The sequence below is a fragment of the Cololabis saira genome, chromosome 13, assembly GCF_033807715.1.
Source record: "Cololabis saira isolate AMF1-May2022 chromosome 13, fColSai1.1, whole genome shotgun sequence".
Lineage (NCBI taxonomy): Eukaryota > Metazoa > Chordata > Actinopteri > Beloniformes > Belonidae > Cololabis > Cololabis saira.
This window is the reverse complement of record NC_084599.1, coordinates 25,113,018-25,362,124: the sequence shown is the minus strand read 5'-3', so window position 1 is coordinate 25,362,124 and position 249,107 is coordinate 25,113,018. Positions and strand designations below refer to the sequence as shown.

At 39.1% G+C, this 249,107-nt stretch overlaps 6 protein-coding genes across 12 annotated transcripts; 2 read left to right on the top strand and 4 right to left on the bottom strand.

The window, feature by feature from the left end:
- Window positions 1-31,853: 31,853 nt before the first annotated feature.
- opa1 (OPA1 mitochondrial dynamin like GTPase) lies at window positions 31,854-72,109 on the bottom strand. Of its 6 annotated transcripts, none has more exons than XM_061738447.1 (31): window positions 71,912-72,109; window positions 69,908-70,232; window positions 69,616-69,712; window positions 69,380-69,487; window positions 67,625-67,678; window positions 65,916-65,995; window positions 64,119-64,259; window positions 62,604-62,657; window positions 62,300-62,404; window positions 62,042-62,128; window positions 61,680-61,793; window positions 61,467-61,547; window positions 61,292-61,366; window positions 61,134-61,205; window positions 60,834-60,933; window positions 60,516-60,646; window positions 59,191-59,263; window positions 59,029-59,101; window positions 58,526-58,641; window positions 56,930-56,994; window positions 56,637-56,713; window positions 55,564-55,729; window positions 55,181-55,333; window positions 54,823-54,931; window positions 54,079-54,158; window positions 53,692-53,832; window positions 53,395-53,511; window positions 53,207-53,300; window positions 52,507-52,617; window positions 33,847-33,920; window positions 31,854-33,705 (listed from the first exon to the last, which is right to left on the bottom strand). In XM_061738447.1, the coding sequence occupies exons 1-30, from the start codon at window positions 71,938-71,940 to the stop codon at window positions 33,856-33,858; spliced, it is 3,093 nt and encodes a 1,030-aa protein (XP_061594431.1). In that variant the 5' UTR covers window positions 71,941-72,109; the 3' UTR covers window positions 31,854-33,705; window positions 33,847-33,855. The 6 variants fall into 6 exon arrangements, with proteins under 6 accessions (XP_061594431.1, XP_061594433.1, XP_061594434.1 ...); XM_061738449.1 differs by having other exon boundaries at window positions 31,854-33,675; XM_061738450.1 differs by having other exon boundaries at window positions 62,042-62,125.
- Window positions 72,110-73,541: 1,432 nt separating this feature from the next.
- Window positions 73,542-82,889, top strand: LOC133457824 (armadillo repeat-containing protein 3-like). The gene is made up of 16 exons (XM_061737167.1): window positions 73,542-73,604; window positions 74,333-74,450; window positions 74,693-74,818; window positions 75,046-75,114; window positions 75,332-75,507; window positions 75,678-75,872; window positions 76,127-76,310; window positions 76,435-76,587; window positions 76,673-76,781; window positions 77,513-77,762; window positions 77,977-78,113; window positions 78,392-78,560; window positions 80,317-80,411; window positions 81,842-82,015; window positions 82,219-82,381; window positions 82,592-82,889. The coding sequence occupies exons 1-16, from the start codon at window positions 73,557-73,559 to the stop codon at window positions 82,796-82,798; spliced, it is 2,373 nt and encodes a 790-aa protein (XP_061593151.1). The 5' UTR covers window positions 73,542-73,556; the 3' UTR covers window positions 82,799-82,889.
- Window positions 82,890-84,447: 1,558 nt separating this feature from the next.
- On the bottom strand, window positions 84,448-128,960 carry atp13a3 (ATPase 13A3). Of its 2 annotated transcripts, none has more exons than XM_061738445.1 (34): window positions 128,781-128,960; window positions 117,120-117,200; window positions 111,990-112,074; window positions 111,720-111,893; window positions 110,440-110,667; window positions 110,022-110,092; window positions 109,760-109,843; window positions 108,526-108,595; window positions 106,218-106,352; window positions 105,727-105,799; window positions 104,984-105,115; window positions 104,682-104,861; window positions 103,579-103,736; window positions 101,847-102,035; window positions 101,639-101,700; window positions 101,331-101,481; window positions 100,168-100,287; window positions 99,983-100,000; window positions 99,399-99,552; window positions 99,042-99,162; window positions 98,571-98,695; window positions 97,816-97,976; window positions 96,862-96,990; window positions 96,678-96,757; window positions 94,227-94,269; window positions 94,026-94,135; window positions 93,393-93,489; window positions 93,222-93,294; window positions 92,894-93,071; window positions 92,178-92,356; window positions 91,989-92,077; window positions 91,711-91,791; window positions 90,869-90,961; window positions 84,448-89,188 (listed from the first exon to the last, which is right to left on the bottom strand). In XM_061738445.1, exons 3-34 carry the CDS (start codon window positions 112,038-112,040, stop codon window positions 88,991-88,993), a joined length of 3,807 nt encoding a protein of 1,268 aa, XP_061594429.1. In that variant the 5' UTR covers window positions 112,041-112,074; window positions 117,120-117,200; window positions 128,781-128,960; the 3' UTR covers window positions 84,448-88,990. The 2 variants fall into 2 exon arrangements, with proteins under 2 accessions (XP_061594429.1, XP_061594430.1); XM_061738446.1 differs by having other exon boundaries at window positions 89,033-89,188; window positions 90,869-90,920.
- Window positions 128,961-136,169: 7,209 nt separating this feature from the next.
- On the bottom strand, window positions 136,170-142,842 carry tmem44 (transmembrane protein 44). Its single transcript, XM_061737165.1, has 10 exons — window positions 142,672-142,842; window positions 142,463-142,589; window positions 142,291-142,381; window positions 141,886-142,067; window positions 141,573-141,659; window positions 141,314-141,484; window positions 140,889-141,050; window positions 140,324-140,413; window positions 140,088-140,231; window positions 136,170-136,386 (listed from the first exon to the last, which is right to left on the bottom strand). Exons 1-10 carry the CDS (start codon window positions 142,839-142,841, stop codon window positions 136,201-136,203), a joined length of 1,410 nt encoding a protein of 469 aa, XP_061593149.1. The 5' UTR covers window position 142,842; the 3' UTR covers window positions 136,170-136,200.
- Window positions 142,843-144,277: 1,435 nt separating this feature from the next.
- lsg1 (large 60S subunit nuclear export GTPase 1) lies at window positions 144,278-151,494 on the bottom strand. Its single transcript, XM_061737164.1, has 14 exons — window positions 151,265-151,494; window positions 149,847-149,973; window positions 149,451-149,571; window positions 149,280-149,366; window positions 149,025-149,111; window positions 148,870-148,930; window positions 148,488-148,664; window positions 147,956-148,303; window positions 147,693-147,794; window positions 147,446-147,589; window positions 147,121-147,244; window positions 146,853-146,932; window positions 144,983-145,156; window positions 144,278-144,888 (listed from the first exon to the last, which is right to left on the bottom strand). Exons 1-14 carry the CDS (start codon window positions 151,364-151,366, stop codon window positions 144,703-144,705), a joined length of 1,920 nt encoding a protein of 639 aa, XP_061593148.1. The 5' UTR covers window positions 151,367-151,494; the 3' UTR covers window positions 144,278-144,702.
- A 3,242-nt stretch (window positions 151,495-154,736) lies between these two features.
- On the top strand, window positions 154,737-156,152 carry fam43a (family with sequence similarity 43 member A). Its single transcript, XM_061737163.1, has 2 exons — window positions 154,737-154,807; window positions 154,928-156,152. The coding sequence occupies exon 2, from the start codon at window positions 154,958-154,960 to the stop codon at window positions 155,966-155,968; it is 1,011 nt and encodes a 336-aa protein (XP_061593147.1). The 5' UTR covers window positions 154,737-154,807; window positions 154,928-154,957; the 3' UTR covers window positions 155,969-156,152.
- Window positions 156,153-249,107: the final 92,955 nt, after the last annotated feature.

The window sequence follows — 249,107 nt, the reverse complement described above, 5'->3', positions numbered from 1 at the left end:
AAGGAAAGGAAAGGAAAGGAAAGGAAAGGAAAGGAAAGGAAAGGAAAGGAAAGGAAAGGAAAGGAAAGGAAAGGAAAGGACGATCTTGTGGAAACCTCTGAAGTGGCTAACCAGCTGTACAGCTCCTGTTCCACAGCAACCCCCTCGTCGTTCCTCAGCTTCCCCTATTTCTTTCCATGCCACCGTATCTGCCCGTCCCGTGGGGCTGCGAGTTTCTGGTCCAGCAGACTGGGACAAGGCCACCATTAACTACAGGGCTGTGCAGAGGGCACATGGGACAAAAGGCCCAACACGCTGTCCCTGCCCTCAGACAAGGCCTGAAACAAATGTTACAGGCCTGGCACAGAATGGAATCATCCGGCCGGTGTCACTGAATACATTTACCTACCTCAGAGCCTTTTCAGCCCCATGCTTTGTTTTAGCTCAGGAAGACGGGAGGTTGTGAATGGATGGGCGGGAGGAGGAGGGAACTCGGGGGGATGTTAGTATTTGTGTGTGTGCATGCAATGAGATACAAAAAAAATGTAAGGAGGGAGGAAGGGAAGTGAACGCATGAAGTGAACGAAAGAAGCTCCAGGTTTCCACAGCGACAGCTTGAGCTCTGAAAACTGCAGTTTTGTGAGGGATTGGAGGAGGTGTTTATGTGTGTGCGTCCTCCCCCCACTAGGACACCAGGAGGTCTTGTTGATTGTTGTCTTTTGTTTTTTTTTTCTTTCTTGGCCTCCCTTTTCCTTTCTTTTGTCTCTGCTGTCCTCGCTGGGGTCTTTTTAGGCTAATTGGAGACCTGGAGAGCAGAGCAAACTCAAGACAAGATGTCCTCGAAGCTCCTCGACTGCAGTTTGGTCAAATAATTAAGAGCAGGAAAAAGCATTGGGTCTGCAGGGCTGGAAGTAACAAAGTCAGATTGCAGGTCTAAGTGGATGGCTGTTGTTTCTCTGGAAGTGTTTGACTTGAGTTTGAATTCCTCGCTGACAGAACAGGATGGACTCAAGTGTATCCCAACGAGGAGTTTGTATCAGCTTCACAGAAAAGGATTTGTGATGTTTGACTTCTTTTTAAGAGGCAGACAGGGATTATGCACTTTAAGTGGTTGGACAAATACAGTATGAATATGTATGTATATATATATAAATATATATAATTTATGTAATGTATGTCATATATACAATATATGTAAATATTGTGCAAATCAAATCATCTGCAAATGTAACTTTGAACAGTAGGAATCTTTAAATTAACCTTTAAGAAAATAACTTCTGCCACCATTTAGCTAGTTGAAAAATCTAAAAAAGATACAGATATTATTTGAAATGAAAGAAACTGTTTTTAAACTGTATAAATTCAACATATTTCACATAATTTTCTGGATTAAACACTTAGTCTTTTCAGATGGCGTTGACCTGAAAATATTACGCTTTAATAATTTAAGATGGAGGGGAAAAAAACAGATCCACGGAGTGGATAGACTTATTCTTAGACTTTTTTTTTCATCTTTGTTATTCAGTAATAGCTTTCTCTGATCCAATGAGGAAGTCGTATTCTGTACAGTATAATGAAATTTAAATGAGAAGAAATTACATTGAAAGCAATTCATAACGTGTCCACCATGTGCTCACCACCCTTAAAGGAAAATCTTTAAACTCAAATTCATCCCATGGCCCCAAAAGAAAGTAATTAGTGTGTCATTTCTCCTCTAATCCCCTCTGCTAATCTCTCCCAATCCACTGGGTTTGATTCAGTCATCTTTTCTCTCATATTCTAATCCATTTTGCCTTTGAGTTTTTGTGTGGGTCGCAGTGCGCTGCCCCGCTCACAAAGAACAGCCACTGAGCTATGACATTAAAGGTTTTGTTGGGCAATGCTTGGCCCAGCAGCCCACTTATATGGGTGCACTGTGCAAGGAAGTGCATGTTTTCATCCCTGTTGTCATGGGAATGGACACACACACACACACACACACACACACACACACACACACACACACACACACATGCATATAACCCCCTCCTCATCGCGATTTCAGCTGACATGAATTCATTCTTTTGTGCAGAACATGCCTTCCCGTCTCCCCCCAAGAAGCTGCTTTCAGCACCTGAACTTTAAAATATGGAACAGGAAACTTTGTGTCACATAAGGGAGGCAGGGGGTGAAATATGCTTTATGATGATGTGAGGATGAGACGGAGGTCTTGATTATAAGTCAAGACCTGTGCCACTGCAGACTGCCAGTGCGATTCATCAGGACTCATAGAGTAGAGACGAGAAACAGGGCTGGCGGCAGCACACAGTTAAATATGACCCCCGGAAATCACCATCCGTAAACACACATACACTATAATGTGTGCAGAGGAACACGTGGCGCAACAAGTATTTGCACAGCAGCCATATATGAGTGTGAACGTGGGAGTTTGTGAACATACTCTGTGTTCAGGACTTAAGCCTGAATTATGGTTCTGCGTCAAACCAACGCAGAGCAGGGGCACGGTGACGCAGCAGGTAGTGCAGCCGTCTCACAGCAAGAAGGTCCTGGGTCCTGTGGGCGCTGAAGTGCGTGTTATATTCCCCCATGACTTCAGTGCCCACACCCTGGGTGGGGTTGGAGAAAGGGCCTTTCTGTGGGGAGTTTGCATGTTCTCCCCGTGTTCCCTTGGGTAGCAATGTGAGCTACCCTCACAAAAACATGCAGCAGTCCTGGGCTACACACTGCCCCCTCTGGTCAGCCGGGGCACCTGATGGGGTGGGGAAGATCCGGCTGGAATAACGTGATCCTTCCACGCGCTACGTCCGGCCAGAGAAGCCCCACCCTGCCTGGTGAAAAGATGCGGCCTGTTCACTCCTCAGGTTAAGGAGGAGACCTGATGAGCTCAGTGCAGGGCCCTCCCGGGGTTGGTAGAGGGAGCAATGCCCAGGACTGTCACTTAGGTAGGAGCACTGGGTGATAAAATGGGGAAAAAAACGGGATATAAATATTTAAAAAAAGAAAAAAAAAACAACGTCGCCGTGACGCCGTCGTGAACCCTGCAGACTTCTCCGTCACGCCGTCATTTCGTCACGGTGCAATACCCCCCGTGACCGCTAATTCGCGATTTTTTCCTGAATGGTTTATCCAACTTTTTCCGGTCACAGTGAAACAAAGAGCAAAAAAACAAAACAAAAATAATCACACATACACGAAGAAAAGAGCGCTGAAAGTTCACGACTGCTTCCAACCGGAAATGCGTTGCTACCAAGCGAACCAATCACTGCCCTCTCTGTCTGCGTGTGCTCTGCGTCGCCTCGACACATAGTTACAATTTTCGGGAGGTGCACGTCAGTGACGGCGTCAGTGACGGCGTCAGTGACGGCGTCAGTGACGGCGTCAGTGACGGCGTCAGTGACGGCGTCAGTGACGGCGTCAGTGACGGCGTCAGTGACGGCGAACGTGACGGCGAACGTGACGGCGTGTGGTCTTGACGCAGAACCATAACTCAAGCTTTAAATGTGAGCATGGTTGTACCCACAGCCTATTTGACTTGAGGTTTACTTTATACAGAGCTGATGTTTGAAATTACTTTGCCAATCAATTGTCTTGCCATAAGTATGAAAGTGTTTTTAACTGAATTAGCAGCTAAAAACATTAGCATTTTTTTCTTAAAAGGCCCCTTAGTTCCAATAGTCACGCCAGCATGCACACTCAAATCTGTAGATGCATCTTATTGGACTGTTAGAGGAAGCAGGAGAGAAAACCAACACAGACAAAGGACACCCAACTCCACAAAGAAAGGTACCCACTGAGGTTCAATGGGATATGGTTAGTGTTTTATTAATGCCAAAGAAGTAGTAGTGTCATTTTTCTTTTCCATTTTTTCCTGTGTCCTGTTTGTTATAGTTATCTGTCATTAAATTAATCCATTCTCAGTTTTGTACCTTTTGCACTTTAAAAGTTATGACATCTTTGTTCTTCGTTATATCAGAAGCAGTCATGACTCTCACAACTGGAATTATTCATTTGTCTCCTTCTCTGTCATCACTTTCCCTCTCTGCTTCCTGAGACTCCCGGTCTCTCAGACTCAGACTATCCTTAATGTGTCTGCCACTGTCTCAAAGCCACCAAATAGATATGTTTGCCATACATTTACCCATGGCCATATGTCAAAATAGGGGCCCTATAGTCACGCAAGACACCTCCTTCAAACCTCTATGCTGGCTAATTGAGTTTGTCTATGAAGCGTTCATTCACTGTCAGGGAAGAAAGCCAAGTCTTCCCTCGTCAATCTTTCCAAAAAGTCAACACTGGGCGAGACATGCACGCACACGCACTGAAAAACACACACTACAATACAGCGCCGAGGGGTCTGGGACATCCCGCAGACAGCATCCTGTTCCCACTGAATGGCTCTTGTGTCACAAAGGACACTTTGGCTTCTCTCTGGCCCAGCTACCTGCATGGGATCTGAAGTGGCTCTATGGCTGACTTGTGCCCTCAGGTTTTTGTGTTTTGCTTTGGGAACATTTCTCTCTTCTTCCCTCTCTCCTCTTCCCCCCTTTTCCCTCTCTTCTCTTTCTTTTGGTCTGGAGAGGGCTGGAGAGGGTGTCCTGGGAACCTGGCTGGCTGCCCCGCTGGCACCACCCCCCCACAACCCAAACCCCTCCCCGCTCGCCGCCACCGCTCTCACCGTTTAAGGATGGACCGCTGAATCGGTCCCTGTCAGCTCGCTGTCTGACACCCAGAATGCCACTAACTGACATGCATGTGCTTTACATACACAATGACATATAAAGGCGGAGCATCACTGCACAAGCATGGTGATAAGCCGACACAGACACACATGCAACACTGACAATAGCAGAGTTTAACAAGCAATTTGCCAGATGAAAACCTAGAGGCAGGAGAAGAGTAACAACTTTGATCATGGTCAGTTATCGTCAGATGATCTATTTATAGTTTCAATGTAATAGGCAGCTTACAAAGTAAATGACTCGTTATAGCTTTACAGAAGCTAAACATTAAGTCACAGGGGTCTGCTGAAGCCTATCCCAGCTCCCTTTGATTGAAATGTCGTGGTACGGCCTGGACAGGTTGCATATACGGGACTGTCTAAGAAAATTAGAATATTGTGATAAAGTCCTTTATTTTCTGTAATGCAATTAAAAAAACAAAAATGTCATACATTCTGGATTCATTACAAATCAACTGAAATATTGCAAGCCTTTTATTATTTTAATATTGCTGATTATGGCTTACAGTTTAAGATTAAGATTCCCAAAATAGTCTAATTTTTTGAGATAGGATATTTGAGTTTTCTTAAGCTGTAAGCCATGATCATCAATATTAAAATAATAAAAGGCTTGCAAAATTTCAGTTGATTTGTAATGAATCCAGAATGTACAGTATGACATTTTTGCATTACAGAAAATAAAGGACTTTATCACAATATTCTAATTTTCTGAGACAGTCCTGTACAAGTATTATCATTGGTTAAAATAAAATAAAATGTTTGCTTATACCAATGTTCAAAAAACTTCTGAACCCTGACAGAAATGCAAAAAGAGCCTGAGGCAACGGACACAGTCAGCTAGAGCAACACATACATCAGAAAACCACTCACACCATTCTTTCAGATGCTTGTTTTTACATTCAGTGCAGCAGCATCACCTGCGGTCAGTCACTCGTGGTTAAAACTACAGCAGTGATTAATCAGAGCTGCTGGCTGCACACGCCTGCGCTGACTTCACTGTGTTTCAGTGGGCCGGTCTGTCTGATCCAGAGTGTGTGTTTGTGTGTGTTGTGTGTGTATAAGTGGAGGAGAACGTGGCGGAAGGCAGCAGTTCCCCCCTGAGGGTCCTCGCTCATTACCCAGAGGTCACAGCCACGCCTGGCCACTTCCTGCCTGACCTCCCTCAGGAGAGCAGAGCATGCTGGGCCACGGATCGCACGTGCTGATCACAAACAATCCTACTTCCCGTCCCAGATGAAGCAAGAGACAGTGAGAGAGTCCTGGTTTCCTTTAGCCACTTGCTGTGTTTGCTTCCTCCAGTCTCACGCTCTCTCTGTGTCTAACACTCTTTCATTACCCTCCTGACTATCCACCCCCCCCCCCCAGCCCAGCCGGCCCAGCCGGCTCAGCCCAGGCCCAGCACTGGGAACAAAATACTCATTCCCCATCTTGTTCCAAACTTCCTCCCACTCTCCTCCATTTAAAGACATGAGTCACAGCGGCTTGAGTCATGCATGAAAGAAGAGGTTTTTACATGAGGGGCTTTCTCAGTATGCTGAAGAAAACCTGCCAAAGTCGTATTAACACCTGAGCAGGCAGCAACTTGGCAAGGGGTCAGTCTTTACAAGCCAAAGCTGTGTTCCAGATTCAATTGTGGAAAAGAATGGAGAATATATTTTCTGTTTTACTTCTGGTAAAATGGTGCAGTCAATAGAAACCTGATTGTCTGGACCCTCTCAGTTTACATGTCATGTACTCGCAAAAGAAATAAAAACCAAAATATAGTGGGTTTCTATGACGATAAACCACCAAATGTTCCTTGCCAACTCTACAGGAGTGACAGTTCATCGTTTTTCAGACAATATATCCTCACATGGTTAAGATCGACCAATGTTTCATCCTCATCAAAGCTGATGATGGGATTCTCATCCGTCATCGAAAAACAGGTTTCACAATAAAATTGACATCCTTCGGAAACAACTTTGCATTGATTTGCAGTGACTCTTTTCTTTAGAGGATAAGCTCCTCTAAAACATTTTCCTAAAACCTCCAAACCCCAATCTTCATGCTAAGCTAAACTAAGCTAACATGCTCTAAGGAGTGCAAAGATTCATGTTGGCATTCTCATCAAACGCAATAAGAAGTTGAAGAAATATTTCCCAAATTGTTGAAACATTTCTCTCTGGGTTTCCTAATCATGGCATAAGACTTCTATAACTGAGATAAATCTATTTAGATCATTTTATGTTCATTTTTTTGGTTTTATGTTTTAATTAAACTTTGCATCATTGGTTTATTTTGGCATGAAGCCGAGTTAAGACTTCTGCAGCTGCAATTAACTCAAAGATACTATTTTATTCTCATTTCTTCAATTAATGCAAAATTTCATATATTGCATATATTATGATCATATATTCACCAGTAATTATTGTTATTTTTATATGATTTCTACTCCTTACTTTGGAAAAAGAAATTCATCTCCACCATAAAATCTTCTTTTTAATTTTATTTCAGCTGGTTTTAAATGTTTTTGATAAAGTCTCATCAGCTTCCAAGAAGTCTTTTACCACCTCCAAGCAGGACAGCATGAAATTTTAAAAACCAAAATGATGAATTTCACATCTGTTCACTTTAGCTCCAAATCTTGAAATATTTGGCATCTGTCACTTTTTTTTTATGTGTTAGCCAATACTGATTATTGAGCAGCCGTAGAGGACCTTTGAAAAGCTACATAAAATGAAGACTGATGTGCTAAATAGCATCTCCTGACATCTTATTGATGCCAGATGGGCTCTGTGAGTGCTAGATTGGCTCCAAAAAAGAGACCTTGCACAAACATTATTGTTTACCAGCACAGAGCCATTGTTGGTCTGGCATCTGGGGCTTGCGTACCAGCATCTAGCAAAATTAGACGGCAGCAGCAGGGGTGCAGCTTTCCTCTGCTTTCACGCTCCTGTAGCCCCCGTGGATTGACCACAAGTCCTTTTATTGCCGGTCAGCTTCCTCTACAATGAACCGCCGGGAGTCTGACCCCCTGACTCACCGCAGGAAGCCCGGCCTGCCCTGAGCCGGGTCAGGCAAGCAGAGGCCGGTGGCCCGGGGGCACAGTCCTGGTGCGGAGGTCAGTCCAGGGCTGTTGACTCTGGTACCTGACCCCGGCTCACTCTTATCCTGCGGGGTCAGGCCTGGCGCTCAAAGGATGGAGATCTCCCGTGGAGAGCAGGGGATGAGCAACTATTCATTGTGGCTGAAGCAGAAGCTGCTTCCAGTTCAGCGCTGACCACCTGGGACCACGCAGGTCAGCACAGCCAGACTCCTGCTGCTGACCACAGCTCAGAAAGTGAATAAGGCCACGCTCATTAGGGAAGGCCTTCTGCACAGGAGATATGTGTGAAAAGTCCCAATTAGCTGGAATTAGGTTACACAGGACAGTTACGTCCCAACTGATAATATTGATCAGACCCCCGGAGTTTAGACCCAATTCCTCACATTCATCACGGCGTGAAGGATGGCATAGTACAAGCCATCCGTCATGAAGAAGTTCCAGATTGCCTCTAATATTACACAACACATCATGAAAAACAAAAAGATACCCCATGACAACATGCCTGAAAATTCCAGGAGATGGATGAGAACTTCCCTTCGAAAGTTTGAAGATCTTGATCAGCCCTGAGAACAACACTGGCTTGGTAGAAGAGTGGCTGGTGGCTGAAAACCGAGGAGGCCAGTCTTTATTCAGTATATCGTTTACTTAACATTTTGAGGATTCTTCTATTGTGCATTTTTCTTTCACAATATGCCACTTTTCTTCACTGGGTGACAGGAAGTCAGCTTAACATGCAAAATATTTTTCTACTGAGCCATCCTGTTGCAAGATACACAGGACGTGGTTTGGTATTGTCTTGGTGAAACAAATAAATCATCCTTCTTTGTACCGTAGTGGTGTACATCCATGCGGCAAATTGAAGAATTGAAAATGCTGATTTATAAGAGAGTAGATCTATAGTTGATGAGAAAACTGTCATAATATTCATTTAATCCACCGCCACAATGGATTTCACATAAGTGAGTCAAGATGTTATCAAAGTGTAGACTTTAAACTTTAATTTAACAAAAGAGAGAAGTAGCATTTACCATTTGGGAATTATAGTCATTTTAAAGGAAGTACCTCCAGTTCAAGGTGTCCGAGACACTGGTGTGGTCCATTCCCTTGTAACTTTTAAGAAAGATTAGAAAAGATGTGGTCAAGTCAAACACTTTGTACTTTCTCAAACAGAAATGAAGCAGTGATGAGCTCAACAACATCAAAACACCTGGAAGACCACTCAATCCTTTCCTTCTTAAGAAAAAACCCTTCACAACATCAACAGAAGTGGAGAAGATTGTCTAAGTCTACAACCAAGAGACACCTTCATGGACGTAAATACAGAGGGTTTACAACAAGATGCAAATCATCGGTGACCTTCAAGAACTGGAAAGCCAGATTAGATTTAGCCAGAAACACATCTGATGTTCTGGAATCAGATTCTTTGGACAGAAGAAACCAAGGTAACCTTTTATCAGAGTGACAGGTAGAAACAAGTATGGGGATGGGTCCAAAGCATATTACATCATTAGTCAAACATGGTAGAGGCAGTGTAAGTGTACAGGCTATATGACAATACTGTAAATCGAACAGGATCCCTTTTCATTGATGATACGACTGCTGACAGAAGTAGAAAAATGAATCCTGAGCTGCATAGGGCTATACGATGCTCATATTCAGGCAACCTACAAGACTGACAGGACGCAGCTTTGCTGTGCAGAGGGATGATGAGCCTAAACATGCAAAAGCAACTTAAGACATGCAATATTCTTTGATGGCCAAATCATCCATCCATCCATCCATCTTCTTCCGATTATCCATTCCCGGGTCGAGGGGGCAGCAGCCTCAACAGGGATGCCCAGACTTCCTTCACCCCAGACACTTCCTCCAGCTCCTCCGAGGGGAGTCCGAGACGTTCCCAGGCCAGCCGAGAGACATAGTCTCTCCAGCGTGTCCTGGGTCTTCCCCGGGGTATCCTCCCGGAGGGACATGCCTGGAACACCTCCCTAGGGAGGAGGGACATGCCTGGAACACCTCCCTAGGGAGGAGGGACATGCCTGGAACACCTTCCTAGGGGGATGTCCAGGAGGATCCGGTACAGATGCCCAAGCCACCTCAGCTGACTCCTCTCAATGTGAAGGAGCAGCGGCTCGACTCCGAGCTCCTCCCGGGTGACCGAACTCCTCACCCTATCTCTAAGGGAGTGTCCAGCCACCCTGCGGAGGAAACTCATCTCGGCCGCTTGTATCCGCGATCTTGTCCTTTCGGTCACTACCCAAAGTTCATGACCATAGGTGAGGGTAGGTGCGTAGATTGACCGGTAAATCGAGAGCTTCGCCTTTCGACTCAGCTCTCTCACCGCGATGGTCCGGTACATCGACCGCATAATCCGATCCGTCTGTCAATCTCACGCTCCATCGTTCCCTCACTCATGAACAAGACCCCGAGATACTTGAACTCCTCCACCTGAGGCAGGACTTCTCCACCCATCCGATCATACAGAGACCGCCCTTAATAGAGGGCCCCGGACTACATACTCACTGAGCACCCCCCACAGAATGGCACGAGGGCCAAATCATGGCCAAATCAGTCGCTGTTTATTTTCTGAAAACAAGAGTGAAGGCAATAAAGGCGGGGCAGCTGTTCTTCAGGAAAATGTTGATATGTAAGTCTGCATTGGTTCACTGACATTGTTAGAGGTGTTGCAGAGCCTGTGCAGTTAACCATATAATCATGTTTATTTTAAAGGCCATGCAACCTGAAGATCAGGGTCAGCCAACACTTCAGGCTCTGCCTATTTGAGCACAACAAGTTCTCCTGGAAACACATTTTAAAATTGTTGGTATTGCTAATTTGACAAAAATGAATGCCTAAAAACTTTTCCACCAACAATACTCTCTACTGCACCTCTGCTTTTCTGGTCAGACTGAAAGAAAAGGCAAAATGGTGCAGAGGTCATAAGGTGAGCTGATAACACGCTAGGACAGGTCATGTCTTGTTCCGTAAGACAGCCTCATGTCTGTCTCCTCCTAATCCATCCTTCCATCCACCCACCCACCCACACATCCATCTCTCTCTGTCGGCACTGTGTGACTGAGCTCAGGCTCGGAGAGGAAGCCCCTGTCAAGATAGGGTCCTTATCATGACCAGGGCAGACCCCTCTGTTCCCCTCATCCATCAGATGGGCAGCCACCTGGACGACTGCTGACCCTCACTTCAAGGTGATTGGCCGGCCAGGCAGAGAAGACACAGTGGAAGTAGATAAGACGTCTGAGCACATTCTTGTGACTTTATGTCATAGTGAAGATTTAAGTTAGTCATGCTTTTTTTATTTAGATAACAGTAGGAGTGATCATTAAAAAAGAAGAGAGATTGAATTCAAGACAGTCAAATGAACAAAATCATAGTTGTCTTAAACTGTGTTTTTCATGACCCATGGAGATCTAAACACAGATGCATCACATTTCCCCTTCTCCTCTCATCCTTTTTAACCTCCTCATTCTGTTTGTTTTGCTTGTATTAGAAACCCGTAGGGCCAAATTATGGATGACCGAAGAAACATCTATCTTTATCTCGCCTTAGCCTCCTGCTCATGCTAAAATAAGTGGCCAATTAACTTGGCGGCGACTGTGTGTGCTTGTCCCCATCTGACTGTAGATTAATGACCAGCCAACGCTTTCCCTTCCCAGACCCATTTATCAGAACCAGCAACCAGGTCGGATGATGATTAAACATCCGGCCTGCCAGGGCCTCCTGGGGCTCAGGTCCCAGCATTATTGCAGGCTGCAGTTGGATTTAATTGCTCGCCTTTCATGGCAGTGAAAGGAAAAAGAAACTATTTCATTGGCAGGTCCTATTAGCCTTTGAAGGGACAAGAGCTGAAGAGTTGGGGATGTCGCGTTTTCGTGTGAATGTGTGTTTGAAGAGGCCTATAGGGCTCGGTCCACTTCATTATAAAGACACTCATTTAGGGCTACCAGTCTTTCCTTTGGCTCTCCTCGATGTCGCTGTCTTGTCTTGAGATTTGACATGCTGCAAGGAATTGGTAAAGCAGTCAAGAGGTTGTGCTTCTTTTCAAGAGGAATAAAAGTTTCATGTAACCTGGGTTCTTTTTTTACATTTAATTGGCCACCATGTAGAACACATTGAACCTGCAAAGTTAATTGCTGAGAACAGGGTATCAGCTGAAATCAAGTCCAACATGGCAAAAGACACTAGTGATGATCAATCGATCAATCAATCAATCAATCAATCAATCAATCAATCAATCGATCGATCAATCAATCAATCAATCAATCCGTTAAACTTCATTAATAAAGCAGTTTACACACCATTAGGCAGCCAAAGTGCTGTACAGACAAATAAGATATGACAAAGCAAAGTCATAGAATAAAACAGAAACAGAAAACAACAAGACTAATAGCTGGGAGGGAATTCATTAAAATCGTGCACTTGGTGACAAGTTTTTGATATTTGGGATGGTGTTAGGTATGGACATAAGGCTTTCAAAAACCACCGCAAACAAATTGGGACGGCCCCCTAGTGGCCGGTTTGCAGAAAATTCAAAATGAATCAATAAGCAAGTCAATAGAGGCATGCATTGTTGGTGTTGAGTGAGTTTAAATATGCACAGCTGATTTTTGTGTGTGTTATTTTAATAAAATCCTATTCTTTCACTGCGACTTAGTTGTGAGGTTCTGTTCATCTTAAGCCTGTCCATACCTAACAACATGCCAAATATCAAAAACTTGTCACCAAGTGCACAATCTTTATGATTTTTGACATATTCCCTCCCAGAAAGAAAGTAAAGGCTAAAGACAATGGTACTACTATACTAATCATGCTGTCTGGATTCAAAAGCCTATGTATAAATATACATTTAAAAAAATATTTAAAATCATTCAGAGTTCTAGCAGACCTCACAGGAAGGGGGAAACCACTCCAGATTTTAGGGGCTCCAGCTGAAAACGCTCCCAGGAACCACCAGGATCTGTCTTCACATCTCAAAGCTCTACTTGGACGATGACAATGTTTAATAAATCAGAAAGATAAGAAGGTACCACACCATGTCAACATTTAAAAACTAAAACAGGAATTTAAACTATTATTCTAAAAGAAGCCAGTGAAGGGAACACAATATTGGAGTGATATGCTCACATCATCTTGTCCCCGTTAATAAGTGGAAAGCTGAATTTTGGACTAACTGTAGACGGTGAAGAAGAGACTGGTCCATCCCTCTCAAAAGGAAGTTTCAGTAGTCTAGTCTAGAAAAGATAAAAGCATGAATAACCTTCATCATGCGGATAGGGCTTGACGATACTAATTAAACCTCAAATGATAAAAACTAGACTGGACCCCTGCACTGACCTGTCTACCAAATTTGAAAATATCATCAAAAATAACTCCAATATTCCTGATAAAAGGAAGGTTACATGGAACCAGGAAGCCAACAGCTCTTTCACATCCTGTCAGCAGGTCGGTTTTCCCAAACACAAAAACCTCTGGTTTTTCGAGGGAGTTCAGTTCCATCCAAGTTTGAACTTCCTCCCAACACTTATATTATATATTCTCTATACAGTGGGCTCCACCAGATTTCAAGGGTATAAAGATGTAATCTGCATAACGAATGATGAAATAACAAATTATATTTCAACAGAATAAAAGTGAATCAATTGGGACTTGATGTACAACAATTAGTCTGTAATAACGTTTGTCGTTTCTTTTATATGACATCAAAGATGACAGATTTTTTAAACATTACAAGTAGTTTTTTTTATCATTAATCCACTGAAAGAGAAAAAATGAGAGAAATACATTTAATGATCAATGTCTTAGCTCCTACATGGTATTGACGTCTGATACTGAATATATTTGAATGTGCCGTTTTCCTGCATAGTCCTTCTATACGAAGTATTCTGGTCCTGAATCAATCTTCAGAGGCCACACCGCGTTGTCCCGCCGTTGACCTCATTGATGAGAATTTGTTTTGCTGAACACTGACTTAGTTAGGAGAGCTTTATAAAATTATCCCGGTAGAAAGTTCTGATAGAATTAACTCACTTGCATCAGTCGACAGCAGCCTGACGACATCAGCTGCTGTCCGGGTCAAATTGAATCAGGAGTCCGGCAATCAGCTTTTAAATGAGTCCTGAGTCAACAAGTGGAAGTGTGTGTGTGTGTGTGTGTGTGTGTGTGTGTGTGTGTGTGTGTGTGTGTGTGTGTGTGTGTGTGTGTGTGTGTGTGTGTGTGTGTGTGTGTGTGTGTGTGTGTGTGTGTGTGTGTGTGTGTGTGTGTGTGTGTGTGTGTGTGTGTGTGTGTGTGTGTGTGTGTGGCTGCATGAGAAATGCTTCACCTGATAGCACATTGCACATTTTTTTGCTGTCAGTGTAAAAGTAAAAACTTCTTTTGTAGTCAGTCTAATAGCCACTTTTTCTATTATTTGTATGTATGAATATAGAGTTCAATTTCAAGCTGAACATTAAAATTGAGTTTTTTTACTCAAAAACAGTTGGTTCTTCAACCACCAAAGAAGGAATTGGACTCAGAACACACATATGTGCATTCATCTGCAGGATTTATGCTGTTCTTGACCGTCATTACGATGCTGAATATGAATGTGAGTATTTGTTGCTCTTCATGTAATAATTTGTTTACTTTAGGCACACAGTGAATTTAGTCCGAAAAAGATTGAACTGAATTAAACTCAGAGGTGTCAAGTAACAAAGTACAAATACTTCGTTACCTTACTTAAGTAGAAATTTTGGTTATCTATACTTCACTGCAGTAATTATTTTTCAGACAACTTTTTACTTTTACTCCTTACATTTTCACGCAATTATCTGTACTTTTTATTCCTTACATTTAAAAAAACAGCCTTGTTACTCTATTTCATTTCGGCCTTTAAAAAAAACTATCCAGTTAAATTGCTCCATCCGGATAGAGTGAATTTGGTTGTGGTTGTTTCAGATGTTCTTGTCCAGTTTTGTTCTTACATCCGTTGCCCTCAGATTCCTGCAACTAAACTTGGATGTACATTCCAATAAAGGTTAGGATAAATGATAACATGCCTCTGAAGTTTGACTTTTTGCACCATTACAATACTTATAGGCAACTAGTCATCATATCTCCTGCTCTCTGAAACACATGTTAATGCTCAATAGTACACATATATGGTTCTTTAATATATTTGCATTATACTAAGATGCATTCATTTTCAATGGCTTTTGTCCTTAAGGGCTTTTTCCCCCTTACATTACTTTTACTTTTATACTTTAAGTAGTTTTGAAACCAGTACTTTTATACTTTTACTTGAGTAAAAAACTTGAGTTGATACTTCAACTTCTACAGGAGTATTTTTAAACTCTAGTATCTATACTTCTACCTGAGTAATGAATGTGAATACTGAAGACACCTCTGATTAAACTGACAACAATATTACTTTAATTGCAGAAGATAATTTGTGAGAAGGTTTATTAGACACATTTAATTGTACTTTTAAAGACTAATTAATCCTTTTAGACATTGTATGTTGTTAAATATTAGTCGATGCTATAATCCAGAGTTGTGTCATCCTTTGGTGGCTAATGTTTTATTCTTGTTATCCATGGCTGGGTTCTTGCCATGCAGAGCTGACCAGAATGAAGGAGGGTATCGATGGCATTTGAAAGGCGACAGAGCGCTGCGGCCAGCCTGACCCTGTCCTGCCCTGGCCTTTCAGCACCAGGCTTTTCAGATGCAGCCGGACAATACCGACCGGCGTCCAGCCTCCGACTGGCCTCTGAGCCGATTAGAAGCCGGACCTGCCACAGAGCGACGGAGCCGTGGTCGGCCACCACCCACATCCAAAGACACCCCTCAGAGGGGGCCGCTAGGGGCCAAGGTCGGCGGCCAGGTTGACCTCTGATCTCCCGCCATGTTTGAACATGTCCACGTACAAAGCACGGCCCAAAAGGGTTGATTAGAATATGTGGGGATGAAAGAGGGCAAGAGGGCTCTGGACTGTTGCAAGCAGTTGTTTGTGGGAGTGTATGTGTTGGACGTTGGCATGACGACCTGGTCAGTGGCTGCCGGACCACCGGACCATCCCTGAAACCCCTCTCCTCCCCCAGATGTGCAGCTCTTGTCCCGCGTCTCATTGTTGGGGCCAGGAGGGAGGAATTACACCAGGGATGATCCTGTATTACCGGGCTCGCTTGCCTTTCAGGTTGGGCTTAGTTTTGTTGCCTCGGTTTGGTCTTATCCTCCTCCCAGTGTTGCCACCACTGAGCTGATCCCTTTGATGTCCTCATACACTGACCACCAGACTGCAACAATTCCCATTTTGAAGAAAATATTGAAAGCATTTTGTTATATTTGGCAAAAAAAAGGTGATGTGCAAAATAGAGGGTGTAACAGATGTGGTTACAATGCAAAGAATTAAAGGAGTGATATAAGGGATACCATGAGTGATAATTATAGTCAGTGTGACAAAACTGGATGGGATGGATGGGAATAAAATAGTTTAGAAATTCCGTATAGCTGCTGAAAATCCTTGTGCTTGGTGCAAGAAAGGAACAGAACAGCATTTTTATGAGAACAGTTCCTTCAGGGTCCAAAGATTTGACAAAACAGGACATTGATTCTGGCCTACAGCAGCCCTCAGATGCTAAACAGAACTATTCTGGAAAAATAAACAAAGAAACATGTAAATAAACATAAAAAACAAACATTTCCCAACATTACACTGACAAGAATATCAAGTTTGTCCTTAAAATTATTTTGTAGCTCAGAGTTTGTCATTACAATAAATCATAAGTAAACTTATTTCATTTTGCGACCCTCCACTGACATAAGCTGATTTCTGCGTTGCTTTTATTGTGGGAGATTCTCACACCAGGCTGCACTTTTTCAGTATCAAGTTTAAATATATGAAACCTAAAAAGTAAAAAAATTCGATGTACAACTGTCACTGTCACAGTTTTTTTGTTTTGTAGGGGTTTCCGTAGCGGATCATTGTGCACTGCATATTGATTAGGCATAGGTTTTACATTGGCTGCCCTCCCTGACTAGTCTGGTCACTTTGTACTGGACGTGATCTGATCTGATCCACAGCTTCCTCTGATCTAGCAGGGGTTATGAGATGACTCATACAGATTCATCCAAGACACACTATTCCAAACAATCAAGACGGCTACGGAAGTCCTAATAACCAACAGGTTTTTACTGCAAAACTGGTGTTGTTTGTCTGAGTTCCTACCCCACTGCACGTCATGTTGGATGCCTTTTACTGATAATTGTCTGGTGGTCCTCATCACATGCTTCATTTCTCATATTGGCTGTGTGCCTATCAAATGCTGTTCAGTCTGTCAGTACTGGCTCTTGGAAATCAAAGTTGAATCCAGACTAATTCCTTACATCAAAGAGGAATTAGGATGGCTGGCCGGGCTACGTCCTAACACAACCCTGTCCATTTATCCAGGCTTGGCATGAGTGGCCGGGGCAACGGGGGCAGTGTGGGGTTCAGTATCCTGCCCAGGGACACGGTGACACGTGACAGCTTAAGACTCCACCCAGTCCAAGTGTACTGAATAGCCATTTTAACGTCTAATTGATCATCTTATTTATCTTTTCATCCAACACTGCTTCTTTATTATTTCACAAAATGTTTCACATATTTAATATAAGTAACCTGTTTGTCTCAAATGAAGGAAAGGCAGACAATCAACATATATGGATGGAATAAAGTGTTAAATGACAAGTTTACGGGTGTGCAGAACTTGAGGAGCAGGCAGTGGCTGTCTGGGAAGGTTGATGCCCACCTTCATGGTAGCTCTTCTCTCTGACTGGCATCTTGTTTTTTTTGGGCCAGCTCATAAAAAAAAAGTTTTGTAAAGTTTCGTACGACACGCCTCAGTACGACGACACAATGCACTGAAGATTTTTTACGTACAAAACTGAAGCATATTCCAGTTAGATGGGGATGACAGAAATTACAATCTCAATATTACAAAGTTCTCCATGGTGTATTTTTTATTATATTTATTCATGTTATTCATTTTTTTAATTTTTTCCCCTTTGACTCAACTTCTTTCCCTAAATCATTTAAATTTAATTTTAATATCATCAGTCTACATTTTGTTTTTGTTTGTTTACTATGACATTATAGCAAAACTGCAGAAGAACAGAGATTTTTGCTCTCGAGACGTCCCTGTGTGGTCCAACAATGTACATTGTAAATATAGAAGTAGGTGTGGATTTGTTTACCAGATGTAAGCCAGTATAACCAGCAAAGAAAACAGCACCTGTAGAACCAAAAGATGATGAACAAATGAATGAACATTTTGATTTAATTCATTATTTCAATGCAGCAACATAGTTGTAATTTAGTCTACCTGCTGTACCTCTAATAATAAGCACGCATTCTCCGATTTTCTTTTCAAAATAAAAGCACAACGCAATTAATAATAGCGTTCTAAAACAATTTAGAAAAAGAATGAGCAAAAAACGATTAGCTGATGTGGATACCTGATGTCCTTGTGTTTCCGATACATGGGCCAAACATGGCCATGGAACAGGCCAGGTGGGTCAGGCACTATCTAGTTCCTTGAACACAAAAAATACAGACACATAAAGACACTTCTACAGCTGTAATGCATTTTGAGAGGAGAAAAAACCCAGCTAGTTAGCAAAATATATTTTATATTCTGCAGTCCAACATCAGTCCAGACTGCAGAGGTGTATAATCCAGGTGCCATAAAGTAAAAACCCTGCCATGTTTCTGGATCAGCCTGTACAGGGTCAGGTGTTTTCACTAATGACCGGACATCTAGCAGAGGAGCTGGTTTAGTGATTGGTTGGAACAACTGCTGGACAGGATTTCTACTTAATGGCACCTCGGTTATCTACTTTTGCCAGACACTAGCTCAAGTGTCATGTAACATTTTTGCGAGATGTTTAACAATCAACCAAACAGGCAAAAACAACATTACAGAACAGAAAACTTTACTGGCAAGAAACCACAGCAACAACACGCAAACCACTAGCGATCGATAAATAGCCTACTTCCCAGAACAGTCTCAAGCGTCAACCATCTAACTTCAGGGTTATTCAGCAAAAGTCAGCTCTCATTCAGCATCACAGCATTTAACCCTGCATATTCAAAAGAAATGCAGCCTTTTCTAGTGTTTATACAAAAAAAAATTAATGACAGTGTGGACATGGTAAAAACTTCAACACTATGTTTTTGAAAATATGAAATCATAACTGCTGGACATATTTCTACCTTCAGTTCCTCGACTGGCCGACAGAGAGTAGCTGTTAAAATGTCCAACTTTAGAGCAGAAATAAACATATTTACAGCCTGGTTAAAGCTAAATGTATGTATATATATATATATATATATATATATATATATATATATATATATATATATATATATATATATACACACACACAGGACTGTATCAGAAAATTAGAATATTGTGATAAAGTCCTTTATTTTCTGTAATGCGAAAATGTCATACATTCTGGAATCATTACAAATTACAAACTGAAATATTGCAAGCCTTTTATTATTTTAATATTGCTGATCATGGCTTACAGCTTAAGAAAACTCAAATATCCTATCTCAAAAAATTAGAATATTCTGGGAATCTTAATCTTAAACTGTAAACCATAATCAGCAATATTAAAATAATAAAGGGCTTGTAATATTTCAGTTGATTTGTAATGAATCCAGAATGTATGACAATTTTGTTTTTTTAATTGCATTACAGAAAATAAAGAACTTTATCACAATATTCTAATTTTCTGAGACAGTCCTGTGCGTGTATATATATATATATATATATATATATATATATATATATATATATATATGCACATACATAGACATATCATAGACATATATACATATATAAACCATATTTACACACATGCTAAAAGCTAAGAGCTTCTTTCTCCTGCTCCCTTTTTGCAGGTCAAGAGAGGTGAGTTTGGCTATGTGGTGTAGCCTTATTTTTAGAAACACTGACACAACCAATGACAACAAGTTGGAAAAGTGGTTGTTGATGCCAAACTGTCTCCTCAATGTGTTCCCCAAGCTGGAAAACAGAAAACGGACATAAATACAGTAAGATAATATTCTATTCACAAAATACAACCAATGATAATGTAGAATCTTACTTGTGAAAAGTAATTCCCCGATCCCTGGTCCCAGTTGTTCGTCCATTTGTACAGGAATACGCGGCACACTGCTCTGGCATCTTCAATACTGTTCTGTCTTATGCTGTCGTTTGGGTATTTCTATGGTTGCCACTATTTAATTGGCATTGAAATGCTAAAAGCTCAAAGTTATCAACAGAAGCAACGTTGCCATGGTGATGCACGGAACCCAAAATTTGTTTGGGCAGTGCTTGACGATTTAAAGTGAATGGAAGACACTTCTGGCACGTACATGCAGTGAAGGGTAAATAGATGTTGAAATCGTGATATTGTTTTGCAGCTTTTGATATTAATTTTCATATAAGATTTGTGAATTTTGATACTTTTACTTTCTGAATCGATGTGAAGCACCTTCCTCCCCTCCACAGCGCCCCCTTTATCTCGCAGCTGTTATGTTCATGTAGACTATTTTAACCTGTGACCCACAACTAACCCCTCGCTCTCCGTGTGTGTCTGTGTGTGTGCGTGTAAGTGTGAGTGTGTAGTGAGGCGGTGTAGTGAAATACTTTGTATGTGACCAGTGGTCCATTTGTTTTTCTTTTTTTAAATGTTCATTTCAGTGCACACACCCAGAAGGGCATGTGTGTGTGTTTTTGTGTGTATGCGCGTCATGGCAGAGCAATAAGCGCTGGGGGTTTCACTCTGACGCCCATGCGTGCACTCATTCACAGAGGTCGTGTGTCAGGGGTCAAAGGGTCTGGGGTGGGGGGGTTAGGAGGTAGCAGTCGCTGGTGACTTGAGGGGCATAGGGGGTGGCGTACATGCCTCAAGGTAGATAGACTATCTTAATTGGCCTCTGGAGACTTTAGGGTGTGTGTGTGTGTGTGTGTGTGTGTGTGTGTGTGTGTGTGTGTGTGTGTGTGTGTGTGTGTGTGTGTTTGAGAAAATACATGTGTGCTTGGAGATAAACCTGTTGTGTCTCAATGGATGTGATGTGAGCGGATGATGATGTGCGTGTGCCTGAGTGTGTTTAGTGTTTGTTGGATCATCGGGCCAGAGGAAACCTCCAGGTGAACCACTAAGACGCTCAATAACTGGTACTACAAGAGACGAGGAGAAAGAGGAGGCATGTTTCATGATGCTTTATGTATGTGTATATATATGTATGTGTATATGTATATATATATATATATATATATATATATATATATATATATATATATATATATATATATTTATTTTCATATGACATTTTTAACAGAAACATTTTCTTTTTTATTGTTGAAAAACAATAAAAAAAAGGTCAGTAAAATTACTGAATTATTGATAGACATAGTTACTTGAATTAATTTGATAAATAGACGTCTCATTTAGGAATACTTGAAAAGTAGATGAATAATAATGATAATAAAAAATAATAATAACATAAACTCAGAGTAAAGTAGTGTAAATCAGAAGTCTTTTTATCAAATGAATTAAGTAACTATGTACGACTATAGATAATTCAGTAATTTTATCTAACTTTTTTATTGTTTTTTAAAAATAAAAAAGAAATTGTTTATGTTAAAAATGGTTTATGTTAAAAATGTCTTCTGCTAAGATAGAAGATCAATTAAGAAAAACCGAGTGCAAAGCAGTCAAAAATAAATAAATGTTGCCAGACTCGAGACTTGCATATTATTCCTTTAAAATATCTTACCTTCTGTGTTCTGAGAGTAATTGGGCATTGAATGTGTGTGTGTGTGTTTGTGGATGTGTGTGTGTCTTTGTGAGCTGTGATGATCCTGTTTGTTCAGGGACAGTCGGCCTTGTGTCTTGCGATCACATTATCTACCTATTAAAGTTCTTATTTACCTTCCTCCTCTTCAGCAGGACGGGCCGCGTCTGGCTGATGAAAGGCTGCTGAGTGTCTGTTTCTCTCAAGGCTGGGGAGACGACGACGACTACAGTCAGCGAATGTTGGCAGAGCAAACATTCCTGAGCACCCAGGATCACACACTCGCACACGTGCAAACACACACTGGAGAAGAGGGGCACACACACACATAGAGCCTGGCAAGAGCTCAGAGAAAAGATCTTATCAGCACACAAAACCCAAGAACACTTGCACACACATGCAGAGCTGTGCATTTCACCAAGCATGTGAATACATAAAACCAAGACATTTTGTTTGCATTTACCAACCGCCGTTATTCTACTACTCTGCACACACATGGTTAATTATGTTATATAAATCATAAATTTTGTCTGGAGCTTCAACGTGTTAAATTAAAACCATATAAGCCTTAATCTAAGATCTTCATTTGAGTTAAAAATCAATGTTTACTTTAAAATCGCTGTTAAAGCACTGGTGCAAAACCTAGAAAGCAAGTTTAAAAATGCCATTGAAATGAATGCAGGCCTATTTTGGACTGTGTGATAGCATCAGGGGCATGCCCTTGGCGCTACTCTGTTCTCCGGCAGCAGTCAGACACTCGCTGAGCAGCAGAGAAACCTTAACTGACTGGTTCAATATTTGCTGGTCCAGAGAGGAGGCGTGTGGAGGCTGGAGGAGGTCAGGAGGTCAGGGGGGAGAAGCAGTGGCCTTTCAGCCCGGACACAACTGACCAGCAGGTGAACAAACAGGGAGGCGGCAGCGGAGGGCGCGATGGGATCACGCCGAGGTTTTTTCATTTGGAAAGTTGAGTTTTAAAATATGTGCAGGTGTGCTATGAAAGCCTTGGTTATATAACAGCGGACAAAAACTTTTCATCGGCTGTTTTTTATTTGTGTTCCATGGTCACGTATCAAGAAATTAAAAAAAAACTCCCTCATCAATGCCATGTTCATTTCCCACAAACATCCTCTCCCCAGTTCTGTTCATCATTCAGTGGGACATCTTCTTGAGTCCTGTATAATCTCATTTCTGAGTCATTTGTGCAAAGGTCATGTGAAAAACCACTCCTAAGAGTAATTTTTTGTGTGTGAAACAGAAGTCCAGGAATTCCGGAGAAGGCTGAAAATGTAACGGGGCAATTGTTGCGTCTTAATCTGCTGTGATGTCAGGCAGGTTGAAGTTGAGATGCTCTGGGAAAACACACTGATCTATTCATGTAACATAATCCTGTTTTACTGTTTAAGTCTAAGAAAACGTTAAAAAAACAGGCCTGTTAAAAAATGCAAATCTAATTAAAAGTATAAGCTTTTGGATAATAAGATCAGGACTTCCTGAAAAGAGACAAAAACTCACAAACTTGATCACTTTACCAAATGTGTTGTCATTTCTGCTTGGCTTTAGCATGCAGTGCTGCTACCAACACTGAGCCTCATCTCAAACATTCACACTCAGCCTCACTGCGTGTTTACTTTTGGTTTTAGTGCCTGCTAAGATACTATTGATGGCCAGTCAAGTAATGTCACCCGACCGTTTTTCGTCTGGCCTCACTGCGGCACTTAGACGATGAAAGCTGGTCCTCAGCGTCCCCCAGTCAGGCAACAAGGGCAGCTCCCTCTCAATGCGTCAACATCCCCCTGCAAAGGGAGGCAGATCAGCTTGAGTGACGTAAGTAGTGTGGACAGATACAATTTCAGCCTGGCAACAGCCAGAATCTGGCAACCCTCCTCTCTGTTTACCTAAAGGCTAAAAGCAGCGGAGCTCAGACCTCACCTGCTGGCCTCGCTGGCTGCTATGAGGGCTCACATAATCCCACTAAGTCCATGCAAGCTCAGAGACGCTTCTTGTGCTAAAAAGCTCCCCTTCCCTCCCTCTCACCAAGACCTCCACTCGGTTCCTAACTAGTTTGTGCAACAGTCACCTTTTCCATGGTAACTTTGCATATATATCTCTATACTGCAGGGAAGGTTCCCTACTGTTGTTACACACTCAGGCGTCTGTGTGCACGCACACACCTAAATCTCTGTCTAGAAACAATTAAAAATCTATTTTAATATATCTATTAAAAATCTGTCTAGAATTGGCTACGGATGAAAGTTGTCACATCAGTAAATAAATCATGAAAAATAAGGAGCTTTAGGCTTTGAAAATAAATACTTCTATTCTTTACTGTTCAAGGAAAACAATAAAAATTAAAGCTGCAAGCAGCGATGAATGGGCCCTCGCACTCACCGCCACCGCCCCCCATAAGCATATCAGAAACGACACCACCCACGACTTCCTATGTCAAACCATTCAAAAGTTATAGGAGAAAAAAGGGACAACCAATCAGAAGAAGGGGCGGGGCTAATTCAGGCCAAGGAAGGTCAAGGACTCAATACCGAATCCCATGACACCACCCACAACTCTCTATGTCAAACCATTCAAAAGTTATGGCAGAGAAAAGTATTCTGGGGGGCGCTGTTGAGCCGTTAGGCAACGCCCATTAATGCAAACCATGAAATATCAAATTTATCGCCAGGCCTGGCTTGCATGCCAAATTTGGTGCCTTTTGGGCAACTATCAAATATGGACCAATCAGATGAAGCGCGCTTTTTGGCGTCTAGCGTCGACACGGTAACACTTTTGAAAGAGAAAAGTAATGCGCGTAGTCGCAAGATGGAGACACACATTTTGATGTATAACACACCTGGGTGCACGTTACGGTTCAGGTCGTATTAATTGCCGAAGGAATTGCATAAATTGTGCCAAAATTACACAATTAATTCAAAATGGCAGACTTCCTGTTCGGTTTCGGCCATGGCGCCAAGAGACTTTTCTTTAAGTTGCGACATGATACAGGTGTGTACCGATTTTCGTGCATGTACGTCAAACCGTATTGTGGGGCTTTAGGCACAAAGTTCTCCGGGGGGCGCTGTTGAGCCATTTTGCCACGCCCATTAATACAAACCATGAGATATCAAATTTATCGCCAGGCCTGCCTTGCATGCAAAATTTGGTGACTTTTAGGGAACTATCAAATATGGACAAATCAGATGAAGGGGGGCGCACTTTTTGGCGTCTAGCGTCGCCACGGTAACACTTTTGAAAGAGAAAAGTAATGCGCGTAGTCGCAGGATAGAGACACACATTTTGATGTATAACAAACCTGGATGCACGTTATGGTTCGGGCCGTATTAATTCTCGAAGGAATGGCTCATATTGCTCCAAAATTACGCGATTAATTCAGAATGTTCAAAATGGCCGACTTCCTGTTCGGTTTCGGCCATGGTGCCAAGAGACTTTTCTTTAAGTTGTGACATGATACAGGTGTGTACCGATTTTCGTTCATGTACGTCACACCGTATTCTGGGGCTTGAGGCGCAAAGTTTTTTCTGTCTGAACCAACCAGATGAAAGGTGGGCGCGCTTTTTGGCGTCTAGCATCGCCACGGTAACGCTTTTGAAAGAGAAAAGTAATGCGTGTTGTCGCAGGATGGAGACGCACATTTTGATGTATAACACACTTGGGGGCACGTTACGGTTCGGGCCGTATTAACTGCGGAAGGAATGGCATAAATTGCGCCAAAGTGACACGATAAATTCAAAATGGCTGACTTCCTGTTTGGTTTCAGCCATGTCGCCAAGAGACTTTTCTTTAAGTTGTGTACTGATACAGGTGTGTAGCGATTTTCGTGCATGTACGTCAAACCGTATTGTGGGGCTTGAGTCACAAAGTTTTCCGGGGGGCGCTGTTGAGCCATTTTGCCACGCCCATTAATGTAAACCATTAAATATCAAATTTTTCGCCAGGCCTGACTTGCATGCAAAATTTGGTGACTTTTTGGGCACGTTTAGGGGGGCAAAAAGGCCCTCCTTTCGTCAGAAGAAAAAAGAAAAAAAATTCCTACAGATACAATAGGGCCTTCGCACTGAAGGTGCTCGGGCCCTAACAAGAGGACCATTATAAAACATCTTTTCATCAAAGTTACAGACAGAGTCAAGTTTTTTTATTTATTTATTTTAAATCTAAAAAGTATATGGTTATTTTGAATTTGATGCCAGAAGTATGACTCAAAAAGTTTACTGAGGATGTGGTAAAAGAGTGTGGAGGACTGTGAGGGCTAACAGGTCAACAACTCAGGAAACACTTGTAAACAGAATCTGGAAAATGTTGGCCTGACAAATCAAAATGTAAAATTCCTCCTGGATATCGAGGATGCTGCAGAGAGGCAGTCATCAGAATTCTAATCAGACTATATATATATATATATATATATATATATATATATATATATATATATATATATACTGTATATATATATACACAGGGCTGTCTCAGAAAATTAGAATATTGTGATAAAGTTCTTTATTTTCTGTAATGCAATTAAAAAAACAAAAATGTCATACATTCTGGATTCATTACAAATCAACTGAAATATTGCAAGCCTATATATATATATATATATATATATATATATATATATATATATATATATATATATATACATACATACATACATACATATGGCGCACAGTATATATATATATATATATATATATATATATATATATATATATATGTGTGTTTGTGTGTGTGTGTGTGTACGAAATCAAATCCAAATCTAAATTGATTATGTCACACATGTGATCTTGTGTTTGAGCAGAGTAGGAAAATATATGTTGTCCATCAGGGATTCAGCAGCGGAGGCTGTTTCCCTCCACAATGACCTGATTCACTGATGACGTCCTCTGCTGTGGGACGATGAGGTCATTTTATGGATGTTTTCAGGGTGGATGTCAGACTGGAGTGGTGAGAACCAGCAGTGCCCAGATCCACATGCACACACACACACATATACAGGACCACCACCAGATTCACACACTTTACCCTCCTTCAATTTCCAAAATTTAAACACTGTGATAATTTATAGCTCTCACGGAGTAAGAACAGGGCTCTGTGTGCATATGTGAGCGTGTGCATTGTGGGGTGTGACACCGAAGGTCACCGACCCCCGTGACTTGGCTAAAATCCCCATGGGCCTAGTTCAGCATTGGAATGGACCCCACAGCGCAATGGGAAGATGGCTCTAACATAATGAGCACAAAGGCCAATTGTGCAGCTATTCTCTGCAGGGCAGAAAGCAGCGGGCCCCGGGGACAGTAGGAGGTTTTGTCGGCTGTAACGGAGAAGGAAGCCTGTTGCTTCAACAAGGCTCTGATAAGATTCATCAGCGATGACTCAACAGGGGCACTTTGTTTCCCGGGGCACAAAGTGTTAGATTTACATCCACTGTATTTATCTGCACTTGTAGACTGAAGTGCTGATAAGTGACTCTTAGTGGCCAAATTAGTGTTTTTTTACTGTATATATTGTAGTGTCTGCCATGTGCTGAGAGGCCAATGAATCTTACTATTGAGTGGGAAGAATCAGCTCAGTCCAGACCCGATTAAAATTCTTTGAATCTGGTCCAACATGAATGTGTTAAATTGTGGTATGAGGCTGAACAAAATCTGCAGGGTACAATTCAGGAATGGCTGCAGCGCCACCTGTTGGCAACAGGAAATGTCATGTTTTCTATTATGCGTCCCTGCTCCCAGTGGGATGAACCGATACACCAGGTACAGCATATAGGTGTCATGCCTGACACTCTGTAATCTCTACTTTTTATGGTTTTGTGTAGTTTTAATTGGGATGGGCTAATAGATGCTGATTTTGAATTATATCAGTTTCTGGTTCTCCCTCACAAACTTGAAGCAACAGGTCTTGGAGAGTAGGCACTGACTTTGATTAGAGGATAAATACAGCATTTGCCAATAAACAAAACTATGCTCCACCCTCACCTATGGTCATGAACTTCGGGTAGTGACCGAAAGGAGAAGATCGTGGAATGGATGGATGGATGGATGGATGGATGGATGGATGGATGGATGGATGGATGGATGGATGGATGGATGGATGGATGGATGGATGGATGGATGGATGGATGGATGGATGGATGGATGGATGGATGGATGGATGGATGGATGGATGGATGGAATGAGGCTTACAGTATTTTAAAGCTAAGAAAGAACCATAAAGACATTCTGAAATTAAGTATTTTAATGGTAACTAGATTCATAATGAAAATTGTCACATGGGAATAGAAGCATCCCCAAGTCATGAAATCATGCAGAGTTTATGTTTTAATAGCTTGTAAATGAACTTTTAGCAATGAAAACCTGAATTAATTATTTCACGTGGGACATCATCAGTCTCTCATTCATTTTGGGTTGAGTTTGGGATGACACCTCTCATCCACTACACCACCAGTTCCAGCTACTTCAGTCAGGATGCAGATATAGAGTACCACGATGCAAAACCAAACATTTTAATCATAGTTTTATACGTACTGCCATAAGCCTCATAAATAAATAGATAAGGTTTTAGAATTGTATGTTGTGCTTAGGGTTTATGTTGTATTTATGTACTAATGGTGTCTTATTACTAGACTCAATAGATCACCTTATTGCAAAGCAAATTTACCTTTGTGTACAAATAAAGTTGAGCTGAACTGAACTGAATGATGCACACAGAGCAGGTAGGCACCAAGCAGCAAAGGTTGGCTCATGCTAAAGTTAAGTTTTGACTCAGAAGGAGAAAAACAGGATGAACTGTTTGTGTTTTAGTTTTAAGAGATCCAAGATACAACAAATGAAAGGTTTGAGTATATTTTATCAACATCACACACGGGGATTTCTGGGATCCCGACTGTGGCTGTTTGAAATGTTTGTATTGTGTGCAGTGAATAAATCCTCCAAAACTGTGCTGGGACTCTACACCTCCTTTCCTGTCCAAAGCCACATTCCACGACAAAATGAAGCCGTAAATGTGTTATTTCGGTTGCAAAGTTGGACATTTTAACATGGGGGCCGTGAGGATTGACTTGCTTTTGGAGCCGTCAACTACCAACTCGTTAACGGAGCGCAGAGCCGACAACAAAGCTGGTGGCGCCAACAAGAAGGCAAAGAAATGCTAACACCGCTTTTGCTGCCAAAACACGCCCTTCCCCACAACTTATTGCCTTTTTCTAAGACGTATTCAAAGTTTTCATCATCAACCGACCCGCCACACCCCCTGCCAAAAGACCTTGAATGTGTCTGTATGATTAGGGGGGGATTAAAAAAAATGAAGCAACAAGATTGTCCCTTTCTTTTTCTTCAGAATGGCTAGAAATGACGCTTTGTGCACGTCCGCTGCTGTGGCACATTTGACAGGTCTGGCCTGGCGGCTTTTGTGTCACCAGAATAAAAGGGATTGAAGGGAAAACACAAACTGAGCCAATGTGCTGTTGTGGCGCTTGCTATTAGTCAACGTGACGGCCTTTGCAGATGCTAATGGATCATAGTGTGTTCTGGCCGGCCTCCCTCCTCACAGAGCGTGGCTATCTGATTGCACAAAGGCTGTCTGCTGGAGGTTGACTTTTACCCTTTTCTTTTCTTGGCCTCTACAAAGTCATTAAGCCTTTTTTCTTGCCCTGTTTTTAAGAAATCAGTGGAATATAACAGCAGCACGGACTGCAACAATCTGACGAGAAGCAGTAATCATCACTGCTAAAGCCTCAGGTGATGTTGATGAGGCCCGTCCCCCACACCCATCCATCTCCACCATGCAGCTCTTTGAGTAAAGTGGAGATGCAGTAACAGTCAGGCTCTTGTGAAAGCAGAGAAGATGCCCAGAAGTGGAAGACCTCTGGTCTCTGACTTATTAATCAGTCAGACCCTCAGCTGCCTGCCTGCCTCTCTTCTGCCTCAGGCTGCAGCGTGCCTTCAGTCTGCTCTGGGACCAGATAACAGCCTGCAGAGTTAAATACTCGGAGGGTTTGTCTGCTCAGACCTGGAGCAGAGGCCACAGCTCATCAGCACAGAGGTCACCACATCCAGCAGCAACGGGCTATAGGATAACAGCAGACTATATGTACAAACACATACTCACATGTGTACAATACAGGTCTCAGAGGAGATTCCCTTTCAGTTTCTTTTATTTATTTTTTATTGAATGTTCCAATACCAGAGAGGATCGGGTTAAAAGAAGATAAAAGAAGACAATGAGTTTTATTAGTCTTGTTTGTTTTAGTTTTTTCGTAAATGCACTTTCACTTAGACTGTGAAAATGATTTCAGTCATGCTTTTAACATAAAAACAAATGCCAGTTGTAGTTGCTCATCCAGGCAAAATCTCCCTCATGAAACATGTATGTATGATATAAGTGGATCACATGACATGAAGATGCTACCAGGCAGTAGTCTCATGCTTACAACCAGCTCATCTAACGAGTACTTTGATGCATTGTTGCTCCTTCCTAAATCACGATTACAATACTTCTTTCAATCCTCTCTGTGCTTTTCTCTCACATCAAATTAATCTGCATTATGGTGGAATATGTGGGTAAGAATAAACAAAAAATGCATAAGCCCCACTTTGTGCACAGTTGTATTTTTCAGGGCAAATTGAGACTGTCTGCTCTCCTTAAGTGTGAGTGAGAAATATATTGAGGATTTCATATAAAACAGCTTATTTCTCGTTAACAAAATGCACATGTATTAAATGTTGAAAACATTTTTGTTGGAATTCCTTGTTTTTATAATCATATGGATACTAGCACATAAGGAACAACATTTTTTTGAAGAATATTGTATTGACTTCTGAACATTTTGAATAGCTGAATCTCCATTTATAATGCATCTCTAATGAGGCTGTGTTTAATGAATGCTTTGTTTTGGGGTCTATGGCTACTGCTGGTCCCTGCAAAGTCAGTGTCCATCTGAAGATCTTGCAATAAAATAACATAAATGAGTGTTAATCCACACAAACTCACTGAGTAAAAACTGTAATCAAGGAAGTGTGTACCGGTACTAAATCCCATAAGACTTGGTTTTTATACTTAAATCGGCTGCTACTGATAGCAGAAGTGCTGTCCGTGGTGTTACCTGACCAAATCAGTAGGATTTTTTCCTTTTTAATCTTTGTCAGGATCCTTTGCCCTGAACTTTCATACATATCATTTTCTCAGTCACTGCAATGGAAAACCAATGCAAACTAATTTACAATAACCTTATTTATCAATCAGACTAAAACCATGTGTATCCACATTTCTACCTGTATGATCTTATACTTTAAAAAAATAATTTCAAATATTCAGCCCCCATAGTCGTCCTAGCTGCTCTGTGATACGGACGGACAGAAACTCTAAAGCTTTGAATCAGCAAGCCAGCTTGCTCAATCGTGTTCACACGCAGTTGTTAAATGGATCATTGACACTAACTTGGCATGTTGACGTGACTTAAATAACACTTGGACATTATATTCATCATGAATGCATCAGTGTTTGTCGCCTGGCAACAACTGTGGTGAAAGTGTTAATGTTGGCAGGTAATTGACAGCATGGATGGACACTCGGAGACAGCTCACCGTCTTGCCTGCCTAGGTGCTCCTTCATACGGTCTCATGTCCAAGAAAGTATTGTCTTGTTTCAAACAAACACAGAAGGCAGTCCTCCCCCACTTCTGTCCAAAAACATGTAGCGATGTTGGGAGTCCAGAACATGCTCCAGCATGTCCTTCATTCTTCTCCTGTTCCACAGTCTTGACCCATCCTCATCAACATTTGAGCTTGTTTTCTGATTAGTGGCTGATCTGTGGATTGCTCACTCCGCCGGTTCAATGTGTAAACACATTTCTGTTATCATGGATTTTTATCCTAACATATGTTAAAAGGTTCCAGTATTACCATTAAAAATGTATAACGACTCAGGGGGAAAAAAAGAGACAAAACACAATCGACCACTTGAGCAGCACCATGCAAAAAATAAACAAATAAAAATTCTAATCTCAATCTGTAGCCTAGCGGACTGATTTGAATAGTTTAGAAGTTGTCTTCCTAACCCAAGTCATTACACAAATAAAGGTTTTGACATACTGCCAATGGAGGACATACAGGACACCGGCATGACTGGCAGACAAACCAGGCTGCAAAACAACTTCCATCTTACACAGTTTTGCTCAGTGTTGATACAAACTGACAACATTAAGAAAAAAACCACATTTTTATTATGTCAATTTTATTTGCAATTTTCCTTTGAACACAATTTTAATAAATAAAGCACATCTGATGGGGGAACACCATGCACACAACTTTCTACAACATAAAACAAGCAACTCACCAGTTTTCTGTTGCACAAGTGCATCACTGCACACACTTGTGCTGTACATGATAGTAACTCAACGACTGACCATTAACTATCTGTGCAGAATGCACCTTAAATTACATATATTTATATATATTTACCCATATACACATATGAATGAATAGGGGGTAACACAGTCTCACCCGTCTTTTCAGGCAAATATATTCAATCACTTTCAAGGTAGCAAGAATGATCAGATGTGGGTGAAGGGAAGAACCAGAGTGGTTCAAATAAAGAAAGTGTAGACAGAGTGGATGTGAGACACTTCAAGTTGAGAAATAGGGTAAGGAGTTTTGGGAGCAAGTGGAAACTTCTGTCTCCCAACAGTGACCTGGAGGAGATCGGTCAGCTGACGACAGCATACTGTACAATTTCTTGCATTTAAGATGTGTACCCTTTTCTTTAAAGACAACGGGTCAAAACTATTGGTTTTACCCTGTTTGAAATTAATAACCAGTCAGACATGGCTGAGAGGAGGAGTACGAGTGTGGCTGTGTGGTCTCCACACAGAAAAAAACATTACTGGTGTCAAATTTGGTTCAGTTTGGGGGAAAAAAAAAGAAAAAGAAAAACCTGACTCATAAATAACTGGACCCAATGATCAAGGTGGACTGGAGATTGGACTTGCATTAATAAAACTTAGTGGAAACTGGCTGACAGTGTATCTCAAAACGATTATGACAAATCTTTACTAGTGTCCTTTATTTAAAAATGTTTTTAGAACCGATATCAGGTTCTCAAGGATTCCCAAACCTCAAAATGTATGCCTAATTTCGTCTGACAATATGTCAGGAGAATATCTGAGAACTTTGCAGCAGTGCAATAATAATAATAATACACAATGACAGGACCGACCGACAAGCAGAGACCTACTGTAAACCCCACGGAAAGGGAAAAAAGAAAACAATTTTATCAGCACCATGAGAAGTGATCATATTGTTTTAATCCCAGTACGGTGTTTTTGAAGTAATAATACTGTAGGAAGTACTAATGGAGACAGTTAATGGAGAGCTGATTTTGCAAGTCTGCAATTTAAGGGTTCATGTAGGGTAAATAGAAAATGCACTTACGTCTTTGAAGGATCATTTAAGTGCAATGTATCTTAAGTGCAACTATATCAATTTGAATTCAATAATAATAAAAAAAATCTGTCTTCCAGCCGGGTAAGATGTTGTATTTTAGAAGAATGAGGCAAGGTAAAACCTATGAAATTCAAGACTACACATCCCATCAGGACCAGTGCCAAACGTGGTTTTCTTTACAAATATCAGTGCACACACATAAATAAGAAAGTGAGAGATTAACTTGAACAGAATCCTCATTTATTCATTGATTGATTGATGGTACTTGCATCTTTGAAAACTAGTGGTCAGATGTCTGACCACATTATGCAAGCTTAAAATGTTCCTTCTGATATGCCGGTTTGGCTTCATGTGTCAGAAGTCCCCGTTACGTCCCAAAGAAACAACAAAAATAGAATCAAAGAGAGCCTGGAAGCTGTTTCTCCATCTTAAAGTTCTGTTCATGTCCATCGATCCTTCAGCATCCAAGGATGGACAGGAAGCTGGACTTGGATGGCAAGATGAAGTGAAGATCTGATGAGTGCAGACGTGGGGCAGCTGAGCAATGAAAGTCATGTACAGTTGTGTTGTCTTTGTTCAGTGTGTTCCTCTGCAGCTGTGATCCAAAACGTTACCGTCAATAGTGCTATTAAAGGGGAGGACAGAAGGCAAAAAAAAAAAAGCTACACAGCTATAATTTGTTCTTTGTCATTTCTGAGTCTCAAGTTAATCATCTTGCACACAACCATTTCCATTGAGGCAAAATGTACACCAGAGAGACTTGTACCTGCTTCTGTTACTTCTCTTTGTGAAGAGCTTCAATGAAAGCTTCAAGTTTCTCCTGGATCTCACGGACTTTCTCTGCAAGGAAGGGGAAAAAGTGGATTAGTGTTTCAAAAACCAACTCAGAAATATCTAAAATATCATTAAACAAAGTATAAAAGGGAAAAAAGGGTCTGTTGGCAACAGATATCAGTAAACTTTTAAAAAAGGTAAATACATGCTAAGAATGCCAAGAATTCACTGGCTGCAGCACTTTTTTAATTTATAAATAAACTATTTGGTTTCAGAATGTTTTTTTAGCCAAAAAAACATTTGCAAACATCTCAACTAACCTTGAACTTTATATGAAACCACCTTAGGATGGAATTTTATTGCATTTTTACATAAAAAAGACACTAAATTATAAAAATAAATTAAGTAACTGTAGGGGGGCCAGAGGCATAAAACTGTGCAGTATAACGAATAAAACTGTGTGTACACATAGCAGCAGAAAAATGCATATTTATTCTTTTCACCAGATTTGTAAAGTGGCACATGCCACTTTACAGGTTTCTCTTTTACAAATCTCAAATCATCACACATGCACAAACGATCAAAAAGAGTAGTTGCCCTCCAACAAGAAGGCTAATATTTTGTTTCTAAGCCCATCTTCTTCTCAAATAAAAAAAAAAAAAAGTTTAGTCCCTAAAACCAGGCCCGAAGGTCCTACAACAGTGCAGACCATACACCAGTTAAACTCCCATAACTACGTTACCACATTTGGCTGTTTAGACGGTGAAGTGGAAACACCACAACACCAGGTGTAAACATCTCACCTTACATTTTTGCTTTCTAATCATTTGCTTGCGCAGTAAAACCAACACATGTTTGATTTTTGTGAATGGCCATAGTGCATATTTATGCCACAGACAGCCGGCAATAAAAATACTCTAACAAAAGAAGAACTGAACTCAATCTAAAATTGAATTCTCATCCTTAAAGTATTCATCCGCAGGTAGAACTCCCTTACATTTTTCACCAAAACACCAGATGGTTCCCTGCAACAGTGACAGTGAAACCTCAAGGCAGACCTCCTTCACACATCTGATGATGAAGGCCTGTGTACCCACATCAAAGCTCTCACCGGCCCCTTTTCATAGTATGTACCTCCTGGGCATATTGCTAATGGAAAGGAGGACACACCACAACATTTCAGCTGAACAGGAGGGTTATCTGCTGGAGAAACAGTCAGCCACCTCTGTCCATTTGTAAAAAAACCCATTATCTGAAGACTGCAAAAGACGCAATCCTTCCACCCAACATGTACTGTCACACGAGATGAGCAAACCATCAGTCTTAAGCAGTCTTAATCACTGATTAAACAGTGGCTGAAGCAAGTCTGTGGGCCAACGCCGAGCAAAGGAAGCCGTGGTTTGCGATGCCAGCTGCACCTCCGGGTCTGGCTGCCTCCCCAGCTTCCCCATCACCCTCGCTAATCTGTCTGGATCTCCCCCAAGCACAAACTCAAACATCGACTCTGAAGAACAAACCGGGACTGCTCTATCTTGATCACTCAGCAACACGAGATCCACAGGAGAACTATTGTTGATTGTGCTCCTGCGAAGAGGCCAACTGAAAACACAGCTTCAAAAGACTTTTTCAGGGAAATAAATCATTGTGGTTTGGACCTCAGAGGAACAGCATGCTAAGTGTCCATTTCATGTCAACACAAAGGTGATAACTCTGCGTGTGCTTTTGACTGAAATGAAATATCATACTCAGGGGGCTTGTGTGCAGCCCCCTTTGATGGGAACCCTGCTGCTGAGGTATCCCTTTTCTTGATGGATGGAAAACAAACTGCTGTTGGAAGTGGTGCAGCCACACCCCTGCTTGTGCCCTAAAAACTGGCAAAGCTGAGGAGTTCTGGAAAACAAAAAAAAACAAGGGGAGAAAAAAAAAACAGAAGTGGAAAAAAGTTGAGACAAAAAGCAGATACAGCCATCTCGATCTCGTGAAAACCAGTGAGAGTTGTACGGTCTTGCCATTTCCACCTTAGTACATGTTCCCAGATGGCAGGTGGAAGGAAAGAAAAATTCCCAGCCTTTGATACTCTGTTAACAAACTCGGGCAAAACTGCAGGGCATAAGGGGGAGATTACTATACTTAATGGAGGTATTAAAGGGGCCTGTTGAGGGGAACACTGACAAGTCACTGCAGCAGGTGTGGGGCTGAGTGAAATTTAACCCTGCAGTAAACCAGTGGAACATGCGGCCCACCGGAGGGCACGGCTCAAAGAAAACTAACAGATTAGGCTACGTGCCCTAACCACATGACAACATAACTCAATCCAAGCCAATCATAGCAGGATTACCAACATCTGTCTGACCTGAAGAAAAGAGATGTGAGGTATGAGGGGGTGGAGGGTTTGTTGTTGTAAGGAAAGAAGGGCAGTGACTGTCAAACCATCCAAAAAAAAAAAAAAAAAAAAAACATGGGAAAACCCCTGGCTCAGGCTTCAAAGTTTCTCACTTGGTTTAGATGTGGCAAATGATGAGTTGCACTGCCAGCTTTCAAATATAGACTGCTTAACGCAGGCCATGCATCAGGGATCCTGCCAACTGGGGGCCGATATTTGGAGCTGGATCATAATGGGCAGCGCAGGTTTAAAGGTCACGCAGAGATCTTGGGATATAATGTGAACTCCTAACAGCGGGAGACTGAAGCAACAGAAAACCCATCATTGGCGTAGTGCTTCACTTAAAAACAGATAAAAATACCGAGCTTGGTTTTATCCATACAGCTCAAGTGTATTTTCTCGATAACAATAACTGATTATACGTGGAATCACAAGGCAAAGCAAACCAGTGAACTTTCATTCTGAATAAAATGTGCTCCGCTGGATCTTTGAGCATGGACGTACGTAGATACACCATTAAGATGACAGCATGCAGGGAATACGGTAGTTAAAGCACTGCTGGTTTGAGTAAGATCCTGAATCCATTTGTCCCCTTTGACCAACTTGACCATTAGGCTGTTCTGTGATGGTGCCACAGGTTATACACACCAGGACCAGGGCTACAACCAATGACTATTATGATAGTCAATTAGTCGTCGACTGTTGATGCAATTAGTCGACTAATCAGATTTTTAATCTGAGTTTTACTGCCAGTTGGTGTTGCCTCGGCCACCACCATTTACCTGGCGCTGTACTACTTGATGCCTCACTCTGTTGCGAAACACACGTGGTGACAATAGCGGCTGAACACTAATGTAAATATGCAATTCTCAGCAGACATAAGAAGGGAGAAGATGCCTCACTCTGTCAAATTTTTTCATGTCCACAATAGTCGACAATTAAATTTGGTTTCGACTATTTATATCGTTGATTTTTATTGACAAAGTTGACTAACCGTTGGACCCCTAACCAGGACATGATAAAATATATTCTGGATCTTGAAAGGTTTTAAACAGGAGCAAATCTGTAACCTCAGATGAATAACGCCACATCATATTACACCATAATCTATGTTTGAGCACATGGTGGCAAGACCTTGCAAGAGTTGTTAACAAATACATGCCATCAAACTGACAAAATATTGTATATAGTACATGGGTTGTATTTTCTTTTTCAAATTACTGAAAGTCAGTAATCCTTAAATGCCGTTCAGGCTTCAATTTTCTTCAATTCAACCATTGCCCCTTTAATCCCATAAGATAAGAGTTTTTCTACTTATAAAATAGCTAAGAATGTATGCATAATTGGAAGTCCTTAATTAATCAAAAGGTTTTTAGTGAAGTAGACAAGAAATTTGCCTTTTTTTTTTAATACATTTACATTTGTCATATTTAAATGCTATTTTGGATATTTGATTATGAACCTGAAGAAAACCACAAGCTGAAAGATGTTTGTCAGTTTTTAAAGTTGTTCTACATACTGCAAATGTTACTGAAAACACGACTTCTCATCTCTGTGCACCTTCATATTTCAGTAACGTCGTGAGAGAAACCGGTACACAGCTCAAAAGACAGAAATGCAACATCTATAATTAGCTGCTTTCATGAGCCCAGAAGGCCACGGCTGAATGTGAATACCCTCTTTCAGAACAACCAATATTCTGGAGATAAAACTGTGAGAAGCAGATATTTATTTCCCTTACACCATCTGTTTGCTACCAAAAGACCACAGCATGACAAAGAAAAAGGCTTTAACAAGGCTTTCATTTCACTCAATGTAACAAAAAAAAAAAAAAAAAAAACAGTGGACAGAACCACCACTGCCTGTTCTGCATGACGCAGCAGCAGTAGCGATTTAAAACTCCATTTAGGCTCTTGTTTACCTAAGAGATGAGCCCCAAAACACAGTCATTCAACTGCTCAGCCCTTTATCTGGTCATGAATATTCCCATAATCCGTTAGCCTCCATCCCAGAGGCCCCTTCGTTAAGATGCTCGGTGCTGTGTGAGGTACAAAGGGTGGAGGGACTGTGGCAGAATGAGAGAAAGAGAGGGAAGCCTTTTCTCAAAATCCTTTCTTTCAAGACATTCTCTCGGGTGATCTTCACACGAAATGATATCTCATTCACTGGCACTCTCTAGAGTCCTCTAAGCTTGCTGTGGCAAAAGTGGTGGCAGGAGGAGGCCTAAGCCAGAAAGCCTTTAATTGATCTGTAATTAGACTATGTGGTGTTGCTGGACAAGGAACCAACACAGGGAGCAGAGGGAAAAAGATGGGAGGCAGTGTACAGGGAGGTTTCTAACTAATCCCCTTCCTTCTGTAGATGGCTGCTCTTCTCATAGGATGTAAAAAAGGGGAAAACAGCTAGGAATGGTTGGAGTCATTCTGTTGTTACTCCTTCACAACAACCAACTAATCTTCACAACAGCCAGTCATCATCTACCAAAAGTCTAAGTTTATGCTATTTTAGCATGCTGCTCTGAAATACTGACAAGAAGGCAGCAGTTCAGAGAGTGGTCACATGAGAGTGGAGGGTGGAGGGTTTGATTCCTGTCCCAACTTGTCATCACTCTTGATGGCACATTTTATATCCTTGTCTCAGTGCAAGTGGGGACCCGTCAACATTTACACACTGCACTGTTTCCACCTCTGAAAGTTGATCTCCTAATGTAACAAACAGAAAAGTACTTTTCCTCTGTGTGCTGCTTGATTTGTCACTAAATCTGGATCACTGTGCTATAAAACTGGGCCATGGGAGACATGGACGCAGGGCGTGCAAGTCTGTTGACGGCCCAAGCGCCATGCCAGTGACAGAGCAATGAATCAGCCCTTGCACTCGTGGCTCTTATCTAAAAAACAGATGCCTGGGATTAGAGCAGCCCAACCTGGTGAGAAGCATACATAGGTCTCAATGGGTCAAAGTTTGGGGTCAGCCGGAGGGCAGACTAAACAAAAACAGCTAAATTCAGGGAAGAAAGAAAAATGCTTTGAAAAAAAGCCAGGTGATGACCGCTGTGGCACTGTGTGGCGCACGTTTTATTGACAAGCAGTGCTTGTGTCTTTGAACGGTCAGACATTAAAATTTTAGTGCAGGAGGTCGTAAAGATGATGATAGTGGTGACAAAATTTACAAGAGGATGGATTCAGGTCCAGGTTTCACTTCCAGGGTCAACTTATGGATGTACAATATTGCATTTTCGCTGGTGTTGTATTTGAACATGGTTTTCCTCACACTGCAGAGAACATCAAATCTCTGAAATATGTATCTTAGGGTGCTTTCACACCTGTCCCCTTTGGAGCAGTTGTTCCAGAACAGGGAGTGTTTCCCCCTAAAGATCGGATCGTTTGGTATATGTGAACACAGCAATCGCGCTCGGATGCGGCACAAAACAAGCGAGCCGAGATCGCCTAGGAGAGGTGGTCTCGGCCCGATTCCATTCGAGACGTGGAGCGGTGCGTTTGTAGTGAGAACATAATCGACACAGCAACCGACACAACTCCATTCATGTGTATGTGCTCCGCGGCGCAAGGAGAAGTGTCGGCGCAGCCTCCACCACCTTCTCTCCTATTGGACGTGCCGAGATGTCGTCACAGCGCGGCACAGTGCAATTAAAAAATGTTCAATTCGGGCAGGGTTTACGCAGCGCAAACCCTGCGCCAGGCGGCCTCTCGCTGCCGCTGAGCTCGGCAGCGGAGCGGTCCACTCTGGCGCCGCGGTAGCACATACACAATGAATGGGAAAGCCGGCGGCGGTCTGCGCTTTGCGCCCTCTCTGTGAATGGGGCTTGTTGTTTTTCCCGGGGTACGGAAGAGGAAACTCCTTCCACGTTCATTTCTGACCAATCAGAGAACAGTTGGTTCGCGCATGGCATTTGTTAACAGCTCTGAACCGCTACAGACAGTTACCTTGTGAACACGAACCGCACAAACGAGAAACAAAAACAACTGTATCGATTTAGCCCCTGAATCGGAACAAAACAAACGGGCCACAGGTGTGAAAGCAACCTTAGATGACCCACTGCAAGATCCACAAGTGTAAAATACAGCAAAGTCAAAACAATACAAACCTGACCTTAGTTTTACAGCTTGATCGATCTCTTCTAGAAACCATCCTTACAGCTGCCAAAAGCTGGCTAAATTTGCCCTGCCGTATATCAAAGTTAGTTCAGTCAAGATTCTGATAATTCCTTTTAAATAAGTGTTTATCTGCTCCTTTTATATCTCACACACACACACACACACACACACACACACACACACACACACACACACACACACACACACACACACACACACACACACACACACACACACACACACACACACACACACACACACACACACACACACACACACACACACACACACACACACACACACACACAAATATATCTGACAGTCTGGCAATAACTCAAAGTGTAAATCACAAAAGATTTAGGCTCAGGCATTTTGTAAAAGCCATATTTTGCACGCCAAAGGAAGCCTGTACTGAGGCAAGGCGGTAATGCTTCAGCTGACTACCCTGGTTTAAAGTGAGATTATCTTTTAACTCCTCAGAGACGCTCCACTCTGCTTCCCATAAGTATGTGGAAGAGCTTAAAGCAGCACAATGTAACTTTTCCACCTGAATATAATATTTCCAGAGTCATTGTGATGGTACATCAACTTACAACAGGTTTAATGACACCTCTGTCATGGTCTGAGGGGTCTGTATCGCCTTCACTGGCACTATGTAACTTTGAGGTGGATGGTAGGAACCCTTCCACACTACTGGTAAAGCATTACCGCTTTTGTCCAAAGGAGACGCCAAACTCAACAAAAGCTGAAAGTTACATTGTGCTGCTTTAAATGCTGATGAAGTTCATATTACGGTGTAAACCTAACTGTATATTTGACAACAGTCACTGATCTATGCCTGTGGATAACCCCACTTCTCTTAGTCTGTAAGCAGTATTGAAGCGACCAGAAGGTAGTTGATCAACACTCTTCCATTCATGAGTACACAACTGAATGGGTTTGTGTCATGTGAATGGGCACTACAACTAATTTTTTTTTCTATAAAAACAGTAACAGGAGTTATAACAATGTATTTTAAGAAGAAAAGACTGAATTGCATGCAGACACATCAGCAGAGATGCAGAGGGTTAGTATGGTATGTGATGTGCTTATGTTTAAGAATAACTACTCTCACTGACATTTGTGCAGCACCATCTTTGAGAGTAGTAGTGATTACAATCACAGTCTATTTATATTTCTAATTTGAATCGTCATGGCAACATGACATAATGTAGTGAGAAAACTGTTAGGTCAAGCAGCTGTGTTCTCAACTGAAGTTCTGGCAAACGTTGCACGTACACCAGTTTTTTTTTGTGATATCAGTTCCCTCTGTCTCTGCAGTGTCTACAAACACCTGATTAACATCAAGTTAAAATATGTATATGCAATAATTGTTAACCCATGTTATGTTTATTCTGTCTGAAAAGCCCCAATGAGAGATAAGACGGGTCAGCTTTCCTCATCCTCCTTACTCAAGCTGCTCTGGACTCAACACACCTTCCCATCCCATATTATTGAAATCATAGCTGGCCTTTGAGCTGCTGGAAGAGGCCTGTCAGACCCATATGCTGGACTTACTGGGCTGCAGGTTTTCACTTGTAAAGATGAGCAAGACTGCCCCAGGGTCGTCAGGTGACATTATGCAATAAAAATGGATGGCAATGGCAATTCAAGTTTAAAAAAATGCCAGTGTATTATAACAAAAATCGAAGTATTAACATAAACACTGCTGATGCAAGAGGTGAATTAACTATGGTGAAAATCATAGTTTTCTTTATTTTGTTTATGATTATTCAACATGACTAATCACCACCTTTGGAAACATCATGCAATTGTTGTTTGTTTAGTTTTCATTATTTTCTATTGGTTTCGATAACCAATTTAAATAATCCATTTACTTTGATTTTTACCTAATTCACAATTGCTTACAAAATGCAATTAATTGCAAAGCTCAACTTATATCTTGGGGTGATTTAAGGTACCTCAAGATTTGATCAGGGTAAGCGTGACTGGACTGTTTTTCTGCAAGTAATCCAGAGATGGGCTCTCAATTAGGGAGACAAGTGTCAAACCCATTTACATAATTGTCTTCTTTTAATTTATAGTAAACTGGCCCCGTGATGAACTGTCATCTGTTCAGGGTGTTATGTAGTCTTTCATCCAAAGAAAGCCAGATAGGCTCCAACAGACTCCTGTGAATGAGCAGCTATAAATGATGGGTGGATGGATGGCAACTATCACAAAATAAATAAACCAGAAAAATAAACCAAACCAAAACACTTAAGTTTCCAGTTTATACATGTAAAAGAAGAAGAGGTTGTGTGTTTTCATCCATTACATCATCTTAACAAGCACCTAGAGTAAACTATTTGTTTGTGCATGTGTTTGAGTGAGGGGATGGGGGACTGGGTGGGAATGGGTCTCTGGTGGCCAAACTGTGCTGGAAACTCCACATCTTACTCTTTTTTTCACCCCACGCTTGCACAGTTTCTCTGAATAGGATTTCAAATGGCTCCACAATTTCTTTATATAATTTGTTTCTCTTTATCATCACTTCCATTTCCACACAAAAATGTGCCATCTAAAATGCTTTCTTTTTTTTTTTTTTTTACCTCAGAAGTTGATTTGATTTATTACCTGAGCACTTATGTAGGGATGACACAAGATAGCTGATTTATTCGTTATTCGTGTTTCTTTCTAATAAGCCGACCAACAAAGCTAAATACTCCATTCAAATGTGTTTCAAAATGACCTGCAGCTGCTTTATCAAGAGTATGTAAGTTTCATATCAGACATCTGAATATGTGTGTGTGTGTGTGTGTGTGTGTGTGTGTGTGTGTGTGTGTGTGTGTGTGTGTGTGTGTGTGTGTGTGTGTCTATAATATATATGTACAAGAAATGATTCCTGACATGAGAGAAAAGGATGGAAGGACCAGAATGTGGGGAGGAAGTGAAAAGCCATGGGGAAATAAAGGAAAAGAGATAAATAATGGGAAACTGGAAAGAGGAGCAGGTTATGACTTTTGTAAATGGTGAAAGCCGACTGGTTCGAGCGTCAATGGGGACACAGAAGAGGGATAGAAGAAAATGTTAACCACAGGCCCTGAACCATATAGTTCTTTCAGAAAAATATAAAAATAAATATTTTTAAAGATACATGTATATGAAAATGGATTAATAAATCTGTTTCATGAACAAAATTTCATGACTTCACAGTTTGAATGTTTGTAACTTAATATGGATTAGGTGTGAACATGGTGAAAACAGAGCCATCAAAAACATTTACAAATGTTCACAGGGCATTTTCTAAAAAGAAAAAGAAGCAAAACCTTTTTCCCGTTTGTGTGCTTAATACACCCAAGGAAGAAAAAAAGGGGTCGACAGTCACCTGAGGTTCCCCCTTGAGAGGAAAAAGCACTTGTACTGTTACACAAATCAGCCTCTCAGTTTCCAGACTGCCTTGGACACATTTATTACAGAAAGAGAGACTTCAGTTGTGGCTGCTGATCAAGCCAAAGCATGAAACACTGTGAAACCAAATAATCTAGAGGTGTCTGGTGGAATTTGGGAATAATAGGTCTCAAGTGAAAATTTTAGTGAAAGCACTTAAGAATATAGATATACTGTATTTATTGTACATTTTATTCCAGTCGACAGTATTCATAGGAAAATATCAAAATAAATGAAGTAAATGTTTTCATTTGCATTATATTCCCCACACTCCACAGGCATCCGGCAAAGTCAAACCCTGTAAGAAAACGTGTACAAAAAATATAATAAATAAAAATAATAAAAATAATAATTAAAGCTGCAAGCAGCGATGAACGGGCCCTCGCGTTTGCAATTTTCACCAATTAAGATCGAGGACTCAAAACCGAGTCAGATGACACCACCCACGAGTCTTTATGTCAAACCATTGAAAAGTTATGGCAGAAAGTAGGAACTATCAAATATGGACCAACCAGATGAAGGGGGGGCGCGCTTTTTGGCGTCTATCGTTGCCACGGTAATGCTTTTGACTGAGTAAAGTAATGCACATCGTTGCAGGATCGAGACGCACAATTTGATGTATAACACACCTGGGTGCACGTTACGGTTCGGGCCGCATTATGGCCAAAGAAATGCCATAAATTGCGCAAAAATTACACATTTAATTCAAAATGGCCGACTTCCTGTTCGGTTTCGGCCATGGCGCCAGGAGACTTTTCTTTAAGTTGCGCCATGATACAGGTGTGTACCGATTTTCGTGCATGTACGTCAAACCCTATTGTGGGGTTTGAGCAGCCCCCGGGTCTGGCAGTCAGAAGGCGCACCGATTTTTTCCAGTGGCCAGTCGCGGTACTGCAACAAAAAATCCCATGTGGCCCAGAAAGCTTTTTTCCCATAGACCGCAATAGTAAAAGAGAAGCCTCTAAAACTGTTCACAGGACACCTCCAGCTGTAATCACCGGCAATTAATAATCTTTGTATTCTATATTTTTAAGTCATGGACTTTATATCTGTCAAAAATGTTTTATAACGGCCAGAAAAGTCAAAGAAAAGTCTCTTTCTGGGCCTGACGTCACGGCTGACGTCACAGCCGTGTCCGTGCATTCCACGGATGTTTATATTAATATATATTATGTAATTATATTATATTAATACATTAATAATATATGTAATACTATACATGTAATAATATACATTAATTAAGATATTATATTAATACATATTATATTAATATTCGCGTCATTGCCCCGGGGCATGATGGGACGCCCCAGAGCATCATGGGAGGTGACTCAACTGCGCATGCTCTATGGGCCAGTGTATGCGGAAGTAAACCCGGAAGTCAGAGATTTTTTCGGCTTATGCGCTGGCTGAGCAGAATGCATTGAAATGAATGGGCGGCCATTTTTGACGTCCCATCCAGTTTTATAATAGATCCATGGGTTTGAGGCACGAAGTTTTCTATGGGGCGCTGTTGAGCCATTAGGCCACGCCCATTAATGCAAAGCATTTTGGGGCACGTTTAGGAGGGCAAAAAGGCCCTCATTTTGACGGGAGGAAGAAGAAAAAAAAAGAAAAACGAGAAAAATTCCTACAGATACAATAGGGCCTTCGCACTGTCAGTGCTCAGGCCCTAATAATGTACAGTTGTGTTAACATGTTTTTTGTGGGGTTTTTTATGAGCAAGTAACTACATGTCTCTCTCACACTTGCATATGTATAATTAAACATTAAGTATTTGCAGTGCAGTAATTTACATGTCATGTACATATATGGGGAATTTTTAAGAAAATTGCAGCTGCACTGTGAATCAGGAAAAACTAAAAGCTGATTGAATAAGCCATGTTCTTGATGTGCCCAATCGAGGAAGACCTGGGAGTTGATTCAAAGTGCATGGCATGCGCTGGCATTTAGTATCACACATGTGAGCTTGCCTTGCTGCCAACACAAAAAACATAAAAATACAGATTTCAACACACCAACAGGAAGAGGGATTTCTTTTTCAGCTAACTACATAATTTACCCCTATATTCTTAAAATGTTGTTTGCCACTGTATTTCAAAATATTGCACATTTCATTTTGGAATAACTTTTATAATACTGAATAGCACTCACTGGTTTTTCTCCAGAGTGTAGTCACATGCACCTGAAGATGACACGTCATCCCTTAAACCATGGAGGGGAGCGGACAACTTCCCTGTGAGTGCTCACTAATCACTCTGAAGGAAGCTGCTGCAAGGAGGACGAGGGGGGGGATGAAAGGAAATGAAGCGAGTGTGAGGCTGAGAGGGCATTCCGGTGAGCAAGCCCAGACAACGAGAGCTTTATTGCCGTCTGCTTCCACACCAGAAAAAGGAGAAAGTGACTACATGTGCAAACATGCAAACACTTCACACATTATCATCGTTCTGAAGGCACCTTCTGTTGACACCTCTCATTCCTTAACCCTCAGATAACCTCAATACAAAAGCACAAATCTATAATTTTCCATGCATTATTTCATTCATCAGTGCCAAACAGCCTGTGGTGAAGATTATAGATTTATTGTATGAGATTGTGTAATACCCAGGTGTTCATCTGATTCAGTTCTTGCAAAAAGCATGCCAACGTTCTCTTGCCAGTGAATGAGTGATGGAATATTTACCAATATCCTTGTCTTTTCTTGTGGATATCTTTTTTTAAAAGAGAGTTTTTTCATTTTACAATTTTTGGACCAATTTTCAAATTGCAACAATTAGGGATGCCCCGATACCATTTTTTTCACACCGAGTACGAGTACTTTAATTTGTGTACTCGCCGATACCGAGTACCAATACAATACTTCTACCACAAAAATGACTAGGCTAAAAATGCAATTAATTGGAAGACAGGTTTTATTTGCAACAGAAATTTAATTTTAAACAAAATACAGCTGGCCGGTGTTCTGCCGATCCTTGCTCCCTGCCGAGAAATGCTACTTTGTGGTTCTGCGCACGCGCCCAGTCGATTTTCAACGTTTGATTGTCCCGTCTATCATTTCTTGCACAATGTAAAAAAGGACAGAAAAGGAAGTGGGCTAGGGAGTAAAACACAGTAAAATTGTAGCTCTACAAAAAGTAGAAAACCATTTGGTAGCATTTTTCAGCAAAGCGGCAGAACACCGGGCTGTCCTCCCGCTGGGAGCACCCACCGCACCCCCGGCCACGCGGACAGCCTGCAGTCTGCCTTGCTTCTGTCGTCGTCCCTTATTTTGAAATATGTCTGGTTATGGTTAGAATTAGGGACTACTACTACTTTGGACTACTCTATGAAGCTACTCTTATCTGGAAAAATAGACAAAAGTGTAAATGTGTGACGAAATGAAGGCTGGAAACAGACTGTCATCACCTACCAATGGCCAATCTGTGTGATGTAAGAGAAAGAGGCGTTTCATCCACCATTTACACAACAAACAAAGTCAAATGTGGTGGGACAGTCAGTGTGGTTACATGCACATCTAAATAAAGCTATTGGCAACAATCTAGCTAAGGATTAAACTGGAGTTTCAGAGAAATCTGAGTATACATGCGCGGGAAAACAATCAATTATTCCATTAGGTGCATTCGACTCCACGACACAAGGTGGCGCCACACGCACTTTAGCGTTGGCATTCTTCCGCTACAATTAGTAAACAAGCGTGAAGGAGGACAACATGCAAATAAATGGACGCTAATGATGCAGCAGCTCGGTAAATTACGTACATGTTAAGCCTGATCATGTTGCAGGTAAGATGCACGCAAAGTCTCCCTCTTCTTCTTCTGTTACGGTGTTGATGCTGTGACTGTTATTATTATTAATATTCCCGCTCCCGCGGCTTGTCACTGCCGGAAGGGGGAGTCCCGGGGCAGTCAGTAGCTCGGTTAAGCCTGGTTTGCGTATACATGCAGCAGTAACTCGGATTAGGACCACATTATCTGGCACTAAAAGCTGGATCTCAAGAGCTTCAGTTCGGTTCGACTACAGCCCAACTAAGGTGTATACATGGCTTTTAAAAATGTGACTTTCTGTTAGTGCATGTAAACGTACTGAGTGAGGGGGAAAAAAAGCTGAATGATGTAAAACTTCAAACAACACCTCTCCGAGTGCAAACATCTTGTATACGTTTTATCTACTGGCACAGTAAAATGGTGAGGTAAAGATCTCTTTTAGTGTAGGTCATATTTTCTGTAAGGTTCGGGGAGCACATTATCACACGTCAACACTTAATAAAACAGTCAGTAAACACTGTAGTACACTGCAGTTTCTCAATTCTAGTACTATAGTGTTTTTTTCCCCCAGTCCACAAAGCAGAGTTTCAGTGTGGACCAACAGAGCGGTGAGAGCCCAGTGGTCTCACGTCTGTGCTTGCACATGCCTGGGCTTTTTCTCCAGAGATGGCCCTGTGCCACACAGCTGGTCTGGCACACGCTGACAGAGACAAACACACATATCTTGTACACTGTACCATTCATTAATGCTGCTTTCACGCGTACTCACTGACGCACACACCTGACCTTTATTTGTAACCTGAGCAATGTTGAGCCTGTCTGTGAGCAGGGGAAAATAGAGCTTAACAGCAGACTCCCCCTGGGAGCACATTTCTGTCTTTGTTAAGTGTGTTTATCCTTTTCCCTGTCTCCCATCTCTCCCTCCTCTTCTCCTTCCTTTTCTAACAGAAGGACATGTGAGGTGAAGGTCTCCTCTCTGATTTCCTATTCTCTCTTTTTCTCACTCCGTCAAAAGGAAAGAATGAACAGGGATGAGGTTTTCCTGACACAATATGACAGCGGCAGTGCATCAATGACAGAAAAATCCAGGGAGATTGAGTGAGGTTAAAAAAAAAAATATATATATATATATATATATATATATATATATATATATATCCTGTATAGCCTGTGGTCATAGTTGGTTGACCTACAGGGTCAGAGTATAGTTTTGGCCAGAGGCAATGTTACCCCAGGTTATTAAAAGGTCTCAGGAAAGGAGGAGAATCAGCATGTATAGAAAAAGATGGTTTCACAATGCTATGAATATGTTTGCTTCACATACAGACAACATCACTTTGCCTGTAAAGCAATGCTTATTAATGAAGAGATGCACATTTCCCATCAAGTGTTAAATCTCTAATTATGATAACCACACTTGAAACAGCTATGTTGAACGGTTGCTGCCACTAAAGACAATCCCTTAATAGCAAGCTCAGTATCTACTAAAAGAAGAAATGTCTAAAAATACTTGGGGTCCTACAGTTGATACATCTAAACAAAATTACCCTCTTGAAACTTCAGGATTTCAATAAAAGAACATGCAAATACATAATTAGCTAAGCTTATATTCTGCAATAATGCACAAACACAAAAAAATTCTAAATATCAAATCAAACCACCTCTGTGATTTGAGACATTTCACCAAGGTAGCCCATCGACTGTGCAAGTCAGTGTGAACTGAAGAACCCACATACCCATGTTCACACACTTGGTCCTGGCTGAACAACCCGAGGAGATCCAGTGCAAAATGTCAGACAGCTAATGACCCAGAGCTTCCACTCACCCACAACCTCAATCTGACTGACAAACCTAAAACTCTGGGGCATACATTTTCTCAATTGGAAGAAAAGAAGAATCTGACAAAACTAGAGGACCGGGGCTACGGGATATAGGCAAGCTGAGACGTACATCTACAGAATATTACTATTCTGTAGCTATGAGTTAAGACAAGTTATTATTAAATGGAAGATTTTATGAATTTACTCTTAAATACAATAAACATATGGGAAATATGAGGATGGAGAAGTAATGTGCAAAACATATCTAGCCGGATGCACATGGGGAGGTTGGAGTTCATTAAGCACACAGAGCTTTTACATTGATATTTTATTTAGCGCCTTTCAAATCACTTTCAAATTATTTCATAACAGGAATATTATTGATTCCTCTAATACTCTCCTGACTGTCTGTTGCACAAATGGAGGAATTCATAAAAAATGAATAAGACAAACCCTCGCATCTCTTCAGCTGACATTAACACCTTTGAAGAAAAAATAAAACAAAACAAATCAAAACATGTGGGTGTGATTGATTACAATTTATCAGCCAACAAAAGTGAGATACAGCCCATAATCCTGTAAAAAGTTAGTTTGCATCCACAGGTGAGGTTCTATCCTACAAGATCCTGTGACAGATTCAAACCACATTCCCACATCAGCAAGAGAACGCTTTGGTGTTGGAAAGTGGTAATGTCACACGTGTGGAAAAGTTTGCCACTGACTTGCCTTATAAGGTTTGCAAGGCCAGGCAAGTCTAGGGATTTTCAGACAGACAGTGTGCAGATTCGAGACAAATCATGCATATGCGTTTTTGCATGTTCTTTCCTCTCCCTTGGGCTGGTATGACAAAAACCCTGACTTTGTGCAAAACAAAGAGAAAGCATGCCCCTGCAAAAGGCAGCACGTCTTTTTAAAAACTGAGTACATTGGTCTGTGCCTGAACATACAGTAATGGCATGGAAGTTATTTTGAAGTTTTGTCTACTTGTAAAAACAGGATCCATTCCAAACTATGCAATATATGATATTAGTTTAAGAGTTCAGGCATTTCAGTATTATTGAGAAAAAAATATCAATGAAGGCCATCGGGAATCATTTAGAGAAATGGACCTTCCCTTCATGTTTTATCTACAACAAGCTACAGCTTTATTACTCAGATATATTATATTAACAAAAATATAAGCAAAACCTGGAATGCGTAGAAGCAAAATGCAAATGACAAGGTAACCAGGAGAACTCTCGGAAATTGAATTATTTTTTAAAACATAGCTGCAGTAAGATGTGATTCATGAGCACACACCGTCAACCACATCGTCCTGTTCTGGTTTGGACAAGCTCTGATTTGTCAGTTCCCATTCATAACTACAAGTTTTGCATTATACTTTTATGTAAATACGACAGAACCCTGAAATGGCAAAAGATTCAACCTTTCAGCATAATTCATTTGTATCATCCATAACAGAAAATGTTATACTTATGAAATGATACTGATTTACGTTCAACTCTGGAGGACAGCAATGATTTTCAGTTATACATGACAAGATCAACGACTATTGTAACTTTCTTCCATTGTCTTTAGTTGAACAGATTTCTGATTCAGAACCTGTTGTGCAAATGCAAATTAGCATAAGAACTCCAGTGCACACAAGATCGTAGTGGGAGGAAATGAGGAGATTAGTGTATTCATAGCTTCTCCACCAGAATGTTTTTAGAGTAAAACGTTCAGCCAGAGCAAACTTGGTCAAGAAAATCAGATGAATAAGAGTCCCAGCACCTGTTGTCTGAGGGGTTTGAGCATCAGTCCGTCAAGACTTGGATAAATCTATAGAAATGCCACATGATATGCACACAAGTCTGTTCATGTAACTTGCTGCACAGTCCAAGACCAATACTTTCCAACTACAGGAGTAGTTAGTGAGGTGTGTGTGTGAATTTCCTTTCAAAAATGTCAAAAGCATAAAAAAAAAAAAAAAAAAAAAAAAAGGTTTCAACATCTACATCTTCTTAAAATTAAAGACAGGATAAACCGAAGCGACACTTCTGGTCTGATTCATTCAAGCCTCATCCTAACCACACAAGCAGACATAAAAAAAACAAAGAAACAAAGCACATTCAATTTCAATATCATGCTTGAGAGTTGTGCATGAACTTTCTGAACAGTACCATTTTGAAATTATGAGCTACTAACTAAATAAAAAAGTGACAAAAAATGAAATAATTCTTCCCTTTAAAAGGGATTACTACCATCATGCCTCATGCAGTAACCAATGGCAAAGTAGAGCAGTTCTTTTTTAAAATTGAGTTTCAAGACTTTGAACCAAGTTTTTAAACACAAAGAAGGACTCTTTAGGTTACAGTAGAAATTAAGATGGTGTTTTTCCAAAACAATTAACCACATTCAAAGGAGATGCCCTGAGGTAAAAATCAGTGTGATTGCAAAACATGCTGTGCCGCAGAATAAGAAGTAGCCACCTGACACATATACATAAACACTTCCTGGTGTGTGTATGAGCATCATATGGGTTTTAGAGAAACAAAAAATCTGGAGCTTCCTTTAATAACCTTAACCTTTTTATAATCATGTGAACAGAGAGCACTGCCATGAGTTGAAAACTCTGGTCGAAAACAGCTGAAAACTGCCTCTTAAACATATGTGCCAATCACTTCTTCCATATGTCGTGTGCCGACACAAATTTGCATGCATGAAAGATTTCATCACAGCCATATTTTGGTATTGTAGAGTAAGATGCAACAGTCATGCAGCTGGGCTCATCAAAATGACTATTATCCTTCCTTTAACATTTGAAGATCAATGCCATTGATGCACTGTGGCTTATATTTAAATTGCTAAATCAACTAAGCTTAAACAAAAAGGGATCAGTCTTATAAACAAACTGAGATGCAGCCGGTCACTTGACATTCACCCTAACTTTGTGTACTGTGTACCAATTCCTTAAGCACTGCTGCCACCTGCTGATTACACTGAGATTTCCTTCAATGAAATCAAATACTTAAGAACACACTTATACAAGCAAGCCGAGTAATGACATTTGAATGCATGTCATGTGGGATAACGCCATAATCCCAATTTTCAATTGTTGCAGCTTATTTACTCATTTGGATTGTGTTTGTGTTTATGCCTTACTGAGATCCTCAGCCAGCTGAACTCTTCTGCCGGTGATGAGGTGGGTCTTTTTCTCTAGATCTTCCCCAAAGTCGTCCAAGACCTCCTTTACATTTTTCTCTAAACGGCGGACTAAAAATAATGAACAAAGTAGGCACAAAAAGGATTAGGATCAATGTTTAATTCAGTTGTAATGTATTGGATTTTTTTTAGAGGACATTCCTTATGAATTATGTGATCAAGACATTTTATCATTAGAATTGAAAAGAAAGAACTATGCATTTTAACAATGGTTATGTTTGAGCATATTGTCTCCAAGATCAATATTACTACTGAATAATACTGATCTGGAAGAATGGTTATGGATCCCAAGTAAATTACATCACAAACCATGCCCTGAAGAAAAGGTTGTGTTGCTGCCCCAGCCAACTGTATCTATCCAGCTGTCTGCTTTCATCTGGCTGCTCATTTTTATCATAACTGTGTAAATTGTAAAGTTTTGAAACTTCCACTTGCATAAAGTGAGTGTAAGTTTCAACACATTTTTGCCCCAAAGGGGGGTGGGGACTCAGACTGAAGATGAAGTTAGGAGTATAAAGTCAATAATTATAAAGAAAATATTATAACGTACATACCAATAAAAACCGTCTAGTTAGAATTCAAGAAAATATAAGTCAGATGTAAGCTTCAAAATGAACTGAAGAAGAAGCCTTGTCCTTACCCTCTGTGTTGGTAAGCTGCTGTCGCAGAGTGTTGGCTGTGATGCCCAGCATCCTCTGTATCCTCCAAAAGAGAACAACATCATTGCACTCCAGCTGTGGTGGCATCCAAAAACATTTTTTATTAAAAAACAGGTACTCCAAACCTTGAAAACTAGGTAAGTTAATGTTGACTTTTTTTCCTGCATACCTCAGAGTCGACAAAGTGTCTCTGGTAGTAATAGAAACCTCTTTTACAGAGGCTGCAATGAGCCAGTGCCTTCTGAAGGAAGTGTCGGCGATACAGCTGATGCCATGTGTCCTTGATCTGCCAGATAATAAATATATTAGCAGTTAATAGAGAGTAAATATAATGAATGATTCATGAAGGTTCAAATTTTTGATGAAAAGGTGATTAAAAAAAAAAAAAAAAAAAAAAAGGGACTTTCACTATAACCAGGGATTAGAATGACAAATTCATTTAAATGATTACGGCTTTTGATCTCACCAGTACTGGATCGACCTCCACGTTTCGTCCCTCTAGGTTCTTCCTGACTGTGGTGACCTCGTCATTAGCCAAGTAAGCGGTGTGGTCATCATGCAGCTTCAGTAATCGCTCCAGCTCATTCTTCGTTTCATTACGAATGTGCTGCAGCGTCAAAGAAGAAGTGATCAACGTGATGGCAAAAAGGGTATTCAGAAGCAAATTATTTAATGTATTGGGCACTATGATCTATAAGCTACACAGTGATCTGTGATAAAATTATCTACTGTATATTGTGTGTCCAAAAAACATCTTAAATGTTTTATTTCTTTAGTTTGCAGTAAAAGAGCTGCTTAAAAGCCATGGCAGCCATCATGACCATTACTTCTAAAGACATGGTGCACTTCTGACCTGATCTGGTGTTCGGTTCTTCCAGTTGAGCCACCTTTGTTTCCAGTCTGGTCCCACCATGTCTCTGACAACTGATTCCGCTAAAGGAGGACAGATAAGAACAGATACGTAAGAAATATGTTGAGTAGGAACAAAATTACATAACAGAACAATTTTGAGTGTTTTGCACTTATAGGGGCTGAGACTGTAAATACCTTTTACAACTGGATTAAAAAAAGAAAACACTTAACATGTACTAAAACCTAAAAAACCTTGTTGTGTGGGAAAGGAGGCTTTTTTTTCCCAATTCCTGCACAAATTCAAATGTATTTATTAGGACTTGTTTGGACTGGCAGACCTAGAAACAATGTGTGAATCAACATTGTGATCCATCACAAAATGTAGCGCAGTTGAAAGTAACCCCTTCTTTTACATCAGTGTGCAGGCTCTTCCTGCAAGCTAAGTGGATTATAGGTAGCAGAATATCAGGGCAACGACCCTGCTTCTAGTGTGGTAAAGGAGTCAGTCACTTTGTTATGAGAGGTGTAGTCATGTTTACAAACAAATAAAGTACACATTTTACAATCATTAACAATATATCATGCATACATATTTACAGTATAAACCATAAACTGGTACCACATCCATTTATCGTTTCAAGAGTGTGTTATCTTTGTGGGGGGAAAAAACATTAAATATAAATCCAGGTGATTTGCACATCTTGTAAACACTTTGAGATATGAGATATAATTGTAGTTAACATACTGTCTTTGAGGCGTGACTGTAAGGTTTCCTCCATAAACTGGATTGCTGCATCCCACTGAGGTTTGTCTGTGATGGAGCGGTCTTCTAAGGCATTGTGCTGGATCACCCTCTGACACACACACAGACACACACAACAGTTTCATGACTTGTTGAGTGGCTGTGTGTTCACCGTTTAGATGAAATCTTGGGCTATTTGTTGAAATCAAACCCTCTTGTAACAAAGTAAGACAGAACAATTCGTTATACAAGCCATGCATAAATTATCAAACTGTGTCTGTTTTGGGAGGTTATATCAACAGGCATGTATGATCTCAGCATCTTTGCAACCGGGATGAGTGGATTTTCAGCGTGTGTTTACCAGGCTGTCCATGGCCCTCTCGTTCCATTTGTGCCTCTTGATGCTTTCGTCCTTCACAGCCTCTTTCAGCTTGTCAAAAATGTCATCCTGGTCTTTGCCTCTGTATTCAGCCATGAAGCGGGCAAACTCTTCCTGCAACGTCTCCCAGGCAACCTGAAAGGAGCAAATCATACTAAGGAAACGACTAACCATACAGTAAAGTAAGTGCTGGATGTAATACTTTAATTTAAATTCCAAAAGTTCTGAAAGACATTTGGAACCAAATTCATTACTAAATTAAGAAATGTCCACTAATCAGCAAATGCACAAGAACACAATCTGACCTGAATGTATGCAACCATCAAGATCTTAATTTTTTGTTTTGAAAAGATGGCCCACTTTACCTCAAGCGCTTTGTTTGGAAGCTGCTTGTCAGTCCACTGCTTCAGCTTGATGTCCACAGTGGTGTTAAAGGTACCAGAGTCCATTGTTTGAGCAGCAGGAAGGTAGATGTTTTCAATGACATGGGTGGAAACACGCTCCCACAGCTTTTTCTGCAGAATAGCTTCCCTTTGAGGATAAAAACAGACATAACACCAATTTCCAAACAGTTGTTTCTTGGTTTGCAATGCCCCCTGCTGTCCCTTCCTACTTACACAACAAAGCTACATGCTAACCTTTACTAAGGTACAGCGTCAAAATTTTGACTTTCCTTTATGATTGCGTTTATGACGGATTCAACAAACAGGAATGTTTTGAAAAAAAGATGCCTTTTGGTTTTCAACAAACAGTAGCTCACTTAAGCGACCCACTGGGGCAGAAAAACAATGCCTGTGCTTAGACTTTTCTTGTCAAAACTACTCTAATTGCACTTGACAGTGAATTCCAACATAGCTCCACTGTGACCTTGCTAACACTTAACAACGCCACTGCTTTGACCATTTTGCTCAATTGTAGTGAGACTCCTGGATGCAACCACAGGTCCCACGAGTCTCGAGTCCCCCTGACACCAGAAAAGTGCTGCACCTCTCTCATTTATCATAAAAACACACTCATAATTCATAATGCTCCCCTTTTGTTCAAGCTCACTTTCCTGACTATCAATAAATGCTTTCTTCGATAGCGCTGGCTGGCTGGTGGCTGGCTAACAGGGCCACCCCTACTCCCATCCATGGCCCATTAATCAGAGTATTGATCTGGAGGAACTGAAGGCATGCACACAGGGGAAGCTGACAACAGCTTGCATACAACTCATTTAAGCAAGTTTTTCCTCATTGTTGGTGAGCTACAACTATATTCACACATAGATAAATAGAGAACAGAAAGATCAGCTTCATCGGGAGGGGGCTCTGCACTATCGATAGTTGTGTGTTGGGGCTTCTGCAAATATGCAATCTTACTACCAGGTACACATATTTAGGATGTCCTGTCTTTTACAGAATATACCTCACTTTGTATTACTTATCAATAAACTTACCAGTGTTGTGGGGTCACTTGACTCAGGCTAATGACCTCATCCAAGATTTCATTTTTGGCCTTTTCATAGAGTTCATTCTGCAAACAGACAAAATAATATTTGCTAAATCTCACCACTAAAACTCAGAAGTGTCTTTAACTTTTAATCTAATTACCACATTAGTGTGATTTTTTAAAATCAAAACATATCTACCCATTAGTCATGTTTTTTTTCCTCCCTTTTCATACTTTTGGGTCAAGACATTATCTTAAAAGTATGGACAAGCTTTATGGGCTTCTTGTGTGATTGCTTACCCTGTCCAGCTCTCTCAGACGAGGGTAGTTGTTCTTCCATTCTGTTTCCAGGTTGAACCGTGATGCTGCAGAAAAGAGTTTGTGATAAGAAACTTTGAAAGGAACCTCTGAACACTTAACATGAACAAAATCTTTAATTTTGCATTTAGCAGAACTGTAGAACTTATAGTCTAACCATCGCAGTAATGTCGCTTTAAAAAAAAAAAGAAAGGTCATAAGATCAGTTTAATTAATCTTGTGATAATTCATCAGTTGTGAGTGGATGAAACGGATTTCTAATGCATTTCTAATGCATCCTCAGATATCATGTTCCATCAAACAACAAATCTTCAAAATCAACAGGCAATGACTATACAAAGATGGGGCCTGTCTTGTTTTAACCAGGTATGATATAAAGACCACTTTAAGGTTGTTAATGGTGTCCATCCTTTAATAAGAGGAGCTGAGGACACTGCACACTCACCCTCTTAACTGGTCCCTTAGGAGATGAAGCAATGGATCCAATAACACACTCTTTATCAAAAGTCAAAGTTTCAACTCTCACATATAAACATCCAGATAAAGGACATAGACACAAGCACACCAAGCTTGCTGCCCCTTCCTTCAACTCCCTATCCACAATGGAGATTAGCCTAATTGCTGGTTGGTGAAACTGTGTTGGCGCTAAGAATGGAGGATGGAAGTTGGCTGTGTGCAATTTGATGGGATATGGATCAATATACAACACAATGGACTTATGGGAGCTGCTGTGTCAAAGCTATAAATCTCTTCTGCTGCTGGCAGTGGCTTGTGATTGTCTAGACTAAGTGTAGGTGGAAGGTGGGGGCTGGGGGGAGAGCAACAGAGGAGGACCTGAGAGTCACTAAAGTAACTAGTACGAGCAGCATTACTTGCTCATCTCCCAGTTAATGGTTAAAAGCTTAGCGAGCCTAATTAACTACAACCCAAAATCATAAAACCTTGGATGTGGCAAATAAAGAGGAAAAAAAAGAATCACAGCAAGAAAAAAAGAGAGAGAATGTAATTCTATGCACGTGATGTCAACAGGTGACTAATGATAAATCATTACAAAGGCAGTATCCATTAAAACAGAAAAACCTCCAGTTTGTCAAAAAAGGAATAATAAAGTCCTTGATGCATTGAAAAATACTGTTCCTCTAGGACTGAAAAAGACTGAAACAGATGATGATTGTAGAAATCTGGAGGAATTTCAGTGTGTAAAACGCAAGGATGCCAGCCTGTCATATCACTCAAACGGCATTGAATCAAGAACCGTCATTCATTTATCGCTTACATAGAAACAAGCATTAATAGCAACACCAAAAAATAAATAAAAAAAAGAACATTCTTGAAGAATTCTAATATATTAAATAAATGTTTCAAGAAAAAAAGGTTAAATATATTACAGTGTATGCAAATTAAAATTTAAAATAAATTGAAGAATAAATGTTTAAAAAAAATAATGTATTTGCCTTTTCCATATTGTCCAAACCTTTTATGATCTGAAGTTGCATGGAAATATTTGTTGTTTTACAAGAAGAAAATTCAATAAATAAGAATAAAAGTCAGTTTGTGGGATAAAAGTTAAAATCACACCTTTGAAGACATCAGCCTGCTGCTCGACAGACTCTCGAACCATCTTCCAGAAGCAATCAGACACAGCCAGACTCAAGTTTTTAGTGGTCACCTGATGGGCTTTCAGCATGCCGTCCCTAGGAAAACACAAACTGGTGTCAACTTTGATATTAACTTATCCTCCATCAACCCTCTCTGACGGCGCAAAAACTGTTAGGCTTCAATGAACGCTCCAGACCCGGTTACATTTACAAGTTTACCATTACCGTGGCAACTTAGTGTCTGATCAGATGCTTTTAACTCAATATTCCGATTTATTGTTAAATAAAAAGCCTCGACATCACTTCTGGAATCAATGTCTGGAGATAACGGTAAAACAGAGACTTGGCTTATTCAGCATGGACTAAACACAGATGTCGGGGTATAATTTTAGAATTACTGCAGGTCCAGAGGTAATTTAGGTCCAGTGTAAATAGTACATTAGACAGACATTTAAAAGGTGTTTAAAATAAAGCATAACTTGCCTCAGTAATCTGGAGTTTTGGAAAAAGGCCTCTTCATAATCTTTGATGGAATCTATACTTTCACCGCTGCTGCCTTTAAATATAGACATGATACTGATTTGTGTCATGGAAATAACATGGAAGTAAATGCAGAATGCTTGATAAGTAAGAATTATAAGTTACCTTTTCCAGTCACTACCGCGAAGTAACCAAGGGCTTTCATGGGAAACAGTTTGCCTTCAACTATTTGCTGGATCTAAAAGAGAAGATGTAACAGAAAACACTCAAATTCCTTTTATCCTATAAGAAAACTTCTGAAGTGGTGGTCACAGAGGAACATGGTCAAATACAAAGGACTGAGCTCCCTCTTGTGGAGAAGCTGAAAATAGCAGTTGATGCTTGAGTTTGAGTTTGAGTTTATTCACAATACCATAATAATAATTATAATAATACAACTGAATTAAACGGGTAGAGTGAATGGGTCCCCCAAGGAAGCCCGGAAAGCTTATAGGTGGGGGCCCATAGTTCGTATAAGGGTGAGGGTACAGTCAATGGTATAAGCAGTTACCATCCGTAAAGAGATGGTGATGGATAAATGCATACAAAGTACACAAAAAAACACTTAACATACATACTTAACATTACATACACACACAGTCACACACATACATCCCAGCAGTCCATGAAGAAGCATTTTATATTATATATAGGTTAGTAAAAGATTATTTTTTAGTTGTCTTTTAAACTTGGAGATAGAACGCAACACCTTGAGGCCATCATCAATCCTATTCCAAATCTGCGGCCCCTTGCAAACAACACTCATACTGGCGCGCACATGTCGGCGACATTTCCCTAATATGAGTGGTTTGATTCTTGTTTGGTATGTGTGCTGAGGACTGGAGATTGGCACAAGACTACTAAGTCTAGGGTTGAGCCTGTTGACAATTTGAAACATAAGACAAGCATTATGATAATTGTTTAACTCAGCAAGTCTTAGTAACTCAAAGCGGTGAAATAGAGGGTGGGTGGGGGAATTTATCTCTGACCAAGACAGACAAGACTTTCTTTTGCAAAGATACACATTTTTTAAGATGGCATGTGAAGGTGTTGCACCATATCACATTGCAGTAGTTGAGATGAGGTTCAAAGAGAGTTTTGTACAAAGTAAGAAGGGCAGACAGAGGAAGGAAGTGTCTGATCTTGTAGAACAAGCCTACATACTTGGACAGTTTGTTTACAAGATGGTCAATATGACATTTGAAATTGAGAGAATCATCAATATGGCTTCAGAGACTGATGTGAATAAATGTGGCAACGCAGCAGATTTCTTCATGAAAGTCAACTTTTGGAAACTCTTCCTGATCATTTGTTTTTTCAAATTCAGTTATAAAGTTACAATGTTAAGACTGACATTTTTAACTGATAAACAAGCTTTTTGAATGGTCAGTATAACATTTCATGTATAACTTTTAGAATATTTTTTGGGGGGGAAACCTAGGATCTCTTACTCTGTTTGGGCTGGCCAAGTTCTTTTCAGCCAAGTCAACTTTGGTCAGGACAAAGATGGTCCTCTTCCCTTGAGGGTCCATCTGGCTGACCAAGTCTGTTACAATGCTTCTCTCTGCATCCACACTGCCATCTGAAAAAAGATCAAAAAGTTAGGATGGATCTACTAATTATGAAAATCCGGGATTTGCCAATGTGGTTAGAGCATGAGAGTAAGACTCTGAAAGGCAGCTTTCTTACAGATTTTCTTCCAGCCAGTTATATACCAGCTGTTTTTCCATATGATTGTGGTACGTTTGCATAATGTAGTCATGACTCACCCTGAATACAGAGGATGATTGCATTGGGGTTTTGCATGTAGGCCTTGCTGATGCTGAAAATGGTGTCTTTAGTGTCTGATGCCATGCCGCTTGTCACCGTCTGTAAAAAAGATACGTAAACTTTTTATGCTGAATATGTAAAGACATGTATCAGTTTAATGGTTTTGATTTTACATATTTTTACTGTAATTTAGAAAAACAAAAAAGGGCAAATTAAACGGCAGTGCAATCAATGATACAGAATACATGCCCGTCTAGTCAAACATTCACAGCCATATTTATTTAAACATGTATACTCACACTGATGACTCCTGGTAAGTCAACAAGTACCATCCTCTGAATGCCTGGACCTTTTACGCTTAAGGATATCGTCTAACATTCAAAAGAAAAAATGTCATGTAAATTCACAGAAGTACCAAGTATCAGCATTTTTACTGATTAATCACAATATGCTCTACCTCAGAGCTGACCGTCTGTCCCTCCTTCACGCTCTTCCTCATCCTCAGCTCAATTTCACGCCTCAGAGCAGCCAGCTGTTGGAAACCAGAAGAAAGTCAACGCAAAATGGTGAGAGGAGGGAAGCAGGTGAAAACTGCACCTCAAATAGGACTGATGAATGAATTTGCCACTTACATCATCCTCTTTAGAGAGGTCAAACTCTCGACCACTGTCCTTGAACATGGCCACATGGTGAGGGCCCTCACTTAACGTTACCTAAAAAAACATGAATGAATAAAACAATTATAGTTTTTTTTTTTAAACGAGTTACTATATCTTCTTTGGATACATGAAATACACGTGAAAATCTGCCATTTTTGAAACATTATTCATTTAAACTTCGCTCACCTTGACAGGAGAGCGTGTCATCATTTCACCCGACCCCCTGGGGAATATCCTGGCCTGGGCAATCATCTCCAGCACGCTGGTCTTCCCAGCACTCTGATCGCCAACCACAACCACCTGAAACATGAGAGACAATATAGCTGAGACCTTGGACAAGACACGCAGGCGGATACATTACTAAAGAATGAAATATGACAAGAAGAGAACTGCCAAGAGCTTAATATTAAAGGTTTTATGAAACGCATCCCAATTTTACTACAAAAATAAATTACAAAGCAAAACATTTTTTTTTTTTTTACACTTCTTAGTAACCAAAATCATTTTTCTTAAAAAAAAAAAAAAATACAATGAATTACACTACTTACTCTGGGTAAGTGGTCCTGGGTGTTGTAGTTGGCATCATAATCAGATAAGATGTCGAGGACTTCAGAATACAAGTCAATAAGAGACTTCTGCACAAAGAGACACAGTAGTTAATAATATAAGTGTCATTTATTGTCAAAATAAAATTAGCTTCTCACTCTGACTAACAGAACAGAAGAATAACTGTAGCAGCTCAAAGATTATATACATATATATGCATCCGTCATTTTCTTTATGGTGTGATTTTATGAGCAATTCACCTTAACTTTCCTCTGATGAATCCCTTTATCATCTTTTTGTAGCACCACTTTTCTTAACTCTTTATTTTCCTTCTCCAGTCTCTCCAACATGCGCTGATACTTTAACTTGGGGGAACAAATACATTATTCAATCAGCACCAGTACACACTTTTTAAACAGATAGCAAAAGCTTGATTCTTGTATTGCATCATATCTTTGATTCATTTTAAGCTATTTGAAAAACATAAAACAGTACAGCTCATTCTTGAAACCAAGTTTTACCAGACAGAAGCCAGGAAAAAAAAAACAAAAAGAAAACTCATACCTGGGTACGGAGCAGTTCCTCTTGAATCTGGTCTAACTTTTCTTTGTCTGATGACTAAAAGTCACAGCAGAAACAGAGAAAAAGAACAGTAACAAGTTTTGTTAATGCATCCTTTTAGCTTTGAATTATGGCTCTGCAATAATCGCAATAATTAACTCCCACCAGCACCACACAAGTTTGAATACATGCAGAGAACGCCCACGTGTGGAGAATTGAGTTAATTCATAGAGGACAGACATTTCAAGCAGACAGGACTCATTCTGGTAATACTCAGCTCAATGATTTACAAACAAACAAAAATCACAGAAAGAACTGTACAAGTGGGCTGAATTGAATCACATCACATTAAAAGACCATACACAATCATTGTGATTACTGGGCCAACCCTTTTGTACCTTATACAATTACATCATTTTCTTCAGTATGAATGGCAGGACAGAAAGCAGGAGAGACAGCATACAAGAATAAATGGGACTAGCTGAAGGAGAAGGAATTCATACATACAAACACGCCAATCTATTTTCAAAATCTTAAACTGAAACAAGAATTTTGCTGTAAATGATCCCATCAATACGGGAAAAAAAAGCTGTTCTGACCAGTTTTTAAGTTCCACAATGAAGTTATTTAGTATGTCATCCAAGAAATATCTAAACAACCAAAGGCTTCTATTGCGATTATGATGAATAAAATTTAAATAGCATTTATCTTTGTTCATTTTAGCTTTAAAAAAAAAAAAGGTCCAGCTCACACCATGCAGCAAGTTGCAACACAACTTCATGCTATGCTTCAATCCACCAAATGGAGGACTGTCGATGATCTTCCAGCCATTATAAGATGCCATGAAGGTCCGTGCAAGCCCCCCTCCAGGTATTGTGGGGAAGACACCAAAATAAATTGGTATGTCATTAAATTTAAACAGAAAGTGTACTAAAATAAAATTATATATAAAAACTGCAAACAATAATTTTATATAAGGGCATGGTATAAAGCCCTTATTAAAAGAAAAAACAAAAGACATAAAAGAAATCTAAATAATGTGCTAACTAATTATTGTCAAACAACCAGATAAATAATTGTTCCACCCTAGTTTAAAGACCATGCTTTTAAATGTATTTCAAAGCACTGTCCCAAGAAAATCCTAGATTAAAATGACTTGATCAATATAGGCGTAACACACATTGTCTTGGTGGTAAAATTGAATTTATAAAAAATCAAAAATAAATTTAAGATGGTTTTAGTGGTTTTCCTATTCCTGTGGGAATAGGCAAACAATAAGCATTTGTTTACTTAAAACAATTAAATGCATATCTCACATTTTCCAATACCAAGGAATTTATACAGCAGAACTGTACAAGAATTGAAAGTCATGTCATTTCGCTGAGTTTATATCTTCCACTGATGCTGGAGTCAAAACCAAACTTCCCAATAATCTACACTCTTGCCCTGTGCTGAAGCTGCAATGTTTTGGGAGCCGTTGGTGGGATGGGGCGGACCTAAGTGGGGTGGGACCTTCACCTTGCGGTTTTGTTGAGAGGGAGTTGGGTTCGGAGGCTCTGGTGGTGGGGGACGCGCATTATTGGCTGCAGCAGCCCGCCGGACCTCCTCCTCGTGCTGCTGGATCTGCTGCTGAATAAGAATGAGCTCGCCGAGCAGACCCTGCTGGGGCACGTCATAATGTGAGAGAGGAAGGAGGAGCAACAAAAGAGAAAAAAATAAAATAAAACCAACAACGAGCCACTACCGAGTGGGACAGCCAAGCAGGTCGATGCTGCATCCCAACACAGGAGACGGTATCTGAACAACTGCCACAGGTGGTGTTCCGGTTAAAAGATTCATAATTAGGTCAAAGTTCAGTTTTGAAAGAATCAACATCCTGTCGTTGGTAATCTTGCCACCATCATCAGTGAAACCCAACAAAGTCAGTCTCTCTTAAAAACAAACTTTGGCAGACTGAAGGCAGAGAAGGCAACTAATACAGCAACCAGCGCCCCTCAGCAAGTGGCAACAACAGAGGTTCTGTTGTCTGTCCTCACCATCATCCATTACAGTGATTTAATCCTCACTAGGACATTGACTTTGCTCCTGAAAGTTCATACAACTTTCAAGAGTATAAAACGGTCGATGGAGGATGAAGTTCGAGGTACTTAATATGTTTCAATGTGCTGCAAGAAATCTCCTCTGGTGTTGTTGAAGATGACTATCAAACAAGTAAAGCAAGCATTGGACTATTGATTTATTAGGACAAAGCACAAAGCAGGGGAAATCTGTCTCGGTTCAGAGGTCCCCAACATGTCATACTGTCTAATTCTGTGCTCTCTTTATTTTGCTCTTTCTGAAAAGTTCAAATAGAAATGTAACTTAAAAAACGTTGACTTGTAAAAGTCTTGTGCCCATGTTGGAGACCATGATTGCAGGGGGAAAGCAGGGCAAAGGAGAAGAAAGCTGTCCATTTGAATGAATCTCTTTTTGATATTCAAGTCATACCTTCCTGTTTGAACTTTGTACAGTGAGAAAACACTCAAAAGACATAAAACTGGAACATGGAGACACTGAAACTATTCAGAGTGCAATACAAAAATGTGCAGAGGTGATATGACAAATGTGCATAATGTCTTTTTTAAGAAATAACTACCCAATATGAAACTAAAAAGAAGCATACACATTCAGGAATGCAGTTTTGGGGGAAAACATTAAGAAGCAGGGCGGCATTTAAATGGCTGTGGTAAAGCTATATATCAGTATGTGTAAACCTACAGGCAAACTGAGTGATGTAGAGTCTCTAAATGTATGACCGGAACACATTTCTAAGCTGTGTTACATAGTTTAAACTGTCAACAAAATTAAAAAAACTTTCATTTTCTTAATACTGTTCTGAACATTTTACAAACCAGGCCCCACCATCAGACTAATGGTGAAAAAATTCCTCGACTACCGGCCAACATTCAGAAAAAACGTTTTAAATCAAAAAGTAACAAAGAAGCCAAAACAAGAAGCCAAACTTAGGCTTCTCTCTTTTTAGGGGTAACATTTATTACTTAGTGTTCCTTTCTGCTCCAAGTGCTTTATGAGTGTACACATTTACATGACTCTTAGCCCAAATTTACACTTTTAACAACTCTGAATCTCTGTATCTTAAATTTAAATGCATTATTCTCAAACAATACAAACCCACATTTTAGGACATTTTGAGTCAACTAACCCCAGTTATTAAAGTGAAAAACAGCCAAAGTGCTGACAGAAGGTGAATGAAACTGAGTTGTGGTGGTGTAAGCGCAAAAAGCTGCAAAGTGTCAATAGTTTTTATAAACTTGCCTTTTTGTATTGCTTGTCACCAGCGTCATTTGTGGCTGAAGTTGAGTCTGTAGCTTTTAGTGCAGGATCACTTGAAGTCACTACCAGAGGAGACAAAACAACCCAGAAATAATATGGCTATTAGTTAAATTAAGTTCATGGTAAAAAAGCTGACAAGATAATAATGTCTATAAATACAATGTCAGATTATTTCAGGTGGCAAAGGACGATCAGAAAAACAGACACCTCTGTGATTAAATTCAAATGTTTGGAAAATTTTGCAATCAAACATGACTTTATTATTACTTTTTTGAAACCATCAATGTAGTTGATTGGACAATTAAATTAAATAAGCTTAAAAATAAGCAATAGAAGTTTGTATAAAAGGTTCACATCTCTGAAGTGTTTTGACAGAAAACTGAAATCCTGTAGACAGTTATATTTTAGTACAAAGATGAACCACTTAAAGAAACTTTGATATACTTTTATGGCGCAACATCATTACAATCACAGTTGCTAAAGATGTAGAAAAAAAAAGAAGAAAAAAACAACAACAGTAAAGTCACGAAATAGAACATATCTCAAAAATACTTTTTATTGAATAATCTTGAACTCATAAGGCTTTCAAAATCTACTACTCTTAGAAGGGCCCAATTTCAATCCTTATAAATAAGTGTTTGCACAGGGAAAAGTCAACTAAGCATAGCACGTTTTACGATCCCTTGCTATCTGCCTAGGACAGCGAGTGGACAAATAAGGCTTGGAGGAGGGTGGCAGAGGTTGAGAGCAGAGGTACTTTTGTTTGTTTGCGTTATCTGGCTAAATTATATCTGTATGTGAAATTGTTCAAGGTTCAGTGGACACTTGGACCTACAGCAGAGGTGTAGTTTTGTCTTGCTTGGTATCAGCAATAAAAAATATATATTTGAAAAGAATAGCTAAAACCAATTGAACACAGTTCACTGTATTGTATGTGCATTTTCCAAACATTTGAGTATATACAGGCAGCACAATGTTATAGCAGACACACATAAAGAAAGTGGATAAACAGAAGTAGAAACCTACTAATTACTAACCTTTACCTGGAAGGTTAGTAAAGCAATTAAATTAAAACAGAAACCCAAACAGTCCAGGTGAGAGAAAGGATGGAAGTCAAAGGAGGCAAAAATCACTCAGGTACTACAAAATACAGGCAGGGAAAGCCAGGTTAAAGAAAATAAGACATGAAGAAGGGATGGGGGGAGGGAGGTGTCATACAAAGAATGGGTCTATATCTAGGAATTTTTCTGCACTGGTGCTTTGAGATGAATCCAAAGCCCTTCAGACAGAGAGATTTCAGTAGCTTGATTTTTTTTAACAAAAAACTGAGCTTTTACTGATAAACAATCCGCAACAGGGTTTGTAAAAACTGATATCTGCATGAATTTATGTCTAAATACTAAGTTGAAAATGAGACTTAACTGTCTTTGTACATTTAACTGACCAAAAAAAACCATTTAAAAAATAAAAACAAAACAAACATAACCTGTATTTAATTAAATTAATACAGTAACTGTTGAGAACACAATTGAGCTCAAACCTGGTAACCAACATACCTGGTATGAGGACTGACAACTACCCCCCCCTTTAGAGCCAATTAAAGCAGTCTTAGAGATGCCATGGGGACAAAGCTCAGGACCAGAGAGAAAAAAAAGGCATGGGAAGGTGTACTAAATGCGGGGTTTACACACCTAACAACAGATGCAGACCAGAGGCTCCTTTGACTTCACTACCCAAACTCACACCTGTGAAGAATGTGGAGGGGAACAGGAGGGTAGGGGAGGAGGAGAAATGAAGAACACAAGATAAAAATCATAATAGACAGAGACAGAGGGATGATGGTCAAAGCAGGGATGTGGCTAAATGATGAGAATAAAAACAAAGCTGCTGCTAGTATGTCAGAGAGAAGCAGTCACCTAATAAAACACTGTTAAAAGATGTAAATGAACTGCACTGTCTTATCAGCAGTGAGTTCATAAAAAGTCTTGTTTGATCTTCATGTTTTTCCTAAGCATTTTGTTCAATGCAAAAAAACTTTAATTTTTTTAAAACCATTTTACCTTTTACCTCCAGTGATATAATTCAAAATCAAAGTATTATGTTGCTTTGTAACTGGAATAAATGAAAAAAAATTATTTCAGACAGGAAACTTTAGAGAAAGGTGACAAAAGGAAATGTCATGTGATGAAAGCCTTGCAGGAGCACACAATGGTAGCATGATTAATTAGAGGAAAGTTTGATGTCAGCTTATGTTTTTGAATGAATGCAGTCAAATAATGTGCATCCATAATATTTCATGTCCACCAAGAAGAGCAGCAGTAACATGACTAACCATCTGATTCAACAGCTTTTTGTAACACCGTGATACAAAAGCCAGTACACACAAAAGAAAAGTTGTACTGATCATAACCATATCCACCAGAATAGAGGCCAAATCCATGAGGAGGATTTTAGATTTGGGATATTTATGCAATTGGGTCAATATTTCTCAATATGCTTGAGTCACTTAGAAGTATGAGGTCAAAATATTTGTAAAAAGAAAATTGAATGTCTGAAAGTTTGCTAAAGGCAGTGCTGCAGGGGTCTGTGTTTCCATTGATCGCTGTTCTTCGAATAAGTGTAATTCTCGTAACTCTCCGCGTATGTTGTCCTGCGATACTTCTCTTCAAGTCAACAAAAAATAAAATCTTAACTTTAAAGAAAATTAACTAAAACATCTTAAGTCTTTGATAAATGATTGTGATTGCCGCTACCACTGTTGAGAAAATCGCCATGTGATGAAGGTAGCGGATGATCATTCAAACGATTATTCAGAGGGAAAACCGTTATGTAATGTATAATGATTAAGCAGTGTTACAGGACAGCTACATTATGTTAATGAGGTCAAAAAAGTTGTGGGAAAACTGGATTTTGATTAGAGCTGCAAGACGTGGAAATTTGCAAAATAGTGGATTATCGAATTGCCTGAAAAACCACACCCTGGAAACATAAAAAGATACTTAGGAGTTTTTTTCAAATCAGTGCAAACCAGTCAACAATGCTTCATATATGTGAACTTTTATGTGTAAAGGTCAGCAATTTAATCTCGCATCTAAACTTTGAAAATGTCAACATCTAATTTGCGACAAAAAGATTAAATTAAATAGACTAATTTTACAAGTCAGCAAGAAAAGTAGCATGCTGGCTCTCAGTCCCAACAAATGCCAGCTGACACCAACTGACAAGCTAGTTTATCAATTTAAACAAAAAAAATTTTGATAGGCTTCCATTTATAGCAAAAAACGGTGAAATTAGGGAGTTCGACTTTAAAAGAATACTTAAAAAAAAAAATCAGAATAGACCAGAAAAATCATACTTTTTCCTTCTAGACATGGTGATATTTGCATATCTGTTTTGTTGACATGTAGTAACTTCATAAAGACACTGCTGATGTTTTGTTTACTCACCAGGGGAGAGGAGGCTTTTAAGGAACGTGAAGTTTTCTCCTATTTTGTCTAGGTCAGGGAGTAGTTTGGCAATTTCTTCTATCTCTGGTAAAGCTTTGGCCAGTTTATCTGTTGATGATAAAACAAGTGGGAAAAACTAAGTCAGGACTTCTATATCAACATGACATTGAGGATGACAATGCAGAGTATTAATCACACTAAATACACTCTTCGCGATTTAATAAGAATACACTTACCAAGATCAATTTGTTCACTCAGTTCCCAAACAAAATCAGGAATGACCCAGTTGTATTCACTAAAATCAGGCAGCATTTCCTTCCACTCTTCATAGGTCTGGAGGTAAAAATGACAAGATAAGCCATCTATCCTCAGCTGTTTTCAATAAGTATCAGCTACGAAAACATGCCACTAGTAACACTAAAGAAGTGAAAATGCTTGGGGTAAGAGTCTGTTGCACTTAATCAGATAAGCAACAACATAATAATAATAATAATAATAATAATAATATTATTATTAATCAACACTGACCTTCTTAGCTGTGTATCCTCCTCCCACTGCCGAACCCAGCAGAATATATCTGAGCTTCAGCAGTCGAGCTGCAAGACGAGCAACCCAGAAGTTGCGTTTTTGTTGATAGCTACGGCCACCTGACCCTGGAGGAGGCTTCGGAGGCCGCATGGGCAACCGAGACATTGATGTGAAATATCGGGCTGCAGAACGATGAGGAGTTCGCGGAGGGTTAGCGTTTCCCGAGTAACGGTGATGAATGGCACGGGACAGAGGGTGGAGCTTCTGCAGTGGGACCCGGAATCTTATCCCCATATTAGTTGACACCAGGTTCCTACATGCCATGCTGAAATAAAACAGGACATGTAAGCTGTAATTTACCAATAAAAGACAAAGGGTGAAATATCAAAGAGTACAGGCAGAAGAATTTGGAAAAGTGTCACTATGTGGCACTCAAGTGTCATTGCATTAAAAACATAAATTCTGTAGTGGAAATTACTCAATCCCTGTGACTTCCTGTGAACGTGAAGAGTACATCTTTCTGCCTACACATGAGATTAAAACCCAATTTGCCATCTATTATCAGTGCAAAAGTAGCATCCATGAGTTTAGAGCAGCATTTATCTGCACTATCATGACTCCTCATTTTTCAGAGGACTTGCTTATTTGAGCAAGACAATTACAAAACACATATTGTACAGCAGGGTTGTCCAAAGTCGGTCCTCGATAGCCGGTGTCCTGCATGTTTTAAATGTGTCCCTTTTTTTATCCAACCGTGATACAAGGATTTTGGTCATCAACAGAACTATCCAGACTTTCATGACAAGGTGGTGACGACAGTTAATTAGAATCAAGTGTGTTGATGCAGGGAAACAACTAAAACATGCAGGACTGCGGCCCTCGAGGACCAACTTTGGACACCCCTGTTGTACAGTAAGAATTTCATTATAAGAGTCTGAGAGCTAATATGGGTTATTAGCTTGCATACATACATATATATTTATATATACATATACATATATACATATACACACACACAGGACTGTCTCAGAAAATTAGAATATTGTGATAAAGTTCTTTATTTTGTGTAATGCAATTAAAAAAACAAAAATGTCATACATTCTGGATTCATTACAAAACAACTGAAATATTGCAAGCCTTTTATTATTTTAATATTGCTGATTATGGCTTACAGTTTAAGATTAAGATTCCCAGAATATTCTAATTTTTTGAGATAGGATATTTGAGTTTTCTTAAGCTGTAAGCCATGATCATCCATATTAAAATAATAAAAGGCTTGCAATATTTCAGTTGATTTGTAATGAATACAAAATGTATGACATTTTTGTTTTTGTAATTGCATTACAGAAAATCACAATATTCAAATTTTCTGAGACAGTCCTGTATATATAGCTCCTATTGAACATATGAGAGTGTGATTCACGTCCAATTTCTTTTTGTTTTTAATTCACATATTTCAAGATGTCTGAATTGATGAGTTATAAACAGCAAAGTCCGTTTTTTCAAATCAAGAAAGCAATAGAAGATAGACTATCAATTGATGTTCGTGACAATGCCCATAATTGTCTGTGCTGACACAAACTATCCACTACAGGTAAACAAGGTGGAGCCAAAAGCTACGACGACAGATGTCAATGTTTTGCGTCAGTATCTGTCACTGACATCCATAACACAAGATCAACGTCTACTGGTCACGACAGTTAATACTAAAGAACTATGTGAATTAAGCAGATTGATTTCAAGAAACATTATCTGTCCACAATTAGATGATCAAAACACACCCTGAATGGCTTCTTGGCCACGCAGGCTTCAGTTTGACATAAATACGTGACAATGTGCGGATAGAGCATCTACTTAGCCTTCTGAAACATGTGTATTGTAGATTTAGGACAGAAACATTTGACATGAACACGAGGTTAGTAGAAGTCAGAAGGAAAGCAGCATTGCTCGTGTGCTAACGGAGCTAGCAGCAGCTGCAGTCACCGTTACCTTCAGGAAACTCACCAGGCAGCTTTGCTCCCCACACGCAGCATGGTGTTGTCAACAGCAGCTCAAATTCAATCTTTTTTTTATTATCTAAGTCCACTCTTCAGTCACAGCTCAATTCACATTTCAAAATAGTAAACATTTGCTCGGTTCTTGTAGCAGCGTAGTAGACTGCCAGCTAACAAGGACACAGCCCGAGTGACAGCCCACTTCCGGTGAACGGTGCAACCTCCAAATGAACACGGACAAACAATGGTTTCATGATTTAGTCCTAGTGCTGGCTTGCTTCGATGTGAGTCATAACCACTTAACTACACCCAAAATGTCCCCCCTGGACATTTACCTCGACAAAAGTGATGACAAAATATTATGTTCATTCTGATTAGGAAGTGGATTACAGGATTGAAGAATGTCTGAGGCCTCTATTTATTTATTTAATGTGCCTACAGTGTCATGTGCCTGCAGTTAGTTATGTGACCTTCAACAAAGGGTAGTCTTCCTATTATATCATTACACATGGTAATTTGTTTCATAGTCAAGATTTAGTAGATCGAACAGTTGGCACATGTTTGTTGCAACAGTCAACTTGGCTCAGGTGATCTATAGAAGTTCTCTGTGAACTCTGGATGTCTACACCAGTGAAAACGGCACATACAATACTGAAGGTAGAAGACCAGAAATGTACAAATACCGTATCATGACATTAATTCTATTTCCCACCCATTACAGCATATATATATATATATATATATATATATATATATATATATATATATATATATATATATATATATATATATATATATATATATATATATATGTGTGTGTGATTATACATATTTTATATGTATTTTTTGTATTTTTTATATATTTTTTATTCTGACTTTTCAGTCTTCTTACTCCCCTGCATGTGTGTGCTAAGTGTACTGCTGACAACAAGATAAGTTTCCCCACTGAGGGAGAAAATAAAGGATATCTTATCTTATCGTATCTTATCTTATCTTATCTTATCTTATCTTATCTTATCTTATCTTATCTTATCTTATCTTATCTTATCTTATCTTATCTTATCTTATCTTATCTTATCTTATCTTATATGTGTATATATATATATATATATATATATATATATATATATATATATATATATATATATATATATATATATATATATATATATATATATATATATATATATATATATATATATATATAATATAAACGTGCACGGAAGTTGGCCTACTATAGACTGTAATATGCAGTTTTATTACAATAATCGGCAACACTACAAATTCAGCTGTGGTTTAAATAAAAACTACAGCGAGCCAAAGAAGCAGCCGCTGTTGCCTAGCAACGTGATGTAAACTCTGCTTTCTAAAACACCGAGCTTCAAACCCTGCTTCCTTTGACGGGTTGGCGTTGTTATTATCATTTTAACTGTTATTTTTTCTTTTTTTTTCTGGTCAGAAAAGGTGAGTCACAGTTAACATCCAACAAACTGATATATAACGTGTGGTTTGTTGTGAGCGCCGTGAAACGGTGGTTATGGTGTCAACTGTCAAGTTAGCTTTATGAACTAAATTCTTAGAGTTGCGTGCATCAAACTGCCAATTAACTGCAATGTGTTTAATTATAACATGTTAGTATCTCTGTAGACCACGGAATGGGAAAGAAATCGAAGAAAGATGCCGAAGCTCCAGGCAAAGAAACGGTGAGAGATAAAGCCTGTGATGAACCTGAACTGCTTCATTTAGCCACGAAAAACAACCGCGGTTGAATTGGTTTCATATATTGGATATTGGATATTCGACATTCAACACCCATAAAACTTGTGATAGGCCTACATACCACTGATTTTGGTCAAACCACTTGTGATGTGTTCATGGTCATCTAGACTATATATCACAAAACAGTAATTATTAAAAAAAAATCATATGGGCTGATTTATGAGGTTTCATGAATTCAACACCCATAAAACTTGTGATACATAACACTGATTGTTTTATGGGTGTTGAATTCATTAAACCTCATTAAATCAGCCCATAATATGATTTTATAATAATTACTCTCTTGTGATATATAGTCTAGATGACCATGAACACATCACAAGCAATATGACCAAAATCAGTGGTATGTATCACAAGTTTTATGGGTGTTGAATTCATTAAACCACATTAAATCAGCCCATATATATGATTTTTAAATCAGCCCATATATATGATTTTTTATATTATTTTTACTGTTTTGTGATATATAGTCTAGATGACCATGAACACATCACAAGTGGTTTGACCAAAATCAGTGGTATGTATCACAAGTTTTATGGGTGTTGAATGTCGAATATCCAATATCCAATATCAAACCAATTCAACCGCGGTCGAAAAACAACCATTATAAGATATTGCAATATAACTTTCCCCTTTCCCCCCCGACCTTCAGTTTCAGCCACTACCTGTTGAGTGCAAAAACCCAGCTACAGTGGTTCTGCTTCTAAAATCACCAGAGGAGGACATACTTGTAAAAGCATGTGAAGCAATCTATGCATATGCAGAGAAAGGTAAAACGACTGTCAGATAGTCCAATATACAGTATTATTACTTATTTTTCTTTGTGAGCTTCTTTACCTCCAAAAAAAATAATATATTAAGATTGGCACTGTTCTCTTAGTGCCTGTCTTATCTAAACGTTAAAGTCAATTTATTCAATCTCAATGTATATATATATTTTTTTATATACATTTTTGCCTCTACTGTCTCAGCATGATGAATTTACCAGTTCACTGTCTCCCCCTGTTGTTAGGAGATGAGAACAGGGTTTCCCTGCTGCAATCTGGGGCATTGGATCCTCTCTGCAGACTCATCACTCACAGCAACAAACTTGTCAGACGCAATGCATTCATGGCCCTGGGCATCATGACCACCAATGGTGGGTCATGCAGCCTGCGTCATCATAACTGACTCAACTGCAATGGACTCTCTTTACAATATAACCTTTGTAATATTGTGTAATTGGCAGATAAGTTTCATCACCATCTATCTGGCTGTCTGCGGCTGTTAGAATTTACAATTTTATTAGTTTAACAGACTGAATGGGCTAATGGGCTTCATCACTGAATAATGTAAATGTAAACTTGTCTCTTGTATAATTCACAGGTGATGTAAAGAGTTCTCTGAAGAAATTAAATGTCATTCCAACAATTATTGAGAAACTCTCACTTGAAGGTGAGTAATGTTCATTGTAAGAATATGTAAGAATATACTATGTATATATATATATATATATATATATATTTTTTTTACAGATGTTACTTCATTGTAGGAATTCTAATGAATATTGGTCTATGCAACTTTGAAAGAGCAAATGTTTCTACATTTATTTTCTAATGGTTATGAATCTAATTTTTCTTTCCAAAATATACATTCTTCTCTCCTGTTCAAGAGGATACAGTTGTCCATGAGTTTGCAACACTGTGTCTGAACTCTCTGTCTGTGGATGTAGTCTGCAAAATCCAGATCTTTGACAACAATGGCCTGCCAACCCTAATGCAGCTTCTATCCAGCCCAGATCCAGATGTTAAGAAAAACTCACTGGAGATCATCTTCAACCTTATTCAGGTGGCTCAAAGTCAATAGTAGAGGATATTTTAAGCCTATACAGTTGCATACCTTTTCAAACAGGTTGAAGTTACATTCATCTCAAACACAACTAAATGGATTAGTGAAAAATAAATAGTTTCAGTGTTCTTGCAGTCCTTTTGTAATCTCTGTGGTTTTGATGTATGCAGGACTATAAAAGTCGCCAGGTGGTACATACATTAGGTGGAATCCCACCACTTTTGGAGCTGCTGAAGTCAGACTTCCCTGTCATTCAGCATCTGGCTTTAAAAATACTGGAATGTGTCACTACTGATAGAGACACACGCAACACCTTCAGGAAAGAGCAGGGATTTGAGAAGCTCATGGATGTTCTCAATAACGTGGTATGTGTGTGTGACAGAAAAATGCCTCTTGCACCAATATCTTCACCGTCAGTTCTGTGCTAATCTGGGTTGTTTTTTTTTTTTGTACCATTCAAGGCCTATTCAAGTTCTGTATTTCCTTATATAATTATAATAATAATAATAATAATAATAATAATAATAATAATAATAATAATAATAATAATAATAATAATAATAATAATAATAATAATAATAATAATAATAATAATAATAATAATAATATCTTTTTACAGGGTTTCCGTGATTTACATGTTGGGACCTTAAAAGTAGTGGCTAACTGTTTGAGTGACAGTGAGTCTGTGCAGCTGATCCAGAAAGCTGGAGGACTGACGAAGTTGATGGAATTTTTGCTCGCTCCCAACATGCCTGAAATCCAGTCCGCCGCTGTTAAATGCCTCAGCAGGGTGGCTCAGAATTGTAAGGACACAAAGAGATGAAAATACAATTTTTCTTTCAACACAGTAGATTGACATTCATTATAGCTTTGTCTTCTCTTTGATCATGTCCATGTTTGTATACATTTTCACGTGTGCGTGTTCAGCTATGAGTCGCAAACTGCTGCATGACCAGGAAATAGAGAAAATTCTTGTGGAGTTTCTGTCTGAGGCGGATGTCAGCATGAACACATCTACCTGCCATGCTGTGGCTGCCATGAGCCTCCACCTAGCCAGCAAAGAAAGTTTCAGAGAACTGGGTATCTATGCAGTGATCTGATCAACAAAACATTGGCACACTCAGTCGAATTAAATGTTAACACATCAAAACTCTCTGTGTTTCAGGTGGTATTCCTGCGGTGGTACAATTGCTGAAAAGTGAGAGCTTGGTCGTGAAAGAGGCAGCAACCCAGGCCCTCTATAGTCTCACACATAGCAGCCAGCTTAATGCCCTGTGAGTGACGGACAGCCTGGCCGCTGACTTCACATCTAGTGTCACCTCAGTGCTATACTCATGATTATACCCGTGGAACAAATAAAGTCTTAGATGTTAAATGTAATAACAATGTAAAATAGAAATAAAAATTAAATGCAATGACCGCCAACTTACTCACACCCTATTTCAGTAAATCGTTAACAAATTCAGAGTATCAAAATTGGAACTTTGAGGCCAAAAAATTGAAAATTAAGGGATTATTTTTCAAAGTCTCTGCACAGATGAAATAAGGATAACAGCAACTTAAATAATATTTTCCAAATCTCTCCAAGTATGCACGAAAATACTTTGAGTACGGTTTTCAGTGTAAAGTGTTGTTAAAGCTAAGAATGTTGCAGCAGTGGTAAAAATGCTATTAAAAAGAACTTCTTCCTGGCATCAAATTCAATATGAGCACATATTTTCCCCAAAAATATAGGATTTTGCAACTTTTTTGTAATGAGATTGCATTTTTTACTCTCCAAAAAATAATAGGGGATTGTGGATATTGCTCACTGAGTCTTATGACCTCTCTTTTTAGTCCATCTTTATCATGTGTAATGCTGTGAATATTTTACCTGACTCGTCTGGACAACTCAGATCTGTTAATTATTGCAAAAGAACTATGCTGGATTCAGTTATTAATGCATGCTACAACTTTTTGCAAGACATACAGTACACGTCTCATCCTCTTCTACTGTGTTTTCCAGAGCAGTATATGAGGCAGGGGGGCATGAGGTCCTTGTCCAGCTGCTCCATGAAAGCTGTCTGAAAACCATTGCCAATTCTGCTGCCACACTGTGCAACATGGCGGGACAGGAGATCATCCGATCCAGCCTTTTGTCCCATGGAGTCATACAGGCTCTGGTTGAGCCCTTGAAGTGCAAAGATACGGATGTTCTGGTCCACGCGGCCCTCTGTGTGGCCCTACTGGCCTGTGATATTGAAGCAAGGACAGAGGTGTGTGCTTGTCTAATGATTGTTGAAAATGCTGTCTCATGTTTGTTATTGACAGGAGTTTTATGAAATTTGGTGTTTTGTAGAAGAGAAACCAGAACAAAAAACAAGCAAATGAAAAAAAGGAAAGAATTTATAAACATCCATTTGTTTGAATTTGTCACATATTTTATTTGCTTCCCCAGTATACCTAACACCCCCTCCATGTCCTCCATAGTTACAAAAAGCTGGAGGCCTTGAACCCCTGGCCAGTCTCCTGCATTCAAATTACAAAGAAGTTCTGCAAAACGCCTGCTTTGCTGTGAATGTTTGTGCCAGTGATGGATCCACTGCTGTGGAGATGTGCAAATTCGGGTATAACACAGAGACATCATACAATGGCATTGGTGGAATAACTAATGTATGATGAAATGTAGTACTACAGAAGCTTTGTTGAGTAAAAGCACAGCAAAGGCTGTTTGTAACGATAGTAATAAGTGTAATTTCCAGAATAGCCAGCAGATGTTAGTATAGAGAGCAATGTTATATGTATTTTACACGGGACGTCCTGATGTGTGTGTGAGCTTTACTATCATTAGTGTCTCTGTTTTTGTGATTGTCTATTTCTTTTTCTCATTTTATCTCTATCTCAGAGCCCTGGAAAAACTACAGGAAATCAACCAGTCAGTGAATCGTAGGAACCGTTTCAGCGAGTCAGCTATGAAGACCCTGGTTAACGCCAACCTTTCTGTCAAATACAGCCTAATGGGACATTTGGCCTCCACTGACATTTTAACAACTGGCTTCTACGATGCTGGGAAGGTATGATTATCTAAAAATAAGAGAAATTAATCTACTGAACTCATTTATTTAATTTGAAAAGTTATTAAATATTCTGTTCATACAGATTTAAATTGTGCAAATAATGATAATGAATATACCTGCATTGTGGAAGATGTAGATATTATATTTAAGTTGTTCAATATTAATAATAAAACGGGAGGAATCAGGCAGTATTTGTATGTAATATAATTAAATTATATACCACAGTAACTTGAAGTCCAGAGACACATCTATATCATATGATGATGATGACCTCAGTTATCTGCAATGCTGACAGATATATTACTCAAGTAGTATTTTATTAGTCAGCCAAAGGTTATCTCAAAAATAGTGACAAAAGGCCCCTACTACTAATATATATATTTTAGAGGAATTTGATTCCGTCTAATGAACATTTTAGGACCGTGCTTGTACACACACACATCCACACTCTCCCTCAATGTGTCTTTCCTCCCTACCATCATGAAGTTGCTCCTTACTGATTAAGTGACTCTTGTCTCTTCTTCACCTGCCTGCATCCCGAGCTGCTTGGGTGGTAAATGATATTTACTATATGATCTCATGTAAGTTAGAAGGACTTTGAACCCATTTGTCCACAACAACTTCTTCCCCACTAGGACTTTTGTACGACACCAATTCTTAAAACATTTGGATGGTGTGTAAAAAGTAAATAAAAACAAAATGTAATGATTTTATTTAAAATGAAACAGAGAAAACATATCAAATGGTTAACGTGAGGACGTGCACCATCTCAAGTAAAAGTGAGGTCATTTTGAAATTTATGCCAGCAGCTTGTCTCCAAAAATTGGGAAAATATTTTTTCAACTGTGTCACATCTCATCTTGTTTTAACAACAATTCATATCTGAGGAGACCAGTTTCTGCTGTTTTGGGTGAGGAATGTTGCCCCATTGTCTTCTGGTGAAGGATTCAAGCTGCCCAACAGTCCTGGGTCTACTTTGTTGTATGAAAACATTTGACACATTCACAATGTACCAAATTTGAAAGATCAGGATTGAAGGCAGGCTAGTTCAGACTCTTCCGGAACAAAGCCGTGCTTTTGTAATAGATGCAGTATGTGCTTTAGCATTGTCATGCTGAAGGACCCAAAACCTTTCCTGAAAAAAAAAGTCTAGATTGGACCATATGTTGTTCTAAAAGCTATATATATGTTTCAGCTTTGAAATATCTTTTGCAGAGTGTAAGCTTTGTGTAAGTTGCCCATGCCATTACTGCTGTTGCACCTGAATGCCACCAGAGATGCAAGCTTTTCAACTGAGTACTGATAACAACCCAGGTGGCCCCATTCCTCCTCACTGAAGAAGATGCAGCATCCATGGTTTTCAAAAAGGATTTCAGATTTTGAATCACTGCACAATAGGACAGTTTTCCACTTTGCCTTAATTTATTTTAAAGGAGTTTTGGCCCTGAGAACACAATGGCGTTTCACATCATGTTCACATGGCTTCTTCTTGGATTGATAGTTTTAACCTCCAATTGTGGATGAAATGCTGATGAGGAACTAAAGAAACAATATAACAAAAACATTAAAAAAATACTAGATACCAAACAGTTTATATCAGGACGGATCTTAATGAAATGTAAATTACTCAAACAGTGACAACAGATTACTGGGGCTTGCCCCTTTTCTGTGTCTTTCATGAAGAAAAAATAAATGATAACATTTGACGTACTGCACATTTTAAATGAACATTCATTCATTCTCTGCTTTACAGGCTCGTTCAGGACAAAGGATTCTGACTTTGGAAGAACTTTCCAAGCAGCCAGTCAACCAGGACCAACCCATTATTCTTGTCAACACTGAAATAGAGTATGAATCCTACTTCACTGCATGTTTTTATAGATTTAAAGGACCAAAAAGTTTTAAGCGACTCACTTGAGAGATCAATCACTTTTATCACTGTGACTTTTTAAGTTACTTTAAAGGAGCCGTCTGTAAGAAATGGCCAAAACTGGTACTGCAGTCACTTTCAAAATATTGTTGAGCGGCGTGTACCCTCCCCCTCCTCCCCCTGACCAGAGGTTGCCAGGTAGGCTGCAGAATGCAGCAGGAACGTAGGCTGCCATGGCTGCGATAATTAGAGCTGAGCTGGCAACCCGGATGCCGAAACAATGCTGACTTGGTGATTGGGAGATAGGTGGAGGGTGGAGCTTCAGGCCAAAACAAAAAATGACAACATAAACATCAGTTGAGGGCTGCAACTCCTCTTTTTAAACTGGAATATCCTGGCTTGAGTGCTGTTGTCAGTGACATAAGTATTTGAAATGAACATGATTTTTAAATGTCTGTTGACATATCGGGGTCATTTTATGATTCGTTTTATTATTGCTCTTACATACAGCTCCTTTAAGGCAGAACTGTCCATTAGCTTGGGCACTTAACAGAATATCATGTTTACACCTTTCAATATTTCTGAACTGTAATTTGATCACAGGAATGTAAATAGTCCTCCCTAGATAAAAACTGGGAATGTGAAAAATATTTGGAGCAGTTTGAATTTGTAAAATCATACGTATCCTCTTTTAAATGATTACTTGACAGATATTCACTTAAAGGTTACATAGAACATTATTTCAAGTCATTCATTTTTGTGGGTGTAAGTTTTCTATCACCCTCCCCTTGTCTGCTCCAATCCAGTGCTTTAACCCCCACCAACGCTCCTCTTCTCCCTCCTCTTCCTCTCTGCTCTGCTAGTTTGAGTGCACCCCATTAGTGTGGTGTCAATCAATAGGCAAACAATCCCTTCTTTATAATGGCAACACACTCAGATGCTTTGTATTTAAGCTCTTGGTCTTCCAACCTTATACTCACAATAAGACTTGTGCACAAAAGCATAGGCACCTAAGCATGCATACTTATACCTTTTTTTCTAACTAGTATTTAAAAAAATACATTTAAAAATGCATGTCCAATGAAACACACACACTTCCCTCCTGCATGGACTCACTAATGTCCTTGCAAAAGAGAGCAGTGCCCCCTCAGGGTACCTCAGATCCTCTCATCACCCTTTAGGATGCATGTACACACAGCTTCTCCTGCTCCTTATGCGTTATGTAATCCGTCCATGGTCTCTTCCATGGTTTTGTGTGACTCAAGTTTAACTTGTTAAAAGCTAAATAGAAAATAGAAGATAACAACTTTACTTTATTTAAAGGGAATACATTTTGCTTTATTTCATTATGACAAGTACTGATATTCTTCCATATTTATAACACAAAGTGCTGTCTCTCCCTGTACAGAACGAAGAAAGAAGAGAGAGATGAGGCACAGTTTGATGCTCCGAAAGAGAAAGATCAGGATCCTCAAGTGTGGCACATGATTGAGGATGTCTCGCTGCAGATGCTAGTAGACAAGGCCAAGAGATCCATCCTCCGTATGAATGATGAACAAGAGCAGTTTTCTGCCTTGGCCAGGTGAGAAATGAATGCACATTACCAGAGTGTTTGGGGTTGTTTGGTGGGTCACTGATTTCCACATCTCTAAATTCATGGAAACCCACTAAAACTTGAAAATAACAAGCAGATATATATAGCACAACACAGAGATACAGTTCTGTGATGCACCTTTCTAATGTTGAACATCTCTACACTGTGATGGATGTTATTGTGATTGCCAGGCTGGTGAGTGAAGCCATGGGTGGAGCAGTGGTGATGGAAAAGCTGCATGAATTTCCATGGATGCTGCACCTCAGTGAGCTCAAGGTTCAGCTCCAGTCTAATATCGTTCCAATTGGTTTGATCGATAAGGGGATCTACTGCCACAGAGCACTTCTGTTCAAGGTATCACTGAACTAGCTGGCACATGTTGTCATTACCTTTCTTTGCATATCATGTCCTGCCTCTCCGGTCCACACTATATTTAACCCATACGTAACTTTGGGTGTCATCAGTTTGTATTTTCCCATTTATGCAATCTTTTTTAAGTTTTATAATTCAACATATCTTGTTTTCAAATGACCACATCCCACACTCTCTTCTTAAACTTTACAGTGTCTTGCTGACTGCATTGGACTGAGCTGCACTCTTGTTAGGGGGGAGTACAAGCGGGCGTGGAATGAGCTTCTTCTCTTCAGTGAAAACCCCTCCAGCAACCGGGGCTCCTCACAACCCCAGCGCTACATAGTTGACCTGATGCACCAGCCTGGAAGCTTACTGCCAGTCAATACCCTCTCTGCTCTCAAGTATCAGACTATATAAACTTTTTTGTTCTTGTTCTTTGTTTTTTTTGTTTGTTCTTTGTTCTTTTTGTTGCAAGCTTGTTCTTGCTTGCAACGTATAGAGCATCAAAATATGGCATAAAATAAATTGTAATCCATCCCAAAGTCAATTATATGTGTGTTTTTGGTAAAGGTTTCTCAAATAAAAAGTGACTCCACCCTCAGCACAGATGAGTCACTATACAGAAAGAAAAATGCTCCCCTGAGTTGTTTTTAGGGATAATCCTCAACCAAGATATTGAACCAAATCAGTTCCCCCAGATCTCTTCTTCACAAAGCAAGTGCACAGGTGCACTTGAAGATGATTCGAAAGAAAACATGATTCGAAATTGCCCGTGGTTGTCTGTCTGTATATGTGGCCCTGCGATAGACTGTCGATCTGTCCAGGGTGAACCCCCTGCCTCTCGCCTGTAGTGAACTGGGATAGGCTCCAGCAGAACCCCGTGACCCTGCAAAGGATAAACCGGTATAGAAAATGGATGGATAAATTACATATGGACAGTAGCCTCTCACCAAGATTGATTCAACAAGTTTATTCAGAACCTGACAATGTTTAAAGACTTCATGTCAAAAATACTGGGCTGCCTTCGTCTTTAAGAGCCTCTTTAAACTTTCAGTATAACTTGTGTCAGATGACTGCCAAAGAACGTCCACAAAAGTCAACGTTTATTGGTTTTACAATAGTCCGTTCAAACTTTGAAGTATGATTTGAGGTCATCAGTCAGCTCAATTTGTGATTTCTATAGAAGACAGTCCATTTGGTATACAGTTTGACAAAGAATGTGGCGCCCCCTTTGTTCAGGGTGCAGTAACTTCAGAGAATGTTATTCAAGTGCTCAAAACACAAGCATACTTCTAGTCCTGCTGTTTTGTTGAAACACCTATGAATAGGATTTACACGTGGTGTTTATTTTGTTGATTTAAAATAATTATGTATCTACAACTGTCTACTTTAAAACTCGAGTAAAAAGAGCAAGAGTTAAAAAAAAAAAGTCTGTTTCACATGTTTTAGCAGTTGAGCCCTCATTGTAGTCATCAAGTGATAATGACGGCGCTTTCAACCCTTCGCATAACATTTCAACTTCTGTTATTCTCAGAGTTGTGATGCCATGTTTCCTCAGCATCCTTTCTACTTGAGGGGACGTGAGTCAGCAGCTACATTTTGAAATCTGTATTAAACTGATTAGTACACATGTGCAAACATTTTGCAAAAGGTAAATTTCAAAAGTGTTTCTTCTACAATTACACAAGCTTCTATTTGCATTTCAAAGTACAAAGACTGTTCAGCCTAAATAAATACATTTTAAGTAGGGTACCAACATTTTGTAAACACTGTACATCCTTTTAAAATTCACATTTCTAGATTTAAGTCATTAAAATTGGGCAAATAATATATGCCATAGTAAAAACAATAACACTACCCATCTAACCTTTGCAGGCCTGTATTTTATAATTTCCAGCCTGTTTATGTAGTCAGTTCATTCTCTCAACAATAGATTAAATATCTGGAAAACAGGCATCTTATCAACTGCTTTGTTACCCTAAATGTAACCATTTTCAGTAGCTTTTGCAGGATAATGGATTATCAGTTACATACAATTTGAAGCAAACAGGACAACAAAGAGAAGACCGTTTTAAGAACATTTATTGAAAAGAAAGAAATCAAGATCAATCGGTAAAGCAATCCTCAGGGAAAAAGAAATCAAAATAAATAAAAAATAAATTATAGAGTACAAAAAGTTTCTAAATGATTTACATCTTTGCCGATATACAGGAAAGGCAGGACAACTTCTTGCTGAGGTCTAGCAGGTGCCAATAAGCACACCGAGTAAACTCAGCTGATTGGCAGATTCAAAAATTCTTTCTGGATTTTAACATTTTCTTTCCTTACAAATACTTTCAGTTCCCTGAGGAAAACAACATCCACATCAATCATTCACCAAAAGGTGGAAGAAGTCTTGAATGCCATGCAATAGATTTGTCTGCTTGTTACGTGAAGACGAGGGCGAATGTTAACTGTCAACAGCTGGTACAGTGTGTTGTACCTGTAGAGGAGCAAAGACGTTTCAGAAAATCCACTGCTTTGACAGAGCTGTTAAAATAAATAAATAATAATAATAATAATAATTAAAAAAAAAATCGAAGCAGCAAAAGTAATATTTTTACTTTGGACATCTTTAGAATAAATTTTCTGCATGCAAGTGCATGGTCATGACACAAATGACGAGTCATTTTGCTGCAAGCAGCATTATCATTTCTACAAGAGCCTGCTCATATTGAACAGCAATGCACATTCTGCTTGCCAATTAAATATTACCTTCATGAGTAGAAAACATTTTTTTTTTTTTTTTTTTTTTTTACAATGGTCCTGGCAAAAAAAAACAATTTTTTAAATATGCCAAATTGTGATGTCAAACAGCTTAATCCCCTTCTTGTGCCAAATTATTTTTTTATATAAAGCATTGAGGCAAAAAATTAAAAATGAAAAGCTGAGAAGCTAGAAAGTTCAATTCTGAAACTTACAGAGACAAGACTTTCAGCCTAGGTTGTTTAATAAAACTCAACTTAATTCAGAGTCTTAAACAGACATTGTTTGCAACCTCTTTGCCAAAGTTACCAGGTCAGATTTTTTAACAACGGATTTAAACTGAGATAAATGCCCGGGATTCATGCCCAAAATAAGAAAATGCAATTTCAGATCTAAAGCGATAGTACAAAAACATAGGACAGACAGTACAAATCAAAAGTAAACAACTGATTGTAGCAGAGTACCAAAAAAGTATAAAAAGACACCAAAGCCCTTTGATTATTCAAAAACCATTCATTTTTATAATTAAATCTTTTAGACTTTTATGGACACACTAGAAATGTACAGCTCATATTTACACATAAATTTAACCTCAATATTATTATCATCACGTAACGCCCACTTTCTCTGTGTTAAATCTGATTTAACAGAACTAAGCAAAGGCTAAAGCTCTATCATTCTTTTTTCATTCAGTTTTTTTTTTCATTTTTTAAATAACTACTACAATTGTGATGAAATGTCTTTGGAAATTAAATCAGTAATTGTAATATTGCATTGCTTTCAATGTTGTTCTCAATAACATTCAATCTTAGCCTCAGGAGGTATTTAGAGAGGAAAACAAAAAAAAGATTTAAAGTTTTGACACTAGTGTGATGACTGTAGTCAATATTTGGGCACATCAAACAAAACTACAAAAATCACAAAGTTAAATCATCCCACTGAATGAAAGTCATTCTGCTTATCTGAATAAACAATAAAAGCATCACATCTATGCATCCATTCAAGAAGAACACAACATTTTTCCTACTTGTAGAAAAAAAAAAAAAAAATCAATGGACAAAGTAAACGCAGTGTTTGGTATACTCAGAGTGTCTGATAATACAGTGCTGATGTCAGATTTCAGGGATAAATTTGCCAATTTCAGCCAGGAGGGAAAAGGACCATTACTTTTAGACATTCTTTTGACATGGCTTTACATAAATACCACTAGTCAGGCAGATAATATTAAAATTATACCATTCATGAAAGACAGGATGCTGTGCAAACAATACAAATAAGCCATAATTTAACATATATATGATGCCATCTTTAATTTTAAAGTGATACATTACTGTGAATCTGCTTTTACATCTCTAATATGATCTCAAATAGATTTAAATGTTGCTGGAAAAGTTCCTGTTTTCAGTTCCCAAAACACAGTTTCTCCACCTTTTGTTAAGCATGTCATTACTGGAAGAACAAGCTATTTAACAAACGTAATGTTGCTAGACAGGCTTTTTTAAGGAAAACCCTACAAACTTTTTACAGCAATTCCCAAATTCTTGTGAGTTTCAGAAAACAAATCCTCACATTACTGTAGTGTGTGTTGTGAAGTTGAGTTTTCTCAAAAGAAAGCAGAAGTATCACTTTTAAATGTCACAAATCTGTGAATGTGAAATATAGCCCTTAACACTTTGTGGTTAGGATATGAATAATTCATGAATACAGCTGTATAATAAGCATCCACCTTTCATGAATAATTTGGAGCCACAAGCAGATGACGTATATAACTTCTTGGTTTGCTTTACTACAGTATCACATCTTTAATAAGTCTTCCACAGGAAGAAATATGTTTGAAAACAAAATAAAAAAAAAAAAAGATGTGTGATGCTTTGATTCATATAATCTCATGTTTGCAGGTACAGTAATTGTCTATGTGACCCACCAGATGCATGCTGTTTCTGGGGTAGACTTTATCTTTTAATAATCCGATGGTAATGTCTCGCTGCGATAGTAATGCCATACACTTGCTGTAGCATTTCCAGCATAGTGGCCAATGCTAAATGCAGCTGGATGCAAGTCTTTGTATGTGGGTGACAAGCGAAAGCTCACTGATGATGAAATAAGATTTCGGTTTTACAGACATGCAAGTAACAAACTAATTAAAATTCACTCTGGAAATATCAATGTTTGTGCTCAATTTCAACAGGAATATTTGACATTTCATATGACACAGGATGAAGAGCTCAATATGGCTCAAAAGCTGTGTTTTGTTACCCTCCTGTTTCTTTAGTCACATCCACATCTAAAGAAAATTATTGTAATTATCATCATTATGTCCAGATTTAAAGTTAGACAAAATATAGACTCTGCCATACCTCTTCATTTTACTTTAAGCCATAATGTTTATAACTCTACTGCATGTGAAAGTTGTGACCAAAACATAAAAAGGTCCCCTTCCCCCATACTTTTGAGATCATTTCACATGATAATCATTGAATATTTCGATGAAGTTATGTAACTTTAAAAATTCTGTCTCTAAATCTGCTCTTTATAACGTCTAAAATAATAGTCTACCACGGCCATGGACTGAGATGTAAAGTGTCTAACAGTATGATTCTACGGGCCGAGAACGCCGGTTTCGTTGATCAGCAATGAAAGAAAAAAAAAACAAAAAAAAAAAACTTATTGTTTCTCAGACAGTTGGCTTCTTAAACTATCTGACCCTATTTATTTGTAGATATGCCCTTAACATCAAAATGGTCATAGACCCTTTTCTTTTTTGTTTTGAATCACCGAGAGAAACACACCTCCCTAGAGTGTATAATTGAACAAGAAACTGATTTTATTCAGTCTAAAACTCCAAACCTCCAAAAACCGACTCGTTCCTGATACTATTTTGTGCATCTCTCTGTGCTCTCTAATGAGGTCCAATCAGGGAACTAAATAGATGATTACAGACATGTCAGCTATATATAGCCACTACAAAAAAAAAATCAATTGCAGCCAACATTATTTAAATCAGACGGAAATGGAAACACAAGACAATCTGATTAGCTCTATCCATCCACTATTCAGGGGGGAAAAAATAAATAAATCTGTTTTAAAGTGCATCAATTTTTCTTCCTCAAACTCTTCAACTCTTTCAATTTCAGTATTTACACAGATTTCTAAGTCAGTAGGGGCAAAAACCCTTTTAATGGATAGAGCATCTTTCATCTTATGCTGTAAGCCTGTTGGGGGCATTTCATTGTTTTGCTACTCTGCAAAAGACTTTCACAGGTCCCTCAACTCTTAAAAAGAGAACTGTGTGTAATAAAATATTAGGACTTTACTGTTCATTACAAATATATAAAATAATTCCTTCTAGCATTTAACACTTTCTCTTACATTGGAGACAAAGTATTTATCAGTGATTGTAGCTCTGGAATCTTGTTAAAATTGGGCTCTATTTTACACCCACTTTCAGATGAGCAAAATGAGGAGGACGTTTAACTTCCACTCAATGGATCGATGTACAAACTGGACCTGGCATATGAACCCTCCTGCCAGTCTGTGTTGAATGCTCCTCATCTTGATGAGCAGACAGTGTTTTAATGTTTTTAATGAAGTGTAGCGAGAAGCTATGAGACCTGAGAGCATTGAAGGAGGTGGGGGTGCCATGGAGGGCAGGACTACTGAGCAAGCTAAAATGTAATTTGGTGTCTGTGCGCAATCCTACAGTTTTTGCTATAATATTGCAATAATGGACGCACGAAGTGTGAAGACAAGCAGTTACCCATCCATAATTTCAGTCACACAAGTAGAATTTGCATTTACTTGATACACCCAATGTGCATGTCTTCTGTATGTCTCCCAGACATTTGGTAGTGCTGTGGGGGGGTGCTAGGAGTTGATGATGATTTGACAGGCAGAGCCATTTCCCGGGAGGGCCTTGGCTTCAGTGGTGGTGGTCGGCTTGGGGGGCCAGTCAGGGTCCACACTGAGTTCCTGGGCCAGGTGCATGTAGCGAGCTTTTGGTGTCATCTTGCTTGGGCAGCACAGCCTTGCCAAACACTTATATGCCCCGAGGTCTATCCCCCCCTGAAAATACCATGGTGTGAAAAATAAACAGATTTAATAAAATAACTAAAGAAAGACACAAAGAGAGTTCATATCACACTTAGTTCAGGCTTTCCAAAACTTACGACTAATACTGTTGCATGCAATTATATTTGCTGCATGCAAAACATAAATCTTAGCAGGCATATTTTGTGCTTAAAAGTTATTAAAAAAAAATACAATATGATATTAGTTTAAAGGAGTTGGCAGAAGTTTGAAGGCCAAGTGTACTCCTTGAAAACAAGCTTATGGAGTCAAACAAAGGATTCCACGGCAGATCATTTACAGATAAAGAAAACAAGACGACAAAAGAAATATTCCCAAATCCCAAAAAAAGAAAACATTCAAGATTAGGCTCACTTTCAAATCAAGATTTACAAGCTGTGAATAATAACTAAGAGCAAAGCGCAGTAAAAATGCTCTAGACCTACAGTCTCTGCTACAGACTTTGGAGACTGAAGGCACAAGGGGAGACGAAGTATGGCAAATAGGAGAGTAAGAGCTTGGACAGGGTTCAGATGCAGAGTACCATAATGATCATGGCAGGACACACATCTGATAATGTGCAACAAATCATGTAAATAATTCTAATATTCTAATCGAATAAGCCTAACAATTTGGATTTAGATTCAGGCTGACGCCAAACCATTGCAGGATGCTGACATATCTAGCACAGCAAATATTAGGATCCATCAGAAGAATCCTTCTACTGGGTGAGGTCACTGTAAGGAATAACAGGTCAAACGTGATCCCACAAAGAAAGAGGGAACACTGTAAACACCCAGTGGGAGACAAAGTCCCATATCACAATACAAGCAGACGACTACTTTAATTACACAATAGTTTTACTCACCTTCAACGCACTTTGTAATAGAATATTCCTGAATCTTTTTTTTCTTTTTTTTGTTATTTGTTTTCTGAAAAATAGGAATTGCACGAACACAACTTGCACCGCTAGTAATAACTTGTATTTTGTGTGTGAATATCTTGATTTTGAAGCGTTCTGCTTCCTCCTGTTCCCTCTCGAACACATTGTTTTGATTTGTGTTTTACTTTTGAATGAGACTGTTAAATTGTTTTGCTTTTATTTTTATTTTTTATTCTGATGCTTTTAATTTGATTGGGTTTTGTTGTGTTCGAGACAAAGCCAATAAATAAAATAAATAAAAAATTTTCTTACAAAATATGGTTTGGAGACCAGCTGGTTTGTTGGCAGATCGTGCAAATCCAGATTACAATACGGTGAGTTGTGTAGTCTGACCAGCATAGCAATCTGTCGATGCTGAAAGCTGTGTAGTGTGAAATCGGTCTTGTCCTACCACAGTTTGACAACCAACTTAAACGGTGACTTTTCAAAAGTGAAAACTAAATAAATTTGTAAAAACTAAGAGAAACCTTCCACTTTGTCTGTAATTCCCAACGAGTGACCGCTAAAGCAGCAAATGTTAATTTCTTTTTGAATAAAACTGGGGGGTGGGGGAGAAAGAGGAGCCTACAGATAAGAATGAGCCTGGGGACTCTAACATGCATGTCTTAGTCAGCAGTTGCATTAGAAAGGTGCACAGGTTATCAAATTAGAGAAAGAAGTTGTGACAAGGAGAAGGAAAACCACACACAAGGCAGAAGAAAGGGCTAGTGAGGAAGGTGTCAGATTTTCCCAACCTGTGGTGTCGGGGCAGCAGGGGTGACGCCAAAGTTGCCCTGTTTGTCTCTGCTGAACACAAGCTTCCATAAGACGATGTCAAGGATGAAGGTCTATGGAATAGTGCAGTGGGCAGGGGAAAGAATTACAGTGAGGCTAATTTGATATTCGATTTCACATAGTTCTTTTTTCCTTTTTAGACAGTGTTCAGCTGATTTGTAAAGCCGCACTGTATCAGAGATCTTGTTCTTCTAGGCTCTGTGTTAATCAGTGTGAGGTTGAAATGTGTTAAGTGAAAAGGGAGAGTACATGGTGAGTACATTTTACTGTTTCAGAATATTGAAACTTTTTGATTATGAAGAATAGCTCAACTGATTCAGTTAAACTACGAACTAAAAATAAGATTAGTCAAATTTGCACTGGTGGGTCAGGAAAAATGAGTATGCTAAGCAGTGCATGTATGCGACGGCAGCCATCTAAAAGGAAAGTATGACAGGTCAGCCGAAACTATCCACTACTAAAGAACTACAACTATCCACTACTGAATAACTACAAAGAAAAAAAAAAATCCTAAAAGTTATACCACATGATACTACATAAATGCATACATTTCACCCAAAAAAAAAACAGATAAGAAAAAAACTAATGAATAAAAAAGTAAATAAACCTTTTTCAACTGTTAATTATACCACATTGTTAAAGGTGAGCCATTTTCAGATTATTAATATTTTCTTCTCAGATGATAAGAATGATCCAACTAGTGGGCTAAATGAGAAAAAGATGAGCACATTGCATGAAAAAAACAAAATCGAAACACAACAAAAACACCTAGTGTTACGACGCGTCACTTTGTGTAGCTTACCTCCACCACGACGGACACAGCGGCATTGACTACAATGATGAGGAAAAGCTTTACCCTCCATTCAAATGGGACACAAACAATCTGTTGAGACAGAAATACCCATCACGGTTAATCGTTTTTTCAAAGCTTTTTGTGTACGACACACGTTAAGTAACAGACTCACTTAAATTACAGACTCTACTTTCACTTGGAAATTGCATATAAAGACAATATAAAGCTTGTTTTAATTTAACATTTCTAAACATATCACATCTGAGCAATGGTTTATATGCACCTACCTCTAGAAATGAATCTATGCTTTCAACAGGGTGAAACATGATGAACAGCAGAAAAAAATACAGAATCACAGCAGAAAATACAAAAGGCCCTGAAGAAGAGACAACAAATGAATATTAAAATATAGAGTAGCAATCATTTTAATCTACAATTATTTAAAAAAAAAGAAAAAAAAAAGAAAAGTGACTTACAATTCTTGTAGCTAGGCTGCCTGAAAGGTTTTCCCTTGGAGAAAACAATGGCAACAATAAGATACTGGAAGGAGGAGACATAGAAGAGGCTGGTGTTCTCAAAATTTTGGATGTTGTGGTCGTCCACTTCTGTGTCGTTATGGTCAGACACATTCAGGTGTGATGTGCTGTTGCAGACACTGGATGAGAGAGACCTTGGTTCAAGAATAATCCTAAAACATTTCAATTCTGCTTTTAATCTTTCTTAATGATAATGTTCTTCTCTTTTTCTCTTTTCTATTGTTGTACTTCAGACAGATAGACTAAATGAATACAATTCAAAATCTCTTTCTTCCCCTCTGCCGTCACATTCATGTACCACATCGTCACTTTAAACTGCACTACTGTTACAATGTACTGCTTACTGTTTACAACGGCGTTCTTGCACAACCGTGTTGCACATTTCAGCATATTCACTGCAGACCAATGTTTACATCAGGATTGTACCATTGTTTTTTACTTATTGCATTTCACAGTTTTAATCTAATTTACACATTTATTTTATTCAATTTTTGCATTATTATTATTATTTATGCTGTTATTCTTAGTTATTGCATTCTCTGTTTATTGCAGCATAAGGGTGGAAAGCAAAAAAATAATTAATTGCACAGATAACTTTGCTTTCCTGCTGTAAATGACAATAAACATCTTGAATCTTGAGAGTAAGCGGTACTCACTCAGTAAGCGGTGTCCAGAGAGTGTACCATGGTTGCTGTTGGACCCAAAGGAATGTGAGGGTTTGGAAGCCCAAGCAGATGAGGATCTGAGTCAGCACGGAGAACAGCAGAGGCCCTGAGATCAGACCTGAGGGGGGGCGACGGGACACCAGCTCTTTCCAAGCTGTATTTAGACTCACTGAAGAGGAGCAGAAGAAATGATTAGAACTGATTAGAATAGGCAGAAAGCAGACATTGAGAGTGATTTAAAACAGTACTTAAGAAACGTAAAGGAAGGGAAAGAACCCTCCCTCCCAAAAAACAGCAATACACACTCTTCTGTACTTACTAGTAAATACAATAAGAAGGATGATGGCTATGTCGATGAAGAGGAACTGGAAATCTCCAAGGTTACTGAGAATCTAAGACATAAAAACGACACTCAGACATTTTGATATGTAAATGTTCGAGATTACACACTGATTAAACAGCTGCAAATGATTGTGGACAGATCACGTACAGAGTAGAGGAGGGTGACGCTGATGTACTGGATTATGCTGTAGAGGGCCATAAACTTGAACACACAAAAGGAAGTGATGAGGGCAGCACGGCCCTCCCTGTAAAAGAAAGAATCTCTTTTATGTCTCTCTAATCAAAATACATGAATAGTTAAATATATTCCAAAAAAGCACTTCCCCACCCCCATAGAATGACCCAGAAGTGTGAATACAAGCATAACACTGTATGTTTACGTGCACTACTTTACTTTACTACTGTTGACCGCATACCAATAGTAGTATTATTAGTAGTAGTAGTAGTAGTAGTAGTAGTTTTAGGAGCAATGAGGCACCGATAATCTGGGGCACGAATGAGGATATACTGTTAATCATTTTCTGCGGGAGTTTAGACAAATATTTTCATCCAATAATTTAAAGTACATTATTTGTGTGGGATATTAAGTGACATACAGAAGGTCCTCAAACTTGCTGCAACACAAAAATGCATCTATTGCACAATATATTACAGTTAATCTGCTTCTAAATGTCTGACATTACTGCAACTAAAACAACCAAAACTGTCATTCTTGAATGTTTATCACTTTTCATGAATAAGCTTATTTATAACAGAGAATGTAAAGGAGATGCCAAAAAACCTGATTAAGCTAGGGACACAGGAGATGTTGGGGGTCCTTGAGGTGAAGGGAGAAGCAACTGATGCTTCAAGCTCTGACAGGGAGATCCCACCATGCGCCCGTTTCAAAGCCTGTGCAAGAGAACAGAAAAAAAAAAATGGCTTACACATACTCCATTAAAACTACGCTCTTCAAAAGATTCTTTAAATCAGCACTGCGTACCCCACAGTCGTTTGCTCCGTCTCCACACATCCCCACAAAGTAACTGTGAACAAATGATAGGGCTGGAGTTATTCCTCATTAGACTTAAACATATTTTACACATTTTTAAACTCAAGCGTTTGACCATAAAAAACATTTTGTTTATATATCCTTATTCTTTTTTCAGTTTCACCCCATTCAACAACTCATGATTAAATAAGTCACATTGCCTACGTTTACATGGACAGCAATAATCTAACTATAAACCCTAATCTCAACAAGACAACAGTCCAATTACAGTGTTTACATAAGTTGCTTTAAGAATATTCATTTTATATTCCAAATCTACCCGTTAAAGAGTATAATGTGATTAATGGGAGGTCCCTTATCTTTCTATACTAAAGTTAGTGGACATTCTGATGTGTTTACGCCAAATTTCACACATCACCACCAAATATGAGTTTGTTTAATTATCATACTGTATATCATTTTGAATGTTTGTTCCTGATTTAGTAAAAGCCTAGGTACGACTTCTTCCGATATTTTTTGTGGGATTTATTTTTGTTCCAGTGGTCATATGTGGAGGATATTCTGTGTCACAAAATGCCACAATAACTGCGCGCAAATTAAATTTTTCGATCAAGGTGTGCACGTCTACAATAATGCAACTATTATCAGCGAATGCATGTTTTAATGCAACGCTTGCCGACTAAGATTGTGACCTAATTTGGGTTATGGTAGCTGATGTTTTAGTTTCCTGGCGCAGGCTAGAAGAAAACTCTGTAAGACAAATGGAACTTGCAGGTTATTTTTGCTAACATATCGAATAAACAATGCCGATTAAATTTTGGCCCAATAGTCTCCCAACTCATCCAGACATGACGTAGTGCTGAGCTGGCATACACTTACACCCATCTTTAACAACCATGGCCTTCTAATCGAAGGGAGACATATTTCCTTGAGCTACATGAAGTAACAGTATTATTCACACTTTAGATAAGGTATATACTGACACTGGGCTGCACACCTTTCAAGAGATTAGAGACAGGTATAATTTGCGGGCAAGCTTGTTCCTTTTCTATCTGAAACTTAGATCGTGTTTACAGGCGCATGGTGCTCTGGGATACCAATTGTTACCCATTCATCCGCTATATAAATGAATGGCCACTAGAATTAAAAATAGATGTATAGTATCTGCACTTGATCATTTCTTCCTGGAAGCCTCCTATCATGAACTACCACTTGACAGAATATGGAGGTATGATTCCCCCAATTTGGACTCTGATTTTCATTGGTCACAGGTGTGGCAAACTACTTCAACTATGTACACAGAACATATTTGACCCCTTGCAAACTCCACTGTATGAAGCCGATAGCTGATCCCTTGTGTAGCCTATGTTCTATGAAGGCCTCCGGCACTTTTTTACATATGATGTGGACTTGTCCTCCAGTATCACAGTTCTAGCTTAAGGGGGCAGCCAAGCTTTCTGATTTAGTATCGGTGAATATACCTGTCCTTTTGTTAATTGATCTGTAAGAAGTCAATATGACTAAACTTAAAAAGCACACTGTACTAAGCTGGCTTAACAACTGCCAATAAATTGATACAGGGTTTATACAGCAATCCTTATGTTAAATTTAATACCAATTTAATACCTTTTTCACTACCTTCAGATTTTTTTTTAAAAACTGTCACAACATTAAGTGTTAATCACGGACCTTTTAACATTAATACAGATTTTGACCTATAGAACACTATACAGAACAGATTTATACTCATTGATGTTGACCAGATGTTTCACATTTATTTCACTTTGTGAATGACAATAAAATAGACTGATTAAAATGTAAAAGGTAAAAAATAACACCAATTTAAAAAAAATAATACCTCTGACAGTGAATTTAACACTTTTAATGGCCTTAAATTTGGCAATTTTCATTTATCACTTTTTAATACTTTTTAAAACCCCGCGGAAACCCTGTGATAGCTTTAAGATGGAAACCTCCACATTTTCTCACCATCAGACACTGGGCACTTCCTTTCCTAGATGTAATTTATCTGGAACTATCTATCTAGAACAGCTGGAATTAACGGCGCTAGTGAGGCTTCCATTAACAACTGGCATGCAGCAACTGATTCACAGAAAAATAAGATAAGATAAGCTTCTCCATTACTTGACATGTTGCTGTAAGACTCTAACCCCCTTGTTTCTCCTGAGAGCGTACCTGTGGTGTAGTGGGGGGGGCTTTTTCTTTTAATACACTTTTGTTTTGGTTGAAGGTTAACACTATTACTATTAGTAATAGTGTAGTTGTTACAGTCAATTTGTACTGTCTCTCTGGTCCATGTTTTTTGGTTGTAACTTGTGTTTTTGCTGAATAAACATTAGATCAAAAAAAAAAAAGTATCTATGGACTAGTTGCCAACATAAGTTTACTGACATAATTTATGTGTTTGACTTTAATACTCACTCTACTCCCTGCAGAGCCTCAATCAGCTGGGTTTTCTGATCAGGCGCCATTCTGGCAAACACTGTCCCATGCAGCACGAGCTACAAGGTAGAGCATGCAACACACCTTAGAACACTGGGAGCACTTTCAGCATTTCTGCTTCAATTATGGAAAATGTACAAGTAACATGTAAGAATTTGCATACCTTTTGAAGCATGTCAGGGAAATGCTCTGCTATTACAGCAAAAGATTTTCCATTCATAGCAAAGTGGAACAAATCTTTTGTTTTGGACTCATCTATGTGACACACATCCTCCAAGCTTATGTTAATTTCCTGTTAAGGTAATGAAGCAAGGATTAAATTCATTACAGATGATAAAGTTCTAATATAAAAAGCTTCATCATACCCATTACTACTATAGAACTGAAAAAACAATGTATCAGTTAAAATATTTTTGAAAAAAAAAAAAAAAAAAAAGTAAATCAATGTATTTTGGTGTCAAAACCACACTTTTTATACACCTTTTATATTGCTTTCTCGTATACTCAGCTGAAAACGGAAGCGCCAGCTGAGTGTATACAAAGTTTAAGGCTTATCAACAAAGAAAAAATGCATCAACTCAAATATAATTCCTGGGTTTAGACTTTGGGATAGGTGTGACACATGAAATAGTAGATAAGAATAGCATAAGCATCAGAGATAATATAGCAAAATAAGAATGTTGCTGAGTCTATATATCAAGCCAGATCTTAATATGTTTGTACTTGTACCCCTGTGTATTTGCATCAGCCTTTTAATGCACATCTCAGAGTCAACCAAAGAGTCTTGAATCTGGGTGCTGAAACAAACGGCATCAGTCCACAGTTAAGAGATGAGAAGGACTGATCTGACCGACCAGTCTGCACAGCAGCTGTAGTTTAGGTCTGATTCCTATAGTTCAATTTAAAAAAAGAAAAAAAAAGATTCATTTTTTTGTTCCCTCTCAAAGAGTCATCTCGGAATTTGAGATCCACCAGCTGGTCTGATGTGAGAGGTGCACCAGTGGTTAATAAACCAAGTGAAGTGTTAAAATAAAACAAAGTGAACATGCAAATGTGGAAAAACCTCCTCAGTATGTTTACACAAGCATTCTTCTCAACATGAGCCCATCAGCGTCACCTCGAGTTGTGTCGTCTTGCTGGGTTTGTCAGCGTATCTCCAAGTGATTTTGGCAGCGTGTCCATCATGTGGTAAGAAGGCTTCAGCAATTATAACCGTATCTCTAGGAGCAATCATTCCACAATCACGGGCAACAGAGATGGCTGTCAACATGTTGTCACCTGGAGAGTGAACAGATAATGTTGAGAAAAAAATAAACATTCTGATTATAGTGTTATATCAGCAAACAAGTATTCTTGTAATCTGTAACTTCAGATCAATGGGGTCTACTAACAAAAATGAATACGCATTTAAACATTTAATGTCAAAGGTGGTCATTACTTTCCAGTACAATAAATAATATATATTGCAAAAATCTAAATTGAATTGAGGTATGATAAATACCAATCAAAAATGAATTACAGGAGAGTTGGGCTGCTTGTGACTTATCATAGTTGAAATTAAATACAAATGAGGCCCAGTTCTACTCCAAAGTGATCCTGTTTAGTTGGAAGGAACAAGAAATGGATTTGAGTAGAGATGTTTTCTGACAAGAATCCTTTTCAAGTGTGTTTTTTTTCATACATAGATGGATTGAGCGCATATTAAAAAAAGGTCCTGTGGTGCACATGGATTTACTCTGCACTAGTTAGCAACTCAGAAAATGTTATTGACTGATCGTGTGTAAGCAGAATCTAAGAGGATTACATTTACAGAGCAGCAGGTATATGTTTTTTTTGGTAAATGACGTGATGTTATTACTAGCTTGTTCTCACCAGTGACCATGACAGTGCGGATGTTGGCTCGATGAAGGACCTGAAGCACCCCCGGGGTTTCTGACTTCAATTTGTTCTGCATTATGATGAGACCCAGGAACTCCATGTTTGTTTCTATGTGATCCCTGGTTCAAAGAAAGATGCACACAGGTTAGCTCATATGTAGCAAAGCAACCAAAACACAACTGTTTTTAGTTAATGAACTGTCTTTCCTATTTTTTGTGTAAACAAGGGTTAACATGGACAATCTTAACATTTTCTGTTTGCATGGATTGAATATATAAATATAATCACAGGCAAATGAAATACAGGTGTGATCTTTTAAAATCAGTGCTGTAAAGGAGAATGCATCACTGGATATACTATTTGTGTTCTCTTTTTGAATCATTTACATCTCATTCTCTTCCATTTCATTTTTTACACCATGCACAGCATTTTGAAATCATGGTTGAACATTATACAATGAGTTACCTGTTGATGTTTTGGACTTTGTGCCAGCTGAGCTTTGATTCAAGTCGACGATGAGCCAGAGCAATAACTCTGAAACCTTGCTTAGTGTAGCCCTCCAAAACTTCTGCAAAGTTTTCTGGCACTGTAAAATAAATATGTTCCTTTAGACAAATTAAGTTAATTAATGAGAAAACACATTTCTCAAGCTTTTAAACCAAAACTTAACTTTGTTGATTTAAATCATTTCCCATTATTCTAAATTGGAGGGCGTCTGGATACACTTAGACAAGACACATTAAGCTGATCCTGAAGACCAGCAGCCTGAGATGAAAAGCATTTTCCAGTGGTTTTAACACAGTGGCAGGCGTAATTTCTCACCCGTCTCTTTCTTGCAGAGACTAGCTATGATTTCTGGTGCTCCCTTCATGTAGGCATCCATGCGTTTCTCCCCGAGAAGACGAGCTACAACACTCATCCTCTGAAGGCCTGAAGAAAAAGGAAACTGCCGAACAATACCTATCTCATATGATGACTGCTCATGTAAATTCAAGCACACACAGACACACACACGCACACACACGCACACACACACACACACACACACACACACACACACACACACACACACACACACACACAAAAGATTAATAAAGCCTAACACATTCAAAGTAAATAATGCACATTAAAAAAGCCAAGGATTTATTTAACCAAGTTCTTTATTTGAAAAAGTCTTCATTTAACATTATGCTTAAAGAACATAATTCTATGAAAACAATTAGTTGACACTCTAAACTTGTCAAACTATTTAAATACCAACAAACTACTGTACCAGTACCAGTTAAAAACATTTCTTCTTGTTTAGATTTGTTTTAATTTTTCAAAGATTGCCTTCATAGTAAATTAAGACAAAAACAGAAAGGAATTGTACTACTTTATTCTTAAAGAAGAAACAGACTACTCACCGCAAGCTCATACAGTTCCTATAATTAAAAGAAAAAAATATATATCAAAACAGATAAAGCAGTGAAGATGTTGCTGTTATGCAACAATAGTAGTATTTAAATGTTGACTGCTTGACACATAAATCTGTATAATTTTACACTGTTTCAGACTCAGAGACCAGCATAAACTGGATTGCTGTACATACCAAGTCCTGTTCTGGAGATAGAGCAGGCTCTGGGGGCAACAGCTGCTTCGGGGGTTTAACTACAGTTGGCATGATGCGATTGTGGAGAGACGTTTCCTCCTCTGTGGCTTCTTCCAGGATCTACAGCAGATGAACATAAAGATAAAAAAAAAGTACTGCTTAACCCTTCCTTGTTGCGGAAAAAAAAGGGGAGAAAAAAACCCCAGCAAAAGAAGTGAAAACAAATGTATTTTTCAGACATGGATTATGCAACAGAGCAGGGTTCCTCAAGCCTTTAAAATTACAGTATATTTATTTGTTGTACATGCATGCAAGACATGCATGTTTATTATGGTAATGTTGGGGTGGAAGGGACATCTGAAACTTACTCAGTTTGAGAGTTTAATTCCACAATTGATATTATTCCATTCATTTTTCAAATTTATGGTTATTTATTGTAAGCCATGTAAGCCATGTTGTACATCATATTCCTTTTAATAAAAAAATGCTCTAACGTGTGTGTGTGTGTGTGTGTATGCAACCTACACACTAACATTTTAAATAGTTTTTGCATTGTATCTTCCATTGTAGAAATTTACCACAATGCCAATGCAAAACCAAAAATATGTGAGTACTGCAATACAAACCAAGGTGTTATAATAGCACTGAATCCCAAAATAACTGTATAATCTTAGCTACTACTATTAACACAAGCAGAGTACCTCTGAAAAAAAAATACGTATGGACAAAAGAAGAAATTAATTATTACCGGTATGTATCAACCATTACAAAATGGTTACATTCACCTCACACTAACAAGTTATCTTGATGACAAAGAGTGAATATTTCATCTTTATCAGTCAATACCTGAATTCATGAAATGTTGTTTTATGTTGCACGCGACACTGCAATTTAACCTCCAATCAAGTAAGACTGCTCCTATGACTTTCACAGAAATATATCAAGCCTGTTTACTGACAGTGAGGAAAGCATTTCACTAAGGAGCTTGCGTGATTTTGGATCCAAAACAGGCCCAGCTATCTGATCTAAATCTAGAGTTCCATTATTTACATTCCCTGATCCGTTACATCCACAGACGTTTTTGCACAACTTTGAGTTAATCTCACAAATCAAATGCTGCCCCCAAAAACACCTTGTTTGTGGATATATTCAGAACAACTCACCCAACTTGTAGCCTCAAACATTTTGAGGTCCAACGGATCTCCAGACAGCTGACCTTCTATTTTGGTAAGGGAGTGGCAAGTAGCCATGCAAGCCACGAAATGAGTCTTAACATTATTCTCCTTGGAGGCATTTCCCTCTGACGAATGAAAACTGACAAGGAAGAGTAGATTGTGTTTTAGGAAAAACAATTAAACTGTAATCAAACCAACAGCTGCTTCACAAAACATAAAGGGCTTGATATTTCCATGCCTTTGAGCTAACAAGCATGATGGCATAATTTGTAAATTACTTAACTAAACTAACTTACCAGCCTCTCTCAACTCTCTGGATTCCCCAAAGGTCCAGTCCATCTTCTGTCAGAGTTCCAGTCTTGAAGAAGAAATAAAAAACAAATACAAAGAATGACGATTGTAGTTTTCTGGTCACTGAAAGTGCGACATTTTAAACTTGCATTGAGGATAGTTTATGTAAATGTCTTTTTATTGCTCAATAACCATAATAAGAAAGAGACTCACTTTGTCAAAACAGACTAGATTGATCTGCCCACAAATATTGATCCTCTGTGGGCTAATACAGAAAATGCCGATGCGTTTCAGACGGCGCTGAGCATACACAATCCCAGCCGTCATGGCTGCCGGCAGCGCAGGTGGCACAGTGATGGTTATGATGTCCAGGGACTCAATGATGATGGTCTTTGCTGGCACCTGGAAAGCAGAAAGACCAAACATTACATGCTTTAGTGCGTTTGATAGTCATTTTGTCCTTGGAATCTTCAATTGTAAAACAGCATCCCTACAGCCAGCTGACTTTCCAGACTCCTTCTCAATCTTTTGCACTGAAAGCCTCACCGGTGGTTTATATGTCTGGCTTATCCTCCAGGTTTCATGGCTATCCTCCAATAGCATAAAAATTAATGTGGCAAACATCTGATAATGTACAGCACAAAAAGAACCAGAAGTGGATTTAAGTGCTGTCCATTATTGAGAAATATTTTTTTATGAAAGTTCAACAAAAGGAAGAAAACTCTCTTTTTAAGAAAAGGAGAGTATATGTTTTTAACATTTTTAAAGACTAACTCTTTAACAGTATTTGAAAGGAAAAATAAATAACTTGACTGATAAACGGATCAGGCGAGCTGTCTCTGTGATCGGCATGAAGCTGGACCACCTGGTGACGGTGGCCGGGACAAGGACACTGAACAAACTACAATATTATGGACAATGCCAACCACTCTCTGGACACTTATCAGCAACCAGAGGAGCCCGATCAGTGAAAGACCGCAGGACTAACGGACTAATGAACTCCTCTGTTCCTCGTGCCATCAGGCTGTACAACTCCTCACTGGGGGGGAGGAGGTAACAGGTAGCCACCATCTCCCTCAGCATAGTAAACAGTTGCTGTTTTTCCTTTTATTTAACAGCAATACTTATTTATCCATTAAAATTGTCATATTTTCAATAATCAACCACGGTGAAAAAAAACTTAATTTAATTTTCTATATTCTCTTAGAGTATATATTTTGATATCATATCTTGTGTGCATTTTTTTTTTTAATTATTATTTATTTTCTTGCTTTCTTTTTGTGCTGACTCCTGTTGTATAAACTGCTGGAGGGAGTCATCCCAAAGGGATCAATAAAGTTGAGTCTAAGTCTCTTGACAGAAAATGTACAGTAGTACTGGTAGTACTTTCCCTGTAATGGGCAAAATTATAATATCCAAAAAAGCAAACTGCCTAATAACCCCCAAAAAAACCCACCAACAATAATTTTCTGAGAAGTCGGCATGCTAAGACAATGAAAATCAGAGAGCATCGATCAGCCTGTACTACTCAAGTGATGAAACATTACTTTTTAAGATCCAAAATGAGAGAGAAAACATAAGCTAGTAAAGGTACTGTTACTGTGATCGTGTTGTTGAGTAATTCAACTATGTATAATCCGGTGAAAAAGAAATCTTTGAATTCAGTGTTAACTCTCAGCCACAGTGAGCTAGTCAGTGGTCAGCAGATTAAACCGTAATGACAACATTCCTGCTCCAGTTCTCACTGTTAAAATCGTATTCAAGTTAACAAACATAAATAAGATTTAAAATACTTTACTCATCTTCTGTGGCACAGTATGTTGCAAAAATAAAGATTTATCAGTACTTCTTTAATGACTAATTCTCCTCCTACTTTACAGAGAAACTGAAGTAACTACATCAGAACATGGTGATGTTTCAGTCTGATCGTCTTTTAATGAATTACCTCGTTCATGATACTGAGGACAATGGAGTATATAAAGCCAATTCCAGCCACGGCCACCAAGCACAACAGGAAGAGGTAGGCGTCACGATACAGCTTGAAGTCGGTGGGTTTGGGGTAAAGGATGGAGCGCACTAGCTGGCCTTTGGCTGTGCTGAAACCTGGATGAAGAGGAAAGTTTCTGAAGATTTTACATGCTCAGTTACATTTCCCTTCCATCCTATCAATGGCTTTTTTACACAATGTTGATACACTGCCATGGTACAATATATTAACAGCTACTTGTGTATATTTGACAATCAATTCATTTCTCATTGTTTTGCTTATTCGTTAAAGGAGCTACATTTTTCACTGGAAAGCAGCATAGCCTCTCTGCATGTGTCACAGTCACTTGTTACTTCAGCCCATTACTTTGTCATGCTATAAATCAATACATGATTATGTGGAGTATTTTTATTACAATTATTAGTATTGAACTTTTTCTCACCAAGCATAAGTCTAACAATCTCATGATACTTGTCCACATTACAATCAAAGAGAGAGCTTCTGTGCTGATGTATTAATGTAATAGTGAAAACAGGAGCGTTTTGCAAGTTTATGGGTAGGCAATTTAAAAGGTAGATAATTATGCTCACTATGTATCAAAGTAAATGAGTAGCGACATGACGGATGACAAGGATGTGGACTTGAGAGCGATAGGAAACATAAAAGCACTCTGGTTCTTCGAAATGATAAGAAATATGACTACACACAGTACATAAATCCAGCCGTACACACCCCAGCCTATTAAACATGCACTAAGACTACTATATTTTTTCAGTCAATCACATAAAATTGTTGCTACCTAAATAAAAAAACATCTCTTTATCTGTAATGAACAGCATCAAACAAATCTCAAAGGAGAACAAAACATGGTGAAAACTAATAAAACAAATACAGGTTGTATGTATGACTGAACTATTTTACTACTACAGTATCACAATTGATCATAATACATTTAATATACTTATATACTTTTTTTATAATAGATACATTTATGAAAAGAAAAAGGTTTTTATTAAATGACAATATTTCAACACTTGGATGTCTCTGTCTCCCAGACTGACCTGTGCGGACCACCATAGCCTTGACTAGTTCTCCTGTGTAGAAGCGGGTTTGGATGACATCGGTGCCACAGAAGAGTGTGTGTCTCTTGTGCTCCTCTGTGCTGTAGGCCTCATCAGCCTCGTCCTGCTCCCCTGGCACTGGGTTTGGAAGGTTGGTCTTTGTCACAGGAACACTCTCACCTGTTGGAGGACATGTCATTACCTGTCTGGATTATGGCTGCGATACAGGAAAAGCTTCCACCGTTTTGAATTTACACACGTCAAATATGCCAAGGTCTAAATGTACAGATTTGTTTTCTTACCTGTGAGCATGCTTTCATTTACGATGCAGGTACCACTGACCAGGACAGCATCACATGTCATGATGGTCCCATTGCTGGGGATGACCATCACATCACCAGGCACCAGATCAGTAGACAATATCTCCTCAATTTCTACCAGAAAGGGTAGTGGAACAAAGGAAATGAGAGCTTTAAATGCAGCAAAAAAAGGTTTAAAAAGGTGTGTTGGAAAGGAATTGTTTCTGGTGGACAGGGCCAAGAACACTAAAGGAGGAGCTTCTACAATAATGTTTCACTGAATCAGACCAAAGATTTTACTTTTTTTTTCTAAAACGTGTCATGTATTTTAATTCACTACACATTATGATATTGAAAATGTGGCATTGACTCAGCAAACGACTCAAAAGGTGTGAAAACACAAGAAGGATGTGCAGTCATTAAATCCCTCTTTTTTTCCTTTTTTGTTTTTATGTTTATGTTTATATACATGTTCTGGATCTCTGGAAAGCGCCTAGAGACAACTTTGGTTGTAATAGACGCTATATAAATAACATTTAATTTAATTTAATGCAATCATATGCTACATCAATTCTCTTCTTGACTGCTTTTTGACCAAAACAAGTTATATGGAGGAAAGCAAGAGCAGGGTGACTGCAATTTTCTCTGGAGATTATGTGCATTACTACAAAAAAAATGTACAGATGCAAACTGAATTAAAGAAAAAAAAAAGAAAGAAAGACATAAAAGTATATATTTTAGCATACCATTATTGGGTCGGCATACAGACACACGGACAATACTGTGAGCTGCCACCATATTGTGAAGCATGACATATTGCTGGGGAAAAAAAAGAGAAGAGGGAAAGACAGTGACGAAAGATTATCTCAACTCGCATAAAAACCTGAGTGACTGACTGTGTGTTTTCATTTGAGTATGTGAACTTTGAGGCTGGGAGCAGCAGACCATGTGCAGATGTGCTATTGTGTTTCAAACCGTGGGTGGATTAAACATGACTGGGGCAGCATGTGCATCTATCACAGCAGTATGCTCCATCATAATTCAATTAACTACATGTTTCTGCTTTCCCTATTTTAACACCCTTATTTTTTGGAAGCCACTTTGTGACAAAGGGGGGTGGGGGGGGGCATCAGGTAAAACTTAAACCTCAGCCAGTACTTGAACCGTAGTTGTTACTACTGTGGAAAACAATGATGACATTTTTATTTAAAAAAAAATCCCATAAATTGTAAGTCACCTTTTTGATGGTGTACAGAGAGGTAGCTATGGATACAACCGACATAAAAACAATGGCCACAGCATAGTAGTAATACTCGTCAGCACTCCACAGGATCACACTGAAGAGCTGGAAGATGTAAAAAGGGTTGATAACCTGCAGAAAGAGAGAGAGGAATTACTTGCAAATATTTAAGTGAATGTGAAGACATATGACTTGGAGGACAATGCCAATATGGCACAAAATTAAGAAAGAAAAAAAAAAAAGCTGATGTCATCCGATGACTTCATCCATGGGCTAGATATCTGTCAGCCTAGACATCTCTTTTCTTCTCACTCATCTGCCAGCTCTTTTCTGGCAGGAGAAATATTTGATATCTGCCAGAAAAGATCTTGCAGGGATTGAAGAGGTTTTCTTGCTGGCCTTTTTAATCAAAGAAGTTCTCTGAAACATAACCTTTTTTTAGGTTGTTTCTATTACAATATCTTGTAAACATATATCCACTTTAATTGTTGGTTTACTCATTCAACTTTTATTATTATTTGACCTCAATGTTATTTTTTTTCTTGCACCATGTGCATTAAATGGAGAGTGCTTGCCCTCAAACTGTGCATGGGTGAGCTCGACACTACATAATCGGACTGCTGAAGTCAAAGAAGGTTCATTGTAAATGCGTCAGAAAGAATATGACAGCTATCATTATACGATGCAAAGTACAGCCTTACAAGCAAATTTTGTCTGAGCAAATTTACTAAAGTAAGATTTTTGGGCTGACAATTAGAACAGCCAATAATCTGCTCCGTTCATGTACTGCCGTTACCTTCCGGACAAAGTGGAAACCATTTTCATTTAAAATCTCTCTTTCAGCTTAGTCTCCATCATCTTATTTATATAATTACCAACACATTTACTATCCAGATTTAAGCCTAGAAATAGTTTTTTTTCTTCTTGTGGTGATAATTTGTTTTTGTATCCGGCATGTGACAACTTTTGACAGACACAGCAACAAACAAGTTTCGCTTCCATATTCCTGGTTACCAAGAATGATTTTCCAGCACTGGCGACAAGGCCAGCATATTTACTATTATCCTATTACTCTTTAGGGATAAATACAGTATTTCTGAAAAGTTTTAATATTTAACTAGAAGTGCTCAGGGCAACAGCACAAAAAGATGGAATTGTGTTGTAATGTGTTACATATTAAGTGTATTGCATAAAATGAAGTTGAAAAGAAACGACTTCAAATATCTCGGGGTCATACTGTTTCCATGAACCACTACATTCTTTTGCCTCTTTTTTCCTTTTTGCCCATTTCCATAATCTCCCCCATCTTTATCTGATTTAGTGTTATTTTCATCTAAAAAAGGTCTTTGTGTCTACAGGCTGGGGCCAGAGTAAACTCATATCACAGGGAAACATCAAAAACATGACACTCGAGGACCAGGATTGCCTACCCATGTTTTAGGGAAACAAAAAAATAAATAAAATACATGTAAATATATATATATAATGATATATTAGGATTATGGAAATAATGAACACACCATATTAGCCAGGCATATTACCGTTACAACTGGCAATTATTTTGTCCAAAAAAAATAAATAATTTGAATTCCGGTAACAATACTGAAAATGTAAGTTTTCAGTGTTAAAATTTCTTACAACAATTAACAATTTTGGCTATACTTATAATATTTGAAGGGTTTATATTGTTCTTAAAACTGATTCTTTTAAAGTTAAATTTAAAATGATTTGAATGTATAAAGATAACATAAAATAATGAAATTAGTTGTACATCAGGAGACATGTGGCTTCTGATAACATTTCTCAACCTTTAATTCTATATACACCAAACCTCAAATCACATTGTTAATATCCATCCATTGTCCCCACCCCTGTATTCTTATTCAGGGTCCCGGGGATGTGATGGAGCCTATTCCAGCTCTTTTCAGGCAAAGGCAGGGGTTCACCCTGGACAGGTTGCCAGTCCATTGCAGGGCCACATATAGACCAACTACACATCCATTAACCTGACAACAAGCTGGAGTACCTGAGAAAACCCACACAACCACAGGGAGAACATGCAAACTTCACACAAAAAGACCCCTGCTAGGATTTTAACCGATAGGGCTTTAACTGTCTAACTGCGAGTCAATAGTGCTGCACATGCATGCACACAGTTCATATTTGAAATAAAATATGTGAGTTGTGTCAGTATGACTGCAAAAACTTGAATGGTACAGAAAAAAATAAAACTTCTCAAATTGAAAAAAAAAAAAAACTAACTTCCGTTAAAAGAAAATGGAGGATATGTTAATAGAAACTCTACCTCTTTGATAAGCAGCTTGAAAACAGAAGGCACTTTCACTGCAATTTCATTCACTCCGAAGAATAGTCTCCTAACAAAAAGAGAAAAACATTAAGGGTTAGCTGTGTCAGAAACACTTTATAAACACACACACACTAAAAAACAGTGAAATATAATACTACCATATAAGTACACTGATTAATACCTCCTACTTTTTGAGGGGTATTCAATTAGTATAAGTTAAACTGTTATTTGAATATAGTCAATGAGCATCCATGGCCAGGTTTAACAGTTTAACATCAAGTCTGCTGAGGTGCTTGAGACAGAACTGCTGGTTTAGTGAAACCCAACCCAAAGAACTGCTAGAACAGTCTATTAAAATCTATGCATCCTATAGAATGGAAAATTACACTCAGAACATTTTAACAATGAAGAAGATCAGATGCGGTGACTTTGTGTCAGTTTAATCCATCTTCCACCACTGCAATAACTCCCAAGCCAAATTGTTGCAGTAAAGATTATTCAAATGAGAAGTCTCTCTTTAAAGGTGCGGGTATACTTCTGCGTCACACACACGCAGAGCACACGGCGCACCCGTGACGTCGTCACGAATCCTTCGGACTTCTCCGTCTCTCCATTTGGTCGCGGTGCAGTACCCCCCGCGGCCACTAGTTAGCGATCTTTTTCTGAATGGTTTATCCGACTTTTTCCGGTCACAGTAAATCAAAGAGATAAGGACAACTATTGTGCAAAAAACAAAAACAAAAAAAATCACATATAAACGAAGAAAAGAGCCCTGGAAGTTCACTACTGATTCAAACCGGAAACCGGAAATGCTTTGCTTTCAAACGAACCAATCACAGCCCTCTCGGTCTGCGTGTGGTCGGCGTCTCCTCGACGCGTAGTTACAATTTTCAGGAGGTGCACGTCAGAGACGGCGCATGTGACGGCGTGTCCTCTGCGTGTACAAAAACCACACGCCGTAGACACGGCGTCGTTTTGACGCAGAACCATAATTCAGCCTTAACTCAGTATACAGTGTTGATGAATAAATGAAAATGAAGTCTTACTGGACAACTGAGCTTAAAAATCATACAGTACAACACATTTGTGCTATTCTGTTTATTCTTATTGACAATATGATGCTGTATATTTTGAGTTGATTTTTATAAATATTTGAGTGAAATATCTGCAATAAGTCATTGCTTTTTTATTTTTTACAGTTTTGTATCTTGTGTAATCAATGGGTTCTTACCGGTACTCCTGCTGGTCCTTGGTCAGGCCTGAACTGTGCTCCGAGTGGAGTGCCGAGCAGCTGACCTGCAGATCTTCCAGGCCACTGTAGTTTAAAAAAAATAAATAAATAATGTTTTAATAAATAAAACAAAGAGGTTGAGGCTTTCCATGAGACATTAGAGACATTAGAGACATAAACCCAGTAAGTAGGGAAACATTTAGCCACATTTAGCCTTAAGTTTCTGCAATGATAGTTTTGAAGGTTGTTAAAGAATGCTTACGTTAAAACCTCAAAGTTCTGCCCCTCGTCGTTCCAATAATATTTTGTGCTATGCAAGGTAAAATAGCGAATCTGAAAAAGACAGAGGAAGGACGGGGAAAGAGAAATGGGTACAGTCATCTACGATTTATTTGACAAAAGTATGAATTATTGTATTGCACTTATAACAAGCTTAAAAGGAAGCAAACATGTGTTAATGATGTGGTCTTGGCCCCAAGCCTTGTTTCAGTCATATGCACTCATATGCCTTGCTGTTCATGTGGGTGCTCTTCACAGTGCACATGATTAGAACGTCACAATGTCTTTATATAAACTTTGGAAATGAAACACAGATGGGTGGTGACGACCATCTTTGTGTCAAGTGTGTTTACATAATCAAGTTTTCAACAGTGTACTGTGAAGACGAGTGTTCTACCAACCTGTGTGGGCTGGTAATCTGAAAATCTTCTTATGATCCCCTGAGAGGGGCCGCGATCAGAGGGGTGAGGAGCGTGTCCGTTGGCCAGAGGCAGGGAGGCTGGGGTGGAGAAGGGGCGGGAGTGAGAAGAGGGAGGGGGGGTGGTCTGGGTCTCCAGGCTGTGGAAGGGGTTGCTTCCCGGGGCAAGCATCACTCGCACCCTGGACAAGAACCAACGTCGGAACTCATCCTGGTCAACAACCCAAACATAAAACAGTTAATATACTGAAGTTCCAGTTTTTAACTTACAGTACATCTGTATAATATAAATATTACTCATGAGGAGGTCCAACAGATATCAGACTTTTTGGAGCTTTCTGAATAGGGGTGGGCAAAAATATCGATATGGCAATATATCGCGATACTTTTCCAGCCGATTCAATATCGATTTTAAAAATTTGAATATCGATTTTTTTTTAATTTTTTTTTTTTTTAATTTTTTTTAATCCCCGATCTTTTTCCCATTATATCACCTAGTGCTCCTACCTAAGTGACAGTCCTGGGCATTGCCACTCTCTACCAACCCTGGGAGGGCCCTGCACTGAGCTCAGGTTTTATTTCACGTTTTATTTCATTTTATAATTTATTTTTTATATAACACAATTGCCTGTCCTTAAAAAATGAAAAAAAAAATGGACAGAGGTTTATTTATTTATGGATTTATATCTATACTGACTGATCACTGTGCCTGTCCTTGGTTTTAGTACCCATCTTTCTTGTGTTTATTATCATTTGCCACATAATTAAAGCAACCTCATACTAAATTTAATGTTAATTTCATATGATGTAAATAATATGAAAAACATATACAAATAAGTTGTAACTTTAGCTTGTATAGTTATAATAAAAAATATATACAACTTGGATTTTAAGATGTGTAATGCATTTTTAAATTTATCGGTGAACTATGTAGAATATAATAATCGGGATATCGCATAATCGGGATATCGCAATGTGTATCGTATTGTGGCTCAAGTATCGTGATGCGTATCGTATCGTGAGGTTCTTCCCAATACCCACCCCTATTTCTGAATATCAAAATCCATATTAGGAAGAAATATGAAAAAGTTAATTATCCATCAAATAAAATCCACTGCTTGCAATAGTATTTGCACATGTGAATACAACAGCTGAGCAAACAACTGTGTAGTATATTTAAAAATAAGGAAAAATGAAGACGGTAATGGCCAAACAGCCAGAGAGCAGCAGAACAGAGTCAGTCGGGCTCTACTTGCTACCTACCGTGGAGCGCAGCAACACCACTTTGGCATCCCGGGCTGTGGTACGGGTGCAGGTGGACTTGACGCACCATTCTGGCATCCAATAAAGCAGCAGGAGGAGGAAGCCCCCTGTGCACAGTACCCCAACGCCCACAAGGGCAAGTCGCCAATGACAAAGACGGTAGCCTTGCAGCTCCTGGATGATGATAGAAGACAAAGGGTTGTGATCTGATGAATCAGAAAACATCTGATGCTCACATTGGCACTGACATCAAATTACAAACAGGCATACCATCTCCTCCTCTTGTCCCTTGTTGACAATTTTCAGGTCTCCCTTCTCCATGACAGAACAGTTTGCCAAACCCCTTCCTTAATTACTAGAAACAAAAAAAACAAAAAAAAGAATCATCAAAATGTTACCATTTTGTACCATTTTGGGGGGCATGTCAAACATCAGCTTATTTCAGAATACAAGCCAAACATCTAAAGCTGTCATAAGTATTTGTTCAGTCACAATTTTGATATTAAGATATATTTTTAGGTAAATGAACTGACTTCATAATTCAGTAGCAAAAAAATCATTAGCCAAATTTTAACTTAATATAGTCACTAAACTGTAACTTACATGCTCAGAATATCAGTGCTAATAGTGTGGGTTCTTCATCCTGCATCTTCTAAGCATGCAACAAAAGACTCACTGGATGGAATAAATATGTCTCGTCTTGCTTTTGTGTTTACAGACCAAGTTTACTTTAACTCAACTGGGAGCTGAACAAAACTAGCCTCTACTCGTCTCACCGTGGCATGTTCGCACATGGCCCTGCTGTTTTACACACCCCTAAGGGTTTTAGTGTTAATAATGGCAAAGTGGGTTCTAAAACACTCTCTCACACACACACACAATAATAAATACAAGGACTAAATAAAGAGACACAAACAGGGAGTTAAGGTACCCTGACCCCAGTTATTGCTGAGGAGAGCCAGCATGGTGTGCCAGGACACAATGCCCGCAGGCCCAGCCCCCTACTGCCCCCCTCCAACAGCTCCTTCAACACCCAGTGATCCTGTGTCACTGCCCCCACACACACAGATCTTATCAGCCAGCTGCACCCGGGAGAAACTTTTTTCTGGCATACTGTGGGACATTTTGCTTAGGACCAAGCCCTTCCTTCTATTTTACAAAGGCAACCCCCTGACCGGCGCTAGGCAGTCGTCGCAGTGCAACCAGAACATTCCCTCCCAAACTATTGCTATGACTGGAAATGCCAAGGCACATGCATAACTGACAGACTCATTTGCAAAATTTCTATCCTGGAATGGTGACTCAGAGATAACGCAGCAGCAACAAAAGCACAATCCAAAAAAGGAATTCAAAGTATCGAGCTTTTGTGGCTACTGACCCTGGTCAGATAACATGAAGTGTAACATGTAATCACAAGCTGGAAGCACAAGGCAAACACAAGTTTTGTGCTGGACAGGAGAGCCACAATCAAGCTAAATTCACCTTTTTCATAGCTTCAGTACCAATTTATACTGCTAAATAAATAAATAAAAACATTAAAAACATTTAATAAAAAAAACCCACCTAACTCACTCATCAGAAAATTACAGAATCCTTTCCGATGTTCATCTTATGATTTATTGAAAACAAAAAAACATTAAACAGTCTGTGGAAACCAAAATAATAAATCAATAATAATTAGCAGACAGATATCCTAGATGTCTATTTGACTTGATGTAATACATTTCTTGTTACCTCAATCTGGAGAAAAATAATTATATCCATCCATCCATTTTCCATACCCGCTTTACCTTTTGCAGGGTCAGGGGGTCTGCTGGAGCCTATCAGCTCCTCACAGGCGAGAGGCAGGGGTTACACCCTGGACTGGTCGCCAGTCCATCACAGGGCCAATAATTATATTGTTTTGTTTTCTTTATATAATCTACAGGAAAACTGACATATGCCATGAAAGGGAAATCTGATGACTTTTGGGAAATCTGGGGACAGTTCATGCGCTTTATGAGGAGTAATCCGTCGGGACCTGTACTGGATGATTCTGTTGAATGATGATGTAGGGGGGATTCTGATTTTGTTTTTGTTTTGTTTTGAGTTTTGTGCGTAATGTTTTTTTTATGTTGTTGTTTTGTCTCTGTATCTTTGTCTGCTATGCTTGTGTTTTTTTTCTTTCATTGTTTTTTTTATTTTTTATTGTACATTTTATTTACAGATAACTGTATTGTTGTAATAATTGGAAAAAATGTCAATAAATATAGTGTTCAAAAAATATAATCTACAGGATGCAAAATTCTCACGAAATCACTGTTCATGGTGATTATAGAGCAACATTAAAGAAAACAAGCAAAGATTAAACTCATTTGTTGGTTGGTTTTGTGCTTAGCACACATCGCAACACTTTCTGCAAGTGTAGACAAAGTTTCAATTTTTATAGGTTTAAACAGTAATAAAATGACCCCTTTAGAATCCCCTCTTAATAGTTTGGTGATTTAAAAGCAGATTGCTATGGATGATGTGGCCAAACAAGATTATGAAAAACAAAAATGTACTTTCAATCCAGTGTCCAAAACAGCATCCTGGAGTTGAGTCAATGTGTTTTGCTAAAGTTACACCACAAGTAACAGTCAAACATTACTTCAAGGGTTAGGGTTAAGCCTTATTTAGATAATGAATTGAAACATGTTTTTTCTTTTTACTCCCAAGCATGACTCATGAGTGCTGTCACCTCCAGAAATACTCAGATGACTCTGGTGCTGTGGAGTCTGTCAGTAGTAAAGGAGACGGAGTACAGAGAGGTGCTGGACCACTTAGTGGCCTGGGGCCTCATTTAAAATGGACTGCGTAGGATTCATACTAAAAGTGCACGTACGCTCAAAAGCCGAAAATGCCGGGCGCAAAAAAAAATCCGGATCTATAAAACCGCGTGCACGCAGACTTCCACGTAAGGTTCTCTTTATAAATCACAGTCCAGCTGGAAGGCTGCGCACGTGAATCCGCCTGGTGTCCCGCCCTCAACACGCCCACTTTCTACCGAAAATGGAATCATTTTGCATATGAATGAGCCTGCTGAGCATGCGCAGTGGCTTCCTGCAACCTGTTTGGCTTCAGAATGAATGAATGAACGTGTCGAGCCACCGTGCCACTGAATTTCACTGAGATCTGAGATCTAGATGTTGTTGATGAGGAGGAGGACAGGAAAATCACATTATTTTCTGGTCACAGTAAAAGTAGAAAAATAAATAGTAAATAAAGCGAGTGAGTGGCAGCACGCCGTTGCTGCGCGGAACGCCGTGAGTTCCCCGGTGCAACAGGGGGACACACGTCCCCCCGTCTTTTCAAAATCATGTTTATTTTCCCCTTACTTTTTACAGTTTAAAAACTAACGGTAGGCTCAGCCTTAAATTGCAAATTATCAAGACACTGTATGAAAGCGATACGAGAGCAGCCCCGCTTCACCCCCCCGCTCTCCCTCCTCCTCCCTCCCCTCAGAGCTGCTCAGGGCGGGTTTATGGTTCTGCGTTCCTTTAACGCAGAGCCTACGGCGTAGGTGCGCGTCGCCGCGTAACTTACGCCGTAGGCTCTGCGTCGTTTTAACGCGGGACCCTAATTTAGGCACCATACACCTGCATGTAAAGGTTTCACGCGCGCGTAAAACTCATATGAAAACAAATCTGAGTCCCTTTAGGGAAGAAATGAGGGGCTCCGTGGGGCTCCCTAAACGCAGCCCCTCATTTGTTCTGTCCTAAAGCGGTGAAGGAGGTTCCCGGCGTGTCCTGCACCGCGGCTGCAGCTCCAGCAGCACCAGAGTCCTGACTGACTGAGCTTCACACACAGAGGAACACGATCAGCGCTATATTATTTTATTTTATTATTTTATTATTTTAAGTCTTATATATTTTGTGATATGTGATGACATTATTAAGAGTATGACATGAATCTGGCTTCATTTCACCACCTCAAACCCTGCGTCGCCAGTTCCCCGTGTCTTAAGTAAATTCTTACGGGAGGGTCCTGGTTGCCGTAAAGATAAGCAGATTTTTCGGTTAGTTTTTTCTTTTTAGATCCGAGGATTTGCGTAGAAGGTGGCTTCCGCAACTTTCAGGCGCTTTTTCTGCGCAAGCAAGCTTTATAGATGAGGCCCCTGGTCTGGGAACAGTCATATCATCTTGAATATGAACAGGACAAAGGAGATGACTGTGGATTTTAGGAGGACCAGGAATTAAGTCAAACAATAATTCCATTTTGGGAGAAAAGGAGGAGTACAAATATCTCAGTGTCACCTGGATGACAGACTTGGACAACAGAAAGGAGCCCTGCTAAACAGCCCAGTAAGCTATAGCCATAACTCAACCAAAGTGTAAATATAAACAAATCGACTGTTCCAGTCTACGAGAAGGGACAGGGCAGGGTGTATTTTTTTAAAGAGTCTGTTCTGGAGTCTCTGGAGCTGATTATGCTTCATAAATAGAAAAATATGACAGATAACAGGGTGCATCTTCTTGACATCAGAGTGATTCAGCAACAGTCTTCTCTCAGAAGTAGGGCTGGGCGATATATCGAGATTTTAATATATATCGATATATTTTCAAACACGATATGGTACGAGACAATATCGTTTATATCGATTTAAAAAAAATATATATATATTTTTTTTTACGATTTTGATATAGCTTATTTTGTGACAAATTGACTTGAATGTTTTATTTGAGATTTGCACAAATGTTTTGTTATTTGCACAACTGTCAACCTCAGTGGAAAAGTCTGCCTGTTACTGTCTACATTGTATTAATTGCACAGTGTATTTTAATTTAATTGTTATGCAGGAAAGGGATATTTGTTTAATTTTATTCAAGAAGCATTTTTATTCTATATATGCAGGCAGTTTATTTTTATTTCATTTGTTTTATACATTTTGATATTGTGCAGACCTCTGTTAACAAAGGTACCTGTGTGACATTTGGCACGAGGCTTTGTATTAAAACTGACTGTTTTTTTAAGGGTTTGCCTCAGAAAAAAATGAAGCTAACAGAGATGCTATGCTATAATGCTTTGGGGGAAACCCCAATTAAGGCACAGAAAAAATATCGAGATATATATCGAGTATCGCCATTTAGCTAGAAAATATCCAGATATGACTTTTGGTCCATATCGCCCAGCCCTACTCAGAAGCATCTTGAAATCCACTGTAATCCAGACCGCTACAGATCCGTCTTACCAACATCTATAACCATCAACAATGACTCTTTTAAGAGACGAAATTACTAACAGGTAATTTTGCTTTAGAGACTAGCAAAGCATTACTGAGCTGAACAATTAACAATTATTTCAAAATAGCAAATTACTGGACTGATTAGTCTCTGCAATTAACCAGTATATCATTAGAGCATATCATAGGATTAGTTATACCTTGAGAGCCAGGGACACAATGCCCCAGGCAGTCCACCTCCCCACAGGTAGCTTGCTCTCTCACAACACCAACCTGGAACCCTGGAAGGAGGGAAATGAAATGTTTTTTTAGCATGCAGAACTTTACAAAGGGGCTTTGAACACCCTAATCAGAAAGCTTGACGTTAACACAGAGACACATCTTCATGAAACAGTTAACGCGTCACCTCTGTGGAAAAAAATTTTAATCAGCAACAAACCAGTTTTTCAAACTAACCGAAAAGACAGTTTTGTGTACTTATTGAAAGAACATTCCACAAGGAGAGCAAGCTGTCTAAATCACTCTTCTTTTAAATATGAGTCAGTAAGGATAAGAAATTAAAAGTATATTTAAATTTGATATAAATCACTCCAATAAATAAAGTTAGGTGAAAGTAAAAGTATATCTTCAATGCCTCTTGGTTTTACATGTTCAGCCGAGGCTGTGTGTGAAATACCAAATACACCATGATTTAGTAAAGTTTAACAATAGGTTAGCTGTTTGTGTATGACATTCTCAGTCTCACATTATTGCGAAAGAGTCTTGGGCCACTCTCCATTACAACGCTTCAGTTCCTTGTGGTTTGTGTGCTTCGTTTATGCACAACTCTAAGTTCCAAGGTTTCACAATCCAAGAATCAAGGCTTTGCAAAGGCCGAGTCAGCCATTCTGCCGTGAGTTTGCTCGTGTGCTTGCTCGTGTGCTTAGGATCACTGTCCTGGTGCATAATGCAGTTGTGGCTAACCTTTAGATGTTAGACAGATTACTTTTTAATTGACTAGGATAATTGGGTATACAGAGGAGCTCACAGTTGACTTAAAAACTGCAGTGTACCCTGGTCCTCTGGGTGCCAAACAAACCCAAATCATTGCACCTCCAGATCCATTTTTGACAGATGGTGTGTCGTGGAGTCCAAAAGAAATTGCTACAGAAGTTTTGTGGTTGGTCCAGATGCAACATTTCAAACTTAAGCACTGCTGCCATGTTATTTAATAAGAGCACAAGAGAAGAAACATGTTTTCCCTTTTATTACTTCTTGATATGTAAAACCGTAGATCTGAAAGTGTGTGCTTTCGTTTTCACATGGCTGTATATCATCCGGATTATGCAATACCTGAAGTGTATGTAAGAATAATGAAACCTTGTTCAAGGATGTACTGTAATGACACACATTTCATGCTGAGCCATTTGGTACAGGACATTTAGTTCGGTATGTACACTTAATGTGTTCAGTGCAGCTTGTGGTCAAGACAACCATGATAAGAAAAGCCCCTCTGTCTACATTCTCATTTCATCCGAGACATTCAGTGCATCAGTCCATCAGCTCAAATTAGTTCGAATGATTGGCTTCCACAGGTGTGGAGACTGGCATTTTTATGAATTTTTTACGGTAATTTAATTGATTACACATTTTAATTTAATCATCTTTCCCACACAGCCAAAACTTACAACTTCTCTATACGTGTCAACATGAAAAGCATGCACAAATTGTAAACATGTAGGCTACTCTGTTTTGTCCAATGCCAACTCCAATAGCGTTTATTTAGTTTAGCGGTGTCAACACTGACCAGATCCAAAAGTAAGAAAACCCTATTTATGGCATTTATCTACTGAAAATACATTATTGGAGTTCAAATTGACAAAAACTGACACCGATACCCATTTGTTCTCAGGGCTTAGTATTCTTGTCCAATGTCCAAGCCCATGAAAACTTTTAGTACATATCCCACTGCTTTTTTTCACTTCACTGAAGGTAAGCAACCAAGTCAGCTAAATAAACACACACACACACTCACATAAAAAGAAGGGATATTAGAAAACATTAGTATTGCTAAGGTAACATCAGGCCCCTAAGAGTCGGCATGAGTTTTATTTATAGATTCTTTGAGCCCAGCCTGAGCCCACCATTGTTGTCTCTCACTTGATTAGTCTTCCATTGTGTTAATAAGCAATGTTGGGGGGTGGGGGGGCTGTTCATTTCTATTCCAAATAAGATTAAACATGACTAACAATACTGTCTCCGTTAAAAAAAACAAAACACTAAGATTTTAACAAATTATGATATTTAAAAAGAGCATAAAAAAACGACAACATATGTGAACCATGGGTAAAAGACGGTTTCAGCACACAGCCCAACGTCAGGAGATTATTATCACCCATCAATTAATTAGTCAGTTCTCGAGCCATGCAGTTAGCTCTCTGATACATCAATTAAAACAACAGCTTTCAACTTATCGTAAGCAATATATTAAAGATTAGACATATTGTCCTTTCCCTTTCTGTCCTGTTCTTCAACTCATAGACAAGGAGGAAAAAGTGAACAATGAGCCATGACCTAAGTCTATAATTCATGGAAGCATTTAGAGGAAAGTGTGTTTTGTTTTGTTTGGTCCCCCCTCCGTCATACCCAATACGCTTTTATCACTTCCCCTCCTGCTCACGGGATATTATAGCCAAGCTTTGTTCCCCCTCATGACCCAGTCAAGTCTTTTTTTCCTCTCTTTTAAAATCACCATGACCACTTGTGCCAGCACCTTTTAGTTTTTTTTAAGCTTTAAAGAATTTTGGAGTTAAGGAAAATAATTCTCATTGTTTTCACCTTGCACTGCAATAATGCTGGTAAACCAACTGAAAGCTAGTTTTATCTAAACGTTAAATATGCTTTCTTTGGGAATCTTTATAAGTATAATACAATGTTTAATCATTCTCAAAGCCGGGTAAATTTCTATGAACTTTCCTTTTGTTCATTGCTTCTCAGTCACGCCATATCACTTCTTATAACCTTCTTATAATATAGGTAACCTTATAATTTGAAACAGAGCATAAAAGACATATTAAAACATGTTAATTTTGTCATCAGTTACAAAACATTATACCCAAATTAAAATGTCAAACGAATTGTTTTCTATCTGTGAATTATCATATTAGGGCGAAGAGCTATTGAGCAGCACTACGAAAACTTATAGCGCAGTCGTTGTACTTTTAAACTTATTTGCACAACTTTAGATACAGATACCTGTACAACACCTTTATACATTTACAGTGCTTTCCCCTGTTTGAATGTGTTGACCCTTACTAGCTTAATTCTGCTGGAGTAAAGGTCAGAAAAACTTCTAGAAACAGCTTTATGACAGCTCTGTGACATTCTGCCATTTATTTTCCTCCTCATCTTGAGATGGATAATTAGTAGTTTCTGACTTCTGCAGAAGCTATGACTGCGACCTGACTCAGACTGCGGCATAACTCCAAAACATAAATCAGAATAAAAATGAATAGGAACCACTGTCTTAATGGGTTAATAAATTACTTAATACTACAGTATTAAGTACATACTGAGTGTTACATGATGAGGCTGGGAGGATAGTAGCTTGTTCAGTAAAGCTCAATACAGAACTAGGAGGGTTCTGCTCTGCTCTGTGTAGCAGCTGCTCCAGAGTTCCCAGGGGTTAGTTTTCCAGAGTATTCATAAGCATTTTGTGAGGTCAGTCTCTGACTTGCAATAACTTTCCTTTGCATTTTGCTGCATTTAGATTACATTTGTGATAAAAGGAGGCCAAACGTCAGAGTTTGACCATGGTGACTGTAAAGCTGAAGTAGTAAATTAAACATAATTAACTACCATAAACAACTTCAGTATCATTGGTAGAAAGTTCCAATTAATTTAAAAAAAGAAAAATCTAATAAATATAGCAGTAATGTTTATCATAGCAGTTATAGGTACTTTAGTAATACAAAAATGTAAGCCGCTGCAGCAATGTGTCTCAAGCAGTTCTCATTGCAACATTTGATCTTATTTCTAATCATTTTGAACTACCTGTGTGCATGCCTGACTTACTGCTCTGAATATATTTAGCCTCTTTAGGCAGTTTTTTTTCTGTACCAGCCACATGCATGATGGACATTTCTCTGACAAACCCTCTCTCACAAGCATTAGCAAGATAAGAAAAAAAAAAAAAAAAAAGTATAAAAACACTGATATCAATGTAGTAAAAGGAAAAGGTCAAGGTGGAGGTTAAATTATAATCAGAAAGTGGAAAGGTTCTGAAAAGTAGACCCCAGGAGAAGGAAAGTGGAGGCGCAGGGCTGGGAAAACTTTAATCCCACAGATCAAAAATTTTAAGTCTTAACATGTGCTTTTGGATTAACAGTGGAAGTGCGTTACAGTCCATGAAAAAGCATTTTTCTCTATGTGTGAGAGATTAAACACCTCTACTTTATAGAGCTGGTTATTGATGCATAATGACACTTAGTGAGATACCATTTCTACATGAGCGCAAAGCTTTCTGAAATATTTAAATCTAGCATTTCATATACAACTTTTTTTTTTAAATTATTGTTTTCATATTTATGTCACATAAATAAGTTAGACTAAGAGGAATCTTTATGATGGTAGTGTCTGACTGGGTTGAGTGATATCGCAACAAAACATAATAAAGTCAATGGAAATATTCCAAGTTTAATTACAAAAGCTAGTTATACTTTCCTAATCACATTTTATTTCTCCAGAGAAAGTAAGTCTTCTTTTTTGGCACCTTAAGAAGGTAAAAAACAGTGAGGCTCACATCAAAACTGAGGCAAAAGTTGTGACAAAGCTAGACACATCAATAGTATCACTGAAAATTGTGCTGTTATGAGCCATTTTGTATTCTTTCCATGTGAAAGGGGCGCAAATATGGCTGTTTCAATATAATATAATATCAAGCTTTATAAATATTACAAAAATAGTGAAATCCATTTCACATATACATTACAGGTTTTCATTACTTTGATAAATATTACGGTGTTCTCACTTTCAGTGATGTGGCTAACTGGGTCGTCCTGCTCTTAGTGGAGGCAAACCAAATACACCAGCTATAGAAAGGTCTGTTTTTCTATCACACTGGTCTGGGGCTCCCACATCAAACACTACTGGGGCTGCAGAGAAGACTTCTACCATGTCAGGATATTTCTCATCTTCACTCTGAACCAACACAGCAGGCCTTCCATCACCGGCTTATGTCTTTGACCTTGAATGTGAAAAGTCAAGAGACACTGCCTCAAAGGCCAGTGGAATATCAGCACCTCACTTCTTAAACTCAGAATGAACCACTTCCAAATGTCCTTTTTTGAAATTGAAGTTAAAACTTCAATATATTAATTCCTTAATTCGAACGATTAATTTTTCTGTGTTAATTGTTTACGTTCACAAATCACACTAACTATTTCTGATGTAGTTTCCACCTTTTTTTCTACATTAATTATTAACATTTTATCAAATACAATTATTATTTTCTAAGGACATGCAAAGTAAATTAAATTTTTGTTATATTGAATATTCATTTCTGACAGACATAAAATGAACGCTTCATTTAGCAAATTTTGTTCAATGCATTGCACTAAAATGGATGTGGGATGACTTCCTGGTGTCACTGATTAGCTAGTAAAATGGCTAATAAGTGACAACATTGGCTAATCTGCAACTAAACCAGGGGTAGTTCAACAAAGCCAGAATCACTTTTGAAAAGTTGGCTGGAGAAGTAGGAAAGTTGAGATCAGGCTACCAAGACCCAGTTTTATGCTTCAGGTGCCATATTCACTCAAATAAAAAGGGGGGTGTTGGGCATTATTTGACACATCTGCACAAACTTCACAAGAGGAATAAGTTGTGTGAATGGAAACTGTGAAGAATATAAAAATGTCAATGTTACACAGATACCAACATTCAATTTTCTATCTGAAATAATACACTAAAAGAAAATGTAAAGGCTTTCAAATCGACAATTTAATAAGAAACTTTGAACATAGCACGCCCGAAGCAGGTTCTCTCTTTCGCTGTAAAATGGTGATAACTTATGGCTTCATGGTGCAGCCACCTAATAAGGATCCAAATACTTTTACTAAGAGTAGATAACTTCTTGGGAATGAAAACCACTGTACCATCTATTTTACTTGACTGCAGCCCTTGCACACAAAGGAAAAACATTCAATCGTCATACATGATCTACAAGCAACATCCCCTCAAAGGACACAACTTAAAAGTGCAGAATGGAGTATTATTAAACAAATTATTTTGTTTAGTAATAAATGTAACATATCTGTGTAAAACCAGGTAAACAATTAGTTCAGTTTTTATAATTCAACATAGTTCTAGCTCATATAGGGATATTTTATTGCATTCAGACTCAAAAACCATCATTTCTATTTAAAGCAGTGGTTGTCATTCCTGTTCCTCGAGAGCCCGTCCTGCATGTTTTAGATGTTTCCCTGCATCAACACACCTGATTCTAATTAGGGGTCGTCATTAGCTTGTCATCAAGGTCTGGACAACTCTCTTGATGACACAATCATTCGTATCAGGGTGTGTTTATGCAGAGAAACATCTAAAACATCATTAAACATGTAAAACCTAAACTTGAAGTTGTTTAAGATGTGTGACTTGAATGACATCTTTGTAACATGAATCTAAAACATGCAGGACAGTGACTCTCAAGGTCCAGGAATGTAGACCACTGATTTAAAGGAAGGCATCACATTGACTGTTCTTAACATTTATGGTTTTATTAAGCATTTAAAAGCAGCACAACGTAACTTTCAGCTTTTCTGAGTTTGGCGGCATCTTTTGGACAAAAGCGGTTGTGCTTTACCAGAAAGAACACTACGTTTCTTATGAGCACCAGCGCGTACTGCCGGAAAACTCCTGTCCCGTCGCGTGCATTTGTTTTGAGAGAAGACGGGACGCTTTTCTGTTTCACCAAGTGAACAGACGGAACGCAAAAAAAAAGATGTTAAACTGCTGGAAAGGAACTGGAATTTACCGGGATACCTTAAACAAGGAAGCCAGGGAGCGGTATATGGAGAAAATAATGATTATTAACGGTCTGGATCCATATGAAATCCCTACTAAAGAATGCACTCTTCAGAAGGATTTACTGCCGCAGTTCTGCACAACCCACGTCTTAGGCTACCTTGTTTAGGAATGTTTGGCAGCTGCTTTGGTAAATGTTTGACTCGCCATGTGTTTCAATAAATTAGTATAATAGTACAACATACAGTACATGTTTTGTATTACTCTTACTTTTCTTTTCTTTTTTTGACTGCTTTGAAGAGGCTCCGAGGCGTGAGCAATATTTTTTTTTCTCGTGAGATTATTTTTTTCCTCTGCAGCTACAAATCAAATAGTTAATATTTTTTCCTCAACAAAATTAATCGCACCGCAGAGAGCTTGCCAGCAACTGTGTTTAGCTGGAGAAGTGGCAATAAAACCCGTTTGAATGATCCGACCCCGGTCTGTGAGTGTTTGTTTGTGGTTTAATAAACCCGTGTTTTGATCCGACGCCCGTCTTGATCTTTTCCCCACGTCTGTTGTGTGTGGAGCTGCTGCAGCCACGACGGGTTACCAGCTTCTGCGGAGCTGCGCTCCAAGCCCCGCCCATTTTCGTCTCGACTACGAATCGGGAAGGAGGGGGAAGTGACGTATGCCGTAAAGCAGTCAAAGCCGTAAAAATTTGTAGTTGTTTTAGTGTGGCAGGGTTCCTACCATGCTCCTCAAAGTTACATAGTGCCAGTGAAGGTGATACAGACCCCCCCAGACAATGACAGAGGTGTCATTAAACCTGTTGGAAGTTGATGTACCATCACAATGACTCTGGAAATATGATATTAAGGTGGAAAAGTTACGTAGTGTCGCTTTAAGCTTAACGTATCTCACAATATCCCATTTCACATCTTATTCATATGCAGCGCTCTTTTGCTGCTATAAACAGCCAATATGTCAATGAACTCTGACACTGACCAACAAGGGGAAACCAAGTGTTCCAATGTGGTATGTTAGACACAAAAAGCGAAAGACACTTTCTGATACTTCCAATGTTCCAAACAGTCAATTATTGGCTAGATGTGTGAAGGCCCTTAGGCCACAGTAAAGCAGCAGTGAAGAGCATGGAAGGGGCAACGTTCAAGCCAGTAGCAATGTCTCCACTAATAAACAGAAAAATAAACACTAAATATATTTGCTCTTATCTTTAATCTATGGTTCATATTTGTGCAACAAGAAGACCCTCCAATTCGATCAGTATTTTTTAAATAAATGGCATTGACTATATGAAACTAAATACCTTTCTAATGCTTTTTTCACAGAGGCCTTCTGTGATCAGATCATCCCAGCCCAACCATGGCCCAAACGTATAAAAATAGCAACCAACATTCTCAATTAATGAAATCCACACAGGCGGCACGCAAAACTCAAAAAGAACCTTTAGAATAGAATAGCTTGTCACTGAGAAAACTTTCAGTGCGTCCGAAATTCCATACTAAACAGTATATACTAAAAAGTATACTTAAATTCGGCACACTTTTGAGTAAATATCAGTAGTGTGCATTAATTCGGACGTACTATTAAGAGCGCACACGTCACTTCCTGCCGTTGGGAGTGAGTGACGTGTCACAGCAGCAATAGCAGCTCCGCTATTTCCTGTTTATCCTGGCCGAAACAAGATGACATTATTATATACAAATATTATAATATTATATAATAATATTATTATACTTATGACATATACGTATCACTTAGCAACCAAACGCCGCTGCATTGTATTATGGGAAGTTTCTGCTCGGCTAGTGTCCATCAATCCACACTAATAAATTTCTCCGGAATGAGTATGGATAGAGCGAGCATACTATTGAGTACGTTCTAATGTTTCGGACGCACTAAAAAATCTTGCATACTCATTTTGCATACTCATTAGGGTGGAAGTATGCAATTTCGGACACAGCCATTGTTAAATATTATTAAAACAGTGAAATGCCGTTTAGCACCCTGTGAGACAGCAATGAAGAAGAATAAATACTACTACTACCGTACTACTAATAATAATAATACTTTACTTGGTCAAAACTGAATCTCCACAATCGAATGAAGTACAAATATACAACTGAAAAATGCATATATCCCTTTTGTGGCTACACCAAATGTCATTTCACCTTAAAAATACAGTATTTATTTATAAAAAAAAAAATAAAAAAAATAAAGGCATAATTGGAGTTAAATACAGACCCGAGTGTTTTTAAGTTTAACACCTGATGGTTAAGAATTCACTGTATACTGCTTACTTGGCAAATAAATAAGAATCTGATATAAATCGACAAACAATTATAAAGCAATATTTCAAACAATACTGAAGCAAGGTACGTATAGGACAAAAATGACATACAACCTGTTCATTGTATGACATCCACTGATGGAGTCCAGCAAGAAACAAGGAAAGCTCCAAATGAGAAACAGCAAGGTGTTAATGTTTGACAAGAAGAGTTTTAATATGTGATGAGCCTTCAACTTGAGAATTTGTGGCACAACATAAGAAAATGACCAATCAGGAAGAATGTAAAAGGTCCAAGTCGACAGCTTCAAAACAACACTAACAACAGCCAAACAGTGGCTCAAGAAAATACTGTTTCACACCACCTGGCAAATACCCAAAGAGGAATTAGTCTGGTAGTCCTTGGGTCAGGTTATTTCAAAGGCATGTTAGACAAGCACAAAACAAAACACAATTGAATGGACCATCAGCTCATAAAAGCAAGAAAATATGTGCAACATGCCTCTAAGGCACTCTCTTTGTGATCTTGTCATGACAAATAGCTTGTTTATTACATAACTGATTGTAATTTGCCCAGCCTAGATAAGCTCAGAGGGAAATCTGTCGAAACAGGTGAGAGGTCAGAAAAGCTTTTCTACAGTACCGGTAAATGAAAAATTGACTATTAGAGGGATTACGTCATTTCAAATTTAATCCCAACTCACCAGTTTTGACTGCAATCTGATTACATTTAGCTAAACATAAATCATAAATCATTTTCTGTTATTTTAGTCGAGTATTATCTTGCGTTCAATTTCTTGCAGCTAGATTTTATTATATTGAGATGAAAATGAGCCTAACTGGGCCAACAAAACATTTCATGAAGCTCCATAGACAGAGGTTAGTTGAGTATGGCAGGTGTTTCAGAGCAAATTAATCTATGACCCAATGGTGTAAAGTACGACGGAGTATTAGGGCCAAACTAAGACAAACAAAAATTGAAATTACGAGAATAAAGTCATAATATAATTAGAATAAAGTCGGAATAGAATAAAGTCATAATATTATGAGAATAAAGTCGTAATATTACGAGAATAAAGTCGTAACATTACGAGGATAAAGTCGTAATTTATGAGAATAAAGTCGTAATATTACAAGAACAGGAAGAGTGTGTTAAAATGTTGAATATTGAGTCTTGTGAAGTTATACTTATATATTTATATTATATATAATATTACGACTTTATTCTCGTAATATTACGACTTTATTCTCGTTATATTACGACTTTATTCTCAAAATATTACGACTTTATTCTCAAAATATTACGACTTTATTCTCAAAATATTACGACTTTATTCTATTACGACTTTATTCTTGTAATATTACGACTTTATTCTCGTAATATTACGACTTTATTCTCGTTATATTACGACTTTATTCTCAAAATATTACGACTTTATTCTCAAAATATTACGACTTTATTCTCGTTATATTACGACTTTATTCTCGCAACATTATGACTTTTTTCTCGTAATTTTACGGCTTTATTCTCATATTATTATGACTTTATTTTCGTAATTTCCTTCTTTTTTTTTTTTCTTAGTTTGGCCCTAATACTCCGTCGTAGGAAAGGGTGTAAAATCATGCAATAAACCTCCAGACTCAGAGACAGTTTCTTCCCCCAAGCTGTTGCTCTGATGAACTCTCATCTCTCATAGACTCTCAGAGTAATCAACCACTGTGCAATAATAATAATAATAATAATAATAATAATAATAACCACAATCATATGCTGTAACAATGCACCTTTCAATAACCATGACTACCTCATACTGCTGCACCTTTCACTTTTAAATTGTATACATGTTAATAAGAGCCATTTGTCTATTACTGTTTGTAACTATTTAAATCTGTGTTCAGTGAGCGAAAAAAACGAAAACAAATTCCCTGTCTGGCATGTTCATACTTGGCCAATAAAGCTGATTCTATTCTATTCTATAAAGAACTGTATGACATCACTGCTAAAACCAAAAAAACTCATCACTGAACATGGAAAACATAAACTTGAAGTTGTTTAAGACCTGTGACTTGAATGACACCTTTGTAGTCTGAAAGGAAAACATCAGATCACACACACTTGTCAAAATTGTATCATCAGTGTGATCATGTTTGCCCGAGTTGGTGTTGTTGGCACACATTATGTGTCAATGAATCGTTCCCAAAGCCCCAGACGGTTAAGTGTGAGAAGAGACGAGTCTCCTCGTCGGAGGGAATGGTTAGATATCTGCTAGCTGGCTAAAATTAGCCGGGCTAAAGCGTTAGCTCTCCTGGTCCATGTGCCTTTTCAGCCTGAGTTTCTCCATTGTTGTCTATTTTGAAACATGCAATGCTCCGGTAAACGACACCGACCGGGGGAGGTGGGGGGGAGAAAACCAGCCGAGGAGCCACCTAACGCTTTAGCCTTAGCCTGGTAGCAGAATGACACATGGGCGACGATGATGATGATGATGATGATGGTGAAGATGATGATGATGATGGTGACAGCGATGCAGGCGGACAGCGAACACATTTCAGGATAAAACACACTCACCCAGAACCACCTGGACAGGCTGAAGATCACCTCCGAGTCATAGTGAGGGGAGAGTCGCTGTTATCTGAAGGGAAGCGTCGCTGAGGAGGAAGCCGGGCTGGTTTAGCCAGACTGGTGTCGTGAGCGCAGCGAGGAGCGTGTTGACAGCTCGGGAGAGACTGATTACTACAGAGCTGAACTGGCCCCAACTGGATAAGAGGCGGCGGGAAATGACGTCACGGCACGTCACGGCGTTAAATCGACGCAGAACTTACGCCGTAGGGTGCGGCGTAGGCTCTGCGTTGGTGTAACGTGGAACCATAAATCAACCTTAACTGCATAGATGTTATCCTGCGAACTATGGAGGTAGATTTGTGTCTTAATTATTCAATCAAAAAAAAGATTGCTTCAAAAAGAAAAAAATATTTTCATTGAAAAAAAATATTTTCATTGAAAAAAAATCACTTCAATAAAAAAAAACTTTTTCAATCAAGAAAAAAAGTGTTAAAATGCAAAAAAATAGTTGAGACCCAAAAAATTGCATTTGAACACTTTTCTTTTGGATTTAAAATATTTTTTTTCGATTTGAAGTTACTTTTTTTTTTTGATTGAAGTGAAAGAAGTTTTGAAGTCTTTTTTTTTATTGAATAATTAAAGGAGCTTGAGGCAGGATTTATGAAAAAAAAATCGTAAACGTTTTAGGTTTTCTAGTAATAATGTCAGATGAAGCGTTCCAAACCAAAACGAATGAGCCCTCTAGCGTATCTATCCGTTGCCTTGAACAGGCTGTGTGCTGCAAAATGCACTGCAATTCCGGACCGGAATTTCCCGCGCTGGGCTGCGGATGTGACGTCACATGACGCTGCATGCACGTTCCAGCCCCCGGGTCTGGCAGTCAGAAGGCGCGCCGATTTTTTCCAGTGGCCAACCGCGGTACTGCAACCAAAAATCCCATGCGGCCCAGAAAGCTTTTTTCCCATAGACCGCAATAGTAAAAGAGAAGCCTCTAAAACTGTTCACAGGACACCTCCAGCTGTAATCCCCGGCAATTACTAATCTTTGTATTCTATATTTTTAAGTCATGGACTTTATATCCGTCAAAAATGTTTTATAACGGCCAGAAAAGTAAAAGAAAAGTCTCTTTCTGGGCGTGACGTCACGGCTGACATCACAGCCGTGTCCGTGCATTCCACGGATGTTTTATATTAATATATATTATATAATTATATTATATTAATACATTAATAATATATGTAATGCTATACATGTAATAATATACATTAATTAATATATTATATTAATACATATTATATTAATATTCGCGTCATTGCCCCGGGGCATGATGGGAGGCCCCAGAGCATCATGGGAGGTGACTCAACTGCGCATGCTCTATGGGCCGCTGTATGCGGAAGTAAACCCGGAAGTCAGAGATTTTTTCGGCGGATGCGCTGGCTGAGCAGAATGCATTGAAATGAATGGGCGGCCATTTTTGACGTCCGATCCAGTTTTATAATAGATCCATGGCACGTTCTCCCCGTTCTCCCGTGCCGGCATCACTGTTGGCTGCAGTACCCCCAACGGCCGTCGTGGTGAAGGGTGGCGCTAGAGAGTCTCATTTCTTAAAAAAATTTAGGGATAAGGATAAGGATTTATGAAAAAAAAATGCGTATACGTTTTAAGTTTTCTAGTAATAATGTCAGATGAAGCGTTCCAAACCAAAAAGAATGAGCCCTCTAGTCAAAGGACACAGATTTTTTTTTTTTTATAATGAGTTTTACGCACGCGCGTGAAACCTTTACGCGCGCACGTACTTGCAAGCAAAGTGGTAATGTCCTTATAATGAAGTCCCAGGTTAAAATATAGCTCAGCTAAATCCTGTAATGTCATTTCCATTCATAAACAGAGCAGGGCGCAACTGGAGGGTCTCCTGTTCCAGCAATACTCCCCCATGTACTTGTTTTTACGCGCTCACGTAGAACAACTTTTAGGCACTCACTTATAAGTTTTGCGAGAGCGCGTGAAACTTTTTAGTGAGTGCATAAACATTTTACGTGCTCACTTAAAGGTTTTACGCGCGCGCGAGAAACTCATTATATATATAAAAAAAAAAATCCATGTCCCTTTCGGGGCTCCGTATTTTTCTGAATTAACGAGATTACATTTTTATTTAAAAAAAATCTGCTCTGTTTTTCTGAATTAACGAGATAATGTCCAGCAGATCAGAATGGGCTTTCCGTCTAAACAACCGCAAAGTCCTGAGGTGCCTGAGGCGCAAAGTCGACAAACTAATAACAATACCATCTATAAAACTTAAAGACAAGAGTATCTCTCAATGTTTCAAACCAAAAGCAAAATAAAACTGGATTAAACTGGACAGGAACATGTTTGCTTCCATGAAATCCAGCTCTCAAGTGAATGACAGCTTCTTGCAAGTCGTTAATTCAGAAAAACAGAGCAGATTTTTTTTTTTCATTAAAACTTTTCTCGGAATTCTGAGATAATGATGTTGTTAATTTAGAAAAACAGAGAAGATTTCTTTTTTATTAAAAATTTATGTCGTTAATTCAGAAAAACAGCAGATTTTTTTTCTCAAGTGAATGCAATACGTTTCCGTAATACACTTCTATAATACGCTTCCGTAGATGTGTGTCTTAATTATTCAATCAAAAAAAAGATTGCTTTAAAAAGAAAAAAATATTTTCAATGAAAAAAAATCACTTCAATAAAAAAAACTTTTTCAATCAAAGAAAAAAAGTGTTTGAATGCAAAAAAATATTTGAGACCCAAAAAATTGCATTTGAACACTTTTTTTTTTATTTAAAATATTTTTTTCGATTTGAAGTGATTTTTTTTTTGATTGAAGTGAAAAAAGTTTTGAAGTCTTTTTTTTTTTGATTGAATAATTAAGACCCAAATCTACCTCCATAGTGAACTAGGCTGGATTATCCATATACTGAACCGGGCGAGCGCCCAGGGGCACCAGCCAATGAGGGGGCACCGAATCAAATGACTAACTGGACCATATATGTCACATTTTGTTATTGTCTCTATATATTTGCTGGAAGAGGAGCAATTCAATTCAACTCAATTTTATTTATATAGCATCTATTACGACAGAAGTTGTCCCTATGCGTTTTCCAGAGACCCAGAACATGACCCCGACCAATTATTACATAAACATAACATAAACAGTGGCAAGGAAAAACTCCCCTTTAATAGGGAAGAAACCTTGAGCAGGACCTGGATAATAAGGGGGGACCCTCTGGGCAGAGCAGGAAAAGAGAAAACAGACAGAGAGAATGAATAACAGAGAAAGGAGAGACACAGACACAATGGCTAACTGGTGCACTACAGGGATGACTATATAAGCAGATGTAGACGGCAGACACTGGTGGTCAGGGGGGGTGGTGGTGGCTACACATTGCTATTTTATCTATGTGCTGTTCCCTACCTTCACATTTGATTGTTTAGTCATATGCTGTAACAGTTTTGCATGTAGTCCTCAGACAGGCCATATATGATGGAAATGATGATAGTTAACATGTGGTGTTACATTGGCATGTGAGTTTCATTCTGATTGGAGCATCAGTGTAGTTTGGCGTTTGTAGACTCATGTCTAACTGTGGTGTTACTCTTAGTTGGTTGGTTGTCTTACATTTATTTGTAGTATGAGTGTTGAATGTAATTTATAACCATGGTAAATTTCCTTTTTTTACCGTAAAATGTGGGAGGATGGGGGCACTTCAAGTGTGGTTACCCTTGGGAACCACACTGAGTTAATCCGGGTCTGGGATGGTTGATTTTATTTGTTATTTTTTTATTTGTAATTTACTGTTTAATTGTGTCTTGCCGCTTTTAATGTTGATGTAAAACACTTTGAATTACCTTGTGTTGAATTGTGCTATACTAATAAACTTGCCTTGCCTTTCCTTATTCTGGGACTGCACATATTGTCATGTATTTTGGGTTGACCTCAATCATTTTATTTGTACCAACATTGAACCATCTCTCAAACGTACTTTTCAACAAGTTTTATTTGGGTCGTCCAACAGGTATTTAAGCCTAGACAAAGTATTTATCATAATCTTATTACTAATTATAGCCAAATACTACATTTACTGCTCCAAATTTGCAAAGAATTGACCAAATATTATTGTTTTCAAAGCTTTTCTGATATCTTATGTAGAGACTTTAAGCAATTGCACAAATCCCAAAGCTGTCAAAACCAGAGAAATCTGTATAAAGTATATAACATTGTCTAGTGAAGTACCCTCAATATACCCTTAAGGCTTTTATTTATTTATTTTTATACTTTTTTATTTCCATGTTTCTATTATTGTAGCTACTTCTGTCCTGTTGTTTGTAACTATATTGTTTACATATTTAATTTTAATAATTATTTAATAATTGTAACTTTAATTAAAGTTTGTGGCTCACAGGATCGTCGGACGTCGGTAGGAATGAAATGTTATTGAAGGAGCCCTTATTCTAGGTAACGTGTTGCATTTCCAGTTAATGACCATCTGCTAACCATGAGGTCATGATGTTCATTATGTGATTGTGAACTGATAAGAAAATTAAGAGTACTTTACACTATGACATAACACATCACTCACACTAAAACGAAAGAGGGCTACAGTGGCTTGTCCAAGCATTTCACTATCTCCAGAGCAGCTTTGTTGTAAACCCAGATATGGTTGAAAGTACATGATTTGCAGAATTATCGAGATAAAAAGAGTGTAAAACATCTAGAAAACCCCCTGGATGTCTGCAGATGTTATTGTTGCTTGACTGGGTTCTTAGAAACATTGACTAAGTAGTTCATAGTTGGCAAGTGTGATAGAGGTACTTAAGATAACACAAGGATACGTGTATATCTTTCTGCAGTCTGAACTGCAGTTTACCTATGTACTCCACATCACAGCTGAGGTAGCAGGTAAAAATAGTGTTCTGAAAATCTAGTTAAATTTGGTATAAAATTAACACTGAACATTAATTTAACTGAGAATGAACCATGGACTGCTCTCGTTGAAGTGTTTATAACTTATTTAATTGGATGGATTTTAGGCTTTTTAAAAAAAACAACGATAACATTTCAACTACAGGGGAAGCTGCATGCTGGGACTTTCCACCCAGCACGCCACATCTTTATTTTTTCAATGCACACAGACACACAAACTTAAAATTAGATATATTTAACTGAGATGGGGGAGGGCTGGCTTATTGATCGGGGATGTTTGGCCCCTCTTTTGTCAGGTGTGTGTCTGATGTCAGGCAAATCTCAAGTGAATGCATCCTTGATGAAATAGGCAGAATTATGATAAATAATGTACAGAAATCTGCTACGACAAAACTTTTTGAAGGACACCAAAGTCAAAGTCTTGGAGTGGCCCTCTAGATCTTGAGAATTTGTGGAGGGAGGCCAGGGATGCCCTGGAAAAATATATCAAAGAAAAATGGGATAACATCCTTTAAGAGTCGTGTGCCCACTTAGTGAGGAGTTACCCTGAGATATTGTCAGTTGTAAGCAAAGGCTACTCTATTGATCACCTTTGTTATTTTGGAGCTAACGGACTAGCTAAGAGATAAACACCCTTTCCATGGAAAGGTTAACAGTTTGCTCATAAACGGGCCAATAATATTGACTTTTGTCGCTCCCAAACCTTTGATACTAAAAAAGCAAAACGTATTGATCTCGTAAAGGGAAACTAATGAAATTTGCCAATAGGTTATTGTTTATCAAAGGGGCTTTATAGTGCACATTCAAAAACACATTCCTTTAGAGGACTTGGAAGGATTGACCAATTATCCAGCGGAAGCAATCAGATGACAATGATTCAATTTTTCTTAGTCCCAAGTTTGACTTTCAAACTTAAAACCACTTTCTTACCCGCATTTTATGTGGAAAATGCATTTTTTCTCGACCAATAAAAGGTCTTCCAATGAAAGCTTTATTTTACTTTTGTCACATAGAATCTTTATGGTGAAAAAAAAACTCTTTTTGATCTTTACAAGTGAAATAAGTGACATCTCCCTTACCCTAAAGCATTCAAGCAAACTCACTGTTATATAATCCTGTGATTTCAGTTATTAAGTAACAATCATGTGGTGGAAGATTATTTGAGTTTCTGATTTACTCCTGTCGTATTTACCTTAACTGTAATGTCAGTCCTGAACACCTTCCGAACTCCCTTTCCAGCCAACTTGCAGGTGAATAAAATATCTCCTCCAGGCTAAAATCGCCCTGCATCTTCCATGTTTACCGCAGCACAGAGAGCACTGACGCACGGGCCAAGACAAACAAAGTCCTCGTCCCCACTGCTGCTTCAGATGTGCTAATCCAGGCTCTCCTCCTCTTTTGCAAACAGAATTCCATGTCTTTGTGAGTGACATGCAGTTTGTTTTCTTCTGGCCCAATCTCAGGAGGGACATAGATGAGGCCCAGAGATCGAGCACTGCTGGATCAGCATTTATCATTGGAATCAGGCTAAATCTAAAACAGCAAGTAGTGTTTTGGTTTGTGGATGCAGATTTAAAAAAAAGAAATGAAAACAAGAAACATATTTTAAAAAGGTACAATTGAATTTAAACTTAAGTCACTATTATAATAATTAATCTAGTAGTCTTGAATTATAGCTGGCACAAAACTGAATTAAATCATTCAGATATTGGCAGAACAATTACTTAAGATTAGATCAGATGACATTCAATAATATATAAATTGTTTCCCAGCTGACCTACTGGTTCATGTTTACAGGCAGAACAAGGTGTTAAATTACATTAATATCTACTGCTGATATCAGCAATTGCTTTGTTACATCTTATTAGTCGTTTCCCAGTCATTTTTCTCAGACCGATATGTCACTTAAGGAAATGTAACAGGGAGGAGTTCAGTGCGGTTCATAACTTTTCTTTCACTGTGTATTGTTTAGTTATCAGGTTCGAGGAAGTCCCTTCAGTTAAAAATGCCTTGTTGTGTTGTTCCACCATCGTCTTGCGGCCTCAGTGCCAGCGATGGACAGAGGTCTGCTGTATGATGGAGAGGATGGGCAAGCCCCTAGCAATCTTATCTTCTCCACCGTCACTTTTCCCAGTCCAGCCCTGATAACCCAGGATGACAAATAAAATACAGGATATGGTCCAGTAATCTTAAATGGCAGCAGGGAGATTAATACCGCTTTATTAGTGGAAGCCTTTTCTGTAAACTTTTGTAACAAATCAAACTTCTCAGAAAGCTTGATGTCAAAAAAAGTGTGTTTGAGAGCACAAGTCGAGGCAGATCCAAAATAAAGTCCACCAGCATAATTTTACCAACTTTTATCAGGAAACATTGCATAATGTTTCACTTTAAAATAAAAAGACAGATTAGAGTATGATATTTGCACTTGTTCTTTTTTTATTGATTCACCAATTAATACACTGCATATGTGTGAAGGATAGTTCAGCTTACAGCAGGGACACCCTCCTCTGCAGCATGCAGTGTTTTCTGTGAGGGTTCAGTTGTGGAGCATGTGCAGATGTTGAAGGGTTTGGGGTTTGTTGGCCAGTCTTGAAGTGGAAACTCATCCTTCTCCTGTGGTTTTGCTCCTGGTTTACTCCACTGTGAAATCGCTGCTCCAAAATCCCACTGGAAAAACGAACAATATGGAGGGTTATAGAAGGCAGGATTTTTCTCAGTTTAAACAGTCCTGGACAAAAGTGCATGCAGCCCTAAACACGAAGAACAGATTTTAGAATACCACAGGCAGTGCATTTAAATGATTGTAATTTCAGCTTTGTATAGACACATTTTCTAATATTTGGCTGTGCACAATTTGTCAACAAAACAACGGCTAAACATTTTCATGGGTCACCCAGAACTGTCTGCTAGTAGTTTCTATCACATCTGTGTTAAAGGCGTTTTTTGCAGGTGTCCTTATTTGCAACAACAGATGACAGACTTAAACATTTTCAGCAGAATTTAGGCCAACTTTCATTGTTGGCAGTTAAAATTATTATTATTGTTATTATGTTCTTAAAGTCCTTTTTTATTCCCCACCACAGTACCATGATTCATCATCCTATTCATTTAAAACCAATTTTATTTGACCAATTATACACTATTTATTTTCCATTTCATACTGTAAATATTCAAGTTTAGTTTGTCATTTTAAATTGTGGACTGTTTATTTTTATGCTTCTATTTTATTGCCTGTGTTTTGGGCCGTGGGTCAGAGATGACTGCAATTTCATTTGTGCTGTATGTCGAACATATAGCATATCTGACAATAAAGCTTGACTTGACTTAACTTATACTAAGTTAACACAAAATTCAATTAATTTCAAAAGTATTAATCCCCTGAGGGAAAACTAACTCATATTTTACTTAGTTCTTCTTGTAAATTTCATTTAATTCCTTATCAATAAAAAGATGCACTTCCTTCACACACACTCTTTGCAGCCATCACTAAAACATTATCCCATACAGGATGTGGCTCCTCCATGAAGGATTTAGCAAAAGTGACTCTTATCTTTTTGTCTTTCAAGAGTTCATTGAATTATATCATCATGCCACTTAACACTGTTAAGAGCCCCCTTGTTGGTAGCTCCATGTTTTGTTCTGTATATCAGTAGTAGAGGGCAAGTACCAACCATCCATCTTCCAGATTGAGGCTCTTGCGGAGCTAAGATTCCCAAGTTAAAAAACTCAAAACAAAACACAAACCGTCAACTCCTCATAAATGGTGATCAGTTATTTACTGAATGTGTTCTGGATTTGAAATCACATGAAGTCTCTTACATTACCTTTAAAATACCTACAAGAAAATTGTTCCAATGATTATTTCATAGAGACAACAAAAGGATCCCTGTTGAGTAAAATGATTTGAAACATGCATGATTTAGATTCACATCTACCTTTCTAACTTAATTTTCTGCTGCAATTTACAGTGCAGTACAAACTGAAATGTACAGAAACAGAATGAAATCTGCCCCATACTGTATATCCTTGTTCAGGCAAAAAAAAACAAAAAAAAAACATATGGCTTTGTTTGTATGTAAATTGAAATATATAGTAGAGGAGGCTGCAGTTTACTCAACCACTTAGAGAAATTTACTCCAAATACCACTTCTCCATGAGAGCACATCAGTGTGCGTTATTACCTTTCTGAGGCTTTATTACACTTGACATTTACTGTAAGAAAATGGTATTTTTAATGTTACTGAGCAAAAATGCTCTCTTGTTTTTTTCCTTTTTAAGGGTCACAAGAGCATTCTCTGATCACACATACACAACACAAGAGGTTTAGCATTGTTCACACACACAGTTAAAATTCCTAGGCAGCAAGCAGCACACAAGAGACCATAAACATCTCCCAAAATAGCAGGGGGTAACACGGGCCCCCTATAGACAAGCCTGTTTGCTCTACTTCCTAAGCAGACAGACCCAGCCCAGTTCTGGTCTTTAATCAAAGATTCTTTACAGCAGAACAATTGGGCCACAAGGCAAATCTCAAACAATTCCACCCATCACTGTAACTTCTCAGCTTCACTTCAGCCAAGACCCAACACTCAGCAGAAATGTATTAAAAAAAAAACAACAAAAAACAATTGATATTTCAAACTGCTGCCTGCAGCGCCTGCTCAGTTTAGAGGGCACACACCTAAATACTGGACGGATAAAAATGCTGTGACCTCTTTTCTCTCTCTAGTCGCAGCTTTCCTACAAAACTGTTTATCAGTGAAGTAAACTCTGGATTTAATGTTACAAAAGCCCTACAACTAAATCAGTCCAAGTCTCACATCACTCGGTCAGGGCTTACATATTAGACCAAGAGCTGACTCACAAGGACACCAACTTTCCATTATATCACCATTATATCACCACCATTATACCATTATATCAACAGATGCAGTAAACTGCATCTGTTAATTTTCACTTGCAAGTGATTATAAAAAATATATATATATATATATATAAAAAAAAAAAAAAAATGGAGCTTTGGTCTTAGAATTTAACTCTCCCATCTCTTGTTTAAAAAACAAACAAATAAACAAAAAAAAATGAAAAAGAGAGGTCTGATTGGTAGTGTTCATCAACTTGCATTACTTTAGGGATTCTGACTGAATTGTCTTTATAAGACTGACTACTTACAAACCACTATTGTTTTTACTTTAAAAACACTCTGGTCTCCATCAACTAATGAGAGGTCCAGAATAAGTTTATAGATAAAAATATAGATGTGTGCTTTACCAGTATAGTACATTTTAAGCACCCTTATAAATCCCTATTACTTCTCTAAAGCAATTAATAAGCTACGGGCATTAAGGTCATTTGGCTTTTCCTGTTTGGTAGGTAGTATCTGCCAGCAATTGTTTGTGCGTGCACCATTTGCCTTTGGTCCTGATTAAATGACATCCTCCACAGACTGACTTTCACCAGCGGCGCAGTGAGGGAGTTTCTCTTGTGCTCGGGTGTCAAGGCCTGAAAGGGAAATAAGCTTGTAATTTCACTTGCCTTGTGATCTCCAACCAGGCATTCCAAGAGGGGAAAATTACACAAATGTGAGCTGCCTAAAACGGGACTGGTGTAGCCGTGTTGCCAATATTCGATTCTTGGAACAACTGTAGGCTGCAGAGGAAAGTTAAAGTACAAACTTCTACCCACAAGCACATGTCTCTGAATAGAGTCCAGCTCGCCATTCAAACGCAAACCTGCTGACTGCTGACTAGTGTCCTCAGAATTACTTCCCTAAGAGTCACATGTAACGAAGCATGAAGCGTGAGATGTGGCCAGTTCTTTTTTTTCGCATTAAGCTTCATTTTAAATCATGCATACAAGGGAAACACGACACACTAAATCTGTCAAGCAGGGCAAACATTAATCAGGTAACATTACTTTAAACTTATGATTTCAAGTAATAAAGCTCACAAATGGACCACATTTAAGTCATAAATGTAATAAAAGGCGACATGACACAAAATGCATCACAATATCACACTAGCAACGTGATGCCACCGCCTAGTGGATCTTTGGGGGAACTACATGCTGTGGAATTATTAATGTACAATGAACAGAAAACCTATCAGAAAGGGGCTGCTCAAGTGTCGGCCTGTTTCAGTTGAAATACCAGTAGTACATTTCTTCATATCACATTAACATTTTATCACAAAGCTTTTTTTAAATTTCAACTGTAGTTAAACATTTTTCTATTTTGATTTGGATGGTGTTCTGCCTGGAAGATTTCTACTGGTAATTCTTATCATTAGGCTGGTTTACTCAAGCTCATGATCGATACTGCAATGATTTTTTATTTATTTTTATACACACCCCAACAAAGTCCAACCCACCTCCAGGTCCGAGCTGACTGGTGAAGAGTCGTAAGACGTGTCTGACGAGCAGAGACTGTCCACTCTGATCACTCGCATCTTCTTGCAGAGAAGCCCTTCCGCCAGACCTTCCTTAGACAATGTAACTTCTTTAAGTGCCTTATGCTAAGGAAAAAAGAAAAAAAAGAGGGAAGATATAATCTTAAACACATGCTACAGTTGTTAAAAGTCTGCATTGCAACAGATTCTTTACTTACTTTTCTTGACGGATGAACACTGACATCCATGTAATGGCCCATCTCAGCCGTCTTCTGGACATTTTTTGTCTTTGACGTAAAGGTTGAATACTGAAATACAAAATCCACTTTTTTTTTTAAATGTATAGGCAAAGATATTATGCCAGGTATATAAAGTTAATCTCAAAATTATTCCTACCATGCCAAATTTATTTTTGCATCAGATTAAAAGTTTGTCTAAAACACAAGAAGAATTGAAATACCAATCATCAATTGTAAAGTAAAGTTATATCAGGAGACAAAAGAACGTTAAGATTCTGCAGGAAAACGGCAGGTAGTCTGAGGTAAAACCTTTACTTTCAGTGGAGCCTTTCAACAAGATAATCCAAAATAAGCAGTTGAAAATTATCAGCAAAAAAAAGAAATAAAAATAAGGGTAAGAAGAGACAAACATTTTTGGTGATAAATTGCAATAGACAGGAATTGTTTTGGATTTAACTATGCAGAATAAACAAAACAGTCAATAGGGGATGTCTCCATATCAAAAACTCAAGAAATGCTAGCTGCAGTGATAAAATGAATTTACTTTTGTTTGTGCTGATGAAGGTTTCTGCAGTTTCTTTTGTTGCTTCATCACAGTAGTATCGTCTTTGTGGGCGCCAGAGCCCCCCAAAAGGCTCTCGGTGTCTGGAGAAAATAACTTCAACTGCTGTCTGGCTCTTCTTTTCCACAAGTGGATGACTAATATCTGACAGTGTTGGGTTAAAGAGTCAACAGACTCTCAGTAATGTTCTCTTATGTTCATGCAAGATATATACATGTGCACTGGTCCTGTGACCCTGATATTCCTTTCTGCACTGAGTTTCCTAGATAAAAAAAACAACAGCTTTCTAGACTTTTTTTTCCAACTAATTTGGTTTTTCACTGCCCTCCAGCCTGCTATGTAAACACACACAACAGTTATCACAGTCAAAAAAGGAACAGAGAAAGCACGGTCCTATCCAAGGATACAAGCAGGTCCAGGGTGGCGCAGCCTGCTGACGATAGAAGCCATGGCATGACTTTCAAAAGAAACCAAAACTCAGTGTCGGAGAGGAGGATGGCTGCAGTGTAGAGGCCACCGGACAGCGAGCACAGCAGTCGGGAGAAAAAGTGGACCTGAACCAACTTCTGTCCTCTCCTCTAAATACAAGAGAAACTGAATTTGAAGCAATGTAACACTGGAAGCATAACTCCAAGTGGTTTTTGACAACCGTCTGTCGTCACTTACCGCTCTGCAGAGAGCAGGAAACCTGGAAGTACAGGAAATGACAAACGACAGCAGTCCCAGTGCATAACCCAGGATGTCACCGTTGTCCTTTGGAAAGACAGGGTTAGGTTTTATATCATGCCAATAGTCTGAATCAGACCAAAGTGACTATGATCAATAATATCAGAACCTTTCCACAAGTACTGGAGATTGTGACCTCAGTTTATATAGTGTGTACACAAAAAAAAAACAATATACAATAACAACATAATTCACTAAATCATCGTATCAGACCCAATCAGTCAAATTTAGACATTTGTCTGAGCACCCACACCATTACAGGACTCCAAACGGAGCTTTGCAGAGGGACACGCAGCAGTTTCCTGCCCTTGATGGGCCTGAATGCTGCAGGATCATCAACTCTGGACTTCAGAAAACCACCTGCAACCACCATCAACACACCCACAGCCAGGAGATGCTGTCTCCTGCGCCTCTTCGCCATCCTCAACCTCCTTTCTGAGGGAGAACACATTAAAACACAGTTAAAGCTGGAGTCTAAACACATGCTCTCATCATTTGTGTAGTTATCTGCACAAGCTCCCTGATAAGGTTCTGTTTTGCTTAAAAGGTGTGACCTGTTGGATTCCTTACACATCTTTGCTACAACATTGCACTTTTGTTTGTGCACTGGATAATTGTAAAACTGACAGAGAGAAGATACAGTACAATGTTTACTTACGTGCTTTGGAGTTCCAGCACAGGAGCACTGGGAAGCAGCACAAAATGCAATTCAGAGAATCAGTGGCAACAGTGAAAGCACTCATGAAAACCTTCAGGAGACAGAAATAAACAGCATCAAATTCCTGCATGCAACAGATGAAGACTAAATGTGTCAGTTAAAAGGAAGTTACCTGTATATGGGGCTGTCTGGACATGATGGCCCCCACTGTGCTGCAAAGGCTGCCCAGGACGCAGTACAAGACCATCAACGACCATCCCGAAGACTCTCCTCGAAATGTGCACCTCTGATACACGACCCTTAACACAGTTACCTCACATTTAACGCAAAAAAACCCTTCTTTGAAGTTCTGGGGTCAATTCTGAAGCAAACTTTACTTACAGAAGACACGACAGCAGCATGAGCAGCGCAGAAAGGATCGTGATCCCAACGGGGACGCAAAGTGTGTCTGCGCCATGAGAGAAACAGGTGGTGACTGAATCCACCCAAAAAACCAGCAGGCTGCTCAGGAAATAGTCTGCGTCGTTGGCGAAGGTTGTATTTCCCTTCATTGTTTTTAATTTATTGCAAATGTCTTAATATTCCGGGAATTTTAAGAGAATGTAACTTCTGCTCGGCTTCGCACCAGTGCACGGGAAGGACGCGCAACGAGGAGGTGGAGCTGAACTACCTGCAGACACACCTGCTGCACTGCAAAAACTCACAATCTTAACAAGAATATTTGTCTTATTTCTAGTTAAAATGTCTCATTTTCAGTCAAAAAAATCTCATTACACTTAAACAAGACTCATCACTGGAAAAAACAACAATTTTCTCCTGTTTCAAGTAGATTTTCATTTAAAATATGTCGAAAAATCTGCCAATGAGAAGATAAATCTTGTCCCACTGGCAGATTTTTCTACTTATTTCAAGTGAAAATTTACTTGAAACAGGTGAAAATTGTCAAATAAAAAGTTATTTTTCTGTTAATGACTCTTGTTTTAAGTGTGATATTTTTTGACTAAAAATGAGACATTTTAACTAGAAATAAGACAAATATTCCTGGTAAGATTTTGAGTTTTTGCAGTGTGTCTTTATGCAGACATGGACATGTAAAGGGCCCCAAAGCCACTGAGGACCCTCCAAGCCAAAACATCACCCTCAAAATACCACATTTGAAGAAAAAAAGAAAAGAAATCAAATTAATTTAGTCCATATATATGAATTTGTAGCTGCTCAAATAAAAAACAAAGGCAAAAGGTCTCCATCTGCAATGCGATGGAAACAGTTTCCTTGTTATTTTTTCCTTTTTCTTTTTAAAGTAAAATTCTGAGACTTCATATATGCATGCTAATATCAGTTTCTCAGTTTTTTTTTCTTCCATGTTTGTGAGTTATCAGTCAGAAATTTGGAGTTTCTTCTCACAAAATTGCAAGTTTAGAGACTGAATTTCTGAGGGTTTTTTCCCCCCATGCATCAGCTTTATTGGCCATATTCACCTGCACAAACAAGGAATCTGGGGTTATTTATCTTGCCGTGTGCAGGGGCCAACTTCAGAATTGAAATAAAAACAATACGTACACACATCTCAATTTAGAAAGATTACAAACTATTGTGAGCAAGAGCAGTGTAAAATCTTAAAATACAAACTGCTAATGCGTTCATGCAGAATTGCATGATGCAAGTCATTTAGGTTGGATCTCCCTGCCGCTGTTGGTGTCTTAGTTCAGCAAAGCAACAACCTCATGAAAGAACCTGTTCTCAGAAGGTGTCAGAAAAGTCTTATGTTTAGAGTTTTATCTCACCAAACTGCAAATTTAAAGACTTTAGATGCATGTTTTTGGACTGTCAGGATGCAAAATTCCCATTTTCAAATTCAAGTTTGTGCACAAATAATTACTAAAAAACTGGGAATATTTACAAAAATATTTTGCTTCTCCACAGTGCAGCACTAATAAAAAAGGAATAATACAGCAATGCGCACACACACAAGGAAAATACTTATTTTATTCTGCAGCCCAGTTTGATGATGGAAATCATTACAGCATGTGAAAAAGGCAGTATTACACATACAACTGTGATGTGCATTAACTGTTTAATGAATAGTGTGTGACATTTCTTTTGTCCCTAAACAGTTTTTTTATTGTGTTATTTTGTCATACCGTCTGGATGCAGAGCCTGTGAACTGCTGTAAAACTGCTGATCCAGCTGATGGAATGCTTTGTATGGATATCACCCTCATTCCATAGCCGTACGATATCTAATGAAACTCAAGAAGATCAAGTCCTATCCATATCCACTGGATTTAAGGGGCTTTCATCCACCTACCATTCACTGTCGATTCCAATCAGAATCACAAATGAACTGCCCTTAAAATATTTTCCACTCCATTTGAAATAACCAGATAAAAAAAAACAAGATTTCACAACATCATCAGGCATCCAGATGCTTGGTAATACGTCGTAATTTCTCCTTCTTGTTCTTGTTGCCATGTTTTTTCCAGGGTTTGTCCACCATCCTCTCCCTCTGCGATTCGGTGCTGCCTTGGGTCACGGGTCCACTGCCTGGTTTGTAGCCCATGATGGTTTGAACTCCTTTGGTGAGAGCCTGCACGTTCTCCTGCAAAGAAAAGACCACCGACAACAAAACGTTTTAATTCAGCTATAATCAGTCATTTTATAGGATCTGCAGGTGTTTTTTTTTTTTTTTTTACCTGATGAAAGAAGTTTTTGTCCACAACATTTTCAATTCTCTTGATTTTCTTTGGTCTTTTTGCCACCGCGGAGAGGTCGCAGGTGTCCGAGTCGCTACTCAGGAACTTGCTGTGCTGCGGCTGAAAGTCCTCAGCGTTTATATGTGGGGGAGGATGGCAGAACAGAAGCTTGCCCTGTGAGGAGTAAACATTGTTCGGAGAAGTAGGTTAGAAAAAGGTTGTATAAATGTTATGGTCCCTGAGGGGAAATCCTTTTTGGGAACAAAAATTATATACACAAAAACAGAAACAACAACAACGGGAGGAGACGTTCAGCCAAACAAGGGTTTGTGATTACACACTGCTTCATGTTGGCGTTCTGCAGGTTAATGGAGAATGCAGCACACACTTCACATCCTGAGTCACGTTCTTGGTAAGAGATGACTGTGTTCCAAAAAGTGGGGACATTAAAAGTCTGCAGTTATGTTAGCTTGAACAACGTTGTGATCTTTATGCCATACACTTTCATCCCTTTAAAACACCAAGGTTTGCAGCAGTTCACAACAAAATAAATAAATGCTTCTTTTCTTACACTGTCTGATGACTGCCTTGCTTTTTATGGCTTTTATATCAGATTCGTGGTCAAACACTAGTCAAAGACTTTCTGGGACATGTTAGTGGTAAGATTTCATCATAGGACAAAGCTGTCTGCAGCCCTGTAGAGAAGGCTAAATAAATAAATACATTTTTTTATTAGAATCACTGTTTCATAAGATAACTTTATTATATGATCAGAATCATTTCCTACCAAGAACATTTTGCAACACGATGACAACTAATCACTCAAAAACAAATCTCATTTTAGTAGGCAGTTAAAGGGTTGATAAAGGTAAATTGAAACTTATGTTTCACAGAGAGAGATGTCCCTTCAGATGTGTGTTTTATTGCTGTTTGCACATCCAGGATAATCATCAGTAGAATGACACAAACCCATTTAGGTTGATAGAAAACCAGACGTGCTGCCGCATTCTGGACCATTTGTAAAGGTGTTGCAACATGAGCTGTGATTAAACATGTTATAGACAGCCAATAGGTCTGGTAATATTAGGACTGAGGATTGACGTGTGGCTTCAGCTGCTCTGAAGGACTCCGTCACAGACAGCAGTCGCTTCAGTGGAGTGAGCACTTTTAAAGCCAGACTAGCTCGTTCAAGGGTCTAGGAGGTTGTTCAGAGACAACAACTCTGAGACCTGTTTGTAAACCACTCTCTCAATGACTGTACATGGGAAATGAACTAGTGAGACCTGGTGGTAGCTCTCAACCTGAGCAGCACTGAAAGAGGAGGGTTTTTATTTTAATAATAAATTCACCAGTGCCTGTTTAAAGGCAGAGGGAATTGTCCCCGAGCCCAAGGAAGCATCTATCACGTGTGATAACCCACCAATGGACAGGAGGCATCCTAACCAGATACCTGAGCTATCTCTTGTGGCTCTTCTCAATGTGAGGAGCAGCAGCTCTACTCTGAGCCCTTCCAGGATGACTGAGTTTCTCACCATAAGACCCGACCTTAACCCTGCAAGGAAACCAATTCCAGCTACTTGTATCCGTGATCTTATTCTTTCTGCCACTTTCTGCCTCGTGACCATCGGTGAGGGTAGGAAGGTGGATCGACTGGGAAATTGAAAGCTCCCATCCCACAGCTAAATTAATGACCCACAGGGGGATGAACATGTATTAATAAAGTGCTGTGATTTGTGTATCCAGTAAGTTATTCATAAACTTGGATTAAGCCTAACCAAAGCCTAACACTGCGTCTCACTAGTGAAAACGACTGATGTATCTTGTTCAACAAAACCAAAAACAAGCAACAAACCACTGCAGTGAAACTTACACTGACGTAATCCTTCAGGATGTATCGAGCTGATCTGGATTGGTCGGGCTGCCCGTGTGACGTCATAAAACCTCTCATGTCTAAACAGAGGAAAAGACAAGAACGGTCAACTGTGCAATTCCTCCTTGTAATGTATTCACAAACACAAAAAACAGTTAAGGTGATGGATTACACTTCTTATTTTCAACCAAATGTATATGCTCACAAGTGACATTTTTGTTGTAATATTAATTAAAAGATCATAAACATAGTAATTTAGTAGCCTCACATCCATATGCCATCAGCAGCTCTTCAGAGGTGGGGAGTCTGTCAGGGTCTTCATCTTCTCGAGGTCTAATGATGTTGACGCCATATGTGCCTTCAAACACGTGCCGCGGGATCGTCTGGCATACGTGACAAATCTGTTAAGGACATATGCACTGCTGACAACGGCTGATCCTTAGGTTTTACCATTCAAATGTGATCATCTTGAAATAATATCAGTATTAAGACTTTAAATCAAGAGCTGAAAATCAGGGAAATTATATTATCAGTCTTTCTTTAAGAAAGAAAACGCCAATAAAAAATTGACTTGTGTGTTATGTAAAGGATATAAAGGAAACTGCAGGCACATGATCTCTCAGCTGGTCGATGGGCAGAATCCCGGAGCAGATCATCTCAGCTTTGGTGGAGACAAAGGAGGGCATGACAAGACCTGGGCAGTCACACAGACACATGCCCGGCTCCACATAGAGAGTCTAGGACACACAACAGAAAAGGTTTTATTACACAAAAAAAATAAAATGTAAAAAAACCTGATGCCATCTTTAAGCTGAATTCATTCAACCAGTAAAGCTGTACCTGAAAATGCTTAGTGTGTCCAGGAGTGGCTGAAACAGACACCTTCTTGTTCCTTAGAATGGTGTTGATGGTGGAGCTCTTTCCTACGTTGGGATAACCGACCTGTTGATGGCAAATGGGATGGAAATGTAAATCTGTTTTAGTAGCCCACTTCTGAGCACAATGATGAACTTGTGCGGTTATTGCGCTTATTCTTTATACAAATGAACAAATCAGTCCTAGAACGTAAAGAGTGACTTGATGAATTAGCGTTTTTTTCCTACCAGTCCTACTGTCAGTTCTCCTTCTTTACACCTGGGCCCTTTGTGTACAGCCTTAAACACGTCCAGCAGCTCATCCTTGTGCAGCAGTCGGCTGGAGTTGTGGAATGATTTGTTTGATGAGCCAACCGTCTCTCCGTCTTCTTCCTCCTCAGCTTCTGAGCAGGTGTGCCATTCCTCCTCATCCACAGTTACATATTCCTGCTGCTCGTCCTCCGAACTGCTTTCTTCCTCTTCCCTCGCCTCTACATACTCTTCATCAGCTTCTTTGTGGCTTGATTCTTCATTACATGGTGATCCTTCTCCTTCTGGGTCACTCTCCACATTCTCCGGCTCTTCCATCTCCTCACCCTGTGAAAAAAGAGGTTTTATTGTATGTATATAACATGCATATTTCAAAAGTAAGTCTGATCACAATGCCCTGCCATTGAAGAATAAATCTGAGTCAACAGTCACCTGAATTCAAACAAATGCAAACAAAAACAATATAATCTGAAATTGAGAGTATACAGCTCATCAACCTCCAGCTGCTCACCTTTTCTTCTGCATCCAACCTGTTGCTCTCAGCCAGGGCAGACCAGAAAACCGCCCTCAGCCCCTCTTTCTCAAAGTACTTGGCCCAGATTCGCCTCTGCTCCCTAGTCAGCAAGTCTGCCTTGTTCACCAGAATCATGTTCACCTTATTCTGTGAAATCTCTTTCACGTACGCCTCCTGGAGACACACAACATTAGATAACTTTTACATAAAATAAATCCACAGTTCACCTTGAAAAAGCATTTCAGACACATATTTACTTAAGAGTACTGGGATGTGAATAAAAAAAATTCTTTTTATATGAGATTACTTTAACCATTCATTTTCTCACACTTTTCCATTATATCGGATTCTTTTCTGCAACTGAATAAAATGGACTTACCAGGTCTACACATCTGAAGAGTAAAGGATTTCTGCCATCAACAATCTGAACGACCACATCACTAAAGAAAAATATAGATCAGCTTTTTTATCTAATAAAGAGAACATATTCTTCATTAAAGACAGATTTGAACTGAAGGAATACTATTTATTTACCTCCTTTCGATCACTCTCCACAACTGTCTCCAGAATTCAAGGTTCCTCTCAAATGGGGTGAGAATTAACTTCTGCTCCTCTTCCAGCCTTTAGAAAATACAGTGGCAGTTAGATGACTAATATAAATATATCACAAGCCATAAATTGGAACTTTTACTGAAAATTCACTTGTAGATAAAAATGTTTCAGTTTGTTAACTTTAAAATCATGTGTGCTTTTTAGTTGCTAATCTGAATTAGAGTGAATATTACATACTCTGCAAGTACTCTTCTCCACTGCAAGAAGCTGTCTTTCTCCGCCTGCTGAAGTTCATCTGTACTTGTGCTTTCATCCCAGTGGGGGCTTGAAACACACAAACAAAAACAACCCTTTTATGTCCAACATGTGCTTCAATGTTGTAAACTGAGCTTGATCTTTTCCACTTACCGCCGAGGTATTCTGAGGAAATGCTTATTTTCTTCATGGAGTTCCTTTAACTTGGTTTTCTCCTCGGTTGTTAATAAACCTGCTCTGGAATCAGCGGGAACAAACTTGATGTTGAGTTTCTCTATGAGAAAAAAAAAGACAAAAAAAATGGTCTGATGAATATCACATAAGTAGTTTAAGGTCTTGTGCATCCCAGATTAATAAATAAAAAAAGCTTAAATAATATTTCAAGTTTAATTTTACAATAAAAAAATAAGCACTGAGTATGAAAGGTACATAAGGTCATTCACACTGTGACAGAATATGTACTGGTGTGGATTACAGTTTAGCATTCTTTGTTAGTGAGAAATGTCCACAATGTCTGATCACGATTTAGGTGTGTTGTTTTTTTAATACCTGCAACAAACTCTGTTCCTGCCAGTTCAGCAGTAGCCAAGAAGTCATCCATAGAGTTTTGTTCTGTCACCGATTGCAGGTTCAGCCGTCCCCAGTCGTAGCCGTCGTTCAGTTCACTAGTGTGGCGCTGGAGATTAAAGACAAGCGAGGATTACACCAATAATTGATGACAGATTACCTATGACTGCAATGGGGAAAAATCAAAAAAACCTATCGGCAAAACGACACTCTTCTCAACTAGATTATCATCCTCATGATTCCTGTGAAATTCACCCAGGAGCATCAGTAATGCTCAGCACCTCACCAAAAAAGTCTGGAAATGTATAGAAAACATGACCACTGGATTCAAACCACACTTATAACAAATGACCAGATACTTGCCAGTTCAGAAGTGGTCATTATAATATAAATACATTTGTTATGATAAATATATGTTATGATATAACAAGTACTCGAGTTGTAAAAAAAAAATCAGGGGGGATGGTGGATTTTATCATATGGGGACAGATAATTTGTGCTGAATACAAATAATATAATATATTACAAATAATTGCACTGACCAAAACACCTGCAGAAATACTGCAGGAATGACATAGCAGCAGTTAAATTCAGCCTTCTGTAAGCTTTAAATATTCATTGGGCTTATATCAAAACACAACAATAAAAAACAGTTTTCTGAACTTATCAATATGCCTCTGTCCTTCACAGGATAAGTAAAATGGATCACTGCAAAAACTCAGAATCTTAACAAGAATATTTGTCTTATTTCTAGTTAAAATGTCTCATTTTAGTAAAAAAAAATCTCATTACACTTAAAACAAGACTCATCACTGGAAAAAACAACAATTTTCACCTGTTTTAAGTAGATTTTCACTTGAAATAAGTAGAAAAATCAACCAGTGGAACAAGATATTTTTTGCTTTTAATGAGAAGATAAATCCTGTCCCACTGGCAGATTTTCTACTTATTTCAAGTGAAAATTTACTTGAAACAGGTGAAAATTGTCCAATAAATTATTTTTCTGGTGTTATTTTTCTGGTGATGACTCTAAATGTTGAAATAGCAGTAAAACCACATTCATTGATGAAATGACATAAGGGATAGAAAGGGGGGATGATTTGGACCGTTTTTTATTTCAGGGGGGATGCCATCCCCCCTCATCCCCCCTCAACTCTAGTACTGGATATAGCCACAGTTATCATAACAACTAACCAGCTACTTGCCAGTTCAGAAGTGGTCATTATAACAAAGATAAATAAATTTGTTATGATAAATATATGTTATAATAACCACACTTATCATAAAGATTAACCAGTTGCTTTCCAGTTCAGACGTGGTCATTATAACATAGATAAATAAATACATAGCACAAGTAACTTTCTTGTGGTTTATTTAAACTAACTGTGGTTTTGCCATACCCATGAGTCGCTCCTCTTATTGCCTCGGCTTGACTGCAGTCTCTCTTTTATCAGAGATCGGCCCAGTCCTGCTCCTCCTCCGACGACCTTCTTCTTCCCCATTACAACTTCCGAAGTTGTCACGCGACAAAACTCAATGTAAATAAAGAAATATGAAGCGCATAAAAACTAAAGTATCGCTGTCACTAACGACTGCTACCCATGTGCAAGTAGGTTGTTGTCGAAAGAAGCGGAAGTGGAACAAACCATTTAACTTATGCATCCGGGCATCTACATCAGGGCTGTGTCATGAATTAATAGAATCATGATATACTTATATAATGAAAGACTAGTGTTGAATTTCAATATGAATGAGTATTTCTGTTTTTATCGTTCATTTTTAACTAATTTAACTAAGTCAGCGGTACTTTGCCAACGTGGTACATTCCAGTTAACGGTCCAGCTATTAAATGTGCCCGGAGGAAACTCGGACAGTCTCAATTTATTTTTCTAAAAGACAATTTTTTATATTCGTGTAAACAATTTTAATGTCTAATCAACAATAATTACCTATGACCCTCACAACAAAAGTTTACAATATTTTGCGTTAAGTGTGTTGCTGCCTCTCTAAAGATGAATCTCCTACCTCGAGCGTACACTAATTAAAACACTTCAAACGAGAACCGGCAGATGGCAGCATGAACCCAGAGCAGTGGATAAAACTAAACCCAAACTCACCGGTGGCTGATCAGATTCAGATTCAGATTCAGATTCAGACTCAGATTCAGACTCAGATTCAGACTCAGATTCAGACTCAGATTCAGATTCAGATTAAGGTTCAGAAGACTTTATTGATCCCTTTTGGAGGTTCCCTCGGGGAAATTGACATCTCCATCTCACTCACACAGCACTGTCATATACAAATCAAACACCTCCAAAACCAAACACCCATATAAAGATAAAAAGATAAAAAAATAAAATAAATAAAATTATAAAAATAAAAAAGTGCAGTGCCATAAATAGAATTCTATTGATAGAAAAGAAATAAGTGTTGTAATATTGCACAGTTATTGCACTGTCCTGGTTATTGCACAGTCAATGATCAGTTGTAGTGGCAACCCCAGTTCCACCTAAATCAAAAGAAATACATTAAAAAAGAATGAATAATTTCTATCCATCTGGTGAATTTTTAAGACTAAGATTTGGATTTGAAAGCAACATGTGTGTTTTCTGTAAAGATAACAATGAAACAACAGAGCACATCTTTATAACATGCTCTAAAACCCAACTATTCTGGAAATTATTTACAGACTGATGAAAAGATAAAACCCACCAATGCCAGACTTACTACAACAGTATTACTTATGGTGTGATACAAAAAGACAAACGACTGGATTTAACGATAAATGTTTTACTAATCCTAGCCAAATTCTTTATTCACTCAACCAAATATCTAAAAAATCCATCTATCTTCACATATTTCACCTCTATATTAAGTCCCTAAAATGTATTAAATCGAAACATGCCAAAGACCTCTACTCAATATTCAAAAATGGTTTGACTAACATAGTGTAACAGTTGTTTAATCGTGACTGATTTGATGTATCTTTACTTATTTATTCATGTATTTTGACCCTGTTATATTTGATATGTTTGATTTGTTTTGTTTTCTGCTCACATTAATTCTGTTCATTCACGAATCTTATCCATGAAACATGTCTGCTCTTTTTGAATTTGTGGCAGATAATATTTGACTGAATTGTTTGTAAATGCATTTCTTTAAAAAAAAAAAAAAAAAAAGTTTTAGTGGCAACAGAAAGGCCCACTTCTGTAAAAACTAGCCTGTGTATTTATAACCCTCGTCATGGCTACATTTATTTCATTTATTTGTTTTTGTATTTCTAAGACTGTTTATTTGGTTGTTTTCATTCATTTCATTCCCATACCTACTTCTGATTCTATTTAAATCTTTATGAAATACCTCACAAGGAAAATTTGCCTTTTAAGAAATAAAAATGGTGTGTTTATTCAGACATTTGCCGTCACTTAAAATACACCAACCTGAATAAGAGGAAGGCAATTTAGTTTAGTTTATTTGCACATAAAAATATACAACCGTTTTAAAAGTACAGACGAACAGTATGTAGAAAAAAAAGGAAATAAAAAAAAGAAATACAATATAACAGAAAATGTGCGGGAGGAACCAAAAAAAACCCATAAGGGCTTGTCTAGTGGTCCTCCTATAGTGAAACAAACAATATCTACAGAAATATGTAAAACATAGGACAACTAAGGAAAAAAAAACAAAAACAGGAATCTAATGAGGATGTGCAGAGAAGTACTGGAAATGAATGGTTAAGCTTTGATAACTTGGGCTAGCAAAAATATTGTGATTTGTTTTTTGAAATTATTTGTACTCGAGCATTCTCTAACATGGTGTGGTAAGGTGTTCCAATAAAGAGGACCTCTGAACCTAACTGAAAATTGGAAAAAGGTAGACCTGAAAGGGTGGGATGGAGATTGTTTGCAGACCTAGTATTGAAGTGATGAATTTGGGAATTGAGTTGAAATAAAGAATGAAAACAGGTTGCAAGTACAGGACTGTCTCAGAAAATTAGAATATTGTGATAAAGTCCTTTCATTTTCTGTAATACAATTAAAAAAAACAAAAATGTCATACGTTCTGGATTCATTACAAATCAACTGAAATATTGCAAGCCTTTTATAATCTTAATATTGCTGATTATGGCTTACAGTTTAAGATTAAGATTCCCAGAATATTTCTTTTTTTTTTTCAATATCTTTTTATTTCACAATAATTTTCACAATTCACATTTTCACATGCATGATTTCTATTATACCCACATTCCTACCCTCCCCATAATTACCCTAGGAAAAAAAAAAAAAAAAACATACATTAAGGGAGAACAAAATTAAATAAATATTAAAAAAAATTAAATAAAAAAAAATATAATGGCAGCAACAGCGATATCAAACTATATATATACCGTATACCCATATATACATACAAACATACATACATATAAGGCACAAGTTCGAAAATAAAGATACTCATTGGTCCCCTTTGGAAAAATTATCCAGTTTTGAGAATAATGGGAACCAAAATTCTTGAAAAATATGAGCACGGTTGTATTTTTCTAAAGTTAATTTTTCAGAATATTTCTCATTTTTTGAGATAGGATATTTGAGTTTTCTTAAGCTGTAAACCATAATCAGCAATATTAAAATAATAAAAGGCTTGCAATATTTCAGTTGATTTGTAATTAATCCAGAATGTATGACATTTTTGCATTACAGAAAATAAAGGACTTTATCACAATATTCTAATTTTCTGAGACAGTCCTGTAGTTTATACAGATCTGAATGATCAGTGGGACCAGTTGGTTCCGTCCTTCCCCCTACTGTGAGAATGAAATGGTTTATCCCGCCAGATAAAAAGTGAAGCTCTCTCCATCAGCTTACATTTGACTCCGCACTGGGATGTAAATGACACAACTGGCCCTAGACGATGGACAGCAGCACTTTAGAAGAAGCACAGACGAAGTACGTTGACTTTTGCGTCCATGTCTCATAGAGCGGCTCACAAACCTGCAAGAGCAGCAAACCTCTCTAGCACTTGGAAGTAGTAATAAAAAAGTTTTTTTTTATTCCTTTCTCTCCCAGTGTTTCCATTGAGTGCAAAACAGCCATACAATGCTGCCTTGGAAGAAGAACAAGTTCGAGCTGATCGAGGAAGACAAGCAGTCCAGTAAGCAGAAGGGCTATGCGGTGAGCCTCAACTACTCCGCGCTCGCGTCCTTCGCCAAATCCTGCCCGGAGAGCGCGCTCAGCAGGGTGGGCAGCATGTTCAAGTCCAAGAGGAAAAAGGTGAAGATCACCGGGGACGACCCCACCTACACGGTGCTGTACCTGGGCAACGCCACCACCATCCAGTCCAAGGGGGACGGCTGCACGGACGTGGCGGTGAGCAAGATCTGGGGCAAGAGCGACATGGGCAGGAACGGCACCAAGATGCGCCTGACGGTGAGCGCGCAGGGCATCCGCATGGTGCACCTGGACGACCGCGCCAGGAGACCCGGACACCTGTACCTGCTCCACCGGGTCACCTACTGCGTGGCGGACCCGAGACTACCCAAGATATTCGCGTGGATTTACCGGCACGAGATGAAGCACAAGGCGGTGATGCTGCGCTGCCACGCCGTGCTGGTGTCGCGGCCGGAGAAGGCGCAGGCCATGGCGCTGCTGCTGTACCAGACCTCCGCCGCGGCCCTGCAGGAGTTCCGGAGGCTCAAGCGCCGGGACGACGCCCGGCACCAGCAGCAGCAGCTGGTGGGCGAGCAGACCATCCCGCTGGTGCCGCTCAGGAAGCTGCTGCTGAACGGACAGTGTTACTACAAGCCCCCGGTGGAGCGCAGTCGCAGCGCGCCCAAGCTGGGCTCCATCACGGAGGACGCGCTGGGCGAGCAGGAGGAGGAGAGAGCCATGCACTTTGAATGCGAGGACGTCCTGGACACGGAGACGGAGAGGGACGTGAAGCAGGAGTTGAGTCAGATTATTAATGACCTGGGAGAGATGAGTATAGGGAACGACGTGCAGACTTTGAAAGCTGACCTGAGAGTCACCAGACTGCTGTCCGGGGAGAGCACCGGGAGCGAGTCCTCCATAGAAGGAAACCAGGACACTCCTGCGCTCAGTGAAGCCTGAATTAGGGTTTAGCTGGGGTTTTTTTTATGTTTTGTTTTGCTCCAGCCACAGCGTCTCCACGAGAAACACACTGCAAAAACTCAAAATCTTAACAGGAATATTTGTCTTATTTCTAGTTAAAATGTCTCATTTTTAGTCAAAAAAATCTCATTACACTTAAAACAAGAGTCATTACCAGAAAAATAACAATTTTCACTTGTTTCAAGTAAATTTTCACTTGAAATAAGTAAAAATCTGCCAGTGGGACAAGATTTATCTTCTCATTACAAGCAAAAAAAATCTTGTTCCACTGGCAGATTTTTCTACTTATTTTAAGTGAAAATCTACTTGAAACAGGCGCAAATTGTTGTTTTTTCCTTTCACGAGTCTTGTTTTAAGTGTAATGAGATTTTTTTGAACTAAAAAGGAGACATTTTAACTAGAAATAAGACAAATATTCTTTTTTTTTTTTAATTTTTTTTATTAACATTTCTTCATTACAACATGTTTGTGCATCAAGTAATACAAATTTGTGCAAAAAATACCTGCTCTATAATTTAAGAAAAAGCAAAAACCAAAGAAAACAAATATAAATCAACAAAACAGGAAATAAATAAACAAATAAAAAATTGCATGTATGAGAACACATGCCAAGACAAATATTCTTGTTAAGATTTTGAGTTTTTGCAGTGTTTGCCAACCGTGTTGGAACTGTGTTTTATCTGTGCCTCTATCACTAAATGAGAGAATCCAGAAAAATATGATAATAAACTGAAGTCCTGGGACAGCTCCACATAATTAGGCTACTGAATGACATTTTAAGGAGAGTGGAAATACTTGCATGTTTGAAAGGTGACCAAATGAATCAACAAAATCCCAGTGCACCCCAGGACACACGGCAGTAATTCCATCTCCTTTATTTAAGAGGATTTTATGTAGCATCAAGCTTGTTTACCTAACTTTTTTTCTCTCTCTCTCTCTCACTTGAAATGGCATTTTCTTCTGGTTGAGACATGCTCATTTTGATCCAAAAACTGCATTCCGTTTTTTAAAAGCGTATTTTGTTCTCAAATGGTTCAGCAAGTCTAAATAAGCACCCTCAGTTTCTCTGTCAGGGTGTTTGTGTGACAGCCTGTTCATTGATTTTATTTTTGCACTGTTGTATTGACCACCGTGTACATGATGTTTGTCAGTATGTTGTTTGAAACATAAATGTCATATCTTTGCTGTGCAAAAGACAAAGAAAGAAATCCTCTATGTATTGAGATGTAAAGTAAGATGTTTTACTTATAAATGTTATTTTTTAAAAACATGAAAGTGGTTTGATATGTGAACCTTGTAGAATTACCAATAAAAATGAAAATATTACAAAATCACTGTATGATATGAGTAGATTTGTGTTGAAAGATGTTTTTTATTTTAACTTTTTATTAGTACTGGAGTGGAGATTTACCTGGAGAGCCTTCAAATGAGGTCAGCTCTGCACCCCTGTGTAAGAGTCATAGTAGAAGCTAAATGAGCAAAGCGCTACTATACTTCTCACAAGTATAATCAGTGTTGCGTCCAGAGTAATTTGCTTTGTGAATGATTTTTTTCATTCAAGAAGCTTTCACAGATATTTATCCTTTTAAAAAGAAAAAAACAACCTGATTACTCTCAGGGAACACATGGCTGAGAGTGGCCTGAGGGCAGGCAGGCCACGCATGAGGACGTCAACAAAAGCACAGGGTGCTGCATCACGAGTCTCTTAACGACAGGGTAGCAGGAGCAGCACCAGGCGTGCGTCGACAATGCTGCTGTTAGTCAGTTTTACGTCTGTGCTTCCTCACTGACACTGTAGATAATCGAATGACATTAACAGAATTAGTGTAACTTGCATGCTGCTGTGCTTAATAAGTAGAAATGTGCACTTTGGCGAGCAAATATATTTCATTCACTGTCACAGTTTGTTACTTTGACTTTACCAGAAAAACTCCCAGGCAAATCGACGAGCTACTCATCAAAGATAAGATTAGTTTCCTCTATGACATCCCATTATAAAGGGCTTAATATGTGATGCAAACAAAAACAAAGAGACAGTGGCATCTCCACCATCTCATGTGACCCTGTGGTCAGTGAAGGATGTGACTTAGCGGCGGTGGCACTTCTCTTCTAGCACTTCCCTTTTCACAGTCAGTTCATTTGAAACACAGTATAGACGAATCCGGCGACCGGTTTGTGTGCGCTGCCATCTTGCGGCGGCGCCATTGCTGCGGTGGCAGGTGTCAATCTGCCACCGCAGCGCTGTTATTGTAACCTGCTCTACAGCATCATTATAGCTGGATTGATGATGTTAGACAGTGGCCTTCCATAAATAATGAAGGTATCTTAAATTAATGCTGATGTTAATTTATAAATAATGATTTGTTTGAGCGATAAGCAGGAAAGAATAGAGGAATAGGGAGATAAGGGAGTGTATGATTAAACACTGTAATATAGCTCTCTCCACCTCCTCTCCTTACGAGGCATGTCTGCACAATTAAATATTACCTGTGTATGTTTTGTTTAATTTTAGGTATCCAAGAATATTTTATTGATCGCCTGGCGTCCGATGACGAAAAAAAACGCAATTACAGGTCTCTAATTGAAGGGCAGAACTATCTCAGCTCCGGATGATACAGAATACATACATACATAACCCCAATCTGCAGATAAAACTAGTTTGTTGAGGAAAAAATATTAACTCTATTTGTAGCTGCAGAAGAAAAAAATAATCTCACGAGGAAAACAAAAATATTGCTCATGTCTCGGAGCCTCTTCAGCATAAAAAAAAAGAAAAGAGAAGTAAGAGTAATAAAAAAGATGTACTGTATGTTGTACTATTATACTAATTTATTGAAACACATGGCGAGTCAAACATCTACCAAAGCAGCTGTCAAACACTAAACAAGGTAGTAAGACGTGGGTTGTGCAGAACTGCGGCAGTAAATCCTCATCTGAGCTCCACTAGTAGTGATTTCATATGGATCAAACCGTTAATAATCATTATTTTCTCCATATACCGCTCCCTGGCTTCCTTGTTTAAGGTATCCAGGTAAATTCCAGTTCCTTTCCAGCAGTTTAACATCTTTTTTTTGCGTTCCGTCTGTTCACTTGGTGAAACAGAAAAGTGGTTTTGACAGTCCGTCCCGTCTTCATTCACTATCAAAACAAATGCACGTGACGGGACAGGAGTTTTCCGATGATACAAATACATTAAGAGAGCCTGGCAGGGAGCTGAGTAATAGATCCATACGTATATATGTCTATGGGCTGGAGCGGAGGAGCGGAGCCGCCACCGCAGTAATGGCGGCCCGCTCGACTTCCGGGTTTCGCCGGATTCGTCTATATGCAGCTCTCTGCCTCTGAAGTGAATGGATGAAGCAGGTACGGCGTTCTGAACCTGTCCACACAATGCCATTAGTGAAGTGGGTTTGCTGGTGACGTCAGCAGCGCTGACCCTGGAGCTGGAGCATCCCTGCCTTTTTTTTTCTGACCTCCGCGGGCAATGTTTCTGCACGCTAACAGGACAGAAGCAGACATGAACGGGGGCGGGGGAGCAGGCTTACTCTTTCACCGTTTCATTTGCTGACACAGTTCCATTGAACATGGTGAGCTATTCATTAAAAACCCAAAAAGACTGCCACTGTGGATTTCAGAATTAGATAGGTGAGGGTTAATTTATATCACACAGGAAGTCCTGTAAAAAGGCGTATGGTGGCTCATTATGAATTGATGCAGTTTCAGGAAAAAGAAATGCACACTCTGAATTAAGGCCGCCTCATTTGTGGTTCGTCAGACAGAGTGGGTGAGCTCAGATAGAGCCGACTCCCACACGGTTAATGTCTCTTCCTCTTCTTGTGTCTCTGTCTGCACTATACAGTAGCTGCTGTTTCACGAAACCACCCCTCACACCACAAAGACAGCCTGCTATCATCTGCCTGGTTTGTTTGAATAATAATTTAAACAAAGACGGAGCAAACAGCTAGTGTTCCCGTCTTTCACAGCCAGCCAGTGCATTTACCGATGGATGTTTCTACCTGAGCTACATTCTCATACATTCCTTCTTGTGTCCCGGCTCTGCAGCAACAGCTGAGGCCTCCTGCTCTCTCAGGGTTAACAGGCTATCGGCCACTCACACAGCTAAAGGTTTGGATGTGTTTGCAGGGCATGCTTCAACCTTTCAAGGAAGAAAGCTGAGTTCCTGTGTGATAAGAGCAGTTTTACAAAAAAAAAAAAAGGCCTTGCAATATTCATTCGTCACATTCACTTTTTTCCCCTGAGCAAACACTCAGGTGTTTGCTTGACCTGGTATGACTGAAGTAAGAGACTAGACTTTTGAGGAGGAGATTGTCCTATACCGAAGCCAAGCTGTTCTTAAAAATTTACCAAAGGGTTTATTCGGTCATTTTTCTTTGTGATAATCAGGAAAGACTTGCATGACTTGCAATGATTTGACAACTCTACTGATGCAACTTTTACAAGGTTTTGTTCTTTTTTACTTTCATTTTAATACATCCTCATTTTGAATTTTTCAAAAAGATAGAATTAAAGACACCAGTTGCCGTAATGTAAACATGAAACGCTTCTTGCGTGATTTAGGTTTTACCTCAGCATCTCAGGGGCCCCTTATTTTTTAATCTCACTATAATCCAATGGTTTTCTTTTGTTTTATTTTGATGACAGGATTGGACTGACAGCTGAGCACCTGGAATAATTCACTGAAAGCCTCCTTGTGTAAAACGTACAGAATTCAGTTTGGCATTTTTTTCGTTGAAAATCATTCTTCCTAATGAATTCGGACGCAGAATCTGAACTTGCAGTTTTGAAGGTGACAAACTGGGATCTCTAGCAGTAGTTTTCAGAAGTGATCCTGATCATATACAATCATTTCCCGCCCAGTATTTATATGTGGGGCTCATATGAGCTGAAAGTGGGCTGCCAACTAAATCCCATGTGCGTTTGTCCACAGTGGCCCTACATGTGCTTGCCCATATGGGCTCCCAATGGGATCTACCTGAAATTCAAGTACAACTGGTTCTTTTCTCTAATGTGGGACCTATGTTACTTTAAATTATATGGGACCCAAACAATTCACCGTTGCATAGCCCATGTCCAACTGATACTCTTATATACCCACCTGTTTGGCCACCATCACCTTCCCATAATGCTGAAATCCTAAGTGACCCATGCCATTTGCCCAATACAAGTCTAAGTGTTCTCTGTGCAAAAGTAGGCCTCTTTTAATCCAGATGCAGCCCACGTGGACATGTTGGCTTGGAACCAGGTCTGTTCTTAATGCAGTGCCATCCATTAAGATCACGGGTAGTCAGTAAAAGTCTTTCTAAGAATCAGCATCTTTGATGATTAGTCAACTTTTCAATCTTTTATGGTCCCTTCTAAACTTTTTAAAGCATACTGCTGAAGCAACAGTGAAAATAAGTGTGTATATATTTCAAGTATATGCATTTTGAGTATTAATGAACCTCTAAAAAAGCATTTGAACGCTTTGAAAACAAGTCATAGATGGAGTCAAATTATTCTGTGTCTCAATAAAAATATACAACTAAAAAATATTAAGAGTAACACAAATCACACATCAGAAAATTAAGTTAGTTAGCATGCTAAATAACTAGCTTTGGACAGTCCAGTTTGTAAACCTAGTCTCTGACATGTGTGGCGATAGCAAGTAACAAAGTGGCCTCAGGACAACGTGATGACACAATGGTTTGTGGGCGTACTTGAACTTATTGTCCCTCATCTAAGAACTAAATACTTTCTCCCGGTTTGTTAGTTACATTACACATCGTCCCTTTAAGAGCTCCAAAGTTTCTGGTCATCATTAAATACTAGCAGCAATTTAATCAAATTTGAAAGACCTATTTTTTCCTTATATAATTTGTTGTTAGTAAGTGTCAACAATGTTATTTAGTGATGTATAAAGAACAGTATTATTGTTAAAAATCAGGGTGGAAATGAGCATAAAATTAAGCCACACAGAAAAAGAGGCTGAGTTCATTTTTCTTTTTTTTTTAAATAGAAATAGAGGTGCTCTGTTATGTAATACAGAGTCTTCCCTGAGTACACACAGTTGCTGTCTTTAGCACTGCAATGGTATCATAAGAAAGCCCATAATCAAATTCAGCAACACTGTAATTCACTGAGCAAGGGGCTATGAATACAGTTTTAAGTACACACAGCAATCCTGGTACAAACGATAACTGGGTATGACAGCCGGGGTCTGGCCTGACACAGAGACAGAGCTTCTTAATCATCTGCTTGTTGGACAGTGCTGCAGACCAGATCTCAGCAGTGCCAGGCAGCCTCGGAGTTTAATTTTCAACCATTAAATCTCTTTGTCCATAATGCATAAGAAGACCTGAGAAAGCACGAGGGCTGCCACTGAATGTTCCCGGGTCTGATTACACCGCCAGTGAGAGAGACGTCAGAGGGGTTGAGTCAGAGCGGCGAGGTATGGTGACCTTCTCCTGGTGATGGAAAAACATAAATTAATCTCATGTAATAGTTGCAGCAGCCAACATGTCCCAGCATGCCCTCGGTTCTCAATTAGATACTGTTGGTAGACTTTACCTCAGAAACGAAGGCAGTGAGGATGTACAACAGTGTTATTTGTGGTTCAAAAGTGTGTAATTAACACACTCTTCAATTACTGTCTAAGGTAATTTCATACCAAACATAGAATTACTGCAGCAGACCTGAAGGGCAAAGTTGTGGTGAACTTTGCTGGTCTGTTCTTGGACAAAATTATATGTTGTTACTGTGGCCTTCATAGGTAGACGGTGTCACGTGTTGGTGTCTAAGTCCATCTGTGACATTACAAGAATTACAGCTGAGCATATAAAAAAACACAGAAATAGACAGATACGTAAATAGTTATTTATCATTCAATTGAACCCCTTATTTTTGTGTGACAATAAGCCTAGACGTATAAAACTTTCCAAATTAATTACATGTGGGAAGACCATTTTCTTTTTTTTCTTTTTTAGTCCACATCATTTGGCTAAAGTGAAGAAGTGCTACTTAAATATTGAGAAAGGGCATGTTTGCATCCATTCATTATCTATACACGCTTATTACCATTCAGAGTCCCAGCTTCCCTGGGTGACAAACATGGCTCACCCTGGACAGGTTGCCGGTCCTGTTCGTAAATCATTGAGATAAATGTCAGTGATTTTTATGCACTGCGTCTGGCAAGTTTTATTATGTAACCTAAGAGGAACTACATTCAAGGACATGATGAAATAAATATATGAGCCAAACCCCCTGTGAGGCTATGGGTGAGGACAGAGGAAATGCTAATGCTGATGTTTAGCAATCAGGTTCACACTATAGTTTGGTATGATGAAAAATGACAGTTACATTAAAGGTTAGATTTAGTTGATGTTGGTGGAAATGTCAGAGCACGGATTTGGTCAGGGATGGTGGAGATGACAGTTTTGTATTGTTTGGCTGAAGCGTTGCATGAGAGCTAAGTCATTATGATTCTGTCAATAGAAAAAAGCCCAAAACATATAAAATTTACAGCCCACAAGGAGCACTAATAAATGGAAGGGGAAGGTCCAGGAACAACCCAAAGATTAAAAAACCCACAATGTATAAAAATACTCGGAAGCAACACATGGACTCTGAGTTTTCAGAAGAAGATTTCCAGTTAGGCAACTCCCACGGCACAGTAAACACTAACGCACTAATGCAGTCATGTGAAAAATAAGCTACGGTACTCCTTCTTTATCATGTGTCAGGGCATAACATTGATCGGATTCTCTCCACAGCTCAGACAAGCAACACATTGCATTTGTGTCAATGTGTCATTGTTAACAAACAAAAACGAAACCAAAATGTAAAACTGTTATGGCTTATTTTATGATTCAACTGAACGATCTTTAGCATTAACTGTAAGTAACTATTTTCAATATTACTCAATCCGTATATTATATAGTTAAAGAGAAATATTCTCTTGTGTGCATAAATGTGTTAAAAAAATATTATTTTTTATAAAAAACAATATTAAATAGAGGTTCCGTATTAGATTTGTAAATTGGATCAGTGTTCATATGGATTTGATTCAAGATTAAACTTTTCTTTCTCTTATTTATTTGCTATAATCAAATAAGCTCCCTTAGCTTTGGCCGTTTGAAACCCATACACACTTTCTTATTGGTCTGCTTACAAAGCCCATACAGTAGCTGACCCGATTGGGCTCCAGATAAAATATCTGGGTGTAGCTCAACAGAGCCTTCTATTTAAAACAACATAATCAATGACCAAGCACTATGATTTTATAGAGAATATATAAAATGGATCTTCCCACCCTCTACCCTGTCTTTTGCCAATACTACTGCACCACTAACAGAAATATCTGCAGAGGTTTTTCACATGCACAGGAGGCTAACTAAGTGGCTTTAGTGCCGAAAACTTACTGAAAAGAGGAAAAGTAAGCGATATTAAAAATCAACACACAAACAAAACTATGAAAAACAATTAACAACAACAATACCTACAGTTAGAATCTGATTTGTTGTATAAAAGGTAAAACTAAATAGTTTCTCACTGTACTTGAATGCCACATGAGACATTCACTGGCCTGATCACCATCACTCTAGTCTCCAAAAATGTGTGTTTGGTAACTTGTTAAGCATGACCATGTGCAGGTTGTTGAAGCACTTGCACAAAAATGTGAAAATTAGATACAGTATGCCTGTTATTTTGAAGAAATGTTTCTCCGATGCAACATAAGAAACATTGATTTCTAGGAACAGTAAACAACAAATTCTGTCAGTTGTACTGCCTCTGGGGCGTGACTATAATTTGATTTCATTGCTTGTCATCCCCATGGAACATAGTGATAAATTGATCATGATCATTTAATATATTTCTGTATAAAAATGATGCAGAAGGTTCATGAGAGCCATCCATTTTCCTCCAGTTAGATCTTCTCTCCTCAAACCTCAATTGATGATATGCTCTTCGCAGAATATTTCATACGTTCATCCATCATTCATCCTCAGACAAGATTGCACCTTGCAATTTCCTTTGTGAATCATGCATGCTTAGGGTCTCACATGACACTTTTCAGTGGGTCTCTCCGCAGTCTGATCATTTAATGAGCCGTGTCTGTATCCATGGACGGAGCCCCGTGAGGCCTTGAAACTCTAGATCTTGCAGTGTCCCATTCAGCCACCGCTGCTCTTGTTTTTTTACTTGCTCTGACACAAAAGCTTGGCCCCCAGAGAGCCATACATTTCAGCAAGGTTATTTTGGTCTTTCCGTTCACAGGGAGGAAATGGAATAATAACAGAGGAGCGAGAAAAAAAAAATCATGGAATGACCATCAGAAAGACACGCTGTCCGAGTACAGAGCAGGATCCCGTCAGATGTTGGAAGTAATAAAGTACAAATACTCATATCCTTACTTTATTGTGTATTTACTGTTCATTTAGTAAGTGCAACCAAAAAGTACGCTTTCTTATTTTTACTACTGCATTTTCAGAGAAATATCTGCCATTTCTACTTATTCAAGAGACCTGTTACATGTTTTCATGTATTTAATGAAAATAAATAATCAATTTATGTGCACTTTCCCTTTCAATTTTATCAACACATATAGGACACTAAAAGTTACAAACCTTTGGTGTATTCACTGACATGTGACGTACATAACAGGGTAACAAAAGTATTCAGAGTGAAATGTAATGTCTGTCCCAAGAACAGTAACTAGGAACACGGATTAAAGTAAAACCAGTCGGAGCAGATTCTGGAGAAAACTATTTACTCATATTATTGAATGTTAGAATGGCTTCAAGGATAATTGATAATGAATGTGTTGTGACTTGTGCCAATTTAAAAGTCATGTGGAATCAGATGTTCAAATGTTCTCTGTCAAATCTGAAATACAAAACAAAATTAAACAAAACAGGCAGACATAACCATCTTTGTTGTAGTTATTACTTATTTTAGTATCTTCAAAAACATCCATTCATTTTCTGTACCCGTTTAATCCTTTGCAGGGTCACGGAGAGGCAGGTTCACCCTGGACCGGTCACCAGTCTACAGGGCCACATCTTCAAAAATGGTACATTCAAATTGCTTGGAAATGTTTCGCTGTCATACATGTTCTTTGTTTACAGAACAGGGAAGTAAAAAGAGTTGCTATTTATTCCTATACTTAAAGTACATTTAAAAGCCTTTATCTTTGTTTAACTTAACTTGAATAAATGTGCTGAATCAGTACTTTTGCTTTTATATACGTGTTACTTGAGTGCAGATTGTGTGTATGTATTTGTTTTTCTCATAAACAAATACCTATAAACCCATAAATACATATATAGCAGGCATTGTGCACAGTGACATATTTTCTGAGCAATTTGCATATCCCAGAGTCATGGATGACAATACAATATCCAATCTGAATTTTCCATTCTCTTCATGACCTGGTGCAGACAAATGTTGTTGCCGGTAGGAACATCCTGACCCGACTATATCGATCATTTCTGTGCAGGGCATTGTGGACAGTCACACTGCCGCCAGATTTCAAGTGATCCTGTGAGAGCAGATCATTACATTGAATCCAGTGGCTTTTCATAACACTTGGATAACGTGTCCTGATCGGACATGTTAGCTGCCAGTACAATATCCATTTCGCTGATTCCAGGTCATAGGAATAAAGCACAGCCTGTCTAAGCCCAAAAGACTGCAGAGAATCTTCACTTTTTTTAAATCACTCATCCTGAGCAACCACACGGAAACAAAGGAAAAAAAAAACTTCATTCATAGAAAAAATATTTTAAAAAGAGAGGAAGAAGAACGTACAGCAGAACCAGACTCAGTGGGGATGGCGGTCTTGGTTCAGGTGGAGCTGGAGCCTATTCAGAGAATTACTTGGACATCCTGCTAATAATACATTACAGTAATCTAGTCTAGAAGATACAAACACGTGACTTAGTTTTTCAGCATCACTCTGGGAGAGGATGCTCCTAATGTTTGCGATATTACGGAGATGAAAAAATTCTGTCTTACAACCCTGATGAATATGCTGTTTAAACGATAAATCCTGATAGAAGATAACTCCAAGGTTTTGCGCAGTAGTACTGGAGGCCATCGCACCACCATCTAATCAAAAAGAAACCTTTTAAGCATAACCTTAAAGGTTATCTATGTCCCAAACACTATCTGATGCCTGTTTTCTCATGAAAGGAGCCTGATAACTGCAAGTTCAGCATTCCATTCTACTTTTGGAGACTCCAAGAATTACACCTTAAAGCAAAATTATAATAATATGGAAACATGAAAAAGCGACACCCTTACGGACTTCATATGTAAGAGCCTACTTGGGACCAGTATAATTAAATATACATAGAACAAGATATACCAATACCAAGATATACCAATACCTATACATAATTATATTATGTTATTATACCATCAATTTGAATTAAAACATGTTTAAATATGTTTCAGTTTTATAATCCTGCTTTTGTTTTATTTTAAACAAATACAGGTTTTGCTAATTTTTGGCAATTGTTTTGGCAATCTGTGTTTATGAACAATTTATCAGCTTGACTTATAACACAGATTTAAAATATGTTTTCATCAGTGATTGTTGAATCAAAATCAGTTTCATTATCGTCTTTTGCTTTATGCAAAGAGTATTACTAAACACTGTTAAATCTTCAAGAGGACGAAACAATGTGAAGGTGCAGGGAATCAGATAGGCTTTTTTAAATTATTTTCTAAATATATTTCCTTTAATTTATGTAACAATAAAGAGATTGTCCAGAGTCCAGTGTGTGAATGTGTATGATGACTGCAGACCATGCCTTCTGTTGGCAGCAAAACTCTCACTTTCCAAGTTTCTGCCTTTTCAGTTTACTGCCATGCTCATTAGGCTGAATTTGTCGACATCCGCTGACCAGTTCACCCCGTTCCCAGCATTCAGCTACGTGTGTCAATGCTCCAACCCAACAGTTAACCAAGCGTCTCCCTGCATGAGGAACGTAAACAAAACCAAATCTGTTGGTATTGCTGGGATTTGTTCAAATGTATCCCAACAATATTTTTCAGTTGCCACAAAAATCAAAACACCTCCACGAAAATATGCTGTCGTTACAGAAGTCTCTGAATACACTCTTGAAACTGTTTTAGGACATCACAATGCCACATTGCTGCCAACCCTAGAGCATATTAAGCAGTAATGACTTCTAAGGTGCAGTGTGGGTGCAGCATCCTCGCGTGTACAGATATTTTGAACAAAAGAGCAGTCATTTTCAAAGCTGAAGCAGATTAAACAGGAAGCATCACAACACATCAGCAGTGTCAACATACTCCCAGCCAACCATGTGAGACTGGCTGGCCGGGACATAGCCAGATGGCAGCTCATCCCCTCCAAGCCTGATAAAGCCTCTTAAGACACTGGCCACGAGCTGCAGCCGACAACAGAGCAACCTTGCTGGACTTCTACGGCCAGACTGTAATCTCGACGCGCTCCCCTCCCACAACGTTGTCTCCATGGATTTAGCATTCACCACCTCTCATGAGCCGCACACAGTCGAGGAAACACATGGTTCCCTTGGCCGTTGCTATGCCCACTTTGTTCATTGATGTTCATGAAGATGAACTTTAAAGTGGTAGAACCCGAAGGCAATGTTTAGTTTGGTGTGATTGGTGAACCGCAGACTTCACTGTGTACCGTCACTACTGTTTCCTCTGAGATATTTGTGGGCAGTAAGGTTTGTTACTGCATGTTATCCCAGGTACAAACCTGTTCTTCATTTTTCGCCCTGTTGCAGCTGCTAAGAGCATAAAACCCCTCATTTCTCATTCAACAGGGGTTCTTCCTTGTGAAAGAGTTACCTTCATGTGCTGAGACCAGCAATTTTTCACAAAGAGGGTGGACTTTGTCTTGTATTAACCTGCTGGAGAAAGCAGAGTTTTCTTCACTGATTAATAGTATTAGAGAGCAAACACAGTAGTTATCATCAGACATCTCAGACATTTGTTGATTTATCTGTGAGCCAGTGGTGGATTGTATCCAAAACGATTCTGCTTCTCATATTTGCCTGTTTTGTTATTAAATATGAGTACTAATCCAGTTCTCGCCTCCTTTTCGGTCCATTATCAGTATTTGCCCCGACACCGGTGATCTGTGCAGACTTATAACAAAGGTAGCAGAAATCACATTGCGATGCCTGTACAAACAGCCTTTTTTATACACTTTCTGTACACACACAAAGTTAAAATGACATTGGGTTGTCTGTATGGGACCCTGTTCACACAATGTCTTAAGTGAAATGACATTTTGAGTCTTGTCCGATGCTTTAAAAACCCTTTTCATGTGATGTACGTTGATTGCCTTGAATATTAACATGAATTATCATTTTGAAAACACTCATTCATTTCTAACTCAAAACTGCTTTGATGTTGGTCCCTAATGAATGTTTACACTCCTTAATTTTAATAAGAAAATGATACTTTTTACTTCATTGTAATTATCTGATTAATGAATAACTATTTTAATTTAAGTAAGTGTATTATAATTAAAGAGAATCCCTGTCAGCACTAAATACTTTCATGCGTCAAGTTTATGATCACATTTGTATACTGTTTCTAAAGCACAAATTAAGAATATAAGATGAATGTACTCAAAAAATCTAACCAATACACAAGTACTTTAAAGTAAAATATCACTGCAGGCTGTTGGCTATGGAGTCCAAAACATCTTTGTTTTCCTATTCAAATGTGTCACCAATTAAATACTGAAGTTGGTCTGGATAATGGGCGGTGTCTCTTCTGAAAATAATTACATAATCAAATAATCACTAACCTGTTGGTTGACATACCTGAAGACTGAGCTAATGACAACGACAAGTCTTTTAAAGATGTCGAGCTAAAAGGCGAACCGTTGTCACGTGTTTAATGTTTTGTTTTGCTCCAGAATTGTTTTTTCTCGTCATTTTTCAGTGGACTAGATGGAGTAGGTGTCCTGCTGTATTTGACACATCAGTTTTGGTGCTTGTGAAATTATTGTTAATTCTTTAGTTCATCGAACTAACAGACTCCAGACGGATTCAGATCAGTATAATGCGTACAGTCCACTAGGCAAATTACCAGCTCAGATAGCGTTCACAGTAGCTGACAAACTAAATACTCCCCAAAATGTTTCCATCATAATGAAGTGTAAAATTTAAAGCCCTGCATCTTTAGCTCATTCGCACTTTGACTACAACTGTCTTTCTTGCAATGGTCACATACTTTTAAAAGCTTTGATTTTACTGGAACACTGTTGTAACTGGGTTTCTGTTCAGCAGTGAAGGGAATTTGAAGCAAGGTTTGGAAATATTACTCAATAAAAAAGATGGAGCAGGTTTTCATCCATTAACTGCCTTGGAGTAAACAAAACCTGCCGTAAAGTGTTGTCGGTATGTTATGATTAAGTTGTGCCTGGGTGTAATAAACAGAAAATGAAGTTTTATTTGGACCCTTTGAGCATTAATCTCTGTTCTCTAGCTTCAGTTTAACACTTTTATATCTGAGATTTACCTTTCTCTGGGCACGCATGAACAGAACTAGTCCTGTAACTTCGAGCACTTTTAGACGTTTTTTGTCGTCTGCATTCATTTTACTTTCTTCTGTTCTTATAAGTCTTAAGAATTCCCACTGAGATGAACCTTCTTGCATGTATGGCTGAAACCACACCCAACACTGGGTTTTGCCATTCATTGGTATTTTTTGGTGCCAAGCCTTTCTGTGGAACAAAGATACAGCTTTTGTTGCAGAGAATGAAAACTGCTGTATTTGTTTTTTGCCACACCTGAAGCAATAATTTGAACAATTAGAGAATATCAGCAGCATGGAAGAGTCAAGGACACGTAGGAGCAAATGTGCATGACGGATAAGCGACACAGATGCAGTAAGAGAACACCTGCAACTGCATAAATGGACACAAACAAACACACACACACACACACACACACACACACACACACACACACACACACTGAAAACATCCTCTGTGAATCATAAGCCTTAGTAAGAGGAACATCCTGTAGTTTTTTTCCTCTGATACAGGAATGATGAAAACTCATTCTAGAGGCGGACAAAATCTACCAAAACAGTATTGTTAAGTGTGGGGTTTTGCTCAAATACAGTGGGTAATGCACATTCATGCAAGGGTATGTGATAACAAACATACCAGGGAGATTCTTGTGCTGACCTTTCACCTTCCTCTGACATTCTTGTTCTTGTTTTTGTGTCAGCTTCTGGAGATGAATCATGTTTTCCCTGAACGGCGAGGTAAAAGAGAAATAATCATCACTGTGAGGCCTTTCTGAGATTGAGCACACAAAAGCTGCTGATCTGGTCTTATGTGTCAGTCCGAGCGAACAATAGGAAACAACGGAGGTCCTGTTTGATCCAGGCCTGTCGTGTTGTGGCGGCAGGGCTGATGTTTATGTCGCCACTGGCTGATCTGTGGGTTATCAGTGTGGAATAACTGGCTTCCTAGACTGGCTCATTCCTACATCAATGTGCAGAAATGCTTTATTTGGCCTCTGCTCAGCTATCAGAAATGCAGAAATCTTTGTGGATGACTTAACCCTTCATGCTCACATATGTGACTGACGCGATCGATGGTAGAAAAATGGGATGCCGAATCTGACACTTGTTAAAATAAGCAAAAATATATGGACGTTACAAGATCTTGTCAGCTTTTTCCTTACAAAATAGCATAATTGTATTGATCAAAGGACTGAGAAAGTTTTATTTAAAACTCTTCCTTCTTTGTCAAAGTTCCTTTTTCTTCACTTGTCTTTATTCTTCCCTTTTTAACTCTTATGTGTCCATTTTCTCTGACTTTATTGTCAAAGCATATTGTTTAGTACCCTGTCAAAGATCCTTTTTTTTTTTTTTTTCAAACAATCAAGCAGTCAACAACAACAGGCTGTGTACGTGTTTGTAAGTCCATGTTCCCATACAGGATAGCAAAGGAGAGTGGCAGTTTTGCAGTCTCAGAGAACAAGCCTTCATCATTTCCTTCCCGTTTCCTTCATTTCATTCTGCAGCCTCCCGCTGCAAACTGCCCCCTCCTTCCTCCACCAGGAAACACACACACACACACACACACACACACACACACACACACACACACACACACACACACACACACACACACACACACACACACACACACACACACACACACACACACACACACAGAATCTCAGGCACCACAAATACTTCATGCTATTTCTTTTCCCAGCACATGCAAATACTTTATAACACAAAAACAAAGGCAAACACATACAAACAGCAAACATCCTGATGCAAATGCATTACATGGTTTTAAAATGACTTAGGTGTGTACTTGTGTCTGCATGTGTATGTGTATGTTGGGTGGACTTCATTGCATTTGTTAGTTATGAATCATTTTTTTCCACCCACGATAATGACAGTCAGATAAAAATGACGCAGCAGAGCAGACTTTCAGGTGAAAAGTGCAGACCACTCCTGAGAAACTGTTTCAATGTGTGAGCCGTGGCAATGTTGACAAAGATGTCACCTGCTGTAACATGGTCTATGAACAACGACAGGAATGCTCTTCCAGTGGCTGGACTACATACAATCACGTTCACTGTCAGAGAGCAGTTTATGTTGCGGAGCTTAAAGAAAGTGCAGCTCCGCTCGATGGGAATGAGCTCAAACGCATCAAACAGTTGGTTCACAAAGTCACATGCATCATGGTGCCTGTCAGACGTGGGAAAGCAGAGGGAACGCAGCACGTTGAACTGGATACTGAGGATAAGCTCTGTAATCATTCAGCTTATGAAAATGAAATTGACAGACAGCATTGTGTGCTCTAATAAGCAAATGGTACTAACTCTGTGCAACAGGAATGTTCCCGGTCAGGATTCTTGCGATTAAATGAAATTGTCTGGGTTTATGTGCACTTTTTGTGCACTTGTTCCAGCGTGAAACTTTTGCCACATGCCTCACGTTTCACATTTACATGGCTGAAATTTATATACTCCATAATTCATCACAGCCAACAATCTACCTGATAAATGATGGTCAGGTTTTAGCAAGTCAAAGCAATTTACAGCAGTCTATATTACAGAGAAACTGTTTGTTGCTTTTGTGCAATAAAACGGCAACAAAGGCCCTCCATTCTGATGCAAACACCAAGATGCATTTACTTAATATTGCATATACAGTATGTCTTTTACAACCGTTTTACCCTTCTACTAGTCTGTGGCTGGTTTCTGTCTAAGCCAGGCCGAGATTGGAGGTGAAAGGGCAGAGGTGGACTGTCCCTGGAGGAGTCACGCGCTTCCACACGTCTGTCGAACCTGCCCACTTTGACACAGACGTGCAGGCTGGAATGCAAAGCTGCTCACAGCCTTCCTCAGGACTTTGGCATTCCTCCAATAGCTGTAGAAAAAGCGAGATGTAAGAAGAAAAAAAATTAAAGAAGTTTGAAGCATTTCTTGAAACCAGTTCCAATAATCTTGGGCAATGCTTCAACCTATGTCGCTTTAATGTTCTACTTGTAATATCATGTTCAATAGGAACATGTTTCGCTGGAATCTGTGACAAATTTTTTCCACGAGTCAGCCAAAGAACCAAGCAAGGTTGCACAACTGCAAATGTTCATCAAATTTTAACACTCCCAGCAGTGAGATTGTAGCTCTGAAGTCGCCATAGAAAAGCAGCCTGGAAAGTTTTTAAAGTGCAAGTGTCTCAGAGTGTCTGAGAGGTTCAAAGCTCAAGACTCAAGATAGCAGGGTTTAACAGTAGCAGTTTCTCTGACCTTAAGTAGCTATGGGTCGCTTGACAAGCCTTTCGACAAACAACAAAGTCACTCTTTTTACAGCCCTAATATCATTTTGCCTCTGTTAGGTAGAAATACGCAAGCTGATTTAGACACACGGGAGACAGACAGTGGATAAGAGTTTCTAAATCAAACTTACTAATGAAACAAATCTACATAATCCTCTGCCTATATGAGCCGTGCGCGGCAGAGCTAAGAGGATTTCTCAGGTAATCACAACACTTATTACTTCCATCCCTAATAATGAGACTGATAACTATGATCAGCAAGCAACCTGGGAAGACGGTTAAGTTCAAGAGTGGTAATTGTAAAATAAGAAATGTGGAGATGTGTAACACAAGCCATTTTCAAATATATAACATTTAAAATACATCTGGAGCAGCTTTACATATCAACTCACGAGGCAAGTCACTTGGGACCCAACACAACCTGACAAACAAAGATGTCTTTAATTAGGACTTAAGAAACAGCTTTAATCATTATTCACAATTTGTGTCGTTTGCCAAATTCCCCACATTCTTCCTCCATCTGGCTCCTTTCATCTTATCTGAAGAAGAAGAAGAAGAAGAAGAAGAAGAAGGAGAGCCAGAGATGAAATAAACAATAAAGGGTGAAAGTAGGTCAGAAAATCCTTTGTATTTAAAATTTTGCATATGCAGAAACACTATTAAAAGCGGCTGCAGCAGCAGTGCAGATGACAACAACATTTGTCGGGTTGAGACTCAAGCTCAGTTACAAGGGAAGTCCCATCCTTAAAACCAGCGGTTTGGTTGCAGCAGTTGATCTATTGTCATACATCACGCATTTAATAAACACTTTAGGCTCCTGGAATAAAATCACAGACAGCTCAAGCATGTTGTTTTCCTTTTTTTCCCTTCTCTAGAGTGTCAGCTTCCATGTATTGATTTATTATTCACGCTGCTAGACAGGCTCATATTAGTGCTACTGTTGTAGCCAATTCTTCACCTACTTGAATTTTAATCAAAGAAGCTTGTGTAAATTTGGAGGATTTTCCACTCAAAGTTCTTCTTCCTGAATAATTTGAAGCTTTTTTTGACAAAAATGATCCTGTAAGAACACTGGCAAATTATTAATTTGTACAGGCTGCTCACAAACATACTGTACAGTGGTGCGGGAGGGAGAAAACATATTTTTGCACGTTTACAGAGGGATACAAAAGCATTTTTGAGAATGCATGTGACTGTCTTGCATGTGCTCGAGCCCTTTGAGTCTTCAAGAGGGCTCCTTGTTGCTCCCCAGGTGAACAGGAGCTCTCTTATCTTGACGGCTGGAAAGGAAACGCGGGTTAACAGCGTCTTTGTTGCCATAACTGAGAGTAACACATAAAGCCGACTCTGCCCAGAACACAAGTATGGTGGTTAAAAATAGAAACCCAACAGGCTATCAGGCGTAAGGAACAACCTGCCTCTGGGCTTCTGCTTTGTAAGCAGCTGGGCAAGGAAAGGAGGAGCTGGGGTTTGGTTTTGATGAGCTTGGTAAAAGCTTGCTTAGGTGTGAGCGAGATCCCCTCAGTGTTTTTTTGTCTCTCCTTCCCCTTTACTGTCACTCAGAAAAGTCACATTGCCTGAACTAGTTCATTCAAGCACGGAAAGTTTGTGATCTGAATATAGCCTTTGTTCTCACAGATTTGGTCTCTGCCAAAAAGCCAGTGCATGTAAAGACAAATGTATCAATTCCTGAATGAAATAACCTCAGATTCAGAGCTGATAGTTGCATGTTACTGGCAAGGCTCAGACACCATAAAAGTTAAGTTGAAGAAAATCTGAGAGAAATAATGCAGTTGTGTAATATTTTATACGGTGTGACTGACCTTGGTGCAGCTACAGTAACATGAAGGCAATTTACGTCTTCAGCTGAACTTCACTAAATACGTGGACGTAAGGAGTCAGGGTTCAAGGCATCAACCTACAATCATGACAAAAGAGGTGTTTAAATAGTGTGCAACCATAGAGATGTTTGGTAACACTATCAATAAAATAAATAATATCCATGAAGACCAAGAATCCGTAAAGTATTTTGTGATAGAAATCCTTGATTTATAGTTACCAAGGTTTTAATCATGCAACGTTAAAGAAAGTCATGTGCCCTCCACCTGTTATCTTGGTTTTACATTATTACTGAGCAGGCTTGTTGTCACGTGCAGATTAGAGCCAGGTAATGAAGCGAGGCTATCTTGATGTGCAAATCACGAATAAATGTTATCTCAGCATTTCTAGCTTCCCTCCCAGCTCATCATGAAGCTTTATCAGGGAACACGGAGGGTTGCAAAGCTCTAACAAGCCATGAACTCTTCCTAACCAGCAGGTTGGGCGTCTGAACCACATTAACATACTATACTTGGATTTCTGTGTTTTACTTTGCAGTAAGAAAGATTTGAGGCACTTTCTTTTCTTTTTTCTGAACTTTTCATTGACTGCAAGTGTTATGTTAAATATGTAGTTCATTAAATGTCCAACGTAACTGCATACTTGCCTACGGTCGTCAGTCATATTTGTTCTTTGCTGTCATTCTTGCTGCAGGAGGTAAAAAGGGCCAAATAAGAAGTTCAAGACTCCATAAAGCATAGGGTCTGTAGTGAAAAATCAATTTTATTGCTATAACTGTTTTGTTTTCATCCGTTTTAACTCACATTAGCCCCTTTCACACAGAGATTCCGCAATATTGGTGTAAAGAAGTCCTGCCAATACGCCGCCTTTGTTGGTTCACACAGAACCATACAACGCCGGCATAACGCCGCTCCCGTCTGTAAATTCACACAGCATGCCGGCGTTCCGCAATCAGAGGCGTGACGACAGCGTCAGCGCTGGCCCCGGCTGGCCCCGGCATGCCGGCTGTGTCATTCACACAGACCCCGTTTCGTCTCTGTGACGGCTCTGTGACTACCTCCGCTGCCGGCTTATTGGTGGGGCCACTTGGCCCCCCCATTCCGCCTCCGTGACTTTCACACAGAACAGCGAGGCGGCTTAAAGGCGCAACGTTCCCGCCTCGAACTGGCTGTGTGAAAGGGGCTAATCACAAACAAATGTAAGTCTTTTTGCCTTAATATGTCTACATAGTACATGAAATGTTAAAAATATACTTTAAAGGGAGATAAACACTTTAAATTAGTTTATTTTGTGAAGGACATTACTCATCTGGAACTAACAGAACTTAAAATAAGAAAAATGACTAACACTGAATTGTTTTTTTTAATTTTTCTTTAAAATCTTTATGATAAATTGACTGCAATTATATGACACTACACTTTTTTTTTTTTTTTTTTACACCTTATAAACTACCTTGAGGCTGAAAGGTATATTTGCACTGGCCCTTTCTTAGTCTGTGCTGTTTTTCTTTGGTCTATGGATGTTTTTTTTCCTCTCATACCTACGCTCAGACTCCAGTGAAACCACCTGGGGTAATATGGAGATCAGTGTCTTGGACAAAGGATCACCTGTTGAGCCTCAGCCTTATCAGTCCTATAGATATATACATATATATATATTATTTTAATCCAAAAGTGAATGTAAATGCAAGCAGCATAAACAAACAAAAGGTCACTCAGACAATTTCTTCATCACTGCCTTCCACTTCAGCTTTTCCTGTATTTACTCAAAAGAAATCCAAGTTTTAGTTGCTAACCTTTTACTGATATAAAGGATCTGATTTACGATCAGGTCACGGCCCCTTTCAACATCTCCAAGGCAATATGCCCACGGTGGCTCAGAGCTGCCGGAGTTACTGTCAGTCAGCCAGAGTTTAAACATACGGTTTGTGTGAATACCGTGTTAACTGCTAACAGAGCAACAAGTCAGAACAGAAACCCGAATCAGTGAAAAATGTCACGCATTTTGTCTTTAGACACACTCACTGACAGTTTCCTGTTCCACACACGGACTCTGAGCTGAATTCTGAGTTTTGCATGTACGCAACAAAAATGGTTAAGAACAACGTAAAAATGTTTGTGATAGTTATTGTACGTTTGTTACAAACTACATAAGAACACAAACTCTCCTGGACAGTGACAGGAGGATATACAAGACCAAAAAACAATCAAATAATTATTGTTTTACTTAGAATTCTATCAATAGCTTAAATATTTTATGTGTAAACATATGATCAGTTATGCATATCTAATTTTGTTTATACTCCCTATGCCTAATGTGTATTTACAAAATGCAAGTGTGTGTGGCTGATTTCCTGTTATTCAACTTCAACAGTGGATAGCAAGACAGCATTTGCACTTTTCTTATTTTTTTGTCTATAAACCACGTATGTGTTTGTGTCCTTCATCCCTTGTTTGTCCACTCAGTTCGTCTCTGTTGGATCTCAACAGAGATGCTTAAACGCTGACTACTGCCCCCCAGGGTCCAAACTGACACTGAAATAAACTGTGATTTATCTGTTGCGGTGGGTGTGTGCACAACGCTGTGTTTAGAAAGACGGGGACATTAAAAAAACAACCAGAACTAGGGGGACAGAGACGGAGCAATGTGTTCACAAACACATTGACACTTGAACACAAAGGCCCGCACATGGGCTTACAAGGACAGGAAGTACGATGGATAAACAGGCGTCATGGCGGATGGTAGTGGGGCCAGAGCAGACCGCCGCACTGAGATGTTTTCCTTCGCTCGGTGACCCGTGTCCTTCAGCCTCTAGCGCGACCTCCAAATATAGAGCGAGGACATTTTCCTTTCTTCTGCTTTGAAAAAGAATCACAAAAAGAGAGAAGAAAAACGGAATCCCTGCCAAGTTTCCTCAGCTGCCGGTGTAAAGTATTAATATCAGTCAGTTCAGAAGACAAACGTGGACAATGTCTAATGATGTGATGGATGCCGTAAATTTCCAGGAATTGAACTCAGGTACAAGTTATGAATTAGAAACACTGTTCTACGACCGCAACAGTGCATGAGATTTTACAGGAATGGACAAGAAACTGTTAAGACTTAGACAGAAAATACACTTCTCACAACATTTAGAAATCTGGATACTCCAAATAGACTTTAAGATAAAAGTATTTCATGATTGTACTTCATGGAACAAGGGGTGAATTTATGGGCTACTTGAATACACGTGAATGCATTTTAGTTCTGACGAGAATCAAATTAGGCCAAAAAAATACAGAAGCTCAAGTGTGTCTGACTTGTGCCTGATTTCCAGTTGTGTGAACCGCGTTCTATTGTTGAAGCCGAAGGCCTCACTTCATACATCTTGTGGACCAAAATAGCTGTCAGGACACCGTCAACAGGAAACCGGACAGACTTTGATTATGTGCTGTGTTTCAAGTGAATGTGTGTGCATTTCTTAAACTTCCTGTTATCTGCCAGCTCTCCCTTTCTGATCATTCTCATTGTTCATTCATCGTATATATCACATGCTTCCTCACTTCATGTTTGAGTGAGAACGGCCATGTGTGCCTGAAAACATTGTGTGTCTGTGATTTTATGTGTTTATGTGTGTGTTTCCCTCTCTTCAGTGGGGTCATGTGATCTCTTTGCCACCCAAGACTGCAGCGTCAGCTGGAGGTCGCTCCAAACTGTTTGAAGTCCTAAGAAGTAAACTACCAGTCACGTCTTGTGCTGAATCGACTGGGCACAGACTGGTCATGAAGCGAAAACAATGACTCCAAGGAGATGATTAACTGATCGGGGGGTTATCACAAGGGACACTTTTTGGAAATATTTACAAAAATGCAACAGCTGAATGAAGAATCTGGGAGAGCAGCCAGGAGGGAAGTTTGAAAGAACTCTAAATGCTTGGCCTTTCTGCTTGCAGTCACTTTCCTTATTTAACAGGGATTTAAAGGAGCGCACCAGTGGCAGAATCTCCCATATAAAACACTGAAAACAAAAAAAGAGGGACAAAAGTATTTTCCTGTAAACCAAGAAATGATGTTTGGCATTTAATATCACAAAAAGACAACATTTTCTTGAATTATTTTTCTCTAATGACTCTTGCCAGATTAATTGTCACAACTTGCATCCACGTGCATTTGCATCAGTTTCTAAGAGCAAGTAAAGACCGATAAAATCATTGACAAAGCAGGAATGAAATCCTTTTCATGTCTTTAATGAACTTTTCATTAAGACTCTGCGGCACGCTAAAACCTGTTAGAGATCAGCAAATGTCTATTTCCGTTTCCATTGGTCGTGCTTTTCACCGTTGTAAGAAAAGCAACTAATAAAAGGTTTTACGTACTGGTGTTACAGTATGCACAACATAAACTAGATAAAGATATGTTGGAATAAGAAATCTGAGATACAAGAAAACATCTGATGTATCCAGGAAGTGTTGACTGTAACAAAACAAGAATCTCAATACTGCTGCAAGAATTTCTCCCCGGGCAAACCTACAAGCAAAAATACCAAACACTCTGACATGGGACAGCCATCAAGGGAAGAAAACTGTCAAAAAGCAGTTTCACTAACAATCAAAGACGAAGAACAGACATACATATTTCCTTGTAGACAAAGGTGAAAGGAGGTCAGAGTAAAAAGGTCAGACTACACGATTCAATTGCTGAGCTCTGCATGTACAAAGTGGGACGGAGCTTAATTATTTTAATGTGTAAGTAACGTGCATGCGGATCTATTTGTTTGATTAATTAGAGAATGATTGTAGATGAGGAAGAGGAATTAACTAAAAATACATCACAGCACATTCATGCCACTGCAGCTAAGATCAATTACCGGTATACTGAAAATGGAAAATGTTTGTTGCGCATCTGCGAGTCATTTGTGTCACATTGTTACAATGACTAAGAGCAGCTGAAGAGTGAGTTCATCTTGAGTTCCCGATGCTGTCTGAATGCTCAGTTTCTGCAGATTACGACAGTGAAAGGACATGAATTTAAAGTGATTAACTCCATTTAATGTTTCCATTTCATGCTTTTATGTTAACTGAAACAGCTGTTATCAAGAACTCTTTTTGTTTGTTCCCTATAAAGTGAGTTACAGTGATCTCTGAAGCAATTTTAAGGCCATTTTGTTGTTGTAAAAATATACTAGTGTGCAAAAACTGAATTCTATTGGAGTGAGAGTTAAAAAACAGGTTGTACAAGTGGGAACGTTGTTATTGGAAAGATGCCAATTTTTATTTAAAATTGACTATTTACTTACTTACAAATTGAAGATTGCATATGAAGGAAAATATTCAAACTACAAATCCTCAAAATGCTACATAAGTATAGTTCTTTTATAAAAGTCAGTTATTTTCCACCTGCGTGTTGAAGCTTGTGGAGGATGAGAGGATCCAAATTACAATGCTCTGCACCTCTGTTTTCTCTCTCTTCTACAAACATACATGAAGGATGCGTGCACATGCCAATTTCTGCAACCGCATACCAGCAAACAAGCATACAAGCATGTCTGTCGCGAGTCCCACCCAGCAGAGCTTGATCTGTGTCTGGCTCCTGTCCTGCATCCTCTTCTGTCTCTGCTGATTAGCAACGTATTTGAGGAAGTCTTACAGGAGACGACAGCACCGGCGCTCAGCTCCGACATGGCCTGCATGTCTGGGCTATTTCCAGCCGCCACCCGTGCGGACTCAGGATGCAGCGCGGAGCCAGAAGAAAGAAAGCAAGAGGATCCTCGCTCCCAAGCTACCTCTGGGTCTGGCTCGTGTCCTCGCTGGCTCCGGAAATAGACCCCATTCAGAGGCACTTAAAGATAAAAACAACGACCTGGTGAACTCCATTCATTTTTTAAATGGGGTAGAGATTGTTTGCCATTCTTGATCAAAGCAAAGAGCATTTGATGTAACAGAATGCTGTGCACACCGTTGACATTTCAGCTGACTCAGCATGTTTTTGGTTCAACAAAAATTTGAGGAACTGTGGTTTTAGGAAGGCCCGTCTCACGTCTTTTGTACATGCATTTCCCGATTTAATGGAAACATTAATGAAATGTATCGTCAGAGAGTCACAGTTTTTTTTTTTTCCTTTCTGAGTGTGCTTTCCATTTCACAGCTGACACCCTTATTTTTCCTGAAGAACTGAACCTTCTCATTTCTCAGATCCGGCAGATTATGTCATACCTCTGTCATTTAGACATTTTTCTACTGCTGCTATTAGTGGTCTTGCTTACAGTCACCACAGGATTCATGAGAATCCACTCCTAATCCAAGGTGTGTGTGTGTGTGTGTGTGTGTGTGTGTGTGTGTGTGTGTGTGTGTCAGCTGTGAGGGTGTGTCTCCTGGTAGAGCGTGTGTGGTCTAAATATAGGATTCTCAGCAGCAGCTGAGTTTAAGTAAAGGACTAAGTGTGAAAGATAAACTCAGGGGTAGTGATTTCTATCGCTTTAAAGCTTAAATCCAGTTCGTAAAGTTCAAAGCCCTTGAAAAGGCAGACTTGATTAACGTTTTACGGTGCAGCGTAAACTGATCTCTCAGGGTTTTCTGGAGCTATGGAAAATTACAACTTACTTGGGTTCTGCTTATTTCTATTTTTATCCAAAAAATGATTTAGGAACACAGCCAAAACATATTAGTGTAACTATAGGAGAAAAAGCGGGTTAGGGAACATCTGCACATGAGCAATCAGCAGGTGGACCCTTTACTTCCAGATAACATTGCGCAAGGATGTAAGAACTGAATAGTTCAGATGAATAAGTGATGCGTGTATTACACAGCAAAGATTAATCCTAGGTCATCAATCATCATATGACAATCATCACATGAGAGGTGACTCTTGTTTCATATGAATTTTGGTGAAGTATGTGAAGTACTTTATAAAATGCAACTCCTGTAATTAATCATTAATCAAACATGCCATATTGTAACACTAAAACTGACTAAACTAAACATAAGTCAGCTCATTGAGGTGGAGGGCTTTGAAGGTCTTGACTCAGGAGAGCAGACAACAAATAAGCTACATCACGGGTCCTGTTTAGAGTTCAAATGTAGCCCTTCACAGAATAACAGCAGGGAATTCAGCAAACTGTTCACACGGCTGCAGGAGGTGACCTGCTTCAGTTATCTGTATTTATTACGTTGTGTTTATTAGCGATCGGAGTAGATAGCCATGTCCTACTGACCCGTCGGGGCATGGAAAATAAACCGTCTATATCTATGTAGGTGAGAACAAGTGATAATGTTCATTACGTATGTGTCCCAGACGGACTGTGTCTGAAATCTGAGGGATTTTGAGGACTAATGTTTTGTCTGGACACTCAAATAATTTCTGAGCAGTTTTTACTGTGCCACGAGGCCACTGCCAATCAGAGAATACTGTAACTTTTTTAATTGTAACAAAACTAAAAAAAAAACTCCAAGATGGCAGTAGAAGTTCAGTGCTGGCAATTATGAGCAAGGTTTAGCTGATGTGAAATTTAATTTAACAAGCCATTATTATCTTTCTGCTACTTTAGTGGAATGAAAATGTTATCTGTGTACGCTTGTTTAATGGTGTGTGAGTGTATCTCTCTCTTTCTGCTCTGTATTTGTGTGTGTTACGTATCAGCTGTAGGCTTGGCTCACTGCAGGCCTGCTCTGATTGACCTGTATCACAGCAGAGCAGCGCTGTGCTGCCATGGCAAAGTGGATTTTCCACTGTGTTTGTTTCCCCCTGTAACACAGATAAACATAAAGCAGGAATGACCAAAGCCGACACCACCACGACAAGGAGAGGAGGCAGAAGATACTGCAGCTGAAGCGTTGGAAACTTCCAAAACAGTGATTTCTGTCGCCCCCTCAGGCGTTAATCTTCTGAAATAAAGGCCTGTCTGTGTTTTGGGAAAATTTGAATAAAATAAAATTTCCTTGGTGCTTACCAGCATTATGCCTGCCTCATCGGAGCGGCCGACAGTCTTCCTCACAGCCGTAGTTGAGGAGGGGGAGAAGAAGGTGAAGGGAGCAGTAATAGCCATGACAAAAGGAAGAATCAGGAAGAATTTTCCCAATGCCCAGAATATCAAATACATCAAGCATTTAGAGATATAGCTAATCAATAATTTACTAGTACAAAGGTTCAAATACACAATAGTAATGAACACAGATTAGTGATTAAGTTCAGTCTATAGCCAGATACATTTTTAAGGTTACAATCTGTAATACTGAATAATGATAGTTCCAACTTTCACCAAAATAACTCAAAAGTTGAATTCAGTATATATAGATTTAGTGTCACAAATGTGCCCATTTAGCCGTGTAATGATCTGGGGACCTCTCCAGGGTGTATCTTTACTTTCAGGTCTGATAATAGATGGATGGATCAGCCCAGTTACAGTGGGGAGCCAGAACTGGTACACACTGGTCGACCTCCCCTGAATTTTTGACCAATCCCTCATTTGTTTTGGTCCTTTTATGGTATTCATTGACCATAAAGACAAATAATGATTAACACAACCCAGAGATCTCTGTAATGTAAGTCCTACTCATCAGTTCTTCCCGTACAAAAAAGGCTGAGATAATCCATTTCATAACATTTCAGAGGGCCTTTTGTGGCAGTCAGAGTAACACTAATGCTATTCTGCACCTGCTGCTGTGAGAGCATTCAAACGAAAAGTTTTGGCAGCACTGCTCCACATCAGCTTTCATTTTGAGCTTTCAGTGTTCATCCCCTGCTGGGAACCAGGACATTCTGCTGACTGGAAGAAAACTCTCAGTTTGTATTCGATGATACCGGCCTGATTCTTGGTCAAATGACTTGCAGGGCGCTGCATGTTTGATGCACTTCAACACAGAGTCATTACATCATAAATTCACGTGGAAATTTGAGTTGGTCACTGTCTTTTAATAATGTCTAGCTTTCTCTTGTGACTTCCCGCTTCTCTGAGTACTTCCTGATTTTCGAGTAAAACTGATGCATAATCTTTGTCAGTGTGTCTGGACATGTGTCTCTGACTGCTGCAGCTCCTGTGGAAACCAACAGGAAATGGCTTGTACAGCAAATACAGGAACAGAATCTCAACATCTGTTTTTTTTTCTTTCCACTGAACACATGAACGTTAACACTTGTTTCGGCACATTTGCTTTACAGATAAAAGAGGAACTTCAAACGTTCACCTGTTAAGACTTCCATCAATAAACCAACCTTCAGTAGTTTTGTAATCTTTGATCCACTTGTTGTTACTTATTAATGTGTACCTGAGTTTACTTTCAGGTGCTGTGAACAATTCCTTCTTCTGTCTTTAAATGAAGGGATTTAAAATGTTCAACTCAATTCACTCTGCTTCACTGTTTGCAGCGGTGAGCCCAAATTAATAAGCATGACTCTCTGATTCATGACACAGCTTATTGCTTATTCATATGTACTCTTACTCTAAATGCAAATACATTTCTATGAATCATACAATCATACAATTAAGCCATCTGTAAATCCCCAACACCCAAAGCAAATTACCTTCTTAAATAATAGATTGCTTTCTTTGAAACAAAACCATCCCCAATATAAAATCAAGTGATCCATATCACCGTCCATTTCGTGGCATTTCCTTATGTAACTGAGGGTGAAAACAGCAGGGACAATCAGTTTCACCGAGCTTTTAAAGAAGCCAGCCTGCAGTAATTGCTTGAGGGAGGATTTAATTGTGTTCCTCAGCTCTTTAGCCTCAGGCCCTCCAAAGAACTGGTGTCACTTTCAGGTAAAGATGTGTCAGTATAATGTGAACTGCACAACAGAGGGCGGCGTCATCTCTCCGGGGGCGTACAGATCTTCCGTGATTGATTTTTCATTTGTGTCCGAGAGTGTGCCATTACGTGTGTGCTTATATAACAAATAAAAACAATCCTGCGGCATCTCTGGTGTTGACGATTCAATAAAAAATTGAGTTAAACTAATCCAGCACACAGACAGTATAATTTCCTGATGCAAATTTTTACTTTAATGACTGAATCCTTCTGGATTCGTGGATGGACAGAAGGGGATGTGGGACGTGACCCTGGAAACAGTTCATTAGGATGCTTTTAGTGTTTATTGTATGGCTCCAGCTTGTTGTTTTGTTGTGCAAAGAAAGTGGGTCAGTGTTTTGCTGCAACTGAAACCAAACTGACAATAGCTACTATCTTCTAAAAACAAAGAGGGAGTTACACTCTCCACGTCTGCAGGGAAAACAGTGTTTTATACTCTAAAGAAGGAGCTGCACTACTCAGCAGTCAAGCTATCTTTGATGTAAGCTGTAGTTCTTGTTTTTACTGAATGAAAGGTTGCATTTCACATTATTTACAGTGTTGCTGTTTTCCACTCTGAGGCCTTGAGTGGTGTCTCATATGACAGGAAGGTATGTTTTAGCACACATCAATGTCATTATTTGATACAAACAACAGATTTCCTGGAATTAAAATGATAAACAATTGTAAATGATGACATTAGAGGGGACAAGACAATACTGATGAAAAAAAACAGAGGGCCATTGATTGAGTTGAATGCTCTGTTTGGGTGTAATTTCTGACTTTTTTTTTTTTTTTTTTTTTACAAATTTCTTTCACCATAGTTACAGAATATTTGCTTTTTGGTTTCTTATCATCCATTGCAGACACTCAGGGACTTCTGTCCATGATCATCTGAGGATTGAGCCGAACAAAAATAATAACACTGTACAGCATTTATGTTACATCTAATGAAAATACAGTGTATTTTCAGATATATAATTACAGTACAGTATATAACATATCCATTATACAGGTTTTTCTGATTTGGGGTTGTAGTGTTTGCATTATTCCCCCCTGTTACATTTCTCTCTTCTTCCCACCACCTCATTCTACATCAGCTCACTTGTTTCCATCCTCCTTGTCATGGTACCCCATATTTAAACTCACTGGTATTCACTGTTGACTGCCAGATTCTCCATAAATGTTTAGCTATTGGTTCAGCTTGTTCCAGGGTTGTCTTTTTTTTCCTTTCCCTGTTACCATCCTATTTTTTGACTCATGTTTTATTCTTGGATTTCCTGAAACAGCTGCAACCTTGTTTTTGTTCTATTGTGAGTTAATTCAATTTATTGGTTTCCTTATGGAGCTGCCTCCTGCCTGTTGCCTGGATCTGGGCCTCCAGGTAACTCTGCTGTGTCACACAGCAACACAAACAAAAGAGAAAAACCCAGGTGACCTGTCATGAGACGTACACAGGTAGTGTGTGAGGCAGAGCCTGACCAATATTCTGGTAGGTAATAAACGTGGAAAGGGAAGGAAAAAGTGAAAAAGGAGCAGATAGAGGTTCTAGTTTGTTTAAACTCCACATTGCTAAAAGTCATACATATCCCATGGGTCTAAAGCAGCAACAAGAGTCTAATATTTCTTACCGTACCATGTTTACTATTAGACACTAGTGTTATCTTAAAAAGAAGACAAAGTAAGATATCCACAAAACACAAAACAGAGCATAGACAACACAAAATTAAAGGATTCAGCCTAACCTTTCTCAATTCCAGGGAAAACTATTATCTTTTGGAAGCTCCAGGGAAATAAAGGCACAATTAAAAGAGCCAGTGAGGCTCTAACAGTAAGATGCATCAGTGTGAATTAAATAATTCAGCTCAAACAACAAAAAATAAATAAACAAAAAACAAACTGTAAGTGGAAAACCTTTAAGAATAATTCCATAAAGCTCTGTCATCTGTAGAGAGAAGAAATATACCTATAGAGCATACAATGAAGGAATTAAGCTTAATTATTTTCCTGATTCAACAACTTACTTCCTCACTTTGTCATGGGGTGATCCTCCTGACATTTTCCTCTTTTTTTATTAATTAGAGGCACTGCTCTTCTGCAGCCTGAAATATGAAATATGAAAGTCATAAAATGCATTAATGTTTGAGGTACTATCATACAGTAACCGGTCACTTTATTAGATACACCTGGTATTTATGAATAGATTTGTAAAAAGTTATACGGACATAAAAGTGAGGAGAAATCAAAAAATTCATAAAATATACTGAAATTTGAAAAGTTCAAAACATGATCGTATATGGTGTGAAACAGTGAAGACGCAAACATTTTTTCCAGCTTTTCTTTGTGTTTGTAGAAACACTTGACATACCGGTAGTTGTTTAGATTACAAACTAGTCACAGATAAAACATTTGCATTTAGATAAAAAAATAAATAAAAAAATCAGGGGTGAACCTGGATGGAGAGACATAGCAAAAAAGCCAATTTCAAATTGTATTTCACACATCATTGTCTGCCACATATATAATCTTCAGGCTGTAGCTCCTGCACTGGACCTACAAGACCCAGCAGGGATGTGCCTACAGTACCAGCCACCGGCTCACTGCACAGACAAATCACCTCTCACACGCTCCATGTTTGTGATGCAACACGCTGCAATCAACCGGCCAACTGAGGAACAGTAGGTAGGTTTCAATTAGATATTTATTTCCAGGTAAGGATAACAAAATGAAAAGTTCTGCTTTGAACAAAGAGTATCTTCAACTGGGCATTGCTGTATGTATATATATATATATATATATATATATATATATATATATATATATATATATATATATATATATATATATATATATATATATATATATATATATATATATATATATATATATATATATATATATATATAGTTATAGCAGAGCCTGTAAATGAGGCTGTTCAGGCTCTGATACAACATACATTAAAGGGGACCTATTATAAAAAACATGTTTTTTCTTGCTTTAACATATATAAAGTGGTCTCCCCTCAGCCTGTCAACTCGGAGAAGGAGGAAAGCAACCACATTCTGCAGTGTCTGTACAGCTGCCCGGATGAGCCATCCAGTGTGATGTGGCTCAGATTCTGCTCCCGTCGTTACGTAACCAAAATGCGATTTACATAGGTTGGCCTCCGATGCGTGAAACCATGCCCACAACTAACTCCGCCGGCCGGAGTTTCCGCCATTTTTTCATAGCGTCATTCAGGCAGCCAATCAGCACAGTGCCTCATTATCATAGCCTCCCCACCCACTCAGAATCCCTCATAGAGAATGAGATTAGAGAATGAGATGCTAAAGACATGGCTCAGAGGCTGAATTTCTCATTTATTTAGCAAAAACAATCAAAAGCTTGTTTTTAAGACATTCAAGGCCTGTTTAAAATAGGTATTAGATGCCATAATAGGTCCCTTTTAAGGAAGACATATTTTTTCACAATTGAATACAATTTCCTGATACCTTATGAAATGTCTGTGATATGCTATGTTAAAAATAATAGAATGATACAGTGCAACAGTTTACTTTATCATTTATTTTTTGGAAGCTGTACCTTTACACTGCTGTTGCTTTATTAGAGATTGTTTTGAGCAGTTCGGGAAACATAAACATGAATACAGATTACACCGAACAATTTGGATTGTTTGGATATTATACCATATGAGAAAACATATAGTGCTTAGTTAGACCAAACTACCATAGATAAAACTTAAAAATACAGGACTAGCAGTTTTATTTGCTTAAATACTTGCTTTTTCCACCTCTGTCACAGGTACAATGCTACGAATGCTAATGCTGAAAGTTTCATGGCTTGAAAACGACGAAGTAGCATGAGCAAGTAGAAACAATACAAAGCTAACAAGTGCACGGATCACATTTGTTGTGGTTCATGTCAACCTGACAAGTAGTTACATTTGTTGGGAAGTAAACGTCAGGCTACGGTGGAGTGTACAATGACAGGTTTCCTGCTATGGCAGACATAGGTTGGAACAAAATAACAGTTAATAAGGCAAATTACTTTACTCATTTCTATCTTAGGATATTTGAACTATTACTGCTGATGAGTATTTGACATTAATATTAAAGCAAAGGAGATTTAACTTCCCATTTCTGAAGGTAAGCAATTACAGCATGATTTAAAAGTGGAAGTTTTAAGGAGATCATTTGCTGAGATAAAAACAAGAACGCTGCAAATGCTACTCTGTGCCGGGTGCGAGCGGTTGATCCGCTCACTGAACGTCATATTTTCAAAGTTGTGCGTCTCTAAAGTGAGAGAGTTGAGTTTCTGAACTGGCAGTCACTTCAGAGACCCAGACATTTGCTCTCAAGCTCAAGAAAACCAATGTTCTTTTAACAACATGTCCCCTTTAAAAAGCCACATGATTAAATAAGAGTTAGCATTTTATATAAAAATATGAAGGAAGACTTAAGATGGAAGCACAAAAGCACGTGTAGCCAGTGAATTTACTGAACGATTCCTAAACTAAATGCTACTAATAATAACTGAACATAAGGGTCAGATACATCAAGTTCTATCCCTGACTGTTTACGAAGATTACACAGTTTAAGGTTAATTGGTCGTTCACCAGGACTAGTACAATCAGAAGAGCAATCTGGGCCGGCACAGAATATTTGAAAATATATCAGAGTGATGAGGGCTTGTTTATAGGCTCTGACTGCAGCAGCTTCTGCACAGAAATACGTTGAAAAACAACACTGTGGGGACAATTATAGGAAAGAATTTGTGAAGATTAGAAGAGAATCGCTTAGATAAACAAGTAAAGATCTGCTATATATAACGTAACCTGCCTGGAGCCTCATCTTTATAGATACTGTATGCTTTTCAAAACAGAAGACTTGAGGTTGAAAAAAAAGCATGTGAAAGGATAAATATCATACCTTTTTTTCATTTATTTATATATTCATTTACTTTAAACTTGGCAATGATTTCAAAGCCATATTTTTCTTTTAGCACTGTAGGAAAGTTCAAAGCCTGCATCTCTGCCAGACAACTGGGTTATAAATGGGGATCAGGTCAGAACCTGCTGTAAACACATTTGCTGAGACTGACAAAGAACAAAAGTCCCACTGAAGTGTTGGCCTGTGTCCCGCCGGACTGGTGCGACTTCACCTCCAAACACAAATCTGAACCCAAATATAAACAATGGAAACATGATGACAGTAAACAGCTGTGGATCTGAAAGATGCCTTATAGTATTTTGTCAAACAATGTTATTACATAGTAACAGATGAAAAAAACAAAAAACAGTGAGGAGCATGCAAATCACAATGATGAGTATTAAAAATGTCATTTAGACCAGGGAAGAGGGGTACCGTCGTGTGCCAAGGAGAACTGATCATACTGATCAGACAAGATAACACACCTGCACGACTTAAACAGCAACATGTCTAAACATGTCTAAATAACTTCCGTCAGCAATGTAGTCGATGCAACTTTAATGTCCAGGCCTTAAAAAAAAAAGCAAAACGAAAGAAATACATCCACAAAATAAAGGCTGCTGAAAGATTTTGAAAATCTGCTGAAAGATATGAAGAGCTCTTCTCTCATTAAAATAAAAACATCTTCCATCCTTTGTTGGCCCAGTTAATTATTCAAACACTTGTAGACAGCTGGGAGAATAAAACATTTATTGTCCAGGCTTTCTGTATGAAAGCCATTTAAGTGTAAGAAAGACACTTCTCTAAACATTCATCTACTTCTGCCCCGGAGGGTGCGGGTTAGGTTGAGGCTAGAGGAAGTGCTGCTGAATGAACATAACTTTCTCTAATGCAAAATGTCACAACTGTCCACTCGGAAAGCAGAGAGTATTACACTGGGCTGGTTAGTCTGAATGAATGAAGCTTTGCTCGGGGTTGCACCGGTGGGCCCCGAGGCTGTGTTCTGTTAAATACCACAGTTATATAATCTATACACACACACACACACACACACACACACACACACACTCAGCCAAACGAGCAGAAGCTCAGACTAAGTCAAATATAGAGCGTAGAGCCAAGACACAGACGTATTTACATGAACAGTGAAGTATATGCACATTTATCCTACTGGTAAGTCCCGACCCTCCACCCTAGTTTCCGTCGCTAGCGCAGTGGTGACAGGCTATGTGAAAGTCTTGTTCAAAGAAAAAATGTTGGACACAAATGTTGGGAGACATAAATATGCTATGGTGGTATACCTAGAATCACAACGCACACATTGTTTTATTATTTTTTTCGCTGTAAGCTGTTGCTGAGTATAGTATTCAACCAGCAAACGTTCTTATGATTGAATATTCTCATGTTGTTCATATGTGCTGCTGCCTTCATTTTAATGAGTTTTAATTCAATGTCCTCAGACTGTGATGCTTTACAAAGTCTTCTCCAGCAATCCCACCATTTTAATGACATCGGAGCTTTTTATTGATCTGCTGAAGCTCAGCCGTGTCCATGAACAAGCACACACACACACACACACACACACACACACACACACACACACACACACACACACACACACACACACACACACACACACACACACACACACACACACACACACACACACACACACACACACGCACTAATGAGCCCTCACTTGACTAGCTGTGATTTAAATGAAGCTTTTTTTACTTGGATTTATTAGATCAACTGAACATATTTCATGGATCATAGGATAGTATGCAGTTACACTATTATTCTTGGACCATCCTCTTAGTTGTTTCTAAAGGATGTACCCCACTCAGCAGGAGTCGATAGCAGATTTTAAATGTTGGCTCATCGTTTGATGAATTGCTTTTGCTTCTTACACTGCTGTCTTTCGAAGACTATACATTTATAATTCCATATCTTGATGGATTATTTTGAAAACCACATACCGTTATATAGAAGGAAAAAATACAATTTGTTGTTGAAATAACTGATTGGAGTAAACTTCACAGCCCAACCAGATTATTACCAGAAGATTTAGGCTGTGCTGCTAAAACTTTTGATACATCTGTTCTTTCTGTGCCTCCTATTTGTCAACTTATTTTTCCAAGAATCGAGAGCAGGTTTTACTAGATTATCCCAAGGTCTTCTCTAATTTGCACGTTTGTGGAGTCTCTTAGAGCGTCCCTGTTTCTATTCTGGGTGAAAATCAGGGCACCTCATTAGACACAGCTTGAGAACCCTATCTTTAGAAGTACATGGCCCTGTCCTCCTGATTTCCTGACCGATGCAGGAGGAATCATGCATGACTCTTATGAATAGCTGAAGCAGGTGTATACTTACCTTCATAAAGACAGATGTGGATTCTTAATTTCAAATCATATTTTTGTTGCCATATCCTAGTTCGTAGTCAGACCACCCTCCCCCTACATGCTCCATCCACTTGATATTAATGGTAAGAGAAAGGTAAGGCAGGAAAAGGGCATGGTGTCCTCTCTCTACTGAAGCACATCTGTACCCCGTGCTGCACATGGACACATGAGCACTCACGTCATAAGATATGTTCCTTTAGATCTGTCCTTGCTGAGTGAAGATAACAGTGATTTAAAAAGAAGGGAGGTTCATATTGGGAATTTATGGACATCTTTCAGTCTGCTAGCACTCAAAATAATATTTTGTTTCACAACCTTAAAGGGGACCTATTATGAAAAACAAGTCTTTTCTTGCTTTAACATACCGTATTTTCTGGACTATAAGCCGCTACTTTTTTCATAGGTTTTCAACCATGCAGCTTATACAAACGTGCGGCTATTCTGTGGATTTTTCTTCCACCGCTCGGGGCGCTCTAACCGGAATTAGAATAAAAACTAAGACAAAATAAATGCAAAGAAGAATACACTACTACTACTTCTTTAGCAGATAGGAGTAGGTAGAAGCAGATTTCAAACAGATAAATAGATAAATGAATACCGGTTATTTTCTCTTGGTTCTGTACGTTTTAATCAGCAAAGTTGCTGCCGTGTTAAAAGACACTGTTAGGAAAGGATCTATTTAGGTACAAACATGTACATCATTTACAGTTCAAAATGGTTCTGTACATGTAGTAAATATCTAATCTAACAACATAAATGTCTGCGGCTTGCATATCTTTTTTTTTTTTTTAAATAGAGCGGATGCGGCTTCTATATCTTTTTTTAATTATTTTTTTAAAAATAGAGCGGGTGCGGCTTATATGCAGGTGTGGCTTATAGTCCAGAAAATACGGTATATAAAGTGTCTCCCCTCAGCCTGCCAACACAGAGAAGGAGGAAAGCAACCAAATTCTGCAGTGTCTGTACAGCTGCCCGGATGAGCCGTCCAGTGTGATGTGGCTTCTACGAGCCTTTCAGATTCTGCTCCCTTTCGTTACGTAACGAAAATGCGATTTACATAGGTTGGCCTCCGATGTGTGAAACCACGCCCTCAACTAACTCCGGCGGCCGGAGCTTTCGCCATTTTTTCGTAGCGGTGTATCGCGTCATTCCGGCAGCCAATCAGCACAGTGGCTCATTATCATAGCCCCGCCCACTCAGAATCCCACATAGATAATGAGGTTAGAGAATTAGATGATAAAGACTTGGCTCAGAGGCTGAATTTCTAATTTATTTAGCAAAAACAATCAAAAGCTTGTTTTTAAGACATGCAATGCCTGTTTAAAATAGGTATTAGATGCCATAATAGGTCCCCTTTAATGTCAACAAATATTGCTGCTGTAAATGCAACTCTAATGTGACTGATTACAGCTCAGAGATAAGGGATACATATATAATAAATAAACAGCTGACAAGACTTTCAGATGTGAATAGCAAGGCTTGGAGTGTACCATTAATTACTTTTTTAATGCACCATCTATTAAAATTACAATACCCACCTTATGTCCCTACTGGGCTGGTGGTGGGGGACACTCTGGACAGGTTAGCGGTCCACAAAAGGGCCACAAAGAAATAAATGACCATACACTCACACACACCTTACAGTCAATTTAGACTCATCAAGCAAACATGCATGTTTAGTCTCAGAGAACAAGCAACCCAGAGAAAAGGCCACAGCTTAGATTGGAAGCAGGGACCTTCTTGTTTTGAGGCGACAGTGTTAACCTCAGATGGGGAGAGCAGAAATGGATCGTAACTTGTTTAAAAGCTCCCAGTGCGTGACCTGCCTGCCTCTTTTCTGTTTCCAAATTATAACTTCCTCTATTCAGAAAAAGAAAAGTTCCTCCTAAATATTAGGAAACCAGCAGTAATGTTAAGATAGTAACTTCCTGCACCACAGAGGTGGGGAAAGCATGGGATATTTCCCAATAGAGATGAAGGGCGCAACTATGTATATATATGCATGTATATATGCATAGATGCATGTATATATTTTTCCTCAAAAGCACCAGAACCACCTGTGTTCCTTAAAAAAAGAAAAAAAAGATGGTAAACCTGGCCACGAGCTGTGGTGAAGGGACCCATGGGTGCTGAAGGAGAACAACAACAACAGAGAAAGGAAACATCTGTGGAGAGGGTCAGCAGCACAAAGCAGAATTTCCGCTCAAAGGATGACTCATGAAGTCCTTTTTCTTTGCTTGTTAGAACCAGACCAAACAAAACAAAAAAAAAAAGCAAAAATGCTTTAATATGTTTGTAAAGCCTTTATTGTAATTTTAAACTACAAGGAAAGTTATAATGTGCATCCTAAACCATTTTTGCAATTAAATAGGCTACCCCCCATATCTGGACTTGGGACTGGCAGTATAAGGAAACTGGCTTGTCTCCCTTTACTGGATAGGTTTTTGTCTTTTAAACATTATGAGATGTTTTTCCTTCCAAGTGGAGGCACATCTTTGTATGATGAAAATCAGGCAGACGTCATCCAGCTGGTCATGTTTGGGTCAGTCACTACGTCTGTTGAATTAATGTCAGGCTGCCCCACTTAGCAGCGCTGTCCATTTTCTCTCTGTGGTCCGGCCTCAGTACGAGTGCTGAATGATACACATTGCCCTTGAGGTTAAATACTATTGGATTTATAGCACGCACAGCACCAAGTAAATCATTATGGGTTTACAAGAGTGGTGCAAAGAGCCTCATAATAACTTGGGACATGCCTGGAAGTGATGGCAGATGATGAGTAACTGCTGTTTTACTTCAAAACAGTTTTGTAGGAAATATGCTAATCACCATTAACTTTTTCTTTTACTTGTCTGATGATTGAATTGTTTTCTCTGGCTTCTTGACAAGAGAAACTGTGCAAGCGCCTGTGGTCACAGGTGTTTAGGAAATGAAATGAGGTAGTGAGATAGGCATCAGGGTGGTGTGTTAATAAGCTCTGTTAACCGGGGTCTTTCTGTGTTAAATCAGTATGATCACCTTGTGCTTGTTTGGGATTTCCTCCTCCAATTGGGATTAATCTATAGGAGTGATTGTGAGCGTGTGGTGGTTTGGCTGTGTGATGGACAGGCATCATTTCCCAAGTGTGCCTCGACTCTTTCCAGATGACAGGTGGGAGAGGCTCCCCACAACCTGAACAGGCCTGAGGTTGGAATAGAAAATGAATGACTGAAATAATAATATAACAAAACATGTTTCTTTCTCATGTCAACTGAGCTTTTTCAAGGTGAGTTGGACCCAGATGCAGGAGACGAGGAGGCAGGAGCTCCAATAACACGTGGTTTATTACCTTATTCAAAGAAAAGCTTACTAAGCAGTGCTTAGCAGGATCTCAAAAGAACCCACAAAAGAATGAACATGAGCAAAAATTCTGACATGACACATGGAGGTAGAAAGAGTACAGACCAGCAGGGAGCAAGGGAAAGACAAGACAAGATATACAGAGAAGGCTTGATGAGACACAGATGCAGATGATCAGGAGAGATGGGAACAAGGGAAGTAAAGACATAACCTAAACACAAGGACGTGGCATTTCAAAATAAAACAGGACGTAAATACAAAACCGTGACAAAAAAAAAACATGACAGAAAGCAAGGTAGGTTTATTTATAGCACAATTTACAGGGTGATTCACAGTGCTTTACAAAGATATTAAAACATACACAAAAAGCATGATTTAAATTTTAAACAAAGATTTACAGGACAGGATTTACAGGATTAGAAGTGCCAGTGTAGAAAAGAGTTAAAAAGCAATAATTAAAGACAAACTGACATCACTTAAAAAGAATGAACAAATGAGATGCAATAAATAAAGGTTGCAGTGCATTATGGGGGATTACTGAAATGCAGCAATAAATATAATTTTAATTTAAATCAACACCTTGATTTAAAGCAACTGAGAGCTTCAGTAGCCCTGATGCACTCTGGGAGTTTGTTCCACAGGTGAGGAGCATAAAAGCTGAATGCTGCTTCACCGTGTTTGGTTCTAACTCTGGGTACAGAAAGTAAGCGTGACCCTGACGACCTGAGGGTTGTGGTTGGTTCATAATGGAGCAGAGATGCTATTTTGGCTTTAGACCATTCAGAGATTTATAGAAACCCAAAACCATTACATAAAAATCATGACAAGGTGTAATTATTCCATCATGGAATCAAAACAAATGCTGGCTAGCACTGAAATCTCATGTTTATAGAACAGCAAAACGTGTTTCATAGTATTTTTTTTTCACTTGAGATCAAATTTGCAGGAAAGAATTTGTGACAAAAACCAGAACTACTACTCACCCAAAAAGCACTGGTGGCACGTGGATGAAAAATGTCCGTTTTCCTTTTCATGTTTGCTATAATAATTAAAAATGACTGGTGAGTACCTGCTGGATGACACTTTGATGACATGATCTGGCTTCTCGTTAGGCACATGCATGCATATTGTACATTCTGTAAAATTTCTGTAAAAGTGGGCCACCAATTTTACTCCAAATGCCTTTACTGGCCCAAGCAAGAGAGAAAATTTCAGAAAATGAGTGTCCTTACATACAGGAAACCGGCATACTGGTATCAAAGTGTTTGTGAAATGAGGCGTAAATTCCGCTCATTGTTCTCAAATTAATGAATTAGAAAAAAAAAATTAAAACAAAATCATAGCAGAGGAACAGATGCTGTCAGCTTGCATTATATTGTTATGGTACTTTAAACAGAAGTGCGTGTAAGCGTGCATGCACAATTGTGCAAGAATAATGATGCCCGATACAGACTCTTCTTCTGGCGTGCTGCGCACTACAACGTGATCAGATTTCTCACTCACACTTCTTCTCACACTTCTAACTCAGTTACTGAATGGGGGGATTACATACACAACCAAAAAGGGGGCAAAAGGGGGAAATGTCAGTATGTCCTTACATACTGGCTATAGGCTCTATAAATCAAGTTGCATAGATCTGGAAAATATTTATTTCCGCCATTTCTTCTTCATTAATAAACTAACATTATATGTGGAAGGCTCAGAATGAAAAGGCAACTATGAGGCAATTTAACACACCAAGACATCAAATACAAAAAAAAGGGGAACAGAGAAAAGTCATTACTTTCTCTCATTTCAACATCTGTTTTTGTTGCAGAAGGGAACTCTAAGCAGTGCTTTCAACGCCTCATCCCATCCGTTCACGCCGTTCCCTCCCTCCCTCCCTCCTGTGGCCTACATATCTGCCCCATTCAGAGAATGACTATCACACGTGAGTTTAACTATCATGTCGACACCTTGAGCTGTGAAAATGTATTAAACCCTGCTGCTTTCAATTTGTGGGTTTTTCTGGGAAATCCCACTCTGAACTGCGTCACAAGTTTCAAGTTTTTAATAATTAAATATCATGACGCATAGAGTACATATAGTACATATTTTGGATACTGACATTTGAAATATGATTCATTTTTATAAATAAAGCTTTAGAAAGATGCAGTTCATCTTGTTTTTTAAGGTTTGTTAAGATTTTTCCTCAAATAGTTATATTTAGTTAAATAACCAAGACTGAATCTTTGTTACATACCACATTGAAAAAAAAAATATTTACCTGTACTTTTTACCTGTTCTTTGTCCTTTGCTTAATTATACATGAATATCAAGTATAGAATACAATACGTTTCCCCCCTACTGGGCTGACAGGTAGTTCAGCTGGATGAAAGGGTACCTCAGGTATGGAGGCTATGTTTCTCTCTCTTCTTTTTCCTGTCATAAGTGCCCAAAAAATGTCTTAAATAGATAAATAAAAACATTCCTTTGCCCCAACTTTCGCATGAATAAGACAAACAAACACACTTAGTTGTCATTGTCATGACTTGATCCATTTTTTAAATACATTTTGGGTTGAGTAGGGTTAGGAGTAGGAGTAGGAGCCCCTGACCCTGTCACCAAGAAAGTGGCTGTACATGACATTAGCAAGGGACATTAGCAATGCCAAGCTAACCTGGACCTGATTGTAGTACGGATCCTGAATGAACCTTGAGCCAGCACAATAGCAATAGTTCATATATGTTTTCAAACACAGTTCTTTTTCTTTTACCTGTTTTATGCTCTAACTTCACTCTGCAACAGTTACTGCTAAGTTTGGATAGACACTGAGATGGTGACTGATGATGCCAGATTATGTGAAATAAGAGGCAATTAGCACCAGATATCAAATAACGTCTTCATGATTTACCATTTGGATTGGTGGTTTTATGAGATTATCTCTTATTTAAGAATAGTGGTTGCAGTGGTCAAAGGTGCATTTTTTGGGAATGTTTTCTGGGAAGGATGCCATCAGTTAACATATGGTAAACCAAATTTAACAACTAGCTTCAGCTGTGTATGTAATGCACTTTTTTTAATGGAGGCTCTATTATCTTAACAGTTGCGGTTGTGCTGAGTGGAAATTATGAGATCAGATCGAACTCACATGAAAAACAATACATGACACATTACATCGAAACATTATTTAACACAAACTAAGCCACAGGCTACAGCATGTACACGGTTACGCATGAAGGTGGAATAAAATATTGTTCACATCTTCTCAAGAAGTGATTGTAAATAAAACGAGTAATAAAAGAAAGGGATGTTTCTGAAAACCAAATTATTACAACTTCGTGGGCACCACTGTACTGTCACACTCAACAGCAAGAACTTGAAGTCACTGTTTTCTGTGTGATGTGATTTTTTTTCTTTTCTTTTCATGTATAGTTTATGGTGCCAGTCCACCACAGCCTTTCTATCAGGTTAAAGTCTAGGCTTTGACCAGACCACTGTAACAAGATTATTTATTTATTTTCCAGAGAAGTTGTTACAGATTTGTTGTTGTGCTCAGAATCCTTGTCCGATTGCGTGCTCCAGATCCACCAAGCTTTAGCTTTAGCTGTAGTCAACTGGCTTCACGAGTGACTCTAAAATATTATTCAAAGGAGTTTATTAGTGATGTTATTACTGAGTTTATTACTCTGTTATTGACTTTTAGGTCCTGCGATCACAACATATTTCTACATAAGCACTACTCAACTATTTGACAGTTGGTTTGAGGCTGTGTTTGATTTTTACTGTGAATAATGGACATCCTGTCCAGTTGCATGTTTGAAATATTAAGGCTTGCTATCATGTTCTTTTTAGAGACAAGAAGCTTTCTCTTCGTAACCCATCCAAACTTTTTTTTATTTCCCTGAACATTGCGTGGTCTGACCTTGGGGGGGGGGGATTGCTGGAATGTCCTCTCCTGGGAAGGTTGCCAACTGTCCTGAATATTTGGCACCTATGATCAGTCTGTCTTCCTGTAGAATAATGGTGTTCAAATGGTTCTTAAATTGAGACAAAAAGTGTGGTTATATTCTCTGACCAGTTAATCAAGTTTAGCTGATTAGCAGCATCTAACTGCTATTTACCCCCAGAAACCCTGTGAAATCAGTGAGCTATACTTTGTTTTTTTTTTACAAACTGCTGCTGCTTTCTGTCCTGGTCTTCTTTAAATAAATAATGTCACAATTTTAAGACTTTTTTTCTTTCAATTTACTGTTTCAATAAATAAAACCTTAGAAATGTAAGAGGGTGTATTTTATTTTTTACACATGATAGCATTTAAGCTTTAACTTCCCCACAATAGTCTGCTCTATCACTTTGTGAAACCATGGCACTTAAGCTGAAAGGATTAGGCAGTGAAGTAATCAATAAAACATTCATTTGGAACACTTGTTATAATTAATTCTTCTTAAAACTAAACAGTCCTTTGTTGATTTTTCCATAATAAGGATTGGATTTTTTTTAAAATCTTTTTTGTCGTCATAACCCAATAATAATAAAAATAATAAAAAAGCCAGAAAACTTTAATCTCATGTAAAAAAAAAAAAAAAAAGGGAAAAGGGAAAAATTGGTTCATCAAGAATATAGTCTGAAAATATCGTCTCATCTTGACACAACTGCTTTGATAATGCCTGAAAGTCTACGTTGTATTTTCTTTTTCCCCATAAAACTGTGGCTTAGACTGTCCTGGACACGCTTATGTCTGGAAATACTGTTTGTTATGCGGTGCTCCAGGTAACGCTGTTGTTACCTAGAAGAACACTGAAGTCTCCCAGCAGAACAATGGAGTCCCATTTAGGAAAACTTTCAAGCAACCCAACCAAGGACTCCAAAAGATGTTGTTTGGTGCATAAAGGCAGGAACGCTTCTCTCTCTCTCCCGCTCTCTTGTACAAGGGAGAACCATTGATTCCAAGCCAGGGATAATAAGTTATCCCACTCCAGCCTGAGATTTCACGCCATGGGCAACTCTGCAGTGCAACAAGGTCCAGTCCTTCTCAAGGAGACCGGTACCAGAAGTCATGTTGTTCTGAACCCATACTGCAAAAGCTCATATAAGGAGTTTTTTTTTAAATCTGATAATTGATTTCATCTGATTGATTTATTTGTTTTGAATACTCATTTGGGCAGGAAAAAAAGTAGAAAAGAAATTGTGTATCCAATAACCTCCAATGACATCCTCAGAGGCCTTACTTTGTCCACAACCCCAGAAGGTCACAGAAGGTGAATTAAAGGTGAGTTAAATATCAAATTAGGGAGTAATTCTTTTGATGGTTGACGACTCATTCATTCATCTCCGCATCTTTATTTTGCTGTGTTTCACATAAAAATCTTGATTCTTAAACAGCATATCACTAAATGTATCTGTGTGTATAGAACCTGTTTTTATGTGAGAACTTTTTTTTATATACACATTAATCTGACTTAAATACATTTCAAAACCAGTTGATTACATTTGTATCGAGTAAGGCTTACCCTCCAAATCAATGCTGCCTGCCTCCAAGGCTCACATTGACCGGGCGGTGTGATCTGGACCCCGGTGGCAGTGATCAGCTGGGGCAGGATTTCAGGAACGAACAAGGTCACTTTGCTCATGAAAGAGGAGACGGGGGCTTCTCCGAAGAGGCTGGAGCCAGTACTCTTACTCCGCACCATCTATCCTTGTTCTTTAACAAGGGCCTCTGGACTGTCTGTACTTTATGAAACAGGACAATATGTCAAAGCTGGCCATGCACAAACATACAATATATACTCACAAAGGGGTTATTTGTATTGGTTATTATACTAAACATAGATAGAGTGTAGATGATGGAATCTGTACATTACAAAATCCATCATCTCAACCACGGCTGCCATGTACAGCTCATTCACACTGAAAACAACAAGGCACAATCGCTACTTAAACTGTTTTACAAGAAAAATGTCTGTGCATCCCTCAGTTTCATCGGTGATATATTCAGACTGTCTTAATTCACTTTTCTGATAAAGCCTCACACACAGTAGTTGAAATCTTTATGCTTGCTCCTTATGAGGTAACATGATGTTCCCACACTGCAGGAAGTGGTATTAGCAGACTCTTAGAGGCTGCACGTGCCATGAGCGTTCATCTTCAATGCAGCTGATGGCATTTTCACGTGGCAGGTATTCTGCTAATGGCAATCATGATATGGCGTGAGTAAATGAGACAGCTGTGAAGAAAATAGGCTGGAAGCAGATTACACACACACAGCAGCCTCAGCAACATCCGCTCGGCTGCTCAGTAAGCATCTGTTGAGGGTCAGACAGAATGATATAACTGTGAGTTTTTTGCTGCACTAAGCTCTATGATCTATGGTAAAGCTTGAAAAATTGTTAATGGCAAAATCCACACGGTGTGTTTCATCATTTGTTTGGTCCATCACACAGGTTACATGGTCATACTGTAGGTGTGCTTCCCTTACCGTCCTTTTTAGTGCTCGTCTGGATATTTGTGATTGTTTCATATTGTAAAATCAGACCTTACAGCCCTCTGAATAAACCACCCTTTAAGATTTGGCACATAAATAAATAAAACTGGCTTGCAATTTATTCATTTTAAACTCAAATAAAGTTACTAACAATTCTTTCAAACATTTTTTTGAGGTCCTAATGAAATGTCAGTGACATGTTTTGATTAAAATATCAAAGCGATCCAGTAGCCTATAGGTGCTGACCAAAGTGCTTTACAGCTTTACTAATAAAACCATTCAATTGAAGTGATAAACACATAATAAAAAGCATTAATAGACTAATCGAATAGAATTAGCAATACATTTCATTATCCATCTGTGTCATACTCTACTCAGAGTTAGATGACAAAGAGAAGAAATGTGTTTTTAAAAATGATTTGAACATATCTGAAGTCTGAGCAGTGCGAAAAAATATGTCATTCCATAGTTTTGTGGCTGCCGATCACCTTTGTGTTTTGAACTTGATAGAGGAACATCTAGAAGTGTGCATGTGCAGATGAATGAGATGTACCTGACAAATAAGAAGGGTGTCAATCCACAGACAGCAGTACCTGTCACCGGATATGAATGCACCCTCCTCTTCTGGTGTTAGATTGTCAGCTCAAACTCAGGATGCCTTCTTGTTATGACGGACCTCCCTCCTCATAAAATCCAAATGACTTACTAATGCTTGATTTGATGATGTCCTCTCTAGCCTTGCCAGTCATACCAATTCAGTTTGAAAAAATTCTCTCATCAAATGGGTCTGGTACACATCCCGTTCAAAGTTATTTCCACCAGTACAGAACGTACAGAGATAATTACGTGAGGCAAAAAATTATGAGGCAAAAACAGGCTTATGTAATGACTCATGGAGCATCCCAGAGCCACCATGCAAAACAACCAACATGGCTGCAGCATTGGTAATAATACTTTTGGTCAACAAGTAAAAAAAAAAAAAAAACTGACAACAGTTAATACTCAACTGTTTGCCATTTTTGATGTGTTTTGTTGATACTAGTCTGGTTGTTCCTCTGTTTATCACATGATCATTTCCAAAGGCGTGCAGATGCAGTTTCTTTTGTGTATGTTTGTGTGGCTTCCCTGGAAATCACAGGGGAACCCAAGGACACCAGACTAATTATTTGTATTTTAGAGAAAAACATTTGGGATGACTGGCCAGGCTATACTTTGTCAGCATGTTACAGTATGTCAATGTTTACCTGACGAGCAACAGCTGTAGGTGCATACGGCACTTTGCCTAATAGATTTTACTGGGAAATCTGGCTAACAGATGCTGCTTGAATATTGCACAAACTACACTTTGTGCAACGCTGGTGTAAAAATGATACGGAACCCCTCTGACCTTTAATGTTGACACAAAAATACTCCCCCGACTCATTGAAGTCTGTAAAAAAAATGGAGGGAAAAAAAGAAAAAGAAAACCCTTTCAATTCATTCCGTGGTCCAGATGTAATTATTTACATCTTTAACTCTACAATTGGGTTCCACTTCATATTGTTCAATGTTTACAACACCAGTCACACAATTTTTGTATATTTTTGTTTTACAATGAATTAATTTAGCAAAATGAATAAATTAAATTAATTTAGCAGTAAACAAAACAGAAAATAACTCCAGACATGAGAAATGGCATTGATAAATGCACTTTGAATGACATAATTAAGAACGGATTTGAAAAGTTTCAAAACTTTGAACAACTCTGCACATGCAGATGTTGCTAAGCAGATTCACACACCCACACATCTTCAACTCAAAATCTTCTTATTAAAGGCCCCAATCACCTTAGGACTCCCTCACAAACTTATGACTTATGCAATTTCTCAAGATAAAAACATGAAAGCGAGCTTGGCCTGCAGGGCATAAGAAGTTCTATCAGTGAGAGCCAGACTACCTCTGACTTCTGAAGAGCTTTGGACTTCTTAACTGTGATACAGAAGATCCTGCCATTTCAAGCTGGCCAGCCAGGAAACCTGCATGATCATATAGGAAATATGATTTCACACATGAGTAGTTCAGGTGTATTTCAGTCCAAAGGACACTTGGCTCCTGAATGATAGGCGCTTTTCTTTCTCTCTCTTTCCAATACTATGAGATAAAATTGACCTCTGAAGTGGAAGAAAGTTTGAATGAAGTGGAAAACAGATGGAGAGAAGTCTTTTTCTCTGCTGCAAAGTGCAATCAGACAACTTTGATGGCCAAGTATCCCAGAATGCATTTCGCACCAACAAGGGAAAGTAATAGAGGATGCGAGAGGAGTAAATAAAAAGTTATAATTTTACTTGAAAAGGAATGGTAAAGGAACGGTTATAAAGAGATGAGCGGGAGCAATAAGTAACCCATTCTTGTTTCAGAATTAAGGGTGTTTGTTTTTATAATCAATTAAACTGTAGACATTATATGTACCGTACAATCCATGTTAGCCTGGTAGCTCAGATCTGACGTCACTAAGAAAACATATTTGTGCTGTTCCAGTTGAAGAAAGAGAGGGATGCGTTCTCGCGTCCTCCAAAGTACATTCTGTTGACTAGTACGTACAAGTACGGACTTGAGAAATGGCCAACGTATAGACAGGACTGGCGAGACACAGGTGCAAACAATCAGAATAGAGTACAAAATGAAGAGAAATCAGAACTTAACACAAAAACCCAGAAAATTCTGAGCAGGTCTTCCAAGCTTGAAAAGAGTCAGTCTGAATATGTCTGACTCAGTCACAAATCAGAATTCTACTCACTAGAATTTTAGTCGAATAAGAAAGTAAGTTGAATAAGAACGTAGAACGCAAAATGTACAAGTAAGGAGTGTGATATATTGCGGAGTTAAATGAACGGATGGAGACACACATGGTTTACGTGTTCACTCCCCAGGTATGTGGCACAGACAGGGTCGACTGTTCTGTACTCGGGGCGAACACACACGCTCTGGTGGTGATGCGACCAGGTTGGCACCATGTGCAGTGAAAAGAGCCTGCATACCATCTGTTTCTGCACTTGGAGCCCTTTGATTCATTACTATCCGCCATAAAATACTGGTGGCAACAAAGGGGTCCATGGCAGTTCCTGCATTCATGTCTCTGTTAAAGACATAACATTCACAACAGTGAATTCATTGTATCAACTGCTTAAAAATAGTAAAGATAAAGAAAACATATTTGTCTAACCATAAGAAAGACCCCCCTTTGGTTTTGGTTGTTTGTTTTATCCAGAAACCTACCCAGTTATTGAAAGTTAATGTGAAATGACGGCTAGCATGGAAAGCAGCATACTTTATATTCTAGCTTGATTCAATGATTGATTTGACATTATCTGGATATCTATACCACGGTCAACATGCCATGACATCACACAATCGCAACAATTTCAGTGCTCAGCCTCAGAGCTGATGTAAGATTTGGACTAAACATCCACAGCTCAATGTGCTCTCATTATCATTATCTTAACATCTTAGTGGCTCACACTTTAATGGAATAACAAAAAAAACATGTACATACTCCAAAAACAATTGCATGTATTACAAAAAAGGAACCATCATTAGTGGGAAGTTAGTATGTTTTCACTTAACATTTTCAGGAAAGTTCTGTTAAGAAAATAAAATTAAATGTGATTTCGTACTCATGGCTGCATCTTCAGGATGTCTCACAGATTCAGTGCTGTACTGTCCATTATCTCCAGTTTGAGCGATGTGAGTCCAGCAGCAGTCGCTGAGATAATGAGCCCCACAGCTGATCCTAAAGGTCTTTTAAATGAGGATATATGGAGATCTCTGGGTGGCCTTTGACTACAGGCGTCATTACATAAAATTCCTATCCAAGTCTCTGAAAATATTTGAAAAAAACTAAATAAACCTGAGAGGGGGATTGAAATGAAATCCCTAGTAGCTGATTGTGAAAGCAGATGGACATTGACCGTATAGTTGCTGTTGTGTAAGAGTGTGATGAATGATCCATGCCATAATTTTACGATCAATTATTTTCCCACACATGTTAACTTGTTAGCTCAAGGAATTTTAGTCTACATGCACTTTCTTTTTTTTAATCGGTGTTATGAGAGTTAGGTTACATGGAGCAATGATAAAGAAGGTGGATGATTTTAAGTACTTATGGTCAACAGTCCAAAGCAACAGAGAGTGTGGAAAAGAGGTGAAGAAACGTGTGCAAGCAGGTTGGAACGGGTGGAGAAAAGTGTCAGGAGTGATGGGTGAAAAAAGAGTATCATCAAGAATGAAAGGAAAGGTGTTGAAGAGAGTGGTGAGAACAGCGATGTTGTATGGTTTGGAGACAGTGGCACTGAGGACGGGACAGGAGGCAGAGCTAGAGGTAGCTGAAATTACAATGTTGAGGTTCTCTTTGGGAGTGACGAGGATGGATAGGATCAGGAATGAAAACATACATCAATAACACATGTTAGATGTTCTAAGGATAACGTCAGATAGGCCAGATTGGAATGGTTTGGACATGTACAGAGGAGGGATGGTGAGTTTAGTGGGAAAAGTATGCGAAGGTGGGAACTGCCAGGCAGGAGGCCTACAAGAAGACCAAAGAGGAGATACTGTATATGGATGTAGTGAAGGAGGACATGAGGTTTATTGGTGTGGGAGAAGAAGACGCAGAGAATATGGTTGGATGGATGACTTGCTGTGGTGACCCCTGAAGGGAGCAGCCGAAAGGAAAAGAATAACTGATATGACAGTGATTTATTAATACTCACTCAATCTACACTCAAATTATTGTTAAAAAGCTTATCTGTGGTATTCACATTGCAACTTAATAGTGAAACATACTCTTATTTCTACAGCTGTAGTCTATTAAATGTTTTCGGTTTTGAAGGTTTCCTTCCTTACAAATGTTTTAGACTAATTTTTGCTCCAGACATTCCAGTGTAATTAAGATAAATTATTTTAATCCATGTTAAACCATCGGTAGTTTCTGCAGACCACCTCACAGCAGGTATTAATCTTCTGGCTGTGTTAAAAACAAATCTTTAGATAAGATTACAAAACTATGGAGGCTTGAAACAAACACTTCTATCCACTTGTTTTCCACGAAACATGTCTTTACTTTTTTGAGGAGCATAATATTATAGCATATCAGTGTCACGTGTCCATACACTCACACCTAAGTGAATGTGTTAGATAATGTGATTTCATTTGGTTTTTACATAACTTTTATGAAATGTAACTTTTTAAATGATACTGTGGTTACATCTAACTATGGACATTTGAAGACTTCATCTTAAAAACCTGGATTAATGTTTGAGAAGATGTCAATGGGAGATAATCAGGGACAAAGACAAGGAGTTTGTTCACCTTCACAGTCGAGTTAGTAACAAAGCTTTCATTTTATTAAGTTACATTGGCAAGCAGGAGCCTCCTTGTCAACAATATAAATGTTTTTCACTCTTCCATTACCACTCACAGTCACGTATGTGCATATGAGAGGAATATTTACATCAGCGGTCAGTGAGTTCATGTTCTATACTCACTGCCACATGTATGAAAATTTCACCAGTTGAACTGATTTAGAATGTTTTTCAATGATACCGATCATCATATGAACCCTTATAATGCTTTGTGTGAGAGATAAAATACATCAGATAAACCCATAACAGAAATGGGCAGAGATATGACATTTATTTAAAATAACTGACATCGACAAAGAGCTGATTTTGATGACTGACGTGCTTTTTGTTGTTTCTCAACCACCAGACCCTTACAATTCTAATCATGTATTATCTTATTATATACTGTAAGTCAAATCTCAGATGTTATATTTGCAGAACATAGTAGGATATAGTAAATTTCCCAGTTGGGTTTCTCTCTAGATTCTCTCTAGATTGATGGTCTGCTCAGTTTTCAAATAAAATTGTGATTATTTTATAATTATGTTATTCTCATTTATTTTTCTATTTATTGTATTATTCTTATTTATTTATTTATATTAGATTTTTCTTTAATTGTACAAATCTATTTTTTATTGTTTTGATTCATGGGGTGGTTCAGAGGTTTTCTAGTTCGTTCAAGAAGGCATCCAATGGGTCGTGTTAATAATGATTTTTCAGAGTTCCCTCTGCTGGATCTCCACATAGACAGTCTGCTGTGATTTTATACTGTCATTTTTCCATTAAAAATTGATAATCAAATGACTTTGTTTTTCTAAATTCAAATAAATAAGCTGATTTGTACAGTAATAGCAAGCAACAGATGAATCTGCATCCGTATTGGGCTTAAAACCATCTTATCAGTCAACCCCAACTGAGCATCATCTGTTTTGGCTGAACACAAGTGGGGCCTGAGGCAGAACAAACAACAGCTGGGAAAAGCTGGGATGAAATAAAATGCCCCATTATTACTATTGGCTACATTTGTAATCTGTATGTAGTGTGGAAGTTGTTGGAGTTTATGTGACATTGATCCGATACCCTCCATAGAGAGTGTACTGTAGGTGGTGATTTCAGAGCATCCTTTATTTTATGGGTACATTATTTTCACTTGTTTAAATTTTTTAATTTGAAGTGACTATCGGGGGGGGGGGGGGCTGGGTAGATTACCGGTTCGTACCGAATACCGGTGTTTATTTTTCTTATGATATGAATTTTTCACATACCGTAATACCGGTGAGTATGTACAGTAGCGTACACAACGTTGGGAACGCTGCGCGGTGCTACGTTCCGCCGCGCAGCTGGACACTGTTTGTGAGGGGACTGTTTAGCAGTAGTGACGCACCGATTGTTCGGTAACCGAAATTGTTCGGCCGAAAATGGCAAAAAAACACTTTCGGTGTTCGGTGGAATAAGTGGGAAAAAAAACAAACGATTAATAACGGCGTTGTAATATAAGGAAATAGACTGGCCGCTCCCGTACCGGTTGCGCACCACAAACATAAATCGTTGGCCAACCAAAAAGTAACCACATAAGAATTTTACCTAACATTCACCAGGAGGGGGAACCAAAACAACATAATGCTGGGAAATTAAAAAATGTTCAGTTTTTTATGTTCAATAAATATTTTCTACCTTGTAATTTTGTAAAAGATTTTTTTCTTTGAAAAGCATGCCTAAATCAAATTTATTTGATTTATGCAATGGTGAAAAAATTGGCAAAATAAATGAAAAACTGCGAAGAACCATGTTCGGTATTGTTCGGTATTCGGCCAAGTGTTTATTATTATTTTCGGTTTCGGTTTCGGCCACAAATTTTCATTTCGGTGCATCACTATTTAGCAGTTGCATTGTTTACAGCGGACATATGTGGGTGAAGATGGCTGAAAACAAAAGTCCCACAACTGTTCCAGAACATGACACGGGGGAACTTGTTCCGAAAAGAGGAGCCGTGTCGGCTGTGTGGAAATTCTTTGGCTTTGAAAAAGACGACGTCCAACAAACAACAATCATCTGCAAGTGTTGTAAAGCTAAAGTTGTAGCTTTCTTTGGGGCATAAATTTGATCAGGTGAGATTACCTAAGATCACAATTTTATGTTTGATCATGGGTGTGCCTTTTTTGAGTGACATCTATTGGTGTGTTATGATGTTTAAATTCAAATGTTGTTGTTTTAGCAACTTGGCATTTTCAGGGAATCTGAGTTATGAATTACAAGCAAAGGGAGCATAATAACTCTTATTTTAAGATGTAGTTTTGCTATTAATTGTACAGCTCTGAGGCTGAAGGCTGCCTAATGGCTCTTCTATGTCCTTTGGCGAAAGGCAAAGCTTAGCACCCAGCTGTTAGTGAGGGGTAACCAAACGACATCTGGCCTGATGGCTAATTCATTGGCTGCTACATTATACATCAGCCAGGTCCTGGGGTTGAGCATCCTTTGTCTTGAACTTTGTTGAAATCCTTCAAGGTTAAATAACCAGACTACTTGTCAACAGGTAGCTTATTGCGTTTTGCTCCAGCAACAGAGGAGCCATGGGTCCCACCAGAGCATCGCCAGCCCTATTTTCAGCTTTGGCAGTATTCGTTTCAGATGTCATTTCAGTACCAACATCAGAAATGATGACAGATGGACAAATTCAATCAGTGTATAGGTTGTATATTTATAATGGTTTAACTAAATTAGTTAGCGTTGCAGCTTAGTATGAGCCCGAGTGCCAATGGAGAACCCAAGGGACCACCAGTCCACAATCAGACCAGTGAGACCAGTTAAATTAGCTGGCTTTCATGACTGAGGTTAGGGGAGAATTTTCTAGCCTGCTCCTGTGCTTGTTCGTCCCACCTATTTACTCATGTATCCATCAATCAGGGCTGGGGGAAGTCATTCCCCACCAATATTGTGGTGTCTGGAGGCCCGAAATTAAAGGCTTCCAAGCAGCTCGTCAGAAAACCCGTGCGTGATGCACAAATAGATTGTGCAGTTCTTTTTACAGTCTATGTGTCAAAGCGGCATCAGTCTCATTTGCTTTCCTCACTCATACGTTATTAAATGTTCTACAGTTATTGTGAAATCAATTATTTTGACTATAACTCAAGAAATCTGTGAGGTACGAAAACACTTTCATTGATACTATAGCAAATCTCTATGAGATTCACAGTGTCAGCAGTACATTGGCTTTACATTACAGCGATAAAAAAACTGTAGTTTTATCACCCAGATGTTTTGAATCAGAAGACAATAGGTCGACTTTGCTGCCAAGAAGAATAAATCCTTGAAAAAACTGCTGCCGTGGGAGTCATGTTTTAAAACATGACAGGGAGTGGTGACAGCACTGTAATGTTAGGAAGAAAAAAATAAACTGCAGATGATTTAGTTAATATAAGAATGTAAGAACATGAATAACTCTCCTTTAATAACTTTGAGAATACGTTTCTCTGATGTTTTGTGCTTTTGTGTGACATCTACAGCTAAAACTCTTCATACTGTTATTTTCTTACAGCTTGTTTAATGAAGCATGAAGGGGGTGAGTTATTCTTCTCAATGTTCTTTTTAAATGCCCACCATATTTCAGTGGTTTCTCTTTTTCTTGTACTCTCAACATTTCTTATGTCTTACATACTGCCTGTGATTGTGTAGCAAAATACATTAATAGTTATTAGTTCTCAGAACTGGAGCCAGTAATCCAGGCAATCCACTGTCTGATTAAAGTTTTAGTTTTTGTTTCATTTTAGCTCTTCACAGTGATTCATAAGTGCCTCCTAGGACAACGGGTGGATTCTTGGAAATGTTTGTCCAGGCTGGTTATTTGGAATGTCTAATTGGTGTTAAAAAGTTTTGCTTTTACGGCCCTTTCAAGGGATAATTTAATTAAATGCTATAATCAGGGATTTAAGCAGATTCATCATGACTGGCTGGGTTTTTTTCTTTCCTTGCCAACTCTTGCTGTTCCTCTGGTCTAAATATTGCCTCCTCACCATTTATTATTGTGAGAACTATGTAATCTATCTCTGTGGTCATCCAGACTCATGAGCTTGAGCCCGTTAACAAAGGGCTGCATGGCAGACATGGCAGAATTACATTAATGACATACTGGAGAGCAGAACCCTCCAAACAACCATCCCACCCCCATCTCTACCCTTTTTCTCTTGAACAATAGAGAGAAGCATCATTTCCTCTTCGGAGAGGCTCCTCTCTGACTTTCAAAGTACTTTGTTAAGGTGCATGAGAGGACTCGCTTTCTGACAACCCTCACTCAATTACTCCTGTGTACAGATATAAACAATGGCAGGAATCTGCTAAATCTGGCACATGGCTTTGGAGATATATTTCTGACCTACATACATGATGCCCAGACAGGCTGCCTGGGCCCTCAGCTTGTTGCATGAAAAAACAGTTTCAGCAGGTGCTGGTGGAAAAGGAAAGCACCAGTGTGTGGGTGAAGCAATGGTGACACTGATTTGCAACTCTTGAGTGGAAACAATAGCCCCTTTTACATTGGTGCATACCTCATGTTTAACATGCGGATCTAGCGTGTCGCCGATCCTTTTTACATTGACTGACGCGGGGTGGCGTGTCGAGTTGCCCTGTGAATAACTCGCCTCCAAAGGTAGTCTTAACCAGGGGTCGGGTCTATTGTAAACAGAACTAACGCAGGGTGGCGGGTCGTGGGAGGGGTTTGTTGATGACGTAACCCGAGTACAACCCACCAGGGAGGTTTTCATTTATTTATCATTATTTTATAAAATAAGGAAACAGCTGATGAGAGTAACAACAGCAGCAGGACGCCACAGGTAGGGCCTATATTTGCAAGATGAGTAACTGGGGAGACAAAGATCTGCAAACTGCTCAGCCTCGGAACCGAGGATGCCGTAAAGCGGCGTATGTCCGGAACCACAAAGGATGGTCCATTGTTTTTCAACAAGTTATCACAAAAGTGACAAACCGGGGCTTTGCAAGAAGCAAAACTGGACCAAAAAACGCTCATCCTGATGTTCATCCATCCTCGTGTTGAAAATAAATAACGTGCCATTCTACACACCCACTCAGCTTACGTTACACAAATAACGCCTCCCGACTCGACTTGCCTCCCCTCAACTCGCCTTTAAGATCGGGTTGGCAAATAACACGCCTCGCGTTTACATTACCAATGTGCGATATTAGCGGGATCCGATCTAAAAACGCCTATCAACTACAGTGTGAACTTGACATGGGGAAACATCACGGCACGAAATGCAAAATCACAACGGGATGGGTTGAATACCCAAAACAGTGACCACACTGGTTCTGAAGGAAGTTTCAGAGTGTATTTGTTCCAAGAAAATAAACTTTCAGCAAGTTAGTGATTCCTGGAAGATTTAACAGTAGGAAACAAAGTAATGTGATTCTCTGAAGTTTACAGAAGCATGAAGAGGAAATGGTGATGTTTACATCAAATAACTCCAACGGTATGCACAAAGGAAATCTAAATCCCTTTTTACTGGCAGCTGACATTAGCATGATCCAATACTCAATACAAGGACAGGGGGATCTTTATTTATTTCTCTTTTTCTTTTACCGTGTTCAGTTTAGTACAACACTAGACGCTGGTTGTAGTACACCTTTACATTTCCGGATAAGATCTGGGTCTAACTTGGTTTGGTGATTTGGGCCGCAGCGAAGCTTCCCATGATCATATTACTGAAGTGTAGATTAATGCAGCCCATATGTGTGTGCATTAGCGTGCGTGTGAGTGTGTATTTATATATGTGGATTAGTGGGATGTGAGAAGTGTGTTAATGTGGGCTTTTCCCAGTGCAGGGGGGCTTCACAGATTAGATTACGATGTTGTCTCGACTGAGTCGACTACCTGTTGCTGTTATATTCCTCAAAATGAGCAGCAGCGCATTGGAGTGTTTAATCCTGCATAGTGGGTTCCTTGTCTTACGATGTAACTAACACCACAACCAGGCATTCCTGAGAATCACACCACCGAACTGAGATTGTAGTCAGGGGTGGAAAGCCTTGTTTTTTCCTTTAGCGAAAAATAATTTCTTTTGAAAACGTTGCATGAAAGAAAACTGAACATCTAATAAGTCACATTACATGATAGAATGTTCATGCGGCGGTTACTTCTGCAGCAAATGTGTAAATAACAGCATGTCTAATCCTACTTTGTTTTCTTCCCCCGCCCCCAACCCCCACCCACGTAGCCACTTATGAACCATTTCCTGTAAATCAGGCAGGTTTATACAGAGTGCGGTGACCGTGAAAGTTTATCTGTGGATATCATTCTCGAATATTTTATAAATTTGCATCTTTAAAGTAATCACAAAATGCATAAGGGGAATTTTCTTGTTATATTTATTATGATGGCTCCACACCACACAACTGCACATTACACACTTAAATCTGAGCATGACCCTTCAGTAACTGTGTACTGCTGTAAAATCTCACCCCAAAGATATTCTGCTTGAAACATTCAAACACTTTAAATTTTCTCTTCCTGCTCTCGGCGACGGCGGACGCTTTTCTTCTCCCGCTCCCTCCCTATCTGCCCTGCTGCTGAACTCTGTCTTGTCAATCTATCTGTTACTTCTCTGCATATCCTCCGGAAATTTTCTAAATCGTTGAATTGGTTTGGTGATCTCTAAAATGCAATTGACCAAATCTTCTCGACGAGAAGACAGGGCAGAGGGGAGCCCTCTTGGCCCGATGGGACGTCTGCGGCTGGATACACGATGGACTCCTAGCAGAAGTGGAGAATCTTATGTCTGTCCATACTGTCAGTTACATCCTGATAGCAGGATTTCTGCATTTTGGAGTTGGCGGTTACTTGGAATATCGACTGATTCGGAAAACGCAGACAGCTATTCTGGCCCTTTCAAGGCTGACTGAGCGTGTGATGGATATGTCCTGCTATCAAAAACTCAAACTGAGATGTGAACAAAATCGCAAACTGGATCCGATTCTTGAACAGAATCGCAGGCTAGTTTTGGTTCTCAAACTCATTCGTAAGGATGGAAAAGACTTTGGAGAAGTTGCAGCTCGGCTTGGTGAAAATTGACCACAAATTTGGCTGTTTGGAGTGAACCGGAGAGACTGTAAGGCAGACAGAAAATTACTTGAGTCGCCCTGAACCAAATACAATTTGTTTGAATTTGGCCTTGGCAGGCCCAATAATCATCTCCCACTGGATGTTATGCTAACAAGATGGTCTGCTCCCACTTAGCCCTCCCCTTTCCCTTCATGACACCTGTGGAACTGAATCAGAACTGTACAGAGCCCATTATTCAACGCCTTCCTTGGCTCCGCCAGTATCACCCCCTCCTAACACAGCAAACCAGGTTGAAGCTGCCCCAGGAGGCTGCGGCGCTCACTCAGGTTGTCGTGTTGGGAACCGTCCACCCTCAACCCTCCACATATCCTAGCCTCTCAAGTTTTTTTTTTGGGGGGGGGGTCATGATGTTGTCCAAGTATGTTGCCTTTTTTGTGCTGAGGTGTTTTTTTGCATCTTCACTGTGTTTTCACACAGTGTGAAGATGTTTTTTTTTTCTCTCCTCCTCTTTCCTAGTGTCATCCTTTTTCTCACCTAAGGGCACCTGTCTCCCCATGTCTTATGTTGTTTGTTTTTTTGTTGTTTTTTTCTTTGTTCTCCTTGGACGGGCTGTACTGGAATTCGTTGTATCAGGACCCTGGCTCAAAGACAAATATAGACTCTTGTATCTTGTAAATATTTAGCCATTTCACTCAAAAATTAGGATAATTATTTTATTATGTGTCTTACTGGCTTTCCTTGTACGTTTGCTTTGATTTTCTTGTTCTCTTCTTTTTTCTCATCCCTCTCACTTCAGCTAAGTGGGCTGATAAAATATGGCTGTGCTACTTCCAGAGACCAGACTATAAATATGACTGAATAGTTTCTTATAAATATTTGAAGAGGGCCAATAAATGTTTTAGTCTTTACACGCACACAGACAGAGTGGCCTCTCAGAAAATAAACTCATGTAGTTTTCATAAACACAAAGTTCAATACCCATAAAAAAAAAGCTCTGGTCCAAAGAGAAGAGTTTTACTGCCAACATTTCCCCATTTAATAAGTAACAACATTATTAGTAGAGAAGGGAAAGGTGAGTAAAGCCCAGAGGATGAAGAGAGAGGATATAAGATTTACCTGTGCCAACTATAGTACTGTATATATACTCTAGGATATCTTATCGTAAGAGGCGAGGTGCACCTTAGATGGGAAAATTTAGAAATAATTATAAACCTAAAGTGGGCCGAGGGAGGAAACCGATGCAGACACAAAGAAATATGTGTATGTGTAAATATAAGAAACCAGGCCAGCAAAATATGCAGATCACAACACACCCCCCTGTCTGATCTCTACAACCGCTCTGTGATCAGGAAGGCCACTCTGATCACAGAAGACCCCTCTCATCCCCTTCACCACTCATTTCAACTACTGCCGTCAGGCAGAAGGTATAGAATTCCACTGGCCCGGAAAAATATTTACAAAAAGTCATTCATCCCATCTGCCACAACCATTCTGAACAATATTAAATAGATTGTTGCACTTTTAACAGGCACTGTCATGTCTGTTTTAACTTATTTACTGTTTTTAACGTATTTATTCTTTTTATATTGTAACGTGTCCTTATGGGAATGTATGAATGTGGTTGTGAGCCCTGTCCAAGAAGAATTTCTGTCACCATTGGGACAGACAATAAAGTATTCTATTCTATTCTATTGTATTCTATGACTTTGCCGGTCTTCTTTCCTTCACCTGTGGCCAAATTCCACGAAAGCTTCAGCCTACATCCAGCAACTTTTGAAGGGAAAGATTTTAGTGGCACACCATGAAAGGGTAAGATTTAGAATGAAATATAAATTATACAACCTTCTGACCAAAGTTGACCAAAGTCTCAGGCTAGGCAGTGACTCTGGAATTCAAGTTCATTACAGCTGCTCACAGAGCTTGGGACTCTTCTCCGGATCATTCAAAAGCATTTAAGAGCATTTAAAATGACATTAAAGCATTTTCCAAGCAGTGAACTTCTCTCTGTTTTTGAATGTGTTTGCTGGCAAGATATTTAAGATTTGCTGATCTTTTCTAACACAATTAATCTTCAGCATTATTTTGTTGCATTTTAAAACACTCCCAAGCTTTTCTAGAGATTAGACACATTTCGATGGAGAAACCTTAGCACAGCTCTTTAAAAAGATTAATTTTCCCCCAGGCAGAAGAGGTACTTTACACTCTTGGCTCTGAGAGTCCACAGAGAGGATAAATGAGATGGAGGTGGTGGGTCTGAATGCTGACCCTAGACCTGCTGCTCCCGCTCCTGTCTGATATGAGCTGTTGCAGGATTACTGCTGCTCAGAACCTGGGGCCCTGAGAGATTAGGTCCGCTGTGGATTAACCCTCATGAAGTTACCAGACAAAAGCTGCCGGACTGAAGCAACCCTCGCACTGGTCGGTTACAGGACAGCCCAAGAAACAAAACTGCAGACCTTGTTGATTATGGAAGTTGCGTAATCCTTTCTGAATAAGGTTGTTGTTGTTTTTGATTAAATGCCCACCTTTTCTGCTGCATGAAACCCTGGCACAACCATGCCCCTTTCATTATAAATAAGGGACAGAGCTTACGCCATACTGTTTTGGTGGATGGCTTTTGTTTATATGTGTGTGTATTGTATTTTTTCCCTCTATATACCGGTATGTGGTTTTCAAAATAATCCATCAAAATATGGAATTATAAATGTATAGTCTTCGAAAGACAGCAGTGTAAGAAGCAAAAGCAATTCATCAAACGATGAGCCAACATTTAAAATCTGCTATCGACTCCTGCTGAGTGGGGTACATCCTTTAAAAATAACTCAGGATGGTCTAAGAATAATAGTGTAACTGCATACTATCCAATGATCCATGAAATATGTTCAGTTGATCTAATAAATCCAAGTAGAAAAAGCTTAATTTAAATCACAGCTAGTCAAGTGGGGGCTCATTAGTGTGTGTGTGTGTGTGTGTGTGTGTGTGTGTGTGTGTGTGTGTGTGTGTGTGTGTGTGTGTGTGTGTGTGTGTGTGTATGTGTGTGTGTGTGTGTGTGTGTGTGTGTGTGTGTGTGTGTGTGTGTGTGTGTGTGTGTGTGTGTGTGTGTATGTGTGTGTGTGTGTGTGTGTGTGTGTGTGTGTGTGTGTGTGTGTGTGTGTGTGTGCATGCCTGCTATGCAGTCCTTGAGAACCAATCTGGCTCATTCATTGGTCCTCCACATTACGATTGAGGACATGTGTTGTTAGCAACAAATTATTTTCTACAATATTTTCATTTAATCTTAAAATTAAAAAAGTATATATATTTTCGCATTAGTGTGAAGTCAAAGTTAGTGCTTGATTGTGATTTTACTGCTAAATAATTACTGCTTTTGAAGAGTAACACTAGTTAATTTTATTTTTTACAGTAAATGGTGCCTCTTTATATGAAAAAACAAGCTAACATTTACATTTGCTTCACGATCAAAGATGTTTTCAAAGCACTCAAGATAGAATTGACAAATAATGTGCAGTTATTCTGCAGCAAAAGATGCATTTAGAAATTTGTCTCAATAAACAGAGATTATTACGAGGCTGAGAAATATTCACACTAAAAACATTGTAAAAGTGGTCGAACCAGGCTCAGACAGAATTATTTTAATCAATTTATGAGAAAGAAAAGAGACTTGGCTATGTGCCTGGAGAAGCAGGTGGAGGACAGCTGCTGCACATGAAATGACACTTCTCACAGTACTGCTAAGTACACTCACAAAGTGTCTCCACACGAATGCACCTCCTAAGTGAGTTATAATAGTCAATAATGCTGATGACCTGCAAATGTAAGAGCTCATACTTCTGAGCAGAGACAATGAGGCCTGTCCGGCCTGCTGCCAAAACTCTGGTTTTGTGATGTTTAATTTGCAGGTTAGTTCTAACCTCGTAATTTGCACGGAAACCAATGATGATAGTTAACCTTGGGTTGTTTGTCCAAATACTTTTGACCCTTTGAAAGTGGAGCTACTTTTTTGCTCAAAATGGCTATAATTCCTAAATAAGTAAGTTGTTTTATGTAGTTTTTTTTGTAAAAACCCTTATTAAAGCTGAAAATTTGATATTGATTGTTCTATTTTAAATCCACTGTGGTGGTGCATAAAGGAAATCATTCTCAGAATACTTCTGGAGCTAACTGTAGATCAAAGAGCTCAAACCCAGCCAATAAAGTGTCACACAAGGTCCTCATAGTGCCGGCCTCAAGCCTGGATAAATGGAGAGGTTTGTGGCAGGATGGTCTCAGACATGAAGATTTCTCCCTAATCAATAGGCGGAAAGCAGTGATCAGCTAGCGAAAGCCCTAAAGAGAAAATTAGAAAGAAGAAGAAAATTGTCTGCTAGGGGCACGGTGGCGCAGCAGGTAGTGCAGCCGTCTCACAGCAAGAAGGTCCTGGGTTCGATTCCCGCCGGGGACGCTGTGGGCACTGAAGTGTGTGTTAGTTCCCCCATGACTTCAGTGCCCACACCATGGGTGGGGTTGGTGAAAGGATCTTTCTGTGTGGAGTTTGCATGTTCTCCCCGTGTTCCCTTGGGTAGCTAATGGGAGCTACCCTCACAAAAACATGCAACAGTCCTTGGCTATACATGCCCCCTCTGGCCAACCGGGGCGCCAGATGGGGTGGGGAGGATCCGGCCGGAATAACGTGATCCTTCCACACGCTACGTTCGGCCAGAGAAACCCCACCCTGTCTGGTGAAAAGAAGCGGTCCATCACTCCTCAGGATAAGAAGGAGACCTGAGCTCAGTGTAGGGCCCTCCCTGGGTTGGCAGAGGGGAGCAATGCCCAGGACTGTCTAGGTATGAGCACTGGGTGATGAAATGGGTAAAAAATCGGGGATAAAAAAAATATTAAAAAAAAAAAAAAAAAAGAAAAAAGAAAATTGTCTGCTACTTGTAAACCCCCTGTCACAACCAAAAACGTAATAACGGCCAATAACGTAATAACTGCCAATAATGTCATAATTTTGGCCATTTCAAATGTAATAAAGCCAATAGTGTAATAATGTGCCAATAATGTAATAACTTTTTGCCGATAATGTAATAATTTTGTAATAATTTTTTAATACCAGGCCAATAACGTAATAACCAGCCAATAATGTAATGCCTTATTACATTATCGGCAAAAAGTTATTACATTATTGGCACATTATTACACTATTGGCCTTATTACATTTGAAATGGCCAAAATTATTACGTTATTGGCAGTTATTACGTTATTGGCCATTATTACGTTTTTGGTTGTAACACCCCCCTTATATGACTTTTTCTCTGCCCTACAGTGCTTATTCCTAGTGTACAGCAGGTTTTGGCACCAGGAACTGAGCAAGGAACCGAATGCTCAGAGACAATAGGTGTGCTCAAATATTTATCAACATCTATATGAATAAAGCTGATATTGCATGTGTGATTCTGCAGTTGGTGTCGGTGCATTTTACCCCTTCAAAGTAAACAATGAAAAGAGGCAAAGGACTAAAAATGCCAAACAAAAACTACAAAACAAAGAGTAAACAAGAAATATAGACAGAGACCACAATCTCCATGCAAAAATATGTATGTCAAATACCAGCCACTGTTCCTTGCAAGTACCGTAGTGCATGTAATATGTGGAGATTATGATTTAGACATGTCAGTGTAGTTCAGATTACACTTTAGAGTAAAGTAATTATACGGTTTCCATAGCAATTACTTTATCCATGATTTTTGTTATGTACTTCCTCTTTTCAATGCGGTGTCTTGAACTTTTGTCCTGTAACGAAGACTGAGTATGAGTAACAGTAGAAGCAGAAACATAAAAGACAAAGAGTGTAGGAAAGAGAAGAAAAACTTGGTAAAGGTCTCTGTTACATGTTTTTCAAGGAGTTGCTGTATTGTGCAAGATTGCTCCTTGGTAATGAGGCTATGTTCAGAACTCTGTTGAGCATGAATGATGTGTTTGTATGAACTTAACCAACTTACCAAGTTCACTTATATAACAAGAGCTGTAAGGGCATTATGAGTGTGCACTAAGCCAGATGCCTCTTATTTGTGTTGCTCATTTTGTTCTTTGTTTCATGCTGAAAGGCTTCCAAGCGATTTAAAGACAAAGGGTAGCAAATAAGGTCACGTGGCGGTAGTTTTGTTTAACCATCAGTGCATCTAATAAGTTCACATTTAGCAGACTGAAGTGACAGAAGCATAGAGAGATCAGTCACGCACAATTGGTGCTTTATTCAGCACTGAGATTGTGAGCAAGTGATCCATAGACAGAAGAAAGGCGGAGAGAGAGAGAGGAGGTGCAGCTTGATATAGACGCCACAAGAAGCAGCGCTGGGTCTTTTATGTATTTCACACCCAGCAGCCTTATGAAGTACAATCTGTTTAATGAAACAGCAGGTTCCAGTCTGAGCAACTAGACTGAGGTCACTGAGTCTGAGCTCATGGAGAAATGAACTCTCCTATATTGGCTATGTCACCATCTCATTATTTGCAGGGAGAGTCAGGCCTGCCTCCTCTGAGGTTCAGCTCTGTTCCAGAGACTATTGATCCCGCTGCTTTAACACAATCATATTCTATATACAATGCTTATCAATGCTGGGATTTCAAGTGTGAGGAATGAAAACAAATAGGATACAATAAAACAGCAACAGGACTGTTTGAGCTACACAAGAAAACTGGATAAGTTGACTTTATCAACCAAGCTGGAGCATAAATCTCTATTATGTAGGCTAAAGATTTTTGTAACACAGGATACTGTCACTGTTTGTAGTTAAAGGAGGACCTAAACAGAGGGAGGAAGCAAGCAGTCAGTTAGATAAACTATCGTTTATAGAGAGTTCACAAAGGCACTGCTGACAGAGCTAAGTAGAGAATTAAACGGAAAAAAAAAGTTGGGGTGGTGTAGCTGCTTGGGGTCCAACGAGACAGGCAAGTGATAAACTTTGCAGTAAGTCAAGCCTACTGGCATTAGTGCTCTGGGGTGCTACCAGGAGCTGGGCAACGTTGCACACAAAGGTGACCAGGGACAAGACTAAAGGGTGAAGGAGGGACCCGTCTGGAGGTCACCCAGTTGTGGCAGCCTGTCCCAGAAAGAATATTATATATCCGAACTAGAAACAAATCTAGCCACCAGACAAAAGTAAGACTAAGGGTGCTTTCAGACCTGTGGCCTGTTTGTTTTGTTCCGATTCAGGGGCTAAATCGATACAGTTGTTTCGTTTTTCGTATGTGGAGTTTGTGTTCACAAGGCAACCGTCTGTAGCGGTTCAAAGCTGTTAACAAATGCCATGCGCGAACCAACTGTTCTCTCATTGGTCAGAAATGAACGCGCAGACCACCGCCGCCGATCCCATTCATTTATGTGCTACTGGCGCAAGAACGAGCGCTCTGCCGCCGAGCTCAGCGGAGCCTGCCGCGGCGTTTGCGCCGCGCCTGCCTGCCCGAATTAAACATTTTTTAATTTCACCGTGCCGCGCTGTGACGACATCTCGGCACGTCCAATAGAAGAGAAGGGAGAAGAGAGAAAGTTGTGTCCAATAGGAGAGAAGGTGGTGGCGGCTGCCCCGACTCTTCTCCTTGTGCCGCGGAGCACATACACAATGAATGGAGTTGTGTCGGTTGCTGTGTCGACTATGTTCTCACTCCAAATAAAAAAACCAACCGCTCCAGGTCTGGAATGGAAGCGAGCCGAGACCTGCGCTCATATATACCAAATGAATCGATCTTTAGGGGCAAACGCTCCCTGTTTCGGAACAACTGCTCCAAAGGGGACAGGTGTGAAAGCACCCTAATTCTCTTGATATAACGTTATTTTAACCCTATTAGAAATATTAAAAATAGAAAGTTTTTACAGTGTAGCCTCCTCATATTATTTATTAACACAGATCAACTATACACGGTCATGTTTCTTCTATATGATCCACTAACTGCAAAACCTTGGATTTTGATTTATACCGAAATGTTGACAGACCTAGATGGGATGATTTTATTATTATTATTATTATTATTATTTCAACTGTTTAGGTGATATTCAGTCAAATGACTACATCCATCTGTCATCTGTAGATTCTTATTTGGGGTCTCAGGGGTCTGCCGGAGCCTGTTCCAGCTCTCTTTACGTGAATGGGAGTGGTACACCTGAAAAACTGGACACGCTTCATACCAAGTTCACGCAGAATTCTGCCAACTTTGGAATCCTGAAGCTGACGTCTATACAATTGCATTTATTCAGACTAGGATTACTCTCTATTCAATATGTGTCTTGGGAAAAGTTAATATCACACAATGCATTTGAAAATCAATGGTCAATTTATATCTGTTTTTTCTTTTCCTTTAAAAAAATATAGACTCACGCAGCCGTAGACTTGAACCACATTTTTCATTTTATCCCCGTGTAATTGTGTTTGACTCTTGAGTTTCTTGTGACGAACCTTGTTGTTAAAAGAAGAACAAAACACGAATAGCCAAGAGGAAAAAGCACGTGTTGCTGCTATTGAATTGTCAGTGTTTGTTCACGTGCTGCAGTGAGACCACTTATCTCTCTGTTTTCGAGCCACTGAAAAAAAGGAAGAAATAAAATAGACAAATGGGAAATTGAGGTGTTAAAATGGGCTAAAAATGGAAGGTCACGTCTGAGTTGTTACGTTCCCCTCTGGCTGTAGATTAGGAGAAATATGCTCACGTGTACAGTAAAAACATCTTCATTTGCTGGCTTGAGATTTTCCTTTGTGCTCACAGAGCAATGACAAAAACAGAATAAAGGTACTATAAGTAGATGGACAAATGAAAAGGCAAATACTAATATTCAAAGCATTATTTATTAGGAGTATTTGAGGGAAAGGCAATGAAAAGCAATAAGCTGCAGTGGTATCTGCAATGAGAAAACTTTAATCATCCATCATCACTTAATTCTTTGTTCTATCACATAACCTGCAGGCCTGTAAAGATTTTCCATCTGTTCAAAACATATTTAATAAATACCAACGTCAGTGCTGCTACAACTACATGAGGCAATTGCTCTTTAAAGAACCCTTGAATCTGTATCCTGTTTAGATAACATTGTGCAGTAAACACTCTTGACCTCTGTTGGGTCTGAGCTTTTCTGGGACACATTTGAACAGGTTAAGTGAATATTTATCTGAGTTTCCACTTCAGTAAGTTTCTTCAGCCACAAGGGACTTCTAAGGGTCTTTTATGTGATTCACACTGCAGCAGCCAGGGACTGAGTAAAATACCTGAATGAGGTCTTTTAACCACAGATGGGACCTCTCTTCTATAGAGAAGTAGTTTTTGTTTCCTTTTTTTTGCATGACGATGCATTTCTTTTTTTAAATGCAGGAATCATTTGACCTCATCAGCCCAAGTCAATATTGGTTTTCATGCCTTCAATGACCTGCATTTACATGATGAAGCCGTATTAGGTAAACAAACTGAATTACCAAACTGAACTGTAATTCCCAAAGAAATCCTGAATATTGATGCACTGCTTGAAAAGCTTTGTGAAGTGGCATCGACCTTTGCTGCAAGAACCAGTAAAATTTGCAGGTAAGGAAAGCTCAGAGGGAATTGCAAGTCAATCCCAAAATGTTTTAAGGGAATTAGCATGGAGAATCAAACTGAGGTCAATACATTTGAAAGCCAGATCCTCATTCTCATGTGCATTGCTGAGTCCTCCTCTTACCTAATGTATTGCTCTTGTCAAGGTAATAGATACAGCCTCACAAGAGTGGTTTCTCATTCTGATGAAATGTATATCGTGCAAGCTTGGAAGTGGATTTTAACTAACATCATAGCCACTTTAGTCATTATGCAATTAAGATAGTTTTCTGAAGCAAAGACAAACAGATGCTGATATTGTCCGTCTAATTCTTCCACTCTGATGCTAGTGTCTCTTGGTACATTTTTATTTAGACCATCCACTTATTCCAAGTCAAACTTTTGCAAAAATTCAATAGTAATTTTTGTTAATAGACTGTTTATCACACCATTGACTTGTATTCCCTGCAATTTGTGACAATTTGTGTAAATCTACACTTTCAAAATGTAAACAAAAGCTTATATTGTATCATATTTCAATACAATATTACATTATAATATACATCTCATTTAAACTATATTGTATTATCCATCAACCCTATGTAGGACATATACAGAGCTATATGATCAGATGTTTAATGTTCATGGATTATAAAATGGAGATAAGTCTACTTTTAAATATTTTCTTTCTCCTAAAAACTCTGCTATCAGCACATCTATGGCAAGCACTTGGTATTCAGAATGGACATATTCAAATGGTGGCATTTAAATCCTTTTCGTCTTCTACTGATTATGTGCTGACTGTAATGTATTTCAAATCTCTGTCCTTGAGCCACAAGCTACTTCAGGCACCATACCCAAATCAGTGTTGGAGGTGATCCACCACTTTCAGCAATCTGCCAGGCAGTAATGAGCAAATATTTTAATTTGACAAGAAAGCCCGAATAGGAGAGAGAAAAAGACAAGACTGAATAACTGAACTTTGAAAAAAAAATCCTCTTACAGGTCTTAATGACAGTAGTGAGGCACAATTTTGCGCAACACTGACAGTGATAAAGGCATGATAAATTTAAATAATATTAAGTTGAGAATGATGGTCATTGAAAGAAAATGTCACTTTACTTTGAGAATGCACGTGCGCACATGAAGCCTTTGTCCAGGATCTCCCGTTTCCTCCCACAGTCCAAACACGTGACAGTGATTCTAAATTTGAAGTGAGTGTAAGTGCATGCTTATTTATCTAATTTGTCTGTGTGTGGTCCCAAGATGGGCATGCCAACGCCAGGATGTACTGCACTTCTTGTCTGGTAACAGCTGGTCCAAGATTCAAGCAGATCCCCATGATGACTGTGTAGATTTGAAGTTGGTATTGAAAATGGGGGGGAAATGTGAGTGCTGAACAGAATTTATTAAGATACAGTTAAGCCATTTTCACACAAGCACTGCACCCTTAAACGTTTCCACAAATGAAATTGCTGCATGTGAAACAACTGGAGCAGTCCTTCCAAACTTCTTGTGGGATCAGCCAGGTAAACAGAGGGAAAAGCGTCTGTATGTTACTATAGCAGCAAATACTCGTTTTTTTAAAGGTATTGTGACATAATTTTTAACATGCTTTTAACACTATTAAAAGTCTTGGGCAACATCCCTCAAATGTGTCTAAAAGAGTGTAACAAGAAAAACTTCACTCTAGTAATCTTTTCCTGGCTTTTTATTACAGTGTTTTTTTGCGCCGTGAAAAATGCTTCCTTTCCCCCCTTTCCTGTCAATCATTGCTCCGCTCCTCCTCCAAACCTCCTCCTCCTCCAGCCATACGCTCACAGCGGCGTCGGAGCGACAGGCGAAGCATGCACGGAAAAGCAGGAGGGCGAACCACAGCAAACAATCATAAAAATAAAGGCATGCAAGCAGCACTGTCCCCTTATCTTAAGTCCAGTCAGTGGCCGCGGGTCTTCTTAGCAGTTTTCCTCCGGTGATTAGAACAAAAGAGGCGTGTTAAGCCTCATTTATGGTTCCGCGTTAAATCGACGCAGAGCCTACGCCGTAGGGTTCAGCGTATGGTGCGCGTCGCCGCGTAACCCTACGCCGTAGGCTCTGCGTCGGTGTAACGCGGGACCATAAATCAGCCTTTATGGTGCGCTGGAGAGGAGCGGAGACAGGGAGCTGGGTGGAGGGGGCGGTGATTTAGCGGATCGTTACGTAACGATCCGCCACCAAACCACATGCGCCGTTTTTGCATAGTTATGCGGAAAATCCCAGAAAGCACACAATACACTGAATGTTAAAAGTTCGTTGTTTTTTGGGTGTAATTGATGTCAAGATACCCAACAAAACACAAAAAATCAAGAAAAATGTGTTTTTCATGTCACAATCCCTTTAAAGTCTTTTTGTCACTGACCTTGCTATTTTATTGACCAGAGTAATATAAAACATACAGTATATTTTAATCTAAATGTAGTGTCTGTGTGTACTCTGAGAGGATGTGATTTAATTATTCTCCATGTCTATTTAAGAGCATCACTTAATGTCAGTGGTCTGTGTCGTGTATGTCCAGTACACGTGAACACGTTAACACGTGCCAAACATGGGCTGATATCAAGACAAATGATTCTTTTTGTCCAAGTGAAACTAATTTAATTTAGCATCTGTAGTGTGGGTTGGCAAGGTTTTCTTGTTCTACAAATGTCCAACATATTGTGTCCCATTCTTTGTGGTTTCTTATCAAACACATCACTACATAATCATGTAGATAAGATTGAATTTGTGCTGAATACAATGAAAGAAAGACTCAATAAAGGGGTGCTGGTTAAGTTGAACTTCATAACAGCTGCTTATAATAATTGCCACTTCATTATCACCTTGGAAACTGCAGGAATAGTTTAAAGTCTCCATCAGTTGTTCATGTGTTACTCAAGCAGACATACCTACTGTGTGTTCAGCACTTTCATGCCAAATTACCCATTTGAACTGTGACTGAGTGCAAGTTAATTATGAGAAAGAAAGACTGAGAAAAAGAGGGAGAGCACTGACTTGTCTGGCCCGTACTCCAGTTTTCCCAATTACACTGCAGACAGAGAGCCTCCGTTGCTAACTGGAGCACCAATTAGCAGCCGCTGTGAGAGGCTTCATGAAAGAGTCAGTGTTTTGACCTGTCGTTCACCCCACTGTATATTAACATCCGGTCAACGTGGCCATGATGAGATCTTGCTAAGTCATGTCAAGTCAACGTTATTTATATAGCACATTTAAAAACAAAGTGCATAAGGCAGAGAGTGTTAAGTATTTTGAGTTTAAAAAAAAAAAGATACCAAATAGCAGCAGGACATAGTACATGAGCTCTGAAAGACAAGCTTAAATAACAATAGCTCACAGAAGTGCAGTACAGGGTAATCTCTCCACCAGATAGGAAATGAAAACACATTCTTCACATTTGTCTTAAAACACACCTCATGAGGCTTCACCACAAACTCTTTGAAAATATTAATGATTTTAAAAAATAAAATCTGTGACATGTAAAACAAAATCTGACCTAGATTCTCGCTGCTTTTTGTTTGGAAGTTTTCAGTCACATCACAGTTTTTCTAAGCAGTCAATGTGCTTATAACAGTGACTACGTTTACATGCACTCAATAACCCTTTTAAAACCCGAATATTGGCAATAACCCGAATTTGCACGGCCATGTAAACACTTTAAATAACCCGAATTTGCTCATATTCCGGTTTTTAAAAACCCGAATATTACCCCTGGGTTACTCCTTTTAAAACCCGAATATTCAGTCATATAAACGCCAAATGGAATATCCCGACCAAACGGAACAGGAATTTGTTTTCTGCGCATGCTCTGTTCGCAAGGAATCCTGGTCTTTTGAGTCCAGGAAGTTCTTCTAACCAGCCTTTCTCGACCGGGGTGTCGCGGCACCCTGGTGTGTCGTCAAAAAATGACCTATTCTGACATTTCATATATAAATACCGTATTTTCACGACCATTCGGCGTGCTGTGTGGAAAGGCATACCCTCATTTTTGTGTCATTTGTGTATTTAAAACACACACACACGGCGCGCCGTCTACACACTATAACACACACGCGCCGCGGAACACACACACAAGCACGCAAGTGTGCGTTTTTAAAAATAGAGGCGGAGCAAAACTTATTTTGATTTACTTTATTTCAGTTTTTACATTAATCAACCCCATCGAAGTCTCATCCTCTGTGTCTGCATTAAAGAGCTGCGCTAAATCAGCTGTGCCAGTCCGGATTCCTCGCTGTCAGAGTCTCTTTCCGTGCCGCGCGGCGCCTCGAAATGCTTTTGCAAAAGCTCGCAAAATAGTCCCAGCAGACACCTTAGCCCACGGATCAACAATCCATCTGCAAACTGTGGCATAACTTGCCTGGCGCTACTTTCCACTCCTGGAGAAACTGTTCCCCCTCAGTCATCCATCTCTCCCACGCCGGTGCAGCCTTAAGGCTGATTTATGGTCCCGCATTAAACCGACGCAGAGCCTACGCCGTAGGTTACGTAACCTCCGGCGTAGGCTCTGCGTCGATTTAACGCGGAACCATAAAGGCTTCACTTTGAACGGCCGGTTCACACCGACGTCCAGCGGTTGGAGTTACTTTGTCAGACCTCCCGGAATAACAGCAAGCACAGCGTTCATATTTTTCACTTCTTTTTTTACACTGTCTGTGTGAGATGGGTGCGCATAGAGTCACAGATCAGCAGCGATGGTGATGTGTGGAAAATACCACCGGGTCCCCGCAAACATACACCTGCCTCAGCCACTCATCATCATCCCTTCATCCATCCAGCCCTTTTTGAACATTTCTGCATTTGTAGACGGTAGAAAGTACCGGGATAGCGAGATTTACATGAAGTTGAGAGAAAAGTTGCGCGAAGCAGCATTTGTTTTGAATTTGGATACAGGAAGGAGAAGCAGAAATGACGGGAATTGCGTCATCACGTTCTCCGCGCGTCGCTGGTTTGATCGGGATATCCCGAATGATTAATCACCATGTAAACAGGGATAACCCTGTTTACTCACGCATGTAAACTGAATATTCCGAATGTTTCAGTAACCGGAATATTAGCAATAACCCAAATTTTGACTGCATGTAAACGTAGTCACTGATGTGGCAGATTCAAATGCTGGAGATCAGGTGGCAACAACACATCCATTTCTATTTAAGATGGAAATTCTCCATACGGCAGGCGGCATAAAAACCAGCAGCACTGGGAAGAACACCAGGGAGGACAACAGACAGACTAGCAGGAGAAGGAAGAGGGACAGGAAAATCAAAACCAAGGCTGATGAGTCACAGGCTGTCAACAATGAAGGAAGGTAACCCAAAGAATAGGCAAAACCCTTTCAAAATAAGACAGAACAATTCCATCAAAGAAAAGAATTCAAGTACAACAAAAACACAAATCCACCTGTCAATCTCCCACGACATTCTCCTCAAGAACAAGACCCAGAGGTAGGCAAGATCTGATCCCCGACCCTGAGACGGAACTCCACCTTATTCAGACAGAAGACCATTTGAAGGTGATGATTCTCATCAAGAATCTGATTGTTACTCCTAAGCCTGTGGGTGGACATGCTTAAGCATAGGAATTGTTGAGTGAGGAACACTCATTCTGTTTCGAACAAAAAGTACAAGTTAAAAAAAAAAGGTATTATATGATTTTTGAAGATCCCAGTTCCAGGAATTGGGAGAAACATTATATAAGGTTTTCCTGTATGATCTTTTATTAAGCAAGTTATGTCACATCTGTGCCAGACTTTGAATCTGTTCAAAACAGCCTGAATAAACAAAACCAGGCACACCAACAAAACACCCCTTACGTCATTCGAGATATCTTTTTTTTTCCTTTTTTATTTCTTTTTCATATCATTTCTTCTTACCCTCATAGAAGCTGCACAACTTTCTGATCACACGTAATATTCAGTCAGCGATAATAAAAGGGGTATAATACAAAAGAAAAACTGAACATATGCACAAAGCCACCAGCAACAATAGCAGTTGTTATTTATGTGTTCTGCCTTTCAGATTTTGTGCTTGTGACAGTTCACATCACACCCCCTGAGCGCTCAGCTGTATATAGGAATCTGCAACAAATACCAGAGCTTTATGAAAAATGTTATGCAACTGTGGGACCCACTTGATATGAAAAAAAAGGTTACTGTAGGAATGCAGGGGGTGGTTGGTGTGGCAGCTGGAGCTGGGAACAAGGCAATGCAGTGTCCATCTCAGCTCTGACACCGCAAACACAAAGAAAAAGGAAGACACTGAAAAATGTCATGTGTAAGTGGTGCGGTGACACAGAGTGCTAAGTGTGGTTTAAGAAGACATGGCTGGCTACTGAGGGCTATAATGAACTACACAGCTGCGGTGTTCACTGAAGTCATTAGTTTACGCTCGCTTGTTCAATCCTGTACATGCGTTAGTCAGATGTGATGTCAGAGGCTGTCAAATGCTGTCAGGAGATTAGGTGCTTTTTAAAATCTACTTTTAACCACCTTTAACAACTTTTAAAGTTTTTTTTCACATTACTTTACTTTTACAGCTGCAGCATGATTGAAACTTGGTTCTCTCTCTGACCATAAGAGACATAGCAAGTTAGTATGAGAGTTGGCTAAGTTAGTGCTTTCTAGACATAACGCTTTCTAAGACATAACTCAACATGGTCTCACGAAACCTTTTTTCTCTTCAGTTTTAACAGAATAATCTCCAATAGCGGTGCTCACCCCAGATGCTCGATCTGTTCCGCCCTGAATGCAGAACTAGAAGACAAAATTCACAACACTCAAGTGTTTTATATTCTTTCCTCAAAAACATATGGCATGTCTGATGTTGGTCCGACTGTTTGGTCCAAATCTAACGGTGTCAACTTGCAGCTGTTGTATACAAGTCTGAACATGTGCAGACATTGTTACTCTATCATTGTTCCGAGTCAAATCATACTGCATTAAAAAAAAGAAAAAAAGATGGTATTAACCATTAATATATATGCAGACAAGAGAAAAAAAGAAGAAAATAAGCTTGATCTTTTCTACATTACTATACATAGACTTCATACATTATCTCAATGTGATATACTTTGTAATTTGTGAGATATTTGAAATGTACTACTTTATTCCTGAGTCATAATATAGTAAACAATGTAGTCTTAATGCCATTCTACCATGTTTCTTGTAACATGTCTCGTGATGAATTTAATTGTGTTTAATTGTGTCTCATTTTGTTATCCTGACAGATCTGACCCACATCTCGAAAGATGCAGCTTCTGAAAATGATCCATAGGGCACTCCACTCAGAGCAACGCAAAAGCGTGACGGAAACAAGTCAACGGGAGAGTGTGTCAGAAGAGACAATTTTACTTTTGCCGTAGCCTGTTGCAGAGGAATGATTTGAGTTAAATTTGCCAGCGGTACATCTAGATTTCCCAGCTGTGATTATGTGACACCTTGGAAATCATTTAGGCACCATAGGGTTGTTCTTCTGCAAAGCCCTTTTTCCCCTTTTGTTTCAGCTTCTTAAGGCTCATTTACTCTTAACCTGCATAACCTGCATTGTTGTCCCATTTTTCCATTCATTTATTTTCTTTTGCTTTCCTTGTCTTTCTTGGATTTTTTTATGTTGTTGGTGGTTATTTTTTGGTACTTCTCAATTATTGACGTCACCAGAATTTCATATTCAGTCACTGTGGTGTTGAGGCCATTATTATACCCATTAGGTTGTTCTTTTCTTGTTTGGAGCATCTACAACCATTCACAACTGGAAAAACGGAGTATAATCAGGCTTGCACATTTGCATACACTTTCACTTATCAAACAGAAACATATTTTCCATCCTCACTATGCACCTTTGTGCACACAGTTTTAGCCGATATATCCATCTAGCCCCCATGTGTGAAGAAGAACTGTAACATAAATCCTGCTTTAGAGCAGAATGCCTGACAGCGAATCTGCTCTCAGATCGTGGCTAACAAGCTCCAACACAAACAAACAAGAGAACAAGATGACACTTTCAGGTCAGATCCCCCATATTTCTTTCGCTGTCTTTCTATAAGAGATGCAAATTCAGAAAAAAGATTAGGAATAAATATGAATGCTGTGTGAATGCAACATTGTTCTTAAAATCTTTTAATTTACCTGCTTCACTCACACTATAGTTTTGACATTCTTTCAGAATATGCTCCTTGTTGCAATAAATGTTACTCATAATATTGACTATAAAGACTAATTTTCCTTCATTGGTGTTTTTTTTTCTTTGTTTTGCTTTTTGTCCATGTTGCAGCTTACGTTCATTTTCAAATCTGTACAGGTCCCAAACCTGGGAAGCTGTGGATGAAAAGGCAGAGTGAGTTATCAGTCAAAGGGGCCATTCATTTGCACCAAACCAGATCTTATGCTACTGTATTCTCAGACTGCAGGTCTCAATGCTCAATTCAGATTTTTTCGTCAAGATCTGATTTTTTTTTTTTTCAAGTGGTTGTTCACGTTGGTATTTTAAATGCTTCAGGCATCTGCTTTGAAGCGACTCACATTCTTATTACGATGAAGTGACGTCAAATGCAGAACGTCATTTGTACAGAAGTTAACATGGATGCAGCTGCAGGGAGCCTGTATGATTTGTTTTTTTGAAGTTTTTGTGCAGTGAAGTCGGCAGATTCTTAAACTAATTATAATGAGAAGAAGCCTAAGAAAAAGGAGAGTAAAAATGTCAACACTGGGGTATGTGTGGATCGACAGCTTCAATATCTGTGCAGAGACATGTGTGGATGAAGGATCAGAGCTAGTGAGAGGTGTACCGTGACGTGACCAGCTTCACTGAAGCAGATTTCTTCCAAAAACATCTCACCCGCACAGAACTTTGACATTAAACGCAAAACAGAGATGTAAAAGAAGGATGAAATGTAACCTGACAGTTCAGACTGAGGTCGCATTGGAAAACATCACATACGTACACGATTTAGGACCCACGTCTGATTTTTTTTTAAACAAAAAAAAGCATTTTGTGTTATTTTAAACTACTCAGACAGAAAAAAAAAAAGAAAATCAGATGTGGCCAAAATAATTGTGGATATACAGTAGGTTGCATGTGCCTGCAGTGCGAACATAGTGTCCCTATGCATCAAAAATTTATCTAAATGCAAATTAAATTAAATATCAATATCAAAACTAACACAGTAAACGTCACACAAAAGTGTGCAAGACTTTAGAAAAAAGCTGCTATTGAATCATCACGTTCAAGGATGAACTCTTCTCCAGAACATTTAAAACGAAACATTGTTTTTGACACTTTAAGTCAGATTAATGTATTATCTTCGTTTTTTTCCCAATTTTGAAATAATATATATATAAAATCAAATAATACATTTGAGTTCTCAAACAACTTACCAAGGTATCGGGCCATTATTTTTTTCAGGTTGTTCACAGTCATCTTAAAGGGGACATATTATGGCATTTAATGTATATTTTAAACAGGCCTTGAATGTCTTAAAAACAATCTAAAGCTTGTTTTTTCTACATAAATCAGAAATCCAGCCTGTGGGCCCTGTCACTAGTTTTACCGCTTCTAACCTCTTTTTCTGCGCCTCATTTTTAGGGAAGGGGGGGGTATGATAATGAGGCTCTGTGCTGATTGGCTCCCTGAATGACGTGTAGCAGGGGAGGAGCATAAACCTCGCTCCGCCAGAGCAGCCCGAGCCTGTAAATTATCACAACACTGAATTTTCACAAATGGAAACTTTATTGTTAAAAAAATAAAATATGAGTTGTATATAAATAACATTTATGCACTATTTCAGCCGGATCTGCCCGGCGGATGCTGAACGCTGGCCGCGGAGCCACGCCGGGCACCCAGCATGGCTCCGCGGAGCCATGCTGGGCGCCCGGCGTGGCTCCGCGGCGCATCGCCCGTTACCGGGGATCCAACCGACAGATTTCGCTGAAAATCTCGTAGGTTTAAGCTGGTCCAGCCTGGGACGGACCCCCGAGGACCCAGCTCTCAAACCACCCGGGAACCTGGATGATTTAACCTGGATCCGCTCCGCCGCGGCGCTGCGTCCGACTGGCTGAAGGAAGCGCCGCTCCAGCAGCGGAGAGAGCTGGTTGTGGGCGTGGTTTCAGCAGCGGAGGCTGAACCTCTGGAAAACTGCTCCTGTCGTGACGTCACGACGGGAGCAGATTCTAAACGGCTCAAAAAAAACCACGTGACACTGGGGGACTCGGCGGGGGTCAGAGACCTTGCAGAAATTCATGGTATTTTGTCTCCCCTGTGCTGGCAGGGTGAGGGGAGACCACTTTATATATGTTAAAACAAGAAAAAACGTGTTTTTCATAATAGGTCACCTTTAACACCAAATCATACATATTTTCTTGCTTTGTAAATACTCTGTCTTCTCAAACCTTTCCCCAACAATTTGCAGCTTAATTGGCCCCTTCAAGCATCTCCTGAGGGCTTGAAAAATTGTGATAACTGGACGTTCAAAGAAGATTTCTAAAAAATGAAAAAAAAAAAAAGGCAGAAAAGCGTAAGGAAGCAGCTTTTGTAGTTCTTAATGTAATTAAGAAAACAGGAGCAGGTCAAGCAAAAGTCTGAAACACAGAGAAAACGTTTTTTTCAATGGTTTGTACAGATTGCTTGGAAAGGGAAATACAAACCCCTGTTTGACTTCAAACGCTCTAAAAGAAGACTTCAACTGTAAAACAACAGATGGTGACCTCTAGCTCAACACAGCAACAGTCCACACACTTCAAAGTCCACCGTGGATGGAACCTTACGGAACATTCTGTCAATGCACTTCCATCAGGACTCACCAGAAAAATACCCCCGACAAAAACATCTATCATGATTTTGTTATTTAGTACTGCAAGGATGGTCATGCATGTTCTCCAGGAACATTTCCGCCTATCTGTCCATCCGTCCATCCATCCATCTTCTATATGTCTTGTGTTCAAGCACTCATATAACAATATAACTAATATGGCACATTAAAAAATATACAATGCAACATGATATGATGATGAAATTTGACCCAGAACTCATATTAAGTAAAACACTTTACACTATATTCAGTAGGCTTTTAAAGTAATCAACATATATTTTAGTTTTCTAATTTTTCCATTGAGGTTACTGTTCTCATCCTTGTACTCGTCCTTACTTTACTTCTCAGTCTTATTTCAAGCCTGTGGTGGTGCTCAACACTGATTGACCTGAAAATTGAGCACATGCCATTCCCTTCTCTCTCACAGTGGATCAGTGTATCTGAACAGTATGTGAAGATGTGGACAGATACGCTGTTTCATTCTTTTGCTTCCTCTCGCTGTCTCTGCCTCCTTGCTTTCCACCCCCTCCTTTCCACTCTCTTTTATCTACCCATTAAAGGACTGAAATCAAATCTTTGGCAAAGGTCATGCAATAATCCTGGAATCCAGGACTCGTGCACCTCAACTGAGATCAGTCTAAGATTACCCTATTCTCTTCTTCTCCTTCTATTTTTTTGTACCCTCTTTGTTCTGTGTTCCTCTCTGAAGGAAAACAAACAGTCCGAGAGACAATAAGGCTTTTTATACACTGACAAAAAACACAGGGTCAGGAGCGAACATCTGGCTTTAAGTTGCAATGGGAAAGTGTTTAATTGACCGTCTAGTGTTAAATTACTCTTTAATGGTTGCCAGAAGCGTATTTATCAGCTCCAGCTCCAATTAGGTGGGAAGACAGCAACTGTATCTACACCCTAATTTACAATATGGGTGCTGAGATCAGGGGTCCGTTTCACAAAGCAGGTTTAGTGAAAACTCTGAGTCTGTTAACCCTGAAATGAGGGAAACTCTGAGTTTTCCATTTCACAAAGGGAGGTAACTCAAACCAGAGAGAGAGGAGTAACTCTAGCCTGTTTCACAAAGAGAGGTAACTTAAGCTCTCGGTCAGTTACCGTAGTAACAGACGCTCCGAACCTAACCTGGTCGCTAGCAGGTTTTCTTCAATAAACCCTGAGTTTCTCTCTAGGCCCTTTCACACAGCCAGTTCGAGGCGGGAACGTTGCGCCTTTAAGCCGCCTCGCTGTTCTGTGTGAAAGTCACGGAGGCGGAATGGGGGGGCCAAGTGGCCCCACCAATAAGCCGGCAGCGGAGGTAGTCACAGAGCCGTCACAGAGACGAAACGGGGTCTGTGTGAATGACACAGCCGGCATGCCACTAGACGCTGACGCTGTCGTCACGCCTCTGATTGCGGAACGCCGGCATGCTGTGTGAATTTACAGACGGGAGCGGCGTTATGCCGGCGTTGTATGGTTCTGTGTGAACCAACAAAGGCGGCGTATTGGCAGGACTTCTTTACACCAATATTGCGGAATCTCTGTGTGAAAGGGGCTTCTGTCTCCTCCCTCAGTGGCGTCAATTCAGCCAATGGGCCTTTACGCAATACGCATCCGTTTTCTGCACCACGGATAGCAAGCGGCAGAGTTAGAGAACAGAAAAAGCGTATCTGACAAACGCAATTTAACTCATTCGGTTCACTTTATTCACTATGTCAGTGCAACAATATCACAGGGACATCCAAGTTTAACTTTAAACAGTTAAAGTCCAAATGCAAAAAGGAGAGGGAGGGAGCAGAAGACAGAAAGAGAGGGAGTAAAAAAAGTCAAATATTTCCCTTAAACAGATTTATAAGAGGGTAGGGTGATTTGATATCTTACCTTAAAATGAACTTCCATAATCCATCAGCCTCGTTAATATCTTCTGCTGCTGGGGCAACATTAGACCCATCACTTGCCTTCTTTCTTTTTTTTTTTTAAATTGCGTGGTTGTCTGCTTCCTTTTCATTTTTGTAAGTTAGTAACACTGCAGAGCGCGCTAAAAACAAGATTGATAGCAACCACTGTCTTCAGGGACGCTGGGACATCACATTTCAACATATGAGGGGAGGGGGGGGGGATTTGTACAAGTGTTGGGAAAGATAATACCTAGTGAAATCCATCATGTTGTTCTGATATGCATTTGTAGTTATTTTATATGTATTAAGTAATAGGATAAATCAATACAAATAGACACAGAGTAATTCCATGAATGTATTACAAAAAAAAACATTTACATTTTCCCCTGAAGCCGAGGTGTGGCAGCTGCCCCTGATCTAAATGACAATAAAATTTAATTCAATACCATTCCACCACTGTTTTCATCTGTAATATTATAAGACAGTGTGATTAAATGTTAAATGAATACTGCATTCAAACTTACACATTGACTGCAGCAACTTTGTCACACGCCAATTGTCTCTCCTTTACTGCTGCAGCTGTGGGTTTTTTTCCGAAATATGCTCTCATACTCGCCATACGCACGTATTAACATTTCTAACTCCAGTGGCGTGAAGTATGTGGATCTTCAGATGCAAACTAATGTTTCCTCAAAGGGATTTTGTAAATTGAAATGTTAAATAAAGTTAAAAAAAAAAAAGAAAAAGTATGTGGATCTTTTGTTGTCGCCGGTTGCCATGGTGGATCGTTGTATCAGGGCTCAATTGATGCTGGCTTTTTATAGTTGTGGCGCACGCGCTTAACTCCAGGTGAAACTACTTAGATTTGAGTAAATTAACTCTAAACCGCTGTTCTGGAACAGAAAACTCAGAGTTTCGGATCTCAGAGTAGATCAACTAAGAGTTCAGGATTAGACTCAGAGTTTGTTGAACCTGCTTTGTGAAACGGACCCCAGGCCTGCAATAATCAGGGTTAGTCAGTTGTCTCATATGAAGGCACAGAAACTGATAGCAGCTACTCTGATAAAAACCCTGTTTCAGCTACGTCCGCGCAATGATGGAGGGGTCGCCACAGCAGAGGACTCCAGAGTGTTTTATGCCGGATGACCTTCCGGTCACAACCAAGCATGCACGTTCCTCGTGGCTCTGGACGTTACAGGGCTGTCTTGGGTGACATACCTAATGCAATATTTACAACCTAATTTATATTAATAGCCTAATTTCCCTGAGGGAACTTCCCCAAGGGGCTAATAAAGTTCTATCTAATCGAATCTATTACGTGGGCACTGGAGGCAATGTCTCTGGATTGGCAGATTGGGGTGATGGTTTCCCTTTTCAAGAAGGGACACTGGAGGATGTGCAACAGGGGAATCACACCCCTCAGCCTCCCTAGTGCAGTCTAATGGCGCTTTTACACTAGTACCTACTCAGCGCGACTTGACTCGCCACGCCCCCGTTTTCAGGAGGATTCAGGAGGAACAATGTGGGTCCTGTCCTTTAGAAAGCTGGGGCAGCTCTTTACCCTTACTAGAGGTAGCATAAGAGTTTGCCCAAATTCACGTGTGTTTTGTGGACTTAGACAATACATATAACAGTGCACTTTTTGATATTTTGTAGGTGCCATGGAATTATGGTCCATTGGGCGTGCCGCTACAGGCCAATTAGTCCAAAGTCAGACCTCCACAACCAAAACTCAGATAAGTGAATGTTTATGAACGAATGAGTCCGTGTCAAATAAAAAGGAACGACAAGGTTGAAGCGTTGAAATGTCTTCCAGTTTTGATACCAGCTTGATGAGTCCAGAAAGTGAGAACGATGTACATCACTCTCCATCTGAAAGGGCCTGCTTCTTTTTTATGATGTTTACAAAAGGAGTAGTCATCGCAAATCAAATCAAACTCAATAATTTATTAATTTTCCATTCCCACTGTACCTTCATCAGGGTTTTGGCACTTTGGACAGGTCATAGCCCATTAAAGTGGTTACAGAGACAAACTCAGTGTTCACACTCAGCCCTACAAACAATTTATAATCCTCAACACCTAACACCTATTTCTGGACTGCTGGATGAATCAAACCCAACCATTTAACCAATAAAACCTTCAAACACAGAGGAACCTGTGACATTAGTTTAGTTCCACGTGACGCGGCTAAGTGCTTATCTGATTTTGCCTATTCATATGTGCAATTTAAATTTGATAGCCGTGTCCACATACCTACGTGGCAGAAGAGGAGATCCTTGAAACTGAAGAAAAAAACAACACGGTAAAAAAAAGAAAAAGAGGGAGCAGTGTGCAGCTGTGGATGAATCAGATGCTACTTCAGAGCCGCAGAGCTCAGGAAAAGGGTGCTGCTCCTGTTTGTGTTGTAATCGAATGCCCTAGGGATAAGAATTTATTACAATAAGTCATGATTCTGTCGATATTTGGTATGTATTACTGGCTTGATGAGTGCTTGTTTTTTGCCATTATTCTGATACAATTCAAGTCTTAAAGTAGGCAGTAGTCCTCCCAATCAGAGGTTCACGTCCAAACTTTCAGCAGCTGTATATGTTTTGGACACGTTACAACAAGAAGCTACAGTTTGGGTGTTAACATTGTTGTCTTCCTGTTAGTGATACAAGTCAGTACAATAAAGAGAAGTTGGTGAGGCATGCTGTAGGCTCTGATTGATTACTGTTGAAGCCACACATCAAAGTGCGATGAAAGTAGTACAGACTTGTGTAGAAGGTGCAGGTGAGGTGAGAGGATAACTGAGTGAAGGATAGCAGGCAGAGGATTTTGTGTGCCTGTTATGACTTCACCTTGTTTGCACAAGTGTATTTTCAGCCTCTCACTCAGACTGCAGAACGACTGAATATCATCTCACTGCTATGAGAACAGCTCACCTTAAAAGACAAGAGAAACTGATAAAGTGGTGCAAAATTCAACATCATGCCAACACAGATATTTGATACTTTTAGTCCTTTCATTAACCTCACAGACACTGAGGAAGGACAGCTGCAGTATAACACTCTCCCATTTAGTTTGTTCAATACTTAATATTCATTCATTGACAAACAGGTATCCTACTTTACATTTTGTCAATCCCACAACTAATCATATCCAATCATATGAGCAGAATTTACTCTCTTTCAGTTACTCTGGCACCTTGTATGTTCTCTCAAGCTGCGAATTTGGCACTTGGAAAACTCGGTGCAAAGCATGTGAGAATTCTCCGTTGAATTAACATGTTCATCTTCAAAAGGAAAGTATATTGTAAAAAAAAAACTTGCAAAGAAGAGGTGTAACTGACATCTCTGGAGATCATCATGAATGCATTTGGGTGTTGTGTTTAGCCTGTCAGCAGCTGAGCTGATGACATCTCACGTCAGTAGGCAAGCTCTGTCAGAATGAAGGAGGGAAACTCAGCCAAGATGTTCAATATCCAGGGTGCAGAGATGCTCCTTCATAAATGTTTCCTCGATTACACCAGCTGTTAATAAGAAGTCCCTCCTTCTTTATTGTTAATGCTCCATCTGCAGTCTCTTTCAGCCAATGTAATCTAAAACCCTCATGGAAAGGTGCTGGAATCTGGACTATATCATGCAATTACATCTCTATTTAACATATGACTGCATTCCTGATATTCCCGGCCCTACGTCATTAGTAGTTTATCTATTTTACTGGCCTTTTTGTGAGTACCCTTTATTCTTGATGTCTCCTCTTCAACCCATCTGCATTTGGTGCCTTGTTAAAAGCATTGTCTGGCTTGTGGGAAACTCGATAAAATGCTCCCACATTTGAACAACTTCTCCATCATCATATTTAATCATCATAATAGATGTGAAAAAACTGCCTGGACTATCAGTCGAAATTCCTTGGGATGCACACAGCATCCACACACATAGAAATATAAATTAAGAAAAAAGAAGAAAATATCAATAAGACAGAAACAGTAATACAATAGGACAGAGATACAATAACTTACTACTAGAGGGACAACTTTCTTGAACTTCCTCCGTCAATGATTACTGCGTCAATGCTTAAGGCATCCATGCCCTCTGTTAATAACTAATATTGTCATCTTTTTTTCTCCTTTTAAATATGATTTGAGTGTTTGACGGCAGCACTGAACCACCTGACGGAGAAGGGTTGGCCATGAACATGCGGCAACAGTCCAGCACCACTGTGACCAGTTTCTCACTTATTGTCATGATTTCCAAAGATCTGTACTGTGATGGAGGGCTGATGAGAAAAAAGAAATCTGAACAATCAGAATAACCTTTATACACAATGGTCACAGACAGCTAAATAATCTTGCACGTGTCGCTTTGGAGAGTGTGTGTGGGCAGAACCGCAGAGAACAAAGTCTGTATGAAAAAAAACAAGCAAACAATAACTGAGATGCAGCATTCAGACCATGTTGCGTGAGATATTAGTTCTGCAACCGGCTGGCTGGACAGAAACAGGTACTAAGGGTTTTTAAATGTGATTTGATTGTCAAGCCATTATATAAGAGAAACAGATGTAGAGGAAATACCCATACAAAAGGTGCTTGTGTGAAAGAAACTGTTGTTTCAAACAAACTGAGTTGCCAGAAAAAGAAAAATCACTTTCCTCTCAACAGCTCTTCTTTTAAGGCTTGGGGATAGAAATTGATTATAATGGAAATTACAAAGTGCTGCACAGGCAGGAGAAAGCACTACCAAATAAGCAAAAAATAAACTACAGGCAAGGACACACAGATAGCTCAGACAGAAATTGTGCACCTGTGCATGTGTGCAGCGGGGTGGTCCAACTGGCATGACACAAGCACGTGTCGCGGCCGCCTGCTGCGGCACCCTGGTGCCTTGTGGGAAGAGCAAAAAAAGAGCGCTGATTGATCACCCGCTGCACAGAAAGGTATCAGTCAGCAGCCCACAGAGAAGGACAGTGATAGAAGGGATCAAAAACAGGAAGGGAGGGAGGATGTAGGGACTGTCAGAAAAGAAATGCTAAACATGACGAAAGGAAAGAATTGCAGGAGAAAAAAAAGAAGGAAAAAGATGTCAGTCATATGTTCGCAAAGAAGTGTAAGCGAAGACAGAATTAGGGAAACTACAGAGCAGAGAGCAGTAGATAAAAAAATGAGCAATATACATCAAAATGGGTAAAAATTGATGAGGAAAAACACTATTGATCAGCTTAATGAGCTGTTTGGTAGAAGCTGCAACCGGAAGGATATGCAGGTGGAGGGATAAAAAGATCAATTTTTTTTCACTTAGTTTTTTTTATCCCATACAGAGCATGTGCTCAGACCATGTGATGGAAGAGAAGCTTTTTTCTTTTTTGATTACAATGAATCACGTTCACAGGTTGTGAGTGGCAAAGGGCTGATCCTGGTTGGGAGAAATGGCGGGGGAGGAAATGAGCTGTGGTTGGGTTCATTGAGAAAAAAAATATAACTTGTTCTTGTTTGCTTTTTCCAGATACTCTGGTTCACAAGATGTCATCCTTTATTTTGCACGGAGATTTCATCATGCTAATTGTAAGAAAAACACCTACAGTAATAATAATCTAAGTTTTAAAATGTTAATTTGTTTTCTTTATGTGCTCCATCCTGTTCCATCCATCATTGGCTGAAAGGCAGTGCATATCCTGGACAGAACACCAGTCCAGTTCATCACAGGACATTTTTATTTTTCACATATCAATCCATTCATCTTCTGCATCCATTAGTGTCTCACTGATGTCGTTTTCTGAAAATGTTCGAAAATTAAATTGATGTTCCGCATCTTATTCCATCCATATACATCCTTACGATGCCTGACCGTATGGTTAATTTTTTTTCTTTAAATCAATCAGAGGATTTTGTTTTTTTCAAGGTCTGAGAGCCATTCAAGTGCTTTTTTTTAATGAATTCACAGTGTATTCTGCATGCCCTTTCAGTGAGTAATAGCTTCTATCCGGCTTCCAGGCCTTTGCAATTAATAAAAGATTAATCAAAACTGACATTCAGAACCTACTATCAACGTGCTCTTATCCATGACAATTACTTTTAATTTGTTCTTTAATTCTGTTATCGCTTTCCTGAAAGTTTGTGTTCATATTCTGTTTCCTTTCAAACAAAACTACATGTGGAGTCAAACAACTGCCCCTCTTCCACACTGCTACATGGATGTAACATGGAGAAGAGCTTAAAAAAAAGAGATAACTGAGCAACTCTAACAAATTTGACCAAGAAAACTGCGGTGGCTTTTTTGAATACAACACTGAACAAAGAGAGGTGAAATATAAACATGGCAGAAAACAGTTTAAGTGACCAAAAGCTAATACCACCAACCTGAATGAACACTTGCCGCACAGTCTTGTTACTTAATGTGAACAATGTTTGTCTTAAACGTGAAAGGCTTTGACAGAGAGGCAAGATCGCCAGTTTTATTTTTTAAATTAATTAAAATTTGCCAAAAAATCTAGACGTACCACTAGCAAATTTAAATTTGCTTTGCAAATACGTTTAGGTGATGGAGCTCATTATGCCCTTATTAAGTCATGGGGAGCAATCAAAACAGAGAGAGTCTCTGGGTGGGTTTAACACGATGACAACAGAGTGGCAACATAATCTGGATGTTAACAGTGTAGACGGCAGCAGCTGAGTAATAGCTTTGGCAATGACAGTCATAGGTTAAGACTTATCCTCAAAAATTCCCCAAGGAGAGGACACTCAAATCATCTCTTTGAAAGGTATATGTATTTGATGTTCAGGCTGCGGCAAATGTTTCAGTGAGCTCCACTGGTATGGGACTAGTATGTTGTCTCTCCGTTCATCACACTGATGGAGGACCAAGTGAAAGAGGCAAACAAATTCAGACTTTTCTGCCTGCAAGTTGCCACCCACAAGAATGAGATTTGTAGTCCCTGCAGTACCAGCTGATGTGTGGAAGTCCTGAATCCTGGCTTTTGCAGATGATATGGTGAACATGTTGGCCACAAGGGTCTTCTGTGACAATCCTTTAGGAGTTGTGGACTAATTTGGAATGAGTTGAACTGTCGTATGTGCCTTGATGACATTAAACATGATTTGTTGCTATATAAATAAAGCTGAACTAGGGCTGCACGATTAATCGTTAAAAAAATCGCAATCTCGATTCATGCTTGAACGATTTAATTTTTTTTTTTTTTTTTTTATGTTTATTTTTTTTATGTTCAATGTCAGCTGTTACAAAGTTGATGCCAGTCTTTTATCAGGCACCATCATATTTTTTGTAACGTTTACCTTTTGTATCGGCAGCTTCTTAATAGCAGCAAAAGGCAATGGGGGGTTCATCCCAGCCAGAGGAATTATTTGTTGCCTCAGAACTACAGGATCTGTTACAAGTCCCCTTTCTGAAAGGGTGTTCAACTCAGGGAGGAACAAATATTGTTCAAAATTGTTATTATTGTTTAAATTATTCAAAGGTTTGTGTAAAGAAGACAAGAGATGTTTATTGTTATTATATTTTTGTTCAGCTGTTGCAAAGTTAAAGTAATAAGTGCAATAAATTTTATATTGGAAAAAAATCGTGAGAAAATCGTGATCTCAATTCTAAGCAAAAGAATCGTGATTCTCATTTTGTCCAGAATCGTGCAGCCCTGAGCTGAACTGAATTTGATTTGAGATCACAACATCCAGCCCTACTGGCCACTATATGAAAGGTGAGATGAAACAGTATACGAAAGCTCCTCGAAGGATCAAAAACCTGTACAAGTGTTTTCTGTGCATTTGCTCTGGAAATAGAAGTTTTGGCAGTGACATGGCAGCCAGCTGGTGGTTGGAAGTGTCAACATTACATCGTAACTCCTCTGCCACACATGGATAAATAAATTCCAGATTTCACTTTGAGTCCGTTTTACTGTATTTTGTTTAATATTATAAAGGCTAATGTTAAGAATTGTTCAAGCAACACTTCAAATGTGTATTTTATTTATTTATAACGATCAATGCAACTGCTTTCCTCATGTGATTACCCAATCGCTGAGTACATATTTAACAGGACCAAACATGCAGCTGCACCCAAATGGTATAAGCAAAATGACTGTACCAATGAATTTCTTATTTGAGATATCTGTTTTCTTCCTCAACTGCATATAAAACATCACAAAAATATTCCCAGATCTGGAAGCACAGCAGCTGTATGATTCTCTCTTAAAAATGTATTAATTAGCTCAGGATCTCATTTATAGTGAATGTTCTTGGTTATCTGCCTGATCAAGACATCCCAAACAATGCTCCACAGATTTGTTTTGTGTCCTTCCCCACATCTGTGCTTGGAAACAGTTGTTCAGCAGGTCTGCAGGCTGTTCAGCTTTCAGTCTCACATACGCAGCCCACAGTGAGAGCTTCTGCTTGGAGCGTAAAGATGTGCACTTTCTCAAATATGTCCAGAGAATTCAATTAAGTCAAATATTCACAATAGAAAAGATCTCAAGATGTTCAAATAGAATATTTCAGTCTTTTCAGTATTTGACATTGTGGATTACTTGGACTGAATCTGTTTTAAAATGATCCTGAGGCACAAAAAGTATGTAAAACTTGAAAGAGCATATGTAAAAAATGTCACACAGCCCCCACAATCTGTCTGAGCAACACTTCTTCCAGCGCTTGATACAAGATAATGCGGCAGCTGACGATTACCAGGCTGCGACTGGGAAAGAGGGAAGATCGAGAGGAGATGGGAGATTTCTCTAACGGAGGACAGAATCGCAGACTTGTGAATGTAGGTCACCAGTTCAGAAATGTATGTCAGTGCGTTTAAAACAAGTGGTAGAACATCAAATAGTGGCACATGAGACAGAAAAAAAGAGCAGCCAGCCGTGGAAAGAAGATTATTAGATGAGTAATTGGATGAAAGGTTACTAGACGGAAAGAAATAAATTCTTTGGGATAATAAATGGAAAATATTCTCTCTTAAGATTTAATTATGCATGCTAGGGATCGCTTGGGGATCACGCCATTTGACCATAATGAGCGCCAGGGAAGGCTCCCTGAACTGCCCACCAATGAGGGCAGCTTAGCTTCTTGCAGAATACTTTCAACTCATTATGTTTGTGATTTAACACTCAAGACTCATTGGATCTATTATTACACAATGCAAAATCGTACATTAAAAATGCAAGACACAATCCCTCTTCCAGAACAAAAGCAAGAACATGAAGCAACATGAACCAGTGCCAAACGTTAAGAAGGGAATGAGGGCTATAAATAAAACATCCAAGCCACTCCCAAACTCTGGCCCTTGCTCATAAACAGTCAAACACCAGTTATATGTTGCCTGGACCTCAGGTTACTGTCTGGGTTAATTATAGGGAAGGGAGAGGACAATATGTGCATCCAAAAAGTTTCTTCCACTCCATTAACAGCAGCAATGTCCCTATCAGAGTACAGCAGCGCCCCCACTAGGCAGACCCAGAATCTCTGTAGCCTAGTTTACCCACCGTGTGACGAGAACGAAATGCAGTCGATTTCTTTCGGTCCTTTTGAAACATTAATGGCTCAACCTCTTTTGCTTACAATATGTAGAACAAAATCAAGAGATTGGCATAATTTTATTGTGGCGTATGGGTTATTTCAACTGTGTCTCATGTTTTCCGTGTAACTTCAACAATTATTTTATCTGGCTTTGGCTGTACATATTAAACAAAATGTTACTCCTCAAATATGTGACCTTTTCTATTTTTACTTCAGTCAGTGAACACGTTTGCTTTTTCTGGTTTTAGAATCCAACTGAATACTTGCCAAGAACCAAATCCAGGCCAATCATCTCTAGGAAAGAGTCATATTGATTTCTCATTTAATAGGTACACGTGTCAAAGTGCAGACTGCTGGAAATAATGTGTGTCCCAAGCAAATGGCCTCTCGGTTTTGCCAGACCAAAATGACTGACGAGAACCTTGTGGGCAGACAAAGTGCAGATGACAAAACAGACAAGAACAAACCTTCTGCGACCGCAGCGTGTAGTCTAAACCAGAGTTCTTGCCTGGACTGGAAAGAGAGAGCAGCTGCAATCAAACTGGCATTGATAAATCAAACTTTCCCCCGCTGGGAAAGCTGCAAATAATGAGCCATGACTGAAGTTATGCAACACAATTAACTGGGAGCACAGCAGCATCCATTTGCAATTCCAGTTCCTGAGCCAAATACCATCACCCCATCAACTGTGGCCTCAGCGTGCAGGAGACACAGCGTTAGGCGAGTGTGTGTATATTAGATGGATTTGTGAGTTTGCACAGCAGCTGTGTACTTTGTGCGTGTGAGATCATGCACTCTTGTGCTGCTGCGTGCAGGATAAAAATGCTTCAGCTATTTTCATTGACAATGCTCATCCCTACTTTCCTGGATCTCAACCAGTACAATATTATATTTGTATAAAGCATTATATCCTGCTTGTAAATACAAAGGGTTTACACACAAAGTGTGCACGTAGTGCATGCGTACCGAGTTGCTGTGGCCGGTGTTGGTTGGACAGAAGTCACAGCCGAAAAGAATGGCTGAACAGAATGTGGTGCCAGAGCCGAACTGGCAGCCGCTTGGGGGCAGATGGAGGAAGTTCTGGTGCCGTGGGGGTGGGATCTGTGGCTGCAGTGCTGTGCTCTCCCTGTGAAAACTTGTTTGAGCGTTCTTGAAGCCTCACTGCTGGTAACATCAAGACAAAGATCAACGTCTCACCATGCACTGCTTTTGTGGTTCATGTGGTGGGTGACCAGGAAAATATTGCAAAAAGACCTTGCAGTAAGTTAAGGGGACAAAAGCTGGTGTATTGCAAGTATACTCAGACTTTGTTGGGCTCCACACGATGAAGAAGTAATATTTATTACTTCCATATTAATGAGTGAACTGGTGGAAATGGAAGGTCTTTGTGGGAATAACCGAAAAGTATTTTTTCTGTGTATGTGTGTATAATTACCTGTACGCTTTTAATGCTCTTTAAAAAAAAGAAAGAAAGGAAACACTTCTAGCTCCAGAGCCTAAAACCTGGGCCAGAGCCATCCTGGAGGTTGGCATAGATCTTACCCAATTGGCTGACCAGACTGTTAATCAACAGTTGTTCCACTGCCTTTCCCTGGAGCTCTGTCAAAACTAGGTCGTGGCAGAGGATCTGAGCGAAAGTAGGACCTCCCAACTCTGATCAATCCGTAAAACAGACAAATGGGCAGTCAGTTAATCAACAGTTTGGTAGTGTTGGTTAAAAAGCAGTGGATGAAAAGGTGTCACACACTTACTTGTGACAACGTAGCATGTAAAGATTGGAGCTTTGCTCTGATTTAAAGACCCTCGTAAGAGATGTGTTCAAGTGGTTGACCACATGGGTTGTTTTTTTCTGGGCTGTCCACCCTCTCCTTCCACATGTAAAGGTTCTAATTTACACCCATGTAGGCCTCAGAGGCATATTTTGAAATATTTATCTTCTTTATGGGAGTAAATTTACTCTGAACTTCATTTCAACTTCATTTAAAACTTTTCGAAAGCTTAGACTTCTATCAGGATCTGTCTTTAGTGTTTTTCTGGACCACATTGAGGTAAAACGGACAGTGAATAATTGCTGAGTGAACTATTTATGGGCTGACATTGACAAGATTATTACATTAAGCACTCTTTGCTGAGACAAATGGTGATGTCTTGCAAAGGCGATTAAATTCTACTTATTTCTGGTGGAGTTTTATGCCTTAAAAGCCACACTCGGCAGATGTTTAGCTGCAGCTTGCCTGAGATCCTATTTCACATGACTCAGTTATTCAGTCATCACATTAGTTGTAAATGTTAAATCTGTCCACTGGTGTAACACTTGCTGATGGATGAACAGCTGGAACGTGACTGCAGGTA

Excerpts from the sequence above, each read along its gene's own strand:
- fam43a (XM_061737163.1), top strand. The coding sequence starts at position 154,958 with ATGCTGCCTTGGAAGAAGAACAAGTTCGAGCTGATCGAGGAAGACAAG.
- tmem44 (XM_061737165.1), bottom strand. The coding sequence starts at position 142,841 with ATGAAGGGAAATACAACCTTCGCCAACGACGCAGACTATTTCCTGAGC. Across the intron at positions 141,051-141,313 it reads GCGCCACCCTGGACCTGCTT|ATATTAGTCATCCACTTGTG; the intron begins GTATCCTTGGAT and ends CAACACTGTCAG. Across the intron at positions 136,387-140,087 it reads CAGTCAGCTCGGACCTGGAG|TGGGATTTTGGAGCAGCGAT; the intron begins GTGGGTTGGACT and ends TCGTTTTTCCAG.
- LOC133457824 (XM_061737167.1), top strand. The coding sequence starts at position 73,557 with ATGGGAAAGAAATCGAAGAAAGATGCCGAAGCTCCAGGCAAAGAAACG. Across the intron at positions 75,115-75,331 it reads TGAGAAACTCTCACTTGAAG|AGGATACAGTTGTCCATGAG; the intron begins GTGAGTAATGTT and ends CTCCTGTTCAAG. Across the intron at positions 75,508-75,677 it reads TCATCTTCAACCTTATTCAG|GACTATAAAAGTCGCCAGGT; the intron begins GTGGCTCAAAGT and ends TGATGTATGCAG.
- lsg1 (XM_061737164.1), bottom strand. The coding sequence starts at position 151,366 with ATGGGGAAGAAGAAGGTCGTCGGAGGAGGAGCAGGACTGGGCCGATCT. Across the intron at positions 148,931-149,024 it reads TGGAGAGTGATCGAAAGGAG|TGATGTGGTCGTTCAGATTG; the intron begins GTAAATAAATAG and ends ATTTTTCTTTAG. Across the intron at positions 144,889-144,982 it reads ACAAAAACTTCTTTCATCAG|GAGAACGTGCAGGCTCTCAC; the intron begins GTAAAAAAAAAA and ends TTTTCTTTGCAG.
- atp13a3 (XM_061738445.1), bottom strand. The coding sequence starts at position 112,040 with ATGGAGAAGGGAGACCTGAAAATTGTCAACAAGGGACAAGAGGAGGAG. Across the intron at positions 105,116-105,726 it reads TGTATGCCGACCCAATAATG|AAATTGAGGAGATATTGTCT; the intron begins GTATGCTAAAAT and ends CCTTTCTGGTAG. Across the intron at positions 96,758-96,861 it reads TCCCTGACATGCTTCAAAAG|CTCGTGCTGCATGGGACAGT; the intron begins GTATGCAAATTC and ends TCTACCTTGTAG.
- opa1 (XM_061738447.1), bottom strand. The coding sequence starts at position 71,940 with ATGCTGCGTGTGGGGAGCAAAGCTGCCTG. Across the intron at positions 61,548-61,679 it reads TGACACGCTCTCCTGTCAAG|GTAACGTTAAGTGAGGGCCC; the intron begins GTGAGCGAAGTT and ends ATGTTTTTTTAG. Across the intron at positions 60,934-61,133 it reads ACTTACCAGGAGTCATCAGT|ACGGTGACAAGCGGCATGGC; the intron begins GTGAGTATACAT and ends TCTTTTTTACAG.